This window comes from Microcebus murinus, chromosome 1, assembly GCF_040939455.1.
Source record: "Microcebus murinus isolate Inina chromosome 1, M.murinus_Inina_mat1.0, whole genome shotgun sequence".
NCBI classification, from domain to species: domain Eukaryota; kingdom Metazoa; phylum Chordata; class Mammalia; order Primates; family Cheirogaleidae; genus Microcebus; species Microcebus murinus.
Window position 1 is genome coordinate 77,161,915 of NC_134104.1, and position 251,960 is coordinate 77,413,874.

Genomic DNA, 251,960 nt, shown 5'->3' on the forward strand with positions numbered 1-251,960 from the left:
GAGCGTCATTGGATCTTTGGGTAGATGCCCAGCAATGGGATTGCTGGATCAAATGAGTGCAAACTAGTTCGACCTCTGTGGAAAACAATATGGAAATACATTAAAGCAATACAAGTGAATCTCCCGTTCTTAATGATAATATATGATATATAATTTTCTCCACCTTGCTTTTTTCATATAAGACAATAAGATTTGTTTATTTTCTAGTCATCCTAGACAAAGATCTAATACTTTTGGAAATCAGTAAAAAAGACCAAGAAGTCAAAAGAAAATAAATGAAGAGTATTGTCCTAGTCTACTTGTACTGCTATAACAAAGTACCATAGATTGGATAGCTTATAAGCAACAGAAATTTATTTCTCACAGTTCTAGAAGCTGGGAAGTCCATGATAAGGCACTGGCAGATTTGGTGTCTGGTCAGAGCCTCTTATTGGTTTATAGATGGCACCTTCTCTTTGTGTCCTCACCTGGTAGAAGGCAAGGAATTTCTCTGGGGGTCCCTTTCACAAAGGCACTAATCACATTCATAAGGCTTCCACTCTCATGACTTAATCATGCCCAAAGTCCCCACTTCCTAATACTGTCACACTGGTGATTAAGTTTCAACATGGGGGGGGGACACAATTTGGGGGGAACACAAACATCCAGACTATAGCAATTACTGACAAATAGCTTACATAAAAGAAAAAATATGCTCAAGTTTACTCAAACTAAGTGACATGCAAATTAGAACTACCATGAGATACCATCTTTCACATAATCAGTTTGACATTACAGAAGGTAGGGCCACAGAGAAAGAGGAACTCTCATACATTAATGGTAGGAATGGGGAGCTGGTATAACCACTATGGAGGACCAAGGGACAATATCTACCAAGATAAAATATGCAAGCCAGCAATTCCACATCTAGGAATGCACATTACGGATATATTTACACAAGTGTGAAATAGCATATGCACAAGGTTATTTGTGGCATTGATGTTTATAATAGCAAATATATGGAAATAACCCCAATGTCCATCAATAGAGGACTAGCTAAATAAATTATGATTTAAAAAGAGAATAATGAATCTCTCTGTGTTCTGATATGGAAAAATATTCAAGATATGTTAGGTGAAAACAACTAGGTTAGAATTATAAGTATAATCTGAAACATTCTGGGTAAAAATGGGGCAAGGGGATAGAATGTATTTTTATGTATGCCCCTGTATGTTATGGATATTCTGGGGGAAAAAAAAGAAGACAATATGAGAAATTGGTGAAAAGGGTTGCCTGGAACAGGGATTATGTGGAAGAGGGCTAGGGATAGGGGAGAGACTTTTTGCTATATATATTTACATACTTTCATTTATAAACCATGCAGCCATATTATATATTTGAAAGTAAAATGAAAAAAGAAGTAAATTAAGTAGTTAGAAAGAACAGAAGGCCCAGCCCAGCTTCGTTCCTGCAGCCCAGTCGTCACTGCCAGGCTTCCGTGGCCACCTAGTGAATGAAATGCCGACCTTTACAAACAACGGGCACTGAACCATGCCATGCATAACTAACAGAAACAAATTAAGTTTGTGGAAAATCATAACATAATTAAAAGTTTAGAGAACCTGAAGCAAGTTATTGCAAGGGAAAATCATAAGCTCATTAATTTTCATAGGTTATTAGAGGATTAATTAAATACTCTGTTATTGAAATAAAGTTTATTTTTTGAAAGAAAACTGCCAAGAAGAAATAGAAATAGTGTTAGCCCACCATCCTTCTCACTGAATATACTGTCTGTGAGAATTTTTTTTTTTTTACTCTTTTGGTATTCTTCTACATTCTGATGTGCTCCGGGTAAGTCTCCAACCCTCTCTCCATGCTTCAGACTCACAAGAGACTACTGGACATTCCCCCCCCCCCGCCCCAGACATCTCCCAGGCCCCTCAAACTCAACCCATCCAAAGCTAAACTCAGTCCACATCTACAAAGCCTGCTCTTCATTACTGTGAGTAATACTTCCACCTACCCAGTCCCAATAGTAGGAGCCTAAAGGTGGTCATTTATCCATCCCTCTTCCTTCTCTCCACCAAGCATAAAATCCCAACGCACCTCCTCAGTATTCCTTCACACCTGGATAAATTCCCTTCTTCCTCTTCTTACCTGTCACCACCACCATCACCTCCATCCCATACCACATCTCTCTGTGCTCTTGTAACTGCCTCCTAAGTGGCCTTCCTTTCTCCAGCCTGTCCAATCCATCCCTCCAATCCATCCTCCACACTGGTGTCAGGATGACTCTTAAGAAAAGTAGGTCCATGAGGCACTTGGGGGCAGAAGGAGGGTAGAGGGGTTGGCACCTACCTCCCTCCATCCTGGTTTTCTTTGCCTCCTGCTCACAACCATGTCTGAGCACTTTAATAGGGTTGCCATGGGAACCTGCATGGTAGAAAGAACAGAAACAAGCTATCTGAAGACTTGGGTTTGAGTCCTAGCTCTGGTGTTTTCCAGCCATATGACTTTGGCCATGCTATTTAACGCCTACCACCCTCTCTCCACAATCTGAAAAATAGTGACCCTATACCTTCCCTGACCACCTTGTAGAGTTGTGAGCTTTGCAAAATATACACATGAAGGCAATCTGTGTACAATACTCTCTAAATGTGACATCTTGTAATGTGATTGTGTTTGCTTAATGTAACCAGAATTTCCTAGGCCCACCAGCCAGTGAGGTACCATTTGCTGCAATTATTCATATGTCACTGGCTGCTACCCTCACAACTCAAGCTGGGCTTTGGCCCCTGTAAAGAGCCACTTACTGACCTCTCACACTCCCTGGGGACATCCAACAGGCACCTCACAGAGTCTGACTCTATGGGCACAACTTCTGTACTTCATTCTGCATACTTCATCTCCTGAGTATGCCTCATTCCTCTCCTGCTCTGGGGCTGCCCCTGTGGGCACCCTGCCAATGCCTAAGGACCTCCTTGGTGCCAGTGCAGTGCTGTACCCTTCCTTCTGCTCCTACGCCGTGTCCCATACTTGATGCCAACAGAGCCCTGCATAGGAACAGCTCCTGTAGCCCTTCTCTCACTAGGGTTTACACTCCAATCTCTGGGCCAGGTGGGGGACAGATGTCCATCTGCCCTATTCAGCACTTCTCTCTCCCCATCAACACCTTTAGCATAAATCTTCCTTTTAGCCAAAACAAAAAGGCCTTAAGCAAGTGAATTTCACAAAAATTAACTCTTCCATGGACTGTCCGCAAGTTACCCCGACATGGTTGGAGAAATGTGGATCTCATTTTGGGCTGAAGGTGGTATGCTGTACAATAATATTTATTATGAGTCACCATTTCTATTATTGCAAGTAACAACACCCCCTTCTGTGGTTCTGGAATTTAGTTGGAGTAGCCCTGGGGGTGGGCTAACTATACCCCAGACCCCAGATGTGGCCCAGGAGGCAGCCCTTCTCTAACTCCTCTGAAAAGAACCCAGGCCTCAGGACTGCACTCTGGCTGAAATGACGATGGAGAAGAACATTTCTGTCTGAAAGTTCACCACAAAGAGATTTCAACTGAAATTAAAGGGAGTGGGATGAAAACTCCAGAGACACATGGTTACCAGGATGGTTTTGTGTTGGTTGTGGTTTCTTAAACCACAGATCAGGTCTCATTAGTGTGTCATGAAATCAGTTTCATGGGTTGCAACCAGCATTTTAGAAGATGAAATAGGATAGAATATAAATATTCCAGTGCATTACATAGAATGAGGGTATTGTTTCATTTTTGTTTCTGTTTTACATAAAGATGGAACTATATGAAGGACATCCCATATTTTAGGTCAAAACAGTCAAATATCTGCAACTTGATTATGGTCCACCTCAATAGGACATGAGTATATATTTGGCCATAATATAAAAATTTCTCTCTGTGAATCACAATTTAAAAATTTGAAAAAGATTATTGGATTTGGAGTTCAAAAATTTGCATTTAGATTCCAGCAGAGCTCCTCACTACTGTGCACTCTTTCAGCCTCACCTCCTTCGTGTGCACAATGGCATGGTCAGCCTGCTTGATCTGACCCATGCTGAGAAGTGTGGGGGAGACCACGTGTGCTGGAGCACAGCAGGTACTGCCCTTGCTAAGTATCAGCTACATCTGAGAAGAGTAGATACAGAGTGTGTGTTGGTCAGGAACCTCTAGCTGCAAATGACAAACCCAATGCAGAGCAGCTGAAGAGAAAATAGAAGTCAGCAGTGGGGTGGCCTTGGGCATAACGAAATGCAGGGACTCAAACAATGTCGCCAGGTCTCTGTATCTCCCTCCACCCCTCAGCTCAACTCTCCTTTAAATACAGGGTTCTCTTATACCACAACCAGGAAGAGAGAGGAGCACTGCTGCCACAGTTTGAGTCTGTATCACCTCATTAATGACTCACAGGTGCTCCCAGGGGAGGACTCTGACCCAGATTGCTACATGTGCTCTGCCAAGAGCACATCTGTATGGCAGGGAGATGGGATGAAGTGCCCCCACGGCTCACCCTTCCCTGCCGCCACGATGTGGAATGTTGCAACTGAAGGTCCTAGCAGGGACACGAGGGATGGGCGGGGGCAGTTCCCAGATGAAGAGAGGGTTGTTATCACCAGAAGCAGGAAAAGAGAAGGAACGCTGGGCAGACTAAAGCAGCAGACATCCACCACAGCAAGGTGAGTAAGAGGATGCCGGCACGGGGAGCAGCACTATTCCTGATTACAATAGTCTAACATGTCTGCCCACACATTGCATAGAGCAGTAGGGGTGGGCAAAGTGACACAGGTTAGCTCAGGGCAGCCCATGTGCCCCTGTATGGTTCTGTGGTCACAGTAATATGGGCCTCAAGGCTGAAATAGGACAATTTAAAGATACAAGGTACAAATAAAGAACATATTCATTACCAAAATGTCGAGAAGAAATGGGAGCCAAGAAGATTTAGGGCTACATGGAAATCTACAATGCTCCTGAGAGTAGCTCCAGGCAAAGGGGCAAGTGGATAAACCCAAGAGAGCAATAGACGTGGTAGCACGTGGTCTGACAGAGGAAATGGAAGAGTCATTTCTGATATAGACCGTAGAACTGGCCCAACGCAGAATACAGTAAGACGGGATCTGCTGGAACATCACTTGGCTAAAAGCAGAGCATCCCACACATTCATAATTTACCTTTTTGATGATTTTCTATCCCAGGAAACAAAGGAGGTAGCAGATAAACTTTTCTAGACCAAATTGCAACTCATAAGGGAGCTGAGATGGTGATGTGGTGGGAGGAGGGGAGCGGCTGGAAAGGAACTTTGTAAGAAACTTCTCAGGAGTCTCACAGTTAGTTCGTGGTGACGGAGAGGGGAAAGTGGAACAAAGATTCACCCTGGACCAGGGACAGGCAGATGTCAGAGTGTTTGCAAAAATAGGTGTGAGTTCATGGCTAGGGGAGGCTGGAGAGGACTAGTAAGCTCTCAAAAATACAGTTCTGATGGTGCAAGCACAAAAGGTCCTCGTGAGGGGAAGGATGGCGGGGCCTTAGGAAACAGAAAAGGTAGACAAGTCACATAAATGATTTTTTTTCTTTTACAGTGGAACCAAGTTTTTAAAAATCATTTTTATCTTCTTGTTAGCTTCCCTAGTATCTTAGACAGCGCTGACAGTTTAATCTCTCTCTCTCTCTCTTTCTCTCTCTCTGTCTCTCTCTGTCTCTCTCTCTCTCTCACACACACACACACACACACACGTATGCTGTTTCTCCAACAACTAGAAACTCTGTTTCTCTAACTTCTCCTTTCTCCACTATTGATGGGAAACTTGGGCAGTCACTAGTTTTATCATCATCTTATCATTGCCATTCAATATTTTGAACATTTTTATTCTAAAAAAGAAGTATTTGTTATCTGAAATTCAAATTCAACTGGGCATCTCCTTTATTTGTTTTTGTTCTGTATGTGTGTGTGTATGTGTGTGTACACTAAATCTGAAACCTTCCCCACCCTCACCTCCAGCCCCTCGCTCTTGGAGGCTGGGATAATGGAGAGGACCCTAGCAGTGGCTGCAGCCGAGAGCTGGGAACTATCTCCAGGCTCTGCGGATCCCTGGGACTCCAAAAAGGGGGCAGTTGCAGTTCCTGCCGTCTGCAGCCCCCTAACTCCCTCAGTGGGTCCTCTCCTACTCTCTGCGCCCAGGTGCCTGCTGGGGAGCGGGGGCTTCTCCATGCTGTTCTTTTAGCTACACCACTCCGAGTAGACTGGCTCATTTTTTTGTTCACAAACAAATAAAATCTGTGAGGAGGCAGAGCTTTTGCTCAGCTCACAGAGCAGGGGGACTTGCTTCCCTCTCCTGCCTCGGAGCATTTCTTCTCTGAGAACTCCTGCCAGGATTCTCCAAGCCAGGCCCTTCTTCTCCTGGTCGTAAGTGGGTATCACCCCTACACCCACCCCACCCTCTACTTCCAGCTGCTTAAGATGGAGCCCTGTCCCCTTCTTTCAGGCTTTTATTCTAGCCCTTCAAACGGTTTTTGTAGCTTGCCTTTCAACACTTTGTGGGGCCTTCCAGAAATAAGCTGTGCACTGCTAGACTCAGTGCCCCAGGGAGGACCCCCAAGGAGGGAGCCTCCAGACCTATGCAGACAAGTCTACCATTGACAGTGACAGAGTGACTTCCTAGAAGACAAAATATCAGTCCCCACCCTCTGACTGTAGGCTTCCTCTCCTGTCCAGCTCCTTCTTTCACTGAGTATCTAGGGACTGGAGTTATTTTATGTACATGATTTCTATCCCCCCTCCTCCAATCAAATATTCATTAATTAAAGTTAATGGATACAACTGTTTTCTGGGCATCTATGAAATTCACATATACAGGTTCCATATTCGAATCAGCATGTTTCCATCTCTTTCATAAAATAAGCTTTTCCTATTCTGATCTAAATAATAAACAATTGATTCCATAGAAAACAAATCAAGGAGATTTTATTATACACCAGTTTAATGAAATTAAGAAAGTCATTTATTCTTAGGAAAGCATTTTATGTATCTGGAAGAAATATTTTGGTGATGATTAGTGAGGTCAGTTGGGATAGTGGAGATGGACTTTTTTCAAAGGCCTATTCAAGTATCAAATGATTGTCACTCTATTGCCTTTTACGAAAGGTCGGTGGGTCTAGGTGGCCACTCTGTTTTCTTTAGTCCCAGGATGAATGTACGTCTGTGAAGCTAGAAGCTCTTATAAAGACTAGTTTAAAAATATGATGGGATAGGGTGTTATCTAGGAAAAAGGAAAGAAAAGCCAGGGTGGTAGGTAGAAACCTCCAGCCACATATGGGCTTCTAATTGAACATAAATCAGAAGTAGTTAAGAGATGTGTTTATTAAAGTTGTTTGCTGTAGAATATACAAGGTAAACTCCTTCTTCCATCTTCCCTGTGAAATCTTCAGTGTAAGTCTGCGTTGCTCTTATTGCTTTGGAATGGACCAATTTTTCTTACAAAACACAAAGAAATGCTGAGTTCTGCAAACAGATTGTGCAGGGAACAAAGAAAATAGGACAGAGCTGGAGGAATAAAGGAAATCCAACATATGGATTACACCAATGAATCATTCCAATAATAGATTGAGGAATTTTATGCAGCCATTAAAAATGATGTTTTTGAAGAATTTTTGACTATATGAGAAATGGCTTATGCTAAGTATTAAATTTAGAGAGCAAGGTTTAAATTGTATATACCCTATGATCTCAATTCCATAAAAATTATAGAGAAATTACTGGAAGGAAATGTACCAGAATGTTAGTAGTGACTGATTCGAGATGGTGGAATTATGATGACTTTTTTCTAATATTTTATGTTTTTATGTACTTTCTGAGCTGTATACAATGAACACATACTACTTAGAAATCACATTTCTCAAAAATTCCATTTGAGCTGTAGAAATTTTTGGCTCTCTGTCTCACCTATGTCTCTGATGGAATCTGGGGATTATGCTGAAACCCCAGCAGCCTGGGTGATGGAAGGGTTGAAACCTGGTCAGGTAGAAGCTGGGAAACCCTAACTCTGCCAGAGCTGATGGTCCTGAGGTGCAGACAGACTGTCCAAGAATATAGGAAGGAGAAAGTACAGCCCTCAGATAATGAGGGTGCTGTGCACCTGTAGGGCCCAGTGCAGTGAGTGGTTGGAAACCCACATGGATGGTGACTACAGGTAAGCAGTGGATGCGGGGGAGACCATGGACAGTGCTTACTGGGATTGGAAATGACTCTTTGATGGAGATGTGCAAAAGTTTGTCCCAGCCAAGCTCAGAACAAAGATTCAGAGAGAACATGTGAGACAGGGGAACAGAGAGGCTAAAATTTAATCCTATAGCTAAGAAAAATATTGGAAGATATGAAAAAGTTGTGATTTGAAGGTTACGTGGCTCATTCCTTTTTATTCATTCACATATCCATCCATTCCTTCATTCATCCAATATTTATTGGGCCTTCCCTCCTAGTAATTGGAGACACAAACCAAATAAGAGATTGTCCACAAGTTATTGGACTTATGCCAGGTCCTTTCACCTTGGTGGTACCAAAGTCATGAGTACACTAAGGATTTTTGTGGTCGTGATGAAGTTTGTGGATACAGCGTGCCACTGACTCCAGTTAAGGGGACTAGGAAAGGGCTTATATCCATAAACCCTCCTTTAGATCATCCACACCTGTTGCACAGCTTCTTGTCACACAGAATCAGAGAAAATGAGCATTGGGAATATCAAAGCTAGCAAGGGCCGTAGAACTTTCTCCCACTCTGACCCTTCATTGCATTTCCTAGGATTGTGTGTTGATATCAATAGGGATCTGCCCAGGATCGTGTCCAGGAAGCACAATTTAATGAAAAATATGAAGTGGTCCCTGACGTGCGCACCGAGCTTTAAAGGTAACAAACAGCTCTTAAGTCCATTATCATATCGCGCAGTCCTAACATGATGGCTGTGAGCTAGTCAGAGGCTGTCATTCTCATTTTACAGAAGACAGGCTTGGGGAGATTAATTAGTATTACTGGGCAGAAATCAGTGACCACAGGGACGCATTCTGTAGGATCTAGGGGAGACTTTTTTTCCTTGCCTCTCCAGCTGCTGGTGGCTACTGGCCTTCCTTGGCTTGTGGCTGCCTCATGCATTCTAGTCTTCAAGGCCAGTGTCTTCAAATTGCCTTCTCCTTGTGTGTGTCAAATTTCCCTTTGTCTCCCACCAATAAGGACAAATGAGACAGCATTTAGGGCCCACCCGGATAACCCAGGATAGTCTCCACTCTCACAATTCTTTACTTAATCACATCTGCAAAGACCCCTTTTCCAAATAAAGTAATCTTTCCAGGTTCCAGGAATTTGGACCTGGTATGTTTGAGGGACATAACTCAGCTAGGAGTTTGCATGCCACAGTGACATCTTCTGCCTCTGGAGAATTGCTCAGTTAAAGCTGAATATACTTGAGATAAAGGAAATACAATATGATGACAAGAGAATTTTGAGAAAACTACACGAATGAGGGGAGGACAAAGATAGCCTTCCTTAAATAGCATGTTTGGTGATCGTAGCCCCAAGGCAGTGTATTGATTCTGGCTTAAGTCTGCTGCTTCTTCCCTTGCACCTGCAGAACTGGCTCAAGTTCCCAGGCTCTTAACCTCTTTCTCCAAACAAATCCAGGGGACATGGGCTGGAATGTCAGAGTTGGGAAGGTCCCTGGAAATTAACCCAGCCAATCCCCTCCTTTACTGATGGAGACCCTGGGGCTTAGTGAAACCAGAATCCGGTACTTCATTGCTTGAGTCTGCATTTTTAAGGAACCAGCACAATATCCCCCCCAAAGGCCTTCAGATCTGGGACACCAGGATCACGGCAGGAGTAACCAGGACTGACTGAATATGTGGAAATCACCTCAGGAGACAGAACACAGCTGTGTGTCCCCTCCTTTTGTAGCCTTTTTGAGCCTGGCCATGGCTCTTCCTGCTCATTCTCCCTGTGCCTCTAGGCTGTCTTCTTTTCATTCTCCCATGTCTTTTTCTCCCCATTTGGTTGTGGCCCAGTAGGGCCACACTCACCCTCTCCTTGCTTGCTCTCGCCCTCAGTCCTAGCATCCCAGGTGGGGCGCTGTCCTTCCCCTGCTCTCCGTTCCTCTCCCCTTCCCCCCTAGATCCCTCTCTTCTCAGCCCACCCTATTACAGCTTCCTTGGCAGTAGGCAGGCGCTTTGTCAATTGCAAGGCCCATGTGATGACATAGAGAAGCATAGTGATTCCAGAGGCAAAGAATTTCTTTTTGCCAAGTTCAAGGCCTCCCAAACCGAGAAAGATACGGGAATGTGAGGGAGGGAGGTTTACCCTAGCTGCCTTTTGCAGGTTTCACTTGCACATATTTTCCTGTTACCAGAACGATGAGGAGACAGCTGAGTATTCATTTACATAATCGAAGCTTGTGTACATAAGCAAAACAGGCCCCCAAAGTTAGGGCATCCATTCTTTGGATGGTTAGACTGAGAGTTAAAATTCTACTCAAGTTCCAACATCATTTATTAGCCATGCAATCTTTGGATTCACCTTTCCTCATCTTTGAAAATCACAGGAATATTATCTATCTCACAAGGCTTTGTGATGCATAAACGAGATAATGCCTGTGAAATACTCTAGCACAGAAATTAGTGCCAGTTGACGGTCAATAAATACTGTGAAACTGATACCTGAATCACTTCCTCTGAGAAGACTTTTCTGACCTCCTACTCTCAGGAGAACAGACCCCTCCTTCCTTAGTGCACCCTTTGCAGCCCATTTATGCTCCTGTCTTAGAACCTATAATAGATTATACCCTACTCTGCCCCACCTGCCCACCCCTTTTCTTCTCTCCCCAGGCTTTGAGCTTCTCCAGGATAGAAGCACATCTTACTCATATCCTAATTCCAGTGCCTAGAATAGTGACTAGCGTGCATGGGAGGATGGGAGATGCCCTGTAAATACTGGGTGAATTGATTTGAAATGGTGAGGGTTTCTGAACACAAGCCTTTCAGGCCAGGATTTTTTTGATTTATCATGCCAGTTTGTGCCTTCTTGTATTTATTAAGATCAATGGCCAAACTCATTAAAAGGCATCTGGCTGTAATAGCCCCAGGAGATTCTGTAGGGTCTTGTCCACCCCAGGCACATGGGCCTTATTAAGAGAGATCAAACTGTTTACTACGCTGGCAGTTCCCAGACTTGCCTCCCTCCCCAAGCTGGCATGGTTTGCTATTTGCTGCAGTCATATAGTTGGGATGGTGAAGGCTCAAGGGAGAGCCATGTATCACTCCAACCTTTCCAAGGGGCTGCCTCATGGGGTCAACTTTCCCTGGGGACAGTCTTCTCTGACTATACCAGAGCCCTGTAGAGATGTGATGGATGGAGGTACACCCAGGAGTCACATCTAGATAGGAAGAGTCTTGGGGCCTGGAACCAGAGGCCATTCTCCAAGAATGTCTGTGGGGCATTGTCAGGATGGAGTACCACCAGTGTTGGAACGTGAGAAAGAACAAGTTGGGTGCCAAATCTGAGGATGACATGGAGGATGAACAGAAGAATGAGCTGCAAAGACATAGTTGGGAATCTCTGAAACAGATCAAAGAAAGAAATGGGAAGCTGGCTGAGTGATTACTAATAATTAAAACTACTACGTATTGGGAAACTACTAATGTGCCAGACACAGGTGTATACTTTATCTTTTTAATCATCATGGCAACATATATAATAGGCTTGCACAAGAAGAACCTGAGGCCCAAAGAACTACATGACTTGCTCAAGTTCATGTAACAAGCAAGCGGCAGAAATGAAGTCAAGCTCAGGCATTGTGTCCCTTCTTTTGTTCCTACCACACTGCACTGCCAATGTGGGCACGGAGGGTGTGTGTGGTGATGCTTCCTTCGTTGTGCCCAGCATGGGCTGTGCAGGCCCTGGCCCAGCTGCTCTGGGGTCCCTGGTAAGTGAAGAGGCATGGCCCACTGCATGTCCTATCCCTCGTGGCCTATTCCCAGCTCTTGTATCAGTGCTGGTGTCATTGCTTTGTACTGGGATGGAGTTTCCCTCTCATTCATCATTCAACAAATACTCATTGCAGTCATTGTGGCCTTAAGTAGAGGCTCTTCTTATAATGGACAAATGTGGCCTTTCCTGAGTCAGTCATTGTAAGAAGAGGCAGGACCTGAGCCAGGAACTGAAAAGATGAAAGAGAGAAATACCTCTGTCTCTCTCTCCTCCACCCCTCCAGACAAAACATCAAAGGCATGACTCTCGGATGCTAGATGGAGCCCACCATATAAAGACTGAATGAAAATGAGACCTACATCTGAAGAAAACCAAGCCATATCTTGAAAACCAGATCATCTAGTTGCAAATTCTCCATGATTATTTTCTCTCCATGATTATTTGCCCTCCCTGAACATTAAGCGAAGCATTGTTTAAATTCCCCCACTCGCCCTCCGATCTATGAGTGGGGGAGTTGTCAAGAGAAGGGCTGTGGTTAGGGCATTAAGGAGGAGCAGTGCCCTCTGAGGTCACCATGGGAGGTGAACCTCTGGGAAAGAGACTTGGGCTGCTGTTTTCTGCCTCTCTCCATGTGGAGAATCTTCCTCCTCAGCCAGCCTTACAGAGCACCTCACCTAGGATCTTTTGGGCTACAAAGAACAGAACATGTTGAGTCAAACTGACTTAAACAATAAGAAAATGCATTATCTGACATAACCGGAGGCCCATGCATAATGCAATCTGTGTATCAAAGATTGTATCAGATACTAGATCCTTTCTGAATGAAACGCATTCCACATTTCCACCCCTGGACCGGTGACAGGTGATGGTGGAATGCCCCATGCTGGTAATGCGTGGATGCCTGAATAAAATCAGAATTCAGTTAGGAAGTTCATTTGGCAACCAGCAGAATTTGCTACAGAGAGTCTAGTTTTGATCAAGTAAAATAGCAATTTCTTTAAAACTGGTCTTCAATTCTCTGATTGGCTGGAATTTGAGGGTCTGTCCTTGTATCTAGGCTGGAATTGAGGCAGAGTGGCAGGGACATTGTTACCAGATGCACACAGTGCCCAAGCCTTGTGCCCACAGAAGATGTGGTGTGGCTTATGGCTAATCTCTGAGTCACCATCCAAAGTTTCAAGGAGATATAGCTGCCATGTCCTCATGGAGGCAACCAGGGTATTCAAGGAGATATAGCTGCCATGTCCTCATGGAGGCAACCAGAATATTCAAGGAGATATAGCTGCCATGTCCTCATGGAGGCAACCAGAATATTCAAGGAGATACAGCTGACCCTGTCCTCATGGAGGCAACCAGGGTATTTTTAAAAACCTTAAAATTGATCTCTGGAGAACTTCCAGGTACCAACATGTGCCACTGTCTTGTGTAAGTTCATCGGGCGAGGCCTGCCTGGTGGCTGTCTTGTCCCAGGAAGCTGTATGTGTGGTCTGGCAGTGCTGAGTTGGGCCTTCTGTTCCTGGAGGCTGTCCAGGTTTGGGGCTGACTCTTTCCCTGCACTGTAGTTATGTGGCCTTGAAAATACTGAGGCACTTTCACATCTGTATCCCCCCAGCCCTCCTTCCCTTCATTGAATGCACATTTTGTAAGCCCCTCCCAAGCACCATGCACCAAAGAAGGAATGACATTCACATGCTGTTCTACTTTCTTGCTCTAGAGATTATTACTCACCCTATGCAAGGAAGTAAGCGATTGTATGATTGTATTAAAGGCAAACACTCAGTGAATCTATGATTTGGGTGGTACTTCTGGGAGCACTTGGGGTGCCGGACAGACAGGTGCATGGGGGATGAACCACATGTGCTTTGGTGGGGAAGGGATACCGTGGAGCATACTAACCAGCAGGAGTCCTTATGGATCAAGGCTATGCTGTCGGCCTTGCAAACAGCCACTTGCCAAGGGAAGCCAGCCAGTCTTACCAGTCAATATAATAGATAACACAGGATGGGGTTTCCTTCATCAAATATCCCATGTATGACTCCTGACAGGTGCGAGGGCTGCTGAAACGAAACAGAGGACAAGCCTGCAGTTAAGTGGGGGGGCTGTCGATGACTGCTGTCAAGGCCACCCTTTGTGACTCTTCATTTGGCGTGCTCTCACTTTGATGAGGCAAACAACATAACTCTTCCTTGCTGGTGGTGTCTCAGTGGCTGAGTCAGTGGCAAAGCTGCCAGCACTGTGTAACCAAACGGATCAGGATGGTGGAGGTGGACATGCAGCAGGCTAGGCACACACTCCGTCCTCTGCGTACTGGCTCTTACAGACAAAGAATATGAGCTGCTGCAGAAACTCGTGTGTGTGTGTGTGTGTGTGTGTGTGTGTGTGTGTGTGTGTCAGAGTGTGTGTGTGTGTGCCTATCACAGGAAATGTGTTAGAGTGTGTGGACCCAAATATGTTTCCAGCATGAACATTTCTGAAGAGGCTTAGAAAATTCTTGCCAGGCCTCAGGGCTCTGTGTCGGGCCACTTGGAAGTGGAGGCCACTGTCCACATCAGGCAGGATTCCAGCCTGGGCAGCCACCAGAGCCACACAGTGCCCTGAGCTGACAGGCCGGGGACAGCCATGGATGTATGCTTTCTCCTCTCAGTGGTGGCTGCCCGGGGCAATATGGGCAGTTGCTTGGCATCCGGAGGAGGAACTTGCCCTCTGCCAGTACTAGGTCTGGGGCTTTCCCTGTCTGCACTGGCTCCCTGGGCTTCAGTGGGTCCAAGTTGCACTAAATCTTGGAGGATAAAACAGTCTTCCCTGCAAGATCACTACCAAAACCATTTCCACCTTTATCCCTGCCTCCTCCTCTATGATCTTCTCCCTCTTCACCTCTAACCACCATCACTATGACTGCCGCCAGCACCACTGCCACTACCACACACCGTCCCCTCCACCCCACATACATCTCCAACCACCGTTACCACCACCTCCCCCGTCACAGCCCACCGTCATCTCCTCTGCCAACACGGATTCCAGGACCCCACTACTACCCTTACTGCTGCCACTGCCACCATCCCCACCACCTCCACCTCTACTCCCACCACAGTCATCATCTCCCTCATCCCACCACCTCCACCTCCACTCCCTCATCACAGCCACCACTCCACCTCCACTCCCTCATCCTACCACCTCCACCTCCACTCCCTCATCCCACCACCTCCACCTCCACTCCCTCATCACAGCCACCACTCCACCTCCACTCCCTCATCCCACCACCTCCACCTCCACTCCCACCACCATGGTCATCATCTCCCTCATCCCACCACCTCCACCTCCACTCCCTCATCCCACCACCTCCACCTCCACTCCCTCATCCCACCACCTCCACCTCCACTCCCACCACCATGGTCATCATCTCCCTCATCCCACCACCTCCACCTCCACTCCCTCATCCCACCACCTCCACCTCCACTCCCTCATCCCACCACCTCCACCTCCACTCTCTCATCCTACCACCTCCACCTCCACTCCCTCATCCCACCACCTTCACCTCCAATCCCACCACAGTCATCATCTCCCTCATCCCACCACCTCCACCTCTACTCCCACCACAGTCATCATCTCCCTCATCCCACCACCTCCACCTCCACTCCCGCATCACAGCCACCACCTCCACCTCCACTCCCACCACCATGGTCATCATCTCCCTCATCACAGCCACAACCTTCTCCTCTGCTCCCACCAACGTGAGTACTACCACCTCCATTGTTCCCATCATGGCCTCCACCTCCCCCATCACTCCTGTCATCTCATCTCCACCACCACCACCCCCTCCACAAAACCCACCAGCACTGCTATTACCTCTACTGTTAACCACCTCCACTCTACCCCCACCATGATCACTACCACCACATGACCCTGGGTGTTTACAGTGTAAGCCTGTGCTTTGTTGGGGTCACACCTCACTTTCTTATGAGAATTCCCAATATATAAATCTCCAAGCATGGACTAGCAAAGTGTTTACTTTAGGTACTAAAAACTTAACCCATGAATCAGGGATTTTGATTAAATGACCTCCCAATTCTCTTCCAGCTCCAAGATTCTTGTGGCAGGGTGGTGGTGGTGGTGGTGGTGGTGGTGTTTGAGTATGTGTGGATACTCCTGCCGGCCCATAAGCCTGGAGGCAGACAATTCTGTCTGGTATTCATCTGTCTTTCCATGAGAATTTTGACAGAACCTAGATCTAGCATCTGTAGAAGGAGATGAGGCATAATTCAATCCCCTCCAAGCTCTTACCATTCAGCATTGCCAGTGACCATCCCAGGAATCCCGACTGTGGCAAAGCTTGGAGGCTGCGTGATGTAAAGGAAATCATCGTGGAGAATTAGAGAAGACTGGCTGCGTTAAAATCTTTAGGCTACTTACTCACTGAATTACTTTAGGCAAGTCACTTCATCTCTCTCAGCCTCAGTTTCCTCTACCTGTAAGCAGGGACAATTTTACCCATTTTTTAGTATTCCTGAGGAGCATACAAGAAAAGACAGTATGTGGAAATATCTGCTGTCAAGCCCGGAACACAAAGGGTGTTGGTTCCTTCCCTCCTCTCCCCCGCTGCTCTGAGACCCTGCAGGTTTCAGTTGCTTGGAGAGCACCATTCTTGGTCCAATCCTTGGAGACAGTGGGCTTCCTGTTCTCGGTTCTATCTCAAATGGCTCTAAAGAAAGAACACAGTGATCCTGTAAAATGTCACTGAATCAGAAGCTCTGCAGCTTTGCCAACAATCTGGGGGAGAGGACTCCAGAGCGGCTTCACAGGGAGAGTGAGAGGACAGTCCTGGGCTCCCAGGACTTTTGTCTTTTCTGCCCTCCAGTAGGGGAATGCACACACCAGACACACGGGCTGATCCCAGTGTTGAGACAGAGGACAAGGACAAGCAGGGAATGGGATCAGAAGCCCCAGAAACCCAGAACTGTGCCCATGGGACTTGATTAATTGATTCACAGCCCACATGCAAGTGTCACTGCCCAGGCAGTGGCTTCCGCTGCGGTCCCCAGCCTCAGAGCATACCGATGAGTGGCCTGTAGACCTCCCCACTGCTCAGTAGGGGTCCTCGCTCCACTTCTCTCCCTCTGTCTCTGCGTGAGAGTATCTCTCTCTCCTCCTATTGGCCTCGGCTAGGCTGGCAGGGCCTCCCAGTGGGGATTGGCTGGCCAGGGGGCCGTAGAAGGGCAGGCTAGAGCTGGGGAGCCATTTAGAGACAATGACTTTGTGACAAGGACCTCCCCTCTGTCCCAGCTGCTAGCGCTGTCCTGGAAAGCCCAGGATCAGCTCGCAGAGTCAGAGTGAGGGAGCCAACTGGGTCTGTCCATTCAGCAGCTGTGGTGCTTCCTGCAAGGAGCCTTCCGACTTCCTTTTTAGCTCACAGGACTGTGCAAAGGGAATAAATTATGACCAAACCCTGGGGTTCATGTGTTGGTATCCACTGGACGTGGAAACTTCACTAATACCTTGAGCTGTGAATTTGATCCCTGTTCTGCTGCTTACTAGCTAGACGACTTTAGGCAAGTTACTTATCCTCTTTCTTCATGCCTTGCTATCATAATCTGTAAGAGAGGAATAAATAATGACATCTGTTTAAGAGGGTTGTTGTGAATTTAAATGACATTATTTAAATGAGAGTTACTTTCTGGCATGTGAAGACTTTCTAGTGTTCTACAAATGTTAGCTAATGCTGCTCGTACTACAGCTACCTCCAGCCTCCACTGTGGCAATAATCACTGTTATTATCAGTAAGGCTTGTTAGAAGAGTCAGCCCCAAACCTCAAAGTTAGAATCAGCTTTAGTTACCATGTAAGTAGCACCTACTATGTGAAAGCTTCTGGGTTAACTCTACTAACCCTCACAATTAGCTTGTACAGTGGGTTCTGTAATTCTCCACCCATTGAGAGATGAGAAACCTCAGTGGAAACTCATCTCAGGGGTTTTCCAAAGTCCCAGGGGAAGTGGAGATAGGGAAAAGAACTTTACATACTCTTGCTCTAGGCATTTCTCTAGTTATTTATGCCTTGCCCCATTCCAAAGAGGAGTTGAGGACTTCAGCAAGTCATCCATGTGCCAGCCAGCAGAGTGCCCTAGATAGTATGAAAGCATTAAAATTGGGGAGGCTGGATTGAAATCCCAGCTCCATCATTTACCAGCCAAGTGTCTTGGGTAGGTAACATAAAACCTGTGTCAGTTTCCACAACCCATGGATTAGCTATGCACATTGAAGGGTAGTCATTATTGTCCTCACTTTTCTGATGAGTAAATTGATATTGAGAGATGTTGAAACTTGACAAAGCTTATAAAACCATTAGATAAGTGAAGAATAGAGCCAGATATTGGCCCCTCAGGTTCATCTGATTTCAAATTCCAAAGTTCTTCCTATTATTCTAACCAATAAGAATGGTGACCTTCCCAAGTACAGAGCTAGGATTCAAACATAGTACAGTGCTTCTTATTACACTGTACTGTTGTTTTTCTAGGGGCATTAGACTTAAGGGGAAAAAAAAAAATAAAACAGGTCAACAGACATATCCCATTTGCTCTTGCCCCTCCCAAATGACTCAATATTTCCTTTCAGGAATAATTAAAAATAACACCTCTTTCAAAATATGGATGAGGTGGGAGAGGATGGGCTAGTGGAAAGTGAAGCATCCAGATTATAACTTAAGTTACTGGTTTGTTTTTCCTTCATCTTCTGTTCTGTGTACCATTGTAGCCCCAGCACACTAAGGAAAAATGCTAATCCAAGGTCATCAGTGAGCCCCTGGTTGTCAATCTCATGGGCCTTTCAAACACTTCCATCAGCAATGCAGAATATACACTAACAGTCTGCTGTGCAAATGCACTCTGCCAGGTGACTCAAGGATTACAAGGGTGCCAGGCCTCAAAAAGATTACCGTCTGTGGTAGAGAATGACAAGAACTGTGACTAGAATGCAAGGCAGAGTAAGAGACACAGAAGTACAGACAGTTGTGAGGATTATCCTCGCCCATCACCTCTCCCACTATCCTTCTCCTCACCCTACTCATCTTTTCTGTGTGATCTTTCCATTCCCACGAATGAAACTCCCTCTCTGGCAATCACTCCCCATTCAGCACCTTCAACCCAGACCTGGCTTCCTAATCAAGCCCTAATCATTTAGTTGTCACTTTGATAGCTGCAATGGTTAATTTTAGGCATCAACTTGACTGGGCTAACATCTGCAAAATCATGTGGGTCAGGGAGAAAGCACAGGACTACAGTGAGCTGATGTCAGGGCTTTCTGTGTTAAAGTGACTCAGTTTCTCCCCTCCCTCATTGCAGGTCTGGTAGACTCCACAAAGTATGCCAGCATCCCCTAATCTGTTGGAAAGACCCTAGTCTTCAGAGTTAGTGAGATTTGCCTCTAAAATAAGATTTGGACGTCCAAATAGCTGGTAAAATATTGTTTCTGGGGGTGTCTGTGAGGGTGTTTTCAAAGATATTAGCATCTGAATCAGTAGACTGAGTAATAAAGGTAACCCTCACCACTGTTGGTGGGCAGCATCCAATCTGTTGACAGCCTGAATCGAACAGATTCGGGGGGAGGAGGAGGGAATTCTCTATTTCTCTTCCTGAGATGGGACATCCACCTTCTCCTGCCCTTGACATTGGAGCTCCTGGTACTCAAGCCTTTGGACTCCAGCTGAATGACACCATTGGCCTTCCTGGTTCTCCAGTTTGCATATAGCAGATGTAGGACTTCTCGGCCTCCATAGCCGTGTGAGCCCAATTCCTGTAATAAATCCATCTACATTGGCTCTGTTTCTCTAGCGAACCCTCACTAATGCAATGGCCTTCAAAACCAACATGCTCAAAGCTACACTCATCATCTTCCTGCCACCAGCAACACCTTTCTGGTGAAAGGCAGCATTGTTCACCAGTTATCCAAATAGGAAATGTTGATGCTCCCTCCTTTCTCTCTCTCATCCCCCAAATTTAATCAGCCTCCAAAATACTGTCAAATCTTCCTCCTGGATATTCCTTGAACATATCTGCTTTTCTCATCTCTGCTGTCACTTGGTTTAATTCAGCACACCCCTTCTCTTGTCTGGATTGATCAATAGGCCTCCCAGCTGATCTTCTTGGCACCTCTGATCTGCTGTTCACACTTTATCAGAGTGATCTTTCCAAAAACAAAAAAATCTGAACTTTGCACTTCCCATGCTTAAAATCTCCAATGCCTTCAGTATAAAAATCAATACCCCTTAGCCTGATGCACAAGGCTTTTCCCTAGCTGGCCCCAGTCTTTCTCTCTCTTCTCTTCCCTTCTCCCACTCCATGCCCCATTACAGTCCCTAATTAGGGTGGTTGAATACTTTTCCCTCCAAACTAGGCTACTCAGTGAAAGGAGGCCCTAGTCATAATTACTCTGGAATAAACTGGGATTCTCCAAGGCAAACTGGGAGGTATGGTCAGTCAGCCCATAGTGACTATCCTGGCACTCAAATCTACACATTTTCCTCACTCTTCTCCAGAGCTAAGTGGCAACTTCTCTCTGTGTCTCTTGGCTAGGTTTTCAGAGCTAGAGAATCCTTTTGTCCGAACTCCTCTTCTCAAGGCAAGCTCAAGTTATAGCGGCTGGCAAGCATCTAGATTGGTTGGCTGCCCTTGTGTCAGGTGGCCAAATGGAAGAGGGAGGGGTGTCAGTGTGTGGTCTGCCCCCTGGTACAGCACATGGCTACGTGCATGTTCATGGCCACTCACTTAAGCAACGCCTGTGGGTGGGGACTCCCTTAAAAGGGGGGGAGGCGGGTAGAAAAGCAGGTACTCTGAAATCTCTCTAGCGCATTAGGAATTCAGCAAATGTTTGTGGAATGAGTGCATGAATAAATGTTAGCCTTCTGCTCCTAAACTATTGCCCCCACACCCTAAGATCTCTCCTGGTCTCTCATTCTCCCTCTGTCACTAATATTTTCCATGCTAAGGCCAAAATTTCAAAACCCCCAGTGCCAGTTGAATGTGAAGCAAGAACTATCCCTGGCCAAAAAAACACAGACAGGATTGGTCTTGGAAGCTATATCTGGAAGGTGATATAGGGCAGTGGTTAATAGCAAGGATTTATAGGTTTCAATTCCACCATTTATTAACTGAGTAACATTGAGAAAGTTACCTCACTTTTCTCACTCTTGGTTTTCTCATATGTAAAATGAGATAAGACTTATCCTAAGAGATTTATACAAAGATTAAGTAAGATAGAGTATGATATTGATGCCATGACATTCACTAGCCACCATTAATATTATTATTGAACAAGGACAGGTTCAGCCCAATGTGAGCTTATGACATAGATAGGCATTCCCTCAAGGACCTATAGATCACACCTTCTGTGCACCCCAAAACAAAACCTGCAGAAAGCTTCCTCCAAATAAATGAGAAGGCTGGTTTGCTCTAAATAAAACACATGAGGAAATAAAATGCATTAAATTCTGCTTGAAGCAGGAGAAGCATTTTCGTATTGCACAACTCAATATCAGAAACACAGAATCATAGAATGGTCAAATTATAAGGGTTACGTCTAGGTCAAACTCCATTTAAACTGTTGATATTTGAATTTCCCCTATAGCACTACCATCAAAGGGCAGCCCAGCCTCTCTATTAGCTAGGACATTCACTACTTTCTGAGGCAGTTTGTTGTGTCTTTATCATTTATGACCATGAGGACCTTTTTTCCTTATGTTGAGCCAAAATGTATTTCCTCTAACTTTTGCCCTGTTGTCTCTGGTTCTATCCCTTGCATCCTTTAAGGGAGCTCTGTGGAACTCTTGTCCTTGTATTGCACCCCCATGGATCCAGCAGGAGCTGCTAGGATCTTATCCTCCACTTAGGCCACAGCTGATTGGTCCAAGAGTTGGCATTTGTCTCAAGTCAAGTCAATCAAAATCCTTCCCTAGGATTTTAAAAATTGGAGCCAAGATAAAGTACCATTGTTTTCTGCCACCCAGAGAAAGTTAGTCTGGAATGTGAGAGGATGAGGCTGGAGTTCAGCAAGAAGCAGAGATAAGATTGGATTTGGGAGGTGAAAGGGAGAGAAAAAGAAATAAGAAACAGATAAAGACAGAGAGAAAAGAAGGAGAGGAAAGAAGAGGAGAGATCAAGGTCTGGTGACATCCAATTCCTGATTCCAGTTGTTCCTGAGGTCTATCCATGTCCCTGTTCTTTCCACAGTTTGGTAATTCAAAGGTTTGACTTTCTGCTATTTCTTAAAAGAGTCTTGAATAACATGGGGCCACAATGGATAGGTCAGACCCTTCTCCCCCAGGACCACCCTCAGATGTTTAAGCTCCTGAGTCCTCCGGCCCTGAGTCTCTCCTGCACACTCCACTGTCTCAGTGCAGCCACGGGATTGAGAGGAGCCTCAATGGGGCTGCATAGAGCTTTGCCTTTTTCTTACTACTGGGCTGATCTGTAAGGCTTAGTGTGAACAAAGGATCCCGTAGTTACAAAATATTTGAAATCAACTGTCTTGAATTTTAAATTATTTGGGGCAGAGCCCATATTGGGTTCACTGTTGTATTTTTGGTGTTTAGAATTGACCATGGCACACGGTAGAATCAATACATGTTAGATGAATGAATCTACTATTAGGATCAAATTCCTTCATCATCCTGGCCATTCTCTTTTGAATGCACTGGCCTATAAGTCACTGGATCTGTCTTTATCTGCACTTTATAAACCTCTCCCTTTCCTTGGGAACATTTGCCTGGAGGTGACAGGCCTGGACTGGACACTTCTGAGGACACACAGTCCTCCAGCCCCAGCCTCTCTGCCCCACATCTACCAGCACAGCCGACTCGTCAGCTGGCTAACTTGGAGGATGTCCTTTCTTCCCAGATTTTCTTCTCTCTTCCTTTCAAATCCTGCTGTGCTGTTATTCAGTAATGGAAACAGCAGAAATCATTTTAGAAAGGAAGCCAGCTGGTTCATTAGTCTGATTAAACTCAAGCAATGGGATCTGAGCACAGCTCACATGATGAATGATATGCTTTCTCCCTGGCCACAGTGAGTTTTGCAATAATTATTAATCTTGGGGCTCAGTCACCCCTCACATCTGCAAAATCATGTGGGTCAGGGAGAAAGGACAGGGCTACAGTGAGCTGATGTCAGGGCTTTCTAAGTCAAAGTGACTCAGTTTCTCCCCTCCCTCACTGCAGGTCTGGTAGACTCCACAAAATATGCCAGCATCCCCTAGTCTGTTGGAAAGACCCTGGTCTTCAGAGTTAGTGAGATTTGCCTCTAAAATAAGATTTTGCCACTTACCAGCTGTGTGATTTGAGGCTCAGTTTCTTTCCTTGTAAAGGGGAATAAAAACACATATTTTTAGGGGAATCACAAGGACTGATAACTACTTAAAGTTCCAAATGCAATAGTTCAAAATGTGTGGTGCATAGGCGGGAGAGGGAAGAGGTGAGAAATGAGTCAGAACAAGGTAAGCAGGGGCCAAATCATGAAAGGTCTTATAGGCTGGGCACAGGAGTTTAGGATTCTGTATTGGGGAGATTGTATTATAAAAAGTTATAATCATAGGAGAGTGATAGGATTCTATTTGTATTTTGGGAATCTCACTCTAGCTGCAGGACAGAGATGTAGCTTGGATTGGCACAAGGCTTGTGGAAGAGAAAATGACCAAGAAGCCAGCACAATGATCCAGGGAAAGATGACAGGAGCCTAAATGAAGGCAGAAAGTGGAGCGAGCGATGACGAATCTCCTCTCTAGCAGCAAATTTAGAAATCAACAAGGAAGCAAAATAAATCGTCATTGCTAAAAGACTGAAAGTGGAAGAGGGCCCAGGAGAGGAGGAGTCTCAGCTGACCCTGAGGTTTCTAGCTCGAATGGCTTTGCAGAGAGTGGGAACCATTTACTAAGGAAAGGAACACAAGTGGAGAAGCAGATTTGTGGGACCCGAGGAGACAAGTTGAGTCTAAGATATGTTGAGTTTGAGGCACAATTTTTTAAATTTCCATTTAATGACATAGACCTCTGTCTGAAGAGGTCACCACCCCATGCCCTATTTCTGAGAAATAAGTAGCAAAACTAGCCAAGACCAATCTTTGTTTATCTCTCCAATTTGCCAGTTTTCCTGGGAGGTCCTTTTGGAGGCTGCAGCAGCTATGGCTGGGTTTAGAAATGCTTCTAAGTTTTCTACCAAGAAACCTCACTCACTATGCAGAACAGCAAAACCTACCATGTTTTATTTTTCCCTCACTCTCCAGGTATGCCCATTACAAATATGCCTTCTCTCAGCTGGTTTCAAGTGTGGAAGGGGAAGGGCACAACAGCTGGTTTGTGCATCTGCAGAATGAGATCAACGATGACCCCAGATGATTGTTGCTAATTAGTAGGAAAAAGTCACAACAATGGGGAGGTTTCAGGGAAAAGCATGGAGATGAATGATAGGCAGAGGCAACAATAAAAAAGGAAAAGAAAATATGACAAGTAACCTATGTACCAAGAAATCCCAAAGTGGTCTGCAATGGGAGAGAAAGAGGAAGTAGACCTCAAAGTTACCAGCAGAGGATGGCTTGGCATAGTAGGAAAAGCTAGGGCTTTAAAGCCCTGTGGTCTTTGGTTCAAATTCCAGGAGAAAAACTGGCTGTGCAGCCTTCACCAAGTCGTGTCAGCTCTCTGAGGCTCAGTTTCTTCATCTGTAAAATGGTTATACTAGTACCTTCCTTGCAGGGTCAGGATGAGAATTAGCTCAGCAAGGTGACCAGTGCAGGGAAGGGGATGGGCTGATTTGGGTAGTTGCCACTGCTCTTGTTGCCGCCATTTTCCCTTCTTCCTGCTGCCCTCGAGCTGGTTCTCTCTACTTCACACCACGGCAATGATCTTGCCTCTCTGTGGGACACTCTCTGGCCAAACGCCCACTGCTCTACGAGGCCACTAACTGCAGGACATCCCCTGGACATATCTTCCCGCCAAGGAGCCCTGGGGGCCCCTCTTGGTTTGTGAAAATGGGGTTTGGCATCCGTTTCTCTGGATTTTGACAACCTCTGGTGAGTAGGAGAAGAAGCAGCAAGGTAGAAAGAGCCTGTGTCTGCCTACTGCCACTGCCACCGCACGTGCGTGACTTTGGGCAGCTCACCTGACTTCCTTGGCTTCAGGGTCTCGTCCCTCCCTTAAAGGATGATTGTGAGTAGGTGACGGTGTAACTCACGAGAGAGTGCCTGGCACACAGCAGGCGCGGAATGCGTGTCTTCCTTCTTTCCCTTCCTTCCTTCTCAATATCTTTGAGATTCCAGAGAGGATGAGAAATTACGTATAGAACTGCAGTGGGCTAAATGGCGTCAATCAATCTCTTAAATTACTCTTAAATGTAATTGTCGGCAGAAGAGAACAGAAAAACAAGCATCCAGAATCCAACAAAATAAGCTGATTCTGACTTTGTGGATTGATGGCAAGTTGGCCGAGTTCCTGTTTCTCCGTTGTTTTTTTTTTTAATGTTGCTGAGATGAGGTAACACCAATACCCAGGCAGCAGGAGAAAATGTCTCAACGTATTCATTTTTCAAGCTTAATCCTTTTCAATTATAAAAACCAGACCATCATCTAGAACAAAATAGCCTAATGATATTTGGCACTTACCAGCAACTCAGCATTGGGAGTTCAACTTGGGGGCTCTTCCCTATTTCTATTCACCACCCAAAAGCAAGAAGATAAACCAGCTATTTCTGCTATTTATTTCTCTACTAAGCAATCATGAAAAAAGCATGGAGTTGAAGCCCAACTTTCTATAAATTTTACTGATCAAACATGGTGGTGGTAAGAAATCTGAAGCTTGCAGTGATGTCCTCAAGCTTGGCCTCAAGACCCGAGTTTATTCTTCACTGAGAGTGGTATCTCCGGGAAACGTTTGAGGAGAGCTGTGTGGCCAGTCATCTCTCCCTTCTGTACCTCTTCGCCCCTGGGACAACCCACTGTCTGAAGCCAGCTCACCGTGATTCTGAACACGATGCCACCACCCATCACCCCTAGCTAGAGACTCGGTGGGACTTCCGTCAAAGGGCCCAGTGAAGGATGGGCTCACTCTGAGAGTTCCTAGCGAGTGTTTACTGGGGAGCTTGGTGGAGATAAGAATAGGAAATAGTTAGCAGCCCAGTCACATGTTAGAAGCTAGGTTGTATGTCTTTCTCATCCCTGTGTTAGTTCTACACCCCCGCATCAGGGGTAGAATGGCATGGTAGAACGAATGTGTGCTCTGGGGGCGTGGGGGAAGGGGAGTCCTGGTTTATTTTCAGCATTTTCAGATTACTGTGATGTAAATGCTCCCACCACGGCTGGTTTGAAACTAGCAACAGGTGTCACTGAAGGCAGAATTGGGAAGAGATGAGCACCATTGCCTCCAGCACACCACGGGGTAGGATCTTGGGATCACCACTGCCTGCAATTGTCAGTGCGTCCCACCATCCGTCACAGAAGGGCAGATGCAAATCCCTGCCGAGCCTTCAGGGCACAGATAGGGCATCATCACCTGCCTCTGAGAAGTCCCCCGACCCACCCTGCTGCCCCTCCTGTGCCTCTGTCTCCCAGATCACTTTCGAGGCCACAGTGTCATCATCTGTCCACATGCCAATTCCCCCACGTAAATGCAGGGCTCCAGTTTCATTTCCATTCCCTTGGCACCTACCAAAGTTCCTAGGGGGAGCAAGCATGTAAAGAATTTCTCACAAAATAAATGTTTATTGCATGAATCCTGGAATGACTAAATGAAAGCTCCATGGAAGGGGAAGGGGAGGAACATAGAAGATGCCATCACACATCTGCCTAATAAAAAAGGCATGTGATTTATTCTTATTTATTCTTATGGATACCAAGACCAACAAAAGGAAGTGGTAGGGAAGCAGGTTTAGAGTCTCTGTGGAAAAAATAAATAGAACTCCTAGCTCCTACAAATCTATACAATACAGAATCCTCCCTGTCTTCCACATTTCAGTTAGCACCTTCTCTCTCAACCACTTGAACAAACAGCGCTGGTCTACTGCCCCTGCATCCAGCCCTGCCTCCACCCCACAGCACATGGAGAGAAGTATTTGCCACAAATATTGAGGGAACATCTGCTGGTGAATATCCTTAGCCCAGCAGAAGTTGGGATCATTCGAAGTAATAGAGGTCACAGTCCTGAGTGCTTCTCCTATTATATAAATGCATAGGAAGAACTCCAGAGGGGTGCTCAGGTTTCTCTCTCATCCCTCCTCCACAGACCACCTGACTCTCTCCCCTTTAGACCCCGCAGCACCCTTCTCACCACCAACTCCTTCCCTGTGCGGTCTGTAATTTTTGCTCCCTCTGCTAGACCATGAGCCCCTCAGGGACAGAAAGCAACACCCCTGCCTGAACCCCCAGTGCCTAGCACAGCATCTGGTCATAGGAAGAGCCCAAGAAGCATTTGTTAAATGAACAAATTCACAAATGAGAGGAAAAAAAGTCTACTTCCTACACCTCTAATTTATATATCCCAAATTGGCAAAACTCCCAGAAACATCTAGAAACAATTTGCAGAATAAAATAAGCTACTAAGCTAGCCAAAGATCTGTGAGATGGCGATTTCCAATACACATCCTTCGAGAGCCAATTGTAAAAACCTTTTTCTCTGAGACAAATAACTACAAAAACTTTAAAATACAGACAGTTCCCTACTTAGGAACATGTTGTGTTCTGAAAGCCTATTTATGAAATTGTTGTTTGAAATTCAGAATACACTCTCTCATAGAGCCAGGTTCAGAAGAGTAGCCAACAACATGGCTCCAACTCAAGAGATTTGCAAGGGAAAACGATAGGAGCAGTAAAGCTATACTGTGGGGTCAAAGTTTGCTTTTAAACACCATGAAATAGACATATGGAATGGGCCAAACTACACAGTAGCCTTCAGACAAAGGGCAATACTTGGAAGCAATAAAATTAAATTTTAAATGGTTTCTTTTTGTTTATTATGGATGCAGGACACTTGAGAAAAAGCAAGTTTTATTTGGAGCAGTTGTAGAGGTTAAAAGAGATACACTTAGCCCCAGCTGTGGTGCTTAGACTTCAGGGTCTGGACGAGTATCTGCAGGGCTTGTTCAAAATGCAGATTTCTGGCCTTTGTCTCCAAAGAGGCAGATTCAGTGGGTCAGGGCAGAGCCCTGGAGTACACATTTTAACAAGTGCTCAGTGACCCAGGCGATGCGAAGATCACACCTACAGAACCGCTAGCCCAGAGGGGAAGTCACAGCACATCTGGGCCGCAGATTCTCCTGCCTCCATTTGTTTGGCATAGGGCCATGCCTCTCCTTTCGTCTTCCTGTTTCCTTCTCAAGTGACAGAAGAAAGCAAGTAACTACCTGTCACTTCACAGGATATGTACAGAGCAGGGATTTAGGGTTCAGAGCATAGGTGAGAGATGAAAGAGACCCCATCATTCATTCAACATACTCTGAGGGCTGAGATTCAGCTGGTGTGCTGGCAATTAAAATAACAAAACACTTTTATAGGGTTGAAAAATAATCTCTGCCCTGAGTAGCCCTGTTTCCAGGAGGGCTCCCCTGTCCCCTGCCAATAGCTATCCCAGTTAAACTCTCTATGGAATGGAATTAATGATATCTTTGTAGAATTTGTGTATGTGTATGCGTGCACGTATGTGTGTGCGTGTGTGTAAAGTGCTAAATGCATCGTAAGTGCTGGATCTTTATTTCTAACAACTATATTAAAATCTACTTGGAGAATCAAGACAAAGACACCGAAAACTATAGCTAGGCAACACTAAGCCAGTTTTATGGAATACAGCTCAATTTGTTCACAAGTGCTGTACAATGAGCATTAGCGCAAGCCCAGTGTGGGAGAAGCTCTCCTAGAGGAAGCAGAGACTGCATACTGAGGCATCTGGTTTCTAATACCGCCTCCACCTCGTACTGGCTGGGAGATCCTGAGCCATCATCAGCCTGTCTGTCAAGTGAGGATGGTGGCACTCTCCTTGCTGGGCTCTTGGAAAGGTCAGCGTGCAGGTGGTAGGTGCTCAATGAGAGGTAGCTCTTTAGCAAAATTTGAACGTGAGTGAGAGTAAGCCTTCCTGCAATTGCAGAACCTCAGAGCCAACAAGGACGTTTAATTGTCTTCTTTAAAGTCAATTTGAAATGATTGGTCCCCTACTATGTGCAATGCTATGTGAGTGATAGAAAAATGATAAAGATGTAGTCCAAGGAGGATAACTTGCTTCCATGGATGGGGCAGGGCCGTGGGTATGAAGCATATGCAAGCAATCATAATACAAGACAGCCTGTTGTAAGTACTAGAATAAATTATAAACAAACTACAATGGAAGTATAAGACAGAGAATAATCAACTTCAACTAGGTGGATCTAACAGGTGGCACTTGCTTTCAGAAAGTATCTCTAGCAGCAGCAAATGGGAAGAATGGATGAGAGAAATGCACTTAGGGGCTCCCTCAATTTCTAACATATTGTGACATTTTGTCTCCTCAAAATGATTAACAAGAGGTAAAGAAGTGACCAGTATTTCTAAAAATGGACTTAATCCTTTCAAAAGTTTTGTGGGTTGGGCAGGTTTTGAAGTGTATAGTCATTTATGGAATTGGAACCTTTTCTTCCCCGTGGTTCTCCCAGCGTGTTCCCCATGAGAGCTTCCCCTCCAGGGACGACACTGGAGAATTCCACAGCAGTGTCTCCTGACCAGACATAGCAGCAAACACATCCAGAGAAATGTAGTGAACCCAAATTAGTCTTTTTACAAGCTTATTAAAGCATAAAGTTTAGCATCCATTGCCCAAAATATACCAGAAAGGCAAAAGGCTTTCCTTTCTTTTCCTCCCTACTTACTCACACTTCCCTTCCCCTCTTTCCACCATCTATCTCCTGAAAAGCAATAATCAAAGCAGAATCTGGGTGGGTGGGTGTCTCCTTCGTTTGCAAGTGAACACAACCAAAGTTCCTGAGACATCCAATGTGAGCAACTCCAGCGACACTGCAGAATTCCAGGCAGGAGCCAGATTTGCAGCCAGGGAGTCACTGCTGAAGTCCACAGGTTGCTTTCATGTTAAAATATTACTATCTTTAGGAGCATGGAGACAGAGTTGTTGACCTGAATTGCTATTTCTTAGGAAGCAGACAAGTGAGCAATAGTATAACAATTAGGCTGGTTTTTTTTTAAAACACACTGTCTCAAGGGAGCAGACTATCTTTAATAGCTATACATTTTTGCATAGCAGTTCCACAATATATAAAACACTTTCAAATATGCTTCTTTGTTTACCCAGAAGATAATGGGGATATGTAACTATCCCCATTTTACAGAAGAGAAAACTGGAGCTTAGAGACTCAGACCTAAGTCTTTCAATTCCATTTAAATGATCTATTGATTATTCTTAATCCTTATCTTTTGTGCTTTCCTCCCCAAGCTTATCAGTTGGTATTGTGGGAATTTTCCCAACTTGCCTTGCTGAGGGCTCCCACCCAGGTGCTTAGGCAATCTTTACAAGTTGTTCAGTTGACAGCACTTAACAGAGTATCAGAGCCAGAAAGGGTTGTAGAGACCGTTTCCAACCTCCTTATTTTACTGATAAGAAAACTGAAGCCCACAGAAGAAATGAGCTGCCCACATTCCCCCGGCTGGATCCACAAACCCCATCCCAGCAAAGCTGTGACCAGGAGCAGAGTCTCCTGGGTCTGCTGTCCCCTTGCACGGATCACGATCCCACTACAGCACAGCCTTCACAGCCAGAGCCGGGAAAGGTAAGGCTAGCACTTGGCTAATATTTGTTCCTATCCTGTCATTGTTTGATAAAATGGAAAGATCTTATTAATTATGAAATCATAGAATATTAGGTGGGAGGGAGCTTGTAGATAATCTGGTGTGATCCTTCGTGTTCTGTATGTGAGAAAAGTGACGGCTAGAAAGGCAAGTGGAGCCCCCAGAGCCTGGTCCCCAGAGACTGAGCCCACCCCCACCTTGTGCTTGGGAACCCTGAACTCCACTGCGCTCAAGGTGTCAAGTCCTGCTCACCCAGAATGTTACCGAAGGTCTGACTTAAAGATTTCCATACACAGGTACTTGACTCAGCCCTCGCTTTGCCTTGGCAATGGAGATCAGGCATCAGCTGCTGGCTTGGAGGGTGTGTTCCCGGAGCAACGTGGTGAGTGTGAGCTGCCAACATTGACGTGTCAGGGAACGTAAAGTGTTGAGGCAGTTAAACATCCAAAAATGCCCTCTCTGACAAACAAGGGTGACTCATCAGAGCACTTGGGCTACAACTGGAAAGGCATTAGGGTGTCCACGGGGGCTAAAGCTTATGCTCAGAAACCCTCAGCTTCCCTACCTCTGGTCCTTTGCTTACATCTTCTTTCTTCAACAACACAAGCTCCACTCCCAAACCCAACCCTCCTCCTCCATGAAGCCTGCCTTGACTCTTTAAGCCTGGAGAGGACTCCCTTCTCAAGCCCTGAGAATATGCTCTATACAATCTGACACTTGATTCTATACTGTCTTTTATTGCTTCTCAACCATTTTGAGGGAGCGTTTTACAGCTGACCCAGATTGCACATGCTCAGAGGAAAGGAACTCAGCTTCTTCCTCTGTACCCTACAGTGCATCTCTGAGGATCACCAAAGAGCTGAGATGTGCTCAGACTCACAGATAGATCTGACTTCAAGACTTTTTCTGCTTTACCTTGTGTTTGCACATACAGTGAATGCTCAATACATCCTCATTTGTTTCACTGTGGCTTCAGCCTTTTCAAAGAAAATGCTCAGCAGCCATATCAGCCCATGCCAAGCCTCTGTGCAAATTAGAGAGAAGGTGACACAGCCTTCCCAGGGTGTGTGGCCGGGCAAGTGGAGTGTGGGCTGGATTTCAGCTCCTCAGCGGTGTGCCCTGTGCAGTGAGCCACATGCACCCCCTGGGCTCCATTTCCTTGTAAAAGCAGCAACAAGGTCTCTATCCCTGCCACCCTTCCCAGCTCTCCATTCCGATGGGGAAGGCCTGCCTTGGGAAAGCTGGCATCAGATGCTACCCAGCTTGTTTCCCAGCTCCATTCCTGTCAAAACCAAACAACAACAACAAAAAACACACCCCACAGCAATAGCTCCTCGCTGTAGAGCCTGCAGTGCTTGAGGTCTACATTCCCAGCAGGGCGTCTGGAGACCCTCTACAATACCGTCTCAACCTTCCTTTCTTCTGCTGGGAAGGCCTGGAATGCACCATGAGTTGTCCTACTTCTCTGTTTTGCTTTCTCCCAGCCTAGATTAACCTTTTCCTGCTGATCTCTGGGTGAGATCCTATTCCCCATCTAATTCCTATCCCAGCCCCTGCCTCCTCCCTGTGCCTCAATCGGCACTAACTGTTCTTCTTGGTGCTCCTCCACCCCCCCACACACACACACACACTCCTCTTTGCCTTCCACATTCAACATCTATTTCACCCTTTTCCAACATGTTATTAGTCTATCAGCCAGTGGGCAGCTGCCTTCTAGTCCTCTGTCCACTCAGGCTTTTCTGCACTCACCCTGCTGCAACCCAGATGCCTAATTCAGTACCACTCTACGTTCCCCAAAGCAATCCATTCACAAACAAATTGGTGCACAATATTGACTTTACAAATGATTTATTTCACAGGAGCACAGTCTTTCATAGTCCACTCCACAGCAAACTATTTACCAATCTTTGCAAGCATTCCTGCTCTCAAATCCTTGCTCAGCAGCCCCGTCCTGAGAACTGTTTCTTTCTTACCACCCTTCCCCAATGAGCTCCCAGCCACATTGAGTCTCCACTCTCAGTCTCTGTATGTCCTCCCTGTTGTCCTGCCCAACTTATTTCATTCTTGTTTTAGTAAGCAGAACAACTCAATGTTGCCTGAGCTCCTGCCTGCAAACATGCAACCCCAAATCCATCATGATGCCCAGCCAAATGCAGGCTCTCCTTCCATTTAGCCTTTCTTAGAAGGAGTCAGGCATAGACAGAGCCAGAATGCTTTTCTTGTAACATGTATGTGCATTTTCCTCCATAGAGAATGCAGTTCAGAAAGCAAAGATTGTGCCTTCCACATTCATTTAACCTAACACAGTGAAAATACATACAGTAAGCCTGTGTCAAAGGTTCTCCTCCACTAGGGACAAGGGACAGTTCTAAGCCTTTTCTGTCTCTCAATTACTCTTTCCTCCCAAGTAAGGCCCAGGACTGGCATCAGGGGAAGGTACCAGAAGACATAGGAGGAGTTTAATAAATAATTGTGAAATAATTGTGAAATGATTCAGTGGGTGAAAAGGAAACAAGAAAAGATATAAGAACTATGAGAGCATCCTCACCACGATTATTTCAGTTTAGCTGAAGGGAACTTTGAGAACTGACCCAGGGTGACAGAATAAAGTGGGAGTGGTGAATGGTAGGATGAAGTGTGAATGTGGGGTTCTGATTTCAGCACTGCCTTCATCACCACATGGAACCTTGGAGAGATCTCTGAGCTTGTGTTCCTCATCTGACCCACCACCCTGGCTGCAGATGGCCCAGAATGGACACTGACTATCAGGGTCCCCGGGGCTGCTGGAGGCTTCTTCCCCAAGTGCCCAGACACACAGGGCCCCTTGGTGCCTCTGCACGCTGCAGAAAGCTTTTCTTGGCTGCAGTACTGGCCCAGGGACCTTCACTGCTTGCTGGCAGAAAACAATTCTCCACTGTGGAATGGGCAAACTCCACATATTTTACAGACAAGAGTCTAAACTCCTAATGACTCTAAATGTGGTGTGAAATGGACAGAAGTCATCCTGCTGGTGTGACATGCCTGAAATAGTGTCACCATCACCTTCACCGCCCCCTCCCCGCACCCCCACCATGGGGACAGGCACGTCATGGAAAGAGAAGAAACAAGTCACAGTGTGTTGGCCAATGCTCCCCCAACCCCTTTTCTATATTTTTGAAAAAGAAGTGATCTATTTTTTTCTGCTGAAATACAGTCCAAGGTCATCTGAAAGCAAAGGAGAAAGGGAATTAACAACCCCCAGGCTTCAGACCTGACCTTGCCATAAGAGCCCTGCTCTGGCTGGCTGTGCCAGACCCCACCACAGCTGTGGAGAGGGAAATCTTTTTAGGTTGAACCGTCACCAATCCACTGCCACCGGAGTCAGGGGCGTCAGAAATGTCCCCCTGGACAGGGACAGCAGTTTGGAGACTAGAGACATTGAGTTCCTGGGAAACAAAGAAAATTTGTTGATTTTATATTTTTATTTTTTCTCTGATTTGGTCACGACATTAAGGCAGCCTGGTCCCAGGTTGAGAAAAGAACACTCCCAGTGGGTATTTTATTTGTCAAACAGCCGTCCTTTGCCTCTGGGTCAGCTGATCTCTGGTGCCCAGCACTGTTGCATCTCTCTGCACCCCTAGCGCCCAACTCCTCCTCCCAAGCCGGAGCCCTGTCAGTAAGAAGCGTCCTAAGGATGCCTGCGCCCAAGTTGCACCTAAGGGGCTCGGGTTCCCACTGGGCGCACTCACATTCACGTGTGTGAGAGCGCGCGCGTGTGTGCGCGCGTGTGTTTGTGCGTGGCGCGTGTGTATGCGCGCGCGCGGGTGTGTGGCGGGGCGGGCTTTGCGCCCGGAGGCAGGGCTCCGCTGTGAGAGTGGCAGCTGGACTTGCCAGGCTGCGAGGGGCAGGGCACAGAGCCGCAGTGCCGTAGTAGCGGGCAGCCAGGAGAGACCGCTTCGGAGCTCAGATCCCTAGCAGAGGCGGAAGACCCCCGCGCTGCCTCACCACAGCCTGGCCGCCTGATTTCCCCAGCGCCCACTCGGGCTGCCGTCCCCTCCCCCGAGAGGGCTGCGCGGGCGGGAAGACGCCCAGACGCCAGCTTCGGTCCCCTTTCTGGCTCTCGGTTCCTCTTTCCTCCCAAGTAAGGGAATAAACTGCGAGGAAGGAGCGCCCCGGGCCACCGCGCAACCAAGTGTTGCATGGTGAGGTAAGACGGCGGCTGGCGTGGCGGTGGGGGTCTCCCGCTCCGGGGCGCGGGTGTAAGCAACTTGGAAAGGGAGGGCAAAGCCAGAGCCGGTCCGGTAGCCAGGGAAGGGGCTGCAGCCGAAATCGCTGCGCCCACCCCACGGTACCACCTGCCGCAAAGCCCTGCAGGGAGGGATGCCCCACTGGAGGGGTGCGGGAACCGGGAAGGGCGCAGGATGGGGGGCCGGCTCCCTCTGCGGTTGAGAGGCCCCCCAAACCCCAAAGGTGTGCAGGTGGGAGGCAGCCTCGTTCCAGACAGTTTACTGAAGCAACTGGACGGGTTTCTTCCTCTGGACTTACCTTGGCTCCTTCACATCCAGTTCGCGCTCCAGGGTGCACAAGGGCGGCGTGTAGCAGGGATCGCGTTTCCTAACGTCTGGCTGCCAATGCCGCGGACCGTCCCGCAGGGTTCTAGGACTTTGGGGCATGCCACAAAGCCTCGGGGCAGGAGGACTTAAAGGGATGCAGAAGAGAACACAGACACGTTGGCGAATAAAGGAGGGGAGGGGAGGGAAGAGAATCTAAGGCTGACCTGTTTAGTCTCGGAGTCACAAGATGTGTCCGTGTGTATGTCTGTGTCTTGAGGGGTGCGCATCCAGAGTCACCTGTGGGGCTCTCGCAAACTCCACCAGCCGCCTCACCCTGAATGTGCTGAGAATTTCTTCCTCAGAACGAGTGGGCTCGAATTTGGGGAGGGGGCTGTGGAGTTCTAAAAGCCCTACAGGTGATTCTGGCGTGCCGTCCCCATCCCCACCATCACTGCAATGGAAAGCATGGGACGAGAGCGAAAAGACATTTCCTGCATGTTGGAGATCCGACTGCGGAACTCAGGGGGGCGGTCGAGACCCCTCCCCCAGCCGCCCCCAGCGGCAGGAGGGTCTGCGGCAGCGCAAGGTGATTTGTGGCTGCGTCGCAGTGTCGCGCGGGAGCACCGTGAACCCGTGGGCGCGCTCGCAGGGGCTGCGCCGCTGTCTCCCCGGGCTTCATTAGCATACGATGACCTCGCTGCGTGGGGGAGGGCCTGGGAGCGCTCTTCAGCATTCCTTTATTTTGGAGGCTTCGGGACGCACCTGGGATCTAGAGACGAACACCCGGGGAGTCTTGATGAGGAACAGCAGTCAGGACACAGGATTGGAAACTGCCCCTCTGATCCGGATTGGGGGGGGGGCGGAATTCCATTGACTTCGTTATTTCAGCGATTAGGATTCTCTGCCCATAAAATTCAGCTGGAGCACAGGGCATCCTCATTGTCAATGAAGGACATTAGATCATAGGGGACAAAAGTCAAGGTTTAGTCCCGAACGCGCGCACGCCCACGCACCCCCCCACACACACACACCTTATGCCCCTTTCATGCCTGGGGTGTGTCCTAAGTGGGAAGGTACCTCACTGTTTGCCATGTTAAAAAGGCTATATTTGCCAGAGATTCCACTCCAAATATAAATTATACTCATTAAATGAAGCTGCAACTAAGCTAACTCCCTTGTTGTACTTCTATCTAGATCTTTTTGCCAATCACCCTTAACACTTATATCCCGCACTGCAGGCGTTCTTACAGGTATTTTTCTGGGAGATGCCTGGGGGCGGGAAGCTGGTAGATGAGTCTTCCCCACCTTAGAATTTTATACAGTGTTTGGTTCTGATCAGCTAAGAGTTGGGGAGGAAAACGATGAGCATCAGAGGGTCCTGGCATCTAGACTCTCAGAGATGAGAGTAACTACTGAGATCATCTGTTCTAGCTACCAGCCCCCCCCCACACACACGCAGCCCTCAACTGCCCACGCGACACCAGCAACAGGTGGCAAGGATCCCTTCAACCTGGACGCTCCCAGAGGCCGGGGCTGTGCATGCCTGAGGCTCTGCCAAGGGGAGAGCCCAGAAGGCAGCAGCCCTTCCCTCTCCCGCTGATGGGGATGGGAGGATGCTGGCCTCTACTTCCTGCCCTGGAAGGGGAGCGGGAAGAAGGAAGGGAAGTACCATTTCATTGTGATAAAACTCTTTTGAAAAAATATCTATCGTATTACATTATCATGATGTGCTCTTTTAGTGTAAAAGTAATTCATGCTCATTGCAGAAATTTTGGGAAGTTGAAAGTATACAGAGAATCAAAACCCCCATGATTCTACCATCTAGATCCAACACTGTTAATATATTGGCATATTTCCTTTCCATCTATTTTTATGTCTTGAAATCATACAATCCATAGAGAGCCGGCATTTATTGGGTACCCAGTAAATGTGCTTTGTTTGGCATTAGTATTTTATATTCATTATGTCATTTAATCCTTAGAAGTCCCTCTGAGCCAGGTATTACTGTTATCATCCCCATTTTTCTAGGGTTCTAATAGTTCAGGTGACTTGCCCAAGTCACACAGCTAGTAAGTGGCAAGGTGAGGATTCAAACCCAGGCTGTCAGACTCCCAAGTATGGTTGCTCACTCTCTGTAGCTATTATTGTTTCTTTGTGTTTTTTTTTAAATTAGTGTTTTAGCTAAAGTGTTTTATGAACATCATTTTCCTGGCTACATTATTAAATTATTAGTCACTATAGTTTCTTCTTGTCCTTAGCAACAACAAGTAACTCTAGGGAAAGTCTTTACTGCACACCTTCCCCATTACTTCCTTTGGATAGATGCCTAGAAGCAGATCATTGGGCCAAAGGGCACAAATGTTTTGAGGCTCCCAATATATATGAGAAGACACTTTTCAAAAGGGCTACACCAACGTATGATTCCATTCACCAGGGGCAACTCTGCCATAGTCAAAGCAGGTGACTCTGAGGGATTCACACAGGCCCGGGCCTCACACAACCAAACCACATCACATGAGCATTCCCCAACATCATGGGAGAAGGACTCACACATGCCACCCTACTTTGCACATTCAAGTGCGATTATGGAAACCATACAATATAAAAATTGTGCCTGTTTTTATGTGAGCAAATGTCAGCTGCAGAATTCTCTGGCTAGATGTCACATACTAACTTTGAACAAATCAAACTGTTGTGTTAAATATATAAGTGTGCCTAACATCCCACTTCTCCACACAAGCAGTTATAACAATGGATGTGCGTCGATATCACAGCCAGACTCAGCAAATGCCACCGATCAGTAACAGCTTCCTCACACACTGGCTGTATTCATAGTTGTTTCCTTACACCAAATATCAGAATTCCACAACCAAACCATAGTGGGAGTTGATGTCACCTTACAAGTAACAGAGTTTGATCAAAAAATTTAAAAAATTACAAATCAAAGTTAGTAACTAGTAATAAAACAGTTGAAAAACATAAGGTTATACATATCATTAACAAAATGTCTGCAAGTTGAAGAAAATGTGGCTGACAGAGACTGAATTAGGGCACTACAAAAAAAAAAAAACACAAAAGGGCAATTTAGAAAAAAACAAATTGGTTCTAGCTATGAGTTTTTCCTAGAGCCATGTTCGCCTCCAAGCCAACTCTGCCACCAGCAGTGGGCTTAGTAGCCTTGGAATATAATCTGTTGTTGTAAATGGAATATATATCAATTGAGCCTCCACCTGAGATCTACTTATACAAGACTCAGCTTGTGCCCTAAACTGCTTATCTGGGTCAGAGACCGCTAGGCTGTGCCGACAGCACCTGTGCATATACTTACCTCACTCTGGTGAAATCACTTATTTGCATAACCCCCACTAAATTGTGAGCTCCCTAAAGGCAGAGATCATGTCTAATACTTCCCTGCAGCCCCAGCACTTGAGGTAGTACCAATGCATAGTCAGCAATTAAATGTGATGAATGAACTAATAAGAGAATTTTCCAAGTCCAGTACTGGATGCTTTGGGTACATTTCTCTGTGTATCTTTACTCTGCTCCAGCTGGTCAGTCTCAGAAATGTACCTGAAAGGTGTCTAGAGCTGTGCTGCCTAATTTTACATGTGACTATTTCCATGTTCATTTAATTCACTGAAATTAAATAAAATTTAAAATTCAGTTCTTCAGTCACACCAGTCACATTTTTAGAGCTTTAATGCCACATGTGTCTTCTGGCTACCATAGCCGAGAATGCACATATAGAACATTTTCATCATTGCAAAAGTTCAACTGGCCCATGCTGGATAGAGCGTAAGCTTGATGGAGGCAAGCAGTGTGTCTGTGTCCATCTTGTTCTCCACCGTATCCTCTGCACTGGCACAGTGCCTGATCCCGAGAAGATTGGGGGGGGGAGAAGGGATGGAGGTAGTAAACGTCATAGTAATATTAGCGATAGCATTTATTAGCCACCTACTCCATGTCCCATACTGTGCTGTGTTTTGTAGATGCATTGTCTCACTTGATATTCACATCACTACAAGCGTAGTATCAACCCCACTTCACAGACAAGAAAACCAAATCTCAGAAAGTTTGAGTAATTTGTCTGTGGTTGCAAAGGTGGTAAGAGAGATCGAGATTGAAACTCAGGTCCACATGATTTCAAAGCCCATTCTCTTAGGCCTTTTGCTTTGTTGCTTCAATAATTGCTCTGTGTGGTGATGTTGATGTGAATTGCCACCGTCTTGGCTTCCCAGGAAATCAGAGAAAGGCACTTTTGAAGGCTTCCAAAGGGAAATAATTGGTATAATTTGTGAATGAGAATGACATTTCAGCAGGACAAAATTTTGCTGAGGAGCCAAAGAGAACTTGTCCCTGGATGAGTGAGATGGGGAGAAAGGAGCCTGCCCATAGCGTGGCCTGACCAGAGGTCCAGAACCTAGGAGAGCAGGCCAGACAACCACTGTGGTCTGTGCTTCTCTTCGGGGAGCCCTGTCACCAGCTCCTGAGAGGAATACTGGCTTGACCCACATCTCACAGCCCACTGACGGTATGGCCTGGCTCTCCACTCCCAGCCAGTGTCCTTCCCACTGCTCCACCATGCCTCATACGTAGGCCATTTGCTCTGGTACCCTCACTGTTATTATCACTCTTGTCCTAGGCTTCTCCAATTTCTTTATTCTTAACGAATAAAGTGCAAATAAGTTTCGAAGAATGCCTAAGCAGCACTGAGAAGACTAAGATTACCAGCTACTTTGTAATACATTTCTTATTTCTATTAAAACCCTTTAAGGTCTAATTAGGAGTTATACTGTTGACCCCTGTTGAACTTAGTATCAACTGGAATAACCCACTTCTCTTTTAAACTTGATCTTAGACTCTGTTGCTCATCCCGTCACCCCCACCCAATGCTGTACAGATGATACCTAGAGTGTAAATATAGAACCTTTGCATTATTCCTCATTTTATCTTGTTCAATTCAATCTATCCTGTCAGCTTGCCCAGATATTTCTGGCTGTCATTCTGTCATCCAGTCTTTTTACTGTCCCAGTTTGCTTCCTGCTATCCCTGAATCTGACGATCATTACCTCTTCAACTAAGTCATCAATGAAAACAATGAACACTACTCAGAGTTCTTCTACTATATGCTCTTTAAATATAGATATTAATTCAATAATTAAACAGAACTCTTTTAGAAAATTTATTCAACTTCTTGTATTATTATTCAGCCCATATTTCTCAATCTTTTTCAAAAGATTTTCAGAGGAATCTTATCAAAGTTTTTAATAACATTCAGATACTCTTCATTACTAGTATTTCCTTGATCTGCTGTTCAATAACTTTGTCAAAGATGCAATTCTGTTGGTCTGCCATGAACTACTTTCAGTGAACTCATGTTGGTTCCTAGAAATCATGACTTCAGTCCTTAAAGCTCATTCCACATCCCATTCCAGAATGTTTCCTGCCTAAAATCAATCCCTCAAGTTAAGAAATTTTTATAAATTATTTTTCCATTTAAAAAATACAACTGTATTTACCATGAAGTTGATAGTCATTGTGATGGTGGTGGTAGGGTGATGGTGTTGATGGTAGTGGTGATGGTGGTGGCGGTGATGGTAGGGGTGGTGGAAGTGATGGAGGTGGTGGTGATTGGGGTGGTGATGGTAGTAGTAGTGGTGATGGTGGTGGCATTGGTGGTGGCAGTGAGGATGGTGGTGGTGGGGGTAATGGTGGTGATGGTAGTGGTGGTGATGCTGTTAATGGTAGTGGGCAGGGTGGTGGAGGTAATGATGGCAGTGGTAGTGGTGGCAGTGGCAGTGGCAGTGGTGGTGGTGATGATGGTGGTAGTGGGGGTGATGATGGTTGTGATGGTGCTGGTGATGGTAGTGATAGTAGTGGTGGTAATGGTGTTAATGATGGTGGTGGAGGTGATGGTGGTGGTGGTAGTGGCAGTGGTGGTGGTGATGGTGGTGGTGGAGGTGATGATGGTGGTGGTGGTGGTGAAGATGGTGGGATTGGGGATGGTAGGGGTAAGGATGGTGCAAGTGATTATGGGGTGGTGGCAGTGGTGGCAATGGTGGTGGGGATGATAATGGTGATGATAGTGTCTTTCTTAATATATGATTCTGGGAAGATTAAGGAGCATGCAGTTACCTCAATTGCATATTGTCTCAGCACCCTGGGATGTTATTCAATTAGGATAAGAGATATATATTAATTTGGGGCAGACCGAAAAGTTTCTAGCATCATTAAAAAATGAGATCAGGGAAGGATCTGAGAGAGCATCTGGTTCCAGACCTTCATCCTAAAAAATAAGAAACCTCCTCCATCCAAAGGGGGCCCGCCCTACCTGGGGTTATACTGCCAGAACAGGAACCAAGGTCTCACCACTCTTGACCAGTGCTTTCTCCAAGGCATCAGGCCTTCTTTTCAGAACAAGCTTAAGGCATTCTTTTCTGAAAAAAGTAACCATTTCTCTTCTTGGAATTAGCCTCTTATGTTGTTGATGCTTCAGTGAAAATTAAAGATTCTTCTGGGATCATGATGTGAAAGGGGAAAGGAGGAGAGAACTTAAGGGCTCTCAATTTCCAGGTAGGAAATGGAGCCAAAAGGTCCCCAAGGCAGGACAGGGGCACAGAGAGAAGACGTTCTAGTAAGAAAATATTTTTATGAGAAAAATAGCAATAATATAATAATAACCATCCTTTATATGTGTACCACACTCAGAAGATGGCAATATCTTTACATCCATGACATCTCCTGGTTCCAATCACAGGCATGTGAGGCAGGCAGCATGGCTGTCACTTGCCCCATATCAGTAGTGGGATGACACCCAAATGTAGGCTGTGGGATCTAGAAAAACTACTGTGGCAAGAAAGGAATGAAAGAGAAAAATTCAGTAGCCACATGGCGGCTGACAAAACCTGCCCAGCTAGCCTTTTGGGCCCATTACTCCTTTCTGTGTGGTCTGTGTGGTGGTCAGTTTTCTCCTCTTTCAGGGCCTAAGCAGTGCCGTCTACATAGGAACAGAATTTTCACTTTCCTGATGCTGATCTGGTGTGAAAGTTCCAAGTGGCCAGACGTCAGTGAGGCCACTTTGATCCTTAAATGCTGAAATGCTTGAAATGTTTTGGCCTCGATGTTTCCATTCCCTGCTGCATTTCTCCACCCCTCCGCTCTGGGAACAGTGGCCCACAGCTGCCTCCGTGCCCCTAGCCTTTTGGTTAAATAAACTAGAGAAAACTCTCTCCATCTCCCAGAGGGCCAGGGTGTCCCTTCCAGAATCCTTGAGAGCCACACAAAATGGACGCTTTTATCCAGTCCCCCACACTCTCCATCTTAAGGCCTTAGCAACAAGGATGCCCTGATCCCAGACCCTGACAGGGACACCCACTGGCGGAAGTCGGTCTCTTCCCTTTTCTCATGCCAGCATATCCAGCAGGTGTTGGGTGATCACAAAGTGATCTTTCCCAACTGTTAGGAATCCGGTAGCCATATGTTCCTACAGGCTGGGAAACTGCTGTGCCCAAAAGCCCACAGTGCTCCTAATCCCTAAATCATGCAAATCATGGCAAATACACTCCTGAGGAGACTCAATCATTTAACCAACATTAAATCAGCAAAAATGTATTGAGCACCCACTCTGTGCTAGTCATAGGACTAGTTTCTGGGGATAGGGCCAACTGGGTTTCCAGGAACTGAGTTAAACTGAGTGAGAAACAGATATGATATAGCATTGTCTTTAGATGAGAGCCAGGGAGGGTCACCTTCCCAGCCTAGGAGGGGATTGGACCAAGGAGGTCATCTCTGGAATAGATGGGCTTGAATGAAATGTAAAGTTTGCATAGAAGTTAAGTGAAGGAGTATGGGTAATGTATTCTAGCTAGAGGGAATAGTGTAAGCAAAGGCTCAGAGGCAGTTCTTGTCATCTACAGTCACTGCTGCTGGAGCAAAAACTGTGAATTAGGAAGTGATGGAAGATGAGACTGGAAACAGGGGCAGGAGCTGGGCCATGGAGGGCCTTATCTGTCATGTTAAAGAGTATAGATTTCTTCTTGCAGACAGTGGTGAAGTCATAAGTGGGGACTGATGGGGTCAGATTTTAACATCAGAGAAGTCTCTTAGGTAGCAGAGTTGTGACAAGAGAAGATGGGAGCAGCCTGGGAGGCTTTTGTGGGAGTTGACCCCTCAACTCCCACATGTGGGAGTCCCCATGTGGACTGAAGCAATGGCCGTAGAGGCAGAGGGAGGCACAGAATCAGGACAGAACTTGCAATCAAGTGGATGTGCTGGGACTGAGGGAGCAGAGGAACCAAAGGTGGCTCCCAGGCTCCTACCTTGTGCACGTGGGAGGATAGTGGTTTCGTCGGCCAAGAGAATCGAGGAACAGGAGCAGGAGTGGGGTTAGATAATGAGTTCAGTTCGGGGCACGTTAACTTTGAGGTTTCAGGGAGAGCTCCAGATGGAGATGGAATTGGATCGATGAGCTCTGTGGCTACAGGCCCAGATTAGGTAATCCTCAGTGCAAATGGTGGGTGAAACTGTGAAAACTCATGAGATCACAGGAGCGTCGATTTTCATTTATCTTGATACTTATGTTGTCAGCACCTGAAAGATCTATGTCTAGGAAACCCATACCTCTTTAATAAGGGAAGAAAGCATCTCACAGCATCGTGAGTTCAGGCTTGACAGCTGAGCTGTGCCAATAGCCAGCCATGTCCTGACTCACCTGGACCAATGTCCACTTCTGCCCGGTGAATGGTCAAGAATGGAGGGTTATACAGAAACACCTGTATTGCTCTTCCACATTAGAGCTTCACAAATTTGTAAACATGCTGCTTCTCTCTAGGCCAGGCGTTCTCAACTCTGCTTAAACATTTAAATCACCTGGAGAGCTTTGAAAAAATACCAACTCTAATATCCCACTCCCACTCCTGATTTAATTGGGCTGAGGTCAGGGCCTGGGCCTATTTTTTTAAACATCTCCTAGTAGCACCAACTACACCAATGTTCAGAAGAGTTAAGAACAATTACTTAAAAAAATTCTTTCGATGATTCCTCAAATTACAGAGTTTTAATTCCTTAGCTCCTACAGCAAATCCCCCCTATGTATGTGTTACAATTTCTCTATAAACCACTTTAAAGTGTCAGAACCAGAACTGGATTTGCATGCCAGCCATGGTCTTGTGGGCACATTATGCCTGTTTTTGCATTCAACAGTTTTTCTCCCTCTTGTCGCAAGGCTCATGAAAACTTTGTCAAATATCCTGCACTTAAAACCACTGTCTACCACATCTCTCTGAGTCACATAATTGATGTATTTGTCAAAAGGATATAAGAATCACCACTATGACTTCTTCTTAGCAAACCTTGGGATCATTGCTTTCTCTTCTAAGTGTTCACAAGTCACTCCTCACTCCAGCAGCACTCAAATTTTCTTCTGCAATAGAACTTCCTGGAGATTTTTTGTAATGAAATATGGATTCTAAGGCTATCTTCTCAGAGATTCTGAGTCAGAGGTGTGAATGGGGCCTCAGAACCAGCATTTTTAACTAGTACTTAGGGTGATTATGGTGCAGAGATATGACCTTTGAGAAATATGGTCTTAAAAATAAGAAATGAAGCATCTACATTTAATTCCTACCCCCTCAATTTTTATTAAAATAGAAAATTAGTATATAAATACTTGGGGATATTTATTATAGTACTAACAAGCAGAAAAGGACACCAATATAATACACATGTCAGAAATTTTGACAACATTGCATAATAAAAAGAGTATACACAAGAGTGACTTCAGGGAAAGGCCTACCAACCCGTCAGTCCTCAGAGTGGAAGGAAAAGTTGGCCTAAAGATTAAATGAAAGGGGCTCCTAGAATTCCACTCGCATCTCTAAAGTTAAAGTGGCAGGGGGACTGCATGGACTAGGAGACAAGATTTGCAAATTACATATCTGATAAGGAATTACAATCCAGAATGTATAGAGAACTCCTGAAACTCAACAACAAAAAGAAACAAACGATCTGATTCAAAAATAGACAAAGGACTTGAAAGACATTTCTTCAAAGAAGATATACAAATAGCCAATACACGCATGAAAAGAAGCTCGCCATCACTAATCATCAGGGAAATGTAAATCAAAACCACAATCAGATACTACCTCACATCTATTAGGATAGCTATTATCAAAAAAAGAACAGAAAATAACAAATGTTGGCAGGGATGTAGAAAAATTTGAACCCTTGTACACTGCTGGTGCAGCCACTATGGAAAACAGTATTGTGGGGCCTCAAAAAATTAAAAATAGAATTATCATATGATCTAGTAATTGTACCTCTGGATATATATCCCTAAGAGTTTAAAGCAGGGACACAAAGAGATATTTGTACATCCATGTTGATAGCAGCATTATTCACACTAGCCAAAAGGTGGAAGCAACCCAGGTATCTATGGATGGATGACTGGATAAGCAAAATGTGGTGTATGCGTACAATGGAATATTATTCTGTCTTTAAAAATGAATGGAATTCTGACACATACTGTAACATGAATAAACCTTGAAAACAATATGCTAAGTGAAATAACCCAGTCACAAAAGGACAAATACTGTAAGAGTGCACTCATGTGAGGTACTTACAGTAGTCAAGTTCATAGCGATACAAAGAAGACTGGTAGTTGCCAGGGTGTGGTATGGGGAGAGAATGGGTAACTGTCATTGAATGCGACAGAGTTTGAGCTTTGCAAGATGAAAAATTTCTGCGAATGGATGATGGTGATGGTTACACAACAATATAAATGCACTTAATGCCACTGAACTGTACACTTAAAATGGTTAAATAACTTTGATGTTATGTATATTATACCACCATTTAAAAAATACTCTGAAAAAGTGTCAGGGGCTACAGGAGTTCTAGGTAGGCAGGTTATAGGGAACAGATCTCAATCATATCATCTCCATCAAACACACCAAGTGCCTCCTCAGACGTGCATTGGGCCAGGGCCTGGACTCACTCTCAGTCAATACATGGTGGAGTTCATGAAAACAGGATCTAGCAGTTCAAAAGAAGGGAGAAATCTAAAGATGCAAAGCTAATCCTTTCCCGTAAAACGGACACTAAATAAAAGAGACAACTTTTTAGCTCCAGGTTACGTTTATAGAGATTTATAAGGATATAGCAGGAATGATCAAAAGGGTGAAATCTGAAATTTGGAAACGTAGTTTGCTTTAAAATGAAAAATATTTTGCAGAATTAAAATCATGCAATGGAAGTATGAACATTGGAACAATGCAGAAAACTAAAAATGAATGTAAATTCACACAATACTAACCAAAAAAACATAAAAAATGAAATAATGAGTGAAAAAAACAGAGAATACAATTGAACACATTAAATTTATAAAGGCATAATTTTTCAGGAACAGAGGAAATGGAAGATATTGTAATAAAAAATATAGAAAAATATTTTCCTGACTTTAGTTCAAAATAGTTCATGTGTACCAGGGAAAAATCAAAAGTATATTTTGGTGAAAATTATTAATTATAATAACAAATAAATCTATTTGCATGCAACCAGAAAAACAATATTATATTCTCAAAGAAAAAATAAGCATGTTTCAGACATTCTGCAACACTAAATATCAGAAGGAGGTTGAGATATAGCTATGGAATTTTTTTTTAACAAGGCATTTTTTTTATTTTAGCATATTATGGGGGTACAAGTGTTAAGGTTACATAGAATTTTGAAGTAATAAGATTATGAGCTGGAATTTTGTATTCAGTGATACGTGAAGCAAAAAGAAAGACATTCTCAGACAAAAAAAAGTACCCAGCAAGTAGACCACTGAAATCCTCTACTAAAAAAACGTATTCATTTAAAATATTCTGGTCAACAGGAAAATCAATGAACATTAAAATTTGGGAATGGAAAAGATGTGATGTAAAAGCTGTGGGATGAACAATAAAACCACTCAAACATAGATTTACTGTTTAAATGTTATTAATATGATCATGAAAAAATGCAACTGCCAAAGATCATTCTTAAGACTATATTTTCAGGGATCATTTCTATAGTTGATTACAAGAAAAGTTTCTCTGAATGTGTAGAGGACAAAAAGAAAAAAAAGAAAAAAAAAACCATTGTTAACAGAGAAGATGTATGAGAAACTTAATGGTAATAATCTGTGTCTAAAAACTCAGACTACTTAAGGAAAAAAATCTTGATGTCCTGAATTTCTTACTTTGTACTGTGGAAACATTGGATATTGCTTCATTATGGACATAAAGAAATATAGGTTTAAATACATTTTTAAATAAGAAAGAGAGTAGATGAAATCAAATTAGAAATGTTATGCTTCACTTCAAAATTAAAAGGAAGATTTGGAACATTATAGCCAAGATTAAATACTAAAAAAGGAAATAGCAAGGAAATATAAAAATAGAAAGTATAAAATAACATGATAGAAGTGAGGTCAAACATATAAGTTATCACATTAAGTGTGAATGGTTTAATCATTTCTATTAAAAGACAAAGAGCCATGCTTTGGGCAAAAATTAGTTCTAAATATATGCCATTTTAAACAAAATAGTACAAAAAGAGGGAAAAAAGGAAAGGGCATAAATGTATCAGGAAAATGCAAACAAAAGAAGGAAGGGCAATATTAATATTAAAGTAGAATTTAATACAAAAAACATTAAATGTGGCTAAAAGATATCCATTAGAAGATATAATATTCATGGATATTTTATTCTGAATAAGAAATATCAAAATATATAAAATAAAATTGGCAAAACACAATCTCAGAGGGAGACTTTTGCATATGTCTATCAATCTTCAACAAAGGAAGTAACAAAAGCAAATTAGTATTTAGAGAATTTTAAGGCTATAAGGAACTTGATGGAATGGACATATACAGGACTTTACATTTATTTTTTTATTTTTTTTTATGTTTTTGAGACAGAGTCTCACTCTCTTGCCCCAGCTAGAGTGCCATGGCGTCAGCCTAGCTCACAGCAACCTCAAACTCCTGGGCTGAAGCGATCCTCCTGCCTCAGCCTCCCAGGTAGCTGGGACTACAGACATGCACTACCCTGCCCAGCTTATTTTTGCTATTTTTGGTAGAGATGGGGTCTCACTGTTGCTCAGGCTGGTCTCCAAATCCTGAGCTCAAACGATCCTCCCGCCTCGGCCTCCCAGAGTGCTAGCATTACAGGCTTGATCCACCGCACCTGGCTGGAACTTCACATTTAAAAACTGAAAGAACGTATATCTATTAAAATGCTTCTGCAACATGGAGACATTTTGATCCCACCATGAAGAAAATTTTGATACGTTTCAAAAAGTAAAAATTGTTCTGACAGCGGAGGAAAATAAAACAGTAGTAGAGTTTCTGTGGGAGAATTTATTCACAAGGCTTGATGGAGGTCTGGGACCTCTGCATATGCACTTGCCACTGCTGATGTCAGCATTCAGTGAGAACAAGACTAAAGACCTGTTAGCTGGCAAGCGCCAAGTCTATGAAACACTTCCTTCTTTAAGAATGTGTAGAGAGTAAAGCATATAGGAATTAAGGAAAATGCAAAATAAGGAAGTAAAGACTAGCATGTAGAATGAAAACGAGCCACTCAGCTAGGCCAAAAAGAACATTGTAGTCACCTGGAATCCTCATAAGAGGGCAAGAAGGCATGGCCTTTACAAATCAGAAGGCAATGAGAATAAAACTGAGATGAAAATGAAACATGGTATTCAAGGATATAAATGAAGTATGGAAGGACTGCAAGGAAATTCAAGCACAATAGCAGAATTAAAATTCATTAGCTGGAATTAATGAGCAGAGTATTCTATGGAAAATCAAATCAAGTATGGAGAGGAAGTGATAGTATAAAGGACAGGCAGTACTTCGGCTTTTTTTGTTCTCCAAAATTCTTTAAAGATTAATGAAAGTGGTTCAGTAGCCTCCACTGGAAGTTCTCCTGGTTATCTTTACTCCCAGGCGGTAGACCAAACTGTTCTTTGCTCTTCTTGCTCTAAAATTAACCAGTCCACTTCCCAAACTTCCCCCAACCTTTTTTGGCTTGTAGTGGGGTTTTTTTGTCGCTTAGTATTTTCAGATCATTTTGAGCTATTTTTTCATGGTTTAATTTTCATGTATAAGTTTGTGCCATCTTCCTATATATTCTTTGGTTGTGTGCCTTTCTTTTCCTTTCTTCTAAATGTCCTTTTCAAATATGAACCTACAGGTTAGTCCTGCAGGCTCTTTTTTAAAAGGACCATTTCTTTCTCCTCTTTATTCGAATTATTTTTGAATGCTTCTCTATTTTGGAGAACTTCAGTCTGCCTCCACCTCAGAAACTCATAACAGTCATACCATCATTTTTTAAAAAACATTTTGGCAATATGTCTGCCTGAATCAAGAGCTCTTGGTTATTTATTCCAGCCAGGCTTCTCCTTTTTGACAATCATGACCTCTGAGCTGTAGTGGCTTCTTTCTCTTAAGATGTCTCTTTTGCCTGTTTCACCAAGTAGGGTCTTTCTGTGGGCCACAATGAGGACCAGAGGAGTTTATCTACCAGTAGTTGTCAACAAGGGGAATGAAAAGACTTGTCTGATGTCCTATTTTTAGCCACAAGAGGCTTTCTGCAAACGTTTAGCTAGCACAAGACCACTTTCACTGCTCCAACTTTCCTTGTGCCAGAATAGTAGTGGCTAGGAACACACCTTCATGTCCTCCCTGTGGCCAAGTGCCTGTAGAAAATGCTCACAATTATATCACCTGTATTTGTTACCCTTTTCCATGCATTTATGAGATATTCTAGGTGCTCCATCCTTAGAGTTATGAATTCCCGACATAAACCTATTTTTGGCCCAGAGCTATGCTGCCTTGTAGATGCATCAACCGACAAATATAGTTTCTAGTATTCTTTGTAATTCCGTATGCATTATGTGTGTGTGTCACCCGGCACTACACTTCTCATGTTTGTCTTTGTTTCACCGGCAGTTCTACACGGTGATGCAATCATAATATTATCCCAGCTCTTTGATCCTCTTCCTCATCACCTCTAGGTAAACACATGCCCCCCCATGCTTATGAGAGATGAGTCTTTCATGACTAGACATAAATTCACCCTTCCAGCTTCTGAGTAAATCATGGCCCAGAAATCTACAGCCGGTTATTGACATCATTCACTTCTCTTTTATCCCAGAATCCCAACTGTCAGCAGAAAGAGTGGATGACAACACCATCCCTATTTCCAAGTCCTTCACCATCTTGCCCAAAACCAGTGAGAGATCGGGTCGATGATAAAGGACCATGAATGCCTGAAAAAGGAATTGAACACAAACTGATAGTCAGTTTAGTTCTTGAGCTGGAAAGTAATTGAAACGGATGGTTTTGTAAAGTGCTCATGTGCAGAGCAGACTGAAATGGAATGAGGCAGTTATGAAGACCAGAGGCAGATGCTAGGGCCAATTAGAAAGCTGTTACCCAGAAATTGGAGGTGCTGATACAGGGAATGAAATGGAGAGAGAGGGGCAGAGCTGAGAGATGACACAAAACAAAACTTGGTGTGTTAGTATCTAATTTGGTCTTGAGATTTCTGGAGAGGGGAAGGAGACTGAAGGTAGATAAAGCCCATGTATCAAGCCCAGGGAATGCGGAGCATGACATTTCCATCCAAAAGGTTGGTCGTTTAGTTTTGGAGGTAGAGGTAGGAAGAAGATAAGCTTGAGAATAGATTTATTTAAACATTGAAAAGTCATACCTAGTAAATGGTTGGAGGAAGGAATAAATGCATGTGATTCCATCAGCAACAGGGTGTCTTTCTGACCAAACTCAGCTCAGCATGTGATTTCACACTCTCATCAAAACAATGTCAATCAAATATAATGATTTTTTCTTTCATTTTCTTTAGTGGTGGCTGCTTTCTGTTGGCTATTTTTCCCTCCTTCCAAGTGACTCACCCAGGGAGGGCAGTCCCTCAGTGGATTGTAATTTATTAAGCACATGCAGCCAAATGGCTAGCTCTGTGCCCATCTCCTGCCCCCTCGAGCCCACACATTGCCACTCCTAACCTCTGAAAGTAGATGGTGCCACAAAGTTCATAGTTTTTTTCTTCATTAATTGCTTCTAGGGGCAAAGATGAAGATTTATACTGCTTAATCTTTTACAGCTGATACTGAAAAGCATCTTCTTTCCCTCCCATCCTCCTCCTTAAACTGAACTCCAAGATTTTTCATCTCTAAATTCATACCTCCTCTCATCTTAAACCCCTTCTCCATTTTATGAGGGCACTCAAGGTATCAGGGAATATTTGCACATTTACCTGCATCTGCTAAGGAAGAAGAAAAAGCATTTAATATCCACCGACCCCTATATGCTATGCACTAGGCCAGGACGTTTATAGTTATTATCTTTAATCCTACTCGATAAGGTGATGCCACTATTCCCATTTGCAGATGAGGAAACTTGGGCTCAGAAGATTACGTAAGAATAAATAACATGCTCAAGACCACAAATATAGGAAATGTCATGGATGAGATGCTGACTCAGCTTTGTTGGATCCTGGGTTTATACTCTTTTCTGTTTCCTGCCAGATATAGATTTCTGGACACATTGTTTTTTACATCAGAAACCAGTAGTACCAAGGAATAGTCAAAGAGAAGCCTTTTACATGTCACAGGCACCTGTGACTAGCAAAAGTAAATTCCACTCTCTTTTTACATGGGGAAACTAGTGCTAGTGCTAGGTAAAGATTTTAAAAATTTCCCAAGATCACATGGCTAGTAAGTACCAAAGCTAAAGTGAACCAACTTATCCACAAATAAGATATTTCTCCATTTATTCAGGTTTCCTTTTATTTCCCTCTATAAATGTTTATAGGTCTTGCACATCAATTATTAGGTTTATTCCAGGGTACATTGTACTTTTCATTAAAATTTTGAAATATATCTTTCTATATTATGCTATATTTTGTATTTGGCTATTGCTAATATCAAAGAAAGCCATTAATTTTTAAATATTGATTTTATATCATTTACTTTGTGAAGCGATCCCTTAATAATTTATATTTATTTGATTCTCTTGGTTTTTCTAGGTATAGTATCATATTTAAAAATTATGATAGTTTCATCTTTTCTATTCCTATTTGTACACCTCTCATTTCTTTTTATTTAGTTGCATTGTCTAGGACCTCTAGTAGGTTGTTGAATAGTAGAGGTCATAACACGCATTCTTATCTTGTCCCTGGATTTCTTTTTTTTTTGAGACAGAGTCTCGCTTTGTTGTCCAGGCTAGAGTGAGTGCCGTGGCGTTAGCCTAGCTCACAGCAACCTCAAACTCCTGGGCTCGAGCGATCCTTCTGCCTCAGCCTCCCGAGTAGCTGGGACTACAGGCATGCGCCACCATGCCTGGCTAATTTTTTATATATATATCAGTTGGCCAATTAATTTCTTTCTATTTATAGTAGAGACGGGGTCTTGCTCTTGCTCAGGCTGGTTTTGAACTCCTGACCTTGAGCAATCCACCCGTCTCGGCCTCCCAAGAGCTAGGATTACAGGCGTGAGCCACCGCGCCCGGCCTTGTCCCTGGCTGGTTTTAATGGTCATACTTTTAGTATTTTGCCATTTAAGTATGAAGCTTACTGTGGTGTTTTGGTAGATAGCTATTATGAAGTAAAGGATGTTCCATTGACCTTCTGATGTGCAGGAGGGTTTTTTTGTTTTGATTTTTTGTTTTGCATCATATTTGAGTGTTGAAGTTTGTTAATTTTTTCTAGATATATTAAGATGGTCATAAGAATTTCTCTCTTATTCTGTTAATATAGTATATTGACGGGTTTTATAATGTTGACCTAGCCTTGCTTTACTAGAATAAACTCTATATATTGTTCTTTTAATACTATACTGGAATTTACTATTCTATATGGGGTTTTACTTAATTTAGTAGGTGAGGTTAATCTATAATTTGTCTTTATTTGTGCTTTCCTTGTTCAGTTTTTGTATCTAAGTAATGCTAGCCTCATAAAATAAATTGTAACTTAACATCTTTGTCTATGCCCTAGAATATTTATGTAAGAGAAGAATGATCTGTTTCTTGGTGATTTTTAGAACTTGCCTGTAACATTATCTGGACCAGGAGGGTGGGGCAAGTCGACCTTTCAATATTGATTCGATTTAATCTATAATTATTGGGCTAGTCAGGCTTTTCTAATTCTTGTATCACTATTGATAGTTTATATTTTCTCACAGTTTTCCCCTTTCATCTATAATAGGTTTTCAAGTGTAATGGTATAAAGTTGAATATAGTATTCTCTCACAATTTAATATAATCTCTTATATTTATAGTTATGTCTTCTTTTTCATTTCTAATATTGGTACTGGTTCTTCTTTCTCTTCCTCTTCTTTCTCTTTCTCTCTTCCTCTGCCTCTTCTTCTTTCTTTCTTCTTCTTCCCCTTCTCTCTGGCACTCTCTCTCAAATTCTGTCAAAGGATTGACTATTTTATTGTTGTTTTAAAAAAAAAAAAAAAAAAACAATGCTAAGAACAAAAAGGGCTTTGATCTTAACCAAACTGCCCAGTTGTGTTGTTTTGTTTGGGGTTCTAGTTCATTAATGTCTGCTATATCTTTATTACTGCTCTTCTTGGTTTTACTGAAATTTATTTTGTGTTCTTTTTTCTAGCTCTTTCACTTGAAGGCTTGGATTATTTTTGTTTTTATGTACCATATTTTCTCAGAAATTCATTTAAGTCTACAAAGTGGCCTTTAAGCAATGTTATAACGAAATTGAATATCTACTAAACTGATATGTAATGCTTCCATGTTTTCATTTTCTTTTTAAGTAATAAATTACTTAAGAATGCATGAGGCTTCTTCTTGATTCCAATATTGCTACAGATGAAATTTCTTGGGATACAGATTCTGAGATGGAAATTGCTGTGCAGAGTCCTATTAGTTTCATTAGGAAGTGCTCTTGGGAATTACCACTGGGAAGGACAGAAACAGGACTTGGTGAAGGAAGAAGTTGGACTGGCATGGTCCTGCAGAGTTGCTCCCAGTTGGGATGAGGAGCCAGTCCTTATAATCCATACCTTTGTATCTTTCAGTAATTGGGTCTGGGCTGGCCAAGAAGGGGGCATGACCTTGGGCAAGGCAGCTCTTTTCCGTTAAGGCAATTCCTGAAAAGAGTTGACAGCTGAAAGTTGTCTGCCAGCAGTCTTAAACAGATGCGGGATCTGGTTGAAACAGTTCAGCCAGCACCTACTACAAATATTTATAGTTTAATATTTTGGGCGTACATATCAAAATGTATTTAATAATCTTATATTGTGTAGCATTTATATTGTTTGTATTTTTGCTATTATAAACAATGCTGCCACAAATATCCTTGGAGTTGAATTCTTGTAGTAGTAATAGCAGTTGCAGAAGTGATGCTGTTATTATTGTCCATAGTTACTTTCTTAAGATAAACTTATAGAAGTAAAATTTCATAGAAATGTACATTTTGAGGCTATTGATATACAATGTTACTTTGACTAATTTACTTCTACACCAGCAGCATTGGAGAGTTTCTGTTTCCTTGCTTTGTTGCCAACAAAGAGTATTACCTGTTTTTAAATTGTTAACAATTTAATAGGTAGCAACAGCATCTTACTGTTGTTTCTATCCAGTGAAATATGGTTTAAATGAATTTTTCAAAATGGCATTCCCCAGACTAGAATTATGGCACCAGAGACCATGTGGCAAGAGCAAAGGGTTGATGCCTAGCATTTCTAGAAGGAAGCTTAAATATTACTGTGCTATCCACAATAGTCAAATGAGGTACAGAGATTGGAGGTGACTGCTCAATGTCACCTATCTACTAAATATCAGAACCATGATTAGACCCAAGGGCACCTCTTTGATTTGCTTGGAAAATGAATTTGTTCTTCTCCCCAGTTTGCAAACCCCATTAAGCTGTGTTGTTTCTGAAATGGATTCATGAACTCCCCTGTGAAATATTTTCAATGTGTGCTTTATTAAAATGACAATATTTTAAATTATTATAAATATATTTGTATTTCTTGATGTCTGTCTTATGCCAAATACTGCCACGTGATTCCAGTTCCCGTTATCGTTGAGTCACATGGCATATTGGTGGAGAACAGCCTCAAGTCAGATTACCTGGATTTGAATCCTGGATCCATTAATTAATAAAATTTAACTTTTATGCTTCTGTTTCCTCACCTTTAAAATGAGCATAATATTTGTATCTACCTCCTAGATTATTGTGAGGAGGCAACCAGATAATTCATGCAGGTTGGACACCTATAGGGTACAGGGAGCCATCCAGGGACATATTCTCTGGGTAAGTGTAAGGTATAAGCACCCCAAGATGCTGTTGTCCTTGGTGCTGAACTATGATTACATGATCGCCCACTAGAACACTGCTGGTTCTGTTAAGTTGGTGGAGGCAGAGACAACTGACTTCCCAGAGCCTTTTTATATCTGAATCCTGGGCTGCTGGAATGAACCACAGAATCCATCCCCAAGCAGTTTGCAATCTAGAGATGGTATCAGCAACTTCCTAGGTCTGAGAACCAGTACAGATGCTAGGGGAAAATAGCTTTGAATTTAGGCAGACATGAGTTTGAATGATGATGGCTCAGATGCCTGCAAAGAGTCTGGTTCTAGGTTCCAGCAGTATGGTAATACTTACCCTGAAAGATTATTTTGAGGATTGCATCAATGTAGAACAAGTAGTATACTCTCAAGAAATTGTTGCTGTTGTTTATGCTGTTATGGAAAGCAGGAAGAAAAAGAAAGGAGAATTAGAGAATGGGAGATGAAGGGGTGGCAGAGGAGAGAGGGGAGGGAGAACCCAAGAGGTTCATGAAGTGGAGCATGGTGACAGGCCACAAGTTCCTCCTGGTGCACGGGGCTTACCACGCTGAGCATGGTTTTACATGTTGTTCCAAACTTGAATGTTGTTTTTCCGGTGTGGTTTTGTTGTGGTTATTGTTAAACCCCACACACACGCACACAGGCACACACCCATCCACCACCACCACAGTACCTGGCATTGTTTTTTTTGCAGAGCTGTCTCTGCAGGCCTCCCTGAACCCTGTGCTCATGCTCTAGGACTGGGGGTCTGCAGTGTCTCTTTTCTGACAGTTCCATTTCTGATGCAGGGAAGAGCTGCTGGCATTAATGGAGCTGTCAGTTTCTTACTTTCTTGGGTTTTTAGTTTTTGTTTTTGTTTCTTGCCCATTCACTTTATGGTAGGAAACTCTTATCATCTGTTCTATGCTGTGTCTAGATGACATATTTGGCACTAAATGTCACAGAAGGAGTATGAAAAAGAGATCCAGACTGGAAAGAAAGAAAAGTTCTGCAGGGAATATAAGTCATAACATGAGGATTTTAGGAGCGTGGCAGGATGAGTTTTCTGGCAGTCCTGGGCTTCTTGCTTCCCTGTAATGTTTTCCTGCCTCAGGAAAGTGGAGCTGCCTTGAGAGATCCCGAGTCTGTCTGCTTGAGGGCCCTCGCAGGGAGAAGGAATAGCTCCAGGTACTCCCAGCTATTATTTCTCCTCTCAGTCCTGTGCCTGACCTTAACGTCTAGCAGTGGTCACAAGACACTGGCATGTTGCTGGTCCACACTGAACCTCTGCAGGTCTGGGGTGGGAGCTAAGAATTGGCTTTTCTAACGTGCTCCCAGGTGGTGCTGGTGCGGGGACCACACTTTAAGGAGCACTGATGCCAAGTTTTACTTGTGATGGCTCTCAGAAATATTTCTTAGTCCATTTTCTGTTGCTTATAGTATGATATGTGAAACTGGGTAAGTTATAAAGAAAAGAAACTTCTTTCTTGTAGTTATGGAAGCTGAGAATTCCAGGATCGAGAAACTGCATCTGGTGAAAGCCATCCCACTGGAGGGGACTCTGCAGTGTCCCAAGCCTGTGCAGGGGATCACATGGCAGATGGGCTGAGCATGCTAGCTTTGTCTCTCTTCCTCTTCTTACAGAGCCTCCAGTCCCATTCCCATAATAACCCACTGATCCAGTCATCCATAAATGGATTAATCCATGCATGAGGACAGCACCCTCATGACCCAATCACCTCTTGAAGGCACCACCTCTCAGTACTGCTGCATGGAGAATTAAATTTCCACATGAATTCTGGAGGGGGCAGACCTTCCAACCACAGAAAATGTTATACAAATAATCCTCATAACGGCCTTGTGAAGCATGTTATTAATATTATCATCATTCCCATTTAGAGATGAAGAACAACATGTCTAATGTCACACAGCTGTATGTGGTAGCTCCAAGATTTGAATTCTGGTCTCTAATTCCGAAGCCAGATTTGTGCTTGCTGCTTTGGGCAGGCATCTCCCTGATGCTGACTGTGAGTCCAGGGAAGACAGTTCCCTGAGTAGTGATTTCACGAAGGAGGCCTCCACTCACGATCCTTTCCCCACTTCAGCCCCTCAGCTCCGGGGTCCAGAATCAGATTTTCTTGTTGCTATTTACAGCCCCGCCTTTTGTAACATTTCCACTGCAGGGCGCCTAGTGGCAAAGCTGAGTGCACGTCTCCCAGGCTCCACTGACGTGGCACGAGAGCACCAGCAAGTTTCTCTTGGAGTCTCACGTTTTGCCTCCAGATCCCCTGCATGTTTTGCATTCTGTTCTGTGTCCATGTTTAATATAATGTAGATTTTTTTCCCTCTCAAATGATATTAGCTTTCCAGGAGTATGCCATGGTTTTTCTTCTGGCTTCTAGTTTCCCTCCCATTTTGAGGATCAGTGTGTAGGATCTCTACAGTTGGCTCAGTAATGGTATCAGCACCTCGCACAGGGACTGGCACTTCAGTACTCAAAGCCTATTCATCCAGAGGTGTAATGCTGAAAGGAAAAGCCATGGGCTTTGGAACTAAACAGACTTGGTTTCAAATACCAGTCCTGTCACCTTGTCATTTACTAGTTAAAACCCACACATGCGCACATAGGTACACACACACACACACACACACACGCACGCACACACTCGCACACAAGAAAACTCAAGAGAGAGAATCGCTCTGGACCTGTTTCTACATCTGTAAGATGGGCATAAAAAATGCCTTCCTCACAGGGTTTGGTGGATATTACAGATGGCATGTGCAAAGCACCAGATGTGTTGTAATCTATAAATGGAGTTGCCGGTGCTGCTCATTGTTACAATGATTTGTTGAACAGGTAAACAAGTAAATTAATGACCCATCCCTAGACTGTGATGCCCGGAGTACAGACATTCCCTAGACCAACACTGTCTGCCTGTGCTAGACGTAGGCCCCTGGAGGAGCAGTGCTCAACTTCCAAGGGCACAAAAGCCTTTTCTAGACACCAGCAACCCCTACTTGCCTACCCCATACCTGGGGAGCTCATCAGCCTGACATTTTCATGACTCCCTCAGAGCAGAGACTGTTATATTCACTCTGAGGCCACTAATGGGGTACAAAGTGCTCCTCAAATGGAATTCCTCTCTGGATTCTGATGGGTAGCATGCAATTCCAAGAATTTTATTTTTATATTTGTTTAAGGACTATATGTTGGCAATCTACTAAATGAGTTATTAGGCATTACTCATATTTGCTATTCATATACTCAAATTAGTTCATTACTAAGTTCCCCAAGGACTCTAATTCAGTTATCTGTGAAATCAAGCTGCTTCTCAATGCTCAGAAGCTACAGCCCCCGCACTCAAGCAAACGGTTAGAATCCTGTGACCTGGGAAGGGCCATGTTGTTATTAACATTTTTGCATGTCAGTCTTGCTTTAAGTTGGTTGTGGTTTTCAGCTACTGCTACTCTTGCTTTTTAAGTAGAAATTATAGTTCATTTGACTTCATCATTATCATATTAGTTAGTAAAGGATATTTGGTTAACCCTACAGCATGCGGTGATACATATTTGCATCAGAGATATTTTTAGCCTGTAATTTTCCAATTACTAGATTTTTAAGACTTGAATAAGTTGCAGTTCAAGCATGAATCATGCATATCCTGTTGCTAAATAGATACATACAAAATCTGCACCGAAGGGTGCTTCTGTAGTTGTTTTGGTCATCTATAACTGCATAACTAACTACCACCAAATTTGGAGGCTCGACAATCATTTCATTATCCTGCATGACTCTGTGCACTGGAAATCCAGACAAGGCTCAGCAGGATGGGTTATTGCTGCTCTGCATGTTGTCCATTAAGGCTGTAAAATCCAAATGGTTTCTTGTCTCATACACCTGGCACCACGGCTAGGATGGCTTAAACAACTGAAGGCTGGCTGGAATAGCTGACTGAGGTCTTACATCTGGGGCTTCAGTTCTCACGATTAGCTGGGTTGCTCAGTTCTCTCCATGTACTGTTAAGTCTCCTTTCGTCCATGTGGTCTCTATGTGATCTCTCCAGCAAAGTAGTGGAACTTCTTACATGGTAGTTCAGAACCCCTGAGATCACAGAAGGAGCTGCCAGGCCTTTTCAAGTCTTATGCCTGACACTGGGTCAGTGTCACTTCTACTCCATTCTCTTGGTTATGACAAATCACAGGCACAGCCCCTGCTCAGGGCAGGAAGCATGGTTTTGGGAGGACCACCAATGTAACAGACTACCACAACAGTGACAGTTCATTGATGAATTCAAGCAACTTAAATAACTCGCAACATACTATCATGTTAAGCATAATACTCGGTTATAAGTCTATAGATTATAGCTTTCTAATTCTGATAGCCTATATGTGTATAGGTCTTTATTTTAACATTACAATGTGAGTATCATGCATATGTTTTATTAAAAAGTAACTCATAAAGGATATTGTCATTATGGTAACATCATAAATGATATTTACTCCAACCCATGTCTTTTTTTCCTCTCCAATTCTTTATTACCCAATTCTTTTTCTATAGAGCCATTGCAAACAGATCTGGTAGGATCTTCTGCTCCATGCAAATGGCCTCAGTCAAAAAAGGTTGAGAACCACCTTTCTGGTGCTCAAGAAATGAACACTTAGAAATCTGGTAGTAGGTAAATCTACACAGTGTACTGGACACTGTTTTCTTCCCTGAAGGAGTTCAGGTTCTTGCAGGGAAAGGAGTTCACAAGTACATGCAGCGTGGTAAATGCTGTAATGGAAAAAAACCCCAAGTGCTAGTGGAGGGCAGAGAAGATATGCCCAGCCCACTCTGGGCATTAAAGGGAGCTTCTCTAAGAGCAACTTGCACTAAAGTCCCAAGCCTACATAAGAGTTACAGCGTTGAAGAAGAAACCTAGGATGAAAAGCCAGAGATGGGGCAAGTGTCAAGTTGTGACTTGTCACAGTCTGAGAAGAGAAAGAGTTTCTTATCTTTATAGCTGTTAGTCTTTCTTCCCTTATAAAAATGTACTCATTATGGGTTTGCTATAAACCTTCAGATGCATATAAATAAGCTTCCCCAGTCTGATGTCATATGCATGAATTAATGTTTTTAGGAGAGCAAAGAGGAGATGAAGAGGTGTTTGTTCCAGGATAATTGGGTATGACTGATTCATTCGAATGAATAGAGAGACCTGGAGTGCAATTCAATACTCATTGAATTTGCCGCTTTCCTTCTGACTTGTGATTTCCATGCTGACATCTGTACAGAACAAATAGAATTTGATCCAGCATATAAAATTGCAGAGCTAGGAAATGTGTTAGAAACCATTCTTCCCACCCCCTCATTTTATAGACAAGGAAACTGAGGCCCACGGAGCTGAAGCAATTGTTCAGAGTGTCATCGCTGTGGTGACATAAAAGACTCTTCTCCCACCAAAGTCAGACAATAGACACTTTTGAGTTTTATTTAGAAAACCTTCAAACTTGTTTCTGTCAGGAAAGATGCTTACGTAGCTAAGAGGAAAACTGTTCCCACTGTCAAGAGCCTCCATGGGTGGGGGCCGGGGGGAGGGTGCGACCCGACCCGGCAGGCTGCTGAGGGAAGTGCGGAGTTCTGTGAGCTGGAGCAAGCCTCCCCCACCCCCCCACCCCGGGTGTCAGCTGTCATCTCTGTCAAAGGGCAGAAACCCTGGGATACTGTGTGGAGAGTCAGGCAGAGTTTCAGGCCCTTGGCTTTTCGTGATTGATTTAAAGAATGGGGCAACTCCTTCCACGATGCAGCCAAGCACTGAGCTGCAATGGAACAGCAATGATATTAATATGAATATCTGCTGAGTTATTGCTACCTACACCTCTTCACCTCATTCCCCTCCTCAGCAGGGGCATCAGCTCCTGCAGGAAGCTTTTCCTGATCCACTGTGCCTGCTTCAGAACATTGACGCCCATAAATCCCTGGGCATATCTGTACCACTACCTCTGTCAGCTTGAGTGTTAATTCGCTGTGTGTGTGTCTGGCTCCCACAAGAGACCATCAACTACCACAATAGAGAGGTAGAGTTTTGTGGAACACACCTGGGAGAAAGGTAAATTTGCTCAAAGAGTTCCAAAATGTTCAGAAAAGATGTGACCTGCAAGGACATGGGAACAACCCAAGTGCCCGTCAATTCATTAGTGGATTATTAAAATTTGGTGTATGTTCACAATGAAATATTACTCAATTCTAAGAAACGACAGCGGGCTAGCACCACTTATACTATCCTGGATTAAGCTTAAGCCCATTATCCAAAGTGAGATGACACAAGGTCAGGAAAATGGGCTGCACACGTACTCGCCATCAAATTGGTACTGACTAACACTATGGTGCTCAAAAGGTGGTGGTGTTCACCAGGGATTCGGGGGTGGGGGTGGTAGACCCACATCTTAGGGATGTGTGAGCATTGTGGAGGGGAAGGGCATACCCTCTAACCCTAATCTTTGCCTAAGGAGATGCGAAGATATAAATTGTAACCAAAATGTCAAACAAAAAAAACATTTATCAGGTGTCTGGCAGGTGGGAGGGGGAGGAGGGGATGGGTGTATACTTACATAATGAGTACGATGCTCACCACCTGGAGGATGGACGCGCTAGAAGCTCTGACTCGGCGGGGGGATGGGGGTAGGGGTTGCAAGGGCAATATATGTAACCTTAACAATATTTGTGCCCCCATAATATGATGAAATAATTTAAAAAAAGAAAAGATGTGACCTTTTTATCTGGAACCAGACAGATGAGTATTGGTTTGTTATGGGAAGGAAGGAGTGAGGTAGATCAAAGGCATGGTGTATTTGTCAGTTCATTAACTAGTGTTTATGGGGTCCTACCATGTGCTAGGCACATTGCTAGTGTTAGCAGAAGACAGAAGGTCAATTTGGCTGGAACATGGTGTGTGGGGGGCAGGAGGTGATTGGGGTGACAATGGGGAGATGAGCTGTCACCACAGGTAAAGAATCTTCTGGAACTGGCTAAGCAGCCATCCCTTTATCCTGGAGGTCAGGAGGCCTTGGAAGGGCTTTAAGCAGGTAAATGTCTGAGTCAAATTGGTTCTAACTAAGGAAGATCTCTATGGAAGTATGTGGAGTGATTCATAGAGTATACTGTTAAGTGAAAACACAATGTGCAGGCAACAATCCATAATGTGCTACCTTTTGTGTAAGAAAGAAGGGAAAATAAGATATCCTCCATGTGTTTTCTCACTTGTGCAAAAATAAACCCAGAAAATATAAACTTGAAACTATAAGGGGTGGGTGCGAATAAAATGGGGAAAAGGGCGTGGGAACAGAGTAAAAGGAATAGGGGAAAGTGATGTTTCTTTAAGTATATCTTTTTACATAGTTCTGACTTTTAGAACCATACTAAAAAGGAATCAAAGGAAATGGAGAAACACCCTAAAAAGAAAGACAAACAGAAACAAATGGGAGTGAGAAAGAACTAAGCTAAGAAACTTTTAAAAGTATTATTTTGAGGATGTGCTGTTGGCAAAAACAGGAGAACTATAAACAATTCTTGAACTCTATTTTGTTTTTCACAGAGATGTGGACTAGCAACTTTGAAACTACCTTCTGTGTATTGAGCAAATAAGTATATTGTATTTAATGGAAACAAAATTTGTTAGAGAAGAAAGTTTAAAAATAGGGAATGAAGGGGAGGTTACAATTGACACAATAGTGATGGGCTGGATTTGGAGGTGCGAGTATGACCTCAGGTTTTTTTTAACATAGACAGATGGAGATAAGGGGTGTGGGTGAATAAAGATGCACATATTTTCTGTCCCTGTCCCTGTCCCTGAGAGGGCCTTGGAAGCAAGGACACCCCTGTAGCAGTGAGCACACCTAGCATCCAAGCCTTTGGTTTCAAACACCGTTCTCCACTGAAAGGAATCAGGGCTTCTTTGATAACTTCGAGCTAAGGAAGTATGAGATGACCCTGAAGTATCTTATAGTGCCAGAAAATAAGGATGTGCTCAAAGAACGATGGGGATGTGTCTACAAAACAAGGAACCACCTTGAATGAGCTTCTACTGAGCAAATCTGGGACAATTGGAGAATCAAAAGATAGCAACAGATTATAACCCAGTGAATAAAATAAGAATCCATGAATATAAATAAATATGCATTATATATAAATGTAATATACTTTCATGTTCATTTATAATTATATACAATTATTTTATATATTTATAGTTTTTATTTATCTTATATTTTATATTTATTTATAGTATATACAGTATTTATAATATATAATGATATAAATAAATTAAGAAAGGAAAACTCTTCTTTACAAATAGACTCCCAACTAATAAATGTAGAAGGAATGATGAAATTAAAAAATCACTATTATGGTAATAATTAATCCAGGCAAAAATCATCAGTGAATGCTAACACTAGTGGATAAAAATTTGATGTGTGATTACAAAATTACAATAACCTGGAGTAGGATAAGATCAAGTTCAGAAACCTATGGCACAGCACTAGAGACTTTTCACCCAATTACTGTCAGTCAGCTGGTTGTTTAAGCCATGTTGCTAAACATTGTATTTGCAATAGGATGATAACAATAATTGAGTGTTCACTATGTGATAGGCATCGCACTAGGTGGAGATTGGGGGTGTGTGGCTTTTGCATGTGTTAACTAGCTTACTCCTAACACCAACCCTGTAAGGTTTTGCATTAGTATCCTCATTTTTTTAGAAGAATGTACCAAAGTTTAAGAAACGGAAAGTTTGTCTGGAGTAAAATAGCTAAGAAAAGGCAGAGCCCAGATTCAAATTCCTGCCTCTTGGTTTTGAGTTCAGTGTTGATCTATCGTGCACTGTGTCTCTGGATCCTCTTATATCTCTGTGCTTTGAAAGTCTGCAGAATGATTAGGCCATACAGGCATTCGTAAACAAAAGGATTGGTGGCTCCTTCTTTCTCCTCACCCTATTTACTAAATACCCCGCCTCATTTTCCTCATCTGCAGAATAGAGACAGCTATACTCAATTTATATGTTGTGGTGGGGACTAAACCCAATAATGTATGTAAAGCATATATATATAGCACAGTGTAAAATAAGTGCCCATTAAATGACAGCAGTGGCAACAGGTAGTAGTGGAATTTCCAGATATGATGAAAAATGTTTCTAAAGGGCACCCCTCACTTTTGGACTAAATTGATAATCAAGAGCCAGATCATAAAGCACTTTGTGTATGATCAAAAGAAAATTAAATCTTATTTTATAGGCAATAGAAGCCACTGAAGAATTTTATTACAGAGACAGATGTGATCTGGTTAGCAATTTAGAGAGCAGACCCAGGTGAAGAGAGCAGCACCCAAGGCAGGGAGAGCAGCAAGAGGCTGCAGTCAAATACCAATCAATAGACAATGAAGGTCTGAGTGATGAAGGGCTGGTGTGACGAAGAGGAGGGAGCCCACAAAGGACAAACTCCCAAATTGGTGCCTGGGTTTGGCAGGGAAGGAAGGGGGAGGAATTTATCTGAGGCTCCTAGGCCTCTGGCCCAGGCACTGATCCTCTCAGGTATTACCAGAATGCAGCAAAGGAGTGTTTGGTTGCAGATCTGGGATGGTTTGGGAGGAAGTCACAGTAGGTAGGTGACTATTCATATCTGGATTAAGCCTTCTGAGTATCTGGAGAGGAAAGGCTCAAAGAAAAGATGCTAAGTGTTTGTTCTGAATATCCTGATCTTCAGATGTAGGAGACAGCTCAGGGCTGGAGCAGCAGGCCTGGGGGTCACCGAAGCCATGGAAGTGATGGAGTAAAAGATGTAGAGTAAGGAGAGGGCTCAGGGTAGGATTTTGTAAATACCAGTTTTTAAAGATGGCAAAGAAGAGGCTGAAGGAGACTGAAGAGGAACACTCAGAAAGATAAGAGAGTTCAAAAGTGGGAGTTTTCTGCCAGGTCAAAGGCTGCAGAGAGAGCAAATGCAGCAAAGAAGGACTGAAAGGTGCCTGTTGTATTTGGCAGCTAGGTCACTGGGGACCTTGACAGCAGCAGGAGCCAAGAAGCAGTCTAGTTGGCCAGATGAAGAAGAGAGTTGGACTTTTAAGGAGAGAAACTAGAACTTGACTATTCCCAGGATGGAAGCATCCCACTCCCTTGCCATGCTTTCCCACCTACTGTGGGAGAGCCCCGGTGGGGGAAGATCTTCCTTACAGAGCTGGAGTCTCTCTCCCTCCAGCATCTTTCCTCAGCTCTAGTTCACTCCTCCAAGGCCACACCTGATCTAGACACTCCTCCAGAGGCTATCCAAATATGCCTCCCACTGGGTCATCTCACCCAGCACTGCCATGTGCTCTGGGCTCCCCACACTTGCCTCAAAGTCAGTCTCCAGGGTAGATCCTATTTTAGTAAAACTGGGATTGTGCTTTGGTAACATTGGAGCCTGTGTTTCAGTTGGTCTTTATTTCTCCTCCTATTATGCTGATGGCTATCTAACCAGTTTTTAACCTCAACCCCAAATAAGAACACACACTTCATAGTGTGATCAGTATACATATATACCATGTTTCCCCAAAAATAAGACAGAGTCTTATATTTATTTTTCCTCAAGAAGACACCCTAGGGCTTATTTTCAGGGGATGTGTTATTTTTTTTTATGTACAGTACAACAATCTACATTTATTCAAATATAGTTAAGTCACCTTCTTCTGGAACAGCATCATAAGTCTCCAAAGCCCAAATTCCATCCTGAATTTCTTGCAACTCTATTTCCTTTAGAACCATTGGCCCCAATCTCTCATGTTAAGCAATAGAGCTCTCATGGGGCAGATGAGAAGGGCTGCTTGTCTTCTTTACCGCTCTGCAAGGAAATGCATGGGCTGCCCAGATATGCTGCGTAGCCATGCCCATCACTAGGTCTTATTTTCGGTGTAGGGCTTCTATTGCACAAATGCTTAGAAATTCTGCTAGGGCTTATTTTATGGGTAGGTCTTATTTTCAGGAAAACACAGTATGTATAATTGAAAGAAAAGTCTCATGACATAATACCCTAACTATTGTAGTTAGATGCACTCTAATATTTTCAATTCCATCCCATTTTATTTTGTTCTAGTTCATGTTTTTAAATGCTGATCCTGGGCCGGGCGCGGTGGCTCACGCCTGTAATCCTAGCTCTCTGGGAGGCCGAGGCGAGCGGATTGCTCAAGGTCAGGAGTTCACAACCAGCCTGAGCAAGAGCGAGACCCCGTCTCTACTATAAATAGAAAGAAATTAATTGGCCAACTGATATATATATATAAAATTAGCCGGGCATGGTGGCGCATGCCTGTAGTCCCAGCTACTCGGGGGCTGAGGCAAAAGGATCGCTTGGGCCCAGGAGTTTGAGGTTGCTGTGAGCTAGGCTGACGCCATGGCACTCACTCTAGCCTGGACAACAAAGCGAGACTCTGTCTCAAAATAAATAAATAAATAAATAAATAAATAAATAAATAAAATAAATGCTGATCCTGACCCATTACATTAATGTCACAACCCACAAAACTGATTTAATGACTGAGGGTATGAAAGACTCCGAGCTAGGAGAGGCTCACAGCGAAAGATGCTAAGTGTTCATCTGAACCTGTCCCCTTCCCCTCCCTCATTGAGGCACAGGCCTTCCCTCTGACCTCCTTTTTATGGCTCTGAAAGTCGGAGAGCTGCTTCAGTCACTAGATGTTAGCCAGCCTTAGGAGTATTTGAATTTCCAAAGTGGCTCACCAGAGGCAGGTAAGCAGCTATCATGGTGGAATTTAGAAATTAATGGAGGGGAGAATGGCTCACCTTTCAAATTACCCCACACAGGCTGCTGTCCCTGTAATTACTCATGAAGCAGACAGCAGGCTCGGGCATTTTCAAGCCACAAGAATGCCCTTAAGTAACACTGATAGCACCTCTCATGTGAGACATTTAAGACTTCCCAGAGTTTAGGAGGGGCCCCTCTATTCATACAGGCCACAGTTTGCCACTCAACTCCCACCCCCAGGCAGGCAGCTGACTGGAGTCGTGCTGGTCTGTTCTCCAAGTGCTCTTCAGACCTTCCTGGGGGGAGATCCTTCTCTTACGAACCATTGAAACATTGTCCCCTGTCCAACAAAGAACATTTAGAGTTTTTTTTTTTTTTCTCTCACTAACATTCTCATTTACAATGTCTTTTCTGCCTCTACCTAGGAAAAGCCAGGATTTCTGAATCTGCCTTGACTACAGACGGGAGGATGTTGCCAGAGGAGTAGCAGAGGTCTTTTCTAATCTGCTGAGAGGTGCCCACTGCCGCCCTAGACGTCGAGTCCTCCGAGAAGTCTCCTGAGGGGCTTATCCACTACGTACATGCAAAGAGCCAGGCCTGGGCTGGGCCACAGCTCTCCCCTGGTGACACCTCTCCATCCCTGGCCTCCAGGCACTTGCACCCGGCTTAAAGATGAGTGAAGAACTGTGGGTCTCCCTCACCCCGGAAGAATTTGACCAGCTCCAGAAATATTCGGAATGTGAGTAAATAGGTTGACAGACCTGGGGTGGGATTTCTTCCTCGATAGAGACGTCATTTCTGGAGAGCAGAGTGGTATTATCACTGCAAAGTCACAGAGAATGTGGTCGGGCCTGACAGCTTATATTTCCTTATAAACACAGAATGTTAAAAGATAAAAACACAGTATCTTCAGGCTCTGTATCTTCAGGCTCTGTAAATAATACATACTCACCACAGAAATTTGGAATTACGTACAAGAAAACAGAGTAGGTTAGAAATCAACAATACACTCCATGAACATTTTGGAGCACTCTCCTGCTGTGCGTATTGCTTTCCATGGTTGAGTTCACTCTATGTACCTTTTCTTAAGCCTGCATTTTCCACATAACATAATATCATAAGTATTTTCTCAGGTCATTAAGACCTCTTTAGACTATAATCTTGAAGGGCTGAAGCCTGCATGTTTACAATGTTACTCAATCATTTACTTTAATATACTCTTGCATTTGGAAGAGTGTATTTATTTTTCAAAAGCTGCCTTTGAGTAAGATAATGAATCTCAACATGTGTTTCTGCACTTCATTCTAGAAAGGCATGGGCTTTTACTTGGGGCTCTGGGTTTCCTATTTGTTGGGTCAGGAACCATTTCAGTGCCAGACACGGTGGTGGTGAGGTCCACATTCACACACAGGCACACAGCTGTGCCCCCTTGGGCCACTCCCGACACTGACCGGAATCTGGTGACGGGAATCTGCTCAGGCTGTGGCGGAACACTGCACTCTGCACACACGGAGGCCCATGTGCGGTGCCAACTTTCTACAGAGCCCTTCGCCTCTGCCCCGCACCTGGCTCTATGGCCTCTCCCTTCATGTCCATTGTGCTGGGACTTCTGTAAATCGATAGGTCTAGAGCCCACTGACCTGCCATGCAGTGCCAGCACCAGTCCCCTCCAGGTGCACTTTGGCAACCCCTCCCCGCTTCCAGCAGGGCAGCTGCCCTTGTCCACAGCACTGGCCTAGGAGTCAGAGCATCCTGCTCAAGTGCCAGCTCTGCCCCTGCTCTCTGTGATGTGCCAGCCGTTATAACCCTGGGCCTCAGCGTCCTCTTCTATACAACAAGAGGGTTGGACTAGCTGTTCTCCTCCTGTAGTCCCTTCCCAGCCTAACACCCCCGTGCCTCCATATGCTCCCAAGGTCCATAGGAACTCCATGGGGTTATTGGCCAGTATCCCTCCTGGTGCCCTGGAACCTGTGGTCTCTTGTCTGGCCACAGTGGGTAGACGAGGGAGACGTCTAATATGTTGACGAGGAACAAGGAATCACTCTCCAGGGTAAATGCAATTTAATTCAGCCTGCTCTGTAGGTCAGCAACGTAGCAGGCCCCGCCAGGGATGAAAAAAGGGGCCTACCCTCAGAAGCCAGACTCTCTCTGGGAGTCAGCAGGGTGCTGTGACAGCAGCAGAGAAGGGCTGCAAGGCGGCAAACAGCTCCGGTGGAGCCCGCTAAACCTCACAGAGCGTGTAAACGAGAAGGGAATTGGAAACCGAAGGAAACTGGTGCAGGAGGGTGTGTTACTTTGCTAGGCTGTTAGCGAAGTACCACTGCGTGGGTGGATTGAAGAACAAATTTATTGTCTCAAAGTTCTGGAGATTGGAAGTGCAAAATCAAATAGTCGGCAGGGTTGTTTCCTTCCAAGAGCTTTGAGAAAAGAATCTGTTCCAGCCCGTCTCATGGGCTTCTGGCTGGCCGTGTTCTCCCTGAGTCTCCTCACATGGCATTCTCCTGTGTGCCTGTCTCTGTGTCCAGACTTCCCCTCCTTATCGGACTGGACCGCCCTCCTCCAGCATGACCTCATCTAGCTACATCTGCAATAACCCAAATAATTCCTAGGGGTTAGGAGGTAAAGCATATGAAGGGGGGGAGGAACACAATTAAACCCATAACAGGATTTAGCTGGGTGGACTCTGTGAAGGAAAGAATTTAAGATGTGGGCAGCAGATGGGAGAAGGAACCGTAGAAGCAAGGGAGAGCGCATGTAGGGGTGACAAGGACAGCTTCTAGGCTAGGCAGAAGGCAGGGGCAGAGGATGGGGAGGAGGATGTAAGGAGGGATGGGGAGAGCAGGGGAGGCCTTGCCCTGCATGTCAAGGTGTGGGCAGCATTTAGAGCCGTGAATCTGCAGGCCGTGGGCAGGGTGGCTCGGATCAGGTAGCTACTGGGTCAGGGACTCAGGCAGGATCCTTGGGATGAAATCTAGTCTGAGCTGAGGAACAAAGATAAGATGGTGAGTGTGGCAACGAACGAATGCTAATTTGTGGGAAATTGTGGAAATATCAAAACGTATAGAACAAAAGGAAGATACCTCACACAAACTGGCTCTGTAGAAAATGGGGACATCTTCTAGTGTCTGGTGGGGACAGTTTGGGAATGTTGATTCTGAGACGTTGACGACACGTCCATGTTTGCATTCATACGTGCCAGGCTGCAGGAGGCCAGCAGTGAATGAGGCACAGTCCCTGCCCTCAAAAGCTCACAGCCCCGCAGGGGGACAGACAGGACTCGAACCAGGATGTCACAGGGTAGCAGGGGCTCAGGAGTGAGCAGCATGGGAGAGGATGTCCAGCCCAGCCTAGCGGGGCCTTCCTGATACAAGGGTATTCCAGACTGCAGGAGCACGAGGAGGAGGGAGGGGGAAGGGCATTCTAGGCAGAGGAAGTGGCTTGGGCAAGGGTGGGGAGGTGAGGACAGCAGCTCACAGGCTGGGAGCCTAGAGCACATGTTGGTGCTGGTGTGGGGGGAGTTGGGGGAAGAACCAGAGAGGTAAGTGGGACCCCATCATGGAGGATCCTGCTTTCTAGGTGACATGTCATGTAGGCCCCAGGAGGTTGTGTGATAGGATGCGAGTGGGAATGAGGGGTCAGGCTATAGCTCTGACTTGGGAATTGTGTGGAGACAGCAAGGAGAGAAAAAAAGAAGAAGAAGAAAAGCACTTCTGAGAGCAAGAATGTTAGGAGAGAAAAGGAAAGGATGGAGAATGGGCCCAGGGGGTGCCTCAGTCAGGGGTCCAGGAAGAAGAGGAGCCAGAAGAAGACGTGGAAAGGAGAACCAGGAAGGCAACTAGGTAAAAGGGGGTCCGGATGGAGGGAGCTAAGGCAGGAGGGGTTCCAAATGTGGCAAAGCAGTTGAGCAGGCAGAGAGATGAAAGGAAGCTAGACTATTTAGTAGGAAGGGGTTCTTTTTGGTTTGGGCCTTTTCTTCAACCATCGTCTTTGTCCTTCTCTGACAACTTCCTCACGCTGTCCATATCCCAGGACTGGACAAAGCTCTCTGCTACCACTGTTCTAACAGGAGATGAAAAAAGGTACAATTCTTAGAAGATGATTAATCTTCAGAGAAAACCCTGAAAAAGTCACTTCCACCAATTTTAGATGCATTCTGGTATTCAGTAGGATTGCATTGCCATAGCAACCACTCTCCGTAACCACATAAACAGGAGCTTTACAACAGCAAAATAATGAAGTGTACAGCCTGAGAACTGAGAACTTTCTCCAGTGGGGTTATCAGGCAGGAGAGGCTCGTGGTGTTTTCCATTTATATAGCATAAAGCCTGCACCCTCTCTGGTGGCCTTCTATGGGCATGGAGGAGTCACCTTAAAACACTCTTGGAGATATATATATTTATTTTATATCATACACACGCACACACACATAGTTGACAGAAGCTTAATGTGAATCAACAGTGTAAAGTACATGTCATAAAAACTAACGTGATATTAAGAAATTTCTATTATTAAAAAAACAAAGTAACAATTTTGAAAAACAGAAAGATGAAATTTAATCTACCCATGATCCTATTTCTCCATGATAACCAGTACTAGCATGTTTGTGTATAAACATAAATATAAATATCAAAACATGCATATATATACACAGACACATACATACACATGTAAAATAAACCTGGGAATACACACACTATGCCGTTTTGGACGCTGTTTTCTTCACCCTAACAATATGTTTGAATTATCTACTGCTGCATCAAAACAGCTTCAAAACCATGAGTTAAACCAAACACCATTTTGTTTTTCCCATGATTCTATGGGCCAGGAACCTGGACAGGACCCAGCAGCTGTTCCACGGTGCCTGGGCTTCAGGTGGGAGGCCTCAAACAATTCAGGACTAGACAGTCGCACGTGGTTTATTCACTTACATGGTGGTATCTCAGTGTTCCTCCATGCAGCTTCGTTCCCCAGCACTCTGTTGTCTTCCAGGACCTCTCCGTGTGGCCCTTCTTTTCAGCAGGGTAGCCTGGACATCCAGGCTCAGGGCTCCAAGGGCAGAAAAGCAGCAGCTGCCACACCTTTCAACACCTGGGCTGAGAGGTCCTAGGACAGAACTCCCTTCACAGTCCATTGGTCAAAGCAGACACAGGCCCAGCCCGCATTCAGCGGGGTGGAAGAATGGACTCCACGTCTCATGGAGGAGTGGCCCATACAGGGAGGGAAGGAATGGATGGTGGCCACCTTTGGAAACTGACGAGCACACAGCACATGGTGATGCATTCCCATGTCAGACAGTATGGCTGTGAAGCATGGTTTTTAGTGGTTTCGGAGATTTTGATTTCTTTTGAACACATTTCTACTATTTCATTAAACCAAACTAGTGGTTGTAGTCTTAGGCTATATTAATAGATTCATAGTGTCTAATTAGGCAAACTAATATCCATATTCTATCCTACCCTGATCAGACCTCTCCAAAGAACTGAATTTATTTCTGGGCACGACAGTTTACAATGGATAGGGACATACTGGAACTTGTTTGGAACTTGGTGAGTGAGTGGCCCCAAAGGCTGATTACGGAGAAATGAAAGTGTTGTGCATATTTTCTGGGGAAAGGAAGGGCAAGGTGAGAGAGGGCTTGTTGTATTGAAATAACTGACTGCGGTTGTGGGAAGAGGTGTTAAGTTAATTGTGGAAAGCTTCCAGAGGAAGCCCTAGGAGTAATGGGAGGAAATTATAGGAAAAATTTAAAGTATGAAATATATTAATTCCTGATGGTCAAACCTGTCCAAGATGGAACAGATTGCACTCAGAAATGACTGAGTTTCCTTTCCCTGAAACTGTCTGGACAGAGAGTTGGCTGAGACACTCTAGGGGAGATAAGAGCATTAGTTGTCTGGTTGATTAAATGACCTTCATCAGCACTTCTAATACTTGGTTTCTGTGTTTAAACAGATTTCTATCCTACCCCAGAGGGTTTGTGCATGCGAGGATGCCCCCTCTTAAGCCTCCTCTCCTAACAATCATGATAATTGCTGGGGAGGACAGTTTTTGCCAGTTTTTGTTTTTGTTGTTGTTAATTCCTTAAAGGTCTTATGATTTATCAAGGACAGAAATTGTTCATTTATTCAGAGAGGGAAAAAAGGAGAAACAACTGATGAAGCAACAATTTAACTTTTAATTCTCAAAAAATTAAACCAAATATTTCCTACAGCAGCCAGTAGTCACTTAGACTATGTATAATTTTTTTTTTTTTTGAGACAGAGTCTCACTCTGTCACCCTGGCTAGACTATATAGAGTTTTTAAAAGCTGGGAGAGATCTTAACCATCACACTTCCATTTGTAACACCCTTTACAAATGAGAACACTGTGTCCAGAAGAACTCTGTGACTTGTCCAAGGTCATACAGAAGGTCAGTGGTAAAATAGGAATAGAATGAAAGTGCCCCAATTCCAGTGCAAATCCAATTTGTTCTGACTCAGTTCCAACAAATTAAACAAAAAGCACCCCTTGGAGCTCAACCTTTAACCATACATTGGTTAATATATATATATATATATATGTATGTGTGTGTGTGTGTGTGTGTATGTGCCTGTGTGTATGTAGAGAGAAAGCAATTAAATATAATAGAGCAGAGTTTTAAAGTGAATTTAAAGAGAATGAATCAGTAAATTGTGCTATTAGGAAACATATTTCATTAGAAGCTGACTTTAAGATATAGGTACAATTCAAAATCCAAAGATGTCAGAGTCAGAGAACATCAGAGAAAATGTTTAGGGCTGATTTGTAGAACAATGGAAGGCTCTAAGTAAGTGTCATTGAAACCTTGCCATTTATATTGGCCATTAGACTGAGACCTAATCAAATGTTTGTGCAGTCCTGGGCCCGTAAAGGGTCATATCTAGTTGCTTCTATCTTGGAGGGTTAATCATGACTATTTCTCACCCACATCTGTTTTAGCACAACTGGCCTTCTTTTCCCTTAGTGATGATGAGGACGTACCCAAAAGGAGTCACAGAATCCATGGACAGGTAGACATTCCTATGGACACTGGCTCTCCAAGTTTAGCATACACATGACTGTCCCAGAGAGCTTGTTAAAAGGCAGGTTCTGAATCAGTAGAGGTAGTGCTGAGATTCTGCATTTCTACCGAGCTCCCAGGGGATGCTGACGCTGCTCATCCAGGGCCACACTTTTAGTTGCAAGATGGTACCAGTCCTCTGACCCATTCCTTCACCTTTACTTGAAATATGACTGAAGACACCAAACTATGTGGATAAAAAATGGGAAATTTTGCTAGCAGTATAAATTTTACTTACACAAGTAAGCCTTACCAGTCATTTATAATGGCAGGAAATTTTAGTATCCTAAGAAGGTTTTTCTTATATCAGCCAAAATTTCCTCTGCTTCAATGTAAAGTCTTTCCTCTTACTTTATATGTAACATCTGTGGCAGAGCCATCACTTCCACAGGTCAGTGGTCCTCAGCCTTGGCTGCCTGATCACATGGAAGGCTTTGAACACTTCCTATGCCCTGCCTACACCTCCTGGACCATTTTAGCACCATTTATAGGCATGGGACCCAGGCATTAGTATCTTTTTTAAAGCTCCCCAGATAATTCCAATATGCAGCCATGGTTGAGAACCACTGGTCTGCCTTATCTCCCTATGTCTCTGGGAATATAGAACACATGGGACAAGTATGACCAGCCCAATCCCTTTTCTAGCCCTCATTTATTCAATAAATCTTTATTGGATATCTATTTTATGCAGGGCGATGGGCTCATGCTGGGGATAAACAGTGAACAGGAAAAGAAGTTTAGCTGGGAGAATGTGTGTGTGACAAGTGCGTCAATGCTTGTGAAGCTGGGCTTCTCACATGCGCTTCCCACATCCCGCTCTGGGGCCTGACTCCTGGCAAAAGAGGTGGGCCTTGTGGTGTAGTGCTGCCAGCCCTGGTCCCCTCTGTTTTGACATCATCCTTCATCTTCCAGGACCCTCAAGGAGCCCTGCTCTTGTTTTTGTGCATTTCATGTTCTTGACTCCCTGGAGCAGTTAGAAAATTTATTCATATATCCCAGCTTTCAACAGAAGAAGAAAAATCTAGATTCTATTTTCTTCTCATGAGCCAACATCCCCTTCCCCTCCTCCCTGTGTCTCCCCAGCTACCACCACCACCTCCAGCCCAGGTTGAGAGACACTTATGACTTTTCAAGTCTGTGGAATATGCTCCTCTAGCCTCAGCATCGTGGTCTTTTCTGAGTTGTGGCAAGCGAGGCTTAGCAGTCAGCCACAGACCTACAGGGATGTGGCTTCAGGCCTACTCATCACAAGTGAGGTCCATGGACTTGCATCATTGGTGTCACCTAGGATCTTAAAATGCAGAATCTCAGGCCTTGGCCCCAACCTACTGAATCTGCATTTTACCAGATCCCCTGTGTTTTATACGCACATTACAGTTTGAGAAGCTCCCATACAACTTTGAAGAACAGAAAGTTATGATGCACCTTAGAATTTCACTCTCATATATGGGTTTTCAGATTTGCTTTTGAAAACATTGATTCATACTCATTTCAAAGTTTAATGGTTTGTTGATGTAGTGCTCAAATACTCAGTGTTCTTACCTAGAAGACAGACCATCAACTTTGGGTCCTGGTGAAGTTTACGGAAGTCTCTGATTTGGCTGCTTGTTCAGATGGAGGGTGTCCCTGTCCCACATCAATGTGGTAACAAAGGTGAAAGAAAAATTTTTTTCCTAAAAAGGTTTTGAATTTTCTCAACTACTAGGAGCAAGTGTTTGGTTTAGGTCTCAGAGTTCTTGGCACATAAAGAATAAAGAGACCATCTTGGACTGAAAACTTCCTAGGGCAGTTGTTACTACTAGCAACTTTAATCACAGAGAAGAGCCTTCTAAACACCTGGCTTAGGGTAGAACTGAATGCTGAGAGTCCTGCCTATCTGGGTTAATGCAAAACATACCCCTACCTTGCCAAGTGGCTGAATAAGCTGACCTGTGGGATAGAGTTCTATGGTATTGTTCACTTAAACAATGAAGAATGTCTGACAAGCACAGCAATTTTAGATTTAGCAACATTATAAGCACTTTTTTTTCCTTTGGCAATAATGATCCAAGTTCGGCCACTTCTTGAGACAATCTTCACTTAAAACAATAAAATCACATAATAGAACAGCAGTTCTCAACCTTGTCTGTACATTTGAATCCCTAGGAAGCTTCAAAATACACTGTTTCCTGCATTCCCCAAAAAATGCTGACTTAATTTGTCTGGGGTAAGGCCTGGGTTTCAGTGTGTATAGGGCTCCCCAGGTAATTTCAACATGCAGATAGGTTTGAGAGCCACTGTCATAGAGGAAGGGTCTTATCTTCTAACGAGTGTTTGGGTATCCAATAAATCTAATTGCTGTTATCATGTTATTTAGATATGTTAAAAAATAAGAGTGACTCACTCACTGATTGTGTACTCTTCAAAGAATCTCTCAAATTCCATAAACTTCAGTTTCCTCTTCTCTAAAATAGGGATAATTATTTCCTCCTCTCTAAAATAGAGATAATTGTTATGTTGGGAATGGTTTTGGAGATTTAAATAAACTATATAAGGTGACTAGAACAGTGCCTAGCATAAAATAAGAACTCAACAAAATGAAAGTTGTTACAAAGAAATGTGGACATGATCCTATTTTGTATACTCAGAAATGGAACGTGATGTGCTCTGTGTCTGGTGGTGATGTTATGATAAAGGCTTTGGCAAAGGAGTTTTCTACTGAGGTTATGCTGTTGGGTTCACAGATGACACCTGAAATAAGATCAGGGAATGCTGCGAAGAAGTCCCTCGGTGTTCTTATCTGTCTTAAGATGAAACAAAATGGAACAGTGATTGGCAAAGCAGATTAGTCATGCATAATACTCACTCCTCATGAGGGAAAAAAAAAAAAAAAAACCCAGCCCAGAAATCTGTTGAGAAGAAAACTGTCATAAAATATCAAAGGACATCCAAGGAGAAAGTAATGTGTCCCAAATTTGAGAATTAGGTTGTTTCCCTTTTTAAAAAAGGTTTTGATGCCATGAGCCTATAAAAGCCCATAAAGCAAAGTGAAGTAAATGTATGATGAGTAATATATTTCACAGAAAACTAGTTAAAAATCCTTTGGATTGGTTTTTTTTCTTTTTCATTTAATTTTAGGCTATTAATCAGATACCTTAAAATAAATGTCTTTTCTATTTTTCCTTTTTAAAATCTCTGTTTATGTGAACATATGATGAAAATGTGTGCATACATATATATCTATATCACACATTTGAATATAAAGCAGGGTTTTAGAAATAGAGCAATGGGACTTTAGAACCAAAGGATTTCTGCTAGGGTGAACTGGGGAATATCCAAAATGTAACAATAATATCAAAAGAGCATAAATTAAGCCAGGTGTGGTTGTTCACACCTGTAATCCCAGCACTTTGGGAGGCCAAGGCAGGAGGATTGCTTGAGGTCAGGAGTTCAAGACCAGCCTGGGAAAAAGTGAAACCCCACCTCTACAAAACAAATAGAAAAATTAGCTGGGTGTGGTGGCATGCACCGGTAGTCTCAGCTACTTGGGAGGCTGGGACAGGAGGATCTCTTGAGTCCAGGAGTTTGAGGTTGCAGAGAGCTGTGATGATGCCACTGCACTGTAGCCTGTGCAACAGAATAAGACCCTGTCTCAAAAAAAATAGTATAAATTCAATTGAAATCACTCCCTTGTTTCTCAATCAAAATGCCCCCTTTACACTCTGTTTATAGAAGCCACACTAGGGGTACCCATTTTCTCAAATTTGCATTTTTTTTTAATTTGGCCACTTTGGCTGAGCTAAAAACCTCCCATTAAAATAAACTCTAAAGTGTACATTTTTTTCTAAATAATTAAACTGCTTATAGAGTAATTTGAATATATGTGTGACATTAACTGAGCTCTGGCCTAATTCTAAACTTTCTTCCATTCTATTTCCTGAGTGGTCTTTAGAAAATAGAAATCTGGTTATGTTATTTCACCATTCAAAAAATCTTTCACCATTTCAAATCAATGTCCTTATCTCATATTTCAAGACCCCCAGAAGTCTGTCCCCATACTACTCTCTGGTTCTAACTTATCCTAAATGTGCTGTGGTGCCTATCCCTACGTCTTTGCTCACTCTTCTGAAAATACCCTTTCTACTCATGTCTGCCTTTGAAAACCTTACCCATTCTTTATGCCCCAGCTCAAATGCTACATTCCTCATAGGACATCCTCAGGCCCCATCCCAACCCCACTTTCACCCTAATTTTACTTCCCCATTTGGTGTTTCATAAAGCTTCATATTATTGCTACAGCATTAATTATACTTTTACTTGTCTTTGCAAATGTTTGGGAAGCAGTAGTAAATAATATGTAAGGGGGAAAAATATAGACTTTTTTGGCAGATTCTCACTCTGTTGCCCTGGCTGGAGTGCTGTGGCATCAGCCTAGCTCACAGCAACCTCAAACTCCTGGGCTCAAGCAATCCTTCTGCCTCAGCCTCCTGATAGCTGGGACTACAGGCATGCGCCACCATGCCCGGCTAACTTTTTCTATATAGTTTTAGTTGGCCAATTAATTTCTTTCTATTTTTAATAGAGACGGAGTCTCACTCTTGCTCAGGCTGGTCTTAAACTCCTGACCTCGAGCTATCCACCTGCCTCAGCTTCCCAGAGTGCTAGGATTACAGGCGTGAGCCACTACACCTGGCCAAGAATATCGACATTTGAGCCAGACTAGACTTGAGTAAAAATGCTGGATCTTGGGCAAGTCAATTAATTTTTCTGAATTTTAGCTTCTTCATCTGTAAACTGAAGAAAATATTACCAAATTTGCATGGATTGGTAGAGGTGAGAATATGCAGGTGAAGGCCCCCAATGAGGGGTAACTATTATTACCAATATTATTCTAATCATCTTCCCGACTAGTTCATTAACTTGTGTATGTATCTTGCAGTGTCTTACCCTCCATAGTGTTTTCTGAATTGAATGGAAGCAGTCCAAATTGACGGCATCTGCTGCCTGGATCTTACTGAGCTATTAGTTTTGGAACATCTGTTTTGAATTTCAGAAAGAAAATTCCATTTTTAGGCAACAGCAGCATTTTCCTGTGGCATTTCAATATGTCTCAATCCTGAAATGATTATAACTTCTGCTTGATTTAATCCAAGTCAGCAAAGCCATGGAGAACAGCCCAGCCCATGAGTACATTGACTTTACCTAGGTCTAAGAGAGCTTAACCCTCTGTACAAGGAGCCTGAACAACAAGGAACACTGTGTGAGCTTTTAATGACATTGCCCTTTGCTCAAATGTTTAAATAGCAGCAATAATGGAGCTTGGGAAGCTCTTAATTATCTACAGTCCTGAGAGACAGGGAGAGTACAGGTCATAGAAACCCTGGTTTGCTTTGATGTCTAGAGTACTGATAACGACACAGGGTGCACTCCTGATGTGTTTCTAATGACAATTATTTAGCCCCTTTTCTTGACTCCCAATTTCCTTATAAAACTCCAAAAGGAAGCAGCCACTGTGGTCTTGACCGGTTTCTGTATTATTTCCTGTGGAAAGTAGAATTTTCTAAACCACCACGCCTCGTGAATCCTCTGAGTCTTTCTTTGTCCCCTTCCAATATAAATGTAACTTATAGGGAACATTGAGGGGAAATCATGGGAGGGGGGAGGGCTTAGCTTCCAGAAGAAAAAGTACTGGCTGCTAAAAATATGTTAGAAATACCATAGGAACATAAAATCAACCATGCTAATTATGAAATATAATTGAGGTTATGTTTTAGGTGTCAGAATGAATAGCTCAATTTTTGCTATCAAGATAAAAAATAAAAATCAAGAAAAGGGGGTGGGCAGAGTTGTCAGGATCCCAGAATTAAAAGAAACCTCCTTGCCCTATTGTACAATAATGTTTCAGCACCAAGGACAGAGCCTTGTAGGGCTTAACGCCCACCCATCCTATATAATTAACAATTTTTTAATGTTTTGAAATTTCCACTTAGATGTTTATACAGTCATCTATATATTGTTTTTCTGACTTCTAGTTACATGTCAAACATTGATATGATAAACAAAGATTCATCATCTAATTACAGCTCTCAAGGTAAAACTGGAGCAGGAGATGAGCAAGATAGACAAGTAACACTATAGGACAAGAGCTGCTACGGAGTCGTGTATAAGCCATATGGGAGCCAGAGGAGGGAATGCTTAACCTTGACTGGTGAAAAGGAAGACTTTACAAAGGAGTTGACATTTGAGCTGGATATTTAAGATTGAGTGAAGTTTGCAAGACAGAAAAGAATTGCCATGAAAGAGCACACAGCATATTCAGAATGTCTAGAGATGTGATGTGATTTGATATGGCTGAAATGCAGGGTGAATGGGAAAATAAGGAACAGGCTAGGTCAAATCACCAAGGGCTTGTATCCCATGTGAGGGGATTAGACTTTGTTCTAGGAAAACCAAAACCCATCAAATGATTTTGAGCAAGGATGTGATCTGATCAGATTTGTGTTTTAGAAAGATAGTTCAGATAGCAGGAGAAATAACAGACTAAAAAAAAAACAAAGAAGTGAGCAGGCAGAAGGGAAGATAAAGGTGACAATTTTTCCAGGTGGTCCTGGGAGTGAGGGACTGCTCCTTCATAATCATGGTTAGACGGGGAGAATTTGTTTGGCCCACCTCCCATTAGCTGTTTACCAGCGTTTCACATGTGAATTGTGTCCTTCCAGATTCCTCAAAGAAGATAAAGGATGTCTTGATGGAATTCAATGAGGGTGGGAGCCTCAAACAATATGATCCGCATGAGGTAAGAACATTTCCATTTCAAGCCTTTAAAAAAACAAAAAAAAAAAAACTCTGTTCCAGCCTTCCCATCATGTTTTCCTCTTGGAGATTTAGCTTGCCTTGAATAACTTGCTCTTCAACATGCTTTTTCCTAAATCTCAAGTAATCCATTAGTGTTACCTGGCATTATACATATCCCAAGTCCATTCACCCCTCCCACTGTCCTAGAAGACTACAACTTTTTCTCTGATCACAGTTCTCACTCTTCCTCCCATCCTCATTCTCAATTAACAATTGTGTGTTCTATGTTTTTGTTTTGTTTTGCTTGCTTTTTTTTCTGGTCAAGTGTGTGTTTTCTACTTCACTGAGAAAATAGAAACAATCAGAAAAGATCTTGTACAAGCTTTCTCACTCCATGTGTCCACCTGCCTGCACCTTTTCTTCTGTAACTAAGGATCTCCATGCTCTTGTCTGGTCAAACTCCTCCACTTGAGCACTCTATCCCATCCTCTTTTGGCTTATTGAAAGGCATTGCTTCAGCAACACAGCTCCCTCTGCCCCTTCCTTTCCCTCCCTACTACTCCCTTTTTCTCTCTCTAGGTCCTTCACATAAGCTCTCCTTTCTATATTAGATTTTTCCCATCAACATATAAACATACTGTTATCTCTCCTATATTAAAAAATGTTCTCCTGACTCCAAGTTCTCTTCTTCATACTTTCTTTAAAACCTTTTGAACAGTGTGTAATCCCCACTCCTCCACTAAAACCACTGGTCAAGACAGCCAAGCACCTTCATGTGGCTAAACCCAATAGCCATTATGCTCAACACCATTGGGTGTGGTTGGTCAAATCCTCCTTTATTTTCTTCACTTGGTTTCAGGACACTAAACTATCCTGGTTTTCCTCTTTCCCCTCTACTTTACATTTCCACTTAAAAATCTAATAGACATCTCAAGCTTAGCATGAGCTAAACTGATGTCCTTGATCTTCCCCTGTAAAACCTGCTTTTCCAGCAGTCTTCCCCATTTCAGTAAATGACAATTCCACTCTTCAAGCCATTCAACCTAAAATTATGGAGTCTTCCTTGACTTTTCCCTTTCTCTCATAACCTACATCCAATTCTTTGCCAAATTCTGTCACTTCTACCTTCAAAATATATCCAAAATCTAGCCACATCTCACCACCTGCACTGTTACCATCCTGGCCTGAGTCATCACCATATTTTGCCCAGATTATTTCAAGAGTCTTCTAACTGAGCTCCTTGCTTCTGCCCTTACCCTTTAAGTCTATTCCTCACACATATCCTGAGCAATCTGTTAAAACTTATGTTAGAGCTTGTCACTACCCCACTTGACAATCTCCTATGGTTCCCTCCACCCCCTACTCCGAGTAAAAGTCAAGGTCATTATAATCTGTACCTCCCCTACTTTCTGATGTCATCTCTTGCCACTCTCCCCCTCTTCGTTCCTTTCCAGCCATATTAGCCTTCTCGATGTTGTCAAACAAGCCAATGTCACTGTAACTTCAGCACCATTGCACCTGCTGTTGCCTCTTCTTGGAATGCTCCTCCTCAGCATACCCACGTTGTTCATTCTCTCACTGCCTTCAAGTCTGTGTTCAAATCACCTTCTCAGTGATTGTCACCTTCTTTATCCAACCCTGAAGCCCTCTTTCCTATCCCCCTGGTGCTTGCTATCCCCCACTCTCTTTATTTCTTCCTTAGCACTCCTCACCAGCTCTAACACTATATAATTTACTTAATTAATTGTCTGGCTCTCCTACTAGAATATTTTTGTTCACGGTTGTGTCTCCAGTGCCCAGAAGAGTATCTGGCCCATTGCAGGCATTCCATAAATATTTGCTAAATAAATAAATGGATGCAAGACCTCCCCCCACTTTCAAATTCAACTCATCTAACATTGCCTGGGCATCTGGGCACTGTTCTGGGCACTGTAGAAGGTATAAAGATGAAGAAACACAAGACATACTTCCCATTGGCAGAGTCAAGTTCATGACCCTGGAGTCACATGGTCTGACATCACCCAGCAATGGGGCCTTAAATAATATTTCACCTCTTGAACCTCACTTTCCTCATCTGGGAACTGAAGATAACAAAAAAATAAAAACTTGAAGTTTGTGGGAGAACTTTTGCAAAGTGTCTAACACTCTACAGGGTACTTTAAAAATGGTGCCCATTATTACTCCTCTTCTATCCCTTTTCCCCAGAATGTGTTATATTCAACTCCCTTTCCTCTGCTCTGGAGTCCTTTTATGAGGGCTAACTGCAGAAAAGTGACTGACCAGCAGGACTAATTTAAGGAGACACTGGCCACTTACTTAGGCACATTGTCATCATCCATTCCACAAACCTCAGTCAATGCCTTCCCTGCCAGACATTGTAAATGAATCAACAGGGCTTGTGCCCTCAAAGTACACCTGAGAGGGGCTTTTGGATGGAATGCACCAATCACTGAGAGAATGAAGCAGGAGGGAGGTTGCTGGAATAGGGGTAGGTTGAGAATACACCGTGTCAAAGAACATTCCTGAGGAGAAGGCATGCAGAGAAGATGGCAGAGCCAGCAAAGAACTCACTGCCCCACACCTGCCACCTCCAGCTCCAAAAACATGGGAACAAAAACCTGGCGGGGGCTGCTAATCGGCCTGTCTGCCCTGGGGCTGATGAGTGGGAGGGGAACAATTTGGTGAGGGCCACCGCTGGTGTGAAGGCCACGGGAGCTTTCAGAAACAGGGAGCAGCTCAGATGTTAGAAGCACGTGGCCGCCCTCGCCTCTGTCAGGGTTGGCCCTGACGTTTTGTATGCCTGACACTGCTGTGTCTCCGGGGAGCTCTGTCACTCTGATTTTGTTCTCTCACACAGTGCAGTTGACTTCTAGTAGGTGTAATGTCATGGCATAGGCATGGGGAAACAAGGGTTTAATTTCTCTTGAGCTTGATGGCTTACCGCTGCTAAAATGTCTCAACGAGAAACAAGTTAGCTGTGGGAAAGGGCAGATTGCTAGAAAAGCTAGGATGGAAGTAAACGTTTGCTGAGTAGAGTGACTGCATCTGGCCATGGCAAACATGCTCTTGCCTGACACCACCAAGTGATTCTCCAGAGAAAAGAGCAGTGGGAGGCAGCCTGAGCAAAACCCAGCAGAGCAGAAGAGGCAGGTGGCTTGACAGTGTTGTGAGCCTGGACTCAAATACAGCTGAGCACAAAGCCCAGCTCTGGCACATGTTTTATGACCTTGAGCAAGTGATTTATGGCATCAGAATTTGTTTTATCCCAAAAATGACCATAATAGTCCCCCTTCACACTGCCATCTTGAGCATTAAAGTGCCTGAGGTGTAGTATACTCTCCTCCTAGTTCTCCTCCCTTTTGACCTGTTTAAGAATTGACACACTCGCTTTGAGCAGATTTAAGCAGCAGCCATTGCCTAGCTAATTCCTGCATGAAAGCTGCTGGGGGATAACAGGGTTCCTTTGGCCTGGATGACCAGGGTGCCTGTGATGTCACTCTAGGGCTCAGAGAATTGCCGGCGTGCCTCACGGTGGTTTGGGTGTGATGTCCAGGCACTCCCGACCCCGTCCCCCATCACACATTTACTAAGCAGCTACTCTGATCCTGGCCTATGCTCGTAAAGAACTTTTTGTAACCCAGATGTCACTTTGAGAGCGGCACAAAGTCACATTTGTTGAACTTGGGTTTGAAGAGAGTGACAGGGAATACTACACTAGCTGTGGGACCAGTGACAGATATGGTAGCAAGAGCACTGGACGAGGGGTCAGAAGGTCTGACTTCTGGTTTTACTCTGCTGCTGCATGAGGAGACTCGGTTTCTGGGTTTATTCTATGCCATCCTGTTCTCCAGGATAGACACATGCACAGTTGAGTGTGAGTGTCATCATCATTATTTTCTCAGTGGTCATAACAGTGTGTCAATTCTTTTTCTATGTCACTCACTGTTAATGACTACATATTATAATTATTAATATTTCAATATCTTTACATCTTATATATAGCACTGAGTCTCTTGAAGGAATAGACCCATGTCTAATTCATTGGTGTGTTCTCCACTGGTGCCTACACTCTGCCTTGTACTTAGGAGGCTCAGTGTATATATATATATATATATATATATATTTTTTTTTTAAACTAAACAGATTCCATAATAATCAATGACAGCCAGGGGCCAACCACCAGGCCATTCCTGAGGTATTCCAATTAGGAACCCATCATCCATTCAAATACCTACCAAGAAATACTGTTGTAGGTGGTATAGGGGATACAAAGATGAAGTAAGACATTCTCACTACCTTCCAGTAACAACAGATCCAGTAGAGAAACTAAGATATTAATACAGAGCAGCAGATACAGTGTTACAAGTTAGGAGCCAAGGGGCAAAGTATAGCAATTCAGGTACGGAAGATCATATCAGGCTTCCTGAAAGAGGTGGCATCTGCGTTGGGCCTTAAAGCATGGCTGGAAATTTTAACAGGTTGAGAAGGAAGCAGTTCATGCTGAGTGAAGTACATGCAGGTTTGGTTATGAAAGAACACAGATTAGTGTGGACAGAGTATACAGGTGCACATAGAGAATAATAGGAGAAAATACCAGAATTGTCTTAGAGCTTGAAGTAGCTACAAATCTAGGTTGGAGGGTAACTAGAGAGGTTGTGAATCCCAAAGGTCTCAGAGAGGATGGTCCATTGGACTGTAGGAACACTACATATTAGGCATTCTATTTGCATTCATTATTCTCATCTAATTTTTCTCATATATTTTATAATGTATAGTATAGGATCACAGTGGTATATTAACTGATCTCAGCTCTCCCATTGCAATTAAAAACTATGGAAAGCTTTGAATGGGGAACCAACCTTATCAGAGTTGTGCTTTGGGAGGATCCTGGCAAAGATAAGTTGGGTAAGAGGACCAACGATGGAGGTGGAGGCAGGGAAGGCTCAGAGAAGTATTGCAGTGGTCCAGGTGAGATGCAAGACACAGAAAGTCTGGAACCAGGAACTTGGGAGAAGGTGGCAGGGGCAATGGACATAGAAAAGGTCTGGATGTGACAGAGGTCACAGAGGAAGGGACAAGAACTGATATCAAATCACCGAGATTCTAGCATGGTGGGAATATAATGGTGTCATTGGTATTAACAGAAATTGTAGAGTCGGGAAGAGGAGCTGGTTTAAGGAAAAGGTTAATAGAAGTTTAGAACTTGAGATCTTCTACTCCAGCACTCACAATTTGCTAAGGAAGAAACCGAGGTTCAAAAGGGGGAAAATGTGGTTGATCTGAAACCAGCCAGGTGGCCTCCCAGGTCTCATACTCATATTGTTTGATAATCTTTTGGCTTTGGTTTTTCATAGCATTATATTAGTTTGTTTGACTAAACTTTTTTGTTATTACATCAGTCTGTTTTCCAGAAATATTTTATTCCCATAACTTTCATATGATGCTAACCAAAGGAGACTTGGGAACTCAAAACTACATTTTAAAACAGTACTTGTCAATTAAAATGGTGCAAAAAGACAATACAAAAAGAGCTTTTTGAAATAAATTAATGAATAACAATGCCATTAGCAAATATTCGGTTACATCAAAGTAGAGAATGAAAAGAACCAAAATAGAACAACTCCATGGAAAATAGAGTTTCAGAAAGAAGAGAGGATGAAATGCTGCAGAGAAGCCACAAATGAAAAAGTCTCAAAAGAGATGATTAAATTTGTCACATTCAAGAGAGCAGATTCAAAGGTAATGGGCTAGAATCCAAACCGAGTGGGATTGAGGAGGGGAGGAAGCTAATCTGGTTTGTTAGGAGAAATTTGGGGAGAAGATGGATGGGCTCACACCTCCAGCAGGCAGCAGTTTCTCTGGGGTAGTGGCCGTGGAGCCTGCTTGCAGGTGGAAGAGGGGCAAACGCTAGCAGATGTGCTCAGAGCCAGTGAGGGTGGAATCGAGAGTCATGGGAGGTGGGTTGCATTTGAAAAGGAGAAGGAAAATATTTTATTCTTGAGTACCAAGAAAATAGAGAAGGATTTGTGAGGAAGGGACATTCTGAGGTGACAATGCTGTGCAGGCAGAGAGGGACAGGAAGAGTGTGAAACAGACAGAGAGACTCAGGGACAGAAAGGGACAGAGAGAGATGGATACCTGTCACAGGAAATGTGAGTCCGCTATTTTCGTAGAGTTTCTGTAATCGGGTAATGGCCTCTGTCCAACTGAATCAGGCTTCTTCCACGCTACAAAGGGTGTGTATAGTACAGCCCAGCTTGGGGCTAAACAGAAATTGCTTTGTGAATTCCCAGTGGGGTGGGGAGGGCACCACTTGCTTTTAGGGCCAAGACTTTGAACCCAAACTTGATTATACACATGCAAGCCAGCTTTTGGTTCTGGGAAGGCTCCCAGATCTCTCAGAACAGACAAAAGGTTAAATGCTACCAACATTTTGATGGGAGCACCAAGCAGGCCCCCACCACCACCAAAAGAGATTTTATTCTCACAGCTATTATTATTCACAAAAGCCTGCACAGCAGATCTCGGAGTAGTGCTTCCTCAAATGATTTCCAGGAGCATCTGCCGATTTGATGAAGAATCTGATGCCATCAACGCACACGCCAGTGATGACTCACTGAGAACGGTTGTTGTTGAGTGTTTGCTGAGTGCAGCAGCCCTTCCTGGCAGGGCTGCTCCCAGCCTGGGACCAGAAGCCAGGCGGTACTGGGAGAGACACAGCAGGAAGAGGGTCTAGTTTTTGGCATGTCTCTTGGTTCCACCTTCTGTCCTTGGCTTCCTGCTCTTCTCCTGGTGCGTAAAACCTTCACAAGGACATGCTTGGGGGAGCAGCTGAGCCAGACACAGGCACTCCCCTGTTATCTTGGGGTTTATCCAGGGAAATCAGGCTTATGAAAGTAATGAAGGATGGAGCCTGTTCTTTTCTCTTCAAGGCCTTTCCTATTTTCTGACACCTTAGTACTCAGGAATCACATCTCTCATGGCACAAAGGAAAACCAAGATACCACAGAAGAACCATTTCTTTCCACCATGTTTTCGACCACATCCTTCTTCATCTTTACCAGGATTCCAGGGTGTTGACCTCGTCCCTGCTCACTGGAGCCATGTCACTCACATGGACCTGGACCACGGCAGCGCCCTCCACTGCCAGCACTCACTCTCCCTCGCCTCCCTTGTCATCTAAACACATACCGTATTTTTTAGAAAAGCCTGCCCTCGTCCTGTGCCTCACCAAGCTCCAACATGCACCCACCAGCGTTTTCCCTTCTTTACCTCCCATCCCTGCCCCTGTCTGTCATTCTGTTGCCTTCTTGGCCTTTTTTACTTCTGCCCCTATCATCTCCTCTGCTTCCTTCTGCTTCCCTTCCCAATTCTTTCATCTGCCATCTCCCCAAATCCTTTTTCTTCTCTCCCTCCTCTCTGGCCCTTCACTTCTCTCCACTGACTTTTCTCTTTTTACACCTTCTCAGCCGATTAGCTATGATGTCTTCAAGCTATTCATGAAGGCGTACCTGGAGGTGGACCTTCCTCAGCCACTGAGCACTCACCTCTTCCTGGCCTTCAGCCAGAAGCCAAGACGGGAGACCCCTGACTGCCCCAAGGAGGGGGCCAGCAGCAGCGAGGCCAGTGGCCCAGGTACACAGACCAGCTTTCCCCAGATGGGAGGACGTTGTGCAGCTCCACTGCCACAAGCACAGGCTGTGTTCCTAGAGAGTCCCGTGAGCATAGCAACTTCCCTATGGAGTGAGAATGGGGACCAAGGGACCAGGACTCCTTCCTTCATAGGGCCTTATGGGAAGCTCTGTCTGATGAATCTCTTGGTAAGAGGAATAAAAAGGGAGCATAATACCTGCCACTCAGGATCGGAGAGTAGGATGGGGGAGGAAGGGACACAACTAATGTATGGGAGGGGAAGAGAACAAAGGCTGCTGGTCCATGGAGGGAGCACATTCAGCTTGTTTGTCCAGGCTGGGACTAGCCTGGGAGTGTGAGGCAGGGGAAGGCATGGGCACCATCTTCCCGGAGCTTGGGCTATAATGGGGGAGATACAGTCAACCCCAATAAGCAAGCATGAACCAGCTGACAGTGACCTACAGACAGTCACCTAAGTGAACCAGCTCACAGTAGCGGGTTCCCTACCTGCCCCTCCAAGAAGCTGGGGGGTCATGGGCTGGTCATTAAATCTTCTTTTTGTCCCTCAGATCCTAACATACAGAATGCAGATAACGCTGCCAAAGCAGACGAGGCCTGCGCCCCTGACACTGGTGAGTCTTTGGAATATAGGATTTGGGGGAGAAGTGGGGCTACCACACCCCCGGGGAGGAGTGGAAATACCTAACCAGCAGATTTTCTCCATATAAGTGTGCACCCCTGTGCGGATCTTGTCCTGCTGTGACTTTCAGAGCCTCCATCTCTGGGGCTGCTGTCGCTCGAATGTCCTGGGGCTCCGAGGCTGGGTTTATCTTCAGGTGCCCTGGAACAGGGCAGGACAGGACTGGAGACAGCTTGCTAGATGTTTACCTCTGGCAGGTCTGCCAGCCCAGAAAAGGGACAGCCTTCTCAGGAGAAAGGGAGTGTGTGTGAGTGTATGTGTGTGTGTGTGTGTGTGTGAGTGTGTGTGACAGAGAGAGACAGAGAGAGAGAGAGAGACAGAGAGAGAGAGAGAGAGAATGTGAAGTGGCAGTCCTAGGGCTGAGGTACAAATGAGACCCCACCAGTGGAAGGCTGGAGAGGTACCGGGCAAGATGGTAAGAACGTGCTCTGGTTGACTTCCAACAGCATATAAATACACTATTTTGTAAAATTTAGAGAGTTGCTAATAAGTTAGCAAGGGGAAGCCAGCTAAAATCGTCTTGAAGAACTGTTTGTCAGCCACCTGTTTATTACATATCTCATTTAACCTTCACAATCACACTTGACACGTGAGGACTGAGGCTGTGTGAGACTATATACCACTGGTGTGACCTGTAGGGCCGGGCATTCAATCAGATTTGTCCAACCTCGAACCTCCTGCTTTCTCTCCTACTCCGAGAGGGGAAGTGGTGTCTCTCTCGAGAGGCCTAGGGGTTTGGTTGGTCCCGGGTGGAAGGACCAGGCTACACTCCCAGTGGGGCTGCTGCAGTGGTGCCTACTGTCCATAGGCCACTCCTGGGCCGGGACAGGTGTGGGACCCTCCCTGGCACATTTTTCAATGGGAAGCCATTCCTCCATGCTGTCGACAGGCCCAGGCCCAAGGCCAGATGCTCCTAAGAAGACAGGAAGGAGCAAAGGTCACCATACTTGATTGGACATTGCTCTCATGTCCCATAAAAATTTTCCGGGCACTAGCAACCCACGCTGGGTAAGGAACTAGAGCGTGTTCTTTAAGCATCTAGACTTCAGAGCCAGATTGCCCAGGTTTGGTTCCCAGCCTCGACACTACCTAGCTCTATAACTGTGGCATGTTTTAACAATGTCTCTGTGCCTCAGTGTCCCCATCTGTAAAATGAGATGATAAGTGTTGTTTTGAAGGTTAAGTGAGTTAGGTATATAAATGCTTAGAACAGTGCCTGGCACACAGTGAGTGTCCAATAAACATTGATGATTGTTATTCAGGCGACCCTCCAGAAGAACACTCTATTCTTAACTCATCGTGGTCTGCCATAACCTGCATCAGTCTGCACCCTCAGTCTCAAGTGTGTCAACTGGGCATCCTATTCTCATGGAAGGTCTCTCACAGATTCTCCTTCTCCCAGGTTGCTCTTAAGATTTTAAATACAAAGACTCAGAGAGTCAGCCCTGTTTTACCTTGCATTATCATTTGATTGAAAAGATTTACAGATACACAAAGGTGAATTCCAGCTGTTGGGATGTACTCAGGGGATAAAGAATTCAGTTTTATTATATTTTTCAAATATATATAAAACATGATAGACAATAGATACTACAACTGAAAGGGAAAGGGAACTAATTGTAACAGCGACCTAGGATGACAGACTTTCTTCAAGTGGACTCTAGATGTAGTTCTAATCTTTTCTCCAGTCAAGGGAAACTAGAGGGCTTATGGAAGGACTGGTGAGATGAAAAATCCATTACAGATGGAAAGCAGAGCATGGTCAGTAAAGGAGAATTATATCTGGATCATAAACTCAGCAAATTCCAGGTTGCTCATGGAGCTCCAGAAAGCAAGGATTAAGAGAAAAGCATCCGTGCCTGCCTGATGCCTTCAGGGACAGCAGCAGGGCAAGACTCTACAGAAGCGTCACGTCACCCACTCCCCACCCAGCACCCCACCCAGCCATGCTAAATCCATGGCCCTTGGTGAAATGGATTTAAGGCATAAGTCTCACGTCTTATATGGAATAAAGGAAGCATATTCTAACATAAACCATTCTTATGGTAGGAAGGAAAGGGTGAAACTAGGAGCTTTGAGATTTTTAATTCCCAGCAAGAAAATCCATGGTGAAAAGCATCCTGCCCCAAATTCTTTACCCGGAGATTTTCTTAGTCCAAGTATCTGGAACTTCAAGAGAAACCTGGAAAAAGTTACATTTCATTCCTTGAGGTTCCAAATTGTCTGGGCAGGGTTTGTTTTAGTGGCTGAAATTGTTGAGGTACCAAGGAAGAACTTACTGGCAATAAGTCATTATGTGATATTTGAGAAAAGATGATCGATGACAATAATGGAAGTTAGCTGGCATATTTGACCACCATGCATGCTTATTTGCAAGATCTGTATCCTTCTTGATCTAAAACAGAAACTTCCAGAGAGTCCCTCCCAGAGAAGTGATTTGTGATGCACCATTTCCCTTTTGTATGTGAAAAAATCACCCTTTGTGGTCAAATCATGAAAGGGCAATTATCTGATTCTTGGCCCATGGAAGTATACAGCATTTTTTTCATATTCTTTTGAGACTTGAGATGTAAAGGAGAAAATCCTTTTCCTGCTAGGTACCCTTCCAAGGATGTCTTAATTAGATGTCCCTGTTCACCAGAAATAAGAATGTAGGGCCAGGTGGTCAACACAGAGAGGAGCCTCTGACCGAAAGGAAGAGCCAAGTCCCGGAATCACCTTCAATCCGGCCATCTGTTGGAAATCCCAACCTTTCCTATTGCCCAAGCAGAAGCCAGAGGAAGTAACTAGAATCTTATTTGATATGGCCTGTCTAGTTCTATCAGATCAGTCTCCAAGCTCAGATCTAGCACAACCCACTGCAAATCATTCATTCCCAGAGCCAGGTGGGTATATTCTTGTGTCCATAAGGACAGTAGAGAGGGGATTTCACAGAGTCCAGATTTCGGCTCAGAGCCGGAGCTGTCTGTCATTGTTGGGATGTCAGCTCGGGAAAGGCTGAATCCAGCCTTCCCTTCATGAAGGTCCAGGACCACTTGAATGAACTTGGAGAACTTCAGTTTCCTGGTTTTTAGTTCATTTCTCAGGCTGTTGAGATGTTTCAGCAACCCAGAATATTGGAGTGTCAAGGAAAGTCCCTCAATGTTTTGTTTTAGTTGTTCCCAATTATAAAAGCAATACACTGACATTGTAGAAAATTTAAAGGGTACAAAAAAAAAGAAAGAAACAACAGAGATTAACAACAAAGATCAGAAACAAACATCAGTGGTTGTCAGGGGTTGAGGGAAGGGAGGGATAAATGGGCAAAGCACACAGGAATTTTAGGGCAGTGAAACTACTCTGCATGATATTATAGCGGTGGATACATGTCATTTGCCCAAACCCATTGAATGTACAACACCAAGAGCAACCCCTAATATAAACTGTAGACTTTGGGTGACAATGATGTGTCAATGCAGGCTCATCAGTTTTAACAAATGTACCATTTTGGCAGAGGATGTTGATGCATGGTAGGCTATGTGTATGTAGGGGCAGCAGAGTAAGTAAAAAGTCTCTATACCTTCCTCTAGTTTTGCTGTGAACCGAAAACTGCTCTAAAAAATTGTCTTTAGAAAAAAGAAAAGAAACAATAAAATCACCCATAATCCCATCAATGCAATTACTTGTGTGCATTGTGTTTGTATATAATTTTCTTGTAAGTTTTTTCTATAAATTTTTATAGAACTGAGGTAAGACTGTACTATATATTATATACTGTACTATATATTACATATTAAAATATATTTTAAATATATATTAATAATTTTGGATCTAGCTTTGTTTTTCACTTAACATTATATTCATGAACATTTCTGTCATTCAAGACATTGAGTAAACGTCAGTTTTAATGCAATCCCCTCTTTTATTAGGAGAGAAAACTGAAGCTGGGTGTGGGGTAGTATGCCTGTTTGTGCAAGATCACACACCATTTCACACAAACCCAGTGCTAGAATCCCAGTCTCGTCTTCTGCTGCTGGCCTGGTGCTCCTTCCACTATGCCATGCTGCCCAGTTGGAAGGCAACAAGTAATACAGATACTAAGAGAAAAAGTGGAATGAGCCAGGTCTGCCCAGGGTCCCTATCATGAAAGTCTATGGCATGACACCAGGACAGAGCCTCTGTGACTTGGTGGAGGCTGTTAACCTTCTTTACTGGTGGCACCTGGGGAACATACTCAAGTGGCTGTAGGTCAGGGAGGGCTATTTCATGCAAGGCAGCAGGAGGAAGAAGGACACTGATGGGACAGAGTCAGTGCACTCAGTCCTCCTAGGCCCCAGCATCCCCATGACAGGTGTGGACAGTAGACCTCAATGAAAACTAGAGCCATGGCTCAAGATCCACCCACAGCTCTAGTAATTCAAGGATCTTCAGAAAGAGCTATAATGATGTTTTTAAAACAACTTTGTTGAGGTGTAATTGGCATAAAATAAATTGCACATATATAAAGCATTTAATTATTAAGTTCTAACATATATACACACCTGTAAAACCAGCACCACAATCAATACAATGAACATATCCATCATCTCCAAAAGTTTTCTGTGTAATCCCTCCTTCCTGCCCTGTCTACCCACCCACTCCTCATCCCCATACAACCACTCATCTGTTTTCTGTCACTATATATGAGATTGCATTGTCTAGATTTTATATAAATGGAATCATAGAGTATGCACTCTTTTGGGTCTGGCTTTTTTTCACTCAGCATAATAATTTTGAGAATTATTTATGTTATGTATATAAATAAATGTATTAGTTCACATATTTTAGCTGCCAATTAGTGTTGTAATATATAGATATTCCACAGTTTGTTTATCTATTCACCTACTGAGGGACATTTGGGTTGTTTCCAGTTTGGAGTTATTATAAATAAAACTGTTATGAATATTCTTGTGTTTTAATGATGCTGAGTATCTTTTCATGGACTTAACTGTTTATTTATTTATGTCTTAGTTAATTTATTTTTAATATTATGAGGTTCAATTTGCTAGAATTTTTTTAAGAACTTTTGCCTCTGTGTTCATGAAGGATATTGATATCCATGTTTGTGTCTTGTCATGTCCTTGTTGAGTTTGGGCTTTTTAAAGTAATGCTAGCCTCACACAATGGGTTGGGTAGGATTTCCTCCTCTTAAGTCCTCTGAAAGAATTTATGTAGAATTCCTATTATCTCCTCCTTAAATGTTGGATACCGGATATTTTTGTATACCTACAAATATTCTTGAGCTTTGTTTTGGAATACAATTAGGTTATTTGGAAATAGTCTGTTTGGGGTCTATCTTTTAAGATTCATTGGGCAGGATCAGAAAGGCAATTACTCTAGGGCTAATTTTGCCTCACTACTGAGGCAAACCCTTCTGAGTGCTCTGCCGATGATTCATGAATTATGGGTGTTCAACTCTGATTGGTGGGAATAGGCATTATTCCTGGTTCTCTTTGCATTCCAGGGATGCAAATGCTGGTTAACCAGCTCTCTAATGCTGGTTCTCTCCCCAGCCTAGGCTTCCTCGAATGAGTATGCTAATCACTGATCTGCTGAAAAATTGAAGGGAACTCTGCTGATCATTCAAAGGGGACCTTCTATATCTCTCCAGAGTGTTCTCTCCCTGTAGCTCCCTCCCTTCCAGGGATCTGCTCTGTGAACTCTGGTCACCTTGGGCTCCCCGGACTCTCAGCTCCCCCTCACCTGGGAGAGACTGCCAGGATCTGCCTGGGATCCCCCTCCCTTGCGTTGCAGACCGGAAACTCTTCCCGAACAGTATGATGTAGCAATTGTAGGCGTCATCCATCATCTCAGGATCACTATTTGGTGCTGCCTGATATTCAGTGTCCTAGGAAATGTTGTTTCATATCTTTTGTCCAGTTTTTTAGTTGTTTCAAGTGGTAGAATAAATCTGGTCCTTGTTACTTCATTTTAGTTGAAGTGGAAGTCGTTGATAGTGTTTTGATGGATGTATAATCTGAGGATATAGCAATAACTTAGGGTATAATGAACTATGCAGTACAAAGGACTTCTCTCATTTGTCTTCTACATTATTAAGTTATGCTTTTCCATAACTCTTCTTCCAGTGATGGTTTTAATACCTCTGCTGCATATGTAATTTTATTATAATCCTCTACTATCTCACTATCCCTATTTTTATCTCATCTTATTATATTTTTATCTCTACTTGTTCAACCCTAAAGTTTTCTGCTCTTGTTTAGTAGAGGTTATACTGCAACCTACCAAGGGTCTTGTTGAATAGGAAATTATTTTCAAAAATCTGGTCCTCTGAGACTTCTGGATGAAGCTTCTTTTCCTTGTTTTGCAGCTCTGTTTTATAGGCTCGATCTTGGTCACTTCATGGGGACCTTTGTAACATACAGAGTGCATCAGCGACCTGTGGTCTCTCCTACTGTCCATCTAGACAATGGTTAACTCCCTTCTAAGACCCATAGCCTCACACCCAGGACCTGGCAGGCTTTCATCAGGGTTGAAATGGAACCTTCGCTCCCATCATGTGGCTCTTCGGTTCTCTGAACAGAGAGTGCATGGGTAGCTTTGCCTCCCCCAGCAGGCAGTACTGTCAGGGCTGTCTCCACCGCTGCCTATGCCTCCTGCACTTTATTGCTTAGTAGAATTACAACACCTAAGTTGGATTCTCCACTTCCCATCTTCCTTTTATTCCCTGGTTCATTGTTTTCTATGACTTGTACACTCCTGGTGGATGTTGAGAAATCATCTCTGATGAGCATGGAGATGGGGAGCTGAGCGAAGAGAGATAGCACTCATAGTGTCTCAAAAAATAGAACTCACACAGTAAGACGGAGATGCCCAGCCTTCTTGCTAGTAATAGATCTTATATTTCTGAATCAGAGGACAAAGTGTGAAGAGACAAAGTTTTCCTACCTAAGAGAGGAAAAAGTTACTGTACTCCTCTGGTACATTAAGTCACTTTCTACATTTTCTTAATCCAATTGATTAGGCTTGCAATTCAAAGTTCTTCCTGTTTCTAGAAATTGTTTAATTATCAATGCCTGGTTTTTCTTTTGAATATTCATCTCTCTATATTTATCTTTACATGTATTTGAGAAGAATATTGTGAGAGGTTATATTAGTAAATGACTATTGTTCATTTAACCATTTTGAAATCCCACTCAAAATTACTTCTACGAGTTGATTGTGTTCCCCCAAAAGTAGGCTAAATGACATTTACCTGTAGACTGACTATTGCTACTAGTACTAAAAATCACTATCATCTTCTCTGAATATTCAGAATATAGATGAATGTCTTAAAAAGAAATAGACTCTTAAAAGAGTCAGAATGCGGTCCATTCTATTCCTCCATGGGGTCCTCTAGAGAATATGAACCCCATAAACTGGATTTCTGGAGCCACTCATTTGATCATATCTATGTAACCAAAGCTTTTGAAAACATACGAAATTGTTGCCTCCACTATAAAGAGGATGAGGCAACAAAGGGGGTTTAATACCTTGCTAAACAAGAAGTGTCCCTTGATGCTTTCCTTTTTCCTGTCACAGAATCAAAGATGGCCGAGAAGCAAGAACCGGCTGAAGATGAGGTGGCTGCAACCCTCCTGGGAGCCCCTGCTGCTCAGTCTTCAAGCTCAGAATCCCCCATAGTGTACCTGAAGGATGTCGTGTGCTACCTGTCCCTGCTGGAGACCGGGAGACCTCAGGATAAGCTGGAGTGTAAGTGCTCACCCTTGCAAGAGCTTCAGCTTTTTCCTAGGGAAGATCTAGGGTCCTGTCCATTATTCCCAAACACACTGGAGAATGATCTGGGATCCAGGTTATGGGTCTTGTTTCTTTGGGGGAGGTTTCCTTGTCCTGTCACCAGCAGTAATATGAACATCTTTTCCTAGAATCTACCCTAGGACCAGTATCACATAAAGTGGGAAGGGCATCTAAGACCTAGGCATTGAGAACTAGAATTTGAAAAGGGAAAGGGGTCTTATCTAGAGGTCAAGTTCTCACCCAGGGATCAAGACTTCTTTGCTTTGCCAGCAGAGCTTCCGGAAAGCATCCAATCAGAAAGCTGCTGCCTCCTCTTAATGGATTTTTCAAGGAAAGAATCCAACGTCTGTCCTTCTTCCCCTGTTCTGTGCCCAAGCAATGTTTTAACTATGAGGAATTCTTATTTTCTTGAGATTTAATCAACCTCTATCTTGTTAAGGCTTTTTCCATTTCTCCTCCCAACACCCACTCCAAGCTCTGTGGACTCTAGAGAAAGAAGGCTAGTTAATTAATGGAGTTGAACTTGGTTTCATGGTGCTACTAAAGTTGGTTTCAAAAACATATCTTCCAAAAGAAAAAAAAAACACACACACAAAAAAAATAATAATACATAGAAAGCAATGCAAAAGAAAAAAAAAAAAAAACATATCTTCCAGAGGACAGTAAAAGCCAGTAGCAGAAAGGAAAGTTCACAGAGCCTGAAACAGCCTGCAGTCTTGTAGATGGCTCAGTCCAGGGATGATTTCACTGACCTCTGTGAGCCTACAGGCATACTATTTAAATAGAAGGTGATAGAACCTTGTTTAAAATTTTGTATTGTTTTGCTTCTCTTGGGAACTTAAGTAAAGAAAAACATACACATTATAGCAAAAAGTCAAAATTCCAGTTAATAATAAGACTAGTCAACAACAAAACTTAAACATTAGCAAGGCAAGTCTGCCAAAGGTTAACTCTTGCCAAAAACAAAATGAAACAGTTTGCTCATTAGCCGAGCTTAAAATCTCCCCCATAGGTTTGAGGTGTTAACAATTGCAAGTCTTAAGTACTAATTTGGTAGCAAATGTAGCAGATTTCTGTTTTCTTCTGGCTAATGTTAAAAGTGAAATGTCAAATTATTTTCAACATTTAGCTGGATTTTGAGTTTTAGACATTATATTTGTTCATAACTACCAAAGACAATGTGGCAGATTCTTTATATTAGTGACTCTCAGACTGAGTTTGTGATAACAATGAAAAAATACTTTAAAACTTTTTATTATATTCAAAGATAGATAAAAGTAGAGGGTACAATGAACTTCCATGGCCCCATCACCCAGCTTCAACAATTATCAACTCATGGTCAGTCTTGTGGCGTTTATAACTCCCACCCATTCCCTCTGCCTCAGGATATTTTGAAGGAAATTTCGGGCATCATATAATTTTATGTATAAATATTTCAGTGCATATCTCTAAAATCACAAACTCTTTTTTTTTAATATAACCTCAGTACAATTATTACAGCTAAAGAAAATTATTCCTTAATACTATCAAATATTCAGTCAATATTCACATTTTCCCAATTATCTTAGATATTTTTTATTTGTTTGAATTAGGAACCTAGTGAAGTACATAGATTGCCATTGGTTATTATGTTTCTTTGCTCCCTTTCAATCTTTTGCTAATTCTTTCCCTGTAATTTTTTGTTGCAGAAACTTGGTCATTTGTCCTATAGATTTTTCATTTTGGTTTGCTTTGTCTTTTACTAAACCAAATCAATTTAAATCTTTTCCCTTAATTTTAATGATTGAAAGCAAGTTAAGCTTTTCTTTTTCAAAATCCAGCATTTTGTGTGTGTGTTTTGTTGGCTTTGTTGTTGTTTTTAAGTAATAACCTGAAAGCCCACCTATTGCCAATGCAATAATAACAATAATAACTTTCATTATAAAAACCTTATATTTGCTAACCACTTTAATGCACTGTCTCATTTTAACCTCCCAATAACCCAAAAAGGGTAATAATATGTTTATTCTCATTTTATGCATCAGAAAACACAGGAAGGTTTAAAGACTTGCCCAAGGCCATAGTTTTAAAAACTAGAATTCTGTCTTACTCAGGCCTTTCTAGTTCTATTGTTCATACCCAGTAGGACCCGTTAGAGAGCTGACTAGGCCCCAGGGCCCTGGAACAATGCTAGTAGGAAAGGCTGTTCTTCTTTATGTCATTCACCCATCTGTTTGGTGAGTCAGCAGCACATGCTGTTTGCCTCTGACATTCGGAGGGGTTACAAAAAATCGGAGGCCCATGGACCCTACTTAGACTCCAACCAGGGACCCACCACTGAAAGAACACCAGGTGCAGAGATAGTAAAACTTCTAGAAGGAACTGATGACACAGGGGGCAGCTTAGCAGGAATAATGTGACAAGGTGGGCACGTGCTGACAGGCCTGTGGCGTGTGTCAGGGAAGGACCAGTTGGAGGAAGGTCCCCAGAGAAAGCAGACAGGATGATGGATTTTAAGGAACAGGAGGAAAATGAAGAAATGTTTCTCTCTGCTACTCACCCTGCTTACTTCTGAGACCACAGACAGACCTCTGCCTTTGGGATGAATGAAATACAGGTTTTCAGGTCCCATAAATGAACATTTGTCCCTTGTCCAAATTTCTTTCCCAGATCTTCCTTATCCCACATCACCTCCCTGCAGGTAGAACATGATTGAAGATGTTTCTGACTAGCATATTGACACTTTAGGGGGAAAAATAATAGCTTCTGTAGTAGTAACTACCTCACAGCATTATTAAAGATTGAGTGATGATGATCGTGCATAAGACAATGCCTTGTACCTATTAAATGCTATATATAAATGTTTATTAATAAAAGAAAATAAAAATAAATAACATCTGTTGAGTGCTTTCTACATTCCGAGCACTGTGAATTTGGCATATGAGTTACATATTAATCCTCATACTAACCATAGGAGAAATAAACTATTACTATTATAATCTCCATTTTACAGGTAGGGAAACTGAGCCCAAAGAAGTTAAATGACTTGTTGAACCCCGCAGGCATGATAGGGCAGGGCCAGGCTTTAAATCTGCCTAACTCTACACTCTTTCTGTACACAAAAGAAGCAAAGGCCCACCTATAATTCTGGTACCTCCGCCCCACCGCCAGCTGGGCATTTGCTTTGAGTTGTGTTCTAGTGAAGCTCAGAGGTATGCATGCTCTCTGGGGAATCACACTTGTGGCCTGGCTCTCATCAACCACAGAATCCCTGTTTAAGCAGGTCCGGAAGCCAGGTGGCTTGATTCTCCTCCCTTGTCCCACCCTCTCTGTAAGGAAGTCCAACTCTGTGCTTGGAGGGAGGGTGAGCTGGCTACACAGCCTTCACCCCAGTGACGGCCAGGACTGATCTAAAAACTCAGCAGCACCAAAACCCCAGGCACCCCTGCTTTTCTGAAAGGACATTTCAAGCCTTACCTCTGTTTCTTGCAGTCATGTTCCGTCTCTATGATTCAGATGAGAACGGTCTCCTGGACCAAGCGGTAAGTTCTCACTCTATCTCTCCTAGGTCTGAGAAAGCCTGGGGGAGTGGGGAGAAGAGGGAGGAAGAATATGAAAATTTTCAGTTCCATCTTTGTAGGAAGAGCAACATTTAGTACTGGCTGCAGAAATCTGAGTAGAACCCTCCATCTTCTATTTTTAAAGAATCAGACTTGCAGAGGGTGAGCGCCAACTAACCTTTTCATTCCAGAAGCCCAGGATCATAAAGTCTCGAAATGGGGAGGTGCTTTAGTATTTCCTCTGGTTTAACTTCCCTACCAGGGTGCACAAACTCCCTCTGCAGTTTTCTACTGGAGTCCTGGGGCCAAGAGGAGAGGTGTGGAGGAGGCAACAAGACCATGGGAAGGGCAAGGGAAGGAGGGTTGCTGGTCACTGCTGGTGTGCTCTGATATCACCTGTGGCTGCTTATACTCCAAGGCATGAGCCCAGGAGTTTGGTTCTGTCTGCTCTGAGCACATGATCTAATCCCACTGCACCTGGGGAAACCTGAGACTCACCCCCACCCCTTCAGGAATAGTCAGGGACCATGGAGTGAGAGGAAGAATGGAAAAGGAAGAAGGCAAACACAGTCAGACAGGCCTGTGGTCATGACTGGCAATGTCACAGACAGGGCTCATTAACGGGACAGGCCTGAGGTTGAGATGCATGGGGCTGAGTCAGACCAGAGGAGAGAGGAAAGGGAACAAGCCCGATAGACCAACTGACTCATCCCCATTCCCTCTAAACTCCAGGGTGCCTGTACAGGGTTCCCCCAGCCGCATCGCAATGCTGGGGGTTGGACCATTTGAGAGAACCACCAGAGAATCACAGACCCTCAAGCGTTTGGTCACCACATATTTACTGACTGTCTACATTAGGTCACGTGCTCTGTAAGCACTGGGGGATGGAGGACATGAGCATAGCCAACTGACGAAAGTCCACGCCCTCCTGAAGCCTTCCCTCCAGCCCAAGCATAGGCACTAAACAGCATAGTAAAATATGTGTTCGGTAGAAATGGGTACTAAGAAGAAAAATAAAGGAGGCAAGGAATTGTTGGAAGGAGTTGCAGCTTTAGCTAGGGCAGCCAAGGAAGGCCCCCCTGAGGAGGCCAGGGAGTAAGTCGTGGGGTAGCTAGCTGAGGAGCCTTCCGGGAGAGGGAGCAGCGAGTGCACAGGTCATGAGGATTGCTAGGGTATTACTGGGGGCCGGTGTGACTGGAGCAGAATGAGCAATAGATGAGATCAGGGTGAGGAAGTAATAGGAGATGAGATCAGAGAAATTATGGGATGGGGAAGAAATTATGGGGTGGGACGTTTAGAAAGCATGTTAAGCCTTATAGGTGATTAAAAAGGTTTATCTTTTACTCCAGAGAAATGGAGTAACCAACCATTGAACATTTTGAGCAAAGAAGAAGCATGACTGACTCATGTTTTAACAGAATCACTCTAGCTGCTGGGCGGGTATAGACTGCAGGGATGCAAGCCAGGACCAGTTAGGAAGCTACTGAAATAATCAAGGCATGGAATGGGGATAACCTTGTACATGGTAGAATTGGTGCCAGTGGTAAGAAGTGGTTAAATTCCAGATACAGTTTAAAGGTAGTATTGGTGGACCGAAGCAGATCTCAAAATAGTTATCTGATTCAACTTCCCACCCAGGATCTCGGCAGACGGACTCCCAGGCTCTTTTTGAACACTCCCAGTAGTGGGAAGGTCACCTGAGACCTTCCCACTAGGTGGAGACAGTGGGGACAATGGAGACAGCCACGCCACTGTTAGAGAGGCTTCCTTCCTGCACACAAGGCACCTCTCTGTCTGCCAGGGAAGGGTTTCAACAGAAAGCCTGCTTCTGCCCTCCCCTCCCTCTCCCCCAACCCAGCAGGGAATCCAAAATAAGCCAACCCTCAGCTCCTCCCTTCCCTACATCCCTGGGCTTCCTTCTGCTCTCTTACCTGGCCAGAACAAGTGGTATACTGATTCTACACAATAGGCCTTCAAGTATTTGGAGATGCTATCACATCTGTCCTAAAATCTCCAAGCTAAAATTTCCCAATTCCAGCACTGATTATCATAAGGCAGGCTTAAATATCCACTCTGGACAAGCTCGGGTTTGTCGATGTCTGTCCACTGCTTCTATTTACACAGCCTGAAACTGATTCTCAGTTCCTGAATCACATTTTTTTAATTGAATCTTGGTCCTAACTAGATTCACAAGCTCTTTTCCGCTGGAACTACTGCAAAGCAACATCCCCACCTTTCTGGCCACTCTGTTGTCCTCCTCTACTACCCTGTCCTGTATTTTTGCAATGGATTATTTTTTTAGTTTAAATGAAATGTAATTTTTAAAAATCCCTATTGGGTTTTAACATGCTTGTTTTGACCCAGAATTCTACCTGGTGGGGGTAACACTTTTGAATCTTGCTACAGTCCACCAATACGTCTGCCCAAAGCAGTCTTACTGCGAACATCTCAGAACGTGCCCAAGTGATGTTCACTTTGACACCAAACGCCTCCTCAGTCCCATATGTTTCAATGTGGTTCTCAGTACACTGACTCATCAGCATCCAACAATTCTGTGAGGTTTCAGATGCAGCCTGGCCTTGGTACTAAAAGGCAAATACATCCCTCATGAATTTCCTGTTATGTCATCCTGGTCTCAGGGCTAGACCATAATGCAAAGGAAACAAGAGATGCCAGAAGGAATTTAAATCATAGTGCATGAGCTAGGACCAATATGGTAACCTTCCATCCAAGGGAAACTGATGCCTAAGGGGGTACATGGATCCCAAGTTGCTAAAGCCGTGGAGGTGAGGGGTGATAGGTAGGGGGAGAAGAGACTGCCTTGGTCTGTAAGGGTTTGTGGGAGCTACGATCACAGAAAAGGATAAAAGTGCTTTCTATGCTTTCCAAGTTAAAGCAAAGAATAGGGGAAGGAGAGAGTCCAGGTGGGTCCAGGAAGTCAGTGTTCAGCGAGCTGTGTGTGTACCTCTGACTTACCCATGCTTTGTGCTTCTTGTGGGTTTCCGTTGTCCACTGAGCTTTGTGGTCAAAGCAGAAACAGACCGTGAGCTCCCCCTGAAATGCCATTGCATTGTGTGAGCTTCCTTTCACGCTCTTCCCTGCCCATCCTCCCACTGAGTTAGATTTTGAGTTTTGCTCTTGATAACACATCTTTGGTTGTCTCCCCTTGATATTTTCTAGGAGATGGATCGCATTGTCAACCAAATGCTGCATATTGCCCAGTACCTGGAGTGGGATCCCACGGAACTGAGGCCTGTGAGTGTCCGTAGGGTGGAGCTGCTTCAGAGTGAGCTTCTCAGATGAGAGTGGACCCCACTCAGGACTTGATGCAAATGTGCACTGTGCAGGTGCTCCCAGACTCATCCTCTCACGGCAGCTTCTCTGGAGTTCTCCACCTCACCTCCCACTTCTCTGCTAGGGAAAATGTAGGCAGCGGGGAAAAGTGTAGACATAACTGAAATAATAATTCCCCTAACCTTTACACCAGAGCTAAAATTTTGTAACAGGAATTCATATGTCAAAGAATTTAGATCTAGAAAGAATTTCAGAGATGTTTTCCAAATCATCAGATAATATTAATGATAATAATTACATTTGGGGGCTCCTATATGTCAGGTATTATATTAGACAATTTATATTCATTTTATCTAATCCTTGCTACAGTGCTACAAATTATAACAATATTATACCCATTTTCACAGATGAGCAAACCAGGACCCAGAGAGTTAAGGTGACTAGAGCCAGACCTAGATGCCTGGCCTTCTCATTCGCATCTGCTCCCTGCCTGCTTTTAATAAGAGGGAAAAGTAGTGAAGCACAAGCCAGATAATGCAAGACAGAAGAGAAAGCAGAGGGTGGACGGGAGGTAGAAGAGCTGACTGTGGAAATGAACAATTGTTGCTCTTTGGATCCCACAGATATTGAAGGAGATGTTGCACGGGATGGACTACGACCGGGACGGCTTTGTGTCCCTACAGGAATGGGTCCATGGAGGGATGACCACCATCCCATTGCTGGTCCTCCTGGGGATGGATGACTCTGTAAGTCAACAAGCTGGAGTTCAAAGATTCTTGCCATTCAGGAACATCAGCTCCATGCTATCTATGTATCTCCCTGGCTTCTGCCCAGACTCCCAAGGGACATTCTATACATTCTAGGCCAGCCCAAAGTCCTCTCTATTCTCATCCCGTTTACCTATTAGTGCCTTAAATATATGCATTCATTCAACAGACATTTACTAAATACTGTTAAATAAAAATACTATTCTGCATGCTGTGAGAGAACATAGAAACACAGATACAATATTTGCCTGCAAGAAACTTATACTCAACCAGGCAAGGGGCAAAGAAAAACTTCAAACAAAGAATAATTCCATCTTTTCATCAAATTAGGTTTAAAAATGCTAGGAGAATTGGTGAAGGAAGGAAAGAAGAAGAGGAAGGAAGTAATGAGGAAGGGAGGGAAAAAATGATCTGTTTGAGGGGCTTTCATGAATGATAACTTGTTTAATAATCAAAACAACTCGATAAAGTATTTTTATCTCAGCTTATAGAGATGAAAATTTGAAGTTCTGAGCCTAAGGAACAAAAGAAGGTTGTGGGATTTGTTCTTGACTCCAAAGATGTTTCACTTTCTAGCATCTCACACATGACTTACCCCCCTGGGAAGAAACCTTGGAGGGTGTTTGACTGTTGCTGAAGAATGTTTGAGATTTTGGTCCAGGCACAGTGGCTCACACCTGTAATGCTAGCACTCTGGGAGGCCAAGGCGGGTGCATCACTCAAGATCAGGAGTTTGAAACCAGCCTGAGCAAGAGCAAGATTCTGTCTCTACTAAAAAATAGAAAGAAATTAATTGGCCAACTAAAAATATATAGAAAAAATTAGCCGGGCATGGTGGTGCATGCCTGTAGTCCCAGCTACTCGGGAGGCTGAGGCAGGAAGATAGCTTGAGCCCAGGAGTTTGAGGTTGCTGTGAGCTAGGCTGATGCCATGGCACTCTAGCCCAGGCAACAGAGTGAGACTCTTTCTCAAAAAAAAAAAAAAAAAAAAGTTTGAGATTTTGATATTCTATTCCTGAGAATAAAGATCAGGTGGAAAAACCTAGGAGGACATTTGATCTGGCTCTCAAGGATGGATATGACTTGGCTGGCAGAATGTGGTAGTACAGAAATTTTGTGGCTGGGAGAACAGCTTGATCAAAAACTCAAATGAAAGAAAATTCAGGGTGTGTTATGGAAATCTCTCAGTTTGATCAGAGTAGGGCATAATAAGAAATCAATGGTTATATGTGCCTGCATCTGAGCCACTCAGTTACTGCATTTTCTGCTTATTTACATGTAAACTAGCTTCCATATATAAAGTAAGGAAGACTGCACTAGCAGAAGCACAAATGGTGACATTAAGCATTTACCAGGACGGTTGCATGGGTCATGTGACAGCACCTCTTTGAGATTCCAGAAGTGCCATGGAGAGGAACAGAGCAGGAAGTGCAGCTGGGTGGGCCTCTCACTGGCTGTCCTTGCCTGTAACATCTGCATCTGACAGATCTGCAATTCGGGACTAAAGCTGAGCCTTCATTTCCAAAGCCCAAGAATAAGAATTCTGTGATCATTTCATAGCATGTCCAGTTCTTCCCAAGTGCTAAATAGAAACCAGGGAACCAGGATCTACACAACTCCCATCTTATTCCTTGGAAGCCTGAAATGTCAGAGCTGGAAAAGACCTTGTGTCTGACCCTTCCCCTTCATTTCACAAACTGAGGCCCAGAGAGGTAAAGGGACTTGCCCAAGGACACACCTAAAATTAGTACCAGAGACCACCCACACATTCAGTAACATCACATCCCTCATTCCACAAACCCCCACTAAGAAGCTGTGTGTCTGTTTCTTCAATATTCTCTCCAGCGTCTCCCCAAATGCCAAATCATCCTTGTAGAAAACTATAATTTACATCAGGGAAGTGGCAAATTAAAAGCAAATGCAAATTTAGTTTTTATTAATTGAAAGTTTTAAGTATTTGTCTTTAACTATATACTAAATAAGTTGTTAACATTTACCCTTTGGGGTTTTGGAGAAAACCCCCATCAACGTCTTAAAAGTCCTCTTGCTGGCCGGGCGCTGTGGCTCACGCCTGTAATCCTAGCTCTTTGGGAGGCCGAGGCGGGTGGATCGTTGGAGCTCAGAAGTTCAAGACCAGCCTGAGCAAGAGCCGAGACCCCGTCTCTACTAAAAATAAAAAAAAAAAAAAAAAAAACGTTAATTGGCCAACTGAAAATGGAAAAAAAAAAAATAAAGGAATAAAAAAAAAAATTTAAAAAAAAAAAAAAAAAAAGTCCTCTTGCTTATTTGGCTTTTTCAAAATCTGTTGACAACCACTGCAGAGTCTGGGGGTCTCTGAGTGGGATATATGCAAAGCAGTCTTTCTCCTGGTGAAACTGTAGTAGCAGTTTAAACCCTGGCGTGCGTAAGGAAGGTACCGCCCACGTTCTGCAGCCTCCACTGCGCAGAAAGGAAAGAGCCACATGATGGTGCTATAACCCAAGCAGAAATGTCGCTGCCTCCCGAGTCATTTCCATTCGCTTCTTATCTTGAATCTATAAAAATAGTAGCGGAGAAAGGGAGAATTTGCTAATTGACCCAGCTAATATTTTCAAATGAAAGGACAGTCTTTTGGGCTACATAAAGAAGCCAGGTCTTCTTAAAAGGGCTGTAATTTGACATCTGTCCATACAGAAAGACTGGTTTGTGGATGGAAGGAACATGAGCTCTGGGACCAGCAAGAGCCCCCAGTTTGACTACTGGCTCAGTCACTCATCACCTGTGAGGTCTTGGGCTAGTTATATAACTTCTCTGAATCTCTGTTTCTCATTCTAGGATAGGAAGACATTCACCTCCTTACGTGTAAATACTCTCTGGTTATTTTTGTGCACCTCCCTCCCGCCCCCAGTGTCTGGTACAGATTAAGAACTTAATAAATTTTTTTTTTTGAGACAAAGTCTCACTTTGTTGCCCAGGCTACAGTGAGTGCTGTGGCGTCAGCCTAGCTCACAGCAACCTCAAACTCCTGGACTCAAACTATCCTCCTGCCTCAGCCTGCCTCAGTAGCTGGGACTACAGGCATGCACCACCATGCCCGGCTAAATTTTTTTTCTATATATATTAAATGGCCAATTAATTTACTTCTATTTACAGTAGAGACGGGGTCTCCCTCTTGCTCAGGCTGGTTTCAAACTCCTGACCTCGAGCAATCCGTCCGCCTCGGCCTCCCAGAGTGCTAGGATTACAGGCATGAGCCACTGCGCCCGGCCTTTAATTTACAATGTGTTAGACACTGGATTAGGAGCTTGCCTTACATTACTTCATTTCATTCTTACAAAACTCCCTTGAGGTAGATGTTTGTCAAATGAATGAATCAGTCTTTTAAGGAATCATCATCAATTTGTGAAGCTATTTTTACTAAACCCTCGTGTAAAAGGGTTTTAGTTCTATAAAACTCACATCTTAGATGAAGCAGGGTTTTGAGGTCTGAGAAGAAAGAGCTTAACCTGGCCCAGAGGAGGAGACCAGCCTTTGGAGAAGAATGTGGGCAGTTCTGGAGATCACAGCAGAAGGCTGGGCACAGGACCAAGTCTGGCTGTGGTGACCAGCCCAAATGCAGAGGTGCCTCACAAGTAAGAACTGGATGTCAGTCGGGCACATTGAACACTATGTCCCTGACCGTCTCTCCTCCCCACCTTACTGCAGTAGCTTTTACTGCTTGTAAAACCAGCCCGAGAATGTTGCTCTAGTGATGGAGTCTACAGTCCAGGGATAGCACAGGCGGGAGGAACATTCCTGAAGCCACGGCCTCCAGCCAGGCTGCGCTCTCCCCTGCGCCACGGAGGGGCGACTGTGTGAGCCTCAGCTTACCTGGGGGTGAGGAGGATTTCACTTCACAGTCAAGTCGGGAGGAAATGGTTTGACCCTCTCTCTGTCTCTGTCTTTTTACTATTTCATCTGTGCACAGAAAGTTGGTAGGAGTACTTTTTTTTTTTTTTACAAAACTATCTCTTCTTGATTATAACACTAGTACATAATCACTATAGAAAAATTGGAAACTAGAGAAGAAAGTAGAAATTAGGGAATAAAATAAATCCATAGTGCTGCCAGCCATAGCTAATCTCTATCAACAGGTAGTGAAATTTCTTCCCATCAAAGATCTTATCATAGGCCGGGCGCGGTGGCTCACGCCTGTAATCCTAGCACTCTGGGAGGCCGAGGCGGGCGGATTGCTCAAGGTCAGGAGTTCAAAACCAGCCTGAGCGAGACCCTGTCTCTACCAAAAATAGAAATAAATTAATTGACCAGCTAAAAATATATATACAAAAAATTAGCCGGGCATGGTGGCACATGCCTGTAGTCCCAGCTACTCGGGAGGCTGAGGCAGTAGGATCACTGAGCCCCGGAGATTGAGGTTGCTGTGAGCCAGGCTGACGCCACGGCACTCACTCTAGCCTGGGCAACAAAGTGAGACTCTGTCTCAAAAAAAAAAAAAAAAAAAAAAAAAAAAGATCTTATCATATGAAACTGAGATCAGAACATATTGTCAAATTTGCATTATGCTTTTTCACTTAGCATTATAATGAGCACGTTCCCATGCCATTAGATTGAGTATTCTCATAAATATCTTTTTGATTGCCACCTAATATTAAGTCATATGCATGTACCACAATGAATCTTTTGCTAATTTTGAGACCTATAGGATATTTCCAGTTTTTCCTTATTTTAAGTAATACTGGGTTAAGGATCTAACAGAAACAAAAATGCTCATCTGTCTTTTAAAAATTATTTCTTTAGGAGTTCAGCAAGGGAAATTTGTAAGTCAAAGGTTGTAAACATTTAAAGGTTCTTTAGATTGAAAGATGCTAGAGATAGGTAGAAAGAGAGAGATGACAGACAGACAGACAGACAGATAGAACTGTTGTTCCCATTTACGTACACATCTGCTACCCATGTAAGAGAGGGCTTGTTTTATCCTGCACATACTCCCATGGAGTGTTCCTTGTTTTTAATATTTGCTAATTTTAGAGAACACACACAACAAACTTTATTTTGATATGTATTTAAAATAATAAAAAATAAGAGTTACTTGTCTTCCAAATATGAGAAAAGGGTCTTTTTTAGAAAAAGAAAGAACATGCGAGAGGCAGCCCTGGCCTTCCTCTATCGAGGGCCTGCCAGCCCGGGGTCTGACCTCCTACTACCCCTGCAGGGCTCCAAGGGGGACGGGAGGCACGCCTGGACCATGAAGCATTTCAAGAAACCAACCTACTGCAGCTTCTGCCACATCATGCTCATGGGTGTCCGGAAGCAAGGCCTGTGCTGCATCTGTGAGTGACCTTCCTTCCACCCCTTTCCCCGGCACCATCTTGTTCTTCACGTGGTTGGTTGATCCAGTCCCGAGAAGATCTAGGTATTTCTGCTTCCTAGCTTGAGGGACCACCCACATTGTTCCAGCAGCAGGGAGCAAAGGCCTGTATGTCCTGATTTTACTTTGCCCAAGTCAAATGGAGTCTTGTCCTGGGCCACCGACCCCCTAGAAAAAGCTATTAAAGTCATATATCATTAAAAAAGCATCTCATACTAGTTTTAGTGGGGTTTTTGAGTCAATGTGTACTCCAGGTATGTTCAGAGGAACCTGGTTTTTTAAAATTAATAAGCAATATGTTTAATATTCTGTAAATGCAATGGGAATTAAAACTATACATTTGTTTTACTTCATAATCCATTTAGTAAAGTCAGAAGGGAAAGGAGAAAAAAACACAAGTGATAAGAGAAAAAAGAGAGAGGGAGACAGGAAAGGAGAACTCGAGAGAGATGGAGAGGCAGGAGGAGGGAGAAGGGGTGACGTAGGAAGGGAGGGGACACAGGGACCAGGAGGAGGCTATGCAGGGGCCAGCATGCATGAGCGCTCAGCCTGCCAACCACCTGTGAGGAGGCCGCAAACGCTCGGCCTGAACCCGCCCCCCAGAGGCTGTGCATGGAGGCCTCTCGGCTGTGGCCCAGGTCAGGAGGCTAGTATGACGTGCATGTGTGAAAGGCAAAGAGCCACCTCAGCCACAAGAGCCACCGTGGCAGAGCCGGGCCTACTGCCCACCGAGAACAAGCACCACCGGGCGAAACACGGGCTGCACCACCAGTCTTTCTGGCACCTGCTCAAGTCCAGCCTTCACTCACGTTTTATGGACACAGTCTCCTTCCTGTTAAGTTGTAGGCCTGTGGGCCTCTGCTGTTTGCAAAATAGTAGTGACAGCAACAGCCACTATAATTTGTAGAATAGCTACTCTGACCCAGATCTGTGGTTTTTTTTACAATCAATAATCTCATTCAATGCTGCAAAATCCCTGTAGAGAGAAAAAGAAGCCATTTTATTCCCATTTTACAGAAAACCTCTCTGAATTTCAGAGAGGTGAAGCAAGTTAGATCGTGTGGATTGTCACAAGTGGCAGAACCAGAGATCAGGCTTGGGACTGCCTAACCCCAAAGACCCCCTGGTTGTCTGTCCGCTCACCTGCGTCCCCTGTGATGGCGCCTTTCTGGTGGTGTCCCTCTGCACTCACTCCCATGGAGGAAGGCAGCGTGGTGGGGAGAGGTGCAGAAGCATGACTGGAGGTACCCAGGGACTGTCTCCTCCAGGAACAACCGGAGACTGTCCTAATTTCTGTTAGGCGAGCTGGCTCCATGTGTCCCCTGCCTCTCACTGGCCGTCCAGAGGGAGGTACAGGCCTTGGCTGGGGTGCAGAGTGGCTGGGCCTTTTGTAGGTGGTCACTCACAAGCATCTTACTTATTTTTTTTCAGACTGTAAATACACTGTCCATGAACGCTGTGTATCCAAAAACATTCCAGGATGCGTGAAAACGTACTCAAAAACCAAAAGGAGCGGCGAGGTTGGTGACAACTATTGACCTGTTCTATTGCATGCTGCATCGGGCAACATGTCCATCACCACAGATTCCTGGGCAGGAAGGGGCTTTGAGAGCTCTATCCAGTCCCTTCCCTTAAACCATCCTGTTCATCCATCAATCCATGCAGCATCTCCCTGGTGCCCCCATGTGCCAGGCATCATGCTGGGGGGCACATAGGTTATAAGAGATTGCTCCCAGCCTGCTCAGGAACTTCACTGAACAGGGGGAGAGACGGGCATGTAAGCAAAGTGCAAAGTAGCGAGATATATGCTGTAATAATAGAGCCATGTGGAATGTACAGTGAGGCACAAAGGAGAAGCCAGGGAAAGTTTCTCAAAGGAGGTAGCATTCGAGTTGCATCTTGAACACAAATCGGGAAGGTTTCATGAGACATGGAGGACAGGACACTCCAGGTAGAAGAAGGCCCGTGTGTAAAGGCATGGAGACATGGCTTATTCTGGGATCCACGCTGAGTTTGGTATGGCTGGGACAGGGGATGTTTAAAGGGAAGTGGCAAGAGAGGTACCCAGAACTTGGGGGGATCCAGCCTGGAGAAAGTCTTCTCCAGCCAGAGCATTTAGAAAGGGGTTTCCTATGCAGCCAAGGGGCCATTAAAGAGCTTCAGGTACATGAAGCTATAATTGAGTTTGCAAATAGGGTTAATCACTCTGCGTGTGACATAGGAAGGAAATCAGAGGGGGAGAATTCTTCCAATAGTTGAGGCAAAAAGGTAGTGCAGCACTGAGAGCCTGACAGGGGAGGGGCACCCTCACCCGCTGCAGCATGTCTGTGCCTAGTGTCCCCCAGCCCGTGCCAGTTATTGGCTCAGGTAGAGAAAATGAAGGGAGAGTTTGAGACGTGATTTGGAGGTGCCACCTCCAGGACCTGGTGATGGGGAAGCAGAGGATGAGAGAGAAGAGGCTGTTAGGTTTCTAACTTGGCCATTGGGTGGTGCCATTCACCCAGTCTGGAAATATAAAATTAGCAGAGAAGGGCACTTTGCCTTCCTGCAGAGGGAGGATTCCGTTGAGGAATCTTGGTGAGTGGCACCCAGCTCTCCCACAGGACTCCTGGGAGAGAAAGGTCCTCTTCAGACGTGTCTGCATGCCCCATGGACTGAGCATGGCCTCCCATCTGCTCCTTCTGCACCACCCCATGCACACCACTCCATGTCCATGCCTTTCACCGGGACACATGGTGTGCCTTCTGGGCTCAGGCCCTAAGCCTGCACGCTGGCCACCTGCCACACAGAGAACATAGCAAGGCCACTGGGGGGCCAGCAGGGCACATTCACCACCTTCTGAGCCTGCAGGGCCAAACCGAGTCCTTCACCATCTCTTCAGATCCCAAAGAGAACAGGGAAGGCAGCGTGGTGTTGGGGAGACAGCCCTGGACTTGGAGCAGAAGACCTGGCTGTGAGTCCCTGCTTGGCCGCCAGCAGCCCTGGAACCTAGGGCCAGTCACTTCACCTCTCCAAACCCTCATTTTTTTGTCTGCAAAATGGAAATGACAATAATCTCAGAGCAAATTCAATGTGACCATGCAGATGGCAAATTGATTAACAAACTGAGTTCTTTAAACCCCCAGGAGTACAAGGCAGAGGTGAGAAGCTACCAACCAAATGTGACACACCTCCTGTAGCAATCATTTTACCAAACACATCCTGAGGGGAAGTGTTAAGCAGCTTAATTGCTAAGTAATTTTAAACATGTATTCTTATTTAATACAAACATGAATAGTATCATGCAAATATTTCATGTATTTTGAATATTGTGCTTGCAGTTGGGCACTTCAGGCTACGCTTCTGCAATCCCCTGGAGTCCATATTCACTTCCTTCTGCCATTCAGAGTACCCTGGTGGGTATTTTTGAGAAGTTCTGTAGAATTCTAGAGGGAGCGAACCATGAGCTGAGGCTCCCAGATAGTGGAGTCATGAGTCAGTTGCTATCATTTCAGCTGCATTGACACACAGACAAAGACATTCCCAACTTGCAAGTTCTTAGCCTGCCTTGGTGGTATTTCCTGGCCAGGGAGCAGATACAGCCAGCTCTCCAGGAAACAGGTGTGAAAGGCACCAGTGGACCCTCACTAATTTATTTATATATTTTTTCGAACTTCCTTCTGTAGTATTTCTCAATCTTAGCTGCACATTATAATCACCCAGAGTGCTTTAATACATACTTATGAAGGGTCCCACACCTGGAGCCTCAATTTATTTGGTGTGGAGTGTGGGCTGGGCATTAGGACTTCTAGAATCTTCCCAGATGGTTCTAATGGGCAGTTAAGGCTGAGAAGGGAGAAGAGAATTACCCAACAGTGGAATCTCCAAAGGGCCAGGACTATGCCAGGCAGACCCTTCCAAGTGTACTATCTCGTTGCATTCTCCCAACAATCCCCAAGGTGGGACTTATTATGCCAATTTCTACAGATGAGGGACCTGGGACTCAGAGAGGACCAGGAACTGGCCAAAGGTCACCCCGCTGCAAGTGACTCCAGCTAGTTTTGTCTGCAGCCCATTCAAGCCCTCCAGAGCTCCCCTGCACCACGTTGCCTTCCGGAAGAGGGCACACACAAGCACATCACTCTGCAAGGAGTTCTGCAAGACAGACATATGGATTGCCAGACAAGGTGCTGCTCAGAGGCTTGCCTGCAAGGGTGGATGAGCTGTTCAAAATGCAGGCAAAGAGGTTTTTATCTACCATGATTAGCATGATAGTGGTTAGGCAGGGAGAGACCTCAGCAAAGCAATTCAGCATCCAATAACCATCCCCTAACAGGAAATAGCTCCTCTGGCTCCCCCCTCCTCTTCTCCTCCAGCCCAGGGCCCGGGGGGCATGGTTTTGCCACCTTCCCTGGTACCCTTCCCTTCCCTCCTGCAGGTGATGCAGCACGCATGGGTGGAAGGGAACTCCTCTGTCAAGTGTGACCGGTGCCACAAAAGTATCAAGTGCTACCAGAGTGTCACTGCACGGCATTGTGTGTGGTGCCGGATGACGGTGGGTTGGCGCCCAAGGCGGCCCTGCTTCTTTTCAGTGTGGTTCTTTGCTTGGTCAAGCTGCAGCCCAGGAGCAGCGAACATCCCACCGGAGGGCATGAGCAGAGCCAGGGGAGCAAGGCTAGGAGGGCCCCCAGAGCCCCCATTAAATGCCCAACAGGGCTCCAGCAAATCACCAAGCTACCCAGAGAAAGGGCACCCCCAGAACCAGGGGGGTGAGGGCTGCTTAAGAAGAATCTGGCCAGTCCACTGTCTCTGTGGCCTGGCAGCTGGGAAGTTCAGACCATGAACTTCCATCACTTGGGTGTCATCTGGGGCTGGGGACACTGACAGAGTGGGAGAGGAATTAGACACCAGAAGCATCAGAGGAAGAAGCGCCTGAAGGCACATTCCTGAGGGCAGCCCATGCCTGGGTCAGAGGCCTGGCCCCGCTGCCCCAGCTGCAGCACATACTAGAGTCCACAGCCCCTCTGGACACCAGGAGCACCGCTAGCAGCCAGTGAGCTGCCTGACCTGCCCACCAAAGAAAACTCAGTGACATTCCTTGTCCTCCTGAGCAGGTGTCACCTGCAAACAGGAAATTTCTCCAAGCCAGCCTGCAAAACTCTCAAAATTCAGAGGTTGAGTCATGGGGTTTACTTTAGCTCTCATGAGCTTGTTCATGGAGGTCTCCTTCCTACCAGGGTCTCAGAGCCTGGGGAGCAGATATGCAAGGGGGGCTCTGGCATCAACATGAAGTTGCCACGCTGAAGGGCCCAGGCCTGCTCATGACTGTTTTACTGTCATAACCATGAGCAGCTCTTGGCACTACTGGCCACACAAACACACACTCACACACACATACACACACACACACACACACACATACACACACACACATTCGGCGATCCTGCCAGAGCCAGTAGTGCACCAGGATTTGGGGGGCACTAGACAGTTTGCCTACCCAGCAAAGCTCTAAACCCTCATAGTTGGTGTTTCTTTGATCACTTTCACTCACTCTCACCTTCGTTTTTTTTCCCTCCAGTTTCACCGCAAATGTGAATTATCAACATTGTGTGATGGTGGGGAACTCAGAGACCATATTTTACTGCCCACCTCGATATGCCCCATCACCCGGGTAAGTGCTCCTGCCCCGGCCAGGGCTCTGGCTTCTCCAGGTTCACACTTCAGATGTAGGCAGCATTCAGGTGTTCACACCACTCAGAGGGCTTCCCTGACAGCTCTTAGGGCTCGTGTTTTCAGTACATCAGTGGTGCACTGGCTGGATTGCAAGAGAAAACTTCTCAGATTAAACTGGTTCCAGCTGCTGGCCACCCAAACAGTCTGAAATGGCCCATCAAGGAAAGCACATTTGTCCTGAGCCCTGCGCAGGCAGAGTGCTACTAAAGGAACCTCAGTCACCAGCTGCACACAGCTGGCCTCCCAGCCTCCCTCAACCCTGTAAGCCTCTCTCCTATGTCCAAACGTGCATCTCCCTCTGCCTTGAGAGTTTCCACCTGGGTGTTTCAGCCCTATTTGGAAATGAAAGCAGAAAAATTAAACTCCCCACCTGAAACACATCTATCTACATTGAAGACTCCTCTTTTAAACGAGCACCAAGTACTTTTTAACTTTGCCCTCTTCCCATCTTAAAAATGTTGCAAAGTCCCACTGATTCCTCACATCTCATCCTTGATTAACCAGCAACTTCTTTCTCATTAAAAACCTAAGAAAAACCACCACTTTGGAAAACCATTTGGCAGTATCTACTAAGTCAGAAATATACAAACTCTGTAACCCATCAATTCTCCTCCTGTGTATCTGCAAGAAATATGAGCATTTATTCTACCAAAAGACATGTACAAAAATGTTCATATTCCAACTTTATTCCCAACAGTCAAAAACAGGAAACAAGCTAAATGACCATTAACAGGAGACTAGATAAATTGAGGCATATAGGCATGTGGTATTCATATACTAGAAAACTACATCGCAATGGAAAAGAACTATGCATAGATGTAAAAACATGGAGAATCTCAAAAACATAATGGCGAACAAAAGAAGCCAGACTCAAAAGAAGATATGCTCTATGATTCTATTTATATGAAATTCAAAAGCCAGGCAAAAGCAGTATGGTATCAGGAGTCATAACAGGGTTATGCTTGAAGAGGTAGTAGTTATAAGGGCATATGCATATGCAAAATTTAACGAGCTGTGCAATTTAGATTTGAGATTTTACTATATGTGAGATAACCCTCAATAAAATAAATAACAAACATTGAAAAAAAACAATACAAACAAAACCAAGAAAAATGACTTAATATCACACCATTAGATAGTGCTGAGCAGAGAAACCAAGTCTAAGAACTTGCTTCTCAGAGCTCAAGCTTCTTAATCAACAAACTAAAATTCTAGCAATTTTGGCATACCCTCTTCTTATGACCTTTGCAAGTATCTCAAAGCTAAAGTCAGAGCAAGTGATGACAGAGGCTTGGAGAGTTCTAGAAAAACTCGTAGGGGTGCATGCCTGTTTTTAGGTCCAAAGCCCCACTTTGAAATAAAACCTCTCCACACTATACTGACTTTCTCTTTTTTTCCCCCATTTTTTTACATCAGCATATTATGGGGGTACAAATATTAAGGTTATGTATATTGCCCATGCCCCACCTCAAGTCAGAGCTTCAAGCGTGACCATCCCCCAAATGTTACACATCTCACTCATTATGTTTATATAAACCCATCCCCTCCTCCCCCCCCCCACATGCCCGACACCCGATAAATGTCATTCCTGTATGTCCACTTAGGTGTTGATCCGTTAGTACCAATTTGCTGGTGAGTACATGTGGTGCTTGTTTTTCCATTCTTGAGATACTTCACTTAGTAGAATGGGTTCCAGCTCTATCCGGAAAAATACAAGAAAATACCATTGATTCTTAAAGCTGAGTAGTACTCCATGGTATACATATACCACATTTTATTAATCCACTCATGTATTGATGGGCACCTGGGTTGTTTCCACACCTTTGCGATTGTGATATACTGACTTTCTGATCTCTTTCTTTCTATCAGCCATTTATTTTTTGATCTGTTCTCTTTCTTTATTTGAGGCTTCCCCCCCTCCCCTAAAAAAAAAAAATGCTTGTCTTTCCTCTCTTTTCACAGGACAAGCAAAGTGGGAAGTCTGACGGCAGCGGGCCAGCCAAGGGCGAGCTTGTGATGCAGGTACCGCCACGAGCGCCGAGTCCCAGCTCTTTCTAAGTCGTCCCAAGGCTGTGGCGGGGAGGACGGGGTTTGGGTTCTGGAGAAGTGTATCTCAACATGTGCTTTCTCATCTGAAGAGTTATCTCACACAGGAAGACATTTGCTTTCTGGCCCCTGGAGTTACCTTTGACCCCCACATTGTCAGCAAGTGATGAGAGGGGAACCTGGCTGGTCCCACTGCTGGTCTAATTGACGGGATCACCTTTTTAGGAACAAGTTACATAAAACTTTAACATGCAAACCTCTTAAATAATAACAAAAAGGTGGCCTAAAAATAGACAATGGGTTCTCCAAGATTGCCAAGCTGTCTCCAGAACATGAGCTGCTAAAATGAAGCTAACCAGATCCAAAATTTCTTCTTAATCCCTAAGTGTGTATGTATTTAAGAACTCATTTGTACTTGGATTCACCAATGAACATCTTTTTTTGTGCCTTACGCAGAATTACAAGGAATGCAGGAGAGGCAGCCTGGTGAGGGACAAAGAGTACTAGAAAAGGAAATAGGAAAGTAGGGCCTCCTCATCTGCCTCTGAGCCTAAGTTTCCTTGTTTGAAAGGGGACCATAGCAATTCCCATACTACCCATCTCCCAGAGGTGCTGTAAGATTGAATGAGAACATGCAGATTAGTGTGTATTAAAAATTAAAACATAAGGCATGATAATGGGAGAAACTTAGTATGTGAGAAAGCTCTAGACACCTAGAAGGGCAGAAAGGCAGGTGAAAACACACGCACGCGCACACACACACACATGCACGCCCTGATGCAGCCATGCCAGTTGTTTACAGCAGGCATCCCTCTGCTTGTCCTGCATCTGTTCCGATTGGGTGGTGCCCATGCTGTACAGGTTGGTTGTTAAATGTTTTGAACATCATCCCCAGAGGTAAGGGGTTATTCCTCAGGCTCCAATATACTTTGTTGTGTCACAGGAACAGTCACCCTGGGCTAGGCAGTTGAGAGAATTTTTTTAATCATAAAGAATACTTCTGTCCTTTTCAAACAACATAGCACTGTGTTTTCTGGATCTTTAGTTTGAGATCTGGAAAAGCAGGCATTCTATAGTGAGTATGGAGCAGAGCTGCATCTCTGCATCAGCGCCCTTCAACTGGTCCACAAATATTCATTGAGCATCCACTCCCATGTCTGGTGCTATGGGGTTCTTGGCAGGAGGGTTATATACCCACTCCCATCCAGCTCCTGATGCATTTAAAATCCAGTTGATGTCTTGAGACATTTACCTAAGAAAGTAAAAAACAAATATTAATACAAATAAACAAGAAAAGAAACTCTAGAAGATAATGCACATATTAAGTGCAATAGTTTTAGCTGCAGTGATCATGGGAAACTTCATAGGGGAGGAGGCTCTTGAATTGGACACTGAAGATAAGACGTTTTTAAAGAGGTTACAAAGAAGGAAGTGTGCCTTTCAGGACATGGAGCAGGAGAAGAAATCAGCATGAGCAGATGCACGGTAGGAATGCAGGAGACTCACTCACTAGAGGAGCAAGGGCAGGGCTTGGCTGGACCTGCTGCTGAAGGTTAGCAAGAATTAGGAAGTAGCAACAGAATGGGGCTGGACTGAAAAGGCCTTGGAAGCCAGATTAGGAGATTTGGATTTTATCCTCTGGTCAGTGAGGCATCATTAAAGATTTTTAAGCAGGAGTGGCGTGGCTGACCTGCTGTCCTGGGAAGGAATTGCCTGGGGGCAGTAGATAGGACATACTTGAGCTAGGAAAGGCCTGAGCAGCATGAGACTGTGACAGCTGCCAGAGATGAAGGGACATTCCAGGGAAAGGGATGACAGGCCAGGACCTTCCCTGGATGACTGAATGAATAAATGACACCTTTGACAGCAAGCAAGCCAGGAGAAAGGACGAGTGCCCTGGGCAGAGAAGATGGGTCATGCTTGAGTCATGTTGAGTTCATACTGATAGCGAGCCTTCTAGTTGAAGGTACACAGTGGGCAGTGAGAAATGTGGGAACAGGGCTCAGGAGGAAAACTGGGGCTGGAAATGTGCACTTGGAAGGTGCCAGGGTGGAAGAGATGGTTCACTCTATGAGTGTTATTTTATTTACGTGCATGATCAGATGGCCATACCTCCTAACATGGTATTCAGTTGCCTCTCACAAAATGTAATCTTGTGCTGTGGGGCACAATGCTACACCATCGTTAAATGATTTGAAGCTACAATAGCATTGCCCTATCTCTGACCCCAACCTCAAACTCTCATTGCCATTGGTACTACTTAAAGGCCACTCAAGCTAGAGACACTTAGCTGCTCAGTCCCTCAGAAATTTCAGCCAGTGGACAAAGACCTGTCAGCCTAACTGCCTCTCCTCCACACCTGGGACCGCTCCATCACCTCTCCTAAGCTCTCTCGGCATCAACTCTCATCTCAGCCCTCCTGTTGAATGAAGCAGAGCTAACTTCTTTTTCTTTTACCTTTTAAGTATAAGATCATCCCCACCCCGGGTACCCACCCCCTGCTGGTCTTGGTGAACCCCAAGAGTGGAGGGAGACAAGGAGAAAGGTAAGTTCTCTTCTCTTTCAAGATTCGGGCCCCTCCTCCCCTCGACCATAACAGAGCAGGCTGTGGTGACAGGCAGACTCGCCCCCAGCACTGCCACCTGCCACTTCAGTACTTAGCCCAAGTGACTTCACTTCCCTGGTCTTCAGTTTCCTCCTCTACAAAATGGGGATAAAATGAATAATAATCCCTCCTCTCACAGGGTTATTTTGAGGATGAGAACAGACATGGGCCTGCCACTTGAGCCTTCATTAAAGCTCCCAGGGTCAAACCAAGTTGTGAGATGCCTGTTCCCTCCCAGCCTCCCGAGTCTTTTCTTGGAGATGTGTCGAGGCCCGCTCATGAGGACCTCCTGGCCACACCCACCCCTAAGAAGGCGGGGCACCCACCTCATTCGTTTGCTGGCAGCTGGAGGCTGCTAAACAGGGTGGGAGGGGAGAGGCAGAAGGGGTACAGCGGCTTCTGCCCTCCCCCCGACACCCAGGACTGTTTAGTTCTGGGGTGATGAACCCATGACACAATGATCTGAAATCCAGGTTAAAAAGATAATGATTAGTAGGGCTAAAGCAAGAACTATGAGGACCCCACCCCAGTCTAAGGGGCAGGACATCCCTCCCCACCTGACCTGATTGGTGTAAAGCTGGAGGCTGGAAACCAAGCCTGGTCGTGGCCACTGCCTCTCAGCCCTCCCTGCCCCAACCCCACCTCCTGCATTTCCTCCTCCTCCCAGGACTGCAGGGGGCCTCTCTCTAGGGTGATTTGATGCCTTCATGCAGTCCTCAAAGGGCAGAATCATCCTGCCTAGACCATACAGAACATTTGGGAGGTCTCTGTGGAGGAAAAAGCTTTAGAAGGAAAGTTCTGTCCTCTGGATTTCTCTGCCCTGTCCTCTCTGTAAGAGGTGATGCTCCTGGGGTTAGAGGCTAGAGCCTTGAATGGTGGGGCAGCCTTGAACTGGGGGGAACACAACATGGATGATGCTCAGGACATCGGGGTCTTCATGCATCCTTCTCCTTTCTCAAGTTTAAATGGACTTTAAAGAGGTGTTTGCCCTAATGTGACTTCCCACGATGACATTTTCCCTCTGTGTCTGTCTGTCTCTCTCTCCCTCCTTTTCTTTTTTTCCCCATAGAATTCTTCGGAAATTCCACTATCTGCTCAACCCCAAACAAGTTTTCAGCCTGGACAACGGGGGCCCTACTCCAGGGTATGAAGATAATGATCTTTACCCCTTATTTCCCCGCACCTTTTTGATCTCTAATGAAGATGCCCTTCTTTTGGCACCTTTTTCATCTCTTGTCTCTCATCTCTCAACTTGTCCTTCCTGCCATTTGCCCCCTTTCTCTTCTTTTTCTCACATCCTACTCTTACTCCTGGACATTCCTGGGACACCCGCTACGGCCCTCTTGTACCTGATCCCAGAAAAAGTCATTGAATTTGTAAGAGGGGAAAACTGCACATACCATTGATTTCATTGACAGCAAGAGCAGGCTGGCAAATTATTTTAACTTATTTGCAAGGCTGCGTTAGCTGGTATCTTCCTACTGAATCATCAGGAAGGAGAAAGAGTTTTCTTATCACTTGTCAGTCAGCAGTTTGGAAATCTGTACAGTGACTCAGAGTTCTGTCGTGTATTCTGCTGTGGGGACATTTTAGGATCAAGGCATTGGTTATTCAAGAGAATCGCTTTTCTTTTCTGGATTATCCAATTTTGAGGTTGTTATGCTCCTCCCGGCCCTTCTCCTCCTGCCCCTTGTCTATTGGCTTTTTCACTGCCCATTAGCAGAAGGTGAAAAGAGGTCTGCTGGGAGGAGCCGGTGCCTGTGCCAGTGGCTAACGTGGGGAGCGGCGCGTCCCTAGAATCGAGGCCCCTCCAGCACCTGGGCTGCAAGGCGTGGAAAACTTGGGCTTCTTCCCAGCCAGAGCTGGCGCACTACAGCCACCTGCTGGCCAGTCCCGGCCCCTGGGCTGTCTCAGCACACGCTGGGCCGCCATTTCCCAGCACAAGGCCGCTTTACCTAACCTCCTCACCAGAATTTCTACTCTGGGTTAAGCAAGACCCCTCAGAAGGGCTGGAGTAAGGACCAGCCCTTCTGGGAAAAAGGGAATCTGATCCCATCTTCGGATGTCTAACACGAAACTGTTATTTATGGCAGTGGTGGTACAAGACCCAGTTCAAAGGAGAAAGAAACATGAGTTCAAATTCAGTACTCTTGCCATGATTTACTTATAAAACTAATTTCAGAAGAGAGCCCACCTGTCCTGCTGCGGTTGCCATCACAGCCGCCATGACTGCAATTTGCTGCTGTGTAGCGTAACCTGTGACCAAGCAGCCAGAGGCACCTTTAAAGCCCAGTCGCAATACTTGAATACAGTCCTCTAGCTTAATCACATCCACCCTAAATTGTTTTCACTCTGATGAGAGGGCAGGTGTCCCCTTCCAGGCCTGATGTGCCCCGGGTGCCTCTGATGTGCATGTCACTCTGTAATCAGACGGGCTGTCTAGCAAAGGGAGCCTCCCCGGGAATTCACTTCCCATAGGAGAGCAGAGTTCTGCATGAGCAGTGGAAGAGAAGGAATGTTAATTTTCCTACACATGCATCTGTGATTCCAAGAAACCCAGGGGTCTTCTCAGATCACCAGGCTGGGCAAAGGGGAAGCACTGACCTTCAGCTTCCCAAGTCCCAGCCCCAGGCGTCCACAGGTTACATTTGTTCTAAAGGAGAGGCTATTCACTTTTTTGTGCCAGGAACCCCTTTGGCAGTCTATAAAGCCTTTTGGACCCCTTTTTGGGATAATATTTCTTAATGCACAAAATGAAATAATATAGGATGACCAGGGAAACTAATTATATTGAAAAATAGTTATTAAAACATTAAAAAACAAATTTGTGATATGGGAGTATTTGTGCTTTACCAGCACATTAAATAGCAAGATCTCAAAGCAGGTCTAATAACTACTGTAAATTCTAAGCAGTGTGGAGCAGACACAATAAACATTACGAGCTATCTGCCATGCTGTAGTAAAACACTAACACAGTTGCAATACTGACTACTGACAAAGTCACAGGTGTCATCAGTATCTCTGTGATTTGTTGCCTACATTCATAATTGAAGGAAAAGCTAAATTTCAGATAGAGCTGAGAGGAATAAGAATGTAATGTTTTCTCCTCCAAGTTCATGGCCCTCTGAATCCACAGACCCCTTAGAGGTTGATGGACCTCAGGTGAAGAGCCCTGCTCTAAAGGGTTAAGTACTGACCTTCAGCTTAAAGGGTTACAAACTCTGGATCCCTCTGCACAGCTGTAGAGAGTTTCTAGAAAACCATTTTTTGTTAGTGTTGAATTCTGAGTCAGAGTCTCTGTATACAAGGAGGCTCCCTGGGATTTTTCTCCATATTCAGTGGTACTGCATTGTAAATTCTGATCTCAGAATGTTAAGAGACCCTTTCAACCCCAAAAGAAATCAAGGTCTTAACATCCCTTTAGAAAACAAGGGAGACTCTGACTCAATAAGGATCAAATGTCAGCCACACCCTAGTCAACAAGCCCATTTTAGCCTTTCTTCTGCTTCCCAGATTGAACTTTTTCCGTGATACTCCAGACTTCCGTGTTTTAGCCTGTGGAGGAGATGGGACAGTTGGCTGGATTTTGGATTGCATTGGTAAGCATGGGCTGGGAGGGCCTTTACTGTTTATTTATAGTAAGTATATTTAAAGTCAGCAGAAGGCAATAAAAAAAGAGGAGTGGAGCCATGTCTTGTTCATCCTTGTATCCACCCTTGGACCAATGCTCGCCTAAATATCTGCTTTGGATGGAAAAAAATGAAGAAATAAGACAATGGAAAGATTCCCACAGACACAGAGATAACAGTTTAGCTTCAGGCCTTGCCTCAAAAACATATCTGTCGTGGCTGGAGTTTGGGCAGTGGCAGGACAGACCAGATTTGGTGGGAGATAGGGGTTGGTAGGGACAGGACTGGGACTCCAGACAGATCTGGGTGGGTCAAGGCCAGAGACATCAGCATAAATGCGTGGCCCAGGGCAAATCACCTTGAAATGAACACCTAGAGCCTCAGTCCAGAAAGCCCATCTGGAAAGTGCAGATCAGCACAAGCAAAGAGGGCCACACTGGGCTGTGTCTGATACACCTACATAAAAAGGGCAGCAGGCAGGGCTCAGGCTGGGAATCTGGAGGCCTGAATTCTAGCCCAGCCCTGCCTGGATCTGTGGGTCCCTGGACACATCAGCCCAGTGAGTGATGGAGACTGACCCTGTGCAATTCTGGGATGGGGTGTATTCAAGATCTAACCCTGGAGAACTCAGATGAACACTGCAACGTGGAACACAAGGCCAGGAAAGCAGGCAAGGGAAGCACTGGCAGGGCAGTCATCAAAGTCAGAGACAGAGCCCAGAGCAATGAGCCCTGGGCTGCTTCGGTCTTCCCATCCTGCATTCCACAGACACGGCCTGTGCACCTGTGTGTGCCCAGCTCTCCTCTAGGCACTGAAGACACAGCAAGGAACAAACACAAAAATTTGCTTTCCTAGAGCTTACCTTCTAGAGGGAAGAGACAGGCAATAAACAATGAAATAAGTGAAACATACAGTATGTCAGAAGGTAATAAAAATATAGCAGGGAAGGGGCAAAGGGCTCAGGGTGGGGGTGTCCAGGGAAGACCTTACAGGGAAGATGACATTTACATGGAGACCTGGAGAAGGGGTGAGCCCTGTGGATGCCTGAGGAAGAGCAGTCCCTGCAGAAGGGACAGCAAGGACAGAAGCCCTGAGCTGGGAGCAGGCTGGGCTACTGAAGGCAGGCCAGTGTGGCCAGTGCAGAGTGGATGCGAGGAGAGTTATGGGGCATGAAGCAGAGTTGATGAGGGGCCAAGTCCTTGGAACATATGAACCAGGCTTGGACCACAGTGGAAACAGAGGAGTCATGAAAAGTGGCCAGCCTCTGGACATCTTTGGGAGGTGGAGGGAACAGGACTTGGGGACAGGCTGATGTGGGAGATGAGAGGAAGGGAGGAGTCGAGGATGGGCCAGGACTAGGCCCTGACTGGGCAGGAAAGCTGGGCCTGCAGGGCTGTGAGGAGACCACCTGGAGGGGTGAGAAGGCTGCACACCTGCCACCCTCTGCTCCCCCACCCCCAGCGCTCTGGTTGCCATGGACACAGCCCTGCCAAGCAGCCGCCCACACTCTCCTGTCACCTCAGGCTCTGGAGTTGTGGGAGGAGGGAGGAGTCCTCCGGAGCCAAGGCAGGAAGAGCTGATCTGCAGAGGGTGGAGGGCTGCAGCGTGGGGCTACTTGCATGGCTCCTCTCTATCGGGAGGGACGAAGTAGACTTTGGTGATAAGTTTTATCAAATTCATCTGCAGAGGACACAGGTGATAGAAGCTGCTCAAAACAGAAAGAAAGAAGATGACGTGAGGCGGAAGAAATGTTAGGTTTTTTCACAGGTTAGTGGCCCAAAGAAAAAAAGCAGAGGTAAAAAGAATAACTGCATATGTGTTCATTCATTCATTCATTCTACAACCATGTGAGCACTTGCTCTCCAGTGCCACGCTGTGGTCCCCTCTCTGATCTGTTTTTCCCCTACGGCCAGAGCAGCTTTTCCTGAATGTCAGTGGCTTCTTGATGTGGGGGAAACACATCAGTGGCTTCCCAGTATTAGGACAACGAGAAAAGCCCTTCAGGTGATCTAGGGGGCCCTGGCAGCCAGCCGCTGACCACCCTTCCAGCCATATTTCATGCCTCCATCTCTCTCCTTCTAGACTCCTGCCCTCTCTGACCTTAGGCACACCAGTCTCCCTCCCACCACAGGGCCTTTGCACGAGTTGCTCCTGCCATCAAGAATGTTGCCCCAGCCTTTGCTTGGTCAGCTTCCGTTCCAGCTAGCAGCAGAAGTGTGGCTTCCTCAGGGGCCTCCCCTGACACGCCCGCTGGCCTCCGTAACCTTATTATACAACCGTGCTCCTCTCCTTTCCAATGGGAATGTGAAATGGTGCATTCTCCTCGTGAAGACCTCATTAATATCTGTCTCTCCCACTGGGCTGTACGCACCGTGAGAGCCTGAGCCATGGCGTTTTTGCTCTCTGTCAGAGCTGCAGCACTTGGCGCCACATTTAGCAGGCAGTGGCTTCGGTTGGTTTGTGTGAGGATGCTGTGGGGATGAGACCCAGCTCCCCTGGGAGCTTACGGAACAAACAAGTAGACAATTGCAAGAGAGTGTGAGGAGGTCATTTCTGGTGCTAAGGAAACATTCTGAAGAGGCTCCAGGTCCAGACAGGGGCAGCCAGGGCCTCCCGGAGGCAGCTTCTGAGCTGAGCAACAGAGAGCTCTGTGATGCAAGGGACCGAAAGCACTTGCAAGGGTTGCCCTGTTGAGTGGGAGGCAGGACATGCAGGAGGATGGGTCAGGGAGAGAGGCAGAGCCTGAGTCCTGAGGCCTAGCATGGCAGGTTATAGGGTCATGGGGAGCCACACAGGGGGCTAACATGAGCGGGCTGCTGCCCACAGATTGCCCCTCCTGGGTGGAAGTGCGGAAGACACACGAGGAGGGTGGAACTGGAGGCAGAGAGAGCAGAGAGGAGGCTCTTGCAGCAATACCAGTGGGAAGGAATCGTACCCACACTCAGGCGTCGCCATGGGGATGGAGAGAAGAGACTGCCTGGATCTATTAGGAGACTGCACTTAGAGAGTGCTGTGTGCATGGATGGGTGAGGGGGACGGGAGAAGCTAGGATGACCTGCAGGAGTCCAGCCTCAACACTGTGGGGATGGTTGACCTGCTGAGCGGGACCACAGAGGAAGGGGCGGACATAGGAAACAAGAGCCTTCCAGGCAAAGGGAGCAGCATGGGCAAAGGCAGGAAGGCATAACTCGAATCATCTGATCGGGGAACGATGACAGCATCCATTGCACTGCTCCGCTGTCCATCTCAATCCTTCCGGTAGTAATCTCAGCCCTGGGTCTTGCCTGAGCTCAGCCACTTGAGGCACAGGTCAGACAACCTGGAGGACCCGTGAGCTCCCACTTTGCTGGGGCAGCCCTAGCTTGAGCCTCACCTGCTGAGTCCCACTCCTCCCCCCAAGCACGTTGCACACATCCAGGGGCAGCATGCACGCTGGGGTCTTATGTAAATGGCGCCCCCTGGAGACCAACGCGTGCCTGTGCCTCCCTCTTCAGCTTTCCAGCCCAGACCACATGCTGCTGTATGTCCCTAGCCAGATGAAAACATGCTCCACAACCATCAAGGGAGAAAAGATTAGGAATCTGTGTATTGGAAATTCTAGGAGGTGGTGGAGTGACAAACTGGTATGTTGGTGCCAAATAACTCCTAGGGGGTTTGCTTGTTTAACCAATGTTAGCTCTTAAACATCTAAACTTGAATGGCTTTAAGTGAGCATCTTCAATTTTCAAAATGCCCCACCACTCCCTAGTGTCTTAGACCCACCTGTTTTACTAACCTATGCACTTGCCTAGCCCCTGAAGGGAGGAGGAGGGACTTGGGGCCACAGGGATCTGGATTTTGGATCCTGGCTCTGGAATTTCTTTCCCTCTTTGAACCTCATTTTCTTCATCTACTAGAAGGAGAGTAACACCCTGCAGGGTTGCTCTGAGGGATAAATGAGCTAAGTACTGGTTATCATTAAGGACTAAAAACATACAAACTAATGTTTTGGGGTATATGCTGCCACCCCAAAGGACAGAATTAGGATGAAATTTGAATAAACATGTGCAAGTTACAGGGAGACAGATTTAGCTCCATATGAAATACAAATTGATACATTTAGCTCAATTTTTAGTGGTTAACACACTGCAGATGGGATAGATGACTTTAGGAAGTAGTGTGTTCCCCATGATAGGAGGTATTTAAACACAAAATGCTATGGAGGGGTCCAAGACTCAGACCAAGGGTAAAAAGATAACTGGAACATTCTGTAATCCCTATGGTACATGGTTTTCTGTTCCTCTGTATGTGTTGCAGATAAGGCCAACTTGCCAAAGCATCCACCAGTGGCTGTCCTGCCTCTTGGAACAGGAAATGACCTTGCCCGTTGTCTCCGCTGGGGAGGAGGTGAGTCTGCCTGCTAGTGGCGCTATGCCGGGGGTAAGCATTCCAGTCTACAGAGATGCTCTGCAGAGCCAGGCTCAACTTACCCTTGTGTGGATCACATTCCACAGAGGAATACCCAACGCTGCAGTCATACCTAACCCACAGCCCCTTCTCTGCCCTCCCTTCCATGCTGAGTCTGGAATAGAAGCCCCTCTTCTGGACTCCGTATTTCCTGTCATCCTGAAACCCGCCACTTGGCGCTGCCTCCCCGAGCAGAACATAGTCAACTTTAGGGTAAAGATCAAGCCTCATTTGTCCCGTCCCCAGAGCTCATCCAAGTAGGGGCTCACTTAGGTGTTTTCTGTATGAAATTCCTCCTCCCCCAAATTACTGATCTTCTTCTGAATTAGGACTCAGAATGCAGACCCAAATGCCACATCAGCAGTTACCTAGAGTCGCTTGGAGCATCCAGATGATCCTAGGCCCCCAGGGCTATGGGCTTTCATTTTGAAATCACCCTAAGGGGGACCACAGAGTGGTAACCAGCTTATAGGGCAACTGGAAGGAACTAAGGAGAACTTTGCAAACTGCAGCAGCCCCCATGGAGCTAGGCATGCTCCAGAGAGTGGAGAAGTTCAGCTCAACATGTGGAGCAGGCAGATTAGTCTGGTAGCCAGAGGGGAGCGGGGACTCCAGATGGCTGATCAATTCAGAGAGTGATTCAAGACCAGGCAAGGCAGTGGTCAGTGTTCAGAGATTGGTCCATGCTTGCTGGGCAGGGTCAGAGCAAGCAGGAGCAGCCTTAGGGACCATCTTAAAATTCTGTCTACCACACTGTCCATCTCCCACATGACACAGTCCTGGAAGGATCTGCTGTCTTCCCATGCAGAGCTTCGTAGCCATCCAGCCCACCAATTCTCCAGGGCTTGCTTCAGCTACACAGGCCTGCCACCCTTAGCCAGCACCCTCTCCCTGCCCCCTGCTACTCAAGCTTCCAGATCACTGCAGCCTCTTTCTAATTACTCCCAACTGTCCTCCCCTTCTCTGTGGCTCGAGAACATAAGTGTCTTCAGCCCAGAGACACACTAGTGAGTTCCCTGGTCACAGACGCCCAAGGGCTTACCTACCCTGACAGCTACCTGTGTGTCAGCAACAACTTGGCCTTTCTTTTCTGGTGGCAAATGCAATGCCACTATCCACAGGTTACGAAGGGGGTAGCTTGACAAAAATCCTGAAAGACATTGAGCAGAGCCCCCTGGTGATGCTGGATCGTTGGCATCTGGAAGTCATCCCCAGAGAGGAGGTGGAAAACGGGGACCAGGTCCCGTACAGCATCATGAACAACTATTTCTCCATTGGTGTGGTGAGTTGGTCAGGGATTGCCTTTCTGCATGGAGGAGAAATGCCCAGGAAGGGTTCCCGTCTTCCATTGTCCCCTCTGGGTCCCTACTCTCTACCTGTCCTACGTGCCCTAGCCCAGACTTGGATCCAAGAATTCTCAAACTTGGCCTGGGTGTGGACACCCTGATTGCACCCACTCCATCCCCCACCCCTAGATTATAGAGGAAATTCTCTCCCCTATAATTTTAATTAACACAAGAAAAGACTTAACATTTTTCAAAAGACATATTTACCCTTTGGGTAATTTGAAGCAGTTACAGAAAAACAACACCAAGAAGTAACCAAGGGGTGAGCTTCAGAATCGGGAATTCTGATCCTCAGGGGAGAACTGCATGGTCCCAGGCTGCCTTCTCTCCTATTCTCTCCCTTCCTCTCTGCCCCGTTCCACATCCTCCAACTGCTTCCTAAATCTCCTCCCAGCTGGCCCCCTGCTGAGTGCACCACCCCTCCTGTCTTCTCAGGACCCTGTGCTCACCCCATCAGTGCACTCTCTGCATTAGATTGAAAAGATTGGTTTAATGTACCTGTCTTGTGTCCCGCAGCATGCACGTACACACACACACACACACACACACACACACATAGAGCATAGGCTCCTCTTTCAACCCCCAGCCCCCAACACATCTAGTGCAGCTCAGTTTGTTTCATGGAACTCAGCTTTGGCCCAAGGAGGATTGGGTAGGTGCTGCTTTCCCAGCTGTTGTGGGCAGGAGGGGGGAGGGTGGGTGGGATCAATCATTTCCATAAATAGAGCTGGGGTTTGGGAGGGAGGGGTGCAACAAAGACGCTAGCAGTTATTGAGCACCTACTGTGTGTCCTCCACAGTGCTAGACTTCATACATTCTACTAATAGTCCTCACAGCAATCCTGCAGGTATCATTGTCCCCGTCTTCCCCATTTTACAGGCGAGGTGTCAGGACATTTGACTCATAAGGGGTAGAACGAGGATGTGCATGGCTGTGCCTTACTCTGGAGCCAGGCTCTTTTCTCTCTGTTCCCCTGTCTTTGGAATGATGCCACCAGGTTTCGTATGCATTTGAATCCTTCCAGACCAGTGTTCTGGGCCCAGGCTGCGTGGCACCTGCACTCCTCAACCATCCTCACCTTTGCCTCTTTTGAAACGTTCAGAGGTTTAAAACAACAGAAAAGAAAGAGAAGGGGGAAATGATAGGTAGCTTGAGGGGACAGCAGGTTTAGGGAAAGGGTTTTATTTTTTTAATAAGGCTAAAATGAAAACCATGGGAGAGGAAAGGATTCAAAATAATAATATCTTATATTTACAGAACGACTTAAAATTTACCACATTTACAAATATGTTCTTGATTCTTGTGACTACACTGAAGGGCATTATTATCTCTATTTTATGAGTGAGGGAACAGAGACTCAGATTAAGATTTGCCTTTGTTTTCTGACTTCTAATCCAGTGCTCTTTTTCTATTACTAAAACAGAAGAAAGAGGCATAGGCCTCACTGGGCTCATGATCAGGTTCTGAAAGAATGAAGCTGGGGGACTGGGGGTAAGTTAGGGGCTCCTGTGCCCTAATCTGATGTATCCCCCCCACACACAGATCTTTGTTCTCAGCTGGGGAGGCATCTTTCCCAAGACCTCTTCTGGGTCCTCTCTCCAGTGACCCATGCAGACACCTTCCCGCCTTTTCTTGCTTGAAGGTGCCTCTCCTTGTTGGGCCCCTCAGGCTCCTGTCCCCCGACAGGAACACGTGCAGTCTGCAGACATGACTGACAGGTCTGGGTTCGGGAGCGTGGGCCTCCCATTATCACAGTTTTAAAAAACCCTTATGCCTCTTTCCTATAGTGATGAGAATATAACTTTCTGGCATTTATTGAGTGCCTACTGCACACCAGGCAGTTTCCCTATAGGTAGATACAGTCATATCCCTTTGTATTTTGTAAGAAAGAACCAAAGCTTAGAGAGATACAGAAACAAGTCCAGGCTGATAAGTGGTGGGGTCTGGAATCAGCTTGAGCTCCAGAGCCAGCTGAGCCAGGGACCCCAGCGAGGCCTCTCCGTAGCCCCCTCCATCTGCCCCTCCATCTTCACGCTGCCAAACACAACACCACTTGCGGGGGAGGGGTCGCAAAATTTAGCATGCCACAACTCTCAAGCGCCCCTTATCAGAAATGCAAATTCTACCCCCACAACAGAGTCTGATTCATATTCTGACTCAGTAGGTCTGGGCAAGGTCTGGGAATTTGCATTTTTGACAAGCCCTGAAATTATTCTGATGCAGATAGTCCTGACCAAGTCCTCAGTGAGTGAAGACAGCCCATCAGAGCAGAGAAGAATGGTCAAAGGAAGTGGTTCTTTACAGGCACAGAAACCAGAACTGAAATAAATGGAGAGGAAGCTAGAAAGGAGGAAAGAACTAGCCCCTGTCAGAAACCAGCTGGAAGCCAGCGCTGGGCGGCAGGACTGGCCCAGCTGCCAGGAACTTCTAGACGGCAGGTTGCAGCCACAGCTGCCTTCGGAACCTTCAGCCCCACATCTTTCCCTTCTTCACACACCCAGCTCTGGCTGACAAAACAACGTGCTCCCCCACACCTCCCTGTCTGTCTCTACACAGTGCCCCGTGTAAGATGGCACTCTCTTAGTACTTGTTGAGCAAATGAATTTAACACACCAAAAGGAATAGACAACTTCCCCTCAACAAAATAGCCAGGCCCTAAACCCAAGAGCCAAAACTGAGCAGGAATCATGATTTTAATTCATTCTAGCAAATAACTCAGAAAAAAGGAAAGAAGGAAAGGAGGAAGGGCGGCAAGCAGGAGGGTCAGCTAATTAATTGTCCCTCAAGGAAACACTTATCAACAGAATCTCCACCACTCCCGCGGTGGTCAAGGTCGTTCGTTATTTGCCCCGGGCTGATTTACAATAATCTAATCTATTCATTTTTAAAATTATGAAAACTTCACACTATCTTCCTTTCATTTTTTTCATACACCTTTAGCTTAGGCGTGTTTAATGTTATCCTGCCGGAGAGTGAAGAAGCAGGACTGTTTTTTTTTTTTTTTATCTCATTGGTGTACCCTTAGCCTTCTCTCAATAAAACATTTGCAGGGTTTGTGTGCTCGCTCTTTAAAAGTTGGAAAGAGAAATTCTTGAGAAAACAAGTAACCAACACGCAACCCTAACAGAGTCTGGGGCTGACATTTGCAGAAGGTCTTGCTCCCTATTTGACTTCCCAAACTTTGTAAGAGGAGAAGTAGGTATGTAAACCAACCCAGTTTTACTTCCTTATGACAATTAAACGGAGTTGAACTCCTTTGGCAAAGAGAGCCCTACAAAAGCCTTGCCTCTTTTTGAAGGACCTGGGATCTCTTGCTGATATCAAATGTCTGCTGCCTTGCACCTACAAAGATGATGACAGTGACCCCTGCTACAGTGGGTTGGAATTTGCTCTGATGAGTTTACTTGGTCCCCTTAGTGCCAAAAGAACCCATCTAACAGATGAAGAAACAAATAAGCAGAGTCTCCTGGCCCATCCAGGGGGCAGGATGGCCTCGTTGCTGCCACATCCCATCCACATGCCAGCTGCCCACCAGCGGGGAACTGGGATAGTTGGCCTTATCAGTCCTTTTAACTGATCGTACCCACTGGCAAGAGATTTTAAACGTAGTCATTCAGAACGCCACTTCCTCTTCTGACTTCTCTGGCCTGCTCCTTCCTGCTCTTTATTTTTGGATTAGCAGAAGTGTCAGGATGGCCAGGTATCAGTGACAGGAAGTTTGGGAGTTCGGAATAATTCCTGGGGTATGTGTAACTCTGAACTCCCCACGGGCTCTGCTTTCACTGAGCCCTCACAGGATGAGTGAACAGTTAATCCCTTGATTCAATGAAATCTATTTCTGATGCTGGGGAGCCCAGGGGCCAAGGAGAGGCCACAGTCATCTCACTGACCCATGGGCCATTTTCCACTTTGCAGATTGTCGTTAAATATCAACAGCCAAGTTTTCCACAGTGATAAGCCTCCTGTCCATTAGGGAATTTGTCTAACAAGACATCATTTTCCCTGCAAACTTTTGGCATCTATCAGCACCAGGTTCTTATCTGTCACCTGTAAGGGCCACGAAGGTACTAAGACAATGGGATTCACTGAGGAATGACTTGGACAAGGGGTCTTCAGGCTTTTCCATTGCCCACTCTGCCACAATCTTCAGAACAACCCAAACTTCAAATAATCTGTCCTACTGTCTCCTTTCCATCTTTTTATCTCCATGAGTTGCCAAAGCGACTTAGACCTGCATTATCCAATATGGTAGCCATTAGCCTCATGTCGGTACCGTGCACTTGAAATGGGGCTTGTCCTAAGTGAGATGTGCTCTAGGTGTAAGGCACACACACAATTTTTTAAATGTAAAAAAAGATATAAAAAAAAGAATTTCAGATATTTTAATAATTTCTATTGATTGCATATTATAATGATAATATTTAGGATATCCTGGTTTAATTAGAATACATCATTAAAATTAATTTCATCTGTTTCTTTTTACATTTTTATTGGCTACTAGAAAATTTTAAGTTATGTATGTGGCTTACACTGTATTTCTGTTGGACAGCACTGGCCTAGACATTCCAATATCTCAAAGTCCAAATGCCTGCTGCTTATATTTGAAAGGGGCCCACATTTCTTTGTCTGACCATATGTTTGGAGATTTAGTTCTGGAAAGAGTAGTCCCACATCCACACCTCCCATCATCTCCTTTTCACCCCACACCTCCTAGAAATGACCTCAGATAGTGAAGCTGTCAGAAATGCCATCATCACTTCCATGGGGTTGTAATTCCCATCTTCCCCTTGGTGTAATTATCACCGAGAAAGAGTTTGAACTGTTGTAGTCCTGGTTTCCAAAATTCAAATAAAGCCACCACTGATTGTAAATATATGCCCAGGCCATCGTCTGACACAGAGAAGCTCAAGAGAGTGCAGGTGACTCCTAACTCTACTTTTTACCATCCGTCTTTACCATCATTGCCTTTTTAAGACTTAGCAAAGGGGCCGCTCAACTCACCTGTGCTATTTTGTGTATTTGCCAAGGGATTGTCAAATTAGAAACCACATGCTTATCTAAAAATATTGTAAAGGCTGGTCTTTGTGATAAGAAGCTTTGCGAAAACCTAGTTATGGAGAAACCAAAGACAATCAGAACTATGCAGGAGGAGGCCTATGTACATATCCTGAAGAAATTAAAAAAATGTGGAGCCAGTCACAGCAGTATTGAGGGTAATGAGGTACCAATCATGCCAAGCAACATGGGATTCTTTTGTTCTTTCCTTTTTTTGTTTTTGTTTTTGTTTTCTGGCAGAAAAAAAAATAGTGCTTCAAAGGAACACAAGTAGATAGAATGTTTTCTTGAATACTAGAGATGCATTTGACCAATGTCACGTGAATCTTGAGAGTGTTTGCTGAAATTTACTCAGAGAGAGGGAGGTGGGCACCCCTAGGAGCCAGTTCTGCCTCCAAGAGAAGCAGTGCAGGCTGCACAGGCCGTGGGGGCAGAGGCCTCCCTGCAGTCTGCACCCTCCTCCACGCATCCGCTGGGTGCCCCAACAAGACCTTCCGCTCTTACTGTGTCTTAAACTAAAAAATAAATCAATCGCTAAAGTTTAATTGTTAAACTTTCAAGACTGGTTCAGCAAGGGACGTTCACCAACCTCAAAGTAAGCCTGTCTTCTTGACTTGCCCTCCCCACTTTTCCAAAGCAGGGTTGCTGGCAGGCTGACTCCAGTGCCAGTTGCAGATCATCACACACAGTACATGCTCAAAAGAGAAGATTACTTGAGCCTTCACTGAACTATACATCCTGATGTTAAAAAAAAAAAAAAAATCAACATTCAAAAATATCTGGGCACAGTAGCACATGCCTGTAATCTCAGCATTTGGGGAGGCCAGGGCAGGAGGATCACTTGAGGCAAGGAGTTCAAGTCCAGCCTGGGCAACATAGCAAGACCTTGTCTTTATAAAAAAATTAAAAAATTATCTGGGTATGGTGTCATGTGCCTATAGTCCCAGCTTATTGGGAGGCTGAGTCAGGAAGATTACTTGAGCCCAAGAGTTTGAGGTTACAGTGAGTTATGATCATGCCTGAGCAACAGAGCGGGACCCTGTCTCTAAAAAGAAAGAAAAAGAAATTTCCGTATTAGAAATAGAATTAATATGCATTAGCTGAAAATTCACTGTATGGAATTTCAGGTGTCTTTTAGGCACGTATACCAGTAAATGGGCTGCTGTATTTTTTGCTCTTGAGCAAATCTGAATCAGCTCCCTGGTTTCTGTGTCACCCCTCATCTCCAGCCCAATTTTTAGCGTGTTTATTTCTGAGGCCCAGCACCTGTACCCAATGCGCTGGTGTGGGGCCTGCGCGGTGAAGGGCCTTCTACATTCTTCTGCTGAAAAATGAGAGCATTGATGAGGACAGAAGACCAAGTTTAAGGAGGGAAGATGAGACCAGTTTTAAGTCTGAAGCTCAGGGTTGGTTCTAGGGATGTACACTGTGGAGCCATCAGCACCTAGAGGCGGGAACCACCACGAGCACTCAGGAGATGGCCCACAATGCGGAGTGTGAGCTGCACGGAGAACTCAGGGCTGAGAAGTTCTGGCCAGAGGATGGAGATCCCAGAAGCATGGTGTCATGAGCGCCATCCCCACTGTGAGTTCTGAGGTACAGGTGGCCAGTAGCACAACAAAGGGATGTGCTACCAGGACCGTCAACTGTCCCATAGGATGTAGTGATGAGACTCTTATTAACATTGGAGAGAGTCCTTTAAGTGGAGTGATCCAGAAGCAGAAGGCAAAATGTAATATTGGTTTAAATGATCTACTAAGCTTGTTATCCAATGGCACTAATTGTTCCTGTTGGTACAGATGATTAAGAATTAATATATAAAAGCACCTACCAATGTCAGGTTTCTGTTTTTGACGACATAATGTAGATATGTAAGATGATCCCTTAGGGGGAAGCTGGATGAAAGGGATATAGGGAATCTGTATCATTTTTGCAACTTCTTGTAAGTCGAAATTTTCCAAAATAACAAATTATTTTGTAAAAAAGAGTTACCGTGGCAAGGCATTTCCGAAGACTCACGCTCGGCCCTGCACACAGGCTCCTGCTCTCTGACTGCTCACCGGCTCTCGCCCTCCTCCAAGGGCAGCAGCTTTCCCTTCACTCACCGGAACTATCTGCTTCTCACTGGGCCTGGGACAGGGTGAAAAGGGCAAGGCCTCCAGAGTGAACCGGCATGGGCTCTGGGAGTATTGGTGGTACTAGCTCACCCCCTTGGACAGGGTGTTGAGCCTCGGCTGTGACATGGTGCCTTTCCCGGAGATGGAGTGTCAGGGCTGGCATGATTCAGGGAGGGCACATGTGTGTCCCTTCCCTCCACCTTGCACAGTCATGACCACTCACCAAGGGTCTGCTTTCGTCTCTTTCACTTTCAGGATGCTTCCATTGCACACAGATTCCACGTGATGAGAGAGAAACACCCTGAAAAATTCAACAGCAGGTAAGACGGCTGCAAGCCCAGCCCCCTCTGCCACCCACTCGGTGTGGTCCCCAGACAGCGGCCTCCCACCTGCTCGCCGGAAATGTTCTTGGCCCCGGGCTGCCTGGGGACTTGGCCTGCCTGCCACGTTGCCGGAAGGAGGGTTTCCATTTCCAAGAGGAAAAAAAAAAAAAAATGCCAGAAACATGCCACAGCCTGGCGGCCTGTTCCCTCCCAGAGGGATCTGTGCAGAGGAAGGGATTGGAAGGGAGGAGGGGACCCACGGAACACCCACCTGTGGGGGCTGGGAGGGGATCTGCTCTTGGCTAACTGGAACTGTCTCCTGGGGCTTGGCCACTTTCTTGTACAGTGTCTCCACCTCCAGCCCCCCACAATTCTTCTGGGAAAGGGCAGAGAAGGTGGAAGGGGCCTAAGCTTCTCTTGATCTCAAACGGTGGGGTGAGGGGAGGTGGCAGTTCTGAGGCTTGGACCAGGAGGAGGGAAAGAGTAAAGGGGGACTGGAAGCCCTGTGGTGGGGTGTGGGGGGGGTCACCTCTGCATCCCCAGACAGCAGAGGGCAGAAGAGGGCAGGTGCCCCGGAGCCTACCAAGCCCCAGCCTCAGCCTAGATACCTTGGGTTGATATCTAAATGTTAGGTTCAAAAATGAAAGGAAAAAGAAAACCAGATCGTAGCTGGGCGCGGTGGCTCACGCCTGTAATCCTAGCACTCTGGGAGGCCGAGGTGGGCGGATTGCTCGAGGTCAGGAGTTCAAAACCAGCCTGAGCAAGAGTGAGACCCCGTCTCTACTATAAATAGAAAGAAATTAATTGGCCAACTAATATATACATCTAAAAATTAGCCAGGCATGGTGGCACATGCCTGTAGTCCCAGCTACTCGGGAGGCTGAGGCAGAAGGATTACTTGAGCCCAGGAGTTTGAGGTTGCTGTGAGCTAGGCTGACGCCACGGCACTCACTATAGCCTGGGCAACAAGCGAGACTCTGTCTCAAAAAAAAAAAAAAAGAAAGAAAACCAGATCGTTTGCAAATGAAACCAAATCCTTCTTGCTTGCAGGAGAGAATTTGCCAGAACTGAGTTGTACCTGGTGTATAGCTACCCCTCTAATTTTTAATTGCCTTTCTCCCTTCTTCCTGCTTGCTCTCTTTTTCTTCTCATTGGTTACTGTTTATTCTTTCTCTTTGCTATTCGTTGTACTATTTCAAGATGACCACTGCATCCCACCCCCAACCTCAGGCAGGTGGGGAGGAGGATGGATAACAATTTGAACTTGATCTTTGAACCTGAAGGGATTGACTTTCATTTGGTCACAGGATTCTCTTTAAAGCAGAGGCTAGAATGTTATCTGAAGACATTCGTTTAAAGCCCAGCACCCCCAAAGAGTTCACCATTTTAATTCCTACTCTTTGCCCTGATCCTACAGCCTGGGAGGTTAGCCAAAAAAAGAAGGTCTGTTTAAGGATCAGAAACTGAACATAATGAAGCTACTTCTGCTTCAGGAAGGGTGACCTGTGGGATTTGGTAGCAGCTGAGCAGCCCCTACCAGGAGGTGCATTCTGTCACCGCATCAGCAGTTCTTGCTCCCTCACACACGCAGACCGTGCACATTCACTGCTCACTACTGACAGGTGCACTCCCAGCCCCTGCTGCTACATTCACAAGCTTCCAGTTCAATTGGCTGTCCTCTCACAGTCTTTTTCACTCCCATACACACACACAATCACTTTTTTTATAAAGTACTCCTCTTCCGCCCATTCTGCAGGTTTGAAAGGTCCTCTTTTCACACAAGTCCCCTTACACATACTTATGCACATGTGCCCACTAAGATGCTACATGCTTGTGAAATCCATGGGGGTCTATTCATTCATTCACTCAACACAGCATCTTTTGAAGACATACTACACACCAGACACTGTTCTATAGGTGTTTTGCATAGACCTGTGCAGGGCACTCAGCCCAGGGGTGGAAACAGGCTGGAAAGCAGATGTGCATAATGCTTTGTGTTAGCAACATGACTGGAGGGGACCGATGGGAACACAAAGCAAGGACGTGGAATGTGGCATAGAGCATTTTCCAACATCAGGGATGCCCAAAAGAAGATATAAAAGAAGGATGACCCAGAGAGAAGGAACCTAATGCACAAAAAGATGTAAAAAAGTGAGAGAGTATAGGATGGTTGGGAAGAGCAAAGCCATTTCGCACGGCCAGTCGTATGGTCTCTTGGCATGGGAAAGAAGCAAAACCTCTGCACTTTGTAGACAACAAGGAAGCAGAAGGATGGAGAAATTTCTCCATAGTCCAAAAACCAGTAAACAGACCAACGAATTACATCAACAGAACAAACATCAATCATCCACATGATTAAATACAATTAGAAAGGTACATCTATCAGAAAAAACTGTAGTGTGCATTTCAACACAAAGTATGAACAAATTTACTGTGTTCAGTATAACTGTTTTTCCTTCCCACTTCCCAGATCCTATTCAGAAGACTGCTCTTTGGGGTTAAGTTCATGTGCTTGAGGACAAGGCAGTGTGGTCTGGGTGACAGGCACAGGGATTTGAATGTAAATGTATCTGCTTGCCTAACAAGTGAAGACATAGAAGGATTGAAATAGCACCTGTTTCACAAGGTCACCGAACACTTCCTATTAACTTTGAGTGCATACTGCTTCTGCCCTGCCTGCCTGCCTGTGTCTAAAATACCCAGGAGTGCCCAATTTGTCCACTGAGAGGCAGGCAAGCAGCCATTTTCTTCAGGCTTCCTTATTTAGCGTTGGAGATGGTTTTAAATAGGCAGGTGGTTGTTGCCATGGTTACCCCATTACACCAGCAGCTAAACTTAGGAAGGGCCACAAGGGATAGGAAGAAAGCTTGATACCCAGGATTTGGAAATGTAAACGATATTATCAAACAAGGCTTCATTTTACTCGGCTGAACTTAGGTTCTTCAAAGAGTAGTCACTGCTTGGCTGGAAGCCTTTACCATTACTGCATGGGTCTGGCCTCTCAGGGATAACCTTGAGGTTAAATCTAGGGAGTTGTAATTGTTTTGTTTTACTTTGTTTTCAACAAAGGAGTATGACTAGTCAGGGCTAGAATTTATCAGGAAACTTGAATCTTGTGCATCGCAGATTCAGTTTTCTGGGCTATTCTAACAAGAATTCTTAACCTGGGGTTCAAGTGCTTCAGGGGTTCTGAGAAAACTTTGAAATTATACTAAGATATTGAGTTTATTTTTCTGGAGAGACAGTCTGTAGCTATCAAAAGGTTCTTAAAGGGCTCCATAATCCCCAAATGGTTAAAAGTCACAGTTCTGAGGCCTCTTTGAATCCTAAGAGGCATCACACCTGTCGGGGGGTTCGGGAAATTCTTTCTCCGGTGGCTTCTCTACACAGGTTGTTGCCAGGAGAGATAGTTGGTTGCACAGAACTAAGTTACGTTCCCTGATGGAATCGCTTTCTTAATGAAATAGGAACCAGACCCAAGAAGGCAGGAGTATGAGCCTTGTGTAATGAGCAAGGATAAAAGGCCTTTAAGGGCAGGGATGGGCTATTTGGGGGTCCTTCTACTGCCTAGTCATTGATTGGCTAATTATTCATAGCTAATTTAGGAATGTTATGAAAATTGACATCTCATTTTTGGCATAAAGGAAAGAAGAGAGAATTAATTCAACTGAGATTCTAACATGTGTTAGGAAGAGTTCTACCATAAAGGGCAAATAAGACATGGTAACTGCCTTCAAGGAACTCATAGTATAGCAAAGAAGGAAAAATAATGCTCAAATGTTTTTTTACAAAATTACCTTAACATACAATGAGGCTACATTAAGTAGATGATATGGTATCCAGAAAGTTGTAAATGGATTGTTTTGAGTATAGAAATAGTGTTATAAGGGAACCAAACTAAGAACTGTTATCATTTTTTGAGCTCCTACTAGATGCCGGGTGGTAAATATCAGCATTCCCATTTACAGATAGAGGAACTAAGGCTGGGGAAAACCAAGTCACCTAACCAAGGTCATGCATTTTTTTAAGCAGTGGGGCTGATTTGAGTGCTGACCTAGCTCTTACCTATAGAGTTCAAGCTCTGTTTGCTGCACCTGCTGTCTCCCATGGATTTCATTTAACAAATACCTAGTATTAATACTAGACACTCTGATAGGTATTTTATACATGATCTCACTCAGTGCTCCCAATAACATGCAAGGGTAAGTGCTGCTGACCCCATTCTAGAGATGAAAAACTGAGGCTAAGGGGTAAGGAACTATCATTGGCTTTATCCATCTTTATGGATTGTCTCTATGGGAAAATGCCTGCTGAGTTCCAAAGAAGAGGAAAACAGGTACACCACCCACTCCTGCCTTGTATGGTATGCACCTTCTCCCTATTTCAATGTCCACAGAAGGGAGCAGGACTGACTACATGATTTTTGTGGCCCAGTGTAAATTAGTGTGGGGCCCCTTATTCAAAAATTATTAAGAATTTCAAGCTGGTGACAATAGAGCTTGGAAGTAAGCACAGAGCCCTTCTGAGTGTGGGGCCCTGTGTGACTACAGAGATCTCACACCCATGAGCTGGCCCTGGCAAGGAAAGAGGAATTCATAAAAAGAAGACACAGTTGCCAGGGCTCACAGAGGCAAAAGAATGGAGGAAAGAGGGTTTCAGCTAGGGGAGAAGGATAGGGACTAACAGTCCCTCCCACAGGCAGCAGTCAGTACTAACCGAGGAGCCAAGGATGCCACCAAAGTCTTCCGATATCCAAGAGCCAGTCCTCCATGACGTTTCCAGATTAAGTCTCTATAAAGGGTTTTGCATATGTGGAATCTATACATAAAGGCTACCTAATTCCAATGTCACTGTCAGTGAGTATCTAGAAAGCAAAGTCTAACTGGAATTTTTCATTGTTGGTCAGAAACTCAGAGCACTTGAGGAATGTGTGTTCCAAACCTGTTGAGTATCACACACTTGAAAATGTCTCTCAGCAGTCTAGAGACATTATTTCCTGTTAGACTCTTCAAAGGAACCATGACAGTGCTTCATTCTTCCCTGAAGCTGACCACCTTTCCCCAAAGCCCTTGGGTAATTAACAAGCTCTGGAGTGTTAGCTTTCTTAGAGCCAGGGCCCATGGAGTAGCTGGTTTCCCAGAAGCCCTAACGTAGCTTGAGTCCATAAGTGGTTGGAAATATATCTTGTAAATAACTAAGCACTGAATAGATATTTATAGACAGAGACAGCAGGGTATAGACCAAGTTGGCACCAAAACTTGGCTCTGCTACTTGCCAGCTATGTGACCTTGGGCAAGTTAATCTTTTTAATCCTTTGCTTCCTCCCCGGAAAATCTTGCAAGGTTGCCATAAGTATTTAATGAGGTAATATATAACATAAGTTCATGGCACATAGTATGTTCTCAATAAGCATTTGTTTCTGAATATCACTGAATGACAAGAGTGAGTAAAGCATCATCTTAAATTGAGGATAAAGTATTTAGAATCAAAGATTTTTTTGATCAGCCATAGTGCCTTCAGCCTGTAATCCCAGCACTTTGGGAGGCTGAGGCAGGAGGATTGCTTGAGGCCAGAATTTCAAGACCAGCGTGGGCAACATAGTGAGATCTCATCTCCACAAAAAAATTTACCAATTAGTTGGGCATGGTGGCATGCACCTGTAGTCCCAGCTACTCAGGAGCCTGAGTCAGGAGGATCATTTCAGCCCAGGAGTTCAAAGTTGCAGTGAGCTATGATTGCACCACTACACTCTAACCTCAGTGACAGAGGGAGATCATGTCTTTTAAAAAACAAAGATTTTTTTTTGATGGGGCAGCAAGTGGGATTCAGTTATCATAGGATCTTTGCTCTATTGACATGGTCCTTAAACTAAAAAGTATGAAGGACTAAAAGTTGAAGGAGACCCCAGCAGTGGTACATCAAATCTATGCAAACCCTTCTCTTGGTGATGGGAAGACAGCACCCATTAAGTTAGGTTGGGTTCTACAGGCCTGGAACTCATAGAAGTTCCCTCCACTGGCTCCATGGAGGCCCAAGGAACAGAAGTTGGGGATCTGAATACCAGAGATTCTAAGTCCAAATGCCAAGTCTGGGCTAGCCGTGTAGAGGCGAGGGGATCACAGACCTCCGCTGAAATGGTATCAGGAAGAACAGGGCAGGAATAAGTAAGGGTCAGATGCCAAGGATGTGACTACCCTTCCCTCACTGAGACTCACTCTCCCCTCACCCACCATGCACCTCTCCTCCATCCTAGCCTTAGACAGAGACATTGATGGTAGAAACCAGCAAAGCTGAAAATAAAAGGGCCTCCTCTGAAGTACCTGTGACATGTTCTGCAGTCACAAGCATAGTATATATTGCCACTTACATAAGATTTTCTTCTTTTATCCAAAAATGAAACTATTCTACGTCATTCTTTCCAAGAGCCCTGTGAGGTAGCCCAACAACCCAGATGTTTGGTTTTCCCAAAACATACAGGTTCAACAGCAGCAAATAGAACAGGGTTAAAAATCCTCACCATTAAAGTCTTCATCTATGCTTGGAATTGGGCTCTACCTCTCCTTATCTAATACACAGCACCCAAAAGAGACCTGCCCTAGGTAACCAGAGGTCCAAACTCTCTGCACCTGCTTCCCTCAACATATCAAACTACTTTTCAAGTATTTGGGGTTCAGGAAAAGCCCTCAGTGAAATTCATTGTGGAATTTTTTATTTTTATTCTTATTCCTGTAGGTATTTATAAAGGAAATGCTTCGTGTTCAAGTACTATTGACTGTTCAAGTCAATTCTGAAAGAGCAACTTACTTATTACTTAAATGTTTATATACTAGCCCACAAAAATGTTTTGTCCCCCATCCTCCCCATCCCTCCTGGGGAGAGATACAGAAAGCAAAATGAATAAAATATGGATTCATGTGCTTTTTTTTTTTTTTTACCAGGTACCTATCATTATGCAACCGCAGAAGTCCAGGGGGGTTTTCTGGTTGGATTATTTGTGTATAGTCAGCTCTTGATTTTTTGTTGAAACGAGAGGGCAGCCACATAGATCATCTAAAGTAGTAGATAATCAAAGATTTTTCTTGGCTGTTATTAATATTTGTATGCAGTTCTCTCTGCCCTAGCATTGACAACATTTTAAATAATATGATGAATCACATTGATTCTTAACATTTTCTTCTTTTTTCTCCTGGCTCCCCTGTCCACAGGGGAACAGACAGCAAAATTTCTCAGACTGCTGCACAGGAGCAGCCTACAGGGCCTCAAGCCTCCCTACAAAGTTGCCAGTTTGTCAGAACAGTTCCTGACTGTAGCTTAACAGGACGTTTTTTTCCTAGCCCTGCCAAGCTAGAATGGGAGAGGAATTATTCATATCAACAAAGAGTAGAATCGGCTTGTGATAATATCAGAAGGAACTTGAGAGCAAGGTTTTCAAGACTTTGATAATTCAAAAGTTATCAGTATTTATTGACTGTTTGATTTCTAGAAATATTTCCATCAAAGAGCTCAAGATATAGTATGTAATCAACTTCAGAAGGATTGAGGTTAGCGTGATAACCTTATGGAAGAAAATCAAAGTACACAAATTCAAAGTCAGGTAGGAACTGGCTGGATCCTTAAGTGGATGTTGACAGCCTGTGTGCTTTTCAGAAGTGAGAGGTCGAGAAGGTGCTGGAACTTTAAACCATGTCTCATGAGGAAAGGCAGAATCTGGGATTGTTTCACCCAAAGAAGAGAAGACTTAGGGAGAAGGAATTATTGGCCTCAAATATTTCAAAGGATTTTATTATAATATAAAGCATGAATTGGGTTATTTTGAATGATAAAGAAAAGATGGACTGGAAAGACCCATTTGAGCCCCAAATAAGGACATCAGTTCTACAAGTTAGAGCCATCCTAAGTGCAGTGGGCTGTTAGTGATGGGGGTGAGTTTTCACATTTTATGTTCAAGCAGATCTTGGACAAATATTTTGGAGCCAAGTGCCCTTGAGTACAGGTTCTATTCTCAGACAACCTGGATTCAAATACTGGACTTCTCACTAATCACTTCTGTGTGATCTTGACCAAGTTATTCTTCCTAAACCTCAGTCTGCGCACCTGTAAAATGGGAGTATAATATTACATGAGTTGCCCGTAGTTGCTGTCACAAACTACCACAAACTTAGTGGCTTAAAACAACACTGTTACGTTATATTTCTGGGTGTCAGAAGACTGAAATAGCTGTCACTGGGCTGAAATCAAGGTGTCGTCAGGGCAGCGTTCCTTTCTGGAAGCTCCAGGGGAAAAGCTATTTCCTTGCCTTTTCCAAAAGAGGCTGTGCCCATTCCTTGGCTCCTGGCCCCCTTCCATCTTTAAAGCCAGCAATGGCCAGTCAAGTCTTTCTCACATCTTGTCCCTCTGACAGTCTTTCTTCTGTCTCCCTGTTCCACTTATATGGACCCTGTAGTTACACTGGGACCCAATCCAGGGTCATCTCCCCATCTCAAGATCAGTTGACTGGCAACTTTAATGCCATCTGCAACCTTAATTCCCCTTTGCTGTGTAACCTAACATATTCAGGTTCTGGGGATTAGAACGCTGATACCTTCAGGACATTATTCTGCTTATCACGAGTACCTTACCTCATAGGATCATTTTGAGGATCCAATGAAACAATGCATTTGTTACAGAGCCTAGCACATCAATGGTAGCTATTATTATTGTTCTTAATATTCTTATTATTACAAAGAGAGATCCTACATCAGATAATAGTCATGTTAGATGACTCAGAAGCCCTTAGAACTCTGAAATTTGGTGATTCTCTAAGATGGACAGATAAATACCTGTTTGTCATAAGGTATGAGTCATCAGTGTAGAAATATATGGCATCTTTTTCTCTTCATTTATCTTGATAAAGGTTTTTTTCAATAAAATATCAATGCACTTATTATATTATCATATATTATTATTACCTAGTACATTTCAATATCATTATAAATAATTTAGAATGTTCAGAAAAGTTCAAGAAAAAAAAACCAATCACTCATAGCCCCATCATGCAGAAACACAATATTGCCATTTTGGTGCATTATAGCAATTAACTTGCTATACATATCTTAAAATATTTGTGATAATATGTTTTTATAAGAGTTAAATGTACTATTTTTAAGTAATTTTTCTTTATACAAGTCATCCAGGCTCATTGTAGAAAAATAAATCATATTGCACCCCCTCGAGCAAGAAATAAACACTGTCAGCACTATCAAACACTGTCAGTATATTTTCTTTCAGCACTTTCGTTGCACAATTTTATTTACTTGAGATCACACTGTATATACCAGTTTAAAATATTAACACAGTTGCATTTATAGGTTATGAAAGGAAGATGATAGAAAAGAGCTGATTGGAATGAGTTTATCTATAGTAAGAGTTATATTAGTCTTTTCCTATTAAAAAATCCCAATGATTTGGTTTAGTCAATATGAGAGTTTTAAAGATATCATTACCCAAGTTCCTTTGCAATTGCAACAACTATTAATATTTCATATGTTATGCAACTCTACTATTGTGGAGGGTAAACAAAAAAGATTTTATCCTCTCAGCACAGTTCTGGGCCCTGTACCTAGTTTTGCTGTATCCCAACAGAACCAGTTTGTGTTTCATTTGACCATCAGAGTTAGCAAAAGTTGCCATCTGAACTGGGCAGTGACATAGTTTCTTAAGCATGAATGACTATGAGGCTGTTTACTAAAGTGTTTAGAAGGTTGGTAGTCCCAATGTAATCAGTCCTGCTCCAACCCATACCAGCAGTAGTAGCCATCATTTATTGAGAGCTTTCAAGAATCTCATGCACATTATTTTTAATTGGCACAACTCACCAAGTATAAGTCTTATTGAACCATTTTACAAATGAGAAAATTGAGGCTCGGGGAAATTATGCAACTTGCTCAAGTCCACACTAGTTAGTAGGGAAGCTGCCATTTGAATCCCCCTTCTGACTTGACAGCCTCCACTCCTCCCACTGTACTTCCCTGCCTCTCCATGTGCCCAGTTCAGTGCCCCATGACCAAAGAAGCACCCAAGAAAGAGACAAGAGAAGAGCCCCAGAGATGATTAAAGGGCCCATGAGATAACCATAAATAAACGAAAACCATTTTTCCTGGAGAGAAACAGAGAATGTGTTGGGAATGGGCCCAAGCGTGTGAAGGATTCACAGCAGGAAATAGTGACCGCACCCCCTTATCCTTCATCTCAGCTCAGGAAAGAATGAGAGGGGAAAAAATGTGCTTTCGATGTGAGGATTTGCCATTTTGGATGGGAGGAGGACTCTTCCAGCCTGGAGACATACTAAAAGCTGAAATGAGTTATTGAGAGTTGTGGAATCCCTTGCAAAAGGTTTCCAGAAACATAAAGTTCCACTCATCTGGGACAGCAACCACCTCAATTCTTCTGAGCCCAGGATGCACTCAGTACGAGATCCCCCACTAAAGGGGGACCCTCTGCCCGCCACTCCACAGCTGACAGGGCTGTCCCCTGAGAGACCTCTTACCTCCTGTGCCCCTCAGTCCCCAGTTGGTCCCCAAGCTGTCCCTTCCTCAGCCACCCTGGCCCATCTCGATGCCCTTCCCACTCAGGCCCACCCTCCCGGAGCTGCCCATCAGTCTTCCTGAGACACGTTTTTTTCTCCTGTTGCTGCCACAGGAGAAGCTATAGCCATGCCCATGTCACAAGACATAGGATGTAAGCCCCTTGCTTTGCATTCTGGGCTCTCCACAGCATCCTCCTCAAACCCAGTCCCACCTTCTTATCTGCTTGCTCCATTGCTCTTACTTTCCTCATGTGCCTGTTATTAGTCCCATGCCATTAGTCCTCAGCTTAGCATGATCTCTCTTCCTGTGGCCTCATCATCATTTGTTTCAAAATGTGCTGAGCCAACCTCCCTAACCAACTCCAGCCCTTGCCTCCACATTTGTACTCCACTTCCTCTTAGAATCCATCTACAGGGTTCTTGACACATTTTCTCCCTGTTCAATTTGTCCTCTTTGTCTTTTGTAATTTATTGTTTGGGTGCTAACAATATGTCTCCAGCTCATTCATAAGCTTTCCCATTCAGAGAAGAGTCTGACCCTCCTGGGGACCCACTGAACTAAAACCAGGAGGGTGATGCTGAGCATGTTCCTTCAGCCAAAATGTGTGGAGCATCTATTTTGTGTTGGCAAAAGATTGCTGCCCCTACTTCTGAGCAGGCCATGGGTCTAGCGGGGAAGATGAACACATACAGACACATATTACCAACTGTGTCGGTGTCCTAGGGCTGCCGTAACAAATTAGCACAACTGGGTGGTTTAGAAAAAGAGAGATTTATTCTCTCACAGTTCTAAAGGCCACAGACTGAAAGGTGCCAGCAGGGTTGGTTCCCTCCCCAAGCTCCGAGAGAGAATGAGTTCCTGCCGCTCTCCTTGCTTCTCATGGTTGCCAGCAATCCTTGGCATTCCCGAGCTTGGGGATGTATCACTCCAATCTTGGCCTTTGTCACCACATGGCATTCTCCCTATATGCCCCTGGGTCTGTCTGTCCAAATTTCCATCTTCTTATAAGGACACGAGTCATTGGCTTGGACCCACCCTAATCCAGTATAACCTCCTCTTAACTTGATTACTCAGGTTACATTTCCAAGTAAGGTCACATCCACAGGCACAGAGAGTTAGGACTTCAATATATCTTTTATGGGAGGGCAGGGGACACAATTCAACCCATAACATCAAGCCTCCCCCAAACCTTCACTCAAGGAGGAAATACAATATAATATGGTAGCTTTGTTTTAGCAAGGAGGCATAAATAATGAGGGTGTTGTGAGAATACCTAGCTGGGAAAGTGGGATCAGACTTCAGAAAGAAGGCAACATTTGAGAATTCACCAAAGAGAGAAGGAATCTGGGGCATGGTAGGAGGAGGGAAGCAGTCTGGGCAAAAGGCAGAAGTGTGAGAGGACACTGGACAGGACGGGACAGGCAAGAGGCTCCAAGGTGAGGTGGAGAGGCAGGTGGGGCAACCACAGCTAGATCTTGGCGGTCTGCACAGGAGTTTGTGCTTTGTGCTATAGGTAGGTGAGTGGACAGTGAGAGTATTACATCAATAAACATTTTTTGAATAGATTAATGAAGGAATGACTTACCTTTCAAAGTATTTCCAGAGCAAATATTTCAGGGCTCCTAGAAACACTGGGACCTTAAAAACTGAACCTTGCCTAAATGTTAAAATAGTACAAGGTGTTAAGTCAGACAGAGACCCCGGGAACACAAAGAGGTAACCCCCAGGAGAAGACAGAAAGAAGGGATATCAGGAGATAGATGAGGGGAACAAATCTGGGAGACTTGGCATAAGTCAGGGCAGAAAAAAACTGAGGAAACCAACCACAAAGCTTTCTTACAAACCCTGAACTTTAAAGTGTGCTATTTTGTTGTAAAAGTAGAAATGCATATTGGAAAAAAATTCATGTGTCATTCTCTCTTCCTCACCACTACAATTGCAGATGTACTCATGCAGAAGTCAACTTAGGTGGCTTTTGAACTTAGTTTAACATGTCTTTTTTGTTTGTTTTTAGATGCAGAGAAAGGAATGTCAAAGTTGATTAGCCTTCTATTATACTTTACTAATTAGAACTTTGGACAGTTACTGTCTTTTTGATAAGGCTATTTTTGTGATACAACAGAGTCCTTATTTATACTTAGGGCTGATATGATTAGCATATGCACACTTTTTTGTTAAGAAATTGAGCCAGGCATGGTCGCACATGCATGTAGTCCCAGCTACTCAAGAGGCTGAGGTGGGAGAATCACTTGAGCCCAGGAATTCTAGACTAGCCTGGGTGATGTGGTGAGACCTCTTCTCAATTTAAAAAAAAATAAAATAAAGAAGAAGAAATTGGAAAACAAGTTGAAAAGGTAATAGATGTCCTCAAAAAAGATTCAAGTAATTAGTTCCTTATTTAAATCAATATTTACTAAAATGAAAATTAATACACTTACTGTAATATTTGGCCAAAGGAAATCAAATCGTGAAAGCAGCCTTTTGCTGTATTTATCACGAAATGCAGCAACTGTCTTCAATGACATAAGTAAATTATCTCTCAAGAAACCCTGGGCAAATGGCTTTACAAGACTGCTATGTCAGATCATGTCACCCCAATGTGAAAGGTAGAGATGAATCGCTGCATCTCATTGCATTAAATAGCGGAAGAGCTGAGTTTCAGCCCCCACTCTGCCTCTTACTTACTGTGTGCCATTGGAACAGTTACTCACTTCTCTGATTCTTAATGTCCTAGTGTGTAAAATGGAAATTACGAGTATCTCACAAGGTGCCCATGAGAATTAGAGCAAATAAATAAATGGATTTGAAGTTTTTCAGGTACTGGTATGATGCTATTGATTACTACAGGGATCTGTAAAGAGAACATGCAGCAATATATATGAGAATACATTGTAGAATATTTAATTTAAATGGATGATGTTATCATTCCTATTTAATAATAACTTATAGAATCTCAGTTTTGGATAGGACTTTAGATTTCAACACCCTTCCCAGTATAAGCATCCCCTCTATAAAATACCTTTTAAGGGGGAATCATCACATCTCAACTTTGAAGATTATAGACCTCTACTTTGAAGATTGTAGGAGTATTTAAATTGGGGGAGGGGGCAGGGTGGTGCTTACCACTTCACATTTTACTAAGAAGGCATTTTCCCAATCTTCTAATGCTCTTCAGTGGGAGTGGGGCTCTCCTCATTCCAAGAATGCACTTAAACCCTCAAATTACCAAGGCCTCAGGGACTTAGGTAGTCACTGAATATTCATGTTTACTGAACCTACACTTAGATTGAAATTCCTTACGGTCTAAGATGTTTTCTATTCTGTTGAATGGAGAGTCCCTTTAATCTTGAAAGTGGGCATTTTGGAGAGCATTCCAAAGTGTCAATCAAGCCAAGTACCCTATCTTGCCTTTGAACTCGATGAGCAGAAAGTGTGCCCGTAATCTCCAGCTTCAGGTTACCACAGGTGGGAGGGAAAGAGGTGGTAGGAAAGTCCTGGATAAATTAAAATCCCAAAAGGTTAATCTTGGTGAAACTTTCATTGGAGCTGGCAGCACAGAGTGTTCTAATTAGTTAGGTTCTCCCTTTTCTCTTCCATACCACCTTGTCCCTGAACTTGGGCAGGGAGAGGAATGGCAGCTGCTCATAATCAGGGTTCCTGCGGATATGTGCAGTGTTAGGGTGAAGATAACACAACAGATACCCTCTGATTTGGGCTGATGGCCTGGTGCATGATTTGTATTTATAATCTCTCTCCACCCTCACCCCTGCAACTGGTAATAAGTGCACTAAAGAAAACTGAAATGACAACAACAAGTCAATGGGTTAGAAAAGAAGAAGAGATTTGAAAGACTGAATGATCTACTAACTAAAAAATTTGTCCCTTAATAATTAAGACTTGAAGGTGTAATCTTAAAATTCATAATAATAATCGTTTGTACAAAGTGGTAAGTTCAGGGGTAAGGTAAATGTGAGATTAGGCTACTTTTCCAGTAGTTAAAAGACAAGTTCATTTCTCAGTGTTCCATGATTGTAAAATAGTTTATATACCTACCAGGTTGTACCTTAACTTATAAACACAGAACAACTGAAAATATTTTTCCCCAGAAGAGGTGGATTTGGATGACATTTCATTTCTGTGCACATGATCTTTGCAAATGCCAACAGCTTCAGCTCTTACCCTACTGCAGCTGGTCAGCCCTTGAAATCAGATACATCCTAGGACTCATGACCAAAGAAGGCAGCAGCTTGGATAGGAAGGATCCAACTGGGAAAGAAGTAGGAGAGACACTTTTGGGGTAGCTTCCAGGAAAATTACCAGAGAACAACTACAGAGGTCTATATGAGAGGTCACAAATACAACTCCCTGCAGAGGCCAGGAGTTAATGTAAATGAGAGAAGTGAGTAGACATGAGGCTCTCGGGAGTGGTGTGGACTCTAGCATGTGCCCTGTGTAAAGGGAGCAGCCAGTACTCAGTTCCAGCCTATTGTTGCCAGGTTGGAAAGAAACCTAGTATTAATAGATCTGATGTCTCAAGAGAAGCTGGGCTCCAGGTGTATCTGTAAAATTTTCCAATTTTAAAAACCACTGTAAAGGCCAAATAAACACATTTCCAGGGCCCATAAGATCCTTGGACCTCCAAGTTGATGCCCAGGAAATATAACCTTAGGGATGTGATGGGGGGGAGGGGCAGTTATTTATTTTTCTTGCAAATTATTGGTCTTATGAATGTGAATTGGTCTTCTACCAAAGGGAATAATGAATGGGCTTGAGGAAAATTTAAAAGGCCAGTGTATTTGCAACGATAAAGGGTTCCTAGATGTCATAAAAAGAAATAACCCAGGAAGAAAAAGGACTCAGGAGGTCAAAGAGAACATAAAACAAAGTCAGAATCTGATTAATAAATAGATATAACCTGGAAATAAAGAGGGAATGTCCAATCCCTGTTTGGGAAAAAATTAAAAGTGTGAGGCTCTGCCCAAGGAGGCTAGATCTGGACCTTCTGGAACAGGGAGAACAGAACAGCTAACAGACTTATCATGAAATTCAGCTCCTCATGACCCTGCAGAGGCAGCTACCCAGATTGTCTTCTTCTAGGATGTATTAAAGTAAGTAGCATTGGTTAAGTGCATTACACTGGATGTTAAAGATGAGAGAGGGAGAGTCAATCATCAAATATACTTGAAAGATTCCAAGTTAAACATAATTCTTTTCTGTATAATATTGTAGAGCTTTTAATATAGATTCCAACCTAGTGAGACTACATAAAAGCAGGATAAAGTATTTAGTTTCCCAAATTTACCTGACCACAGAATCTCCCCATCCCAGAGCATCTTTGAGACCAATATTTTACAGAATTCACATTGTTGAAAATGCCTGCATTAGAGACACAAAGGAATGCACATGCACATACAGCTTACAGGCTATTTCTCCTATCTGCCTATGGGCATGGGGGCAAATGACACATCTGGAAGAATCCTGGCTAGTATCTCTAGTGACTCTTGATGTCTTAAGTAGGAAGCTAAGGGACATGGGGCCAAGGCAATGCTTTGGTCTCTTCCTCAGCCATGAGTCATAATTTTAGAAGAAACAGGCACATATGTGGAACACAAAGCAGCTCTGTAGCTGATCTGAGAATGACTGTTCTTCTGGACCATGAATTTCAGTGCTGGAATGAGAGGCCCCTGGCAAGGAATCAGGAGCTTATCACATAAACCAAGAGGAATATTTTTGGCCAGAGACTTGAAGACCAAATGGGAGAGCTTTAAAATGAGATTTAAGGGGGATAAAGTAGAGTGTTCAAATGAAACTCTAAAATCACAGCCCACGGAAGGGCAGCAGGTGCAAGCTAGAAATAAGAGGTGTGGCCAGAGTGGTGCCAAGCAGTTCTCCTAAAGGAGCTGGCAGGGGGGCCACGGGGGCCACACCTGCGGCTGGGACAAGTTTGCCAACTGAACAGTGAGAGGGGCAAACTGGGTGAGTCGTGCTCATTAGGGGAGACACGCATGGCCCGTGATGACCTACGAGAGCAGACAGAGATGTGGTGGGTAGAACCCACAGCCACACTGTGCCAGGTGGGGATGACAGGTTCACATAAATTGCAGTCACTGCAATGGGTGGTGGGAATGTATACACAAGTATAAGAAGTCGCAAACGTCAGAGTGGAAGCAAAGTAGAGAGCATATGGATGAGATTTTCAAAAGGATGAAGTAGAAAGGATTTTGCTGGCAGTGTATACTACAGTCTTCTCAGGCAGAACGAGGCTATGGCTGATGCTTTCCTATTTAAGGTTTTTAAAACTGGCACAGGAAGAAGATGGAATAGGGAAGGGAAGGGGATATTTATCCAAGCATCTGCCCCATCTAATGAATTTTTAACTTGCCTTGCTAACAGTTTCATGACTTGAAAGGTAGGAAAAACGGAGAGAACTACTTACTCTGGACTTAATTCTAGACAGGAGGCATCTAACTGATTGATGGTGTGGAAGGCACAGGAAACTTAGGAGGAAACAACCAGACTATCTTGGAGTTTTATGGTTGTAAAAGAAAGACATATGATGCGTGCTTAAATGTGTGCCCTCTGCTACCTTTCCCACGTGTGCTACTTCTCACTTTGCCTTGGCATCTCCAGTCCCATCCTAATACGCACTCCAGCCCAGACTTCAGGCTCACCACCAGGGACTTTAGGATTGAAGAATATCCATGTTTCTTTCACAGGGAGTTAAGGAAAGCAAAGATCCCCAATCCAAATTCAGTGGGAAAGATGTGCTGCCTCTCTTTCAAGTTGGAACTCAGAATCCATGAGGCCACAAAGCCAGTTTTATACATGGTAATGGGGAGTTCTATTGGAGCCTTTATTTGAGGGTGTATCTTATGACCCATATAATATTCCTAATTAATATTCCCAACAACAACCCCTGCAAGATAGGTAAGATTATCCCCATTCAAAGATGAATAAACTAAGAGACAAAGACTAAATGACTTGTTCAAGGCCACATAGCAAGTAAATGACTGAACAGAGGCTTGAACCCAGGCCTTTCTGACTTCTAACAAGAGCTCCTGCTGCTCCACCCAGCTGTCTCCAAAGCTAGACTTTGTATTTTGGGGTACCTAAGGGGTTAATTGGCCCTTGTGGGCTAGCCTAGGAACCCAACCTCAACATAACATTGTTTCTATGGGGAAATGTGCTCAGAGTGACAAACAACCGGCTTAACCAAGGAACTTTTGTAACCCGACCTATCATGAATGCAAAAGGCTGGCGGTGGGTGCGAGAGAGGAGAGCAGCTTCCCCAGCCTGCGTCCCCTCAGGCTCAGGGGTCCCGTTCCAGTCTCACCTCACATTGGCCAAGGAACAGTCTCAGACACATCCACAAAGTGGCCCCGCGGGACCTACCGCAGGAGGCAGAGTGAGCATGCGGGAGGGCGACCTTTGGCGTGTAAAGCAACCAGTGTAGTTCAGGCAGCCAGTAAACATCTGGAAAGCGGGAACTGAGATTGTTCCAACAGCTGGGGCGGGTGGAGCTGGCGAGGGAGGGCGGAGCTCTGCCGTCTCTCAGGGCCCACCTGGCAATGACAGCTCACAGTGAGGCGAGGCTGCGGACCTGCTTCCGGGGTCTGCCTCTGCTCCCCCAGACAGGTCCACGTGTTAGCCTCAGTCCAGGAGGACCCAGGAAGCAGCATTTCTCAGCAAGAGCTTCGATTCCAGCAAAGCACATGCTTCGCTGGGCCATCAGGGCTCCTGTTCTAATAAACCGCCCTCGCCCCCCTGTGTCTGAACTGGCCCCGGCTGCCTTCAGATGCCAGCTGCCCAGGCCGATGACCGTGTGCCTGCCGCAACGCACAGCTAGGCAGTCACTACAGGGCCTCAGGAAGTCTCTTTCCCCTTCTCCCTGGGCAGGGGTGTCTCTGTGTCCTGGTGTTTGACTTTGCTCTCTGATAGCTGCCCGGGGCCGGTTCCTGCAGTGCCCTCCAGCCTCAGCCAAATCAGCCTGAAGGGAATTTTCTTTCCACATCCCTCTTCAAAGGGAGAAAGGATTGCTAAGAAGCAGCCAAACTATGGGATTTTTTTCTTTTCTTCTACTTTTTTTTCTTTTTGGATGAGGGAAAGGAGCTATTTTCTCCTGGCAAGGACAGATACTGACTGGAAAAATACCCTGGAGACTCAGGCCCTTAGGAAAGGAAAAGGAAAACCCTCCAAGATGGTGCCTGGCCTTGCCTGCCTCCCGGCATTCGCTCCTGAGGGTCTCCCTGGAAGTGGCGGCGTTCACACCACTGTGGAAGTTCTCTGGTCAGGCTGCTGGGGCTTTGGAGGGACACCATGGCCTCCGAGAGGCAGCATCTGCCAGCACGTTCAGTGACAGTGGATCGTGAGTCTCAGAGAAGCCTTCTTGTGCGGCCTGGGTGTGTGCCTGCACGTGCACACGTGTGTCCCGTGTGCTGCGCTGGGGAGGCACAAAGGATCCAATTTCAGACTTTGGCAGGCTTCGCGCTTGGAGTCCTGCCCTTAGGAGGAGATATTGTCAGGTGCCAGACAGAATCCGGGAGAGCCTATCAAAGGAGAATGTGTCCATAGACCACAGAAACAAACTGTCTTATATGGAACAGAAAGGCCACTGTTCAGAGGCCCTTTGGAGTTCAGAATTACTCTTGAAGGGGTGCAGTGGCTGCTCTACACATGAGACTCGTGGGTTTGGCTCTTGGTGACTTTGGGGTAAAAGTGGAGACCAGAGACCAGTGGGAGGCCCAAATCACTGACTCTCTGATGGAGTGTCACAGAGTTCAAAGCAACCAGAGCCAGCCGAACTCAAGCTGGGATCCTGTGGCCAAGCAGGTGGCCTGGGTGGCAGCTGTGAGTGAACCCAGCCCACAGGCATGAATGAGAATGACCCAGAGCTTTGCAGCCACTAGCTCTTGTGACTTTGGTTGACTCTTCATTTCTCTCAGACACCTCTAGGGTACAGCAACGGGAGCCAGAGAGAGTAAAAAGGTGAGGGTTGTGGACTGGAGGTCAGGAGCTGGGGTTTGCATTCCAGCTCTGTACCTCCCAGCTGCATTACCAAGGACAATCTCAGTTTCCTAATATGTACCATGAGAAGGCTGCCACGGTTCAGAAGAGAACCACCATCCAGACCTGGTATACCGTAGTAGTTCTACATATACCCTTTCACTATCGAATAGCGCACTACTTTCATTCATCCCCACCACCCCTCAACATGGATGCCATATTGAATATATTTTTACCAACCATGACACTGTTATAAGTAATCATTTGTTTTCCCATTTTTATTATTCAACATCCATTTTGTATTTAACCAGTGCCTCTGATTACCAAGCAGTAACCAATGTAATTGATTTATTTCCATTCCACATCAAAAAAATAATTTAACCCACTAGTTAGCCTATGCACAAATGACTAAATGCACAAATACTATTCTACATTAAGAAATATCAACAGCAATTCATGGACTCCATTGATACTTTGGAAGATTCCTTGGAACCAGGAATCTCTGAACCCGAAGGTCCCTTAAGAGTAATCTGTGATTTTACAGGTAACTTTTCACACATGAAAATGTCTTAAGAAGTGTCTTCCTATTAAAAGGATTCCTTGTTTATATGATAAAATACAACATAAGCAAGTCTCTCCTCCTTCCTCAGACTTTTCCCTTATACACCTTCTTGAGCTCCCCCCTCTTTCTTGTTCACCACGTTTCTGCCTGCCCCTCTTGATCTCTGGTCTCCCACCATTCACCACCCTAGATTTTTTGGAGTGCCATGAACACCAGTCTTGTCCCAACCATGGAAAAGAGCCAGGGAATACCTTACCCCTTGAAGCTGAAACACAGCAAGCCAACACAAATCTGTTGGCAGGAACAGCAGGCACAAGAGTCACATTCAGAGGACAAAAACAGCTATTTATAAAACCTCCTTCCTGATTGCTGGGTGTTCACTTTCCCTTGAACCAAAGGGGCCACTGCCCCTCTTGGGAAAGATGATTCCATCCATGGCTCCGTGCCTGCGGGTCACCAAGAGCCCATTCTGATGAGGAGTGAGAACGGGACAGCAGGCAGGATGGATTAGATATGGTGACAAGCTCTCTGACAGGCCAAGGCAGCTGAGTGTGCGGGTGACACAGATGGCCTCTGTAGCACCTGTGAGGTGACAGTCATGGGCCCCTTGTAGGACTTGACATCCTGGCCTTAGAACCAAGCCCACCTGCCTTGGCCTTTTTTTTTTAAACTCTTAATGTTAACTTTGGTTAACACAATTACTAAACTTCCAAAGGCATTTGGGCTTTGGATGTAAAATGTTAACAGGTAAAGTACTGTCAATATTATTACCAGCATTCATAACTCAGTGATAATTCAACTGTAGTCGCATCTGCCCTTTCTGTGTTTCCATTATACCTGTTTGATTTGCTAGATTATTTATCTTAATAACCTGATACTAGTCTATTATCTTCAGTAGTAGTAGCAATAACACCACCAATGACCCAGCAAACCCAAAATGGTATTAAGTGAGATCATTTGTTTTGTTTTTTAATTGAGATGAACCTTATAAAAATTTATAATTAAATGTGCAGAAATGGCCTGTTGGCTTGGTATAGTTTTTTCCGATGTGTGGTTTTTGGCCTATGCTCTTAAAAATATGCATTACTTGCCAGCTCTAATAATCAGGAGATTTTTACATTAAAATACATATTTCTGGATTCTCTTTCCAAAATGTCAGCTCTGGCAATCCGTGGGCCCACTTTCCTACATGGCAGCAGCTGTAGAACACATGGGTCCTCCCATCCTGTTCTGTATTGTGTTATCTCAAGTTGTCCAAGGAGCTTGGAGAAATCTCAGAAGTCAGTAGGTCCAAGCCCTTCATTTTCAGATGAGGAGATTGAGGCCTGGCTGGGCATGCGGAGTGACTTTTGTGGTAGCACGTGCTGGTGTATATGTCACCTGGGGCTGGAAGGCAGGTGCCCAGCCGACTGGCACACCACAGCCTCCACTGAGTCATTTTGCCCCCTCAGCACAGAACGCCATCTTGCGGGTAGCATCTGCCTCACCGGCCTCCCAACCTAACACTGACTGACACCCAGGGCCTAACTAACTGTTTGAGTCATGAGCCACTCAGGGAACCTGAGTATCAAAGTCCAAACCACAAAGAGGAATACCTTCACTTCAATGCTTCTATTTCTAGAAATAACTGTAGTGTTCTCTGTGTAGACTTCTAAGCCCAAAGAAATGTTTTCATGTTTTGACAGCTTCAAAAGTCTATTGCCCTTGAAACTTCCTTGATTCTCAGAAAAGGGCCACCAGAAGCTCAAGGTGGTGGAAGGAGCTAAATACGTTGCCTCAGCCGATGAAGCAAGTGCCCAGCAGCTAGCTTGGTTTTACTTGTGGACATCCTTAAAACACAGGCTATTCATAGCTGTCAGGATGATGATCGATTCCAACCCTAAACTGCTGACAAACATAAAAGAACATTTTTAGTTAGTCTCATTTTTTCTCTCATCTGTCAAATGAAAAGATTCAACTAACTAGTGTGCAATTGATGTTATTTCCTTGCAAGCCAGGGAGAAATTAAGGGAACCCAGAAATAGAGTTGATCCATGGTGTCACTACTGTTATTTGCCATTTCTCCCTGTGGCTTAGAGTCCCTTGGAGCACAAGGTTCTTCTCTGCCTCAAGCATGGGTTCGCCTGGGTGGTTTGGAGCCTGACAATGAACCTAGAAGTCTTGTGGAATTAGAAATCAGCCTCAGAACAACTGGCTAAGAATTAGTCATCTCCAGCTGAAAGGTGATTATGAGAGGGGGAGAAAAATGGTAGGCCAAAGACAACTCAGGAAGAGAGATGCAGAAAAAGCATTCCAGCAGTCATTAAAACATTGTTATTTTTATTTTCTTCCAAAAATATTGGCCACCTGGGATAGACCCCCACACTAGTCCTGCCCTTACCCCTGCAGCCGTTGGGGAATGAGTCTCCCAGTGACTGGGTCTCCTAGCAACAGGGAAGAGCAGCTATTGAGCGTTTATTATGCATTAAACACCTGCTTGGTGTTTTGCATTTGCCACATAAGCGTCACAACTTTGTTGGGTAGAAAATAATATTCCCATTTTGTAGAAGAAGAAATGAAGTTTCAAACAACTTATATAACTTGCCCAGCTGGTGAGTGGCAAAGCCAGGCATGAACCCTAGCATCTCAGTTTCCAAATGCCACATTCTTACACCGCAGAAGATGAAACAGACAAAAACCCGGTGCCACACTGCACAGCAGCAGCCCTCCTGGGGCTGCTGAGTGAAGGGCTAAGAGTAAAGTGGCTGGGGGGACATCTGCAAAAGAGAAGAAGGAGTATTGCATTCAGGCTCTCTGGTTGACAAAGAGACTGGGGCTTGCGTCTCCTACCTCAAATTGTAGAGGGTCACAGGACCATAGGCTTTTCCCAAGGCTTTGGGAAGGTGATGGGTGTGGCACTGTGCTGGTGACGGTAAAGGGAAAGGAGAAAAGGAAGATGAGGCAGAGGGGACTTCACTTCAATCTGTGGGTTTCCTTACGTATAGCAATAGTACCTACCTCCAAGGTTCTTCTGAGAGTTGAAGGAGACAGTGTGTATAAAATGTGAACCATAAAACCAAAGACCCTGGGGATTGAATGCATTCACTTGTAACTAAAAAGTGCCTGAGTTAAAAGAGGAGAAATAGAAACATTTAGATTTTGAGCACATCTAAAACCCTTGTCTCCTATGGGTCAGAGGTTAATGTTAGGGTCCTGGTGAAGTTATTGAAAGTGTATAAGCTCTGTGAGGGCTGGGGTCATGCATGTCTTAATGATCGCTCAGCACCTGGCCCATAGTAGAGCTCAATGAATGTTCAGTGGATGGATGGATGGATAGATAGACGGATGGATGGGCAGGTGGGCCAAAAACTGCCACTGGAGAATTGATGTCTTGTGCCCCTCTCTCGGGAGATGGCACCTGCCATCTTTCATGCTGCCTAAGACAAAAACTTGAGTGTCACTTTGACTATTCTTTCTTGCTCACCCCTCATAACTAATCATCCCTGTCAATTTCACCTCCTAAATTTTAACTTGTGACTCCCCCTACCATTCTCCCCCAATACTATTGTCACCAGCCTTGTTCTGCCCCTTCCCAGGTCTCGCCTGGATTTCTACACCACCTCTGAGCTATTCTCCAAGCCTCCAGTCTGTACCACCCCTTCCAATCCATGTCCCACACCTGGGACAGAATTATGTTTAAATAGCACAAATCTGATCAGGTCACTACTGCCAATACCCCACCCCCCACCCTCAGTCCCACTTAAGGATGGTGCAGGACTCCCTATAGGCCCAAACACCTAAGCCTGGCACCCCCACCCTTCACCATCTTGCTCCCGTTTGCCTCTCCAGCCTTACCTGGCCAAGCCCCACCTTGAGTTCTATGTCCCTTCCAGCAAGGTTATGCTGTCTCTTGCTTGTCCCATTGCCTGGGCTTCTTCCTCTGCCTGGAATGGTCATGCTCCACCTTCTCTGTTTCCCTTCCTCATCCTTTTGAACTCAACTCTGGCTTTGCCCCCTAGGATGCTTCTCCAACTGGCCTTCACCCCACTAAGAATCGAGTATCCCACCTCCTATGTACCCCATTGCTTAGCTCTTAGCACTATGGTCTGCTTCCTCTGTCCTTCCCAGGTGTCTGGCTCGTGGAATGCTGTGTTTTGTTGTTTCTTGTACCTAGCACATGCTGTCTAGTCTCTGGCATAATGAATGCTTGCTGAATTGATAAATACTTTGTCTCACATCAAACACGCACTTTCTCAGAAGCATATTAGCAATCAATATCACATCCCTGGCCAGTCACGTGACCAACCAAGATAATTAATTAAGGATTAAGGTGTGGCCTGTGACTCTAGAAAAATCTATTAAACTAGACATGTGAGGAACATTTTTTTTAATCAGAAGTCAAGACACATGGTCTAACAAATATGATCACATATTTTTCTTGCTCAGAAAAATATGAATATATGTCTACAGCTACACAACCTGATCTATCATTTTTGTCTATGTTATTCAAATATGTCAGCTCAAGACACTAAAATAGCAATAGCTAATAAGTAAATAGCTAACATTTTTGGCAAGTCTACTATGCATCAAGCATTAGGTGAAGTGCTTTGCTACCATCTCATCTAATCTTCTCAAATACCTTTTGAATCAGATCTTCGTTTTTTGGGTTTTGTTGTTGTGTGTTTTTTTTGTTTTTTTTTTTTTTTGTTTTTTTGAGATAGAGTCACTCTGTGGCCCTGGGTAGAGTGCAGTGGCATCATTGTAGCTCACTGCAACCTCAGACTCCTGGGTTTAAGTGATTCTCTTGCCTCAGCCTCCCAAGTAACTGAAACTACAGGCATGTGCCATGACACCTGGCTGATTTTTCTATTTTTAGTAGAGATGGGGTCTCATTCTTGCTCAGGCTGGTCTCAAACTCTTGAGCTGAAGCAATCCTCCCACCTCGGCCTCCCAGAGTGCTAGGATTACTGGCGTAAGCTACCGAGACCAGCCGAAGCAGATCTTTTTCTTGCTTCTATCTTATAGATGAGGAAACTGAGGCTTAAAAAAGTTAAATAACTTGTCAAAGGGTACGCAGCCAGAGATGGATGAGTAGTCCATTTGATCCTCTCAGCTATTCCACTATACCAATTTAACCATGACCTCTTAACCTTATTAGATCATCAGAAGAGGCACTACTGGGCAAAAATAGCTGTGGCTTCTGGAAATATTTATTAAAACTCTAAATCTCCTGCAATAACTTTCAAAAGTCATGATTCAGACCAGCAGTGATATTTGAAAATGGAATCACAATGCAAGTCTCCTGGCTACAGAGATGCTCTTACTGCCGGAAAGGAATTCTCAACCTTGGCATTTATGACAATCTGTGTTTTTCCTGTTACTTGGTCTTTAACCATCATTGGCTATTGAAAGGCACTGACCCTCATTCTGTTCTCCCTAGAGAATCCTCTCCTTCAGGTTTAACCGGTTCTGTCCTTTTCCATGGTTTTTCATTTCACTGGGATCTACAGCAATATTTCTCAAAGTCCTGTCCACTGACCATCTGTATAATGATCACTTGGACGCTCATAAAAGTGCACCTTTTGGGGCCCTATCCCACAGCTATCACATAGAATCTCTACAGATGAGATCCTTGGGTGCAACATTTTAATCACATTCCCCAGGTAATTCTTATGAATACTAACGTTTGAGAAGCACAGGTGCCATCTCCAGATTCTCATTACTCAAAGTGTGATCCTTGGACCAGCAAGAATCAGCAGCTTGTTAGAAAATGAGGCATCTTGGGCCCCGATCCTGAACCACTGAATCAGAATCTGCATTTTAACAAAATCCCCAGGTGATTTATATATGCACGTTACTGTGTGTACAGGGAACTGGTGATCTAGAACAAATATCATGGCATGCATAGGCAACAAAAACATCCGTCTGGCATGCTGGGAGTACAGATGAGAATGTGTGGTGTGGCACTGGTGCTCAGCCTGCCCCGCCCCCACCCAGCCACTCTGAAGTCTAAGGAAATTGATATTTTAGGCCTACCTATGCTGCAGCACACCGGTTAAGAAGCACTGGTCTGTTTAAAGTTCTTCTAACTTTTTTCATGAGGCATAATCCCTAGACCTTGCTTACTCTAATTTCCTTCATCATTTATCATTTCTTTTCATGCATAGCAAGTGTTAGAAAAGCTACTCCCCAATGAACTAGATCTCAGGAATCATCACACAAAGGAAGAACACAGTCTCATCTTCAAGGTCTAGGTATATTCTCGGGGAAATGCATAGAAAAAGAGTTGTGTCTGTTATTCTGAAGAGTCACCTACTATGACCTAAGGAACACCAAGAAGAAACTAGAGTCCTCTTCCCCCTAAAAAAATGCTCCTTTCCTCTTGGTCTACAAATCTAAAGAGAGAGGATTAGCAAGACGCAAAGTGGCTTCCTCTCTTGAGTGCCAAGAAGAATGTGATTTTGTTTAATCCTTCCTTAGGAAAATCTGTCAGCTTGCAAACTGGACAGGTGTCCCCTGTCTCAGCCAGCCCTGATAATGGGGTGACAGTTGGGGTGGAAGGGATGGAATACCTTCAGAAACACTTCCTGGTGAGACCATCTGATCAAAACCACCAAGTGTCAGGACACACCATCTGATTTTGCAAAGCCCCAGCTAGATGGAAAACCCATTGTGGTTTTTTGTTTGTTTGTTTTTTCTCCTAAAGCGTTGAAAAATTTTAAAGCTCAAAATGGTGAATTCTTACTTTGAAGTACATACGACAAGGCCTATCCTTAAATGAAGGATTGTCAAAGCCTAACCAAATACATTTGAGGAAGAGGGGGGTGATTATTATCACCAAACAACTCACCTTTTTTTCTTCTCTTTCCAACTTGCCTGCAAATCCGTGTCTAATTCTGTCCACTCTACTTCTCCCAATCAGAGCATAGGCAAGACAATACGCATTTCGTTTGGGTTGGTGTGGGGCTATCCCTCCTCTGTCCGAAGACTGCAACCTTCGAGTCCCAAAAGGATGTATGATCTTCCCTACATACTTTAACCGTAGCCCAAACAGGGCTCTGCCTGAAGTCCCTCTGTATTAGCAGGAGCACCGTGGCCAGAGCATGCTATCCATGTTTTCCACCTCTGGTTGGACTTCTCATGGAACTCTTTCCTTAACGCAGATACACAGGCAGGCAAGCCTTTCCCCTGCTCTGACCAGGAAGTTCAGAGAGCAGTTGGCAGTTCACCCAGAGTTGCCATGATGTCTAAGAAATGAGTGGATTTTCTTTAAGTTCCTAGCAAGAACAGCTGGTAAAAATTTCTATCCTTTGATCAACAAGTGCTGAAAATGTAAGATTGAGAGATGCTGAGGGCTTGGGCCTCCCAATCCAAATTGCATCGCCATTTTACATGACCATTTCAAGTACAGAGTACTGAGCCATCTCTCTGCTTCATGCTCCAGGATGAAGAACAAGCTGTGGTACTTTGAATTTGGCACCTCGGAGACCTTTGCAGCCACCTGCAAGAAACTCAATGACCACATAGAGTTGGAGGTAAGTTTCCCAAGTGGGGAGAAGGTTTCTTGGACCTTGGTTCCGCTCCTGGACTGTCACACACCTGGAGGACATATCCTCTTGGGTCCTTAAGAGGTGATCCCAAGTGTAGCCTATGTATTGTTTCTCCATCCTGTTCCCAAAGACCTCCACACCCTCACTCAGAGGGCTCCACATGTTGGGCCCGCCTTTGCTGGTCCATCCAGAGTGTCCTTGGTGCTCTGGACCAGAAAGATCCGGAAGACCCAGAGTCCATTCCCACCCTCAGACCTGCTCCCACCACTGCCTAGCACAGGGAGAGGGCTGCTGTTGGAGTACAGGCAATGTCCCCAACCTGGTAAAAGTCTGGAAACTGGTGGCCACAGGGCAGCAGGGGTGGGGAGTATGGGGGTTGAGGCCAGAGGTGACCAGACGTCTCCCAGTTCCCCTGCCTTGGTTTGCACAAATGCTTCAAGGCACTGACTCATGGGCACCAGGGTCAGCTGTGTGGGTGTGTAAGCTGTATGGCCACAGAGGTCCCTGTGCTCAGAAGGGCTCTCAGTTTAATGTTCTTCTGTCACTGTCTTGAATTTCTTGGTAACTTCTTTAACAAAGAGCCCTGCATTTTCATTCCGAACCAGGCCCCACAAATTATGTAGCTGATCCTGTTGGTGCACTCCTGTTTTTACTAACTCTTCTGCACTTGTAGCAGCCTGCCTTAGACAGTCTGCCTGTCAGCTCCCCTCCCCTGGTTGATAAGCTGCCCACTTCCCACCCCTCACTCCACCTCTGCTCTCCCAAAGTCCTCTCCCTGATCGCTGTGAGGACCTCTCCTTCTTCTCTGGCCCAAACTTCTATGCACACCGCTTTGTCTCCACTCTATGGAACCTCAGGCCCAGTGGTTCTCTTGCTCAGAGTTCTTAGCTCCCAACCTCCCCTTCCCCTGGGATTCAGGCTTGTAGTCTTATTTGCACTTGAGCAAAGCAAGTGAATGAGGCAGCCAGAGAGAGTTCCGCCAGGACGGGCTCCTCCTGGCCGGCAGCTCTGCCTCCATGAGCAGGCCGGTGGGGCCCAGTGGCCCTCTGAGGAGCACTTGACCTGCCCCAGGGGGAAAGCCCCGCACTGCCTGGCAGAAGGGAGCCTGTGCTGCTCGCTGGCTCTCAGGGAGTTTTCATAAACAAATCCCGAAGCCAGAGTTCCGCACTGCAGCTCTATTTGACTCATCTGCCCGCCTCTCCCCTTCGGTTGCTGGGTTACTGTGGGTTACTGACACCAGGGTGGGAGGCACCGGCTAATCCTCTGAACCTTCCGCCAGCTTGGTCAGAGGGCAGAGAGGCCCAGGAGCCACGTGTTCCCAGGTGGTACGTGGCTGGTGGCTGTGGCCACCTACACCTGGGAGAGGGTGAGGAGCCAGCCCTCCTCTATTTACACATAAATACACTGCCTGGACACTGCGGCTGAAGGAGGAGAGGCCTTGGCTGGGGACTGAGTGTGGCTAACAGATATGTGTGCATTTTTCCTCTTGGCACGATCGTCTGGTGGGGTCTCTTTAAATATACCACAAGTGAGGGACAGCCCTGGCCTAACCGCGGCCAGCTGCAGGCACACAGCGACTGCTTGTTCTCCCTGCAGCTGGCCTTGAAATTGTGCCCAGAGTACAGCAGCTCGGCTCCCCTGCCTCTGGCCCGCCTCCCGGCTGCAGGCCCAACAGTCCCCTCTTGGGTCTGAAACACAGCAGCTCTTCCTCAACCGCAGAGGGGGCTGGTGGCCTTGTTACTAAAGACACTGGTGGCCTCTGGGGAGGGGGGTGGGGTTGTTCACAGGGTGGGTTGCTGGGAGCTTTCAGAAGCACTTCCTGTTTTCCTTATCTCCCCATAATGAGTCTTTTTAGTATGTATTCATGAGGGTAGAGGGAGAGTGGGGGTGAGGGTGTCACGTGATGGACAGTGTCTGACAGCCCTCTGGATTGGGGCAGCCACCTTCTCTGTGTCCATAGAGTAGTGGGCGGATGGTCCTGTGCCTTGTGATCCAGAGAGGGACTGAGAGAGACAGAAGGGGCAAGCCATGGGGGGGACAGGTGTGCGGAGACTGCAGAGCCTGGCAGGGGGATGTGCGAGTACCCAGGGCCTCAGGAGGAGCAGGTAAGAGCAGCTGTGTTAAGGGACCTCCTAGGCCTGTGAGGACCAGCACATGACTCACCGGTGTGAGGTCAGCAAGCCCGAGAATAACCCCCTACAGGTATTTATGCTGCACTTCACGGTTTCAAAGCCCTACCCCAGCCTTCATCCCAAGTCACACAGCAACCCTGTGCACTAAGTAGACCAAGGATTATCGTCCCCTTTACATGGAGAAGCAAGCTGAGGCACAGAGGTTTAGAAAGGTGAACAGAAGGGAGAGAACATAAAATGGGATGAGAAAAAGCCATCTGCTTGGACTGTTGACCATAACATGTCTTCATTTGATACAACCACCCAGTGAGACAAGTAGTATCACATTTTTAAAATGAGGCTCAGACACATTAAGTAATTTGACCAAGACTTCATCACTGAAAACTGGTAAGACAGAAAATGCCGGGTCTTCTGGAGTGAGTTTGGCTTGGAACCCAATAAGCAGAGAGTCACCTAACAAGTGCTAGAAACTCAGTAATTCAGCATGGGAGCTCTGTTTCTTCCTCCCATACTGTAAGTGGGACCATTTGATTCCCTCTCGGCTCACGCAGCTGGGCAGCTCTGCTGAGAAAGGCTTTGCAAAAACCAGAAGGCAGTCCTACTGCCCGTGTGAGGAGGGAATAGATTCAGGCTGGAGGGTAGGAGAGAGAATCCAAGAAGAAAACTGCCTTAAAGTTTACAAAAGGTCTTCCCACACAGCGTCTCATTTTATTTTGCCCACAGAGCATACAGGATAAATATTAATGCCCTCACTTTATGGAGGAGAAAACCAAGGTGAAGAGGTTCAGCAACCTGAGAAAGGGCAAGGACTGTCAGGAATCAGGGGGACAGATAGTGAAGTCTGTTTAGTTTCTTCCCTATTTTTTTTCCTTTTTGTCACTCTGGTAAAAAAAAAAAAAAGGTAGATGATGAAAGTTAAGGCTCAAATGAGAATTACAGGGAAGGTCTTCATTAAAAGCCATTCACATGATCTATAGACTATTTCCCTGACGTGAGTGGCTGGTTGAGATGGAATAGGAGACTTGGCCTCATCTCTGAAGTAAAGCTTAAGGCCCAGTTGCTGAGACAGAATAGTCCACAGAACACGCATGAGCTAGTTAGTAGGGTGCTTACCAACTGACTGTCACCATCCCTGGTCTAAGGCTGTCTCTCAGGGTGCTCTCTGACGTCTCTTCCCTTCCAAAGAGGTCCTTAATAATCATTCTAACCTGATTTCACCTGAATAAACAGGTGGGGGTGGGGTGAGGCAGGCGCACCGTGAGTCACCTCCCCCACCCCAGGCCCAGAATAGCCTGCTAACATTTGTAGATAGGATCAGTTAGGTGGAGCAAACCAGACAGGCTTCAACTCGAGCACTTATTTTACATTCTGTGGAAATGTTTCCTTTTACTGGCTAAAAATAAGAAATTCCAAAATTCCTTGATATTTAATCTAATCTTTAAAACAATGTTCACAAGGGAAGGCTAGCCAGCTCTACTAATATGAACTAATGTGAATGTCGGTAGGGGAAAAACTGAGTCCAAATCTGGAAGCTCCTCCAAAAATCTCTTACTCAGTATGTTTTTGGGAATCTCTGCACAACAGTTACCCCTTTTACTTGAGGGTTTTTTAAAAATACATAAAACTAGCATATTGAATACTAGTGCATTCAAGAGTATTAAAGAATACTCTTGAAACTAGTATATTGAATACTCCCATTTCCCCCTCATTCAGAATTGATATTTGTCATTATTTTGTCTTATTTCAAGTGGTTTTCAATCAAAGAAATGAAATATTGCAGACAAAACTGAGTCCACCACCATCCCTTCATGCTCTGCAACTTGCCTCTGTGCTCACCTTTGTGTTCTTGAGGTCTCCCGGTGTTGATGTGGGTGGAGCTGGCTCATCACTCTGAACCGCCCTGTGGCACCCTTTGCATACCCCACCTGCGGTTGGTGAGGGGCAGAAATGGGAACTCTCAGACACTGCTGGGGGAAACATACGTGTTACACCGCTTTGGAAAGCAGTTCAGCATCCACACCAAAGCGAAAGTGTGTGTATACAGACCGTGTGACCCAGCAAGTTCTTCTCAACCTACACAGAAAGAGTTTCCTACCTACGAGCATGAGATGAGCATAGAGGTACGGTGCAGCATGTTTTTATTATGGTGAAATAGAACCAACCCAAATGACTGTGTTATGCTAACACTTTAAAAAGTGAGTGAATCTGCCACAGACACATTAAAATAGTTAATTTTATGTCATATGAATGTCACTTCAATTAAAGAAATTTTAATTTAAAAAAAGGGATGTGCTAGTAATATTTAGTCTATCTCAGGACATGGGTCCCACCTATGAGAACCCTAAATTCTAAAACTAACATTTAGCATGGCCACGTGCATGTAAAGAAGCCTCATAAATAACATCAGATTGCCGTACTTTAAGATTGGGCAGATACCTTTAGATACTCCAATCCAAGCCAGTGCCATTACTTTTCAAAAGAGAGAAATCAAGGACTTTATAGGCTAAGTAGCTTGACCAAGTTCATCCAACCAGTATGTGGCAGAAGAGAACCCATGGCTCTCGAGCTCCAGCTGGGAGCATTCTCTTATTCTGTGGTTTCCACCTACAGTATTGCACACTTTGAAATTAGAGTGGAAGAGATCCTCAGGCCTTGGTCTCTTTGGGCATGATCTGAACCTTCTTCTCAGCTGGGGCAGGTAGAGCCTTTCAGAGCTTGGTGTAAGGGTGGTGGGAGCTGGCCGGCACTCCGCCATTCACCCAGCCACAGGGGATGACGTGCAAACATTCATGCACAGGAAAACTTGAGAAGAGCATTAGAAGGGATTTCGAGTTCCTGGAAAATAAAAGGGGCAACCTGATTACACGTCAAACCCTAGAGGAAGATGAGGCTAGAGAGATCCTCCTTCCTCTGTCCAGTCCGGCAGCAGCGTCCTCATCACAGCATCATCCTCACGGTGAGACCACCCGAGACAGCGCTGACACTTCAGGTTTCCTCTTCTTGCCCGTCCGCCAGTTCTCACCCCTCCCAGATGCCCCCACTTCAGTGTCTTTCTTCTCCCTCCTAATATGTGTGCCAACCTCTTCTCCTGATTACAAAAGGAATCCAAATTCATGGCAGAACATTTTAAATTATAGAGGGGCAAAAAGGAAAAGTAGCCCCCAATTTCACCAATCACAGATCTGCACTAATAAAACCTTGGCCTCGTTTCAGTCTTGTAATATCAGCCTTCATTTCTTTTAACATCTGGCCTCCTGAGGACCACTCTTTGGCTTCAGTCTTTATTTTAAAACACAGCTTTATCCGTCCCCATCTCTTCCTCTTTCAACCACGCCCCGACTGTAAGTTTCCTTTGCTGATGGTTAGAAATGTTTAGCTTACTAAGGAAAAATTGTTTCTGTCAATTTTCCCTTACAAAATTCCATTGTTTGCTTGCACTTGTTTCTGACACATAAAACTTTTTCTCTCTTAAATGACCCTCTTTTTTATTTCCTACAAATGTGTACCCTGTAGTTCACTTGAAGCCTTCATTCATCCATATGCTTTTATTTTCCTGTTCTTTTCTATTTCTTTTGTTCTTTGTGAATTGCTTTGATTTTCTTTTGTCTTCGGACTCCTGGCTGTACATACTTTGTGTCTTCCAAGGACTTGGGAGTAACTTTGAAAGATTAATTCTTAAGTCTATATTTTCACAAAGTAGCTGTTGGATGATCCACAGCTTGTCTGATAGACAGGGCCCAAGGAAGTCTCAGAAGACCAAGGTTGAGGATCACATGACTCAGCAGGTAGGGTTAGAACACTCTCCCACAACAGGATTCCTCCTGGAAGATCCTCTCAGCTAACCTATGCCGAGGGAGCTTAACTTTTCTACCGCCAACGTCCCTTAGTAAAAGAGTAACTTTCCCCAAGCAGTATCTACCAAACAAATACATCTTTTAAGTAACAATGAACTACAAGGCCCTGTCAGTGGGAAATATATTATTTCTCTTAGACGTTTTAGAATATTCAAAGGAATTCATGATCTTTATCACCACACTCAGGAGATTGGGGAACCTCAGGAAAGAGAAACATTACAATCCTTTTCTTCCTCTACAACCAGGTTGTAAAAACAGACAGAGAATACTGTATGCGAATATGTCTCATTGGAAAGCTCTTTGTTTTTCTCACTTAGTCTGTGAGGTCATAAACTTTCTGAGCCTAGATTTCACTAGAAGAGAAATTAAGAAGGTAGAAGAATTGACTCTTTAAGAAAGGCCATAGACTCTAACAAGGCATTGGATAAATACTACACCACATTATATCCCAGGTCTATTAGGATCAATCAATTAATAGTAATAGCAGCCACATACCGAGCATTTGCCATATCGTAAGCTCTGTCCTAGCACTTTCCTCCATCTTCATCACCACACTGCCTGCTGTGCATTATTCCCAGTATTTACACAAGGAAACGGAGTCTCATAAAGATAAGTAAGCACACTCCAAGATCAGATGCATTTCGAGCCTAGATCTGGGATCCGGGGCCCACGTGCCCCCGACAGCGCCACAGTACCTGCCATAGGAGGTGGGCTCTGCATTGTGCTTCTGCTTTCCACCTCGTACACGTGTCTATGCAGCTGCTAAAGGGGCTCCCCTTCGGACTCACCATATTATCAGGCAATCGGCTTTCTGAAACAAGAGTTTTCTCTTATTCATTCTGTATCCCCAGGCTTAGCAGAGTGCCCCAAATGAAGTAATTTCTCCATAGTTATTTGTGGGTTGTAAAACTGAACACAGCGTGAAACATTCCATAATTAGTGTAAACACTAATAGAAATCATCACTGACCAGCCTCGAGTCACAGCTTTTTGTTGGAAGCCACCAGAATAAAAAAGGCCCTTGGTCCATTCGTAACACAAAGGGGGAGACGGCTGGCACTCGGGCCTTCTCCTAACTGTGCAGCAAGTGGGAAGACCTCCCACGCCCATCTCTGAGCTGTTGCTGGGACCTTTGAAAGTAGCAGAGGGTCTGGGACAACTGCAAACGGGGACAGGAAATGCCAGGGTTCTCCCACCTCTTTCCCACCAGATAGAGTTAAGACAGTGAGTGGGCAGAGCCCATGTGGCAGCAAGGGTGCCAGGCAGCAGTGGGGTCAGAGGAAGTGACCCTACAGGGAAGAAGGGGTGTCTACTCCAAGCCCTCTCTGGTGGCCCAGAAGCCCACCTGCCCCTGAGTCCTACTAGTACTATGGCCATCGGCCAGGCTTTGCCTGCAGGAAAGTTTGACCCCTCAGTAAGCCCCATCCACCCCAGGCTGGCCTCAGCTCCTCAGACAGACAGCAAATCCTGTTAATCTGCATCCAGAGCAAGAATGCCTCAACACACCAGGTTTTTTAAAAAAACTTGGGGAGGGTGGAGCAGCGGATAGGAAACAGCTTTGCCTTCTGTCCAACTCTGAGGCAACCCACCACCGTGAGCTCTGAGAAATAGCAGTTTTGTTTTGGAAACTGGCACCCAGTGCCGCTCACTCCTGGAAATGAATTTGGGCCTCCCCCCATCCCCAGCTGCAACGTTCTACTTCCAGCCTGCCTGCCAACACCCCCTTCCAGCTGCCCCTCTCAAAGGCACCATTGTGCCCGCCTGGCACAGCAACAGAGGAGGGCTAAAGAGGAAGAAAATATTTTCTGCTCATGGGATGTTCTTAAGCAGGTTGTGTGTACATGGCTTCAATGCCGCATTCCTTGAGCCCACACAGACCCGCCAGAACTCCATCATCCCTGTCGCAGATGGCAGCCACTTTCCAGTCTAACTGGCCCACCACGGCTCACTGTCAGGGAACACAGAGCCCACAGCTGGGAGGACAAGGCTGGGAAGAAGTGGGGGTCGGGATGACACTTTTTCAGTACAGCACACCCTAGCCTGCCAGAGCAAAGCTGAACATATACTCAGAATCTCTGAACTGGAAAGGGATTTAGTCCCACTTTTCATTCAACAAAAGATTCATTCTAGCATATCCTGATAAGTGGGCATTCAAGCCTCCTCCTAAATATTCAAAGACACTACTTTTCAAGTAGCTCACTACTTTTCAAGCAGCCCGTTGCATTACTGGACAGCTCTGACTTTCAGAAAGTTCTTCCTGATGCTGAACAAGGATTTGTGTGTACCATTCCTCATCATCTCCTTCCCTAGTCAGCACTTAGCACAATGCTTAGGGCAAAATAGGTGCACAGTAAGTGAATAAGGGATGCATGACTGAGCTCCCATCCAGTGGGCCTATTTTCACCCTTGGGGGCACACAGAACTACACCTCCTCATTCCTCCACCAGGCTGGCCTTCAGAGGGCTGAAGATGTATCTCCTATGTTGTCTCCTATTTATCTTCCTTGAGCTAAATGGCCTCCATTCCATATAGGATTCAATTTATAGACACATGACTATCATGACCACTCTTCTCTTGATAGACTCCATTTTTTTCGTGTCCTCCTTAAAACGAAAAATCAACTGCCAGTATCTATAATACTCCAAATGTGTCTCACAGGTAACAAAGCACAAGATTAACAAGCAGCAGGTGCATGCTCTTGAAGTTGGATGGCTTCTCAATCTTGTCGCTTGCATCTCATGTAGGAAACCTGCAAGTTCATGAAGGTTTCAAGGTAACACAAACCTTGAAAAATTTGGAAAAGAAGTTCCTTCCCTAGTTTCATTAGGTCAAACTTTCCTCATCTGTAAAAATGGGAATACAAATACTAACCTTGCAGGGTGGTAAGAATTAGACATAAAATCTATGGAGTACCTGGTGCATAACACTTACTCAATACATGATATATATTAATATTATATAATATACATGTGCATTAGTATTAACTAATTATCTAACTGCCCAAAATAGACATTGGCTCCTAAAATGACATAACATAGCCCCTTCAAATGCACGGGATGCCACTGTCCTGAAAGTCACTTACATGCCAGGCCAATTCTTGTATTAACATGTAGATAGTACTGGACTGTCTTTCCAAAAATGCTGTCACTATTCACCGGTGCCACTCCATATATCACCTTTTCTTCTCTCCCAATACACATCAGATTTTTACCATTAAAAACTCTCTAGTTCTTCTCTAGAGAAAACAGGTATCATTGTTAGCTCTGGCTGTTTTTCTTTCACTCCCAATAAATTTCTCTATTCTGGCCATAGGCCCTGCAGATATGCAAATATCTACTTCCTTTTCTGTCTTGTTGCTTCCAGCTACTGTGTCCTAGAGCCAGCTTCCTTGCTGGTGCATCCCTTCCCTTCCCAATTCTCCTTCCAGTGATGTCATGCGCCATGGAACACAGTGAGGGCTCCCACCAAAACCCCTGTGCAGCCTGCCCAGAGCCTGCTGTTAAGCATTTAGCAACCCCCCATTGCATCTAGCATTGACCTGCTATGAACACCTTGAGCATAGGGACTGTGTCCCATTTCTGCTCCATCCCCAGAGTCCAGCACAGAGTAAGCAGGTTCTCATCATTCTTGATGGATCAATGAGTGCTTTTGTGTTCTTTTAATGTGTCTCTCACATAAAATGTGCCTCATGTGGTCTACTCTTGTTACCAGGTGTTTACAAATGAATTTCCTTTAGCTGTGATCAGAAGACTACTTTATACAGACTTAGATTAACTTTCCGTATCTCTCCCTATCCTAGAAATTCAGTCCACCTTATTTGGTCACTAGTTATAGTGGACACATGATATGGGTAAGACATGTCAGGAACTATGGAGAACACAGAGCTGTGTGACAGATGGCCCCATCTTCTATGAGCTTAAAGTTACCTTGGGGACAGGCAAATATGCATAATACCTGGCAGAATATAAATTCTGTATAAGAGGAAAAAACAAAGCAATGAAAATTCAGAGAAGGGGAAGATCCATTTCTAGCTAGAGCATTGGGGAAAGCCTCACAGAGGAGAGAGCTTTTGAGCTGGAAGGGTGGATTTTAACAGGCAGAAAAGAGCTGATGGGCAATTTAGGCAGTGTGTACAGCAGAACAAAATAAGTAGGCCCCAACTCTGTGGCCTCTACTCAGAACAATTCAGGATACAATAACTGGCATTTACTAGGGCCTGGCCAACCCTCTTCCTTAGCTACTCTCCTCTTTCCAAGCCAAAGGGGACCCTAAGGGGTCCGGCCTTTCCCATAGTCTACCTCACATTCCAACTTGCCAAGTGAATTCACAGAGAGAAACTCTTCCCGTCCTGCCGTAGCAGAAGTGCTCACACGTTAAATGAGCACACCATCCCCATCCTTACCCAGGCCCTGCAGGCTCCTGGGGCTGCACAAGGTGCTTTCTCTTTGCCTAATGCCTGTCAGTGTCCTATTCCTTCAAAATAAAAGGCAGTGTGTGTTGCCGGGCAGGGGAGGGTTTTGGTTAGGTGTATGTCGGCCACCTCTCTGCCTTTTAGCGTCTCTCTGAGGCTCTACATGGAGCCCAGGCATCAAGGGAGGCCACCCTCACCCCCTGCCTAAGCCCCTCTCAGCCCATCAGAACTCCTGTTCCAGTGCGTCAGGATGTTTTCCACCTATTCCTTAGCCCCCTTCTTCCTCCCCACTGTAACTGAAATACTGTTTTTCCTAGACATGCCCTAGCATTTCACTACTTTCCTCTTCAAAAGAGCAAATCCCGGCCTAGTTCTCTCACTCACTGGGAAAGAAAGAACCCTGGTATTACCCCAAACCAATATCCCACCACTCCCTCCGGCATCTTTCTCTTCTACTCTATTTCCCAGCCTAGGCATTCCCACTTCCTCTTCTCTCTGTGCATTCATTAACCCAACAAGTATTAACTGAGTATCTCTTCTGCCTCAAATATCAACAAAAGACCTTTCCCTCAATCATGTTACCCTTTTAGATGTCCCCTCCCTCTCTGGCCCTGTGTGCCACCAAACCACATGGCTGTTCCAACTCTGTTCCCTCACTGCCACCTCCCCTACTCACCCTCGAGTCCCTGGTTAAGCCCTGTGTCTTCCAGGACATAGCTGTGTGATAGAGGAAAGTCACTTTCCAATTTTAGGCCTCATTGTTCTCATGTTGGTAATTAATTAGGAGTGATCTCTAACGTTCCATCTGGCTTTACCATTCTAAGATTCTGTGCTTTGGCCCTCATCCAGTGGCCAAAATTCCTCTTATAAAGTCACTCCTGACTTGCTGGTTGTCAATCCAATTGCCACAGATCTAATTCCAGATCTGCTTACTCTAATTAGCCATGCAACACTGAGCCGTTCACTCAACCTCTTTCACTTCAGTTTTTTCACCTATAAAAATGAAGTAATTGGATTGAGTGACCTTTCAAGATCCTCTGGTCTTTGATTCCATGACAGTACAGATGCAGAGAAGAGAGAAAGAGAGAGATCCTTTTTGGGAGTATACAGGAAAGAATCAATGGAGAAAATAGCGTCTGTAGAGACTTGGAAGAAAGGTACAGGGAGGGTGCTAGGGCGTCCTCACGGGCATCCCACCATTAGGAGACTAATGATGAGTCTAGACAAGGATGATCATTGTCTGATGAAGAACCCTTTAAGAGAAGGTTTAGGCTGACAACACATGAACCCACTGGTCAGTCTAAGCACCACAAAAAAGAGACAACCAAATTATGTGCCTCCTAATGAGATGCAATAGAAAATATACGGCCCCACCAATGAAGTATTCTTGGCCAAAAAGCCAGTCCTGCATCTGTTCAGGCCTCTAAAATATCAATTAAGTGAAAATACAGGGGATGCACTGAGAATATGTTTTAAAGATACCTCAGCAATGCAGTCAGCTAAAGTAGATGAATCTGGAAAATCCTACAGCCTTACTACTCAAAGTGTGGTCCATGCACCTGTAGCATCGACATCACCAGGGAGCATGTCACAAATGCAGAGTCTCAGGCTGCCCCCCCAATCCTGAATCAGAATCTGCTTTTTTTTTTTTTTTAGAGATAGGGTCTTGCTCTGTTGCCCAGGCTGGAATGAGTGCAGTGACACAATCATAGCTCACTGTAACCTTGAACTCCTGGCCTCAAGGGATCTTCCCACCTTGGCCTCCCAAAGTGCTGGGAGTATAGGCATGAGTCACCACGTCCATTGTAGAATGTGCTTTTTAATAAGACCCTGAAGTGATCTGTGTGCACAATAAAGTTTGAGAAGCACTGCTCTACAGGACAAATGACCCATTTCTTCAATAAAGAAAAGGAAAAAAGAAGAGGGGATTTAGATCAAAAGAAACCTAAAAGATATATCAACCAATGCAATGTGAAGACCTTTCAGACAAACCTTTCAGAGAAACCAACTATAAAAAAAATGAGACCACTGAGGAAATTTGAACAATTACTGGATATTTATTGATATAAAGGAATTACTGTTACTTTTTAAGAATGACAATAGTATTGGGATAATCCTTTTTTTTTTTTTAGTCCTTATTTAACGATACATATGTCTTTGTGGATAAAATTATAGAATCTCAGAAATTTGCTATAAAAAAGTTCAATATGGAGGTGGGAAGTGAACTGGGGTAGAGTTGAAACAATTAGCTAAGAGTTGCTAGAGTTGCTAATGCTGAGGCTGGGTTTGGGTGTATTATTCTTTCTACTTTCCTATATGTTTGGAAATACCCACAATAAAAAGATTTTATAAAGAAAGACCAAGAAGAGTCCTCAAAGATGGGAGGAAGCATAGCGCTGCGGTAGGGGTACCCAAGAAAGAGAAAATTTCAAGCTGCAAGGGGACACACCGCGGAGGCCTGGGTCCCGCCTCGGATCTAGCAAGGAGGAGGTCGTTCCTGAGGCCAGACACAGCCCAAGGCAGGGCTCTGAAACACACAAAAAAACCCTGCGTCCAAACCAGAGAAAATCGACCTCGTCTGTGGCACGGTGAATCGAGGTTAAAAGAAGGGAGAATTTCCTAGTTGCTAAAAACTGAAACAGGTCATCAAATAAATAGTGGAATCTCCTCCCCTAAGGACCTTCAGAAATAGGGCCGGCAGGGCTGGGAAGGAGGCGGCCCCGTCCGCGGGCCGCCGTGTCGGGTCGCCGCGGCGCGGCAGGGAGGCGGGGGACCGGCGGCCGCCTCCCTCTGCGCGTCCGCCCCGCCCGGCGAGAGCGGAAGGCCTGGCGGTCCCGGTCCCGCCCGGAATTCTGTGGCCTGGGGATCCGACACATCAAGGGCGGGGGTGGGGCTGAATGCGAATTCCCTGAGCGGTTCATTTGCACGCATACACGCTTGGCCTCCTGACCCGGCCTCTGGGTACTGCACGCCGGCCCGCACCGACGCCACCGGCCACCTCCGGCTGGGAAGGAAGCCGGACCTGGGGGCCCTGTCTTCGCGAGGGGACCGATGTGGCACGTGGCCGCCGGGCCCGGGAGGAGGGGCGCGGACCGCTGCGGCCGGGTTCAGACGCGTTCCCCAACTGCCTCCGCGGGACCGGAGCGGGCTGGCCCCGGTGCGACCCCACTCCCGCCCCACGCCCTCCCGGGCACGCGGGGAGCACGGTTTCGGGCGTGTGCGCACTCGCCGCAGGGGACAAGAGCTCTCTGTTTCAGCCCCACGCCGGGCTATAAATACTCGGGTTCCGCGGCACAGCAGCCTCCGCTTGGAGGGGAGCCTGCTCGCCCAGCGCTAGGTCAGGCCGGCTCGCGGAGCGCGCAGGCACCGCCGCCCCGCCTCGCTCTCCCCGCCAGCCGCCCGGTCCGGGCAGGGGGAGGGGCCGGATGACGTCATGGGACAGTCGCGCGATCTAGCCCAGGAACTCGCCGGGGAGCGGCCCGGGGCCCGCGTTCCACTTAGGCGACAGTGTTCCAGTCGCGGCTCCACGTTCCCAGACTCAGCGCAGCAGCCTTCCAGCTTTCCCCAGACCCAAGCGAGCCTGGGGTTTCGAAGGAAATCAGTGAATGATCGCTAGGCCGAGACCTCGGGAGAAAAGGCAGGCAGGTGTGGGCTGGCAAGGCTCTCACCAGCGTGGGTGGAGCCAAAAGGCCATTAAAACGCTTCCAGCAGAGTCTCCTGTAGTGGGGGAGTGATTTCAGGAAGAAATATTCCTCCTGGCACAGGGGTTGGGGAAACTAATGAAAATGCAGACAGTCATAGAGTGCTACTGCCCTTCAGAGACCAATTGACCCCTTGAAGTAGATGTTATTCCCCATTCCTAATTTCACAGATAACAAATTAAAGCCCAGAGAGGTTAAGGAACCAACCCAGGATCACACAGCTGGCAGTGACATCGCCAACCTTTCAACCCATGTTTCTCTGTCTCCAAGCTTAGGCATGCTCTTTCCAAGACATTACCTCTCATTTTCCAAGTAGGTGCATTCCAAGGGGGGCGTGGGGGACACCAAAGTCACATAGACCCCAGGGCCCTCCCACCTCTTCTATTCTTTTTGACCCCTCTACAGCCTACATAAGACCCAAAGAGATAATAGGAGAAGGGAACAAACTGTCAGAAAGCAGAGCAAGGACTGTCTGCTTTTCCAGGTCAAGGTTAACATTTTACCAAGGTGATAGTTAACACTCATAGCTGGCTATGGATAGAGATGGAGGAGACTTAAAACTTAAAACTGCAGTAGGAAATAAAGGTGACTTTGTGGAATGCTATTTGCCAAGGATTGTGCTGGTGGTATACTTTTTTTTTTTTTTTACAAACCTGGCACAGAGACAAGATATAATAATACTAATATCCAACATTGACGTGCCAGGCACTGCTCTAAGCACTATATAAGATCGAGCAATAGTGGGAGATTTCAATTATTCAAACAGCTGTAAGTTTAATTTTGCTATAAGTCTAGCATCAGCAAAATTCCTGATATGCCTCACTGACTCATCTCCAGCGTAGGCTCTGGCTTCTGACTGCCTGCGTTTGCAGCCTAGCTCTGCCATCTTGTATGGTGGCAAGTTATACAGCCTTGAGTAAGTACCTTACTCCCTGTGAGACCCTGTCCACTGGGGGCAGCAGTGGTGCCTCACTCATCGTGTTCATGTGAGGGTCCCAATATAATGTGCGTGAATCCCAGCGCAGTGCCCAAGGAAGCTCTCACCAAGCAAGAGTTGCTAATAATATTATTATTACCTCTCAGAAGAGAGGGGGATGTTTCGAGAGATATTTTGACCATCATTGAGTAAATTGAGGTGATGTGGACGTAACTACAAGCAAGAGGGGAAGTGACTGTTCATCTAAAAAGTGTTATAAGGATAAGGGAAAGTGCGCCCCAGTGGGACTCTAGCCTAAATCCCCAATTAGGAATATGTGTATGAAGGATAGAAGGGTGGAAGACATTCCAAAATGAATTTCTAACACATTAATTACATAGAAAAGAAAAGAGGAGTTTGGTTTTTGAGTTTAAATCACTGTGACAGCAGCAGGGAGAGCTGGTTGAGCCCGTGCGTTAAGGAGACTATGCTCACAGGCAAAGGCAGGGATGGGCATGCAACCAGGTATGAATACACAAAAGCAACTCAGACCTGAAAGCCTGGCTTCAGGCAATCCAAAGGCCAAGTAGGATGTTAGACAATGTTTGAGGCTGGAAAAAAAAATTGAAAGCATAGTTCAATAGGATTTTGCCATTCTGGATGAGTTTTTACCTTTTTCAGAGAAAGTGGCCCTAAACTAAAAATGTGGCTACCACAGCCCGGGGTAGATCAATGGAGAACTAACTGGCCTTGGAAAACACAAATGAATTTGACTCCAAGTTGCTGGACAAGCCTGTAAATGTCATTCAGGGGCCACTTGGACAAATCTAGAAAACAGAGTAGGTTCTATCCAATGAGCAGCAAACAAGCAAATGTTACCCCAGTTTCCAAAAAGTGAGAGTAGGGCATGTTCTGAAGAACACAAACTATGTGCTCTGACCCCTGGCAAAATTCTAGAACAGATTATTAACCAAGTATTTGCCACCTACATACACATACTGGTGACTTAATATGAGTTCTCATATTCCTTTTCTGATAGAGATTATAGGTAGGGTGGTCATTTAGGAAATGCTATTTGATCTCAGTACAGGGTCTTATGTTTTAGTGGAAAGAACATAGAATTGAGGTCTGGAGATCTGGATACGTATCCAGCTCCACCATTAATACGTTAGTTGGATGACCACAGGGAAGTTTCTTAATCTCACAGGACCTCATTTATGAAAGATGGGGCATATTCTCTCAGGTTCTTCTCATCTCTAACTTCTGTGAGTCTGCCTTGTAATGAAAAGAGGGCTGGGTGAGAGCATAGCCCAGAAGATGCAGGCCCGATAAAGCAGCCACACCCCAACGGGTGTTAATGCACCATGTTTGGGATATTAAACTGACCGAGGGGAGGACTCGGTCACAGTTGCTGCCCTTTATTCACACATATTAATGACTTAATCCCCAACCAGTGGGAGGGCTATGACAAAGGGTCACAGAATAAAGATTTGAAATAAGCTGGGTGGACTGGAGGAGGCCTGGGCTGAAAGCCAAATGAAATTAATTAACATAAATGTAAAGCCTGTGTCTAAGTTTTGTTTGTTTTTTAAAACCCTACACAAGTTCAGGATAGGGAAGAGCTGGCTGAGAAGTAGATCATGGGGTGAAGGTTGAGTAACGGAGACCACCGCCTATTCTAGCTGAAGTGATGCTGTTGCCTGGCCGCTAACAACAGGGCTAGTGTAACTTTGGTCATATTTGACAATAAGGATAATGATGATGGGTAACATGTACTGAGCTCTTACATGGGCCTTGCACATGATCTCATTTCTGGGACATGATAGTGTTATCAAATTCCAGCCTCAGGAAGTGCTGGTGGTGTTGCCACGTGCCCCGTCAGATCCTGTTATTGGTATTGTTTTCAGTGCTAGGGACCTTACCAATAGGAGGGTAACCAACTGGAGTGTGTGCAAAACAGGGCAGCCAGAGCAGGAAGAAATCTGAAAACTAAGTCCCACAGGAGAAGATTAAGGGAGTTGACAGTGCTCAATCCAGAGGAAGCACAACCAGCGGTGTGAGAGGGAAGAGAGGTAAAGACTTAAGCTCTCTTCGGATCCCTAGAAACAGAAAGAGAAAAAATATATATATTTAGGCTCTGATTGCCTGCCATCAAATCTGTGTACTTCACTCGTAAGATGTGTACCTTTGGGCACGTTGCATAACCTTGTCTGTGCCTCAGCTTCCCCAAATGTAACTAACTTATAGGATTATTATGAAGATAATAAATGAGTATAAAATCTTAGGTGGCAGGTGGCAATACTTAATACAAATGCATAGTAGTAATGAGGATGATTATTATGGTGGCTCTCGTGGCCTAACTCCATGAGGAGAAAGGACGGTCATTCTGTCTGGCTTCAGAAGAGAGAACAGGACCAATGGGTGGAATTAAGAAGAGAGAATCTGGATCAACAGAAAGAGACCTTTCCAATTAGCAGAATGTCCCAACGAAAAGGCGAGTTCCCAGTTACCAGAGAAGCTCACTCTATTCCATCTTGCAATTGGGAAAACAAGTCACAGGGATAAGATAGCATAAGTTAAGAACTTCAAGGAAATCAGGAGCTGAGTCAATATGAATGACCACAAGCCCTACCTTTCTATTCCTCCTCTGCTGAGAAACCTCTGGAAGTTTAGGTTCATAGGTAACCTCAAGGATACTGGATTGTTTTTTAGATGGGGTCTTGCTCTATTGCCTGGCTAGAGTGCAGTGGGGTATCATAGCTCACTGTAACCTCAAACTCCTGGACTCAGTAATCCTCCTGCCTCAACCTCCCAAGTAGCTGGAACTATAGGCATGTGCCTCCACAGCTGACTAATTTTTCGATATTTTTATAGAGATGGGGTCTTGCTCTCCCTCAGGCTGGTCTCAGACTCCTGACCTCAAATAATCCTCCTGCCTCAGCCTCCCAAAGTGTTAGGATTACAAGTGTGAGCCACTGCACCCAGCTGACAGTGGGTTTTTATGTTGTATGTCTTTGATTTTTTTCTTTCTCATAATAATAAGCAAGATAAAGAGCATGGACTTTGTAAGTCAAATCCCCCCAATTCAAATCCCTGCTCTGTTATTTGTCTGCTGTGTAATCTTGGATAACTGAGCTCACCTCTTTGGGTCTGGTTTTCTTCTTCTGTAAATGAAGTAAACTACCTATAATCCTAAGGAATGAGGATCAGAACTCATGTATTTCTTGCTGTGTTGGTAAGCATTATGCCAAAGTGAGCTGACTTTTCGAGTCATAAAAATCCAAGCCTTCTGGCCTTTTGTACCTGGTGGAGATTGGATAAAGAAACTCTGCCACCTCAGCAAGCACATATGCCAAAATTGCACTTACGGTACAGATACAAGAGACAGGCAAATTCTGAAAGCCTTCCAAATCTTAAAGTCTTTTACTTCTCACAGGAGGGATAAAATAAGAGGGGGGTAAAATGAAAATTGTCTGTCATTTGTTGAGACTCTACTACGTGTTAGGTTCTGGATTCAATGTCCCATTAAATCTTCACAATGGTTAGGAAGGGGCAGAACTGATGATGATGAGGTTGGGCTGGAGAACCGTCTTGCAGTTGATTTAGGAACCATCCCTAAAGCACTTCTAGACCTAAAGATGCTCCCTGGAGCCTTGTGCTGTCTTCCCCAGAGCCGACCAGGACTGGACCTCCCCATCTCACCACAGTGGTCAGAGCATTAAGCCTGAGCAGCCTGGCCCAAGATTCAGTTTATGATGGTGTGATAGGTGGGTGGTTGAGGATCTGTCATGTCCTTTAAGAGAGCCCCCACCACCCCGACAACCCCCCCACACACACGCACACACACAGCACCTTGGGTTATGATACACCGAGGACACTAACAGATGGCCTTTTCTCTCTGTCCCCCAGTGTGATGGGGTTGGGGTGGACCTGAGCAACATCTTCCTGGAAGGCATTGCCATTCTCAACATTCCCAGCATGTATGGAGGCACCAATCTCTGGGGAGAAACCAAGAAGAACCGGGCTGTAATCCGGGAAAGCAGAAAGGGCATCACTGACCCCAAGGAACTAAAATTCTGTGTCCAAGGTAAGTCAAGCACGAGAATAGTTGCTCTAGGCAGTGCCCAGTGGTAGGGGCCTTCAGGTGGGTCTACAGTGGGCTCCACAGGGACCTCTAGCCACCAAGGAACCTGGGGAGATGCTGATTTATCGTCCTTGATGTTGCAAAGTCGGCAGCCTAATTGAGAAGACAAAATTCACAATTATGGGGTCCTAAATGACAGTCAGTAGTCAAACTGTGGAGTTCCATGAGGTTAGGAGTCAAATGCTGCTCCTGTCAAGGTTACCAGGTTCTCCAATAACTAAATTCAATAACCAATTCTCTACCCCCATCTAGCTATCAGTATCATTTTGACCCAACTGGCCACTCCCTCTTCCTGGAAACACTTGGTCCATTTAGCTTCTGGGACTCACTCCTGGCTTTCCTCCTGCCTCACTGGTCATTCCTTCTCAGTCTCTTTTCTCTCTGAACTCTTGATGCTGGAGGGTCCCCCAGCAGGGTCCTTGGCCTTCCTCTCTTCTCTTGTCTGTCCTCATTTCTTTGATAACCTCACCCAGTTGTAGGCCGTCATTTAAATACCACATGTGTGCTCATAGTACCTCAAGGCCTGTCTCCAGCTTTTCCCTGAGCTTCAGACCTGTGTGTCCAGCGGCCTGTACCGCACTTCCTTCGTATGTTTAGCAGACGCCTCAAACTCAGTGCCCAGCACTGAGCTCCCACTGTCCCTCCCTAAACCTCTCCACCACAGCCTTCTCCATCTCCGTTGACAATGCCAGCCTTCCCGTCACTTGAGCCAGAATACTTGGCACCACACTAGACTCCTCTTTTTATCTCAAGTTCATATCCAGTCCATCAGAAAATCTGTTAGCTCTACCGTTAAAGGGTATCCAGCATCCAAGCACTTCTCACCACCTACAGCTGCCCTCCTCTGTCCCCCGCCTTCCTACATATCCCTCTCGCTGGATCCCCTGCTTCTACCCCTGCCCTGTAAAGTCTGTTCTCACCACCACATCAGAGTACCCCTGTGAAAATATGCCAGATTATGACAAGCCTACTGCTCCAAATCCTACAGCAGCTCAGGGTAAAAGACAAAGATCTTCATGCAGCCTGGAGAGCTTCCCATGACCTCCCAGACCTCATTTTCTGCTCCTTTCCCCTCCACTCACTCTGCCTCCACTGTGCTGCCTCCTCTGGTGCAGCAGGCTGCTTCTGTGAACCGACTATTCTTTCTGTCTGGAACAACTGCATACTACCCCTTAGAGGCCATCAGCTTGGCCTTCTGCTTTTAACCCCCCAGAATACAGAACACAGCTCTCTAGGAGTATCCTTAAAGCTACCTTCACCCAACCCCTTACCAGCCACTTCCACCAGTGATCCATGTAGGGACTCACTCAAAGCTCCAGCCAGCTGACTCCCCTGTGGACCGGATGACCCTCACAGGTCCCCAACACATTGGTGAGCAGGGACAGGAGGGCCATGTGCAAGAGCGTTGGCACCAGCAGGCAAGGATCCAGGTTCCAGTCCAAGTGCTGCAACTAACCTATTTTTTTGGAGCTTCGGTTTTCTTTGCTTCTCATGCAAAAGTTTTGATAGCTAGATAGATGGTGTTGAACCAGACCATTGGTTCTTAAACCAGGTCTGCTTGTTGAAAATGAAGATTCCTGGACACCAGCCCAGATCTACCTAATCAAAGTCTGGATTGGTTCCTGGGAATCTAAATTTGTAATGAGCTCCCTGGATGACTCTGATGGGCTGTCAGGTTTGAGAGCCCCTAATGTAGACAAATGCCCACAGTCTCTTCCAGGCCTAGCATTCTGTGGATCTGGCTCTGTGTTCTTTGATGACCCAGGCTGTCAGTGCTAAGGTTGGATGTGATCCTACCAGTAGAAGAGACAAAACCTGGCTGACTGTTGGAGGGAAGCATTACTTGCTTGTTTCATACCCATCTATTAGAGAATCAGACTGTTAGATCCCAGGGCCAGGCCATCAAGAAATATCATCTCCACACCTCCATCCTTTCAGAGAGGACTCGGGAATTTTTGTTTCTCTGTTGTCCTCTTAAGTCCTCTTTCTTTCACACAGTAAACTTTACAATGTCTAAATTATTAAACTGAATAATGTGTTCCTCCTTCCTCCCTTGGCAGGGGAAGTTGTGGGTACTAGCAGAGGGTGGGGGAAGTATGGAAGGTTGTATAAAGTTCCTGCAAATTTTCCCACCCTGGTGCTCCTACCTCAACCCCCATGCCACTGGCCTCCAGCCTTGTCAGAACAGAGAAGAGAATCAGCAGGGAAGGGAAGCCCTGCCCTGGGCATGGGAAGCTCTTGATGAGATTATATTCTAGTTGGGACTCAAGGTCAACCTTCATTTTTCCCTGAAATGTCTGACTATCTATCTTCCCCTTCTTTAAGCAAGAGTATAACATCTGCTGATGCCTCTTGGCCATCATGTACAGGAACTCTCTTCCCCAAATCCCCCTCTCCATCCCCATGATGTGCTTTCAAAGCTAAAAATGAAGCCACTTCCTGTTTTTTAGAGGAGGACATGAGCTGAAGAGAGTGGAGGCCAAGGAGGGGGCCCTGGCTTCTGGCTTTGCAGAGACACCAGCACTGAGCTTTCTTCTCGGCAAGGCTGTGATCTTATGGAAGTTGAGTTGCTAATGGGACAAGCTGAAGAGGCCACTGATTTTAGTGAAAAAGCATTAACCTGGGAGTCAGGAGATCTGGGTTCCAGTCCAGATTCTGCCTCTCACCAGTGTATGACCTTGGACAAGTACTTTCACCTTGGGTCTCAGTTTTCCTTATCTGTAAAATAAGCAAGTTTGACATTCCTTAAGACTCCACAAAATTAAGGTGTAGTCAGATTTTGGTTTACATGGACTCCTTCTTGGACAGAATTATATGTAGATTTATTCCTTCTTTCAGTGTGTTTTGTCCCAGGATTTATAAACTGGTAGCTAAAGAAGCAGGGAGTTCTTTCTGCAGGTTTCTTATTTGTTGGGATTCTTTACTCCTTGGCAGTTTCGTTGGTATTGGAGGAGACACAGAAGTCAGGAGAAAGTAGCAGAAGAGAAGGGGTTATCATAGGAAGTGCAACAGGAAATGACAATAGAAGGGGTTACTGTCAAATCCTGTTCATTGAAGATTAGTCTTTCTTCTGGGAAAAATAATCCAAGTAAGAAGATCTTTAGCATGGAATGAGTTTTATAAAACATTAACTAATGAGAAGGCAATAAAAGCAATAAAGAGTCCCAGGAAAAGGACCAAGCTTGCAGTTAGATCTCCTGGGTTTAAATTTTGGCCTTATGCTTCCTAGTTTTATAAACCTTGGGAAGTTACCCAACCTCCCTGAGTCTCAGCTTCATCGTCTATAAAATAGGTATAATATAATACCTCGCTTGTTATGAAGATGATGGATGTGAAAGTGCCTGGAACATAGTATAAGCTCAAACTTCTAAAAAAAAAAATTCCACTCCTCTTTAATTCTGTTTTATGCTGGAACATGCCAGTTGATTACTGATTTTGAAGTTTTTGTCTTCAGCATTACTATCTACCTGCACTACCACTAAGAAAGAGCAGAGCTCCTGCCAAAACCCAGCCCAGCCTTTGTGGTAGCACATTAAATTTATGCCACCAATTGTATCTACTGTTTCCCTTCCTGGACCTTTCAGATTCCAAGAGGCTGGGTGTTAATCATCTTTGTATCCCTGGTGCCTGGCCCCAAGTAGTCACTCAATAAAAAACATTATTGGATAAATGAGAAGTACATGGAATTGGTTACTTTTAGTTTCTGTAACAACAATAAGAATAGTGAGAAATAGCCTCTTGTATTATATTTCATTTTGGCTTGCAAATAATTTTATATGTATTAACTTAATGTCATCCTGACCAGAAACCCATGAGCAAGGTTATACCCAGGACCCTCTATAACACTATTTCATAGTTGGGGAAAAATCAGAGGCCCAGAAAAGAGGTAGGGCTTATATAATTGATGTCCAGTTGTGGCAACAGAACCAAGACTCAAGCCCATGATTCCCTAGCCTAGCTCAAGTGGCTAGTGTCCAACTAGAAAATTTATTAGCTCTCTGTCAAAGACAAATAAATAAATAAGTAAAGAGAAAAAAAAGAAAAAAAATTTGTTAGAGAGCCTCCTGTGGGTATTGTACACACCAGGCACTCAGAAAAGAGGAAGCATGGCTGGGCGTGGTGGGAGGCCAAGGCGGGCAGATTGCTCAAGGTCAGGAGTTGGAAACCAGCCTGAGCAAGAGCAAGACCCCGTCTCTACTATAAATAGAAAGAAATTAATTGGCCAACTAATATATAGAGAAAAAATTAGCCAGGCATGGTGGCGCATGCCTGTAGTCCCAGCTACTCGGGAGGCTGAGGCAGTAGGATTGCTTGAGCCCAGGAGTCTGAGGTTGCTGTGAGCTAGGCTGACGCCATGGCACTCACTCTAGCCTGGGCAACAAAGTGAGACTCTGTCTCAACAAACAAAAAAAAAGAGGAAGCATTTAGACCCAGTCCAAGGACAGACTCCATATCTACCTGTTGAATTTCTGCACCTCCTGCAGTGCCTACCTAATGGCAGTCTCCTTTGTGGAGCTTTTGTGGCCCCCCTGGAAGTGAGCCCAGCCTCTAAATTCCTACAGTACTTACTTTTTTATTTTTAATTATTATGGCTACGTAATAATTGTATATCTTTATAGGGTACATGTGATGTTTTGATACAGGCATAAAATGTGAATTAATCAAGTCAGGGTAATTGGGGTATCCATCACCTCAGGCATTTATCATTTCTTTGTGTTAGGAGCACTCCAATTCCACTCTTTTAGTTATTTTTAAGTATACCCTAACTTATTGTTGATTATAGTCACTTTGTTGTGCCATCAAATATTGTTCATTCTATCTAACTCTCTAATTATATTTTCTCACCCATTAACCATCCCCACTTAATCCCCCCTCCCACTACCCTTCCCAGCCTCTGGTAATCATCGTTTTATTCTCTGTATCCATGAGATCAATTGTTTTTAATATTTATCTCTCACATATGAGTGAGAACATGTGAGATTTGTCTTTCTGTGCTTGGCTTATTTCACTTAACATAATGTTCTCCAGTTCCATCCATGTTGTAGCAGATGGCAGGATTTCATTCTTTTTGTGGCCATATAATATTCCATTATGTATGTGTACCACAATTTTTATCCATTCATCCATTGGTAGATGCTCAGGTTGATTCCAAATCTTAGCTATTGTGAATAGTTCTTCAAAGACCGTTTCAATATATTGAATTCTTATCCTTTGGATAGGAATGATCTTCAGCATCAATTGAAATGATCATATGGTTTTTGTCCTTTGTTCTGGTGATATATATCATATTGGTTGACTTGTGTATATTGAATCATCCTTGCATCCCTGGGATGAATCCCACTTGATCATGATGAATAAATAATTTTTTAAACATATTGTTGAACTTGGTTTGGTAGTATTTTGTTGAGGATTTTTGCATCTATGTCCATAAGAGATATTGTCCTATAGTTTTTTTCTCTGTTGTTGTTGTTGCTGTGTCTTTGTCTGATTTTGGTATCAGGGTGATACTGGCCTCATAGAAAGATTTTGGGAATATTTCTTCCTCTTTTATTTTTTGGAATAGTTTGATTATGATTGGTATTAGTTGCTCTTTAAATATTTGGTATTAATAGAATTCAGCAGTGAAACAATTGGGTCCTGGGCTTTTCTTTGATGGGAGACTATTTTCTTGCTGCTTCTATCTTGTTACTTGTTATTGGTTTATTCAGGTTTTGGATTTCTTCCTGGTTCAATTTTGGTAGGCTGAATGTGTCTAGGAATTTATCCATTTCTTCTAGGTTTTTCAATTTATTGGCATCTAGTTGCTCATAATAGACTCTAATGATCCTTTGGCTTTCTGCAGTATCAGTTGTAACATCTCCTTTTTCATCTCTGATTTTATTTATTTGAGCTTTCTCCTTTTCTCAGTTAGTGTGGCTAAAGTTATGTCTATTTTGTTTATCTTTTTTAAAAACCACCTTTTTGTTTTGCTGATCTTTTGTATTTTTTGTTTCAATTTCATTTATTTCTGCTCTGATCTATATTATTTCTCCTCTACTAATTTTGGGTTTGGTTTGCTCTTGTTTTTGTAGTTCTTTGAGATGTGCCATTAGGTTGTTTATTTGAAGCTTTTCTACTTTTTTGATGTAGGCACTTATTGCTATAAACTGTCCTCTTATTACAGCTTTTGCTGTATCCTGTAGGTTTTGACATATTGTATTCTCATTTTCATTTGCTGGCACAGCCATCTGTCAGACTCAGACTCCCAGGGGAGGACCCAGAGCTTATCTGAGACACCAAAATAATTGTGAGCATAAGAGTTCATTGTTTCTTATGCCTTTCTTTTCATTTTTATGAAGCCATAACATAACATGGCTTCAGGGGCTGTCCAGAGCCATAGGATCCTAATTCTCCCATTCAGTGGAGAGCTGACAGTCATAGCAATTAATAATCAGCCACTTCGTTTTCATGTTGAAAAAAAATAAAAATGTTCCTAACGATTGTGCATTTAACAGAGGTCTCTCTAGCCAAGGTCTCTCCTGTAAGCTGGGATGAGCAAGGCCCCTAAAGAGCCCCAGGGGTACTAGGAGTGTGCACTGGGACTCCCCTCGGGGCTGGGAAGTAACCATGGCAACATACATGTCATTCCTGTTAAATGTTTGCAGGCCCACAGAGAGATTTTGCTTTGCTTCTCATAGGCAATCATAGCTTTCTTATTCAGTCCTTCAAACAGCCCACAGTAGAATCAACTTGCCCCAAACTAGTCATTATCTCCCCTCTCTTTACACATCCTCCCCCTCCTAAAACCACTACCTCCCCCATCCCATGTTCCCTGCCTTATAAATGTCTCACCTGTTCCCTAAACTAGAGACCCAGAGTCATACATTTTCCCTCACAGCTGGCTCACAGAATTCTCATATAATTATTTATTTACATGCTATCTCTCCCACCAGACTGTGAGCTCCTCGGGGAGCCCCAGATGTCATGGTCCCTTCTATATCCCTGTGCCCGGCTCAGTCTCTGAGACCTCAAAAGGGCTTATTAATATTGGTTGACCAAATGCACCCAGAGTCAGGGGCACATGGAGTGGTGAATTAGGGAATTGTTTCTGAATTGGTCTCTCAGCAAAATGGGATTTGTGTGAGTGATGCTGGCATGCGGTGTTCCAGGGCCCCTCTGCCAGCACCAGCCTCTGTTGCAGCTCAGGGGGTCTGCCTCCAGCCCTCACTCTCCCCTCCTCAAACCCTTTTCTATTCCCAGCTGACTCTGGGTCAGGCAGCAGCTGTGATCTGTTTCCACAGACCTCTCATGGTGTCTGGCAGGATCTCCCTTACCGGACTCTGCAGGGTTAGGCCAGGTATGTTTTTGTAGCTTCCAAATGAAGGCCATGCAATGTGGTTCTCAGATACCTGTTTCTTTAGAAGCTATGATGTTTTCTATGTAACATCAAAATCCCAGAATCATAGATCACCTAGAAATTTAGAGGTTATTTTGTCCCCCAGATAAGGAAAGTAAGAACCAGCAAGGTGAAGTAGCTTGCCCTTGGCCAAACCCAGATTGAAATACAGGTCTTTTAGCTCATAAAAACCAGTCCTTAGTCCTCAGAGTAGGGGTCATCTGGCTTTTTCTGTAAAGGGCCACATAGTAAAATAATTAAAATAAATCAGGCTTTGTGCACCATGCAGTCTCTGGAGCAACTATTCAACTCTGTGCACTTAGCATGAAGCAACCATGACAATACGTAAATGAATGGGCATGGTTGTGTTCCAATACAACTTTATTTTCAAAAGCAGGCTGGATTTGGCCATCAAGCCATGGTTGGCCAATCCCTGGACTAGAACCTCCTGGTCCATGACCAGGAGTGCTGGCATCCTCTGTGTGTGTGTCAGAAATTCAGACTCTTAAGCCTCAAACCAGACCGGCTGAAGCAGAATCTGCATTTCAACAAGATCCCCTGGTGACCACATGTACGAGGAAGTTTGAGAAGCACTGCACTGGTGGCTGTTCCACCTAAGAGTGCCAAGAAGAAATTTTATAGATTAGAAAAATGAGGCCCAGGGAGGTTAACTGAACTATCCAAGGTCACACTAATTGATGGATCTGGGACTGGAGCCCAAATCCTAGGATTCCAAACACAGAATTCTTCCTACGTACATCAGAGTACCCACCCCAACCCCACCTTAGTCTCCCCATTTCTGGCTGGCCCTGACCCAACTCAGATTTACTGGAAATTCAAGTGAAGCAATCATTCATTCTTCCTGGGCTGACTTCTGAATGAAAAGGACTCTGACTCCAACTGTGTCTCCTCCTCTCTCCCACTCCCTTCTCCAAGACCCCAGAGGGACTGGCGAGGTGGAAATGTGCCTCAGGAGGCCTCAGCATCTGCAGAGGAAAAACTTGCTCACACAGGTTCAAGCTCGGGTTGAACTCTAACTTAATTCCTGCCTCAGGAAGTTTCCTGCTCAACATAGAACCACAGAGCCAAGGAATCTTTCACTTTCACATGCAGAAGAAATTTCCAGAAGAAGGATCTTTGGGCAGGGCCAGACACCTTAGTTTTTCTCTCTTCTGCTTGCCCATCTTGGCCCTCAAACCAGCCTGTTCCCCCTTTGCAGTGATTCGGCCATTTAATATCGGGCCCTTCCTGAGACCCATCCCACAGCAAAACTGCACACTGGCCACATGCTCTGCATAGCGTAAACACTGTTGCTCTCCTTGATCTGTTTTTATTTTGTGCAAGAAGCATTTGTCTTAGTTCAGGTGCTGTAACAGAACACCTTAGACTAGGCGTCTTAGACAACAGAAATTTATTTCTCACAGTTCTGGAGGCTGAGAAGTCCAGGATCCAGGTGTTGCCAGATTTGGTTCCTGATGAGGGTCCTTGTCCTGGTTTGCAGGTGGACACTTCTTGCTGTACCCTCACATGGAGAGATCATCTCTCTCATAGCTCATCTTATAAGGGCACTGATCCCATTCATGAGGACTCCACTCTGACCTAATACCTCCCAAAAGCCCCACCTCCAATGCCATCACATTAAGGATTAGGGGTTTAACATATAAATGGGGGGCACAAATATGCAGTCCATAGCAGTGTTTAATCTTCTTAACCAATCAACATACATGTATTGGGCTATTATTTATCGAATACCAACTTATGGGACAAAACTGTTGGGGTCAAGTGATTGGTTCAAAATTACACAGAGAACACATGACAAAGCCTGGACTCAGATCTGCCTTCAAGCACCTAAGTCACTCCAGGAGCTGCAGAGGATGTGACAAGAATACAGTGTGGTCCAGGCTTCAAGTAGTTCACAATCACTTAGCCACATGTAAGAGAACAATCTACTTATCCACATATATAGAGAACAATTGTGTTAGCGCTGATGTAACAGGCAAGCACCATGGAGTATCCAAAGGACGTGGGAGTCAAAAGGGTCCCACCTGATCCCCAGCTGCCCAAGCACCTACCTAGTAGGTGATCAATAAATATTTGGTGAATGAACAAATGAATGCACAAGGTAGAATGTCTCTGTGCTATTACTTGGAGCTGGAAAGGATTTAAAAAGACAGTGAATGAGATGAGGGGAACATGGCTGGGCACTAGCACACAGAACTAGCAAAAGCAAAGAATGGAAATGTTGAGTAATCTGTCCTGGAGCTTGTACATGATCCTTTGAGTAATAAGAAGAGATGACAGTTTTTAAGCCAGGAGCAATAGGATCTGAGAGGCATGTGCAGTTTGGATTAGAAGAAAGGGATAGAGGAGGCTAATGCAGAAGGCAGGCTTGCAACTCTAAGGCCTCAGATTGGGAGTCAGTAGCCCACAAGGAAGAATGGACAGAAGTCAACAGTAAGTGGGGGACAGACAAAGAGGATATGGCCACATGGGTGATTCCTCCCTCTCTACAAACCACCCGGCAGGACCCTGCTCCTTCTAGCCACAAACTCAGCCTTCTCCTGCCTGCCTGCACACCCAAACCTCTCCCCATCACCAAGGGCTTCTGTTAGCAGAATGGATGTCACAGACCTATGTCCCTTTTCACTTCCAGCATGCTGCCAGCACCCATCTCTTCCCATCTTCAGTCAATTCATCCAACATTTGTTATGCACCTACTTGAATTTAGCACTAAATGCTAGAAATAGCTTACATTCATCATCTCATTTTAATCCCCTACAATTTTCTGAGAAACACTTTATAGATTGTAAAAATGAGGCCCACGGAAGCAATTGCCCTATCCAAGGCTACCTGGTAAATCTGGGACTAGAGCCCAAATCCTAGAATTCCAAACATAGAATTCTTTCCACACACACCCCCAACACCCTCCCCCACCACTCCATTTCGGGCGAATCCTGACCCAAAACAACCAAGTCCTTCCCTGTCATGATCATCTTTCCTTTTGTCTTTCTGGGGTAGGTGGGTACTATAGGCATCCGCTGAGTTGTGATTTGTTTGTTCAGTGTAGGTCTCTGCAATGTACCTCATAGATGTCATGCCTAAGAATCAGGATTGAGTTAAACTGGAAAATCTTACCACTAATTGATTTATCTTATTATATATAAATACTGTACCTGGAACTGAAGCTTCTTGAGCTCAGTAGGTAAAGTAATGCCAGATAATACCAGTTAGTATTTTACCTCCAAACCAAAGAACTCAGCACTCCATTTGATAAGATCATGCGCAAAGAAGCCTTCCCCGAGAGGACCTGAGAAGAGACTCACCCACTCCAGGCTCACCTCCTTGCCTTCAGATGCCCTATCACTCCTAGGTATTCTGTCTCTGCCTTGAGTCATTTAATCTGTGTTTGTTCTGTGAGTCAGACAGACCTTGGTTTGAATTCCAGCTTTACCAATGCCAGCTGTGTTCTATTAGGCAAATTTCTTAACCTCTCTGAGCCTTGAGGTATTTTTTTTTTTATTCTGGGATAGTGGTTTCTATGTTTTTATGTTGGGATAGTAGTATATAACAGAGTTACCACAAAAATTGAAAGAAAAACCTTTGTACAGCTCTAGGCCTAGCCTAGGGTCTACACCCAGCAATGGTCCTCACTCAGACTGCCAGATCATTCCTACCCTTGTTTCTCTTAGAGGCACAATGATGTCACACCTTCACTTTCTTCCTGACAAAGCCCCTACCCCATGACTCTGGTGGCACACTGTCTCTCTCCTGAAGCCCACCTCCCCCAGTGCACGGTGCCTGGGGTTATGGCATAGTGCCACAGGGCTGTATTAGTCTGCTCAGGCTGCCACAACAAACTACTGCAGGCTGGGGGCTTAAACAACAGGAATTTATTTTCTCACAGTTCTGGAAGCTGGAAGTCCAAGATGAACGTGCCAGTGGGGTTGGCGTCCTTTGAGGCCTCTGTCCCTGGCTTGCAGACGGCCACCCTCTCGCTGCCTCTTCACATGGTTGCCCCTCTGTGCTTGTGCACCCTGGTGTCTTCTCTGTCTCTCTCTCTCTATGTCCAAATCTCTTCTTAAAAGGACACCAGTCAGACTGGATTAGGGCCCACCCTAACAGCCTGATTTTAACTTAATTATCTCTTTAAAGGCCCTATCTCTAAATACAGTCACACTCTAAGGTCCTGGGGTTGGGGCTTCAATATATGTTCAGGTTAGTTATGGTCATCAGAGCCCTGGCCAGCCCTAGGAGATAAAGCCACACAGAACGGATGGCACCCTTTTCCTGCCCTGCCCACCACACAGGCAGGCCTTCAGGAACCAACAACAGTGGCCATTGTGTGCTGCACCCGCTCGCTCTCTCGCCTCAGTGTAGGGTCTGCTGAGTGTTCTGTCTTCTGCACAGTGTGAGGACAGGCGAGGTGCCTGCCAATCCGCTCCTGACCCAGACGGCCAGGAAATCCAGCCTCTATCTGGGCTAGAAGAGCTCAAATAGACCTTAGGGAGAGGACGCCTCTACTCCTAATCAGGGGAAACTGAGGCCCTGAGGAGGGAAGTGAGTTGCCCAAGGCCACACAACTAGACAGAGCCAGAACAGACACCCAAATGGCAGGCCCTGCTGCTGAGCCAACACATCCCCTCCCCTCAGGCCTGCAGTGTCTCTCTCCCTCAGAAAGCGGTGGCTCTTGGCCACATCTCCTTCCACCCCTTCCCAAAGGATCACACGGAGTCAAAGGCCACTCGATGCCCTCTGGCCACTCTTAACACCTTGATGGGGCCTTTAGACCCCGAGAGTAGAAGGAACCTGAGAGCCAGTGTGACAGGGCATGGCACAAAAGAGGGACATACCCAGCTGGACCAGGAGTGTCAAAGCCACTCCTTAAAGATCTCCAGTGCCTGCTCTTCTCACTCCTTGCTCCGCCCAGGAACAAGAGGAGGCAGCCTGGACCCTTGTGGGATTCTCTCCTCCCTCTCTCTTTCCCTTCCCTCCTCCCTCCCTCTCTCTCTCTCTCACTCACACACACACAGAGAAAGAGCTAAGGGGAAAGAAAGGAACTCCTTTTCAATTAAAAGGCTGAGATTCCTCCCTCTTCTAGAGTTAAAAAAAAAAAAAAGAAATCGAGATGCTTCACCTGCGGGAGGGGCAGTCACTCTAAATCTCGAGGTCACAGTAGCTCTGCTCTATACAGTCTCTGCTTTTCTCGTCCTCAGCACCCTCTCCCCCTCCCCATCCTCTCCTCCCCTCCCTGTAGCACCCTCCCATCTTCTCCTCTTCCTCCACTACCTTCTCTGAGCTACATAATTACCATCTGCAGAAGGCCTCGGCTTGCTGTGTAGCAAAGACAGAACTTCCCAAGGATATCCCTTTTTAAGGAAACAAAATCACAATAACAGCCAGTGTTTCTTGAGGGCCTTCTGTGTGCTGCCCCCACCCGATCCCATCTGCACAGGGCACTTGACAGCATTCCTTTTAAACCTCCCAACAACTCTGCCAGTGAGTTATTATATCTGCACTTTCAGATAAAGGACATACTCAAAGAAGTTAAGAGCCTTCTCCCAAGTGAGAAGTGAGTGGCTGAGCAACAGACTGAGACCCATCCCTGTCCGAAGCTCGGGCACTTGCGGGGTTCATTCTCTGTGCTGGGTTTACCAAAGGCCAAAGAATGAGCCCTCCTGCCTGTTTGGCTTGCAGGCAAGGGGCCCTCTGCCTCTCTCCCGGTGACTAGGTCAGTTTCTCTAGGCAAAGCATTAGTCATAGATTATGTTCAGGTTAGTTATGGTTGGGATATCTGCAGCCAGTGCCTTGAGAGGCTGTTTGGAAACATGAGGGGTGGGAATCCTGTTTGGCCAGTTAGCATCTTCCTTCCTTACTTGCCCTTTCGTGCCTGGGGAACACCAGAGCTCCCTCCCCTGCAGAAGATCAAGAAACAGTCTGTTGGGGTTCTTTCCATTTCCCCACCCCCAGGCCTTTTTCAGGCTGCAGTGCTTCTGAGCTGTGCTTTGAAGCTCTGCAGCCAGGAGCAGTGTTTCATCTGTGCAGACAGGTCCCAGTGGGAAGCTTAGACGAGCTGATCAGTGCTGGGCTTTGCTAAGCTTTGGGTGCCTGAGCAGCCAAGGGCACAGGGCTCATCTCCATGGAAATCTGGAGGCAGGAGAGGAGCTTGAGGCAATGCCTGCTGCAGCCTTGACAGGTCAAGTCTGCAGAGAGGCTAAACCAGCCACCACACAGCTGTGTAGGCTGGGGGGGGGGGGGCTGAACCTGGCCCCACTGCAGACCAGAGCTGGGCTTGTGTCTTTCCTTTCTGAGAAGGGTGAGAAGGTCCCACATGCCCCCGGCACATGGCAGCTTCTCAGTAGCACAATGATAAGGGACATTGCTGTTTATGGAACACCTTCGTATTCTCTATCTGTTTTGCTCTCAAAATAACCAGTGAAGCAGATTTTATGATTATCCTGTTATGGACTGAATTGTGTCCCCCTCCTCACCCCACCAATTTCATATATTGAAGCCCCAACCCCAGGACCTTAGAGTGTGACTATATTTAGAGATAGGGCCTTTAAAGAGATAATTAAGTTAAAATCAGGCTGTTAGGGTGGGCCCTAATCCAATCTGACTGGTGTCATTTAAGAAGAGGAGATTTGGACACACACACAGAGACAGAGAGAGAAACCAAGAGTACACAAGCACAGAGGGGCAACCATGTGAAGGGGCAGCAAGAGGGCGGCCGTCTGCAAGCCAGGGACAGAGGCCTCAGAGGACGCCAACCCCACTGGCACGTTCATCTTGGACTTCCAGCTTCCAGAACTGTGAGAAAATAAATTCCTGTTGTTTAAGGCCCCCAGCCTGTGGTAGTTTGTTGTGGCAGCCTGAGCAGACTAATACAGCCCTATTTTAGAAATATGAAAACAGACTCGGAAAGAACAAATGACCTAGCCTAAATGATACCACAATTAAGCTGTTAGCCCCGCGTTTAAGGACCTAGTAAAGAGCTCCCCAACTTTTTCCTTTACTTTTGTGACTTCAATTTGTCTACCAGAGGCCATTTATTTAGTGACAAATTCCAGTTTGCATTTCTAATCAATCAGATGCATACACCTGCTGGTAAGATCACAAGATCAACATTAGCTAACTAGTGTTATCCACGGGATAACATTGCTTAGGGTTCCAGCCCAAAGCAATGACACCTAACGTCTTAGTTTGCCTGTGCTGCTATAACCCTGCTAAAAGGACAGTGCCCACAGGTTTCATTACAGTACACAGATATTCTAAGGGATAGGGCAGGCTTCCTTCCCACTATAGTGGTATGGTTTAGAAACTCCCTTAGTTCCATCACATAGGCAGGGGCTCAGCACCTCCATTTAGGGTTGCTTGATTCCCCAGGCTGGTCTGTTGCAGCTCCCAGACCTGAACCCTGGCGTGCTGATGGAAGGGGAGGTGGAGTGGGAGTGGGATTGAGGGTAGCAAGACATCCTCTTAGGCTAAGGTTATCCCACACCTCCCAAAGGCACTGCAAGAGAATAGCCCAAATCAGGATACCCGGAGTTCCCCTTGCATCTTAAATGATTGAATTTTCATTAATGTGCACCAACAACCAGGATGAGAATGGGCAAAAAAGGTGACACATTAAGGGAGATAGGTAAAAACCAGGCTGGGAAATCATTGTTCATTATATGCGGGTTTAGCAAGCTAATTCGTGGAAAGCCTGTTACCTAGTTCAGGCTGGGCAAGTACGGTCGGTTCCCTGTATCCAAGGGTTCTGCATCATGGATTCAAACAACTGCAGGTCAAACATATTTTTAAAATAATGGATGGTTGTATCTCTACTAAACATGTACAGACTTTTTTCTTGTCATTATTCCCTAAACAACTGTTTACTGAGTATTTACATTGTATTAGGTATTGTAGGTAATCTAAGGACTTAAAGTATATGGGAGGATGTATGTAGGTTATGTGCAAATACTACAGCATTTTACATAAGAGTCTTGAGCATCTGCAGAGGTCCTGAACCAATTCCCCTTGAATACTGAGGAGTGACTATATTTATTATTAATCATTATCTTTTTCCTTCTTTGGACCAAACCTGTCAAAGTCATTGGCACTAAAGCATCCATCTTTTTCAATTTATTCAACAAACATTTATTGGAAACCTTCTATATGCCAAAAGCTGGGCTGGTTTCGGGGGGTACAAAGATAAACAAAACAAGAACACAATCCTGTCTTCAATTCACAGTGGAGTTGGGAGAGTGGTATGTACAGAGACAATTATCAATGTGTGAGATCCACTGTCTTAGACAGGAGAAGGAACAGGTCCCTAGGATATCTCAGGAGGCTAAATAGGAGTTCTTCAAGCACAGAGATATTTGCACACCTGGCTAAGAAATTTGGACACTGTTTTTTTGGCATGCAGAGCTCCCAAAGAGTCTAAAGGGAGAGTGGACAGGTCAGATGTGCCTTTTAGGTACAAGTGCTCTGCCAGCCTTTACCCATCAGTGTTGTGCTCTGACCCCCCACCCCCAGACAGCGGGCAGGGCTAAGGAAATAAAATCAAAATGGACTGTTGAAATAAAAGAAGAAGGAAAGGGAGCAGAACCAGGGAAGAGATTAAAGGGGAATAAAACTGATAGAGCAGATGCTCATTTAATCTAAAGCTCACTTGGATTTCCAGTTCTTACATGGAGGTATAAAACTATGAAGATCACTGAAGATTTAAGAAAGTGTGTTTAGCCCTTATATTATGGTTTGGGAACTCAAACTCAGCTCTAAGAAGGTAGACAGACCATTGGGAGTTGTCAGAGTGAGTGTGGAGAAAAAGGAAAATGAAACGAACATATCCGAGGTGCCCGCTATGTGCCAACCACTTTTTAACATAAAGTCTGCCATTTTGAGGTCAATATTATTATTTCAGATTTTCAATTGAAAACGATCTAGATCAAAGCAGTCAGGAAGTAACTTGTTGATATTCTTCTTCACTCTAACTTCTGTATATGTTTTGAACAGTTTTATTGCCTAAGGCTCAAGTTTTCAAACTTAAGCATGCCTCGGAATCTTCCAGAGGGCTTGTTAGAACACAGACTGCTGGGCCCAACCCCCAGAGTGTTTGATTGAGTAGGTCTGGGGTGGGGCCCAAGAATTTGCATTTCTATCAAGTTCCCAGGTAGTGCTGAGGCTGCTGGCCCCAGACTGTTCTCTGAGAACCACTGGCCAATGGGTTGATCCACCCAATAACCTAGCCCAGTGGTTCCCAAACTGTGCTGCATTTTGGAATCACCTGGGGATCTTTAAAAACAAATACTGATGCCTTGCTCCTGCCACCACACATTCTGATTTAACTGGTATAGGGCACGGCCCAGGCATAATTATTTCTAAAAGCTCCCCAGTTAAGTCTAACACTCAGCAAAGTTTAGGAACCACTAACCCAGCCTCATTTCTCCTTGACTGTGATCCCCATCACCACTGTCCACTTCAGCTGCCCACTGCTGGGACCACAGGAGGAACTTGTCCTCGACTAGCCATGCTCACAGCACCTCTTTCCAACCCTCTCTTCCACCACCTCAGGACACCTGTTTTTAGAACTCCTCGAGTCTCTTGCTTGCCTTCTCCCTTTTCATCCAGTCTTTCATCTCCTTCTCTGTTCAACCTAGACTCTGTGGCACAGTAATTACTGCAGCCATCTTCTGCTCATGGCCCGTAGCTTCAATCCCCTTGTTCTCTCTTTGACCATATCTATCTGGGAGAGTTTGAGGGGAAGTATCTAAATCAAACTGCAGGCACAGAAGTCCAGGGAAGCTTCTTGAAATTGATGACACTTGACCTGCATCTTGATGGCCAAGTGAAAGTGAAAGAGAGTACATGTAGAGCATATGTAAAAGCACGAAGTAGGGGAACAGTGGGGCTTACCTGGGGAATGACATGTGGTGTATGTCTAGAGCAGGTACTTAGCCCTGCGTGGACAGGAAGTTAAACTGCAGGTCCAGCCCCTTCAACGCATGGGGATGGGCCTTGGGCACCAGGCCAGGGAGATTTATCATCTTTATAACTATGAAGAGCAGTAGATAGGTTTTTTAAAATGGCTTTTAAGTTATGACAATAATGCATACTTAAAGAAAATAGGAAATGCTAAGAAAAGCAAAAAGAAGGAAATAACAATTGCCTTTAATTCAATTACCCAGAACTCACCACTGTTAAGATTTTGCTGGGATTTGTCCTTTTCTTCTATGCATATTCTTACCTAATTGAGAGCATGCTATGTAAGTAAGTTTATATCCTGCCTTCACACTTAACAGTATAACTGGTTGGGTGCAGTGACTCACACCTGTAATCCCAGAGCTTTGGGAGGCTGGGGCAGGGGCAGGGATCACTTGAGGCCAGGAGTTCACGACCAGCCTGGGCAACATTGTGAGATCCTGTCTCTACAAAAAAATTTAAAAATTAGCCAGGCATGCTGGTACATGCCTGCAGCCCTAGCTAGTAGGGAGGGTTGCACCCAGAAGTTCAAGGCCGCAGTGAGCTATGACAGAACAAGATGCTGTCTCTAAAAAAATTAAAACAAACAAACAAAACATTATAACAAACAACATACTTAACTGTTCTTGAAACTTTGTAAATATTTTAATGGCAGCAAAAATATCCATCATAGGGATACCATATCACCTATCCAACTATTCCTATACAGGTAGAAATGAGGAGGAGGGAGATTTCACTATTATAAGTGATGCCACAGTGCACATATTAATATGAACTTAGGCTCTGTCAATGGTTCTTATGATCAATACCAAGAAAGAAATTAGTGCATCAGGCAGCATGAAAGTTTTAGATTCTTAGTTTTCTACTGTTTTACATTGTCAATGTGAAAGTAAGCCCATTACATCTCTTCTCTAGCACTTGGTGTTATGTTGGGTGCCACTGAGGACTTTTGGTGTGGGGAATGACATGACCAGATTTGTGTTTACGAAATTGCATGCTGGAGGCTAAACCAAATGGGCCAGCTTGGGATGCTACTTTCACCCTTGGTATTCCTCCTTTGCTTCCACATTCTCCTTTTTCATTTTTCCATTCTTTATCTTCTTTCTTTCCTGGAGAGTGTATATTATGTGTTCACTGCACATAAAGCACTGCACAAGGCTTTGTTACCAAGGAATAAGTAAGAGCAATACCGAAAGGCCCAGCTCTGTGGCTGCAGCAAGCTTGTACTAGCCCAGAGACCCTCTTCCTTTAGCTATGGCAAAAAGAAAGAGTCTCTGGACAGTAATTCTCTTTTGGGAAAAATATTTTTTATATTTTCCATTGAATTTGCCAAGTGGGTTTATGAGTTAAATTAATTTCTTTTCCTCCATCCTATGATTCTCCAACCCCACACATGATCATCCCTATGCCTAGAATGTCCTCCCTCTTTCCTCTTTTCAACCCAGCAAATTACTTTCATTCATCCTCCAAGACCTTCCCTAAGGAACTGTGACACCTTCATTCTGTAATTTGCCCAGTCATAATCATTCACTTGAGCTTCCTTGATCCTATAGGTGAATTACAGCATTTTCTGCACCCAACTCTGCTTCTTCCTGTTATGGAAGAGGAAGAGTCCTTCAAGAATAGAACATTTTGTATCCCCAGTTCTTAGTTGTTACTCAGTAACTGTCGAATGAATGAGTGAGTGAATGTCTGTCTTACTCAGGTGCATAGACATCCCATCTTAAACATTAATGAGTTGAAGAGTATGAAGATAATATAGAGATGACATGGCTTGCCAAAATCACACTCTGAATCATTGGTGCCTAAGGTAACAGACACCTCATTTACCAGGTGTCCTGAGCCTGGATCTGTGTTCTAAACATTGATCATTCCGTGTGCCTAGATACTGACCTGCATTCTGTTCTCTTTCATTTTAGCTCCAAATTTAATTTGTACCTAATTACCTCTGTGATAGAGGAAGTAAAGAGGATTGAGTGACGCCAGAATTTCCCAAAGTGTGTTTCAGTAAACAGCTGACACCATGGGCTGTTTAAGGTATCACGCACAAAAAAAGGGTCTTGTGGTCCGATAAATTTGGGAAACAGAGCTAAACAGATTTCTTTACCTCAGGGCTTCTTGGCAGGCGTTCTAGGAAGCTGAAAGAAAGATCAGTTAGGCAATGGTAGGAAAGTAGAAGAGCAGTCCAGTCTTGTTTCAGTAGTAGTCATCCTAGCCTCTTTATGCCAGGGAAAATTCGGAGTACGAAATCAAAGGCAGAATGGCACAAAGCATGCCACAGTCCTAGCCCCTTCCCCTCCACTCGGCTCCCCAGGCCTGCATCTGTGTGAGCCCCTGCCCCCACGCTCCCACCCATGCTGATGAGATCAGCCTTCATTACTTCTCTTCTAGAGCCAGGAAGCAAGGTAATGTGTGGGAAGTGATAGCTGCAAGGTAATGTGTGGGAAGTGATAACAACTTCAGAGTTAAAGCCATTCAACAGGAAAATTTGTTAAAAGACCAAGACATTGTAAAGCTGAAACACTTGAGTCTATTAAGTCCCCTGCTTCTTAGAACATTTTGTTACCAGGGAATGTTTCGAGGAGGGAAAACAGTGAACTATTACAGCACTGTGAGATACCGAATCCTGGTACAAGAGCAACATTTTGCAAGACATCTGTCTCTGCCACTAGAGAATCTTCTAAAAAGTTCTGCTTCTCTTTTCTCCTCCTCTTTCCTACCCTAACATTACTCCTCCACCCTCCTCACCCCTAGAGACACTCTGTACATTTCTCTCCTCCCCCCCCCTCCTCCTTTTCTTCTCTCTCTCGTATTCATAGCTCATGTTGTTTTCACAGACACTACTAGAATGACATGGTAAGCTAAGACATCCAATGGTCATCAACCCTCTTTGGTAAGAAGGGGACTAATTACATGACTAGAGGTTTAGACATTTGTTGTTTATTAGGTCCAAACTCCTTCAGAGAGCCTGGAGCATTCTCCTAAACTAACATTCCTCCTCCATGGCTTCTCGTTCCAAGTCCAAATGAGGTGGAGAGCCTAAAGGAGACAATATTTTTTCTCAAACGTGAAGAAAGGAGTACTAGAGAAGAATGGGAGTGTTGACAGATGTGGAGGGGAAAAGCCATGTGCCTGTCACAGAAAGACGAGTGAGATTTGTGTATCTGTTGGCAGCTGATGACCCTCAGTGATCATCGGTAGTTTAGACTGTGGCAATGTTGACACATTTGTGGTCATCCCAATGGCTTGTTTAACTGTCTTCATTAGAAATACATCTGTCAAGAGAGTGTTTTTTAAACAATACCCTTCTAAACCAAAGAGTAAAGACTAGCCTAAATATCTCCTTGCCAATCTTAACAAACAAACTTAACAAATAAACTTCTAAAGTGCTATACCAGGAAGCACTTTAGAAGACAGAAGCCATCTGTTAAATAAACAAAAGCGTTAAAGTAGACACGACTACTCGGGGAGGCTTGCGTCTCCTTTTCGAGTTTGTGGATATTAATGGTATGTTGGTGATTAGCCACAACTTAGGAGAAAGGTACTTTTGCCTTGGTTAGAAAAAGGAATGGAAGCTTTTTTAAAATCTGCCTTTTAATTTTGCTTCTGTTTTAAATAAATAAAAATTGCATTGTAACAGCGAGTCTTAGGCCCAATAACAAACATTAATCCTGCCATTGCCTTCACAGGAAACTGGGGAGGGATAATCTAAGCCTTAGGAACTCTGAAAAAAACTTCTAGGTTCTGAATCAGATGCAACTGCCACCGTGGCAGGCCATCGATCCTGAGTGACTCTGAACCTGAGCCTCATATTTTCTGCCCCTCCTTTTCTCCTGGGGGCCCACAATAATCTGCTGTAGGTAAAATCGTCTTTTCCTTGGCTTTCGTTAGGCGCCTGGTGTCCTGAAAGAGGTCACCGACTTTCCCGGGGATATCCAAGGAGGCTGGCTCACCAGTGGCTTACCACGGGCCAAATTTGAGGTTCATTAACCATCCATCATCGCCAGTGGGGCCAAGATGTTATTCAGACCTTCAGAGAAGTGAGGCTTGATCCAGCTATAGATAATGGCCTTTGTGAACATTTCTTCCTGTCCTAGTCCCAAACTGATGTGTTTTAGCTACACTAAGGGGGTTAAAAATTATTTCAGAAATAGCTGGTTCATCACTGATGTTATTCTACACTTAAAGAGGTTTCTTGGTATGGCATCTTATTTACTGCATGCATAGTAATGTTCTCAATCAAAACCTTTTTTCCCTAGAACAGGATTTCTGTTCATGAAAAGGTACAGTTTTTGACCTTTGGGGAAATGCCCTATTCAGAGTGAGTATGAAATAGCTGTTTGGTGGGAGACGAAAGGATGCTGACGGACCTGGGCTGGCCATCTGGGGACCAGACTTTCTGGCCAGAACCTGCCCGCGGAACGGAGAGAAACGTATGCGCTGCTTTTGCTGTCTCGCTCTGCAGACCTCAGTGACCAGCTCCTTGAAGTGGTGGGGCTGGAGGGAGCCATGGAGATGGGGCAGATCTACACCGGCCTGAAGAGTGCGGGCAGGAGGCTGGCCCAGTGCTCCTCAGTCACCATCAGGTATGCCTCCTCTTTCCCTGGCAGTCTCCAGCTTCCCACCACCCCAGGCCTTCTTGCAGACAACAACCAAAAGCCATCTTTGGATTTCCGAGCGGGGAGAGTGGGGCACAGAAGCTTGATGACATTAGTAAAGAACACCTTTGTAGACCGTTTTCCAAGTGTGATATTAAATAATGCAACCATTCAGGACATCAGCTGGAGGATGCACCACAATCAATTTGCTGTTCTCTTAAAATGACCTGGTGAAATTCTCCAAACAGGACTGTGAGATTGAGAGGTCCAGAGAACCAAAGGTCCAACTCCTTGACTCTTTTATCTTTACAAGTTAAAATGTTAGATGTATGCCAGAGGGCACACTCATAAAAAACAGGTGTGCCAGGGTGCGGGAGTTCAAGACTACAGTGAAATATGATCAGGGCTACTACACTCTGGGTGACAGAGGGAAGCCTATCTCTAAAAAACAAACAAACAAAAAACCCCACCAATTTAAATTAAAAACAAAACAGGTGCTCTGTTCTGCTCTTTCTTGGATAGTGGCCTTAGAAATGCTATTTACTGCATGCCTTTGTATGCTAAACCATCAACATCAGCAAAGCTGTCTTAATTGACTAAGAAGTTGACAAATTTTCAGGGGTAGATCACACAGGTTAGCCACTGCAGGCTCTAGGAAGAGATGGGGTCTAACAAGGTGATCCTCAGATTTCAGTCTCTGTTTAATCAAGACAACTGGTCACATTTTGTCTCAGATTCTTTCCTCACTTGATTATTTCAGAAAGTCTTTATTCCTTTTCTTTTTCCCTTTGATTACTATGTGTCAAATCTATTAATATGCCTTGGAGATCTCCCAGAGGGGACCACAGCTGGCAGAGTTTCCTGAAGGTATTGGACCTCCGATCCCTTTTCTCCCAGAACCTCTTGGGCAGGTGTCATCAGAGCAGGTTCAAGAAACTCTGCTCTGCTCTTGGCACTACCTTGCATCCCTCAGAGAGGTTCCACAGCCTGCTCCCTGATGGCGCTTAGCTTAAGGTCTATTCTACTAACCCCTTTTCTTGGTTCCCTCTCTTTGTCTTCTCTGTCTTTCCTACTCCCCAAAGCTTTGCTCCACTTTATTTCTGAGCTGTTGTGATGGGGCCCCTGTTTTCCAGATTAATCTCACCAGCTCCGTCCTTTCTCTAGGACTCTCATACTGAGTAGGTCCAGTCTGGGAGCATATCCAAGCCATAACTTACGCAGACTGCAGAGAACATAATATCCTCATCCCTGAGGAATCAAAAACGCCTCGGATAAGAGGCAGGAACTTTCCCTTATATTCAGGAGGTCTGTTTCCAGACAGAAACAGAGGGGCTGAGCCAGGAGCCCCATCCTCCTGGGCATTTCCCAAATACTCTCCTCAGCTCAAAGAACCAAAATGCCACTCTTTCCTCTTATTATTTGTTTTTATTATTAGATTTATTGTTTTTATTATTAAATATCCTCAGGGTCAGTCAGAGAAGCATCACATCAAAACACAGCTTTCTCCTCTCATTTTATAATTTCAAAAACAGGACAGATGCCAAAGCCAGGTGAGGGCTTCTTGGTCAGTGGATGCTAACTGTTTCCCACTCACCCAGACCAGAGACCTCCAAAAGGGCCTGTCTTTTCTTCCAAAGGCAATGTGGTATGAGTTCATGACTCTTCTGCAGAAGAAAGTCAGAAGACCTCATCTCTCTCCTTTTAAGAATCCACATGCTAAAGAAGCCTTGTCCCAAGCAAGAAAGCCCCACTTTCTCCTCTCCTCCTCTCCTAGCCATGGAGGCAGCATTCCTGGATAACCCTCTTTCCCGGCTAAGCCAGGGCCAAGTTCACGCAACCCTAGAGTACACTGTTGTTCAGGAGACGAAAAAAAAAAGGATATCGGTTCGGACCAAGTGCAAGGCGAGACACACTCAGACCTGAGCTGTACCTTGCATGGGTTGGAGACGTTACCTCATTGACATGATGCAACCTCTCACTCAACATAGAGCCTAGGCCCTTTCCCATTGCAGAGTGGGGTTTTGGCACCAACTGCAGGCCCTCTGGCTGATTGTTTGACTGAGGAGGGTCCGCTCAGCAGTGCTGCCATGCCTGCTGGCCACTGTTCTCCAGAACTCTGCAGATTTCACTGCTTACCCGCAGCAGTGTTTCTCAAAGTGGGGTCGGAGGACCAAGGCAATAGAATCACCCAAACTGCTTATTAAAGTGCAGATCCTTGGGCCTGGTCCCAGACCTGCCAAGTCGGAATCCCTGCACTGGGCCCAGAAATCTATTTTTAACAAGCTCCCCAGGAAAGTCTTAGAGAAACTCTGCTAGATAGGCAGATAAGGTCTTCCCACTTCTGTTTTCCTGCTGGGAACAATCTTGATTCTACAACTCCAAGAAGCTTACTGTGTTCTTTTGGTTTTCTGGGTTCCAGGACTAACAAGCTGCTGCCAATGCAAGTGGATGGAGAGCCCTGGATGCAGCCACGTTGCACAGTAAGTTTTGCCAGTCTTTGCAATAAGGATGAGAAGCTTTATTTATTTTTCATATTAAGTCAGACCCTGTTGGGCACTGACTCAATATGAAATCGCTGAATCTCAGAGTTGCAGGGACCTTGGAAGATTATCTAATGCAACCCCTCTTCCACTCTATTCATCCATTCACTCGGTTACCTGCCAAGCTTTTATTGAATGCCTGCTGTGTGCCAGGCACCGTGAGGTGCCAGTTACAAAACTGAAGGAGACACAGACCCGTCCGCAAGGAGTTCATAATTCTAGCTGGTGAATTCTGAGTCTTCATCCACAGTGTCCTTGACAGCCTCAGCTTGACTCATTCCAGTGGCTGGGAATTTACCACCTCAACAAGAAGACTGTTCTACTGATGAACAGTCTAATTGTTAGAAAATGCTTCCTTATGTGGAAGCCAAATCTGCACACTTACCCTACAACTTCCAGCCCATGGCTCTAACCACCAGAGCTTTCAGGAGAGAATTCCCCATGTACACAGACACACCTTATTTATCACAGATGCACCCACAGCCCTGAGGAACTACCTGAAAACTCCACTGAAAGAGTTACCACATAGGTTATCTATTTTGTTTATGGCATTATCATCCACAACCTAGCACTCTGCCTGGTTTGTAACAGTTGCACAATAATATGTGTTGATAACGAATAAAGGACTTAACAAATGAACAAACAAAGAAATGGAACATCCCCATTCCCTGACTTACTGTGTCTATTAATATGTTAGCTCTCCTTTTAGCACCACTACAAGAGCCATGCATCCTTCCCTCAGTTTGTTCTCAGTTAGAAACCCAGCTTGAAACTCTGTGGTGAAAACAAACCATTGTCCTGGTTTTCAGGGACTCTACTGGGACATTATATGAGTAATATCCTCAATGCTGTCACAAATGTGCAAATTTCAAAAGGGAAAAATTGTGCTTCTAAGGCTGGGCGCAGTGGCTCATGCCTGTAATCCTAGCACTCTGGGAGGCCAAGGCAGGTGGATCGTTTGAGCTCAAGAGTTCAAGACCAGCCTGAGCAAGAGTGAGACCCTGTCTCTACTAAAAATAGAAAGAAATTAACTGGACAATTAAAATATATAGAGAAAAAATTAGCAGGGCATAGTTGCACATGCCTGTAGTCCCAGCTACTCAGGGGGAGGCTGAGGCAGGAGAATCGCCCAGGAGTTGGAGGTTGCTGTGAGCTAGGCTAACACCACGGCACTCTAGCCCAGGCAACAGAGCCAGACTCTGTCTCAAAAAGAAATATTGTGCTTCTAGGCTTCTTCCCTCTAGTGGAGTATCCAGATAGCTCAATAGCCTGCTAGTCTGAGCCCCTCAAAACATCAAGTTGTCTTCTACTAGAGAGGGGGTTTTGATGAGCCTGCTGAGAAGATGTGACATCCTCTATAAAAGTTTTCGAAAGTAGAACTTTCTTCGCAAAATTCTTGCCTCAATCTTATGAAAACCAAGAAAAGGATGAAAACACACTATAGCAAAAACTATACTTATAATAGCTTCCCACATTTCTGGAATTAGGAAGGATAGAAGGAATTTCTACTACTTATCATTCATTTTATGGAGCTGAGTTAAGAAAAATCTATCCAAGCTCCTTCTGCCTTTTGGGAAAAAAAAAAAAATCAAACCTTCTCCTACCTGGCTCAGTGATATCTGAGAATGGGTTGCCATTCCTCTAAATCCACGCACTGGTTTTGAAATAGCCAAATACTTTCCCCTATGCCCATCCCCACCCTCCCTCCATTCCACCCTTTGGAGTTTACAACTCACCATGAAAAAATTTGTAACCAAGTGGTTTTGGGTGTGAAGTCCAGAAGTCCATGTGGAAAGATGTGTTAGTCTGCTCTTGCTGCCATAACAGGATACCACATGCTGGTGGCTTCAACAACAGAAATTTATTTTCTCACAGCTCTGGAGGCTGGAAGCATAAGACCAAGGTGCCAGCAGGGTTGGTTTCTAAGAAGGCCTCTCTTCCTGACTTCCAGCTGGCCACCTTCTCCCATGGCCTTTCCTCTGTGTGTGCTCATGTTTTCTCTTCCTCTTTTTAGAAGGCACCAGTCCTAATGGATTAGGACCCCACCCTTGGGACCTCATTTAGCCTTAATTAGCTCCTGAAAGGCCATATATACAAATACAATCACCTTGAGATGAGGGCTTCCACATTATGAATTTGGGTGTGGGGTGGGGGGAGAAAAGCATTTAGTCCCTAACAGAATGAAACAGAAAGCCATTCTTAAACTTGCAAGGGTTAAAACAAATGTACCCCTTGTTGAAATATGTTCTTGAAGGTACACACCAACTAAGAAGGGATTCAAAATTAAAGGCTTAAGAATGGGATAAAACACAGCACAAAACAACTTTTGGTAAAAATTGAAACGAGTTAAATTGGAATAAAGTTTTAAAAACCTGTTAAATATGGTCATACAACTGAATGTAAATGGCAAAAATCACTCTTTGAAAGGGAGATATATAATGTAAATATCAATAACCTGGATCCCAAACCTAAGGTTATATTAACAATGGCTGAAAACATGTGGCAGACATTGTTGAAGGCATAGTAAAACTTGTTAAATTTCTCATCATCTCTTTTCACTTTGATAATTTAAAAATATAAATTGGAGCATGGCCGAGCGGTCTAAGGCACTGGATTAAAAATATAAATTGGAAGAAAAATGTATGATAATAGCTAGATTATCACCAGTGAAATTAAAAACAGACATATGCCTTTCAAATCTGGGAGAATTTAAAATCCATAAACCCTACCAATGTAGCACAGGACAGAAAGAAACATTTAAAATTTTTTTGAAGATGAAAGAGGTTAAGACTAAATATATCAATACTGACCAAAAAAAAATAGATGAGTTCATGTTCCCTATTAAAAGACCAATATTCTCATATTAAGTTAAAAATTAAAACCCAAATATATGCCTCTTACAAAAGATATACCTAAAACAAAAGGATATATACATATATAACTTATATCTTTTTATTTCATCATTCATCAAGCATAGATAAATTAAAAGAAATGGTGATGCTAATTTTAAGCAAATTAACCTTCCCACATGGCAAAAGCATAATGCAGAATAAGAAAAGTCTATTTTTATTCGATAAAAAGTACTCTCACTTATGAGATGTAGTAGTCATAAAATTTTAGATATTTAATAATAAAATAAAAATACATACCATGAAAAAACAATATCAATATATATCTGGAAAAAATAAATATATAAGAAGTGGACAGAAAGTTATTGAGAGGCTTAAAAATGTTTGTTTCTACTTTTGAGGTTAAGTAGCAAAAAATATAAATGACATAATTCTTTAATGAAATAACTCTATAACTTATAAACAAACTAAGCATCATATTTGTTCAAGGAATTATAAAATATTTACTAAAATAGATCATAAACTAGTTTACAAAGAACAAAAACTTCTATAAATCCAAAAGCAGAAATTTATTTTCTTTGACCACAAAGCAATAAAACCAGAAATTACTAATAGAAGAGTAAATGAATAAACAAGCAAAATTCAGTCACTTGGAGACTTAAAAATTCTTCTAAAGAACAATAGATTCAAGAGGAGAGCAAAACCACCATTATTAACTACTAAAAAAGTTATAGAAATAAAAAGGCTCCAGTTCAAAACATAATGTATATAATACAGCCTAAACTATATTTGGAAGTAAATTCAAAGCCTTATAAACTTCCATTATACAAAAAAGAAAAAATGTAATGCATAATCCCCAAATTAGAAGAGCAGTAATAAAACAAACTTAGGAGAACCAGAAGAAAGAAAATAGTAATAAAGATAAAAGTAGAAATTAAATAATTAAAAAATAGGAAAATCTATGACTACTTTTTTAAACATGTCAAATGTTTGAAAACCTAATTTTTAAAACATAAAAACAGAGATCAGAGATATTGAAATAGAAAAAGATATAATATAAAATATAAATATAAATGTGTCAATTACTTTATAAGACTATATATATAATTATCTTGATTCTGATCAAATTGAACATCTTAAGAAAATGAATGAAAATCCTGGTAACCATTAATAAAATAGGAATGGTTTCAAATAATTACATACAAAATGATCTTGAAACAGATGGTCTTACTGGTAAGATTTTCCATACTATTAGGAAATAAATATTTAGGTAAACTGCTCTATAGTATAGACAAAGATAGAAAGATATCCCATTCATTTTATAAAATGAAGACAGATACAACAATGTAACAAAAATTACACTTAAAAATAAAAAGATATAGACCAATCTCAAATATAAATATAATATAAGAATTCTAGTTAAAGTATTGGTAGATAGAATTGAACAGTATGTTAAAAGAATCATTCACCCCTCAGAGCATATCAAAGGAATGGAAAGTCTTCTAATATTAATTTAGATTTAAAAATTGCATGATAATATAAGTAGATGACCCAAAAGTATTCAGTTACATTCAATATTTCTGATTTTTAAAGATAAAAACTCCTAGAAAACTAAAATCAGAAAGATACTCCCTATGTTAGACCAATAACTAATATTTTACTTAATAGTAAAACACTAGAGGAATTCTCATTGAAATCATGGACATATATGCTAACATTATTTGCAAGTTCTAGCCAATGCAATATGCATGAAGCAGAAAAGAAATATAACTATTTGGAAAAGAGTCAAAACTGTCATTATTTGTAGATGACATGATCATGTACATAGAAAGCTAACAGAATCAACTGAAAACCTCATAGGATAAATTTTTTCAATTAAGCCCTATAGAAAAGTAGACAAAAACTAATAGCTTTTCCATATACTAGCAATAACCAATCCAAAGAATATAATAGAGAAAACTTAAAATATCATAATAACAGCAAAAAGATATAAAATACTAAACTGAATTGTGGAAAATAACTGTAAGACTTAACCAATTAAAAAAAAAAAAAGATGTGAATTAGAAGAAAATAGATGGCTTAACATATGACATCCAGGAAATTGTCTGTTTGAAAAAATGTCATTATATACCAACCACTCACCTCAAACTATATTCCAAAAACAAAACAAAACAAAACAACCCTCCAATTCTGTTACTAGCTCTCGGAAAAGAAAAAAAAAAAAAATAGATGATTCCAATTACACTGTGGGCAGGGACTTTCTAAGGAAAAAAATGACATATTTGACTCTTAACAATTTTTAATTTCTACAAGTCAAGAGTCAGTATAGATATTTAAAAGGCTAAGGACAAGACGTGTGTAATACCTATCTCAAAGAGCAGGCTAATTCTTATAAGAAATCAGCTCTTAGAATCCAGCAGAAAAAAATACTAACAATTCAATAGTGAACAGACATATTACCAAAGAAATGCCATGGGCTAATACACCTGTGAAATAATATTTAATATCACAAGTCTTTTAAGAAAGGAAAGATTTTGAAATTAAAACAGTGAGAAAGCCATGCCATATTTCATTTATCAATTAGCACAACGTTTTTGTTTGTTTGTCTTAAGATAATATTCATTGCTGCCAAGTTGTGGTGAGACCAGCACACTCATGCAGTGAGGCAAGAGTGTAGACAGGTACAGCCATTCTGCAAAGCACTGGGAGCCATGTATCAAGAACCCCTACAAATATTAATATACATTGATCCAGTTCCCATTTACTTTCCCCCTTAAAAATTATTCATATATTTCTAAGAATTTATTCTAAGTAAAATACAGATTATCAAAAACATAGGCAGAGATTGATATATAAGAATGCCAATTTCTATATTATTCATCATAGCAAAAAACTGGAAATTACTGAAAAAAGCTCAACAGTTAGGGAAAGGGCTCAATAAGCGAGAGTCATCATATGGGATCATTTTCAGCCAATGAGTAAGATGTACAACGTTTAGGGGATGGTCACGCTTGAGGCTCTGACTCGATGGGGTAGGGGGCATGGGCAATATACGTAACCTTAACACTTGTACCCCCATAATACACTAAAATAAAAAATAATAATAAAAAATAAAATAAAGTCTCAGTTAATAGTTAATGACATCAAAAATGCTTGTGAACTGTTAAATGAAAACAGCTGATTAAGGTGCTGATTTCAATTTTATTAAAAAGATATAAGCATGGAAAAAAACTGAAAACAGCATATCAAAAAGTTTAACAGTTATTACCTCTATGTGATTTTTAAATTTTTTCTGTATTTTCAAAATTCTTATAAATGAGCATATATTTGTTTATGCACAGCAATATATGCATATAAAATATATGTTTATTAAGAAAACTTATCTCCTGCTTGCAGCACTCTCATGCTTCACCATCACAGTTAGCAGCATAATTCCAGCCTCAACATTCAGAATCTTCTTCTCCCAGAGTCAGATGATAGTAGAATCTCAAAGTTGAAAATGGTCCTAGTTATCTAGTCCAGTAATTCTCAAGCTTAGGTATACATCTAAATAACCTGGAGGAGTTTTAAAATCCAGATTTCTGGGCCACATCCCAGATTTTCTGATTCTGTAGGTCTGGATGCCTGAGAATTTGCATTTTCTAAGAAATTCCAAGGTGCTGCTGATGCGATGGTCTAGGGACCACACTTTGAGAACCAATAACCTAGTCAAACTTCCCGACTCATCAGTAAGTCACACACTTCTCCGTCCCTTGTGGGACCTGATTGTCCAGGTACAGCTGAAGGTCTGTGATGTCAGGGAACACTCATGAAGCAGGGCATGCTAACACCCCAGAGAACCCAGAAAGGGCTAAGACCCGAAAGACTACGCAAACTGTCCCTCTTTCCTTGGGCTCACGTTAAAACAGACTATTTCCTTAACTTCTTAAAATATTACAGAAAGGATTTGCGGCCTTGCAGGTTGGTGCCTTTGTATTTCCAGTTAAAATTAGGGCAGACCTTAGACACTTCCCAAATGGTGCGAGAAGCGTCCGCACTTGCAGTTATCGGAATCCTTCGCCCTGAGCGGGCAGCGTTTAGGAAGTCCCTCAGTTTATTGCTTCTCTTGAAGTAGTAAAAATGTGTTGATTGCAGGACATGCCCTCTCTCAAAACACAGTACACCCCCTGCACTAGTGAAGTTTAAAATTTTATTCTATTTTAAAGGGGAAATTATATGTTGCAGTAGTTTTGTGGATTTTGAACTACCATGCAAGAGTCTACTGTATCAGTTCTCTCTGTAATAGAGAGAGAACTAACAGCATGGGCTGTTGTCCTTCGTGCTTGCCAGGTGTTGGGAGTGTTACGGTTTCAAAGAAAATCTGCTGTAGTGAACCGTCTGACTTGCCCAATTATCAAAAATGTTTGGGTTTTAACTACAGAAATGCGGGGTACTCTCTATCAGGGGTGGAAAAGGTGGGCTTAGCCATATCCAGCTACCTCCTAAAATAGGCCCTTAACTATTTCACCCACTGCCCCCTAATTTGGAGGTAAGAGACTGACATCTCTTTGACTGGAAATGAGGATGTGATCTCATGCTTCTGCCCGTTATCTGGAGTAATAGAATCCACAAAGCTGACCAAAATATCATGTTACCCAGGAGCCCCAGACTCCTACCCTATCAAGACCTTTGTCAGAAACGCTGAAAAAACAAAAACAAATGAAAGGGGTTTGAGTTTCACTTCCTCCTCTTTGCCCTGGAGGTGCTAACAAGCAAATAAATAGCTCAGCTGGAGGGACAAAAAGGAGAAGCAAAGGTCTTCTATCTTCTAAAAGAAATGGGCTCTTCCAGTGGGAAATGTAGGCGCTGCGCCAGCCGCCACCCTCTGCCCCAAACGCAGCCATCCCCACGGCCAGGACGCGCTCTCCCTGGGTGTCGCCTCAGTCAGCACTTCCACGCAGGCTCTGCGCGGCTCCGGGAATACCGCGTGAATAAGCCGAAGTCCTGTCCCTCGATGGGCACGTGAGCTCAGGAGTGAGAGGAGGCTCACCACAAGGGAATGTGCCACAAATCACTATCCTCAGAGTGCCAAACTGCATGCCACAGATAAGTGCTGTCAGAGACGCCCGTCTATGCCTCACTTCCATGAATTCTGGAGTAAACACAACACCCACCATAAGACACACAACACAAGATGGTGTTGATGTAGCCTCGGTTTGCTCCTCTGGTGACTACCACAAAACAGAAAGACTCACCTCCCTTCGAGATCTCCAGGCTGGCGGAATCCAACGTGAGGGTCCCTTTCAGCTTTCGTCACCAGGTCATGCTAATGGTCCACAGTGATGAATAATATACAAATTGGCATTCTCATATATCAATCTCTGCCTATGTTTTTGATCATCTGTGTTTTACTTAGAATAAATTCTTACAATTATATGAACAATTTTTAAGGGGAAAAGGACAATGTTCTGTCCTTTCCTTTCCATTTCCTGGAGGCTTATAAATGTAAACTTGGCTCACAGGAGAGCCCTTGTAGCCAGCCACTCCCCACTCAAGCTCACCCTGACACCAGCTGTTGAATAACTTCCCTCAAACTCTTTTTCTCGTCCTGTTATTCTCCAGTGTGAAAGGCCACCTCTCGTGGTTCCTCATGACTTCACGTGAACCCTGTCTTGCCACCTCCCTTGACAGCCCCACCAGCTGTCCCACCCAGACCACATTCCTCATCCCTCCTCACCCGTCCATCCACGCTCCTCTACCCAGCGCCTTCTCCTTCTCTTTCCACCAGCACATGTCCTTCCCTTCCTTCAAATCTTAAAATTCTTCCATTTCTCCCACCAGACCCTTCTCATTCCTTACCCACCTTCTTTTTGATACCACTTGGTTTATCCTACCTTCATTTAAACTTGTCGGCGGGTCTCTCTCTTCCAGGGTTCTTCTGTTGTTCTCTGGGGTCACGCTGTCATTTCCACTAATGTAAAAACCATGAAAATGGGCTCACAGTTTCTGTTTCTTTTCACATCCATCTTTCTCTTTCTCCTCCAATGTAAGACAACAGGTATTTAACCAACTGTTACTTTCCATTTATAGTGACAGTGGGCTTTCATTGACAGTCTATCACTTGATCTTTGCAAGAAAAATATGACAAATGTTATCATCCTTATTTTACAGTTCAGCAAGCACTGGCTCCAAAGATTAAATGATTTGTCCAAAGTTTCACAGCAAAGAAGTAGAGGTGTCAGGACCCAAACCCAGGTCTTTGAATTCTAAGTGTTTCCTGTTGCCATGTCATCTTCCTACTCTGAACATGTGCCATACTTGATGAGTATTGTGGACGCACTAATAATGCAGATTATTAAGGTGGCAGTGTCATCGGGCCACATTCAGATAGACATTAAGCACGTTGAAGCTGTGGCCTGAGGATAAGATTGAAAAGAAAGGCAAAAATGAGACTTCATCAGTGTCTTTCATTTCTAATTAAAGTTTACAGGAGAAAACACTTTTAAACCTTAAAATTCCTTAAAAAATGATTTTAAAAGAAATTAGAGTGTTCCCTGAGAGGTGAAGAAAAGAGGAAACACCTGAGGGACTCCCTTGGGAACTCTCCACATGGTGGTACTTGGTCAGAGTCAGACTAAAGCCTCCCGGTCACTTGGCTGACATCTCTGCACCGCCTGGAAAGAAACGGCCAGGAGCAATGGTGGCTGGGAATCTGAAGGTCTGGGCTCCGGCTGTCCTGCCCTCTGTGTGAACGCGGGCCAGGTTAAGGCCCACTAAGCCTTGGGCTCCAATTCCTTTATCCATCCTGCAGAGGGGCTGAATGAGAAGGTCCCTGAGGCCTCCTCTGGCTGTGACATTCTGAGAGTCTATGAATAGCAAGGACACAAGACAGGTGTGAGTTGATCACCATGTGGGAAGCTCACACCTGTCTCTCCCCAGTGTGTTTCTGCCCCTCACTTCCAGCAGTGCCAAGCTCTGGGACCAGTCAGGGTCAAGTTGCCAATTTTGAAGCCATTCAAGGACGGTTGTCCTTCTGTATGGTGCTCCTTCCAGCCCGAGGCTGGCCTTCTTTCCTTTCTCTGAGACTCACTGTTCCTTAGGCTACTGAGATTTGCATGCCACTAATTCATTTCTTCCTCTTTGCCTTTAGATTAAAATCACTCACAAGAACCAAGCGCCCATGATGATGGGGCCTCCCCAGAAGAGCAGCTTCTTTTCATTGAGGAGAAAGAGCCGCTCAAAAGACTAAACAGTGTGCCAAATGCCAGCCAAGCCAAGAGCGAAAGCAAGAAACTGTACCTACACACCCACACACACACATTTATGTGCACACACACACACAGACACACACACTCTTCTCTAACCAGTGGAAGCAAAGCCACCCTTCGGGAAGAAAACTTCACCTTGCCATACGTCCTACCCATTTCAGTAATGGATGCACCCTAACAGAGCCAGTGCCAACTCAACATTTGGGGTGGGCTTTGGGCCCACAAGGGTATGGTTAGCTCGTGCAGCAACTCCCACATTCCCACCGGCCTTGAGCAGGACTTTCTGAGACTGAAGGAGAAATCCCCCTTCCTTTCCATCAGCACTGCAAGTTTCCTCACGGACACTCGCGAGGAGCAGGCTGCAGGTTTCCTGCCTGTGGTGAGGTCGGATGTGGCCGAGGGAAAGGGCTCCGGTTCCAGAGAACTTGCACAAAGGTCCCTCTGTACAGAGACAAAACGGCCCCCGGCTCTCAGAGCACACTCCCTGGCAGGGCTCAGCAAGCGCACGTTGGTTTCTTGGTTGTCCCTGAGCGACAACTTCTCCCTGAACTTGCTGAGGAGGCAGAAAGGCTGTGGAAAGCTGTGTTTCCTTTCCTGGTTCTCTGCACTGTCAGTGGACACTTATTTTCCCAAAGCCTTCTCCTAGTGACTGTATGTTTGTTTAGAGGTGGCTCCAAGAGTCCCCAGAGCTGCCTGTGCAGCACACCTTAGATGTGGTATTTATTTTCTTAGTTCTCTGAACACCTGGGAGGAAAAGCAGAGAAACTGGGATTTATTTTTCAAATTTGTGTCATAATATTGTGTAAAACGGGAAGAAAAAAAAAAAAAAACCACCCCCAGCTTCTTTCTTTTTCAAGCCAAAGCGTGTTTCCTGTTTGAGTTCCAAGCCCTGGTGGCAGACTATTCCTGAAGGCAGGGAAGATGGGAGGGAAACCGGGAGACAAACCATAGGGTGGTTCCCTCCTGCTTCTTTGCACTCACCACTCCCAGAGTGTGACCTGAAGGACCTTCTGGTGGTCTTACATGTGTGTATATATGTAGCATATATATTTATATATATATAAATATTTATTTACTGATGGACTTTTCCTGATTGAAAAAAAGCATAGGCAGTATGGGAACAGAAAGTGGGAAAGAAAAAGCAGCTCCTTGTTCCTCCAAGCCCCCATTTCATCATTAGCACACATTTCCCTGTAGTGATCATAAGGGAAACAAAAGTAGCTCCTTATCATGAAGAGGCTGAGAACTCCAATTCTGGATCCTCCAAACAACCATGACAGATATGCTGGGTAGGATGTGCTCTTCCATTTGTCAGATAAGGAAACTGAGTCTCAAAAACTGAGTCTCAGTACCATTGACAGACTTGTCTATGGTACTGTGGTTTGAGAGTAGGTGCCACTAAGAAGATATCTAATAGAGAAAAGAGCCCACACGTCTCAGAATAGGGTCATGATTGCACTTGGATCTAGCTTGCCAGGGAAAAACTAATGAGCAGCATGTGTGTGGTTGGGACAAGCCCACACGAGAAAGTGATGCTGGCCTGCACTGGAGAGAAGTTGGTCTGAGTTGGAAGGCACTAGACAGATCATCAGATGGAACTCTCCACATGTCACCTCATCATGGTCATCATAGTCTCTTTGATGTTTGGAAACACCCCTAGCTGCAGGGGTGACCTCAGTGGAGAGTCACAGGGAAGATTGAGTCACCTTCTGCAAGGAACTGCCAGCCATGACAGAGGGGTCTCAGCAGAGCTCAGTGGGCTTCATTCAGTTGGTGCCAGCATTACCCTCCTTTCCCAAGGGCAAGTCTGTACACAGCCTCACTGGGCTTCCATCCTTCTCTGAGATTGCTCAAGAGGACACTTAGGCCCACTTGACATCACCCTACTGAGCTGCCTCTAATCTCCTTTGGACAAGAAAGGAAATGTCAAGATTATGTGTACAAATTGAGCCTAACTCTGAAGAAAGCAATCATCTTGGATCCAGGACCAAGATCTAGCACCATCCCACTTGACCTAACAGTGCAGGACCCTGGGAAAGGAGGAAACCAGGCCATCTAAAGAATATCCTTAATAATTGGATCCTTGGTGATGGGACCAAGCGGCTCCAGAATGACTACAGGTACTCTCTTGGAAACCACTTGATTCTGAAATGGAGGCAGGTTCAGGTTTGGGGTCACTGATTCTAAGACATTTACAGAAGTTTGTGCATGTGTTTCAGCCCTGATCCCCCAGGATGGAGGCTGTTGAGACATGGCACTCTCAACAGGTGGAATTCTCAGAGACTCACAAGTCTCACGAAGGGGCCTGCAGAGATTGGCCTTACTGCTCCTCCATCCTAGTGCACAAGACTTGCAGTGTTGCTTGACAGACAAATCCCAAGTCCTCCTTAGAGGCACAGAGTGTAACAGACTTCACTGGAAATGCACTTCCGATTTGGTAACCTTAGTAAGTCTTGTGTTTTTTAATCTTACCTTACAAATCATCCTTGAAACACTGACTGTGGTTTCTTATTGTAGAGTACCCTATCATGGTGACCCTCATAGCAACCTCTGAGGTTAGCAGAGGAGGTATTGTTACCTCGATATCTCAATCTTTATGAGAGCCAAGTTTAATGAGGTTTAGTGACTCCTCAAAGCTACACAGTTAGCCAGGGGAAGAACCCGGTCCCTTATTTCTTGTCTTATTCTGATTCTTGCCATGTTACAGACATGTTCTCGCCTGCCCCCACACTCCTATCCCACCAGCAATAAAAACATTAAAACAGGAAATCTTCAGTACTTTGTGTTGTCCCTGAACGATGGGCTAGGAGTCGCATCTCATTATGGCTTGGTCTTTGTGGGGTTTCCCCAGCGAGTTGAGAGTGGAGATAGACTTAGTAGGATGATTATATTCAGGTCAGGGACTAGCTCCTTTCAAGAGAGTTCTTTCCACAGATGGAAAAGATACGTTAAAATTGCCAAATAAATTAGGAAATACTTGGCAGAACCTGGAAGAGCCTCCAGACTGGCGTTACATAACATGCATATACATTATACATATGCACATTATATAAGGTGACATAGTACTTAATGTGCTGTATATATTATGTAAATTACATATTTGTGAGTAATCATGATAAATATAGAGACCCACTAATCACTTTTTTACACATACTCAGTGACAGATTAGGAAGTTACTTTGCCAGAGAGTCTTAAAACTTACTCTCTCCTGATGCTTTGGTTCCAACTCCTGCCAAAAATAATTGCATCAACTTTTCCCATCTCTAGCCCCCTCTCCTCTTGGCCAAAACGCTCAGTTACCTCCTGTCCCAGCTAGGCTGTGCCTTCCGTGCAACTGTACCACAATTGGGATCCATAAAAATAGAAGCAGGGGGATGGGAAAGATCCAGACTCCCTGAGTTACAGGGCTGTACCTCAACACTCCCGGGCAGGGGGTGCCTAATGCCAACATTAAAGGGAGGGGAGGATGGGCGAGGGGGAAGGAAGGAGGAGGAGTCTCCAACCCTCCGAGGAAGGAGACTTTGCAGTCTTCCTTAGTCACCAGCTCTGGGATCCAACAGTAATCAACCAAGATATTATTTCAGATGTCTAGTCTAAGTCCCCACAGCATATCTGAAACCGTAATTTCCTAAAGTGTGTCCCACAAAACACTAGTATCCATAAAGTGTTCCATGAAAAAAGGAGTTCTGCAATCCAGTACTAGATGCCTTCTAGGGGACACATTGAGAGGCTCTGAGAACTCACAGTAAAGAACCATACTGCCCTTTGTCTGCCAACATCTATAAATTAGAAAACAGTGCCTTAAGCCCACCACTTCTTTCTTTTTAGGTCTCACTGGAGATGGGAACATGCAAGTAACTGTCTTCTGCAATAGTATCCCAAAAAGTGCTTTTCTAAGACAAGTCTCCATTCTTAAGGCACTCTTTCTTGTTTCTTCTATGTGATTGTCTGTTTTTATTGTTCCTCTCTACACACTTCAAGCAAGAATCAACAATCTAGGCTCTTTGTCCCCAGAGTGGCATAGGGATTGGATAGGGGATTAAAAGGTGGGGATGGAATTAAAGGGAAGACATGATAGCTGCCAGAGGTCAGACTTATCTGTATAGCTCCAGAAAACAGAATCAGGTCTAAAGAACACAGTTGTAGAGAGGTCAATTGTTATTCAATTTAATGCCTGCTCTTAGAGCTGGCCTAATATGGAAAAGGCTGCCTTATGGAGGAATAAACATCCACCTGCTCTTATAGGAAAAGCTTTGATCTGGTTGGATGGGAAACAAATGGTAACTGATCTACCTTGCCCAAAAATCTATTGAAATTGTTTTTGTAGGCATTAGTGTTAAATCAATACATCTATTAATTCCTTTTAAGCAGCAATTTCTTGGTGTCTTTTATTTTCTGAAAGAATGAAAAATGACTCTGAGAGAGATTTCTGGATCAGTGGGTACTATCATTTAGATCAGACCTATAATGGCAGGATTGACCTGACTCACTGGCACCCTCAAGGGTAGCTGGTGGTGGTTTTGACTGCTTCCTGGTAGCTGTAAACGTTGAAGGAGTAGTTTATAGCATTAAAGCCAAAAGAGATTTTGCATTTCCATTGGGGTTCCCATTAGCAGTTTGGAACTCTTTTCCTAGTCACAAATATCAGTCCTGTATCAGAGCTGCAATAGCAAAGAAAAAGATAGTATCCCACACCTCAAATACAATTAAATTTTAAATAAAAAAGGAGGCAGAATTGTATACACTTTCTTATGGAGCCATTGCTTTTAGCTCAACTTAATGTTCTACCATATTGGAGTGCATCTTTCAACTTTCTACTACAGAGAGAAAGTAGGGAAGGGACATAAGAAAGGGAATTCCCACTCACTGCTTACTAGTTGCCAGGCACTGTGTCAAGATCTTTATATGTGCCATCCCTCTGATCCTCAGAACAGCCTATGATATAGGCATTGTAATTATTTCATAGGTAATGAAATGAGTGTATAGAAAGATGAAGTACCTTGTCCAACAGACAGGAACATCAGAACTAGGACTTCACACAGGTCTGTTTTACTCAAAATCTATGTTTTCTCCACTATATTTTAGTGCCTTTAATATTCTATTCTAATTGTTTCCAACCCTACTAGCATCCTAGGTGACATTACATGTCATTGACAATTGATACCCTATATGTTCAACCTCTGTATAGCCATCTAATCATGTTCCTGCTGAGGAACTTCCAGTGCTTGTTCATATTTAAACTCAACAGCCTCCACAGACAGCTGGATCCCAAAACCTCACCCTTGCAATCAAATTGGCAGCCATCCCTTAATCCTCAATGTCTTCAAGTTCTAGCTGAATGCAACTCATTTCCCAGGGCTAACCTAAAAGATTTTTTTGTTCAGCTCTGTGAGTGGGAGACCAGCCTTCTTAGATTTAAATGCCATGGTCAACAGTGACTGGCCAATACCAGGAAAGAGCACTAGGGTTGCTGAAGGGAGCCTCCAGCAAGGAGGCTCTGCATGTGATCCTCATTAGTGATTGGCGTGGGCTGGGCCATCTGTGTTCCACAGGAGAACAGAATGGCAGGCTGCCTTTCAGATGCCAAGAGATGCTATCTAATGGGAAGATCCAAAGAGCTCAAAAAGCAGATAAGCATCTTTCCTCATGGCATCTCAGGGACACAGAAAACCAAGGGGTTTTGGAAATTAGCAACTTAACTTGCTAGGCATTCTACCCTTGCTACCACTTCATTCTTCATGTCTGTGGTGCAGGATGACAGCAGAGTCCTGCAGCCCCATCTGCTAACTAAAATCCCTTAGAGCCATAGTGAACCTTTGTAATCCTGAAATCTGTGTATGCAATGGCAAGTACATTCTAGTACTTGCAAGTACATCAGAGTTTACGATTAAGCCTCCAAGTCTCCCAGGGGTCAGGAAATTCTGCAGAGAGAAGAGACTGTTTAATTGGATGCTCAATGCCAATTCTAGAGGAATAATCAGAAAATATGGAGGGCTATTCAAAATGGGTCAGATTAAGAAAATGCAATTTGGAGGCAAAGAAGATAACATCTAACCCAATATCAAACATGGTAATGAGTAAATATTCTTAAATGAAACAAATGAATGAATAGCTAAAGTGGGTATCTGTCCTTCTACTCTGGAATGGATGGGGGGCAGGGGGATAAAAGCTTTTTAACTATCAACTCAGGAACTTGAAACCACAGGATGTAGAGGGAGCTCATGGGGGCCTTTAACTATCCAGACATCTGTTGAGTGATGGATACAGCTAAATATGGATCATCAAAGGGTTTTCTAGGTCACATGGAGGGCAGCTTCATGATTCAGAAAATATGAACTTCAGCTTGGACAGAAAGACAGAAATATTTGCAATCCACTTCTTAGAGATAAGGTCAGAATTGACAAAGAATAAAAGAGCAGCACAGAAGTAGAGTTACAACACAGTAAGAGATCGGCATAATAAGACACAGATTCATACAATGAAAAGAGAAAGAGAACTGGGTTTTTCAGCAGATTGATTTGGGCAAGGGAGGTGAGCATGCACACTACAGTCCAAAAATAGAAAAAAAGACTAAGAAATCCTTTAAAAAATAAGAAAAAGCTTCAAGATGAGCTAATGGTAAAACAGAAATACCCAAGTATTAATGAAAATATTATTAAATAATACCTATCATTTATTATCTAGTCTAAAGACTATTCTTTTTATGACCACCTTTGAACTTCACAAGAACCTTATGAAGTTAGTTGGTGTTATATGGTTCTCTAGGTGACAAATGAGGAAATTGAGAAAGAGCAGGTCTCATAAGGCAGATCCAGGATTCAGATCAGTCATCATCTGCCTTCAAAGCCCAGGTCTGTGCCTGCAGTACCATTATGGATTTCTCTGAGCTTCAGGCACAGGACGGGATTTACCACCCCCAAATCAGTTCCCTTGGTGGGGCTTACCTCTTCTCAGACTAGAAACCCAAGTCCCTCTCCTCTTTCTTCCACAGAGCTGGAGTGGCAAATAGCATTCATGTGTCTGGCTGCAGGGGCACACTGAGGAGGAGGAGCAGCAGGAGGTCCATGTCACCTGTGCACTGTCTCCTCCTCCTTTCTTCTCAGGTCCTTGTCCCCAGCACAAGCTGGACTGTATCCTAAGGCACTACTCAGAGAAGAAACAGCCAGCATTGAAGACCTGGCGAAGAACTGAACCAGATCAGAGTATTCACATAGCTCTAAAGATCATATGGAAAGTACACAGCGACCATAGCAAAGCTCAGGGGCAAGAGAAACAAGGTCAGGTAGTCAAACATCAGAATTTAGTAACTGATATCTAAAGGTGGAATGGAGATTAGAAGTGACCTTCTAAAAATCTATCAGGTGAATCATAATTTGGGATAAAAATACTGCCTGTAGAGGGATGTAAAAAAATTAAACTTTTTTCCTTTCCAAAAAACAAAGTTCTTTTTGAAATGGATTCTTAGAATTACGAAGTGAGGGATAGTAAAAAGGATCATGTCTCTTTATTTTAGATAATAGAAAAGGAAATGAATTTTAAAAGCCCACAATATAAGTGGCAATCCAGAAGAAGATTCCAGAAAGTCTGCATTTTGTGTTGCAGGACTAAACAACAGTACTTTCAAAGTAATAAATGAACTTTTTTTTGGTCTTTTTTTTTTAATTGGTTTAAGAAAACTGGTACCAATAGGTTACCAGAAAATGGCATCATCTGCAAGAAAAGAAAATTTATCCTAGTGAATATTTTCTCCCCCCAATATCCATGAGGTAAAAAGATTGAGAACTAGATCTTTTAACTCAGAGAACCGTACTTGCCTGTAGGATGTTAATAATAGAGGGTGCCACTGAATTGCTGTTTGGGGTTTGCAATCATCACATTCTGCTACTACCAGGCATTAAGGTAACAATAATAGCCCTGGGACGATTAAGCAAGTCCTACCTCCTGTCTGTTCCCTGCAAGCCTCCTGAAGTCCCCACAGGTTAAATATACTTCCTGAGAATACTTTCTTTTTATTATGAAAATGTTCAAACATACAGAAAAGCAGGGCCGTGAGTATAATGAGCAACCATGTACCTGTCACTTAGATTTAACACTTTGCCATATCTGTTTCATCTTTGTTTGGTTTGGTTTTTTGGCTGAAATTTTTAAAGTAAATTATAGGTATTATGACATCTCACACCAAAGTGCTTAAGCATCCATCATCACAGGGTACCCTTTCTTAAGCATTAGAGGTGCAGGATCATTCACATTGCTGGGGGAACGTTTCAAGGTGTTGTGCATATGGGCTCGGTCACTTCTCAACTGATGGAATCCAGCTGCCCCCCAGCCAGAAGTTAGTCAGGACATCACTCATAAGGAGAAAGTTTTGGGTGGAACTGAAGGAAGGTCTTAGCTGTATTCAAAACATTCCTGATTGATCTGGAAAGAGGAAAGCAAACAGCACATTAACTAAATTCTCAAGACACTAAATTGGGAAGTGTTATAAGCACTAATGATGCCAGAGAGAAAGTGCAAAACACTGGGAGGAGTTAGAAATTCACCTGAAAAATGTGTGTTCTTATTTTTTGAAATAAAAATTGTTTAAAGGGGCCCAATATTATTTTGAACCAGTAAAACAATAGAACATCATGTCTGCAGATTCATTTATTCACATGAAAACAGTTATAGCTATTGCCCCCATCATGTGGAGAATGGGAAGCTAGACTGGGGGCGGGGGTGGGGGTAGGCTGCTGTGATATACAGACAGATCCTCCCCCTCCACTGGGGCAGAACTGAGCTGGAAGTGTGTCAACCCCCGAGAGAACGTCTGGGGAGTCTTGTTGAAAAGCGTTGGCTCACTTATGCAGGGTGAGAGACAACTTGCAACAGACAAAGTGTAAGGAAAGCAGGTATCATTCCACTTGCTCTGTCCTTAGCTGCTGGGATCAGGGTGGGCTGACTGCTGATGTTCTGGACAAGAGGGTGAGCAAGGTGGTTGGTTAGTTGGCTTGCAGAGGTTAACCAGCTCAGTGATTCTGCCAAATGAAAGGGAAGCAGGCAAAATGAGTGACAGCACATTGCAGAATATTCAGCCTGTCTCAGTCAATGAATGAAATGAGTTTCCTATTTAAGCACAGCCTAGGCGGAGGCAACAGCTAGAAAACAAGGCCTGATTCCCATCCTGTGAATGGTGGACCCAACTGGGCACCCATCTGACTTCCCACACATCAGGAGGAAAAGCTTTCTTCTCCATACCCCAAGTGCACATCTGCATACCTTTGAACCATTAAACACCCTCACCTCCACCACCCCTTCCCCCACACCGTGGGCTTCATAAGACCAAGCATCACCTTTTTCTTTTCTGACATTGACATCACAAGGAATGAAAGTCTGTGTTGACTGGCACAGAGATGAAAATTGCTTTCATCATCCTGAGTGTGGGAGCATATTTTCTTCCCAGAGCGCCCCTTCTTTGGAAGAACACAATCTCTTCTGAGCTGCCTCCTCCAGCCTAACCCCTGGCCCTGAAGCCCAGGATCTGCTGATCGGCGTGAAAACACATGAGCTCACTGGAACTTATATAAGAGCTCTTGGCAGGCCTTGCTGGAGACGGGTGGCAGGCTCGGTCTCTGCACACTCGCGTTTGCCTTGTCTAGGAGACGTGGTTTTTCTTTTCTCTATCTCCTCAGAACAGAGAGGCCTAGCTGTCCATCAGTCGCTTCATAGCAGGGAAGAGGAAACACAGTGTTTCTTCCTATCTCCCCATGATTAAAATCGGCCCCATTTCCTGAAGGGGAAAATATGACAAAATTTACCTGAACGTGTAGAGCTCCTCTCACGGAAGCACCGCCCCATCCTCAGCTGTTTCCTATGAGGGATCACACCATTTTGGGTCACCACAGAGGAAGGCCAAGCCTCCTTGACATCTCAGAGGACTCCCACTCACGTGTCCCTCTGAGCTGTGTGTAAGCAAGGCCTAGGGCAGAGGGAGACAGAAAATAGATGGAAATCCCATCTTCCTCCAAAGGAGAAAAGAAAGGGATGTGTTCGGAAACCTGCAGGAGAGTCCCAAATGTCTGCCATCTGCGGGAAATGGATCCTGCTCTGGCTGACCTGGTGAGAAGGCCCCTGTTTCCAGACCCCATTTTCTTGGAGGAGGAGGAGAACTTTGAAAACTGCACTCAGGAAACTCAGAGACATGAGGCGAGAAAGGAAGGAAAGGCCAAGAGCCCAGCCTCCAAATTCAGTGGCTATTGTGCATGGCTCCCAAGAGGAGAAGGGATGATTTTATGAAAGGATTTGGTTCTTCCCCTGCCACCTTGAAAGGAAAGTGAATGGGAAGCACGAGAGGCCATCCGCAGTGCCCCAATCCCCTCTGCTACCTCCTCACTCTGGCCCCTCTGGGCCTGATGCTCGGAGTTAGTCCCAGAGAAGATGCCAGGCTTGAGCCTGTGTTCCTTCTCATTGTCCTCTTTCCTGTGCTTCGCAGCTGCGTCCCCAGGGCGCTTCCTACCCACCCAGCACCGGTGGGGAATGTGCTCTTCCCTCTGCTCAGCATCGGACTTGTCTTACGGGCCAACTCTATTCCTACCCTGACGCCAATTAGCAACAGGGACCTGGGCAAGTCATCTTACATCTCCCTTTTCTCACATGTAAAATCAGGCTGGAAAGGATGACTTGCATTTCCTTATCGATTCTTCAATAAATGTTTTGTTTTTAAACCATGTCCGTGTGCTGGGAACTGAACCCTAACCTCCCTAACCTCTTCACACGGCTCAGTGCGGTTCCCCCACCTTTTCTCCATCTTTTCCCGTCACATTCCACTGGTCTCTACCTCCACCCACCCCCAGAGCTCACTTCTTCCTTTTTCTTCTTTTATTCTCGTGACATTTCTCTTCACTTCCCCACCGCCCAGATCCTATTTTTAGAGTGTTCGTACATAAAATCAGAGGATCAGAAGGGATGTTAAGGGGACACCTGCCCACTTTGTTACCTCCAGGCAAACTTGTGCTTAAAAGGCCTGGAGAGATCAGGGGACACACTCCAGAGCCCAGCTGCAGGATGCACTCTGGTGTCTGGCAAGTTCTCCTGCAAAAGATTGGCCTCGATGCTAACTTAAACCCCTCTGTTCAATACTACTCTCCTTTTCCTCTGTACCTCCTGAATCACACCACGGGCCTAATGCACCTTTGCAATTATAGAACTGTTGGGAAGTTTAATCCAGAATGATAGCATTGATTATCCTAGAACATAAAGGACAACAGGATCAGGAACAAAGAAGAGACAGTTAAGTGGATTTGCTTCTGTAAAATCAACAAAAACAAAACAAAAAATAACCAAAAACCCACAAGCATAATCCTACTGGAGTCCTAGTTTCTAACAGACTGTCTCAATTAACATGGAAAGTCTACCAAGCAGGGAGTTCTGGAATCATAGTCCCCTTAGGTTGGAAAGGGCCTTCCTTAGATGTCTTCAAGTCCAGCCTTTTATGCCAAGTTGGTAGCCAGCATAGGAAACGTCTGTGCTCTGTTTATAATTGAATAATGAATGGGGGTCATTCAGCACTGGATCCTCCATCAGCATATGCAAAATTCCTCTCCAAGTCATTTTCCCAGGCCCCTGGGCAGGACACCAGCCACGTATATACCCGGACAAGGCCCGATGCCCTGATGTTGCTGCTTTTGCTCTGTGCTAACTTGCCAAGGTAGTCTACAGTCTTGATAGAGGCAGTGTGGTCTAGCATGTGTGGGTCAGTGGACAAGGAGGCAGATCTCAAAATTGCAGCATTTTCTTTTTCTTCTCTAGATGGCAAGAGGCAGGCAACTTGAACTAAAGTGAAGAGGCTTCGTGGTAAGTTGCTGACCCAGCTTACAGCACAGATGTCCTCTTCTGTAGAATGGGAAGAAGTAACCTTTTATGCTTCTCTGCACTGTCAACCTCAAAGCTTGGTGGGTACCTCAGAGAAAGTGCTATTGTTAGCAAGTCGTCATGATTCCAAGAAGCCACTTGCTAAGGGGGTTCTGATGGATGTCTTTCTCTGTCTTTAGAGAACAAGTAATGCCCTCTATCTTGGAGAAGGCTGGCAAGTTTTCCATAGAGGCTGCTGTGGAAAGGAGTTATTTCATGTCCCATGCTGAGCTGAGGGAAGAAACCCTGCCTGGGAAAGCAAGAGCAGAAGCGGAAGTGGGCTCCAGTCCTGTCCCAGCCACGACCTGGACATGTCCTTCAGCCTCTGGGACCTCTCTCTCTCTCTCTGTCCAACAAGGGGGATCCAAAGACCTTCCCACTGCAGTGGTCTTCCTGTGCCTGAGTTAAATGCTACAGCCACAGGAGAAGAGGCAGGGTCTTTGTCCTTATGAGTCTCTCACCAGGCCCAAGGCTTCCCCCAGCCCTGCTGACCCAGGAGAGCCACTCCTAGCCCTTCAGCCAAGAATCTACTTTCCTTCCCTCAAGGATTGATCATGCTCAGAAATCAGCTGATGGGGGGTGGGGGGCAACATGAAAAAAACTCTACAAAGAAACCGCTTGGTAAGCTCTCCACCTGTACACACACTCACACACACATACACACACACACCCAACCCCTGAAGTGTAAGCATTTTCCCTTCTGTGTATCAAACCTCGTTTGCCCTTTCTAACTGCCAGTGTGTTGGGAGAGAATTCAGTCCCCCAGTTGAAAAGCACTGCTCCCACCTGGGGAACTCAGCTGAACCTCAGTGTTTGGGGGGGTGACCTTGGGCACAGGTTGAAGCTAACAGCCCTAGCACACCTCAACTGTGGGCCAGAAATTCAGACTTTACCAGCCAAGCCTGAGGCAGTAGCTAATTAGCAGCCTGGCGCCAGGGCCCCGACCCTCCCCTCCTTGCTCTTCCACCCCCACTGCCCGCCCCCACCCATAGCCATACTGCTCCGCAGCGGTGGTCCCCCGCCGCAGCCTGCCTGTCCGCCTGCGTAGAGTGCTATGGACTTGTGTAACGCACTGTGTATGTGTATGCCCTGACTGTGGTTTACTGCAAATAAAAGTGACAGCAGGCGACTGACCTCTGACCTCCTGGTGGTTTCTTTTCATGCCACTGCTTGAGAAATCAGGATTGCCTGTCCAGCCACAGAGCACTGGGGATGTGCACGTTCTTCCAGACTCTCCTGTAACCTTTCCACAGTCGCCCACGGCCAGGGAGGTACTGCTGATATGCCAGGACTGGTAGGAGTTGGAATTCTCTGTTGCCACTTTCCTGGAGTTGAGGGAGGGGGAGAGGAAGCCAAAACCCCTATTAAATAAGCCCCAGCTAAACACTTTATACCCGTCATCTCACTGACATCTGAAAACCCTCCTGTGAAGTGGTAAGCGTTGTAAACGACGGAACAGAAGGCTCACAAATGGCAATTAACTTGCTCAACATATAACACAACGAGTAACCCAGTCCTGTCTATCTCAGACCCCAAAATTCATGACCTTTCATCTAGTGTCTTTCCAAGTGTGACCCATGGACTAGTTACATCAGAAACACCTGGGCTCCAGATTGCTGAGTCCTACCCAGACTTCCTGAATCGTGGTCTCTGGAGTGGGACTCTGAAACCTGACATTCTATGGGCTGGGACTGTAGACCGGGACCCTCATGCCCACAGAAGTTTGAGAACCATTGTAGCACACCCTGCTGGGAAGGCAGGGCCACTTTGGGAGGACAGAGACATGTCAGGGCTCTCTAACATGAAAAAGAAACCAGAGCCTACAGCAGAGCATCCCTAGACAGAAGAGGCTGGCGAGGAAGCAGGCCTGGAAAAAAAGGACAGTGAGGAGCAAGGCCATGGGCTTCACATCAGGGTTGCTGGCCCCTCTCCCTAGGATTTAGACCCAAGAACAAGTCCACCTGCTGGTCTCCAGGCCGAGGCTTTCCTGGGCCAAGGGTGCAAGGGTGGACCTAGATGTGGCTAGGCGGGGAGGTATGGGCTCAACCCAGCAGCCTCAGAGACTGGGCCTGCGATGGGGCAGCAGTCTCAGAGGACGACCATGGGTGCTTCGCAGCTCCTGTGGGACACTGCTGCCTCGTCAGCCCTACGCCTCCCTGCCCGGCCTAGCCCAGGTTGGCCCAGCAGGACGGTCCCCCTGGATTTGAAGAGCCATTACTGTTATCTCTCTAGGCTCTTCCTGCACAAACTACCAACAAGGCTCTAAATGCCCCAAATCTGAATCCTCTGTCTTCTACATGTCCCCGCTGTCACTCTCAGGACTGGGCAAGGACTCTGACCTCAGGGAACTGAACCAAAACGTTACTCATTCCTACCCATTCCCTCCTCCTTCCACCTGGATCTGCCGAGTTCTATTTTGTGCCGCAGAGTCTAGGTGGAGTTTTCCGAAATGATGGTTGGGGTGTCTGGGGTGGGGCGCCGTGAGACAGATGCATAATTGCTACTTGGGGGCAAAACACAATCCTGGAAATAGCTCAGCTGCCCACTCCACTGCACAGATTCGGCCGGCCTCTCACACTCCCCACCGCCACACTAACTATGCAGGAAAAAATATTTTTCTCAAGAAAATGGCTTTTCTAGAGTCAAGAAATCAGGAAAACACCTCCTGAACAGAATTTGCTATCACCAAATCAGCAAAGCACTTAAAGTATGAATCTGGAAAGTCATTGATGACATAGAATTCTTACAGTGAGAGTTTTCTTGAATATCTGTAGTTAACAAAAAGAATTGTGCAAACAAGGAAAATGCTGGTCCATCCAAGAACAAAGGCCTTTTGCAGTTGTGTTTGCATATTAAACAATAGCTAAGAATAAGCAGTGCCCGTTCCTTTGCTGCAGTATTTACAAGATCCTCTGACACGCATGACCATGTTCCTGCTCCTTCTCCCACTTAACAGGTTACCGTGTGCCTTTTAAAGGAACAAAACTGCTTTTGTTTTAAAATGTTCCTCCCTCCTACTTTCCATTAAACTGGACTGTCGATTATTATGGAAATATTTCTGAATCTAAAACCCTAAAATCATTCTCAGAGGGAGCAGAAAGTCAACAAAGGCACCAAAAATAGTGAGGGAGGCAGATCAGAAAGACAGAGCAGAGAGACCAGAAGGAGATAACTGTGGTCTCAGAACTGGCCTAAACTCTTGGCCAGAGCAGGACTGGCCAAGGCAGCCACCTCTGCTTGAAGACTTCTGCTGATGGGCAGCTCACTCTTTCCCAAGAAGTCCATTTGGGAATAGCCCTCCGAGCTTCAGATAGGCTCCTATTACACCCAAATCTGCCTCCTCTTGGCTCTGCAGGACAGCTTTCAGATATTTGGAAAGAGCTACTTCGTCCTAGCTAAGTCTTTATTTTTTGTTTCCTCCAGACTAAACATCCTCCGAATCCTTAAATCATCCCTTATATGTGATGATTCTCAAACCCTAAACTATTCTTGCAAGTTTCTCTGAAACAACAACAGTTTGCCAAAGTCCTTCTTCAAATGCGACTCCCAGAACTGAGCGCAGCGCAGTGTCCCAGAAACGGTGGGCAAGTGCAGAGTTGCATTCCTTGCTCTGGATGCCACATTAGTTTTCTTTGGCAACCGTCTCCCCCTGCTAATTCATCCTGCTCTCACAGCCAGCAAAATCTCCTAGCCTCTTATGAATGATAATAACTACCATTGGTATCATTAGTTTCAGCAACATGCTCTCATTTGTTCCTCACAACAGCCCAGTGAGGCTGATTAAATATGAAGAAGCTGAGGTTTTCCAAGTCTGCCCAGCCAGGCCTCAAGGCCCAAGTCTGTGATTCCAAATTCATGCTCCTCCAAACACACCCTTGTTGCCTTTTGACTTGAACCATTAGTAAGGCCAAGAAAGGTCTCCCTAGCTTCATTTGTTAGTGCCTATGCAAAATTGGGATTTTTTTTTTTCTGTTCCATTTTGTCTGGTTAACTTCTACCCATCCTTTAACCTGTCTATCTCTGTTTCTGTTATAGTAAAGGGAAGACACAGGGTCAGAGAGAGAAGGTAACAGAAAGGGATAAGGAACCAGACAGGAGGAGCGTTTGGGAGGGAGGCAAAGGGAGGAAGCATCTCAGAGAAGAGTGGGCAGTGTAGCACAGCAGGTGCTGTCGGACTGGGTCCCAGTCACTGCCCACCTTGGTTGGCTCTGTGCCCCCTTTGCCTCTCTGAGCCTCACTTTCTGAGGAGGGGGCTCAGAAATGAGACTAGTCTATTCCCTTTCTTTCCCAGTTCTATGAATCTAGAAAAGCTGTTTTCATTAATTCAATGGTCCCTGTCTCTTTTAATCTAGTGAAGATATTGAAAATCAGACTTCTCTGCAATATTTAGCATGATTTCCCTTTGCTAAAATAGGGAAAAGCAAAGATGGCTAGGGGCCATGGCAACAAGTAACATTTATTATATCTGATGGCCAGCCCTTTTTTGGAGGGGGTGGATCACAACAGCTGCTTCTCAAGATACAGGACTCAAGACTAAGAAATATCAAGGGGGCTGAACAAGCAGCTCGGCAGCCATGTCACTGATACGGTATCAGTGGACCAGGCACCCCGCAATGAGCAAGCCTTTCTACAATGGCCACTTGAACCCTGTGTGGATGGAGAGAAGCTCCTACTCGGTAAGCATCTCTCTCGGGCCTTCCCAGGGAGGCCACAGGATAGACATTCTTTGATCCTCACTCTAAGATAGTAAATATCATCCCATGTTTTTATTCTTCTAGACCAGTGCTGTCCAATAGAAATATAATGTGAGCCACATATGTAAGTTTACATTTTCCAGTAGCCACATACAAACAGTAAAAAGGAGCAGGTGAAATTAATTTGAATAAAATAGTTTTAACCCCAACATATCCCAAATATAATCATTTCAACATGTAATCAATATAAAACATTATTAATGAGGTACTTAACATTTTTTTGGTACTAGGTCTTCAAAATCCAGCATGTATTTTATACTTACAGCACCAGCCTGTGGTTGGTGGCTACCAGATCGGACAGAGATCACCTAGAGGTGACTCCATGGTGTCTGGTACTTCCCCATCAGAGTACTTGTCAAACTACATTGTACTTGGCTGTTTCCTGATCTGTATTACTCATCAGACTGGGATCCTTGGGTGGGCAGGGACTGTGGAGTTAACTGGTATGTTCCCAGCTGCCAGTGCAGTGCTTGGCATAGATATAACAGGCCTTCGATGAACACTTGACAAAGAAGCAAGCAAGGGAAGAATACAAGGTCACGTATATGACCAGTATAGGGGATAGCTCTTGGGTTTGAGTCTATGCCTATCTGATAATAAAACCCACCATCATTTCACTATACAATGCTGCCTCCTAAACTTCAGGAAGCATTACAAAAAGAACATGGTTTTTGGTGCCAAACAAACTTGGGTTCAAATTTCAGCCAGGTGACCAGTGATGGGGAACTCAGTCCAGAGGTTATTTCAGTGGTTTTGTTACCTCTCATATCCCTGATTTCCTCATTCGTAAAATGGGGATGATAACATTTATCTCATAGGTAACTGTGAAGATGACATGAAGCAATATGACTAGTATCTTACAAACATTAGATTTTTGTAAATGTTGGCTTCTTTTCCCAGCCTAATAAAATGGAAATAAATCATTCTTATCTGACCAAGTTTTAATCATGCAGCAGCTTTGATCCTAACAAGAAAGGGGAAAGTAATAAAAAGCAAACCAAAATTTGAGAAAGGGAGCCAGCTCCTACCATCTGCCTCCTTGTTTGTTCTTTAAAAAGGTCCACAAAATGCAGATCTATGAGGGCAGCCTATGCATGGTGGGAAAGCTAGAGATCACCTTGCTCCGCCAGTAGGTACATACACACTGCACTTTCTTCTAACAGGTGCCTCAGGGATTCTAAGGTTTAAACCTCCTCCGCCCCAAGTCCAGCAGAACCTACCTTGCTATACTGAGAGCTCAGGAGGCTGGAAACTCTAAGAGCTGTTCCTGGTGCAGGAGCCCAGGTGGAGAAGGGGCCCAGTAAATGCGCAGAGATACGGTCACATGGCCCTTCCCAGAGTGGAGGCCCAGTCCTGGCTGTACTTTGGTGCCCAGAGGAGAAAACAGTGCTTTTCAACCCAGTATCCTCACACGAGCTTAGGAAGGACAGCTGAGGGGTGCAAAACTGTTGTCTCTTGATTAGAAACTATTTGTCAAAGTTAAAAACTCTTTCCTAGCAATTGCCCACCATTCACTCCTCCCCTTGCACACCCCCTCTGGAGTTTTCCTGTCTCCGTGGCTTTGTTGGCACAGCTCCCCGCCCCCACCCAGGGTCGCTCCTCCTCCACAGCGCTGCCCAGTGAGACGGCCCTGCCCCGTTTCCAGCACCATCAGGACCACTGCGCACACACACACACACACACCACCGTCACTAGCACACACACACGTTCTCCACTACCACTTACCTCACACACACACTAATGCCACACACACACACACACACCATCACTACCACACACGTATGTATTTACCACATACTTACCACCACTACTCACTACATCCACACATGCACACATCACACTCCCACACACACACACACTCCCCACACCACACACACACACTCCCTACATCACACACGTATATATTTACCACATACTTACCACCACTGCTTACTACATACACACATACACACACACACTCCCCACACCACACACCCTCCCCACACCACACACACCACCATCACTACCACACACGTATATATTTACCACCACTACTTACTACATCCACACATCCACACATCACACTCCCATACACACACACACACTCCCCACACCACACACCATCACTACCACACACGTATGTATTTACCACATATTTGCCACCACTATTTACTACATACACCCACGCACACATCACACTCCCACACAGACACACACTCCCCACACCACACACACCACACACCATCACTACCATCATTACTATAGCCACACACATATTCACCACTGCCACTTACTACATACATACATACATGCCCATACACATAACCACACGCACACAGAAGCACATACACATCACAACACGGCACACACCCAACGCTTGCCCCGCTACACACAAGCAGAATAATTACCCACCTCAGAGCACTTTATCTCCAGAGTTCTGAACACTCTTATCTTTGTCACCTTGATTAGAGTCATTAATATACAAACACTTCTTATCTCCCCTTGATTCTCTCTTCATTTCTGCAACCTCCGTTATAGAGCTGGGTACATGGTTGGGGCTCAGAAAATACTTTTGAATGAATTAAACAACTCAACTAATCTATCCATATTTGGCTGTAGGTGCTAAACGAAGGGACCAGGGAGAAGCAGTGGTATGTAGCCAGTTGTGCAGGCACCGAGCAGGCCTGGCCCGGGGCTGGGGGCTGTCTTTGGCCCCACTCCCTCAGTCTCATTCCAAGGGAAATATTTGTTCTGTGAGCAAATAAAATGTGAATATGTTCTAATCTGTTGCAAAGATACACAGAGCTGCCTTCAGCCTGATGCTTAGATCTCTGAGGGCACTTCAAAGAACTGCAAAAACAAAATGTCCTCAGTAGAAAAGGAAAAATGTAGCCCTTCCCTTCCCAGAGAGAAAGGCAAATGACAAGTTTTCCCTTCAATATTTGTAAATAAAATCTGCTGTGGGCCTGTCAGGACCCCAAACACGACAGGTAATCACAGGCTTCTCTTTCCTATCATCCTGCAGCCTTAGAAGTGTCAAACCTGGGATTTGAAAACACACAGACACACACTCACACCACACATCGTCACTTCACATCCACGTTTAACTACTGAGGGAGAGCCTAGCTCCCAGCAGTGTGTGTGTTGAGCCACATCTTGGCGGTCTCCCTGGCCCTCTGAAGCCAGCCTCTGCCCACCCACGGACCACGTGCCCGGGGCCTGTGCAGGGCCTGTGCGCCTACATTTTAGCAAACATACACAATGCTTGAAGAAGCCAGGAAGAAACAAAATTTCTAGTTGCAGAAAATGAGGAAGAAATCTTTGTATTTTGTTTGTTTCCTACGAAGGAATTCTTAGAAGTTCAGAACCTTCCATAATAAGCTGTCATCGGATACACTTGTTTCCGAATACGGCCTCAGGTTTGATTGCAGGGTGTCTGAGCTTCTGACAGAGGGACGCAATGTTTCAGCGCACCCTTAGCCCGGCCCTGTCCCTTTTCCCAGGCTGTGGCAAAAAAAACATAGCATGAACCATCAGTCATGGAAAGCCAATGTGTGCAAATTAAATCATTTATGAAATACCTGAAGAGAGATGGTTTAAGATCCCTGCAGTTGATTCTGAAAATATAACCCAAGACTTCCCCTTCTTGTCCCTGTTCTGTGAGTGCAAGTTTTCTGTGTTGAGCTGTCCTGAGGTCAGGCACCCCATTTAGAACTCTGGCTTGGAAACAAGCCTTGGCCATCCCATAGGACAGTCTGAGCTGCCATTTTACTGACCCTTACTTGATGTTTGAGTCCTCTCAACAATCTGCAAGTGAGAAATATTGGTGTCGTCATCTGCCTCATTTTGTAACTGGGGAATCTGAAGCTCAGAGAGGCCAAGCAATTTGCCCAGGTGCCCCAGCCAGGGTCAGAATTCTGCTTTGCTGACTCCCACCCTTACTTCTGCTACCTCCGGTGAATTGCTTCACCAAGGAAGCCAGCCTGCACGGGACTCCAGGAATAATATTCCTTCTCGTGTATTATTCAAAGCAACTGCTATTCTCTACCTCATTAGATCCCCTATTTGTTAATATGGGTAATTTAATTTAAAAACCACACAATACTAACCCAGTCCATTCAAAAGACGTTTTGAAAACCTCTGTTTCCTTTGAAAATGGATTGATTGGCTTTTAGGGTCCTCCATTACAAAGTGGAATTGCAAGAGACCTCGCTGATGTGTTTACAACATCCCTCTGCTGAGTGTTATACACCCCCACCACCCCCACCACCCCACCACCCCGCCTGGATTCAGACTGACAGTCACTGGGGCAGCCCTCCCTTGGCTGACAGCTGTCATTCACAATGGTAAGCCGGCTGTCCTACCCTCACCTGCCAGGGGGCAGCAGGGTCTAGCCAGATCTCCTACAGTCAAATCTATACTGAAATTTTCACACACACACAGATATATATGGTAGTGTTGTTTTTAACCTCAAGAAATTGGAAACAGCCTAATACTCAACACTAGGGCAACAATTAAGTAAATGATAGTATAGGCATAAGAAGGCATATTAGGAAAACCTTTAAAATGGAGTTTTGAAGTGTTTAATGCCCTGGAGGCAGTCCTATGATATAATACTAGGCAAAATGCAAAGTTATATATTAAAAAATATCTTCATTATATAAAACAGCAAAAAAAAAAGACAGAGAGGAAATATGTTTAAATGTTAACAGTATTCATTTCTAGAATGATGGATGCTTGTTAGTTTAAATCATTTCTGTGTTTTCCTAATTATACACAAGGGACATATAATAATTTTTATAATTTGAAATTTTTGAAAAATTTTTTTCAAAGACTAAACTCCCAGTTTGGGTGAATTAAGAAGACTGAATAAAAAATTAACAAAAACAAATGCTTTTGGAGAAAGTACCAAAAAATGAGATTACTAAATATCTGAAACTTCTCTGATTGGAATTAGGCCATAAATTAAAAATGTTTAAGTATCATGATAGATAGGCACGCCTGCCAGTTGAAAGAACAATTTTACTTCCTATTCTACTCCCTTACAAGTAACTTACCAAATCTTTTAGAACAACAAATGTAACAGCCTGCAGGATTCTGTTACTTGCCTACCATGGACTTGGGTTCAAAATGGCCTGACTCTGTCTCTACCATTCCTGATCAACCCTGATGAAGGGCTCTTGGAAGAATCCCTGATGGGGGAGAAAGGGGTCAGGGGAGGGGGGGAGCAAATAGGAGCCTCCTCTGCCCCCCACTTCCCTCCCTCCATACCTGGTGTGGAGCTTAGTCAATTACTCACTGAAGGAATTTAAAACTCTGTTGTCCCTACTCTATCCAAGCTAGCAGTGGCATAAAACAGTAGCAGAAGGACATGCCAGGTTGATTCCAAGGCACTCAGAGTGCACCTAGCCCACAGAGAGCCTTTCCCTGTTCTTTCTGTGGCCCCAGTCCTGTTTCTCTGCATTTTGGGGTGTTCTGGGCCAGGACAAGGAGGCATCTAAAGAATGCTTTCTCTGATCCTTCCATCTCTTTGTCCAGGTTCTGGGCTGCTCTTCTCTCACCTTTCTGCTCTGATGTCCTTTAACCCATCCTTCACACCCATCAGACCTGTCTTCCCTAAATTTCTCCTTCCCACTTTTCACTCCCCTACTCTAGAACTTACTGTGGCTCCCTCTTGCTTGAAGAATCAGACCCAGATTCCTCAGATCCCCAATACACAGCCCCACCCAACTCCCTCCAAACTCACCTTCCTCTGCCTTACCACTATCCCCACCCCCATCCCTCCACTCCGTCCCCCCCCATCCCTCCACCCCCACCCCCAGCATCCAGCCCTGTCCTCCCCATCCTGTAGGCTGTATTTCAGTGGCACTCAGAAGTTCCATTAGCTGGAAAGAAATGTTCCTTCACTAAAAAAGAATAAAGAAACCTTGTCCAGATTATGCTTAAAGATACATTTTTCTCAATGTTAAGTTTTTCCCATCAATTTTTGTTAAACCTTTGGCACCAGCAGCCCTGCCTATCTCTAGTGAGAGCCCACAGATGGCGAGGCGAAGGAACAAGTCCCAGGTGAATAATCATGGAAAAGCCTTGGGAACAACCCATCAGGCGTGTGTCCTGCATCAGCTTATTTCACAGACATGTTCTCATGGTTGTGGTTTTATATGTACATATAAAATAAATTCCCGTTTTCTACTAATAAAATTGTTCTTGATTCATGCAGTAGAATTATATACTGCATGCTTTAGTGATAGTCTTTTTAAATAAATAAATATATATAATATATATAGTGTTCTACTAAGAAAATTATGATTGCAATGAGCCAGGACATATCAGTGACTTTTGCAAATTATTTTTTCAGACACATCACACCCCTTTTCCCACAGCATATCACACACTCATGCACATTTGTGCCTTTATCATACCGTACTTCCTATGATCTTCATGCCCCCTTTCTTAGACAACAAATACTTGGGCATTCTTGCAAGATCCTTTCCTCCATGAAGGCTTTCTGAACCTCTGTCCTGAGATCTAACAGAGCTCCTTTAGTTTCTTCAGAAATCAATGAGGAAGAGAGAAACACTAGATGTCAGAGAAAAGTAGATGAGAAGAAAACAGTGAAATCTACAAGGGAAAAAATATAATATCAGGAAGGATGGTGTGGAACTCTTTAATCTATTCCAGAGAATATCACTGTGGATCCTACTGGAAAGGTCAATGCTGGTCATGCAAGGTTAGCAACTAGCGAGTGGATTCGTGCAGAGAAGAGGGGAGAGAGCAAGGTGTATTACGTTTCTATACTTTTCCAGACACTCCACTGGGTGTTTTTCAAATATTCTATTTATTCCTCTTGGAAACTTTAAGGCTTGCATTATTATCCCTATTTTACAAATGATAAAACTGAGGCTCGGAGAGGTTAAATTATTTGCTCAAGTTCATCTGCTTAGCAAGTTGCAGGGCCAGGATGGAAACCCAGTTCCTCTGCCCACACCTACTAGGCACCGGACATCTTCACATACTATCTCACTAAACAGGAAAAAGACTCTCTGAGGCAGGAGTTACTGTTCCCAAGTTTCAGATAAGAGCCTGATATGCAGAGAAATAAAGTGGCCTGAACCAACAGTCACCAATTAGTGATGATGGAGTTGAGATGGGATCCTAGGTTTTTGCTCCAGATCATGCTCTTACCACACCCCAGCTACCACAAAGGAAGCGCAGGTATAATTTAATAGTAGCTTCAAGAGAAGACAGCAAATCTGGGAAGCAGGGGGAGGTAGCTTAACCCACTGAAGATCTTTGAATAAATAAAGAGCTTCTTCCAGACATGAGTCTATAGAGCTATTACCATATTACCATATGGATTACCTAGTTACCATTTACATTTACAAGGTGTACACATAGTTGTAAATGAATGCTACCCACATTCCCGTCAGAAACGTGTGGGTTGGAATGGGTAAAACATGGATCCTGTAATGAAAAATTACATCTTGTCATTGAAGGTTGTTTAACATATAGGGAGGAAGGGGAAGACCATATTTGGCTTTTAGGTTCTATGACAGAGACAGACTCTGTTGGAGCAGGCCTTGAGGTCAGCTTACGGGTTCAAGATGAGCATTCCTAAGTGGGAAGGTCTTTCTTGGCTGCCTAAAGGAGACCCGCCAGGTGCACTAGGGTCTATCTCAGGGAAATTGGCAACGTGGATGAGGACCAGGCAAGCCAGGGGTGAGGAAGAACATCGTACAGTTTAGCTGCACGTGAGGAATTGACACTTCCTGGATGTGCCCACTATTGCCAAGCCCCCATGCGTTTGTGTGTGGTGTTCCCTGCACCTGGCAAGCCCCTTGCTCTGCCCAGCAAAGGTCTAGTAATTAATTCATCATTCAAGAGCTGGTCCAAATGTCAGCCTTCCCTGACTCTCACAGGAAGTACTCACTGCTCCTTCATTTGTACACCCAGGACCCATTTACAGGGCTCTATTACGACACCTGTAAACATTGTAAAACAGCTATTTGTTCCTGTGCCCTTCTCCCACCTCCCTCCAGATTGTGGGCTCTTCTCAGATTAAGTCCCAAGCTGAGGACACCAGCAACTCAACAAATGCTTATGGAAATGAAGTTTACTGCTGTGTAAACTCCCATGTGTCTCACCTTAATAAGGGCCTATTAAAAGTGACAGCCCAGCCTCATTTGATAGAAGGAAGGACCATTCACCTTCTATGGCCAGGTACTCTCACCCTCTTAGTGCTGGGCTCTACAGTGTTACAGTGGTGGCAGGGAGCCAGGGGGCAGAAATACAGTGTAGTAAAATTCAATTTGTGGGGTTTTTTTAAAGGCTATAATGCATGTACTTAGATATGATTGTCTAGGCAGTAGAAAATACATAGAATGATACACAAGAAACTGTTAATGGTGTATGATTCTGGAGAATGGGTACAAGCAAGGAGGTAATATAGGAGCTTGGTTTTTCATTCTACACCCTTCTGTGATGTTGAAATTTTTGTCACGAGTTCCTGTCACATTTCAAAGAGGTAAGATATTAAAATGAACCCTGTGACTACATCTTAAATGAATCAATTAAAATTAGGTTGATGCTGGCCGGGCGCGGTGGCTCATGCCTGTAATCCTAGCACTCTGGGAGGCCGAGGCGGGCGGATTGCTCATGGTCAGGAGTTCGAAACCAGCCTGAGCAAGAATGAGACCCCGTCTCTACTATAAATAGAAAGAAAATTAATTGGCCAACTAATATATATAGAAAAAAAAATTAGCCGGGTATAGTGGCGCATGCCTGTAGTCCCAGCAGGATTGAGGCAGCAGGATTGCTTGAACCCAGGAGTTTGAGGTTGCTGTGAGCCAGGCTGACGCCACGGCACTCACTCTAGCCTGGGCAACAAAGTGAGACTCTGTCTCAAAAAAAAAAAAAATTAGGTTGATGTTTACCAAAAAGCATGTGCTGGAGTCTCACTAGAATGTTCATAGTAGCATCATTAAAAATAATAGCCAATGCTTGAAACTGCCCAAATGTTCATTAACAGTAAACTGGATAAATCAGTTGTAATATATTCATGCAATGGAATACTATACAGCAAAGAGAATAGATGAAACACAACTACATACTACAAAATGGATGACTCTTCCAAACACAATGTTGAAAAAAAGAAGGCAGACACAACAGTATGTACTGTATGATTCCATGTATGTAAAGTACAAAAACAGGCAAAACTGATTTGTGACGTTAGAAGCCAAGATGGTGGCTACACTTGCAGGGAGCAGGGAGTGGGATCTAGTGAATTGTAGGGGGCATGAGGGGGGCTTTGGCGGGGTGACGAAGGGAGCTGGCAATGTTCTGTTTCTTATATACTTTCCTGTATGTTTGTTACCCCTCAATAAAACGCAAACAGACACACAAAACAGGCCAAAATTGAGATTCCCTTACATCAAGCTGATAATCCCTCAGGAGAGTCAGGTGCTGACCTTCCAGCCTCCTAGATATCCAACAATGGGGCAGGTGGAGCTCAACTGTGGTCCCTAATGGTTTTATGAGCTCTGATGCCCTACCCCAAGGTAGAGCCTTAGGGTGGGGAGGAACAGAGAACCTGGGCACTTTCAGGGAGCCAGGAAATCTGGGCTGTCCTGGGGTGGGATGCTGTTCTCATATTTTACATTTTTAGGCATGTAGTTTGGCTTCCAGATGGGAGAGAGAGCAGAGAAGGGAGAAGAGCAGGGGAGGCTGCCTTCTGCCCCAGGCCCAAGGGCAGGCAGGCAAACTGTTAGCATGAAACTTGACCAGCAGAGGAAGGGAAGAGGATGTATACTGATTTTAATCACTTACTTGGTTATTTGGTTTCAAGTGGCAATAGATGGGAAGACTGCCTCTGGCTAAAAGGGCATGCAGGCTGCATCCCCCATTGGAAGCCAAAGGATCAAATTCGCTGATGGGGCATTTCTTCTCGGGGCTCCCTTACCAGTTTGCCATGGTTGATCTTCCCTTTGGCCAACTCAAAATAAACACTGCCCCCTCCACAGGCCTGGCAGAGCCTCGGCAGAGGTGGGCGCTTACAGACCAAGCCAAGAGCTGAAAGAACCACCCGCTCTCCAGCTGCCACACTGAAGCATGCCTGTGAAGAAGCGACATTCCAGCCCTGCCAACCCCCTAGTCTGATCTTCCAGCGGGACTGCTGGGAGATGCTAAACACGGCCTTGCGTAGCGCAAGGCGGGAGAGTTCTGAGTTAGCCTCTCCTGCTTTAGGAGCTCGAGTCTGAGGATAGCACAGCAGGAGTTAACCCCTGGTCATATGAAACTCGCCACCAAGGGCATAAAAGGAAGCAAAAAGAGGACTCTGAGTGGTCAAAATAGATTTTGCCACTTGTACACATCCAAGTTCGTCCACTTCCTCATCAGAGGGGGCACTTTAGCTCTCACTCAGAGCTTGGGGACTCTCCATGCCCACTTCACACTCACTTGGTTTGCTGGTTTTTGAGCCCATGGCAGGTCAGAGGCACAAAATTGCAGTGAATGTGAGGGGCTGGAGAAGCATGTGCTTAAGGCCTTGAATTCTGATTAACAACCTACATCAGGAAGGGGCAGGAAAACTCTAAAGGTTTGCCATGGGTCCCCGCCAAAGCCCGGTAGCCTTAGGCTCCTTCCTGCGGGGCAGGCAGTCGTCCATGGGGCCCCAGAAGTAGAGCAGGATGTGGGCACGTGACTGGCTCAAGGACCAGGCAGCTCTGTCCCCGCATGGCCAGACCAACGGCCCCGAGAGGCTCAGGAGGCACCGCAGGGTCACTCAGGTGCTGTGAAGATCCTGGCGCAGAGCTGGACTCAGTTCTGAAGTCAATAGGAGGCCATGGGAAGTTTCCAAAGATTTCCATCCAATTTTTTTTTTTTTTTGAGACAGAGTCTCGCTTTGTTGTCCAGGCTAGAGTGAGTGCCCTGGCGTCAGCCTAGCTCACAGCAACCTCAAACTCCTGGGCTCCAGCGATCCTTCTGCCTCAGCCTCCCGAGTAGCTGGGACTACAGGCACACGCCACCATGCCCGGCTAATTTTATATATACATATCAGTTGGCCAATTAATTTCTTTCTATTTATAGTAGAGACGGGGTCTCGCTCTTGCTCAGGCTGGTTTTGAACTCCTGACCTTGAGCAATCCGCCCACCTCGGCCTCCCAGAGAGCTAGGATTACAGGCGTGAGCCACCGCTGCCGGCCATCAATTTTTTTTTTTAAGGTTTTGGACTTAAGAAAAAAATCCTTCAGCTATTAAGAATCTGAATAGGGGCCGGGCGCTGTGGCTCACGCCTGTAATCCTAGCTCTTGGGAGGCCGAGGCGGGCGGATTGCTCAAGGTCAGGAGTTCAAAACCAGCCTGAGCAAGAGCGAGACCCCGTCTCTACTATAAATAGAAAGAAATTAATTGGCCAACTGATATATATATAAAAAATTAGCCGGGCATGGTGGCGCATGCCTGTAGTCCCAGCTACTCGGGAGGCTGAGGCAGGAGGATCGCTTGAGCCCAGGAGTTTGAGGTTGCTGTGAGCTAGGCTGACGCCAGGGCACTCACTCTAGCCTGGACAACAAAGTGAGACTTTATCTCAAAAAAAAAAAAAAAAAAAAAAAGAATCTGAATAGGACATGTCCCTCCAGGTTTTCTTGATGTTGGATACTTCATAAGATCTAAGAATTGAAAGTTAGGAGGAGACAGGAGAGAGGACGTCTTTGAGTTCAGGAAACGAGCCAGGAGAGGAGCGAGGCCCCGCTAGGTGGGCTGGGTCAGAGGATGAAACACATGCCTTCGGCCACACTTGACTTGCTCCTTTCTAACAGGAAACTCAGACATGTTTTTAAATGTCTCACTCTGAACCTCAGTTTTACATCAGCACATTGGGTATTATTACTACCTGTAAGAGGGATTGGAGTATTAAATGAGACATTACAGCATGCTGAGTGCCAAGTGAAGACAAACCCTTGCTGGCCCAGGATAATAATTCAGAACTCTGGCTGGTGTTGCTGGAGGAAGCACAGCACCCTCACTGGAGCGGCAAGTAAGCAGCCAAAGCCCCAAAGGCAAGATGAGAGATAGATCCAGAGGCAAGATGACAACAGAGTGAGAGATTGCAGGAACTAAGGCAGTGTAGCAGAGTGTGCAAGAGCAAGGACCCCATTCAAGATCTCCATTCGGAGCCTGACTCCAGCTCTTACTAGCCATGTGACCTTGGACAAGTTACCTAACCTCTCTGTGCCTCAGTTTTGTCATCTATAAAGTGGGGATGACAATGGTATCTACATCACAGTGTTGTAAGGAGGACCGAATGGGTTAATATAATAAGCAAAGCCTCAAAAGGGGACCTGGTACATTACAGAGCTCTTTCAGTGCTGGCTGCTGTCAGTAAGCACACACACCTGCACGGGGCTAAGGGAGCACAGCCGAGTGGCTCACAGGCAGGCTCTGGGAGCTAGCTTGGGTACACTGCCCTTTTCACTATGTGCTAGCTGTGTGACCTGGAGCAATTTATTGAACCTTTCTGTACCTAAGCTTCCCCATCTGTGAAAAGTGGAGACGATCATGATAGCACCTCCCTCGGAGGGCTGTTGTTGGGATTAAATGTGCTAATACGTGTGCAGTCTTTAGCAACGTGTCTGGCTCACATTAAATAGTAAATGTCAGCTATTACTATTCCCTGGCTAGAAGGCACTCTGAAGACAATATGGCCCCTCTTTGTTTAAAGAAACACTGAATCTAAAAAGATTTTCTTTTCTCCCCTCAGTCTTTATTTCTGAATTTTAGAAAGGAAGATAGAATTTTTCATCTCTCCCTTGAAGAAAAGAAATATGTTTCTATATACATTTTGGACCCTGTCTTCAAGTCCCTTTCCCCCACTCCACAAGAATGGGAGAGGACACTGGGGCTGTGTGGCCCACACCCCAGCATCTGGACAGGGCTGTATTCCCTGCAGCGTTTCTGACAGAGGCATTGCCCAACAGGAGGCATTGCCCCAATGCGGGGGACCAAGATCCTGATGTTTCCTCATTTCCAACTATCATTTTGGTGATCAGCTCAAGACAGGATTGCCTGCCTTACGCCTTAACCCGCTTTTGGTATTTTAGGAGAAAACATTACTAGCCGTCTTCTAAAAAGGGTAACAGAAGCTCTCAGGCTTGGGGCAAGGTACGTTTTTTACCCTTTTTCTTCCACATTGTTTCTCTGAAGACACACTGCAAATCGAGTTTAAAGAGCAAGAGTCTAGCTATCTTACTGTGATTAAGTGAGTTTTGCTACTACTAGAGGACAAAGGCTGGATTGACACCAGATGAACGTTCCAGAGGGCTGGTCTCTCTCTTTTTCTTTTCTCATCTTGTTTCTCTCCTGGAGGAGAGGGAATGACAACTGGAACACGTGCTCGACTAAACCTCCAGTGGAGGCAACGTTCTTAGGAAGAAAGACTCAATGTACTAGACAAAGAACTTCTAAACACTGGCCCTTACTCTTATACAGGCAAAGATAACACAAGAAGAAGAGTGGGATGGGGAGGTAAATAAATCCCAAGGAGAAGCCGAAGAAAAGGAAGAGGAGTGAAGAGAAGATATCAGTAAATGCTGAATAAGGAACTCCCTGGGCCTAGGAGCTGGCCTGGCAATATGGGTCATCATAGGCTGTACCCTCACTTTTTTTTTTATAAGGGGTCTCACTCTGTCACCTGGGTTAGAGTGTAATGGTGTCATACCTCACTGTAGCCTCAAACTGCTGGTCTTAAGCGATCCGTCTGCCTCGGCCTCCTGAGTAGCTGGGATTACAGATGCTCACCACCAAATCTGGCTTATTTTATTCTATTTTTGGTAGAGACGAGGTCTTGCTCTTGCTCAGGCTGGTCTCGAACTCCTGACCTCAAGCAGTCCTCCTGCCTCGGCCTCCCAGAGTGCTAGGATTACAGATGTGAGCCACCACACCCAGCCTGTACCCTCACTTTTCATGAGGCAGCATGGCTGTGCCCAGGATGGACCTCCCTGTCCAACACAAAGCTCCAAATCCCAGAATCATAGACTCTTAGAGCTGGAACAATCCTCAAAGTTCATCTACCCTAGCCAGTACCTTAGTCTGTCTATGCTATCTCTAAATCTTTCTGCATAAATGCCTCCCACAATAGGATACTCCTTACCAGGTGCAGTATTCCTTTGTTGGACCACTCCAAACATCCCAAAGTCCTTCCTAATACTAGACTGAGCTCAAATCTTCCTCCCTTTGACTTCAGCCAGTTCCATCCTCTACCACTCAGCATTCAGACTATGTTTCCTGGGAGTTTGCTGAGTAACAGAGGCTACCTGCTAGGTCTCCCACATACAGGCTCTGGTATGTGACCACCTTGGTTCTTACTCAGATTCAGCAACCTACATATGAGCTCTGTGACCACTGGCAAACTACTTAAACTCTCTGTGCCTCGGTTTTTTGCCTATGGAATGGAGATATCAATAGCCTGCCCACTTCAGTACTATTACTGGATTAAGTGAGATAATCTCTAGAGAATTATATACAGCATGAAGGTCATATATACAGGTCATATATTAAGTGCTCAGTAAACTCCAGCTACTGAAATTACACAATAGACTTATTTATGGGCTTAGACTTAATTATGCAATAGACTTAATTATGGGCTTCTCCAGGGCAAAGGCTGGGTCTTATTCATCTCTCTTTTGTCTAGCACAGGGTCTGACTGAATATTTGGTACAAAATAAACGTTTACTGGATGACTAAATAACTAACCGGCAATAGCTCTATTCTGGCATAAATCCCTACATCATGTGTACACATGATTGTGTTCGTGACAACATTCTTAAAAAGTATATCTACCCCCCTACTCCACCCCTGCCCCCAACTTAGCCACCATTTTGTTACTACTAATCCAGAAATATCCAACTTCTCTTTGGTGGATGGAGAGCCTTGGCTCAAGGCAAAGGACACAAAAGCCACACTACAGACATCAAGTCCAACCCTGTGGAGAGAGTTGCTGTGAAGTATCCTACACTGTTTTCTTGTAGCCAAAGTTATAAAGTATGATTGATGTGCTATGGTTTATATGGTGAGACATGTCGCCCTGTGGGATACAAGCAGTCCAGAGGGCTGGAGCTTGAAATCCTTAAGCAAAGAGGTATAAGAAACTGCTTTTGGGAAAACAAGATTAGAGAACAGGATGACATGGGATGAGCTGGGGAGGAGTAGGAGTAGGGGTAGACAAAGCTGGGAGGAGGAGTATGTGGGAGCTAACCTGTGCCCTGCATTGAGCTGGGGAGCTAGAGCTCTCAGGGATGTCAGCAACATGTTGGGAGCACAGACTAGGGTAAAACCTCCAGGCACCAAACAGAAATGGTTCTACCTGGGGAATGAAGAAAAGCATTACAAGAAAACTGGAGTTGGAAGCAAATGCTCAACCAGGAAATTAAGTCAAGGAACTGCTTGTTAAAAGTACGGAGGGCTTTCCACCCATCCATTCATGCCCATTCCAGTCTCTGGAAAAGTCAATAGCTCATGCTGGGTCACGGCTGGGCCCAGGACTCAACCTGGGTTGCTCCAGGTACCTTAGGTGCGCTTGAATATCTCAAGGCTATAAAGCATGGGCGACGCGCTTGCTCTGTTAAGAGACACAAGTCGAAGTAGAAGATGGGAAAATTTTGACTTTAGAATAATTTCTTTTTCTCTAAAAATCCACATTGTATTCTCCACCGTGCTGAGTGGGGGCAGCCCCGGCGTTGGCTACCCTGGGCCCCCCTTTGCTAGGGGCACTGTCCTAACATGCGGCATCTTTCTTCCCCACCGCTGGCACACGGACTGAATGGCTGGGCACAGCAGCAGAAGCGCTCCCTCCCAGGCCCCGGCACCCTAGGGGAGAGGATAGAGCGCCCCACGGCCTTCACAGGAGGGATAGAGGGGGCAGACGGTAGAGGATGGCTTGTTTATTTGTTTCCTGGAACACCCTGTTAAGAATCTCAGCAATTGCAGTTAGTGCCCTATCGTTTGGCAAGCAGAGCTGCTTCTCGTCGTTCCCAGCTGCACGGGATCTAATTCGCAAATGCACCATCTTGCATTCAACACTTAAATGGAAAACAAGCAGCCTGGGGAGGGAGGAAAGCGGTCTAACTCTGCATGCCCATTTCGGAAGGATTTATGTTTCTAGGTCGGTTGACTGGCTGGTGCTAACCCGGAGAGGATTTCTTTGAGCCCCGACCCTTTCTCACCTCGACTCCAGAACCCACTCTGGTGGAGGTTACGAGCTGCAATTAAAAATAAAGAAAAAATGCGATTTGTCTGGGCCTCGGGCCTTGCCAGTATAAAATAGCAACTAAAATCTGTTTGAGAGCTCAGATTTTAAAGGGAGATGCTGCTATTCTTCCCACTGGAAACCT

At 44.6% G+C, this 251,960-nt stretch overlaps 1 protein-coding gene and 1 long non-coding RNA gene across 7 annotated transcripts; one reads left to right on the top strand and one right to left on the bottom strand.

Annotated features, from left to right (window-relative positions):
• Nucleotides 1-34,603: 34,603 nt before the first annotated feature.
• Nucleotides 34,604-231,976, top strand: DGKG (diacylglycerol kinase gamma). 6 transcript variants are annotated; one of them, XM_076003285.1, is made up of 27 exons: nt 34,604-34,939; nt 67,809-68,122; nt 81,161-81,237; nt 88,706-88,871; nt 89,438-89,500; nt 97,126-97,296; nt 100,813-100,862; nt 104,061-104,135; nt 104,798-104,920; nt 110,132-110,249; nt 111,719-111,807; nt 114,705-114,821; nt 115,845-115,937; nt 117,962-118,021; nt 120,511-120,590; nt 121,720-121,794; nt 124,164-124,249; nt 128,576-128,665; nt 129,847-130,007; nt 137,499-137,563; nt 165,120-165,210; nt 184,148-184,325; nt 206,189-206,309; nt 208,741-208,801; nt 218,840-221,403; nt 230,742-230,884; nt 230,984-231,976. In XM_076003285.1, the coding sequence occupies exons 2-25, from the start codon at nt 68,056-68,058 to the stop codon at nt 218,936-218,938; spliced, it is 2,376 nt and encodes a 791-aa protein (XP_075859400.1). In that variant the 5' UTR covers nt 34,604-34,939; nt 67,809-68,055; the 3' UTR covers nt 218,939-221,403; nt 230,742-230,884; nt 230,984-231,976. The 6 variants fall into 6 exon arrangements, with proteins under 6 accessions (XP_075859400.1, XP_075859395.1, XP_075859376.1 ...); XM_076003280.1 differs by having other exon boundaries at nt 218,840-221,077; XM_076003289.1 differs by lacking the exon at nt 114,705-114,821 and having other exon boundaries at nt 34,605-34,939; nt 218,840-221,077.
• Nucleotides 117,559-237,076, bottom strand: LOC105885067 (uncharacterized). The gene is made up of 5 exons (XR_002223673.2): nt 236,818-237,076; nt 231,978-232,168; nt 228,752-228,804; nt 216,945-227,971; nt 117,559-119,297 (listed from the first exon to the last, which is right to left on the bottom strand). It is a non-coding gene; the product is annotated as an uncharacterized LOC105885067 (long non-coding RNA).
• Between the last annotated feature and the right edge of the window lie 14,884 nt (nt 237,077-251,960).

Coding starts and splice junctions, on each gene's coding strand:
- DGKG (XM_076003261.1), top strand. CDS start 68,056: ATGAGTGAAGAACTGTGGGTCTCCCTCACCCCGGAAGAATTTGACCAG. Junction 110,250..111,718: donor GCAAGGCCTGTGCTGCATCT/GTGAGTGACCTT, acceptor ATTTTTTTTCAG/ACTGTAAATACACTGTCCAT. Junction 184,326..206,188: donor ACTAAAATTCTGTGTCCAAG/GTAAGTCAAGCA, acceptor CTCGCTCTGCAG/ACCTCAGTGACCAGCTCCTT.